At 56.1% G+C, this 246831-nt stretch overlaps 10 protein-coding genes across 41 annotated transcripts in view; 6 read left to right on the forward strand and 4 right to left on the reverse strand.

Moving 5' to 3' along the window:
- Positions 1 to 1757, forward strand: part of TYMP (thymidine phosphorylase) — a 7117-nt gene extending 5360 nt beyond the window's left edge. The window contains exons 7-11 of one of the 2 annotated variants that reach the window (XM_030815261.1): positions 1 to 89; positions 196 to 426; positions 531 to 671; positions 754 to 917; positions 1725 to 1757. The exon at positions 1 to 89 is cut by the window's left edge and continues 74 nt beyond it. In XM_030815261.1, coding sequence (XP_030671121.1) covers positions 1 to 89; positions 196 to 426; positions 531 to 671; positions 754 to 902 — 610 coding nt within the window. In that variant the 3' untranslated portion in view covers positions 903 to 917; positions 1725 to 1757. Of the gene's footprint in view, positions 90 to 195; positions 427 to 530; positions 672 to 753; positions 921 to 1724 lie in introns of those variants that run through there. The other variant, XM_030815260.1, reaches the window with a different exon arrangement.
- On the forward strand, positions 956 to 3422 carry LOC100583707 (protein SCO2 homolog, mitochondrial). The gene is made up of 2 exons (XM_003281470.4): positions 956 to 1210; positions 2566 to 3422. The coding sequence occupies exon 2, from the start codon at positions 2579 to 2581 to the stop codon at positions 3377 to 3379; it is 801 nt and encodes a 266-aa protein (XP_003281518.1). The 5' UTR covers positions 956 to 1210; positions 2566 to 2578; the 3' UTR covers positions 3380 to 3422.
- Positions 2205 to 13810, reverse strand: NCAPH2 (non-SMC condensin II complex subunit H2). Of its 2 annotated transcripts, none has more exons than XM_030815259.1 (20): positions 13556 to 13810; positions 9977 to 10078; positions 9060 to 9115; positions 8881 to 8965; positions 8733 to 8801; positions 8490 to 8569; positions 8264 to 8409; positions 7806 to 7889; positions 7222 to 7352; positions 5882 to 5953; positions 5374 to 5440; positions 5135 to 5242; positions 4944 to 4997; positions 4732 to 4802; positions 4568 to 4640; positions 4414 to 4485; positions 4263 to 4312; positions 4062 to 4163; positions 3819 to 3968; positions 2205 to 3750 (listed from the first exon to the last, which is right to left on the reverse strand). In XM_030815259.1, the coding sequence occupies exons 1-20, from the start codon at positions 13661 to 13663 to the stop codon at positions 3610 to 3612; spliced, it is 1821 nt and encodes a 606-aa protein (XP_030671119.1). In that variant the 5' UTR covers positions 13664 to 13810; the 3' UTR covers positions 2205 to 3609. The 2 variants fall into 2 exon arrangements, with proteins under 2 accessions (XP_030671119.1, XP_012363169.2); XM_012507715.2 differs by having other exon boundaries at positions 2212 to 3750; positions 4414 to 4482; positions 13556 to 13809.
- A 236-nt stretch (positions 13811 to 14046) lies between these two features.
- LMF2 (lipase maturation factor 2) lies at positions 14047 to 18662 on the forward strand. 4 transcript variants are annotated; one of them, XM_030815263.1, is made up of 14 exons: positions 14047 to 14329; positions 14876 to 15129; positions 15241 to 15269; positions 15405 to 15622; positions 15694 to 15872; positions 16088 to 16229; positions 16382 to 16516; positions 16585 to 16690; positions 16766 to 16862; positions 16935 to 17117; positions 17189 to 17357; positions 17445 to 17556; positions 17719 to 17815; positions 17912 to 18662. In XM_030815263.1, the coding sequence occupies exons 1-14, from the start codon at positions 14236 to 14238 to the stop codon at positions 18218 to 18220; spliced, it is 2124 nt and encodes a 707-aa protein (XP_030671123.1). In that variant the 5' UTR covers positions 14047 to 14235; the 3' UTR covers positions 18221 to 18662. The 4 variants fall into 4 exon arrangements, with proteins under 4 accessions (XP_030671123.1, XP_030671124.1, XP_030671125.1 ...); XM_030815264.1 differs by lacking the exon at positions 16766 to 16862 and having other exon boundaries at positions 16602 to 16690; XM_030815265.1 differs by lacking the exon at positions 15241 to 15269 and having other exon boundaries at positions 15405 to 15537.
- A 13608-nt stretch (positions 18663 to 32270) lies between these two features.
- Positions 32271 to 35615, reverse strand: MIOX (myo-inositol oxygenase). 3 transcript variants are annotated; one of them, XM_012507718.2, is made up of 10 exons: positions 35487 to 35575; positions 34927 to 35007; positions 34644 to 34724; positions 34342 to 34504; positions 34049 to 34116; positions 33746 to 33855; positions 33600 to 33667; positions 33459 to 33508; positions 33275 to 33373; positions 32271 to 33159 (listed from the first exon to the last, which is right to left on the reverse strand). In XM_012507718.2, the coding sequence occupies exons 1-10, from the start codon at positions 35499 to 35501 to the stop codon at positions 33082 to 33084; spliced, it is 813 nt and encodes a 270-aa protein (XP_012363172.2). In that variant the 5' UTR covers positions 35502 to 35575; the 3' UTR covers positions 32271 to 33081. The 3 variants fall into 3 exon arrangements, with proteins under 3 accessions (XP_012363172.2, XP_003281515.2, XP_012363173.1); XM_003281467.3 differs by having other exon boundaries at positions 32858 to 33159; positions 33261 to 33373; XM_012507719.2 differs by lacking the exons at positions 33275 to 33373; positions 33459 to 33508 and having other exon boundaries at positions 32858 to 33159; positions 34049 to 34148; positions 35487 to 35615.
- Positions 35616 to 39479: 3864 nt separating this feature from the next.
- Positions 39480 to 40691, reverse strand: ADM2 (adrenomedullin 2). The gene is made up of 3 exons (XM_030815148.1): positions 40660 to 40691; positions 40466 to 40586; positions 39480 to 39853 (listed from the first exon to the last, which is right to left on the reverse strand). The coding sequence occupies exons 2-3, from the start codon at positions 40573 to 40575 to the stop codon at positions 39517 to 39519; spliced, it is 447 nt and encodes a 148-aa protein (XP_030671008.1). The 5' UTR covers positions 40576 to 40586; positions 40660 to 40691; the 3' UTR covers positions 39480 to 39516.
- Positions 40692 to 47957: 7266 nt separating this feature from the next.
- On the forward strand, positions 47958 to 76506 carry SBF1 (SET binding factor 1). Of its 5 annotated transcripts, XM_030815267.1 has the most exons (42): positions 47958 to 48221; positions 54616 to 54701; positions 55144 to 55281; positions 55374 to 55535; positions 55619 to 55729; positions 56066 to 56089; positions 56354 to 56459; positions 56582 to 56714; positions 56806 to 56914; positions 56990 to 57103; positions 57216 to 57293; positions 57731 to 57844; positions 57929 to 58057; positions 58141 to 58239; positions 58319 to 58523; positions 58616 to 58728; positions 59629 to 59778; positions 60120 to 60188; positions 60270 to 60428; positions 60515 to 60783; positions 60892 to 61064; positions 61142 to 61215; positions 61293 to 61488; positions 61719 to 61846; positions 62296 to 62474; positions 62601 to 62737; positions 62850 to 63057; positions 63317 to 63513; positions 63591 to 63728; positions 65999 to 66076; positions 66401 to 66582; positions 66677 to 66856; positions 67494 to 67595; positions 67667 to 67852; positions 67936 to 68062; positions 68134 to 68264; positions 68335 to 68565; positions 74672 to 74779; positions 74878 to 75089; positions 75706 to 75793; positions 75862 to 75993; positions 76072 to 76506. In XM_030815267.1, exons 1-42 carry the CDS (start codon positions 48167 to 48169, stop codon positions 76168 to 76170), a joined length of 5709 nt encoding a protein of 1902 aa, XP_030671127.1. In that variant the 5' UTR covers positions 47958 to 48166; the 3' UTR covers positions 76171 to 76506. The 5 variants fall into 5 exon arrangements, with proteins under 5 accessions (XP_030671127.1, XP_030671129.1, XP_030671128.1 ...); XM_030815269.1 differs by lacking the exon at positions 65999 to 66076 and having other exon boundaries at positions 47959 to 48221; XM_030815268.1 differs by lacking the exon at positions 56066 to 56089 and having other exon boundaries at positions 47984 to 48221; positions 55377 to 55535.
- Positions 76507 to 78684: 2178 nt separating this feature from the next.
- On the reverse strand, positions 78685 to 177378 carry PPP6R2 (protein phosphatase 6 regulatory subunit 2). 16 transcript variants are annotated; one of them, XM_030815275.1, is made up of 27 exons: positions 177144 to 177378; positions 149240 to 149370; positions 137840 to 137967; positions 132327 to 132452; positions 129036 to 129195; positions 126923 to 127165; positions 115357 to 115543; positions 106608 to 106745; positions 105135 to 105200; positions 102343 to 102455; positions 101857 to 101970; positions 99082 to 99208; positions 97860 to 98012; positions 90177 to 90386; positions 89192 to 89256; positions 88090 to 88205; positions 86719 to 86804; positions 86106 to 86186; positions 85569 to 85666; positions 85309 to 85366; positions 84929 to 85053; positions 84467 to 84630; positions 83418 to 83577; positions 83226 to 83314; positions 82252 to 82456; positions 79205 to 79456; positions 78685 to 79123 (listed from the first exon to the last, which is right to left on the reverse strand). In XM_030815275.1, exons 6-27 carry the CDS (start codon positions 127147 to 127149, stop codon positions 79075 to 79077), a joined length of 2883 nt encoding a protein of 960 aa, XP_030671135.1. In that variant the 5' UTR covers positions 127150 to 127165; positions 129036 to 129195; positions 132327 to 132452; positions 137840 to 137967; positions 149240 to 149370; positions 177144 to 177378; the 3' UTR covers positions 78685 to 79074. The 16 variants fall into 16 exon arrangements, with proteins under 16 accessions (XP_030671135.1, XP_030671139.1, XP_030671133.1 ...); XM_030815279.1 differs by lacking the exon at positions 137840 to 137967; XM_030815273.1 differs by lacking the exon at positions 129036 to 129195.
- Positions 177379 to 191189: 13811 nt separating this feature from the next.
- Positions 191190 to 210132, forward strand: DENND6B (DENN domain containing 6B). Of its 3 annotated transcripts, XR_004030888.1 has the most exons (21): positions 191197 to 192188; positions 200488 to 200526; positions 200601 to 200643; positions 201781 to 201893; positions 202428 to 202508; positions 203109 to 203214; positions 203331 to 203410; positions 203497 to 203559; positions 203815 to 203870; positions 204675 to 204797; positions 204896 to 204991; positions 205221 to 205315; positions 205443 to 205508; positions 205835 to 205899; positions 205987 to 206076; positions 206196 to 206249; positions 206587 to 206696; positions 206887 to 206989; positions 207094 to 207168; positions 207250 to 208214; positions 208618 to 210132. XR_004030888.1 is itself a non-coding variant. In XM_030815288.1 (20 exons), the coding sequence occupies exons 1-20, from the start codon at positions 192012 to 192014 to the stop codon at positions 207370 to 207372; spliced, it is 1758 nt and encodes a 585-aa protein (XP_030671148.1). In that variant the 5' UTR covers positions 191197 to 192011; the 3' UTR covers positions 207373 to 210132. The 3 variants fall into 3 exon arrangements, 1 of the variants encoding a protein (XP_030671148.1); XM_030815288.1 differs by having other exon boundaries at positions 207250 to 210132; XR_004030887.1 differs by lacking the exon at positions 208618 to 210132 and having other exon boundaries at positions 191190 to 192188; positions 205443 to 205899; positions 207250 to 207548.
- Positions 210133 to 211398: 1266 nt separating this feature from the next.
- PLXNB2 (plexin B2) lies at positions 211399 to 243932 on the forward strand. Of its 4 annotated transcripts, none has more exons than XM_030815289.1 (37): positions 211399 to 211491; positions 224304 to 224356; positions 228553 to 229636; positions 230014 to 230196; positions 230285 to 230413; positions 231134 to 231234; positions 231374 to 231500; positions 231901 to 232054; positions 232863 to 232977; positions 233051 to 233159; positions 233240 to 233341; positions 233901 to 233993; positions 234354 to 234435; positions 234577 to 234734; positions 234817 to 234965; positions 235122 to 235230; positions 235372 to 235508; positions 235677 to 235847; positions 236245 to 236374; positions 236477 to 236704; positions 236799 to 236975; positions 237042 to 237181; positions 237351 to 237451; positions 237569 to 237798; positions 237872 to 238053; positions 238460 to 238526; positions 238755 to 238901; positions 239513 to 239669; positions 239828 to 239928; positions 240009 to 240093; positions 240257 to 240411; positions 240487 to 240647; positions 240870 to 241017; positions 241725 to 241789; positions 241928 to 242003; positions 242933 to 243007; positions 243087 to 243932. In XM_030815289.1, exons 3-37 carry the CDS (start codon positions 228566 to 228568, stop codon positions 243189 to 243191), a joined length of 5520 nt encoding a protein of 1839 aa, XP_030671149.1. In that variant the 5' UTR covers positions 211399 to 211491; positions 224304 to 224356; positions 228553 to 228565; the 3' UTR covers positions 243192 to 243932. The 4 variants fall into 4 exon arrangements, with proteins under 4 accessions (XP_030671149.1, XP_030671152.1, XP_030671151.1 ...); XM_030815290.1 differs by lacking the exon at positions 211399 to 211491 and adding an exon at positions 218764 to 218797; XM_030815291.1 differs by lacking the exon at positions 224304 to 224356 and having other exon boundaries at positions 211420 to 211491.
- Positions 243933 to 246831: the final 2899 nt, after the last annotated feature.

The raw sequence follows: 246831 nt of genomic DNA on the forward strand, positions 1-246831 counted from the left end.
CGTGGGCCACGCCCTGGAGGTGGAGGAGGCGCTGCTCTGCATGGACGGCGCAGGCCCGCCAGACTTAAGGGACCTGGTCACCACGCTCGGTGAGGGGGACGGGGTGCAGGGGAGTGGAGGCGGCGGGGGGGGGGGGGCGCTTCCCGCTGGGACCGCCCCGACCCGGCCGCGCCTAAGCCCCGTCCCCGCCCGCAGGGGGCGCCCTGCTCTGGCTCAGCGGACACGCGGGGACTCAGGCCCAGGGCGCTGCCCGGGTGGCGGCGGCGCTAGACGACGGCTCGGCCCTTGGCCGCTTCGAGCGGATGCTGGCGGCGCAGGGCGTGGATCCCGGTCTGGCCCGAGCCCTGTGCTCCGGAAGCCCCGCAGAGCGCCGGCAGCTGCTGCCTCGCGCCCGGGAGCAGGAGGAGCTGCTGGCGCCTGCGGATGGTGAGGGTCGGGGGAGTCCCCATCATTCCGCCTCCGCCATCCCCTTCCCTTCCCGATGCCCCGCCCCTTCCCGAGCCCGCGCCTCTCAGCCCCTCTCCCCGCAGGCACCGTGGAGCTGGTCCGGGCGCTGCCGCTGGCGCTGGTGCTGCACGAGCTCGGGGCCGGGCGCAGCCGCGCTGGGGAGCCGCTCCGCCTGGGGGTGGGCGCCGAGCTGCTGGTCGACGTGGGTCAGAGGCTGCGCAGTGGTGAGCGCCGCCCCCGCCCCGCTGGCCCCGCACCCTCGCCCAGCTCCGGCCGCGCGGCCTCTGACCGCTCCTCGCTCCGCAGGGACGCCCTGGCTCCGCGTGCACCGGGACGGCCCCGCGCTCAGCGGCCCGCAGCGTCGCGCCCTGCAGGAGGCGCTCGTACTCTCCGACCGCGCGCCATTCGCCGCCCCCTCGCCCTTTGCAGAGCTTGTTCTGCCGCCGCAGCAATAAAGCTACTTTGCCGCGAAACCTTGTCAGTGCCTGGCGCGCGGGGGCGGGAGCGGAGGGATAGAGGGTCGCGGAGGCGGGGCCGTCTCGGCGAACACGTGACCTCCGGCGGGCTCCGCCTTCCGCGCACGCGCTGAGAGCCTGTCAGCGGCTGCGCCCGTCTGCGCATGCGCAGCTCCGGGGACGCCTGCGCCCTGGCTGCGAGCGTGTGGCGCCCGCGCTTTCCCTGAGCCGGCGAGGCGGAGTGCAGGGAGCTGGAGGTCGGCGCTTCCTCTCGGGCCTGGTCCACTGACGCGCGGCCCCGCCGCGAGGTGCGGACGCCGAGGCCGGGAGGGGAGGAGGTAGCCCTGGGGACTCGCTGGACTCCGGGGTAGTTTCCCAGCTCCGGCTACTGCGCAGGCCTGGCGGGGTACACCCCAGGGCGCGCTGGAGGCCGGAGCGAGGCTGGGGCGCCCGGGAGCGGCTCCCAGCAGGCACCGGTGTTCTCGCGGCCAAGCACAGTTATAACGCGCTCGCACGGCGCTTCGAGTGGTCCTGGGACCTTTCTGGCCACGAGGGCGCTGGATTTGGTTGGGAGGGGACAAACCCAGAACTGCCCGGGCCAGGGGTGCAGTGAGTCCTCGGGAGGGTGCCCTCAGCAGGAGAGGGGCAGTGACGGGGAGTCCTGAGACCTCCACCTAGCAAACCTTCTGGGGGGGCCCGTGGGAAAGGCGCAAAGGTCACCAACGCAAAGGCTGGGCGTCGGCTGTGAGCCCGGAGGAGCTGCTGGCAAGCCTGGATGTGAGGAGGGTGGGGTTTTGTGGCGGGTAGAAGTGTCGTGAGTTGGCCGGGCGCGGTGGTTCACGCTTGTAATCCCAGAACTTTGAGAGGCCGAGGCGGGCGGATCACAAGGTCAGGAGATCGAGACCACGGTGAAACCCCGTCTCTACTAAAAATACAAAAAAAAAATTAGCCGGGCGTGGTGGCGGGCGCCTGTAGTCCCAGCTACTCGGAGAGGCTGAGGCAGGAGAATGGCGTGAACCCGGGAGGCGGAGCTTGCAGTGAGCCGACATCGTGCCACTGCACTCCAGCCTGGGTGACAGAGCAAGACTCCGTCTCAAAAAAAAAAAAAAAAAAAAGGTGTGAGTCTCTGCCAGGAGAGGTTAAATACAGCCGGCGGGCAGAGTCCGAGCTCCGGGGGTAGGTCGTGCAGGTTTTCTGCTGGGAGTGTGGAGGAAGGCCACGGTTGGTAGAAATGGCTTGAGGTAACAGGAAAGTGTTGGAATCGGTTGCTCTCGGGGATTGCAAGCCAGAGAGTTACCCACCTCCTTTCAAGAAATGGGTTTATTGCAAATAGATAACGTGGTTAGGAGTCCAGGCAAGGCATGCACTTGGAATGCTTTCAGTCAGCAAGAGGTTCACCTTGCTGAGGTGCAGGTGCAGGGCAGGGTCTGGTGACAGGCTGGCGATCCCAGGTAGAGGACAGAAGTGATAGGTGTGGTTGCCCAGGTGTGGATGTTTGGTGGAGGTGGAGTTCTGCACTCAGGTGAGCAGCTGCAAACGCTTTAAGCCTGAACGTGGGCTGGGTCCTTCGGATGGGTGGCTGGTCTCTCCAGAGTCGCAGGGGCAGCCCGGGCACTGTCCTGGGCCTTCCCTTCTGGCTCCTGACGCCTGTGCTTGTTTCCAGGAGCATCAGATCCATGCTGCTGCTGACTCGGAGCCCCACGGCTTGGCACAGGCTCTCTCAGCTCAAGCCCCCAGTCCTCCCTGGGACCCTGGGAGGCCAGGCCCTGCATCTGAGGTCTTGGCTTTTGTCAAGGCAGGGCCCTGCAGAGACAGGCGGGCAGGGCCAGCCCCAGGGCCCTGGGCTCCGAACCCGGCTGCTGATCACAGCCCTGGTTGGGGCTGGACTCGGTGGGGCCTGGCTGGCCCTGAGGGCGGAGAAGGAGAGGCTGCAGCAGCAAAAGCGAACAGAAGCTCTGCGCCAGGCAGCTGTGGGCCAGGGTGACTTCCACCTGCTGGACCACAGAGGCCAGGCTCGTAGCAAGGCTGACTTCCGGGGCCAGTGGGTGCTGATGTACTTTGGCTTCACTCACTGCCCTGACATCTGCCCAGACGAGCTGGAGAAGCTGGTGCAGGTGGTGCGGCAGCTGGAAGCAGAGCCTGGTTTGCCTCCAGTGCAGCCCGTCTTCATCACTGTGGACCCCGAGCGGGACGACGTTGAAGCCATGGCCCGCTACGTCCAGGACTTCCACCCGAGACTGTTGGGTCTGACCGGCTCCACCGAACAGGTTGCCCAGGCTAGTCACAGTTACCGCGTGTACTACAGTGCCGGCCCCAAGGATGAGGACCAGGACTATATCGTGGACCACTCCATTGCCATCTACCTGCTCAACCCTGACGGCCTCTTCACGGATTACTATGGCCGGAGCAGGTCAGCTGAGCAGATCTCAGACAGTGTGCGGCAGCACATGGCGGCTTTCCGCAGTGTCCTGTCCTGAGCCGCTGCAGCCTGGGCCCCATCATTAAACGAGGTGTGTTTAATCTGCGTGTGTGATCTGTACCAGCAGCCCAGGGAGGCCAGGCAGCCCTCTTCTCTGCACAGATGTACATAAAAGGGTCTTTAGGGGGAAGATGAGATGGCAACACTGCTTTATTAGGCCGGGCCAGCCAGAAGCAGACACGCGGCTCCTCAGTACACATTCCCCACCCCTGCCTTGGTGCTCCCCACTCAGGGCTGGGCCATGGAGGGGGCAGCGTAGGTCTGGAAGCGCTTGTGGGCCCGCTGGTGCGTGAGCAGTCTCAGGGACACGGTGTCCACGGCCGTCTCCAGCCCAGGCTGCTGGGTGATCTCCACTGTGTAGTCATTGGCCTGCAGGGGGGGGGCATCAGCAGGGTCGAGGGACCGTCACCCCCTCCCACGTATCCCAGGCTACTCACCAGCTGCAGGGAGGCCAGCATGGAGCGACACACCTCGAAGGCCGGCTGCCCAGCCACCAGCTCCGCAAAGGAACACCACTCATTGAGCTGGGGGAACCGTGAGACCAGCTGGTCCCCGTAGGTGTGGATGTCGAAGGGCACATGCTGCTCCTGCACAGGGGAGGGGCATGTTGGCTGCAGAGAGAGACAAGGCCCCGACAGACCCGCGGCACACAGCTCTGCTTCCCAGCGGCCCCGCCTCACCTGCTCCTGGAGCAGAGGCTGCACTGTGTCCTCCCAGTCCCTGATGCGCTGGCTCAGCTCTGTCTCCTGGACAAACTTCTGGGAGGTGGCGATGAAGAGCTCCTAGGGGAGGATGAGCAGGAGCTGCTGCCTCCCAGGCAGGGGCCTGGGCACCTCTCACCTATCCCCTCCCCTCCCCGTCCCCCTCTAATCCAGGCCTACCACATTCCTTCGGACCAGCTCCTCGTAGCTCAGGGACATCGGCACTGTGTCTGGGAAGGGGTAGCTGTGAGCTGGGCAGCTGAGGGGCCACACTCTCCCCTGCCCCCAGCTCCAGTGGCCCCTCAGCACTCCTAGCTCGCTGCCCACCTACCAAGGTCAGCAACTTCCCTGGGGTCTGCTCCCTCAGGCTCCACATACTCCTCAGGCTCTAGAAAGTCATCTGCTGGGAGGTGGGAGAGTGAACAGCACATAGGCAGCTAGTCAGCAGGTGCCAAGCCCCACCCCACCCCCTGGCAGGCACCTACCTGCTGCCCCCAGGTCTTCCAGGGAATCCTCCAGGTGGTCCTCCTCTGCAGGCTGCAGCCACTGCTCAGCCACCTGTCCAGAGAAAGCATCTGTGAGGGGCACTGTCACCTCCCATCAGGGCCGCCACGGGGTCCTAGATCACAGCTGACCAGCTGGGACTTACCTCCCTCCTCTGCAGCTTCCGGAGAGTTTCCAACTGCTCCTTCACGTGTGTCCAGTACAGGACCTCCATGTCTGCAGACAAAGGCCTTGTGAGGGCTCCCTCGTCCTTCCCAGGCCCCGTGCCAGTCCACCCAAGGCTTTGGGTGACACCAGGTGGGGGTAGAGGTAGGGGAAGGAGAGTGAAACTGTCTTCCCTCAGGACTTCAGCCTCACCTGCAAAGGACGGACCCTTTTGCCGAAGCCTCCTGCTGTCAGCATGGTCAGCATCTGTGAAAGAACAGGCTCAGCACCAGCCAGGCCAAGAGCTGCCCACAACATTGGGAAAAAGGCACTGATCCTCCTCCACGGGCCCTGGCCCAGCCCCCAGCTCCCAGGGGTCTGGAGTGCACACCACACCCACTCACAGGCAGCCAGGTACCACTGGTGGAAGTCCTGCAGCTTGGCAGCACCCTTCCTCTTGCGCTTCTGTCCCAGAGCCTCCTCCACACAGGGGGGCACAGAGTAAGGCCTACCTGGGGGCAGACAGAGACTGTCTTAGCGCCACTGGGGGATCAGGGTGCAAAGCCCACTCCCACCCCCCTACCTCATGCCCCAGGAAACCCAGCCAAGGGTACCTGGGTGGAGGTACCTTCCGCCCAATTACCTTTCTTGAAGGGCTTAGACTCCAGGGAGTCAAAGGGGTCCAGGCTCTGCCAGGGGTCTGGAGTCTCCTGGGCACAGAGCACAAGAAGGCGCTGGAGAAGTAGGGGGTACAGAGCCGTCCCTCCCAAAGAAGTAGGGGGTGCACAGCCGCCTTCCCAGGGGAGGAGTAGGGGGTGCACAGCCACCCTCCCAAAGGAGTAGGGGGTACACAGCCGCCTTCCCAAAGGAGGAGTAGGGGGTGCACAGCTGCCTTCCCAAAGCCCAGGCAACAAGTGCAGTGACAGCCTGGGGCAGAGCCGACCACACTCAAATCCTGGATCACAGAGGGGAACACTAGAGGGAGGGTGGGAGCCCAGAGTCGCATGAGGGGGTCTTTAAGAGAGCAAGTGCAACGGGCCACAGGCTAGGAACACCACAGGCCAGCAGGAGCAAGAGCATGATGGGGAGGCAGCCAGTCCTCGGATCCGCCCATCCCTCCCTGCCGGGGGTCAGGGCCCTAACACTCCTACCTTCACACAGGATGCAGGCTCTGGGGCCCCCTCTCGCTCCCGCAGCATGTACCTCCTGGGCAGGGCAGCACTCTGCAAAGACAGTCACAGGGTCCCCACTTCTCCCCTTTCTCCACTCAAGGCTCTGGGTACCCCAGGAACTCCACCTTGGGTCAACATCAAGAACCCTACAAGGGCCGGGCGTGGTGGCTCACGCCTGTAATCCCAACGCTTTGGGAGGCCAAGGCGGGCAGATCACCTGAGGTCAAGAGTTTGAGACCAGCCTGGCCAAAATGGTGAAATCCCGCCTCTACTAAAAATACAAAAAAAATCAGCCGGGTGTGGTGGCGCACACCTGTAATCCCACCTACTCGGGAGGCTGAGGCATGAGAATCACTTGAACCCAGGAGGCAGAGGTTGCAGTGAGCCAAGATCACACCACTGTACTCCAGCCTGGGCAAAAGAACAAGACTCTGTACAAAAAAAAAAAAAAAAAAAAAAAAAAAAACCTACAGGGGCCAGACACAATGGCTCATGCCTGTAATCCCAGCGCTTTGGGAGGCTGAGACGGGCAGATCACGAGGTCAGGAGATCGAGACCATCCTGGCCAACACGGTGAAACCCCGTCTCTACTAAAAATACAAAAAACTAGCCGGGCATGGTGGTGGGCGCCTGTAGTCCCAGCTACTCGGGAGGCCGCGGCAGGAGAATGGCATGAACCTGGGAGGCAGAGCTTGCAGTGAACCAAGATAGCGCCACTGCACTCCAGCCTGGGTGACAGGGCAAGACTCCATCTCAAAAAACAAACAAAAAACACAAACAGTGGTCACGGGGTACTCTTCTTCAAAACTAGGAAAAATGAATAGAATATGACAAACATCCCTGTCATCTACCAACTAGAGTGAAGAAACGTTAACATTTCCTCTGTATGCATCTGGTTGATTTTGTTTTAATGAATAAAAAGGAAGGATTTCTTGGCTCTAGGCTGGGTACAGTTGACCCTGGGGGTTGAGGGAGGCAGCAATGGGCTCGACACCCCCTCCTACCAGCCCGACTGCAGAGAGGTGCCTTGGCGACCAGCGGCCCTCCCAGGTCGCTGTGAGCTCGACGGGGCTCAAACCCTTGGACGCCAGCCCACTACTCTGAGGGCATCAGTTCTGCTCAGAGAGGGGAGGAACACAGAAGCTGCTGTTCAAAAGGGCTGGTTGCAGGACGGGCTGCAAGACGGGTGGGCTTCTGCCCCAGACCAATGGTCTGGGGCCAAGGCCATACCACTGTCCTCCTGTGCAAGGTGACTCAGCCCCAGAGCCAGGGTTGCCAGTTCACAGCTCGGGCTCTGCAGGCCTCCATGTGGGTCCCACCTGCTGCAGGCTCCTGAGCTCCTTGGGCTCCAGAGCGGCCTTGGGGGCCGAGGCCTCAGGAAGCTCTACTGCCTCCTCTGCATCCTCGTCCTCACCCCCGCCCAGGGGCATCGGGCTTTCTGGAGAGGGGCCTGGGCAGGGAGCAAGAGAGTGATCAGCTCCAAGGAGTGTCGAGACCAGACGGCACCAAAGGGACCCTGACGGCTACTTCCTCCCTCAGCTTTGGTCACGGAGCCCAGAGGATTCGGCGGGTGCCTTGCGCCGTCCTCGTCGTGCTCCTGTGCTCTGTGCTCTGCTTGCTTCATTTTATTTCTTAGTAAATGTTCCTCTTGAAATGCAGCCATCCACATCTCCCCAGAGAGGAGACCCAGGAGGGCAGTCAGTGAACCAAGACGGGCTGAGGCTCAGGTAAGGACAGGGGCTGTGGCTGCTTCCCCGGGGCGAGGCCTCACTCCCACGGGCCACAGAAGGGGCACGAGGCTGGCAGCTGAGAGCAGCCCCTTGGAGCCCTGTCCACTGAGTGCTGCCTCCCTGGTCCCCTCTTTAGCTGCCTTGCCAGTCCCACCGGGGAGCTCTCTTCTCACCTGGCTCCTGGGAGGAGCCGAGTGCTGGGACAGGGCTCCTGCACACAGAAACTTCCATTGGCTGCTCCTCAGTCCTCCCGGCATCTGGGAGAGACACGGATTGGACAAGATCAGCCCAGCCCCTCTCCAAGATGGTCCCTGCCCAGTGTTCAACAAGCCTCTCCAAGGGGCCAGCAGAAGGGCAGAGCCAAGCAGACTCCAGGCCTTGGGCTGGGGGCAGACAGCAGGGCCCTGAGCCAGGCACCAGGTCTCTGGCACTGAGACCATGTTAACTTGTAATCAAGGCACAGCAGACGGGTGGGACAAGCACCAGCCAACCTGTCTAGACTAGAGCGGGCACCCAGAGAGAGGGAGCTCCCAAGACCAGAGGTGGCAAGCACAGGGCACCCCACGAGAGTCCAACCAGAAGACCCTCCCTTCCTTCCTTCCCACCAAGCCCCCCGCATCCAAGCCCTCACCCTTCTGGGTCCCTGGCATGGGGGAAACGCCCGCTGGCTCCATGGGGGACATGCCCTCTGGCTCCAACATGAAGGCCCCTCTGGGGTGGGGAACGCACGTGTTCATCCTGAAATCCTTCCGGCTGGCCAGGACCTCACCCTGACGGCTGTGCTGGCGAAAACACGCCTGCTGTAGAGACCCTTCCCAGGCAGGCCTCCCTCCCCATCGCTGGGCTCAGATCCCTACCTGTACAGGGGATTGTTGTTCTTCTCCATTTCGTCAGGGGCCACCAGGGCCATGGGCAGGAGGGGGATGATGAGGACCTCCTGCGTGGAGGCCGAGGGTGGGTGAGCCAGGCATCCTTCCACTCCAGTGGAGAACAGAACCCACATGGGGCAGTGACACCTCCCCACACCCCATCAGCTCAACACAGCCCCAGGGAAAGTGCTGACCTCACCCCAACCTAAGAGGGGCCAGGCCAGGACTCACGCTGGGCGCCTGATCACTCTTGAGATCCACGTTAGCCCGGGAGTCAGGGAAGTCATCCAGTGACAGGAACTGGAGAGAGACAGAGCTCGTGGCGGCGGAGCCCAGGCAAACACACAGTGGGCGGCGGCCACATGCCCAAGAAACTCACCTCATTCTCTGCCTCCTGGGAGACCCCAGAGCTGGCAACCCCATTGGCCCTGTCCTCCTGCACCGAAGAGAGCTGCTTGGCCCGCCTGAGAGAGAAGCACATCCCATGGGCATCCCAGGAGCTGCAGGGGCCTCCCTGGCCACACGCAGGGCAGCACAGTGAGTGGCTGCAGAACTCACCTCTTTCCAGAGATGAAATCAAGGGCCTGGTAGACGAGTGAGTAGAGGTATTCCACCTGGTGACCAGATGCAGGCAGTGAGGACCCAGAAAGGAGGGGCCCACCCCCAAGGCCTTCCCAGCTATCCATCGGTGCCCTCCACAAGGCCTGGCCACCACCAAACCTCCAGTACAAGAAACCACCAATTTTGGTTCCAAAAATAATTCTCAAATCAAACCAGGAATCTCATGAGAATTACTTTACCAGCTGAGGCCACCCACATCTCTGCCCGCCATGGTCCACGCGGCCGCGAGCGTGGCCTTCTCAACATGTGACCTTGACGGCACTGTGGTACCCACAGTGTACCTCACACGGCCCTTGGTGGCGAGGCCCCTCGTGCTTGGCACCCACTCTGCCGATGGCCTGCAGCCCTGCTGCTCCTCCGCCCATGTGCTCCCACAAGAATCACCCCAAGCCCCTCCTCCTGTCCTGGCCCCGCCCTGTCCCAGCTCCTGCCGCCACAGGGCCTGCAGGACAGAGCCCTTCACTCACTTCCTGTCCTTCTCCTCCACAGAACAGAGGCCCCACCGTGAGGGTGGTGGTTGTGGATTTTCTAGGTGCTGACAATGAAGCACCCACAAGTAGGGAGGGGAAGGTGGGTGCATGTGGCACTCTGGGCTGTGCCCAAGTGCACACAGCAGCTGTCATTCCCCCGAGACAACAAAGCCCAACAGCACACAAGACCCTCCCTGCCTGGCTGTGCGATTTTAAATTAAAAATTGTTCTTGGTGTTGGAAGGTGCTGAGGAATTGGCTGAGACCTGAGGAGAGAGGGAGGTAGGTCACAGACGGGACGACCACTGCGCCTGCCCCAGAAGGAAAGCTGACTGCGGTCCCACTGGCCACCAAAATGCCAAGACCAGCGTCAAGCAGGGCCCACCTTCTTACTGTAGACGCAGGCAGAGCCCTGGATCAACAATGCTGCCTCAATGAAGTTCATTGTGGTCTTGCCTTCGTCAAAAGAAATGCAGATCTGATCCAGCTGCAAGAAACAACACAAGGGCAGGGGGAATCCAAGGCTCAGTCTGCACTGGCTTCTTCCAGGGCAGCCCCACCCATCTTTGGTCTCTGCCCAGCACCTCCTGAGACGGGCAGCTCTAGCTCTGCTGTGGGCTCGCCGGTTGTCCCTGGTATTTCGGGGGAGACAGGTCTCTGTTTCCCCCTACTTCCTATAACAAAAACCTGTTTGGAAGTGGAAGGCCCCCAGGGCACACTGTCTACAAACAACCAGGGAAGCACAGCGGCTCCCTCCACAAGGCGCCAGAGGCTGACAGACTCCAGCAGGAAGACCCCTGATGCAGAGAAGAAAAGGGAACCTCAGGGGTAGGAAAGGCAGAGACAAAATGCTGAGGTATACATCCTCTGAGCAGAGAACTCAGGAATCGGTTACGGGTGAGTCGTCACCGTTCCTCTGCCCCCTCAGCCTCCTGGAGCCCCGGCTCCTGTCACCCATTAAACGTCAGTGTACCAGGCACTCCACCCTCAGCCTCTCTTCTTCCCACGCGCCCCCTGCCATGCACATTCCTTCATCCCATGCCCAAGCTGCCAACCATGAGCCAATGAGCCCCAAACCCATCCCGACCAGCTCTCTCTCCTTAGCTCTGGGGCTGCATTCATAGCTGTCCACAGAGTACATTCAAATGTCCCCAAACACTTTACTTCTATACTTAACCCAAGATCTTCCCCAACGCTGGCTCATCTCCTGTATTCCTTCTCAGCAAATGACACTTTAAAAAAAAAAAAAAAAAAAGGCCGGGCGCAGTGGCTCACACCTGTAATCCCAGCACTTTGGGAGGCTGAGACGGCCGGATCACGAGGTCAGGAGATCGAGACCATCCTGGCTAACACGGTGAAACCCCGTCTCTACTAAAAATACAAAAAATTAGCCGGGTGTGGTGGCAGGTGCCCGTAGTCCCAGCTACTCAGGAGGCTGAGGCAGGAAAATGGCGTGAACCCAGGAGGCAGAGCTTGCAGTGAGCTGAGATCGCGCCACTGCACTCCAGCCTGGGCGACAGAGTGAGACTCCGTCTAAAAAGAAAAAAAAAAATTTTTTTTAAATGGCTTATGATAAACATTCTAAAGTATATAAAATGCTGAGATGGAGAGGACTAATTTAGATAGGGTGGTCAGCTGACATTTACACTAAGACCTTAAGAATGAAAAGGACTCAGTCAGCCAGGTGTGGTGGCTCATGTCTGTAATCTCAGCACTCTGGAAAGAGGCAGAGCTGGGTGGATCACCTGAGGTCAGGAGTTTGAGACCAGCCTGGCCAATGTGGCGAAACCCATCTCTACTAAAAATACAAAAATTAGCTGGACGTGGTGGTGCATGCCTGTAATCCCAGCTACCTGGGAGGCTGAGGCAGGAGGATTGCTTGAACCTGGGAGGCAGAAGTTGCTGTGAGCCAAGATTCTGCCACTGTACTCCAGCCTAGGCAACAGAGCAAGACTCCATCTCAAAAACAAAAGAAAACAAAACAGACTCAGTCATTAAAAGAATATTCCCAGCCAGGTGTGGTGGTGCACAGCTATAGTCCCAGCTACCTGAGAAGCTGAGGCAGGAGGACTGCTTGAGCACAGCAGTTTGAGACCAGCCTGGGCAACATAGTAAGATCCTCCTCTCTCTTTTTTTTTCTCCTTTTCCTTACCACATGAAGTCCCTCGTTATTTAAAAACAAAAAAGAGGCCGGGCGCAGTGGCTCACGCCTGTAATCCCAGCACTTTGGGAGGCCGAGGCGGGCGGATCACGAGGTCAGGAGATCGAGACCATCCTGGCTAACACGGTGAAACCCTGTCTCTACTAAAAATACAAAAAAATTAGCTGGGCGTGGTGGTGGGCACCTGTAGTCCCAGCTACTCCAGAGGCTGAGGCAGAATGGCGTGAACCCGGGAGGCGGAGCTTGCAGTGAGCCGAGATTGCACTACTGCACTTCCGTCTCAGAGCGAGACTCCGTCTCAAAATAAATAAATAAATAAATAAACACAAAAAGAACATTCCCAAGTAGGGGCAGAAAGCACGAAGACCTTCCACCAAGAAAAAGTTTGGGGGGCCATAGGTTGACTGGTTCAAAAGAACAAGATACAAAACAGCCCAAAATGAGGCTAAAATGGGGAGCAGAGCCAGGTTCAGAGGAGGAAATTTGGGTTTTATTCTGAGCATAATGGAAAGCCACTGAGGGGTTTTAGGCAGAAAACAGTGCTGTGGCCAGATTTTAATTTTTAAGGGTCACACTTGCTGCTGGTTGGAGCACGAATTGGGCGGGACAAAAACGGGGATAAGGGAACCCAAATAGGAAGGTTTTACACAAATCCTGGCCAGAGACAATGGTGGCCTAGACCAAATAAAATGGAGAACAGATGAATTCACGTGATATTCTGGTGGTATAACTGATGGAATTCATGGGTGAACTGGGTGTTAAGCGTGGGGCTTCACTATAGCCACATTTAGCTTTTGCCTTTGGTTGAGCAGTGGTGCCATGTTCCGAGATGGGAAAGGCTGGGGTTTAAGCAGAAAAATGAAGAGTTCCACTTTAAATATGTTAAATGAGATGTTTACGTGACACCCAGTGGATGTCAAGAGAGCAGCTGGATATGTACAGTAGATTTGGAGAAAAGATCTGGGATGGAGCTGCAGATCTGGTAGTTGTCTTAATACAGGCAATATTTAAAATCATAGAAATAAATGATACTGTTCAGGGGAAATGCATCAGAAGATGACCCAGGCCCTGTCCTGAGGAACTCAACACTTAGAGACTGGATAGAAAAGAAAAAGCAGGCAATGAAATAGGGAAAAAAAATCCTACCACCATGTTTCAAAAAGGAAGGAGTGGCCAGTTCAGCAAATGCTGATTTGAGTATGTCCCTTGGATTTGGTAGGATGGAGATCACTGTTGATCAAGACAAGAAACATTTAAGTGTCGGGGACGCCAGACTGAGCTGGGCTAAGGAGTAACAATGAAGTGCAGATATGGAGCAGACAGCTTAATAGAGGTCTAGACAGGGCTGTCAAACATGGAAGAAGCGCTAATCGCCAACAGGATGGAGCATGGCAATAGCTTGAAATTGGTTTGAAAATCCAAGATAAAAAATCCCCCTGACATCGTGATCCAGACCTCTCAAACACACACGCATGCTCGCAATAACTGCAACAAAAGCAATAATGCTTTCTAGTCTATTCCACTACTTTAGAGAAACGGCTGGTCACCACCCACTCAATCATTCACGGCTCGCTGACGGGTAGAGACCTGCAATGACAGATCCACGCTAATCCAACAAGGGATGATTTGGGGAGGCAGAGATGGAGTTTGAAAAGAAGCAGGGAGCCCGAGGACCAGCGCGGCCAGAGCGCCAGATGGCCATAGGCGTGGAGGCGGTGGGGCGCCCACAGCCCCAGGCCCGGAGCCCCCGCCCCGCAGCCCCACCCGCCGGGCCATCCCGCGTCACTGCCCCGCCGCCCTCACCTCTTCCAGATACTCGCCCAGCTGGGCCGCCACGTCCACCTCCCAGTTCTTGGTGAGGTCGCGGATGGGCTGCAAGAGGTGGGCGAAGCGCGCCTCCACGTCCTCCATGTCCGGGAGGGAACGGGCGGCAAAGGGACCGCAGGGCTGCCTTCCGAGGAGTTCGGCGTCCTCAGCCCGCCACTAGTTCTGGCGCCATTTTGCTGTTCCCGCCCAGGAAAATGCGTAGGTGCGGCGTCGCGCGCATGTCTATGACGTACCGTGGGCCAAAGCCAGAGAGGCGAACCCCCGCGCCGCGCGGCAGGAGCGCACCGGAAGAGTCGCAGGGCGGGGTCCGGCGCCGGGGCCGAAGCCTGCGGGCGGTGGGCGGAGCTTTGGGCTGCCCCCGGTTTGGACGAGCGGGCTTTTGGGGCCGCCGTGGGTCGGGCGGGGCGGGGCCTGGGGCTGCGGACCTGGGACGTGGGGCCGCGGGTCCGGCGGGCGGGGGCGGTGAGGAGGCGGACCTGGAGCTGCCGCCGGCGGGGCGGGGCGGGGCGGGGCGGGGCCTGGGGCTGCCGCGGGTTGGGTGGGCGGGGCTGTGGAGGAGGCGGGGCCTGGGGCTGCCGCGGGCGGGGAGGGGCGGAGCTCCCGCGGGCGGGCGGACGCGGAGGGCGGTCCCTGCTCTAGCGGGCCGCGTAGCGGACATGGCGGTCTCCCGGATCCCGCGGCGGCTCTTCCTCCAGGGCGTGGCGGCCGTCTTCATGTTTGCCTTCGCTTCCCTCTACACGCAGATCCCAGGTGAAGGCACCCAGGGTGGGACACCCCCAGCCTCGGCGCGGGACCCTATGTCCTCTTTTCTCTGTGCCTGGCACTCACGCAGTCTGGGGTTGGGAGTGAGGGCCAGGCCTTGGCGTGGGGTAGAGGGCGGCGGTTCGTGTCCTGCAGGCCTCTGTGGGAGTAGGAAGATGTGCGGTGATCCGTTTTCCGTAAGGCTCTGGACTCTGACCTGGGGTGGGGGACAGAACTCTGAGAGAGGTGGGAGAGAGGCTTCCTCCCAGACCTGGTGGGGCAGGTAGGAGATGGGGCTGAGACCTGGAAGAGGGCAATGGGCTCTGCTGGTTGGGAGACCCTGACCCAGTTAATTGAGCAGGCCTCTATCCCTAGGACGGGATTTTGACAGGTCCTGACCTGGGGGACGGTCTCTGGAGGGACTGCGGACCCTGACCTAAGGTTGGAGGTATCTGCATGCTCTGACCTAGGCTGGGGGATCTGCAGGCCCTGACTCAGAGGTAGTCTAGTCTGCAAGGGCTGTCCAGGGCCTGGTCCTGACGTGCCCTCCCGCAGGCCTGTATGGCCCCGAGGGCATCCTACCTGCAAGGAGGACGCTGCGGCCGCAGGGAAAGGGGCGCTGGCAGCAGCTGTGGGAGACCCCGACGCTGCTGTGGGAAGCGCCGAGACTGGGGCTGGACACGGCCCAGGGCCTGGAGCTGCTGAGCCTGCTGGGCGCACTACTGGCCCTGGGGGCCCTGCTGCTGAGCCCACTGCGCCACCCCATCATCTACCTGCTGCTTTGGGCCGCCTACCTGTCGGCCTGCCAGGCAAGTGGGACCCCTGTGACCAGCTCACTCCATCCCCACCCCCCGCCACCCACCCCCGCCTCTGCCTTACCTGAGTCCACAGGCACACTCTGACAGCCCCTCTCTCTGCAGGTGGGCCAGGTGTTCCTTTATTTCCAGTGGTGAGTGACCGCTGGGCCTGGGGCTGTGGGAGGCTGGGTGGGGGGTGGGGGAGGGCTCTGCCCCTCCTGGGAGGACTCGCTGAGGGAAGCAGCTGTGTGGGGAGGGGCTCTTGGTGCCATTTGCTCTCCCCATAGGGACTCCCTACTGCTAGAGACTGGCTTCCTGGCCGTGCTGGTGGCCCCGCTGAGGCCAGCCTCCCACCGCAAGCAGGCCCCCCAGGGCGGGCAGGCAGGGGCCCTGCCCCACGAAGACCTTCCCTTCTGGTTGGTGCGCTGGCTGCTGTTCCGCCTCATGTTCGCCTCAGGCGTGGTCAAGCTGACCAGCCGCTGCCCCACGTGGTGGGGGCTCACTGGTGAGGGGCCCAGCCTGGACCTGGGGTAGTCTGGGGGCTTGGCCAGCCCTGACTCCTGCCCTCGCCTGCAGCCCTCACCTACCACTACGAGACCCAGTGCCTGCCCACGCCCGCCGCCTGGTTCGCACACCACCTGCCCGTCTGGCTGCACAAGCTCAGCGTGGTGGCCACCTTCCTAATTGAGATCGCCGTGCCGCCCCTGTTCTTCGCCCCCATTCGACGCCTGCGCTTGGCTGCCTTCTACTCGCAGGTGGGTGAGGGCCGCAGCTGTCAGAGGCAGAGAGGGCTCGGCCTTCAGCGCTGCTCATCGTGCCTTGTTGGGGACAGGGTGGCTCCCGGGGACAGCTGGCAACCGCTGTTGGGAAGGCCTTGTAGCAGAGGGTTGCACCCCGCAGGGTGGAGGTGGGTGCCTGCCACGGGGCCAGGCGTCAGCCTCAGGGAGCACTGAGAGCGGGCCGCCCCCAGGTGCTGCTGCAGGTCCTGATTATCATCACTGGCAACTACAACTTCTTCAACCTGATGACGCTGGTGCTTACTACTGCGCTGCTGGACGACCAGCACCTGGCTGCTGAGCCTGGCCACGGCAGCCGCAAGAAGACGGCCACCTGTGCGTGTCACTTGTCCTGGGCCCGCTGTCCCCAGCCCCCTGCCCTCCCAGGGGTTCTCCCCTCCAACACCCCCACGGGACTCCCACTCTAGCTGCACCCCAGCCCCCTGGTTGGGGACCCTCTGCTGACCCATGACTGTCCTGCCCCACAGCCTGGCCCAAGGCCCTGCTGGCCACCCTGTCGCTGCTGCTGGAACTAGCCGTCTACGGGCTTCTGGCCTATGGCACCGTGCACTATTTTGGCCTGGAGGTTGACTGGCAGCAGCGCACCATCCACTCCAGAACCAGTGAGTGCCGATTTGGGGGGGCCAGAGGGCAGGGGCGGACCAGTCCTCACACCCCCCTCCTCCACCAGCTTTCACCTTCCACCAGTTTTCTCAGTGGCTGAAGACACTGACGCTGCCCACCGTGTGGCTGGGTGTGGCCTCCCTGGTCTGGGAGCTGCTGAGTGCCCTCTGGAGGTACATGGCCCAGGAAGCAGGGAGGGGGCACAGGTGTGCAGGGCTGGCCTGATGACCTTGGGTCCCTGCCCACAGGTGGACCCAGGTACGGGGCTGGCTACGGAAGCTCAGCGCTGCAGTCCAACTGTCCCTTGTGGGCACTGCGACTGTGGTCTTGTTCCTGATCAGCCTGGTGGGTAGCGCTGCAGGGCTGGGGGGCGGGCCAGGGGCAGGGCAGCCCTGAGAACCTCCCACCTGCCTCCAGGTGCCGTACTCCTACGTGGAGCCCGGGACCCACGGGCGCCTCTGGACTGGGGCTCACCGCCTGTTTGGCGCCGTGGAGCACCTGCAGCTGGCCAACTCCTACGGCCTCTTCCGCCGCATGACCGGGCTTGGTGGGCGGCCTGAGGTGGTGCTGGAGGGCAGCTACGATGGCCACCACTGGACGGTGAGCCCTCCCAGGGCGGGCGGGGTGGGGCCCAGGTCAGCTGGCCCAGCTGACCTCGGCCTGCCTGGCAGGAGATCGAGTTCATGTACAAGCCTGGGAACCTGAGCCGGCCGCCCCCAGTTGTGGTGCCCCACCAGCCACGCCTGGACTGGCAAATGTGGTTTGCAGCCCTGGGCCCGCACACGCACAGCCCATGGTTCACGAGCCTGGTCTTGCGCCTGCTGCAGGGCAAGGAGCCAGGTGCGGAGCGGGCTGGGGAGGGGTGGAGCGGGGTGGGGAGGGGAAGGGAGGGTACTGCGGGGGCCACGCTGACCCCTCTCGCTGCAGTGATCCGCCTCGTCCAGAGCCAAGTGGCCAGGTATCCCTTCCACAAGCAGCCGCCCACCTACGTCCGAGCCCAGCGCTACAAGTACTGGTTCTCCCAGCCTGGGGAGCAGGGGTAAGGCCAGGCACCTGGTAGGGCGTGGAGCCCGGGGAGCAGGGGTAAGGCCGGGCACCTGGTAGGGCGTGGAGCCCGGGGAGCAGGGGTAAGGCCGGGCACCGGCGGGGGAGTGTGGAGCCCAGGGTGCCGCCAGCCTCTGAACATCAGGTCCCGCTGCAGCCAGTGGTGGCGGCGCCAGTGGGTGGAGGAGTTCTTCCCATCCGTGTCCCTGGGGGACCCCACGCTGGAGATGCTGCTCAGGCAGTTTGGGCTACAGGTAAGGGGGTGTCAGCCAGGCTGGGGGAGGTGGCAGGGGTGACCCCAGCCTCCCGGGGTGAACCCAGTAAGCACTTCCCCAACCTCCCTCCCACAGGACAAAAGCCCACCTCGCACCCGCAGCGCCAACAGCACCCTGGCCCAGGCCCTCCACTGGACTCGCACTCAGCTGTCTCCCCTGGAGGCCCCTGCCTTGCTCTGGGGGCTCCTTATGGCAGTGGGGGCTGTCAGAGTTGTGCAGGCCCTGCTAGCACCCTGTTCTCTCCGGTCCTCCCCCCTGGCATCAGCCAGCGGGGAGAAGCGAAGGCCAGCCCCCCAGAAAGACTCTGGAGCTGCCTCCAAACAGGCCACCCCAGCCCCCAACCCCTGCTCCAGCAGTTCTCGGACCGCCCGGCGGAAGAAGTAGCTGTGTTCTCCCAGCCGCACGTCCTGAGAGGGCCAGGTCCCCGGGACTGCTCTGGCCTCCGGCAGGACAGGACCCAGCCACTGTGCCTTAGCTGACCCTGCAGGGCCGGGCACAGGTTCGGGGGCTGCCCCTGGGGTTTGCAGGGTGCTGCATTGAGGGCTCCAGGCCCCACCCCCACGCCAGCCACGCCTCTCCCCAGGACTCCCACTGTTGCCTCTGTGATTGGCCCAGGAGGGAAACACGACCCAGCTCAAGACCCTTCCCCTGCCCTGGGCTGTGGGGGTCTGAGTCTAGAGCCCCCCATCCTAGGCCCCGTGCTGGAGGGGAAGAGGCTGACTCCCAGGGGAAGAGGGGAAGCACCATCATCTTCCACGTCATCTTCACACCAGCCCATCCTGCCCTTTAGATCTGGGCACCAATAAAGGCATCTTTTGTGCTTGGCTGTGTGCCTGGTGCTGCTTTCCCAGGAGGCCTGAGGATGGGGTTGTCTCCCTTGCCCCAGGCAGTAGGCCGCCCAGAGCACCGTCGGGCTCCCCTCTGGCGTGGCTCCCCGGGCACCCTCCTGCCCCGTCCTCGGCATTCTCTGTAAAGAGGCCTGGCTTGGTGTTGCCCACTGCCTGACCACAAAGGAGCCTCAGGCCTGGCACAGCTCGGTGGACCTGTCAGCTCCACACTCCAAGGTCGGTGGTGGAGCCTCCCTCACTTCCCTCCTGCTCCCACTTCCTGGCCTCCGGAAAGGACGGAAGGGCCAGAGTGGGCAAGGGGTGAAGGAGAGATGAGGTGGATGGGTTATTAGAGGCTCCTCTGCAGAGTGAGGCCAGGGGGACGGTAGCTGGAGGCCCTGGGTTGGGACGGAGGAGGGAAGGTGCATCTGATGCCCCCGGCCTCCATCCTAGGAAGAGGACAGCAGCAGAGACAGCAGTCAGGGCACCATCCAGGTTTCTGTTTGGGGTCAGGTTATCAATCAGAGGTCACCGCCCACCCTGGGAACTCGCAGTACAGCTTCCTCTGCCTCTGGCCCGTCCTTGGTACAGCCCCTGCCTCTTGCCCTCCCGCCAGACCTCTGGGCAGCTCCCAGTGTACCCAGCTCCCTCACGTTGCTGACCTCCATCTGGCCCACCCAGACAGAGCCCTGTGCTCAAACACAGCCTGTGGTGTAAACTCTCAGATGCCTTCAAGGGGCTCCTATACGTGGAATAAACAATCGAGAAGTCAGCCTTGGCTTAATAATAGGCTGGGTGCTGTGGCTCACGCCTGTAATCCCAGCACTTTGAGTGGCCGAGGTGGGTGGATCACCTGAGGTCAGGAGTTCGAGACCAGCCTGACCAACATGGTGAAACCCGATCTCTACTAAAAATACAAAAATTAGCCGGGCGTGGTGGCAGGTGCCCGTAAGGCCAGCTACTCCACAGGCTGAGGCAGGAAAATCGCTCGAACCTGGGGGGCAGAGGTTGCAGGGAGCTGAGATCGTGCCACTGCACTTCAGCCTAGACAACAGAGTGAGGCTCCGTCTCAAAAAAAAAAAAAAAAAAAAAAAAAAGTAATATGTTTAAAAAACCTGTTCCTAGGCTTCTTGGCTTTCTAGACAGGGTCTGACTCTTGCCCAGGCTGGAGCACAGTGGTACAGTTGTGGCTCACTGCAGCCTCAGACTCCTGAGCTCAAATGATCCTCCTGCCTCAGGCTGCCATCACCACCCACACTCCCCATGTTGCCCAGGCTGATGTTCCTAACCTTGTTTTTTTTTTTTTGAGACGGAGTCTCGCTCTGTCACCCAGGCTGGAGTTCAGTGGCACGATCTTGGCTCACTGCAAGCTCCGCCTCCCGGGTTCACGCCGTTCTTCTGCTTCAGCCTCCCGAGTAGCTGGGACTACAGGCGCCCGCCACCACACCTGGCTGTTTTTTTGTATTTTTTTGGTAGAGACGGGGTTTCACCATGTTAGCCAGGATGGTCTCGATCTGACCTCGTGATCTGGCCTCCCAAAGTGCTGGGATTACAGGTGTGAGCCACCACGCCCGGCCTGATGTTCCTAAGCTTTTAAGCTCACTTTATGAATGTCTTCTCTGTTTTGTTTTGTGTAACAGCTTTCTTGGTAAGTCACATGCTGTACAATTCACCCATTTCAAGTGCACAATTCAGTGGCTTTCAGTATATTCACAGAGTTGCACATCCGTCACCAGAGTCCATTTTATTTATTTATTTAGAGACAGAGTCTCACTCTGTCACCCAGGTTGGAGTGCAGTGGCATAATCTCGGCTCACTGCAACTTCCACCTCTTGGGTTCAAGCAATTCTCCTGCCTCAACCTCGCAAGTAGCTGGGATTACAGTTGTGCACCACCACACCTGGCTAACTTGTAGTTTTAGTAGAGATGGGGTCTCGCTATGTTGGCCAGGCTGGTCTCGAACTCCTGATCTCAGGAGATCTGCCCACTTCGGCCTCCCAAAATGCTGGGATTATAGGCGTGAGCCACGGCGCCTGGCCCAGAGGCCATTTTAGAAGCTTTCATCTCCTCCAGAAGAAACCCCGAACGCTTTAGCCATTGCCCTCTGACCCCTCCCTGCCAAGCCCTAAGCAAGTATTCATCTACCTTCTGTCTCTGTAGATTTGCCTACTCTGGACGTTTCCTGTAAATTGGATCAGTAACGTGGGACCTTTGTGTCTGGCTTCTTTCACTCAGCACGATGTTTTCAAGGCACGTCCACATCATAGCACATACGAGCGCTGTGTTCCTTTAGGGCTGAGTCAGTCCAGTGTACAGAGGGACCACGTTTTCCCTGTCCTTATTCCCTGTCCTTATTCATTCGTGTATCGATGGACGCTTACGTGGCTTCTGCCTTTCCTATGTGAATAGTGCTGCTGTGAACATTGGATATGCAAGCTTTTGTGTGGGATTACAGGTGCACGCTACCACACCCGGCTAATGTTTGTATTTTTAGTAGAAACAGGGTTCACCATGTTGGCCAGGCTGGTCTTGAACTCCTGACCTCAAGTGATCCACCCGCCTCATCCTGCCAAAGTGCTGGGATTACAGGTATGAGCCACCACGCCCAGCCTATATAGAACTGATTTGATGAGAAGCTGAGTCTCTAACAGATGCAGCGACTAAGACACCATTTGGTCAAAGAACCATATAGGCTGCTGCGCACTGGGAGGAAACACACACAGGCTGGGACTAGTAAAATGCAAAAAAAAAGAATAAAACCACTTGCATTTGTCAAAAATAAATTTTTAGGCCGGGCGTGGTGGCTCACACCTGTAATCCCAGCACTTTGGGAGGCCGAGGCGGGTGGATCACCCAAGGTCAGGAGTTCAAGACCAGCCCGGCCAACATGGCGAGACCGTGTCTCTACTTAAAATACAAAAATTAGCCGGGCGTGATGGCAGGCTCCTGTAATCCCAGCTACTCGGGAGGCTGAGGCAGGAGAATCACTTGAACCCAGGAGGCGGAGGTTGCAGTGAGCCGAGATCATGCCATTGCACTCCAGCCTGGGCAACAAGAGTGAAACTCCGTCTAAAAAAGAAAAAAAAAATTGGGTAGAGACATTTGTGGCTGCTCTATATACTACAGTCGTTAGCTGGAAACTGTGTATGAGGTGATAGCTAAGTAGGGGTCCATTAGGGGAATGAGCTACTGCCTTCATGTATAACAACTATTGAGAACAAATAGTTATGTGATACAATCATAATTTTAAAAAGAGAATCTGGGCCAGGCGCAGTGGCTCACGCCTGTAATCCCAGCACTTTGGGAGGCTGAAGTGGGCAAGTCACCTGAGGTCAGGAGTTCAAGACCAGCCTGGCCAACATGGCAAGACACCATCTCTACTAAAAGTAGAAAAAAATTAGCCGGGCATGGTGGTGTGTGCCTATAATCCTAGCTACTCGGGAGGCTAAGGCAGGAAAATCGCTTGAACCTGGGAGGTGAAGGTTGCAGTGAGCTGAGATCGTGCCACACCACTCCAGCCTGGGCAACAGAGCAAGACTCTGTCTCAAGAAAAAATAAAAATAGGCCAGGTGCGGTGACTCATGCCTGTAATCCCAGCACTTTGGGTGGCCGAGGCGGGTGGATCACCTGAGGTCAGGAGATCGAGACCATCCTGGCTAACATGGTGAAACCCCGTCTCTACCAAAAAAAAAAATAGAAAAAATTAGCCAGGTGTGGCGGCAGGCGCCTGTAGTCCCAGCTACTTGGGAGGCTGAGGCAGGAGAATGGCGTGAACCCGGGAGGCGGAGTTTGCAGTGAGCCAAGATGCGCCACTGCACTCCAGCCTGGGCGACTGAGCGAGACTCCGTCTCAAAAAAAAAAATAAAAAAAAAAACGGGAAGTAGGTCCAGAATTCGTCAATAGTGATTTTGGAGATGGGATTTTTTTTTAGTTATTTTGTGCTGATTCATATATGCACATTTCTACTTTAGTTATTATCCATTATATAACATACATGCTTGAATATTTACTTCAAGGAAACACACCTCTATAAGTGATATTCAAGAGTAACTACTGGGCTTGAGAATGAATGTGTCAGAACAAATGAGATCCTGCGAGGGAGGAGGCAGGAGCCAGGGAGGAGGATCCCAGGGCTCGGCAGGGAGGCGGGGTCATCAGAGGAGGGTGGCCAACCAAGGAACCACCCCACGGAGGTTTGCAGAGGTCAGGGTCCCCGCAGGTGATTGGACTGTTGTGTAGTGTCCAGAAGACAGGGAAAATCTCTTGAGTTCACCAGATAACCCAGACCAGCTGGAAACCCAGTGGTGGTTCTACAGAACCAACTAGCATAGGATTGGCTGCGTAAGGGTGGGGTTGGCATCTGTCTTCACTGCAGCTCTGTCTGCAGAGCTAGCACCGTAATAGCTCATAGTGGCTGCTCAGTATGTGTCTGGAAGTGAATTAATGTTTAGGAAGGGATGAAGACAGGTACAGCTCTGCGAGACTTTCCGCCTGAAATGCCATAGCTCCAGACATTGGAGCTGTCCAAAACCTTGGCTTGTAGACAATTTCCAGAAGGGGGCACTGTGGACACGGTTCAGCATCTGCCTCCCAAGGCTGGGGCTCCACGTCAGAAGAAGGTGAGACAACCGGGCGCAGCGGTCACTCCTGTAATCCTAGCGCTTTGGGAAGGCACAAAAGGATCACTTGAGGCCAGGAGTTCAAGACCACCTGGGCAACATGGCAAGAGCTTCTCTCTACAAAAAAAATTTAAAAATGTAGCCAGATGTGGTGGCTGAACCTGTAGTCCCAGCTACACAGGAGTCTGAGGCAGGAGGATCACTTGAGCCAGGAGTTAGAGGCTGCAGTGAGCTCTAATTGCACCACAGCACTCCTAGTGTGGCAACAGAGCAAGACCTGGTTTCATAAAAGAAACAAAGAGATGAGATTGGGGTGTCCTGCTTCCATGCACGTGGAGGGGAGAACTGGGAACTGTGGACTGTGGGGGATCGCACACCTTTGGACGGGAAGAGCAGCTCTCCAGAGCTGCACAGGAACCACGGGCAGAGGCCCTGGCTGGTGAAATGATTCTAGCCATGTGGCCCGCCCAGCGGGAAAAGCAGGAACAGAGACCAGAAATGAGGCTGGGCGCGGTGGCTCACGCCTGTAATCCCAGCACTTTGGAAGGCTGAGGTGGGTGGATCACATGAGGTCAGGAGTTTGAGACCAGCCTGGCCAACATGATGAAACCCCGTCTCTACTAAAAATACAACAATTAGCTGGGCGTGGTGGCGCATGTCTGTAATCCCAGCTACTCAGGAGGCTGAGGCGGGAGAATCGCTTGAACCCAGGAGGCGGAGGTTGCAGTGAGCTGAGATCGCACCTCTGCACTCCAGCCCGGGTGACAGAGCGAGACGCCGTCTCAAAAAAATAATAATAATAAAAATAAATAAAAATGGCAAGAGTGGCCCAATCTACAGAAAATGTAATTTGGGAGGGAGTAACTCTCCCTTTACTGTAATCTTATTGTTATGGTATCTACAAAGCACTGTCATGTTATAAATCTGCAGAGATAAAATTTTAAGGGGCAAAAGTCCAAGGCGGAAGTCCAAAGTTTTTCAAGGAAATCAATGAGGTTGGTGATCTGAGCTGGGCGAGGTTGGACAGGTGGGTGCCACGGTCCAGGTGTCTGTCTCTGTCTGGCAGGTAAGCAGAGATCTAGAGCCATCCTGTGAATTAAGTGGGAGATTGGACAGGGGGGCAGACTTGTGTATTGAGGAGAAAGTCGTGGACGAGCTGGGGCAGAGAGCTGGCAGAGAGAATGCCCAGGAAGTTTTTGTTTTTTGGTTTTTTTTTTTGAGACGGAGTCTTGTTCTGTCGCCCAGGCTGGAGTGCAGTGGTGCAATCTCCACTCACTGCAACCTCTGTCTCCTGGGTTCAACCTATTCTCCTGCCTCAGCCTCTGGAGTATTGAGATTACAGGCCGTGCCCCCATGACCAGCTAATTTATTTATTTTTTTAGTAAAGATGGGGTTTCACCATGTTGGCCAGGCTGTTCTCTAACTCCTGACCTCACATGATCCCCTCACCTCGGCCTCCCACAGTGCTGGGATTACAGGCGTGAGCCACCGCACCTGGCCCAGGAAGTTTTTGTTTTTTGGTTTTTTTTGAGACAGTCTTGTTCTGTTGCCCAGCCTAGAATGCAGTGGTGCGATCTCGGCTGACTGCAACCTCCGCCTCCCAGGTTCAAGCGATTCTCCTGCCTCAGCCTCCTGAGTAGCTGGGACCACAGGTGTGCACCACCATGCCCAGCTAACTTTTGTGTTCTGTTTGTTTGTTTTTGGGACGGAGTTTCGCTCTTGTTGCCCAGGCTGGAGTGCAATGGTGTGATCTTGGCTCACTGCAACCTCCGCCTCCCGGGTTCAAGTGATTCTCCTGCCTCAGCCTCCCGAGTAGCTGGAATTACAGGCATGTGCCACCACGCCCGGCTAATTTTGTATTTTTAGTAGAGACAGGGTTTCTTCATGTTGGTCAGGCTGGTTTCGAATTCCTGACCTCAGGTGATCCACCCGCCTCAGCCTCCCAAAGTGCTGGGATTACAGGCATGAGCCACTGTGCCCAGCCAATTTTTGTATTTTTAGTAGAGACGGGGTTTCACCATGTTGGCCAAGATGGTCTCGATCTCTTGACCTCATAATCTGCCCGCCTTGGCCCCCAAAGTGTTAGGATTATAGGTGTGAGCCACCACGCCCGGCCAAAGATGTTTTTAGCAGGAGAAAGATAAGCTTAGATGCAGGCTTGGGAAAATAGGTAACTTGACCAAAGGGAGCAACATGAGATTCCACACCTCAATTTTGTATACAGTTTATCCAATGGTTTGGGATAGGAGCAAAAACAGATTTTCTAGGAACTACGGACTCCTGTGATTGGTGGGGTAGACAAAATACAGCAGCATCAGACAAGCCCTTGCTGAGGTGCTGGGCGAGAAATCTCAGAGGTCAGGTAGAAGAAGGCCCCTGTATGAAGAGGGAAGGTTTGGGAGGGCAACCTGATTTGTCTTCAGAAAAAGCTGGAACTAGTCAGCTTAGTGGTCAAGAGAGACTGGGTTGAAAATGAGGAATCAGCCGGGCGCGGTGGCTCATGCCTGTAATCCCAGCACTTTGGGAGGCCGAGGCAGGCGGATCACGAGGTCAGGAGATCGAGACCAGCCTGGCTAACACGGTGAAACCCCGTCTCTACTAAAAATACAAAAAATTAGCCATACATGGTGGCACGTGCCTGTAGTCCCAGCTGCTGGGGAGGCTGAGGCAGGAGAGCAGTGTGAACCCGAGAGACGGAGCTTGCAGTGAGCCGAGATCACACCATTGCAGTCTGGCCTGGGAGAAACAGCGAGAGTCCATCTCAAAAAAACAGAAAATGAGGAATCAGGGCTCTGGTGCCTTGTCACGGGTGCCAGCCCAGCCCATTTCTCTAAGTTGCCATGGGGTATAGCAAATGTGCTGTAAACCCTTCCATTCCTTTGGCTATGAATTATGTATCTTGCTTGTTTTTTTGTTTTTTTTTTTTTGTATGTTTGTTTGTTTGTTTTTGAGACTGAGTCTCCCTCTGTTACCCAGGCTGGAGTGCACTGATGCGATCTCTGCTCACTGTAAACTGTGCCTCCCAGGTTCAAGTGATTCTCCTGCCTCAGCCTCCCGAGTAGCTGGGATTACAGGTGCGTGCCACCATGCCCGGCTAATTTTTGTATTTTTAGTAGAGACAGGGTCTCAACATGTTAGCCAGCCTGGTCTCGAATTCCTGACCTCAAGCGATCCTGCTGCCTCGGCCTCCCAAAGTGCTGGGATTACAGGCATGAGCCACCTCACTCAGCCTCCTCTTTTTCTTTTTTTTCTTTGAGATGGAGTCTCGCCGTGTCACCCAGGCTGGAGTGCAGTGGCATGATCTTGGCTCACTGCAAGCTCTGCCTCCCAGGTTCACGCCATCCTCCTGCCTCAGCCTCCCAAGTAGCTGGGACTACAGGCGCCCACCACCATGCCCAGCTAATTTTTTGTATTTTTAGTAGAGATGGGGTTTCACTGTGTTAGCCAGGATGGTCTCGATCTCCTGACTTGGTGATCCACCCGCCTTGGCCTCCCAAAGTGCTGGGATTACAGGCGTCAGTCACCGCGCCCGGCCCATCCTCTGTTTCTTTTTTGTTTTGTTTTGTTTGAGATGGAGTCTCCCTCTGTCGCCCAGGCTGGAGTGCAGTGGTGCGATCTCGGCTCACTGCAAGCTCTCCCTCCTGGGTTCACATCATTCTCCTGCCTCAACCTCCCCAGCGGCTGGGACTACAGGCGCCCGCCACCACACCTGGCTAACTTTTTGTACTTTTAGTAGAGACAGGGTTTCACCATGTTAGCCAGGATGGTCTTGATCTCCTGACCTCGTGATCCGCCTGCCTCAGCCTCCCAAAGTGCTGGGATTACAAGCGTGAGCCACCGCACCGGGCCCATCCTCTGTTTCTTAATAAAGTTATTTTGAAAAATTAGAGCCGAGCGGGGTGGCTCACGCCTGTAATCCCAGCCCTTTGGGAGGCCGAGGCAGGGGGATCACCTGAGGTCAGGAGTTCAAGACCAGCCTGACCAACATGGTGAAACACTGTCTCTACTAAAAATACAAAAAATTAGCTGGGTGTGGTGGTGGGCACCTGTAATCCCAGCAACTCGGGAGAGTGAGGCAGGAGAATCACTTGAACGCAGGAGGCGGACGTTGCAGTGAGCCGAGATCATGCCATTGCACTCCAGCCTGGACAACAAGAGCGAAACTCCATCTCAAAAAAAAAAAGACAAAAGAAAAAAACGAAAAATAAAAATTAGAAAAATAAACTTACCTATTTTCTTTCTTTCTTTTTTTTTTTTTTTTTTTTTTTTGCGATGGAATCTTGCTCTGTTGCCAGACTGGAGTACAGTGGTGCGATCTCGGCTCACTGCAACCTCCCCTTCCCTGGTTTAAGCAGTTCTCTTGCCTCAGCCACCCAAGTAGCTGGGACTGCAGATGCATGCCACCACGCCCAGCTAATTTTTGTATTTTTAGTAGAGATGGCGTTTCACCATGTTGGCCAGGATGGTCTCAATCTCTTGACCTCGTGATCCACCAGCCTCGACCTCCCAAAGTGCTGGGGTTACAGGCGTGAGCCACCATGCCTGGCCCAACTTCATTTTTCTGCATGTGAATATTCTATTTGTCCAGAACCATCTGTTTTGGCTTGTTTGTTTGTTTTTTGAGACGGAGTCTGGCTGTGTTGTCTAAGCTTGAGTGCAGTGGCGAGATCTCAGCTCACTGCAACCTCTGCCTCCCAGGCTCAGATGATTCTCCTGCCTCAGCCTCCCCAGTAGCTGGAATTACAGGCATGCACCACCATGCCCAGCTAATTTTTGTATTTTCAGTCAAGACAGGATTTCACCACGTTGGCCAGGCTGGTCTTAAACTCCTGACCTCAGGTGATCCTCCCGCCTCGGCCTTCCAAAGTGCAGGGATTATAGGCGTGAGCCACTGCTCCTGGCCGCATTTGTTGAAAAGATCATTCTTTCCACCATTGAATGATTCTGGTGCCCTTGTTGAAAACCATTTGACCATACATTGAAGGGTTTATTTCTGGGCTCTCTATTTAACCCCATTGGTCTCTGTGTCTGTCTTTGAGCCAGTGCCACACTGTTTTGTTTTGTTTTGTTTTTGAGACAGTCTCACTCTATCGGTCAGGCTGGAGTGCAGTGTCATGATCTCAGCTCACTGCAACCTCTGCCTCCCGGGCTCAAGCAATTCTCCTGCCTCAGCCTCCTGAGTAGCTGGGATTACAGGCTTGTGCCACCACACCCAGCTAATTTTTGTATTTTTAGTAGAGATGGGGTTTCACCATGTTGGCCAGTCTGGTCTTGAACTCCTGACCTCAGGTGATCCACCTGCCTCGACCTCCCAAAGTGCTGGGATTACAGGCGTGAGCCACCACACCCGCCCACGCTGTTTTGGTAAGTTTTTAAATTGACAAATGAGAGTCCTCCAACTTTGTTCTTTTTTTTTTTTTTTTTGAGATGGAGTCTCGCTCTGTTGCCCAGGCTGGAGTGCAGTGGTGCGATCTCTGCTCACTGCAAGCTCTACCTCCCAGGTTCACGCCATTCTCCTGCCTCAGCCTCCTGAGTAGCTGGGGCTATAGGCACCTGCCACCACACCCGGCTAATTTTTTTTTGTATTTTTAGTAGAGACGGCGTTTCACTGTGTTAGCCAGGATGGTCTCGCTCTCCTGACCTCATGATCCACCCACCTCGGCCTCCCAAAATGCTGGGATTATAGGCGTGAGCCACCATGCCCAGCCCTTTTTTTTTTTGAAACGGAGTCTTGCTCAGCTGCCCAGGCTGGAATGCAGTGGTGCACTCTCGGCTTACTGCAACCACCTTCTCCCAGGCTCAAGCAATTCTCCCGTCTCAGCCCCCCGAGTAGCTGAGATTACAGGTACCCACCATCATGCCCGGCTAATTTTTTTGTATTTTAGTAGAGATAGGGTTTCACCATGTTGGCCAGGCTAGTCTTGAACTCCTGACCTCAGGTGATCTGCCGGCCTCAGCCTCCCAAAGTGCCGGGATTACAGGCATGAGCCACCGCACCTGGCTTCTTTTTATTTTTGGAGACGGAGTCTTGCTCTGTCGCTGAGGGTGGAGTGCAGTGGCGTAATCTCAGCTCACTGCAACCTCCACCTCCCAGATTCAAGCAATTCTCCCTGCCTTGGCCTCCCGAGTAGTTGAGATTACAGGCGTCCGCCACCACACCTGGCTAATTTTTTTTTTTTTTTTTTTTTTTTTTTTCTGAGACAGAGTCTCGCTCTGTTGCCAGGCTGGAATGCAGTGGTGCAATCTTGGCTCACTGCACCCTCTGCCTCCTGGCTTCAAGCAATTCCCCTGCCTCAGCCTCCCGAGTAGCTGGGACTACAGGCACGTGCCACCATGCCCAGCTAATTTTTTGTATTTTTAGTAGAGATGGGGTTTCACCATGTTGGCCAGGATGGTCTCAATCTCCTGACCTCGTGATCCACCTGCCTCGGCCTCCCAAAAGTGCTGGGATTACAGGCGTGAGCCACCGTACCTGGTCTTTGTTGTTCTTTTTTTACGTTTTAATTATTTTGTTTCTTTTACATCTTTTTTCCTTTTTATGTTTTTTATTTTATCTTAGTCATCAAGAAGTAAACTTTGTTTTTTTCCAAGATTGTTATGGCCATTTTGGTTCCCTTAAAATTCCATAGGAATTTTAGAATTACGTTTTTCTATTTTCCAAAAAATGCCTTTTTTTTTTTTTTTTTGAGGTGGAGTCTCGCTCTGTCAGCCAGGCTGGAGTGCAGTGGCTCAATCTCGGCTCACTGCAACCTCTGCTTCCCAGGTTCAAGTGATTCTCCTGCCTCAGCCTCCCAGGTAGCTAAGATTACAGGCACCGTCCACCAGGCCCAGCTAATTTTGTATATTTAGTACAGATGGCGTTTTACCATGTTGGCCAGGCTGATCTCGAACTCCCAACCTCAAGTGATCCGCCTGCCTCGGTCTCCCAAAGTGCTGGGATTACAGGTGTGAGCCACCGCACCTGGCCCCAAAAAATGCCATTTGGATTCTGAGAGACATCGCTGAATCTGTCTATCATTTGGTAGCATTGCTTTCTTAACAATATTGTCTCTACATTCATGGGTTTTCATTTTCTCTCTTCTGTTTGTTTATTTATTTATTTTTGAGATGGAGTCTCACTTGTCACCCAGGTTGGAGTGCAGTGGCATAATCTCGGCTCACTTCCATCTCCACCTCCCGGGTTCAAGTGATTCTCCTGCCTCAGCCTCTGAGTAGCTGGGATTACAGGCGCCTGCCACGCATGCTCGGCTACTTTTTTTATTTTTTATTTTTAGTAGAGATGGAGTTTCACCATGTTGATCAGGCTGGTCTCAAACTCCTGAGATCAAGTGATCAGTTTGCCTGCCTCAGCCTCCCAGAGTGCTGGGATTACAGGCGTGAGCCACCTGGTCCGGCCTATTCTGTTTAAGTCTAGCAGTTTTAGATGTAACTCAAAAGGGTTCTATTTGTATATTTTAAATGCCTAAAATATTTAAACTCCTTTATAAATTTAATTTTGTTATTTTTTAAGCAATGTAAGCATTAACCTAAAGGTCTTTCCAAGGACTGAAGAAATATATAAATGAATAAACGTGCAAATACAGTGAGCCAACAATTCTCCTGAATATTCCTATAGCACTCAGGGAAACCAAGTCCAAATCTAAATCCACACAGAAAGTGTTTTAATGATGACAAATCACTGCCCACCTCACAGACAGGGTCCCAGGTGGTGGCTGGTTGCAACCTTGGGGGAAGTGCATACTGGGCTCTGGGGTGGCCGTACTGGTCAGCTTTGAGTTTACTGAGGAAACACACAGCTTGTGGTATCCCCGTGTGGCCTTCATCCCTTCATCCCTGCCTTGTGGGACCCGTGGAGCCAGCATCCAGCATGAAGAAGCTGATTAGCATCCAGCCAGGTCCTCTGGTCTTAAACCTTTATATTTATTTATTTTTATTTTTTTTAGAGACAGTTTCCCTGTGTTGGTCTCAAACTCTCAGGCTCTAGTGATCCTCCCACCTCAGCCTCCGAAGCAGCTGGGACTATGGGTGTGCTCCACCACACGCAGCCCTCTTTACGTTCTTAAAAGTTATTGAGGCCGGGCGCGGTGGCTCACGCTTGTAATCCCAGCACTTTGGGAGGCCAAGGTGGGCAGATCACATGAGGTCAGGAGTTCAAGACCAGCCTGGCCAACATGGCGAGACCCCATCTCTACTAAAAACAAATTAGCCAGGCGTGTTGGCAGGCGCCTGTAATCCCAGCTACTTGGGAGGCTGAGGCAGGAGAATCGCTTGAACCCAGGAGACGGAGGTTGTAGTGAGCTGAGATTGCCCCACTGTACTCCAGCCTGGGCGACAGAGTGAGACTGTCTCAAAAAAAAAAAAAAAAAAATTAAGGGAAGGACTGAAACATTGACCTGCCTCTCTATAGGAACAGTGCCACTGTGTAGCCGAAGAGCACGTGGGAGGCAACTTCTGCTTCCTGAAGCGCCCCCCTATGGCGGGCGGGCGAGGACAGAAAGCAACCTGGACTGTTCCATACCCAGGGGAGTGGAGGATCCAGATGAGCTTGAACACCCACAGCTGCCGTCTGACAGCACTGAGGACAGGCACCGCATGCCTCTTCCTCAAGAAACACCACTGCCTGAAAGCACTCGTGCCCACAACCAACCACACGGGATCTGGGGAAGCCTCTAAATCCGTGCACTGATTGGCAGAAGTTCAGAGGAAAACGCAAACAGATACAGAATCCCCACAAAGACGAATTTCCTGGGACAATCTGCTTTCTTCAGAGATGAATTTCGGAGAAGGTGGAGGGGAGGCCACTCTTTGGCACCAAGGGCTGCACGCCTGGGTGACAAAACCATGTAGAGAGGAGGGATGGTGGCTTCAGAGCCTGTGGAGGGGCTGCTCTGTGCGGGGAGCCACACGCAGGGCATGCGGAGGGTACTGGAGAGTCGGTTCAGGGGTGGTGGCCGCAGGTGTTTGCTTTATAGCATTTAAACTGTGCACTTGTTTTATTTTATTTTTTTTAGATGGAATTTCGCTCTTGATACCCAGGCTGGAGTGCAGTGGCACAATCTTGGCTCATGGCAACCTCCGTCTCCTGAGTTCAAGTGATTCTCCTGCCTCAGCCTCCTGAATAGCTGGGATTACAGGTGCCCACCACCACGCCTGGCTAATTTTTGCATTTTTAGTAGAGACGGGGTTTCGCCATGTTGGCCAGGCTGGTCTTGATCCCCTGACCTCAGGTGATCCACCCACCTCGGCCTCCTAAAGTGCTGGGATTATAGGCGTGAGCCGCCGTGCCTGGCCTGCATTTGTTTTTTGTTGTTTTCTATGAATGCATTATTTTAGCTATTGGGGTATTTTTTAAGGGGACAGAGCCCAGAGGACTTGGTGACTGTTTTGAGCATGTGGGGGTGAGCTGGGTGACTCATCCCCCAGGCTCTGACACACGAGCTGGGTGGATGAGCGGATGTTTACCACGGCCAGTGCGGTGGGACACACACATCTGAGAGCCTGGGACTTGGCCTCCACCATGCTGGCAGCATCCCTCGGCCTGGGCCACCCCCTGCTGCAGTAACACCCAGTGGAGCTTCAGAAGCGCAATGTCCTTGCAGGTCTTTATTGATGCCAGGCACAAGTTGCCATGAGGGGTGGTGACCCTAAGGGGGTGAGTGAGGTCCCACCGAGGTGAACCCTGATGGCGGCTGTTTGCCCAGGGCCAGACCTCTCCAGGCAGGCTGAGGGCCAGGCCTGGGTCCAGCAGCAGCTTGGGTGGCAGGAGGGTCACCAGCTCAGGATGCCAGGGCAGTACTTGTCAATGAGCCCCTGGTAGTAGGGCCGCAGCTTGTCTACGTCCGGCAGGTCCGGGCACTTGGTGTAGAGGTCGAACTTGCTGCAGCAGGGAGGGGCAGTGAGCCCCGTGAAGAACCCCAGGCCCCCCGCCGACCCCCTCTTTCACTCCCATAACACCCCTCGGCGGGTGGGGGGGCGTACTTGAACTCCTGCACCCAGGGCAGCATGGCCAGGTCCTGCTGGCTGCACAGCTGCTGGTAGTCCCTGCCCGTGTGCCAGGGGTAGAAGGAGTGGAACCGGATCATGTAGAAAGCCTGCGGGCAAGGCCACCCAGCAGCTCACCCAGGGCTGCGGGACTAGGCCTGGTGGACAGGCTGGGTTGCTCCTCCCCCCACCTACCTCAGGGGGCAGTGAGAACTTGTTAAACTTCATCACCTGGTACATGTACTCTGTGGGGAGAGGGTGTCACCGCCAGGCACCGCCTCTGCCCCACCGTCCCCCACCGTCCCCCACCGCCCCCCTGCCCGCCTCTGGCCTCACCATCATGGCCCCAGGACATGAGGACCCTGTCAAGCCCGCAGTGGGGCTGATACATGCCGAGTTCTGTGCTGCAGCGAGATACCAGGGTGAGGGGGGCTCAGGAGACGCCCAGGGGAGGGGGCCCAGCCCGGGACAGCAGGGAGCACCTGTATCGAGGATCCTGGAGGTCAGGGTGGTCCTGGAAGGTGGAGTCACAGAAAACCACGGAGGCCTGGGGACGGCATCCGACGGGGAAGGTGTCTCCAACGACTGCCCACTGCAGAGGGACAGGCAGCCATGGGGGGGCCGTGGGGGGGCTGTGGGGGGAGTGGTGTGGGGGGGCCGTGGGGGTTCACTGGCCGGCCCACCAGATAGTATCCCGTATCCCAGGCCAAGCACTGAGGCCACTCCCTCCGCCCCCACCTTGCCTCAACATGCAGATCTCTTCACCCTCCACTACTAGCTCTTACCTGGGGCTCCCCGAACAGGGCCAGGACCTTCCCCAGGTCATGCAGGAGCCCGACAAGGTGGAACCAGTCTGGGAGGGGGATGGATAGGGCAGGTTGGGGACTGCGGGGGTCAAGGCAGAGGATGAGAGGCTTGCGGGACTGAGAGCCAGGAGGGGCCCAGGGCCTGCTCCCCAACCCAGGCAGAAGTGCTGGAGGAGGCCTGGGCCCACCACTGTCCCCTCCCACCCTACAGGCTGCTGCATTCTGCCCCTTGGAGGCAGCACCTGCCCCCTTGCAGCACAGCCGGGGCTCACCCTTGTCTGGGTGGGCCTTCCGGATGCCCTCCGCTGTCTGGAAGGCATGGAAGGAGTTGGGGAAATCTACATCCGGGTCCGACTCGTCCACCAGCCCATCCAGCAGGTCCACGGCCTCCATGACTGTCATTTTCTTGTAGGAGAAGCCCCCAAACTGGGCATGCTGGTGGGGAAGGAGAAGGCAGCGTGGCCCAGGGTCAGCAGGCCCACCAGTCCTCTCCATCCCTTCGGTGCCTGGTGGGCTCATGGGGCTGAGGGCAAGGGTCCCTCCGCGTTTGCACGGGGCGGCAGGAAATGCCTACCTTGCTCCTGACGAAGTCCACTGTCTGGTGCGTGTGCATGAGCTTGTAGGTGGTGAAGACACGGTCCAGGAGGGGACCTGACTGCAGGCTGGAGGATCAGTGGAGGCTGGCGCCACCCCCACCCTGCACACGAGGCCCCATGCCTCGCCTCTCCCAGGCCGCCCCACAGGGTGTGATGGGGGTGGGGGTTCCCACAGGGCACCCCTTGGAACTGTGTGAAGGGCAGATGCTGCTCCCCAGGGTGTGGAAGAGGGGGAGGGGGGCAGGATGGCAAGGTACTCACTGTGTAGTTCCGGAAGCTGGCCTTGTCTTTGGCCACCTCTGGGTCCACATCAGGTCGGTAGACCAGGGAAGGGTCTGGGCCCTAGGGAGGTGGAGGATCGAACCTGTTTCACCATAATGGCAGCTCCACGAGGAAGCACAGACATTCCCAGGGTGGCTGCAGACTCCAAGCCTGCCTCCTGCCTCCGCTCGAGGGCTGGTGGGGGACACGAGAGGACACAGCCTCTCCCGCACCATCATCCCAGCCCCTGCCCTGGCCTCAGCAAGTCCCAGGAGCTCTCACTCCCAGGTCCTTATCTGCAAAGCGAAAGTCAGCAGACGTCTGCTTCCAGGGTGCAGGGGACACCACCCCTGAGCAGCACCCATGGCTACCCTTGAGGGGTGGAAGCAGCCATGGGAGGAGACTGAGTCCACAGGGAGCCTGGGGGTCGGCAGCCGCTGGCTCTTGCCCAGCTGGACGGAGGAGCAGGGCTGGCCAGTGCCAGCTAGAAGAGGGCAGGAGTAGCTGGCCACCAGGAGAGCAGTCAGCAGGGCCTCTCTGCATGGGGTCTGGGTACTCACCACCGTCACCTTCATCCTGAGAGGGAGCGGTGCTCAAGTGGCAAAGCGCAGGCAGGCAAGTGTGTCCTCAGCCGGGCTCCTATATACACCCCAGGTTACATAAGCAACCGCGGTAATGAGTGACCATCCACCCTCCTCCTGACCTCAGGGAGTTAATGTGTCAGCACAGGAGCACTTCCACATCCTCTTGCCCTGACTCAGCCTCCCTCCTGTCCCGAGCCGCTGACCTGCTTAGGGTTGTCTGTGGGCCCAGCCTCCCGCTTGGCCCTGGCTTCAGACGCCTCTGTGGGGTCCCATAAGTAGGGGCAGACCCAAGACCACCCCACCCTCAAGCACACGCCCCCTCTGCACCACCCCTTCCCCGGCTGCCCCACTGGATCTCAGGAGGTGAAAACTTGTCCCCAGGCCCCCCAGGATTCTGGGTGGGGCAGGGGCTTGTTAAGAAAAGATGATTCTGAGGACTTGTTAAAATGGTGAGAAAAGCTTTATTCAAGAGAGTGGTGAGAGGAGCTCACCTCCGAATTCAACAACGACAGCTGGAGATTGATGGCGTTGGAGGGGTCAGTGGATGGGAAGTTGCTAGGGGAGCCTTCGAGGGTAGGGGGGTTCTCACTGGAGTGGCTCAATGAGGATCTTGCAGGAGGCCGGCAGGGTGATGAGATCAAGGGTGGGAGATGAGGAATGAGATCAGATACCGAGGGTGGGTAATTCTCCATAAACTGATTTAGCAGGATTCTTGCTAACACCGGGGTCGGCGGGCCCAGCGAGGATGGGGATGGGGTCAGGCCTCGTCGAGGAAAGGACTCAAGAGCACCTGCCTAGAGTTCAGCCAGAGTGTCAGGCTCTGGGAGAGGGGCCTCACAGGGAGTCGGGAGCAGGCACGGAACCGCCAACACCCGGGGCACCAATGCAGCTTCCCATGCATGCGCCCTGCAGGCGCAGAGGACACCCTGAGAACAAAGTGCCTGCGGCAGAGCTGGCGTCTTGGAGCGTGGCCAGGGAAGTCTGCGAACAGCAGTCAGCTGGGGCAGGAGAGAGGGCAGTGGGGTGCTGGGGCCATACCTAGGGCTGTGAAGATCAGAGTTCTGGGCTTCAGGGGTCAGGCAAGAGGGCCATGGGGAGCTGACCTGACTCAACAAGATCCTGGCGCAGCTGGGCTGAGAAGGAACTGTGAGGAGACCCCAGCGCCCCCCATTTAAATGGCACCTGCCCCACACTCTCCTTGTCTGACTTCCCGTGGCACTCAGCACTTCCTGCCACTCCACCACCCACTTATTCTACCTTCTACGTTTGTCTCCTTCTATCTCCCCCTTGAATGTCAGCCCCCGGGGGTCAAGGCTGTATCCTCACGTGTCCCAACAAGCGTAGGTCACGTGCTCAGCATGCACTGGCCAGAGGGATGGAGGCTACGGCCATCGCCCCCAAAGCAGGCGGTGCCTGGGTCAGGAGAAGGTGTCTGGATAGGTTCAGGAGGTGGGACCCGGCGGGATTCAGAGGAAGGTGCGAAGGAAGAGAGGAGGTTTTTTGTTTTTTTTTGGAAACGGAGTCTTGCTCTGTCATCCAGGCTTGAGTGCAGCGGTGCGATCTCAGCTCACCGCAACCTCCACCTCCCAGGCTCAGACTCTCAAGTAGATGGAATTACTGGCATGTGCCACCACGCCCAGCTAATTTTTGTATTATTACTATTTTTTTCTTGAGACAGAATTTTGCTCTTGTTGCCCAGGCCAGAGTGCAATATCACAATCTCAGCTCACTGCAACCTCCGCCTCCCAGGTTCAAGTGATTCTCCTGCCTCGGCCTCCTGAGTAGCTGGGATTACAGGCGCCCCTGCCATCACGCCCGGATAATTTTCTATTTTTAGTAGAGACGGGGTTTCACCATGTTGGCCAGGCTGGTCTTAAACTCCTAACCTCAGGTGATGTGCCTACCTTGGCCCCCCAAAGTGCTGGGATTACAGGTGTGAGCCACGGGGCCTGGCCTAGCGGAGGTTTTGGCCAGAGCAGCTGGAACTGGTTGCTGGGGAAGGTGGGGGTGGCTGCAGGTGCTGCTGGGCCTCCACATGAGGGTGTCAGGTGGGTCTGATTTCACACCCGAGGCGATGCGGAGGGTCACGGCAGGCGGCCTCCTGACTACAGGGCATGAGGAGGGTGAAGGCTTTCCTGGAGGAGGGAACACTTGGCCCTGACCACAGGCAGGCCCCAGACGGGGTGCCAAGCTGGACTTTGCCCAGGCAGGAGAGGAGACATCTGGGAGGGTTTTGGCTGGGCTGAGTAGCGGACGCTGAGCTCCTGGCCCCCCAGCCTTGCCCCGAGGCCCCCTCCTTCACTCCCCATGCCCCTCCCTCTGTCCTCGTGTCCTGTGCTCTGCTGACACCCTTCAGTGGCCACAGGGCACATGACTCTGAGGCCGAGGACCCATCCACCCTGCAACCTCTCAGCAGCCATGCCTCCTGTGCACCTGGGGCCTTGGCACTCCCAGCTCCTTCCCCTAGGGAAGGCCTGCTGTCCTCAAACCTCACCTGACCCAGTGCTTCTCCTAGGGAGCTGGCCTTGACTGCCTTGCTGTGCGGCCCACCACCCTGACCACCTTTGCTGCAATCCTAGTACATCTCTCAGTGCACGGAGGCTTCCACAGGGCAGGACCAGCCTGGACTGTTCCCACAAGGCCTCATGGAGCACAGGTCAGTTACCTGGACTCGGCAATCCCTGAGCTCAGGGAGCAAGCACAGGGGCGGCGCCTGGGTGGGCACTTCCAGGACCCTCCACCTTGGAGGTAGGAGCTGAGGGGCAAGCTCTGTGGGGGAATGTCCTGAGCTGTGCTGCGGCCTCTAGAGTTGGGGTGATCATGGGATGGCCGAGAGGGTGACCCTAGCAAACATTTGCAAATTAAATGCTGTGTTCGCTAAGTAGTAGAAGGAGCCCTTTCTGAACCCCATGTTCTGCTGGACGACTGGGAGGCTCGAGTGGCACGCACATGTGAGTCCCCTGTCCTCCCCGGGAAGGACACACACCAAGTCCGTGCACGCCGGTGGTGGTCCTTGTTCTTGTTATCATTTGGACCTGGGCTGCCCTCCCTGGCTCTTGGTAAGTCACTCGCTGCCCCCACAGCTGGTCCCACTGGGTCCCCACACTGGGTGGTGGTGGAGCGCCTGTGCTGCCTGTGGATCCCCACCCTTGTCTGGCTGCCAACAAGGGTCTCACCCCCTTCAGGTGGGGTGGGTCTATTCCGGCTGGGGGATCTTGCCCCACCCAGCCCTGCCCTGCCCTGCCCTGGGGTAGAAAGGGGTGTCCCTGTCCCAGAATGGTTTGGGGTGGCTCCTGAACTGCTAAGTTCCCCTCCCTGGCCTCCCACAGGGGATCCAGGTGGAGTCTCCATGGCCACCTCGGTCTGGGCTCCAGGGTTGGCAGCTGGAGCCACAGAGGTCCCTTCATGACCTCTGGAGGGCCACCATCCTTCCCCGGCCCAACCCCAGGGGGCTACAGCATCCCACGCTCCCCCTCCTGTCCCACAGGCATGGGGAGGGAGAGGCTGGGACCCCGGGCCAGGCAGGCACGTGGAAGGGCTGGTTGTGCCTGAGAGCAGGAACAGCCCAGGCACAGTCCAGTTCAGTCTGACTGGACCAACAGCGGAGGGGCCGCTTCTGGCCAATTCAGCCTCTCTCCCCTGCTCGTCCAGACATGGCCCTGTGTGTTCAGGGCCCAGCTTCTGCTCCACGTCTCTGGGCAGACACCTCCTCTCTGAAGCGCTTTTTAGCATCTGGTGCTGCCACCAGCTGTGTTTGGCAGCTGTCCCCCAAGGGTTCACAATTTCAGGGTGTTTAGGCTCCTTGACGTACCAGCACTGCATGTAGACCAGCCTCGGTCTACAGGTGTGCGAGGGTTTACGTGTGCAAAGCCGTGCAGGTATTGTTGTTGCAGGATCTGCTGTCTGCAGCTCCGAGGGACTGGGCTTCAGATAGGGCTCAGCTGCAGCTCTGGACGGGGGCACAGCACCCTGGCTGGGATGGGCAGGGGTGTGGCCCAGCCCCACCTCAGCCATAGCTGTGGGGGCTGCTGGGGTCCACAGGAGCTGAGTCCTGCCGGCCTGCCGGTCCCATGAGTTGCCACAGGCGGTGGCTGAGATTCTGTACCTGGCAGGTGCCCAGCAGACAGCCCACTCGCAGGAGCTGGGCTTGGGTCCTGCGGGGGCCGGAGTGTCTTCGGGGGCCCGAGTGTTGGCGGCCACCATCTCGGAGAGGCTGACCCATAGCAGGGGCCAGGCCAGCACCCCTCTGTGGCTGGAGGGCCTGGTGAAGTTTCCAGACCACAGGTCGGGGTGCGGTGTGCCTGGGCTGCAGGCTGCTGGAAGGGGTCCGGGCTGGGGGCTCCCTGCAGAGGCAGATGGAGAATGTCAACGCGATTGCTCAGCCTTTCAGAGAACTCACACCTGCCCACTTTTGCCTCTACACAAGCCTGGGTCACTGCCAGGGGAAGCCCACGGCCCCCACGCACACACAGCCTGGAGCACGGCCAGGGGAAGCCCGCGTCTCCTCTGGACTTGGGGCCTGGGACCATCTCAGTGGCCCCGGTCACGAGTCCCAGGAACCGGCACCTCCTTGGCCAAAGGGCACCCCGGCGGCCCAGCCTCTGCGGGTCACCACTCTCAGGGCTCAGGGTGACTCGGCTTCTGCCCTCCCTTTAGGGTGGTCACAGGCGGGCCCCGGGATACTGCCAGCCTCTCCTCCCCCAGCAGACACCCCCAGAAGAGGGACTGCTGTTCCCATGTGTGTGGGGAGGAGCAACTGCCCTGTGTAGGGAGGCAGAGAAAGAGGGGCCTCTGGCCCTGATGAGGCGCTCCTGAGCCTGGGGCACGGGCCTTGGTTTGGGAGGGGAGTCCTAGCAGCAGGTGGGGGTGTGGAGGGAGGGCGGCCCCCGCGGCCTCTGGCACTCTGCTTCCCTGCGGGGGCCAGAGGGGTTGGCTGGCCCAAGACCTGGACTCACCTGGGTTTGACGGGACGCGAGTCCCCGCCCAGGCTGCGGGACAGCGCGCCAGGGAGCTGCAGGCAGAGGAGGCTGATGCAACCCAGGGCGGCCGTCGGGATCCGGGCCATGGCTGGCGGGGCTGCAGGGGAGGGGGCGGTGAGCCGGGCAAGTCGGGGGCAGCCTGAGCCGCGAGCCACCCCCTCCGTCGGCACCTCGGGGAGCCCTCCGCGGTCTGGGCGCCGGGCGTGGGTGTGACAAGCTGGCCACGGGCGTCCGTCGGGGCGCAGGCCTCGGGCGCGAAGCGGGCAGCGGGTCTGGGGTCGGCCGCGGGTCCGGGGCGCAAGGCGGAGCGGGCTGGGCGGGTTGGGGGTCCTGCCTGGAGCGGAGTCGCGGCCGGGGATGGCACCTCCAGAGCTGAATACGTAGCCTTTCCAGCAAGGGGCGGAGCCGGATGCACGGACGGGGCGGGGCGCCCCTCCCCCGGGCCCAGCCACCCTCGGGGCGGGGAGGGGGCTGCAGCGAAGGGGCGGTGGAGGGGCCCGTCCCCGCTGGGAGCGTTCCGCCACCGGCCCGGGACCGCGGGACCGCGGGACCGACAGCCTCACTCCAAGCGCCTTCTGGTGGGGACGCAGCCCCGAGCCTGCGGGGGCCGGACTTCCTCAGGCTGAAGCGGGGTTCTGCGGGGCGAGCCGTCGTCCGAGCTGACCCCACGGCTGGGGCGGACTCGGACCCGACGGGGCCCACCCTGTCAACCACCTCCCGAGTCCGGGCGGTCCCACCCTCCAGGGTCTGACCCGGTGGACCCCGGCCCCCCGGCCTGACCAGCAAATCCGCGGGATTCCGCAGCGGGCTGGCCATTCCGCTCTTCTCTGACACGGTGCCCCCAACCCCGGGGCTGCGCTCCTAAAAGGCTGTACCTACCCCCGGCCGCTCCAACCCCAGAACAAAGTATTGCACGATTTTTGTAACAAATTTAAACAAGTGTCCGGGCGTGGTGGCTCACTCCGGTAATCCCAGCAGTTTGGGAAGCCGAGGCCGGCGGATCATCTGAGGTCGGGAGTTCGAGACTAGCCTGGCCAACATGGAGAAACCCCATCTCTACTAAAAATAAAATTAGCTGGTCAGGGGCCGGGCGCGGTGGCTCACGCTTGTAATCCCAGCACTTTGGGAGGCCGAGGCGAGCGGATCACGAGGTCAGGAGATCGAGACCATCCTGGCTAACACGGTGAAACGCCATCTCTACTAAAAACACAAAAAATTTAGCCGGGCGTGGTGGCGGGCGCCTGTAGTCCCAGCTACTTGGGAGGCTGAGCCAGGATAATGGCATGAACCCGGGAGGCGGAACTTGCAGTGAGCCGAGATCCCGCCACTACATTCCAGCCTGGGCGACAGAACAAGACTCCGACCCCCCACCCCCAAAAAAAAAAATTAGCTGGGGATGGTGGCGGATTCCTGTAATCTCAGCTACTCGGGAGGCTGAGGCAGGAAAGGCTGAGGCTTGAACCCAGGCGGCGGAGGTTGCAGTGAGCCGACATCGCGCCATTGCACTCCAGCTTGGGCAACAGAGCGAGACTCCGTCGCAAAAAAAAAAAAAAAAAAAAAAAAAAGAAAAGTTTAAAACAAGTGAAACGTGAGACTCCCCTCACCATCGCCACCCACTTGGGACCCCTCCCCTGGTCTGGGTGGGAGCCCTCTCCTGACCTGCCCCAGGCACACACATCCATGTGTGCAGATCTGCAATAGGACTGACACCCCGTTCTTTCCTGAGAGCTTGTTTGGAGGTCCTGGCAGAGGGGCACAGCTACTTGAAGCCCTGTCCTCCATCCTCTTCGACAGAGCACACAGCTTCAGAGGGACGCACAGGGAACGATGGGGAAGGAAGGGGACACCTGCCTCTGAGCCAGCCACATCAGCCGAATCAACCCTGGTGACCAGTGGGGTGACAGGCGTCACAGCCCAACCGTCCTCACATCAGAGACCCCGTTCTTTCCTATGATTGGATCTACTCCAACATATAGGTGTTGTATGATTCACCTTATCTGCTATTAATGTGAAATTAGGTGATTGCCAGTCTTTTCATGAGTTGCTGCCTTGAGCTCACAGATGTGTCTGTAGGACACCTTCCTGGAAGTAGAAATTCTGGTTGAAGGTGAGCGCGTGTTTATGTTGATAGATGGTTCACTGTTCTCCACAGAGCTTTTGCCTACCCACCATCCACGAGTCCTGGACTTGGTGTCACGGGTCCTAAGCTGCTGAGACTGGCCTCTCTGTTGGGTTAGCTGAGGATCTCTGCGTCTGTTTGTGCTTCCCCGTCTGTCTCCTCAACCCCTGCGATCACCCCGTAACCCTCCTGCTGACACACCATGGGAGCACAGTCAACATTTGCTGGATGAATAAGTTGAGGAGTGCCGAGCACGCACCCCACAGGCTGTTCTGGGAGGGCAGGGATGCCCTGCAGGTATTATTTACTTATTTTGACCAGTTGCGGGGCAGGGAGTGTCACATTTATAAGGGTTTTTTTTTTTTTTTGAGATGGAGTCCCACTCTGTCACCCAGGCTGGAGTGCAGTGGCGCCATCTCAGCTCACTGCAAACTCCGCCTCCCAGGTTCAAGCGATTCTCCTGCCTCAGCCTCCCAAGTAACTGGACTTACAAGTGCCCGCCACCACGTCCAGATAATTTTTGTATTTGAGACGGGGGTTCACCATGTTGGCCAGGCTAGTCTTGATTTCCTGACCTTAGGTGACCCACCCACCTTGGCCTCCCAAAGTGCTGTGATTACTGGTGTCAGCCACTGCACCCAGTTTTTTTTTTTTTTTTTTTTGAGATGGAATCTCACTCTGTTGCCCAGGCTGGAGTGCAGTGGCACAATCTTGGCTCACTGCGACCTCTGCCTCCCAGGTTCAAGTAATTCTCCTGCCTCAGCCTCCCAAGTAGCTGGAATTACAGGCGCCTGCCACCACACCTGGCTAATTTTTGTATTTTTAGTAGAGACGGGGTTTCACCATGCTGGCCAGGCTGGTCTTGAGGTCTTGACCTCAAGCAATCCACCCACCTCTGCCTCCCAAACTGCTGGGATTACGGGTGTGAGCCACCAAGCCCGGCCAACTGTCACATTTATGTTGAAAGGTGGAGTGGCAGCCAAGAAGGCAGGTGTTGGGGAGGCAGGCAGAAAGGGCTTGAGGGGACAGAGTGGATGGGTGGGAGAAATTTAGCAGGGCAAGGTGGTAAATGAGGGGCTCACAGTTCCCGGCGAAGCCCTTCTGTTTGCTGATGTGGCAGCTGCTGAGGGGGTGGGAAGAGATCGGGGCCTGGACATGCTGAGGCTGAGCTGCCTGGGGGTTGTCCAGGGAGAGGGGTCTGGTCGCTCCCCAGCCTGGCAGGCATGGGACTGAAGAGAAGGCAGGTCAAGAACAGTTTTGGGGTTTCAGGGATGGCACGGCCATGGAGGATATGGTAAGCCTCGTCCACAGAGAATGCAGAGAGGCTGGCCAAGGACAGAGCCCAGCACCAGCTCTGGAGGGGCAGGTAGGGAAGGGCCTGAGCAGAGGATCCCGCAGGTTCCCAAGTCTGCTGCTGCAGCTTCTTCTGCTGCCTCCCCACTCAGCCTTCCACACTGCCACCAGTTCTGTCCTTTCAAAATACAAGTGCAATCAAATCATTCGCCCCACCAATAAAGAAAAACCACTGAAAATTCCCTGCCCTCACGAGGCTTTTTTTTTTTTTTTTTTTTTTTTTTTTTTTTTTGAGACGGAGTCTTGCTCTGTCGCCCAGGCTGGAGTGCAGTGGTGTGATCTTGACTCACTGCAAGCTCCGCCTCCTGGGTTCACACCATTCTCCTGCCTCAGCCTCCCGAGTAGCTGGGACTACAGGCGCCCGCCACCATGCCGGGCTAATTTTTCTGTATTTTTAGTAGAGATGGGGTTTCACTGTGTTAGCCAGGATGGTCTTGATCTCCTGACCTCGGGATCTGTCTGCCTCGGCTTCCCAGAGTGCTGGGATTACAGGTGTGAGCCACCGCGCCTGGCTCTCGCAAGGCTTTTAATCTGGGACAGGTGGAGGACAGCCCCACTGAGGGGCTGCGTTTCAGACCCTGGGATGACAGGCCGGTTGTTTTCCCTGTGAGCCACAGTCCTGCCTCCCCCCAGCCTTGGGGGAGGGTGTATCCTCTGCCCTCAGGCATCAGCCTGGCTGCTTCTGCACCTGTCCCACCCACCAGAGAGGAGGCCCCCTCTGGGATTCCCAGGGTCCCTGGTGCTTGTTGCATGTGAGTCCATTCTTAGTTGGAGGAGCTGTTTCTGGGGAGCGACGGGGCTGCCCCAGCACCGCTTATGATGGACACAGGTGAAGAGGAGACATGAGTTTCCAAATGTGCGAGGGCTGGGCCATAGGAGGGGGCGGTGGCATTGGAGAATGCTTGTGAGAAGCAAAAAAGCTAGGGTGGCAACTGGCTGGACAAAGAGCATCTTGGGTTTTTTTTTTTTTTTTTTTTTTTGAGACGGAGTTGTGCTCTGTCGCCCAGGCTGGAGTGCAGTGGCACGATCTCGGCTCACTGCAACCTCCCCCTCCCGGGTTCAAGCAGCTCTCCTGCCTCAGCCTCCCGAGTAGCTGGGATTACAGGCACGCGCCACCATGCCTGGCTAATTTTTGTATTTTTACTAGAGACGGGGTTTCACCATGTTATCCAGGTTGGTCTCAAACTCCTGATGCCAAGTGATCCACCCGCCTTGGCCTCCCAAAGTGCTGGGATTTACAGGCGTGAGCCACTGCGCCCGGCCTTTGGGGGGTTTTGTTTGAGTGTTTTATGATGGCAGAGGTAAGTTTGACTCTGATAGCAAGGAATCCATAGACAGGGAAGGATGGAGTTTGGCGGCGGGCACTGACAGTGAATGATGGCCTGAGATGAGGAGTGGGCAGGGGGGCAGAGCCTTGTGGTAATGGAGGGAGGGGTGGTGTGAGGGGGGTAAGACGGGGGCTTGGTGCTCCCACCTGATAGCTTCTATTTGCTCTGTGAGGAGCAGCCAATCATCTCAGAGACACTGGAAGTGGGGTGAGAGGTTCGAGGAGAGTGCAGACTGCAAGACAGCTGACCAGAAATGAGCAGGCTGGGCCGTAAGGAGGGGTGTCCACCATCTGAGACACTGAGCCGCTGTGGATGTTTGTTCCCAAGGGCCTGGTGGAAGCATGACAGTGGAGAGAGTGCCACACAGGGTCCTCAGAGTCTCAGAGAGAGTGGAGAGTGCAGTTCAGGGTCCCTAGAGTCTCTCCGAAGAGAGCCAGCCTTGGACTCAAGCACTAGCCCAGACTTGCCCCGGGACACTGCCAGCCTGCACACAAGCTCGGTGGTGTGGTAATGAGGTGCTGAGGACCTTTTTGGGTGCAAGTGACAGAAACCAACTTAAGCCAGCTGGGGCAAAAAGGAGGCTTTCTGTCAGGGCACAGTTTCTCACACCTGTAATCCCAACACTTTTTGAGGCAGATGCAGGAGGATCATTTGAGGACAGGAGTTCAAGACAAGCCTAGGCAACATATCAAGACCCTGTCTCTACAAAATAAATTTTAAAAAGATGATTTCTCAACCTGTGCAAACCAACAGTGGGAGAGAACAGGTGCAGTGTGGCCTGTGCCTGAGGGCAGGGAGGGGACCCTGGTAGGGTCTCTCAGTTTGATTCCATTCATTCTCTTGGGCTGGCTCCTGTCCATGGATGAAGCCTGGATGCCAGTCATTTGGCCAATTCTTTTTTTTTTTTTTTTTTTTGAGACGGAGTCTCGCTCTGTTGCCCAGGCTGGAGTGCAGTGGCACGATTTCGGCTCACTGCAAACTCCGCCTCCCGGGTTCACATCATTCTCCTGCCTCAGCCTCCCGAGTAGCTGGGAATACAGGTGCCCACCACCACGTCCGGCTAATTTTTTTTTTGTATTTTTAGTAGAGACAGGGTTTCACCATGTTAGCCAGGATGGTCTCGATCTCCTGACCTTGTGATCTGCCCGCCTCGGCCTCCCAAAGTGCTAGGATTACAGGCGTGAGCCACCATGCCCGGCCAAGTTCTTGCAGCAGCCAAACTCATTTAAAAACAGACCTTCAGGGCCAGGCACGGTGGCTCACACCTGTAATGCCAGCACTTTGGGAGGCTGAGATAGGTGGATCATGAGGTCAGGAGATCGAGACCATCCTGGCTAACACGGTGAAACCCCGTTGCTACTAAAAACACAAAAAATTAGCCGGGCGTGGTGGCAGGTGCCTGTAGTCCCAGCTACTCGGGAGGCTGAGGCAGGAGAATGGTGTGAACCTGGGAGGCAGAGGTTGCAGTGAGCCGAGATCACGCCACTGCACTCCAGCCTGGGCAACAGAACAAGACTCTGTCTCAAAACAAACAAACAAAAACAAACAAAACACAAAAAACAGACCTTCGGGCTGGGGGCGGTGGCTGATGCCTGTAATCCCAGCACTTTGGGACACCGTGGTGGGTGGTTTGCCTGAGGTCAGGAGTTCGAGACCAGCCTGGCCAACATGGTGAAACCCCGTCTCTACTAAAATACAAAATTAGCCAGGCGTGGTGGTGCACACCTGTAATCCCAGCTACGCGGGAAGCTGAGTGGGAGAATCGCTTGAACCCAGGAGACGGACGTTCCAGTGAGCCGAGATCGTGGCACTGCACTTCAGCCTGGGTGACGGATTGAGACTCTGCCTCAAAAACAAAACAAAACATAACAAAAAACAGACCTTGGCCTGCTGTGCTCAGAGGGGTTTCCCTGCTGCACCAGGCTGGCTCCTGCACCTTCTCTCCCAGCATGTTCTGCTCTGGGCTTATGCTCATCTCTGAGCCACTTCAGGGGCGGCCCTGGCCAGCCTTCCCCTTGAGAGGGGTGGGCACTGTCAGGGATCCTGGGGGATGCAGCTTTCCCAGAGCCCCCTGCCTCATGTGCCTCACACGCTTAGAACATTGGTCTTTACAGGGGGACTTGAGCGTGCCGTTTTTAAGCTAATGTGTTAAATGTCTCACTTGGTCTAGATCGGGGCTCTTCAGCCTGGGACCCCAAGGGCAGGGCCTGAATTCTCTCTTCGTTCCCCATCGCCAGGCTGGCAGCCCCTGAGGTGATGGCCCTGCGCCTCCTCTGACTTCTAGTTTGGGGGGCCCGGTGGGCAGCGCCCAGGCTTCTCCCGCCTTTCTCCAGCTGGACAGCGAGGGGCGGGGGACGAGGAGTCGGGCGACCCGATCCCCAGACTGGGACGGCCCAGGGGTGGGGTTCGGGCCCCTATGCGGGGAGTCCCAACGGCGAGAGCAGCTGTGGTCCTGGCCCGTGCCTCCCGCCGACACCACAGCCGACCCGGGTCAGGGCGTCAGACCCGTCGGAGCCGCAGTCCAGGTGCCCGGCCCGAGGGGCGGTGCCCGGGCCCCAGAGTGAGCAGCGATGGGCGGGGCGCCGCTCTCGGGAGCCGCCCTCCCACCCGCTGGACCAATGGAGATGCGCGGTTGCTGGCCCCGCCCTCTCAGGGCGGGACGACAGTGCGCAGGCGCACGGCGCGCCCGGGCGGGCCGGCTGGCTGGGAAGATGGCGGCGGGAGCCCGGGCCGCCGCCGCCGCCGCCGCCGCGGAGCGAACCAGGGGTGTCCGGGGTGCGCGGTCCAGGGCCGGGGCCGGGCCATGAGCGCGCCGCCCTCGAGTCCCCGAGCCGCGGAGCCCGCCCGCGCCCCTCGGGCCGCCCCGCGTCCCTCGCCATGGCGCGGCTGGCGGACTACTTCGTGCTGGTGGCGTTCGGGCCGCACCCGCGCGGTGAGTGCCGAGGCCAAGCGCTGAGGGCTGGGAGCCGAGGGTCGAGTGTTGAGGGCCGGGGGCTGGGTCTGAGGGTCGAGGGCCGGGGGCCGGGGGCCGGGGGCTGGGGGCCGAGGGCTGGGGGCTGGGGGCCGGGTCGGGAGGCCGAGGACTGAGGGCCGGGCGCTGAGGGCTGAGGACCGGGGGGCCGGGCGCCGAGGGCCCGGGTCAGGGGGCCGAGGACTGAGGGCCGGGGCCGGGGGCCAGGCTGGGGCTGAAGGCCGGGGCCGACCGGACAGCCCGCGGGGAGAATGGGCGTCCGCTGGGGGCGGCGTGGCCGCGCGGGCCTGGTGGCGGCAGGGAGAGAAGCCTGGGCCCGGCCTGCCCGGCCTCCTTGGGATGGGACGGGCTCTCCCCTTGGCCGGCTGCCGGCGGCTGTGGCTCCAGGGGCGCGGACCCGCGGCTCGCCAGCCCGCCTCTGACCTTGGTGCTGCGTCTGAAGCCCCCGGCGGTCTTGGCGGGGTGCAAACGGGGTGGAGTTCGGGGTTGATGCATGGAGAAGCGGTGTTTGACTTGAAACTGGGAGGATTTGAGGAGGAAGCGTCGAGAGTAGAGAGAAGAGCATTCCTGGCGACTCGCCTGACGGTCCAGGCCCTGCACGCCAAGCCCTGGGTGGGGGATCAGCGTGGCGATCTGTGTCCATGCCCAGGAGGTGTGTGTCTGGGGTCAGCGCCCGTGTCTGAGAGCCCTTCAGCCCAGGAGGTAGGAGAAAACGGAGCCTGACGATGACATCAGCAACAGCCTGGAGACAGCGGCGTTGGTGCGCGTGCTTGGTGTGCCAGGCCCCGCACAGCCCTTTGTGTGCGTTATCTCACCTCTTCCTCCCAGCAGCCCACCGGGGTTGCCCTGCTGTTGCCCCCATCTGTAGAGAAGTCAGGCGCGGATAAGTTGACTGCCTGGCCTGAGCCGGCTCAGAGAGGCTGGGACTGGCACCCAGGTTGTCAGATCCCAGCTGCAGACGGGCAGTGTGGTCAGGCAGGGGCTGGATCTTGAGCCTGGAGGTGGGATTGAGCTTGTCTTCCCAGTTACCGTGTTTTTTGTCAGTCCAGCTGTCACTGTCCCCACCAAGGACCTGGGCTTCTCTCTTCTTTGTGTTTCTTCTGCTGGACCGCCCCCCCCCCCAACACTTCCTGAAGCCTCTTTAGCATCTTCGTTGTCTCCAGCCTCTCCTGAGTGCTCTCTTACTCAGCACACACTCCTCTCTGCTAACGTCTATCCAAGTGTGTGTCTTATGGTACTGTCAGTCATGAGCATCTGTCTTTTTCTTTAGAGAGGGAGTTCTCGCTTGCTAGGACCACACAGTTCTCATCCCCACTGTGTGCAGGCTGGCTGTCAGTGTTGTCTTGACCCACAGAGGGAGCTGTCTGCACCGAGGCACCTGTGAGGGGCATGGAGGAGGCCGTACCACCTGGGGCAGAGGGTGCCTGAGGATCCAGGGAAGCAAGACTGGCTGAGGGCTGCCTTGGCGTGAGGGGCCTTGGGCTGGGGGCCAGGGCGGGGGCTACAGGAACAGCTGATAATGACCCTGAGGATCCTGAGGGCAGTGTGGAGAGGGTTTGGTTTGGTAGAGACTACAGGCAAAGGCCAGGTGGGAGGCGTGGTGGCCGTGGGGTGAGGAGTTGAAGGTAGGCAGAGAGAAGAGGCAGAGTGGGCTCCACAGCAAGCTGTCTGTGACGTGTGTGCTCACTGCTGGAGCCACACGTAGTGCAGGCACCTGTTTGTGTGTGTCCTTTGCGCAGGACAGGGTAGAAGGCTGGAGCTCGAGGTACCCCCCTTCCCCTAAGTGGCAGGAAGGAGTGATAAATGGTCCACTGCAGTAGGGTTGGAGGACCGTGGAGCCCTGTACCCACTACCTTCTGGGGTTGAGCTGGTCAGCTGCTTGCTGGCCTTGCAGCCCCAGGCACCTCTTAGAAGGACTTGTTCATTCTTGAGGGGAACAAGGCTACAGACTGGGACCCTGGTCATGGGCTGAGGGCAGAGCCAGGTGCCAGGGCAGGTGGGAGGGGGGAAGAAGCAGAGGAGCGTGGCGTGGGGGTCAGTTGTCTCTGCTTTGCCCCTTGATAGCCTTGTGACTTTGAGCCAGTTGTTTGGCTCTCTGTGCCTCAGTTTCCTCATCTGGGGATGGAGTGAGTCATGTTAACCTCCCAGGCTGCCGTGAGGATGCGGTGAATGCGTGCACGTGAAGCAGTAGCACACAGGAGGCCCCTGGAAATGATGAGTGTCTTTCACTAGTGACTGAGCAGCAGGTGTGTGGACCCTCTAGGCACAGACACAACAGGCACTTCTGAGCAGGTAGAGGATCCCCTCTGTTCTGTCAGGCTAGGACTTCAGGGCGGGATGCAGGGTCTCTTGGGCTGGGGATTAGGAGTGGCGGATAGCTTGTCTTGGCCTGTATCTGGACATCCTGTCTGGAGCTGCTGGGTGCAGCACCAGGGTGCTAAGGGTGCATGAGTCCTGCCTGAGGCAGCATCCCAATTGCTAGCGGTTACCAGCTGGAAACCTCTCAGGAAAGGTGGGGAGGGGCCCTGAGAAGGTAAATGCCTGTGCTGGCTGTGACCCTTTCACCTCAGAGAGTGATGGTGGCCGGCGCTGGCCCATCTGCAGGCCCCTCACCTGATGAGTCAGGGATCACCTTCTGTGCCCCGGGGCCGGCATCAGAACTAGACAGACTGCCTCTGCCCGGCTCTTGGCCCAGAAGGGCCCTGATCACAGCATGGCCAGTGCTGCGGTGTCTCTAGGGGCAGGAGACACATTTGATCTGGCCCTGACCTGGCCATCGGCCTTCCAGCTCCAGCAGCCGAGTGTGCATCTGCCTGGGAGGAGGGGCTGGACCCCTTGCATCTGAGAAAAAGACCTTTTACCCCATGGCCTCGCCTCTCATCCTGACTGTGATGAGCTGGCTGCATTCTTGAGCCCCATCTACTGTCCCCACCCACGTTCCTGCCCTCCCTCTGGATCGGGTTGGGGCTGTTTGGGATGGCCTCAACTGCCTCCCAGCCTCCACCCTGGGAGCCAGAGGGGGTCCAAGGCCTTGGGTCAGAACTGCTCAGGTCTGATGGGCAGGGCAGGTTGGGGGGATGACTGAGGAAGCAGTAGGGGCCCTGCACATGGCCTGCTGCTGCGGCCAAGGGAGCCATGTGCATGTTGGGGTTGGGTGGGTGGTGTAGCAGAAAGGTGCTGTCCTTCCTTCCTTTTCTTTTCTTTTCCTATAGCTGGGTTCCCCACAAGCAGCAGAGCTGGCCAGGGCTGGTCTTCGTGCACGGAGGGGAGTGTGATGGGGGAACAGGAGAGGCTGCTATCCTTCTTTGCCTCCCCACAGCACACACTGGCCTGGGCCAGCCCTCCAGGCGTCAGAGCCTGGCACTGGTGATGGGGTGCTGCCAGCAGATGACAGAACGCGAGGTCTGTGTTCGCCTGCCTGCCCGCCCGCCTTTCAGGCCTGCAGTCTACGTGGGGCTGGCCGCAGGGACATTGGTGCAGGAGGAAGTGCTTTTTGAGGCGCTTTCAGGACAGGAGCCCCAATGTTGTCCTTGGGTGGCCCCCTCAGCCCCATGTTCAAAAGTGGAGGTGGCAAGGAAACCTTGGTGCCCTGTGCCACACAGCACACTGTTTGGATTCGTCCTGTTGCTGAGGGGAGGAGTGGAGAGGGCACCCTCCCTCCTGTGTTTTCTGAGGTAAAGACAGCACTCTGGTGGGCAAGGAGCTCAACTGCTGGAGGTCACTCCTGTGCAATAGGGCTCAAGTGGGTGGGGGACCCTGGGAAGACATGGCAAAACCCCCCACATCCCCCTGGAGGCCACAATGTGGCCTGGCCCTGGACAGCACAGAGCTGAGGTGTAGGCTGGGACCTCAGAAGGGTGAGGAGGGGAGCTGCTCACAGCCGAGGGCTGCAGGGCCCTCCATGGCCTGCCTTTCCAGGGGCCAGCTGTGTTCTGTCATTCCCTGGGGCTCTGGAAGGTGCCCTGTACTTCCGACGGAGGAACCTGTTTGCTTGTGGGGTGTGAGTGCGTTGGGTGTGGGGAAGATGGTTGTGTAGCCGACTGTACGTGTTCTACAAGCCCTAATTAGCCTGTGGTCCGTCCCAGCCAAGCCAACAGGTGCACTAGCAGTCACTGGGGTGTGGTGGAGGGAGGTCGGTCCTAGGGTCCCTGTAGGCCCTAGGCTGGGGCAGAGTTTCCCAGGGGAGGGGGTGCTCTGTGGGCTGAGACCTGAAGGGCTAGTCTGGGGCTGTCATGGCACAGAGGAGCTCAGGGAGAGATGCCTGCTTGGCCTGGCCCACTTGGGCCACTGGGCCAGCCCAAGGAGAGTGGAGCTCAGGGCTGGCTCTTTGGAGGGTAGAGCCCTGCAGAGGACTTAAGGCTGAGTGAGAGTTGGTGCTTCACCAGACTAGTGGGGTGGAGAGGGTCAAGGTAGACGGCGACCTGCCACTCTGCCCATCCTCCTGGGGAAGGCTGCCTTCCCTGCCTGGCCTGGGGGAGGCTGCAGTGCAGAGACTGCTGTCCCTGTTCATAAACCCCTCTTCCTTCCTCCGCCTGCTGCCTCGTGGCAAGAACTGGGTGAGCCCTGGGTGCCAGCCAGGGCTGGGCCCAGATGGTGGTTTGGGGCCAAGCACAAGGAGGCCTTTGGGGGAGTGGGCGGGGTGGGGGAGGAGCCGCAGCTCAGGGCCTGCGCCTGAGTGAGCTGTGCTTGGGGGTGTGGAGGTAGGTGTGGCACCCACAGACACCTGGGCCCCCACCAGTCTGCCGCCTGTCCTCTGCAGGGTATCAGTGGTGGCAGGGGGAGGGGAGCAGGAAGCTGAGGTTTTGTGAGTCAGAATCGGCCCCTCACCGCCCCACCATCTCCCACTTAGCAGCAACCTGCCCACTGCCGACTTCCTTGGCTCTGCCTCTGTAACCCTGGAGGGCGGGTGGTCTCCCCGCCTGTAGGGGACCCGTGGAGTGTGTGCCATTGGGCTGCCAGGGTTGCTCATCTGTTCCCAGGAGGACCAGGCATGCTGGATGTGGGGCTGTGGCCTCCTGGGGGCCAGGGTGGGGGTCCACGAGGGACTCTGTGTTGAGCATGACCCCCCCCCTTGCCCGTCTGGCTCTGCTGCTTCCGCCAGGTGGGTGGCAGTGTTGAGGCCCGTCCAAGCAGAGGATGGGCCCTGGGGACCTGCGGGTTGTGCGGAGGAGAAGGCAGGGAGGCTTTTGTCTTTCCTGCTGCACCTGCTCCATCCTCCACAAGCCCTGGGAGGCCTGCAGAGCCGTCCTGCAGTGGGAGCCACACCCTGAGTGTCCCACTGTGGTCCCCACCAGGCTTCCTGGTTTGGCTCTCCAGGGGTGAGCCACAGGCAGGGACCTTTTCTCCACCAGTGTGCACCGGGCCTGGACACAGTACCCTGGATGTGGTAGTGGGGGCAGCAGAGTAAAAGGGGCTTCGAGGGCTCTGGGGCCCCGAGGAGAGGAGGGGTCTCATGGGGAGACATAGGCCGCTTGGCTCTCCCTGCCCTGAAAGCCCTCCTCCTGGCCCAGGGGAGCTTAGGCTGCGCTCAGCACCCATCCCATGGCCTATGTTCAGGGAGATCTGGAGGCAGGGAGCAGGCCTGGGTGCGACCACCGTCCCACTCTCCTCCGAGAGCTGCTGGGGTCCCAGTGCTCAGGAAGCCGTCTGGGCATCCTTCAGTGGTCGTCCTGGACCAAGTCTCCATCCTTCCCGTCTAGCTGCTGCCCCTCTAGGTCCTGCTGGCTGTGGGGATGGTGTTCTAACAGGCAGCTGCCAAACCCCATCTTCTGGGACCTGTACTGGGGACCTGTCTGTCTCTGAAGCAGCTGGGATAGGGAAGAGTCTGGGGCTGTGGGCACAGGGGGTGTCCTGTAGCCTTGTGGGGCTGAGGCTTCTGGAACCCCACACAGACAGCAGGTTTGAGTCCTCCGCACCCCCGGCTGGTGGTGCAGTGACAGGGCTGGTGGGTGACAGGGAGCTCTGGGGGATGCCCACTCTTGGGGGAGCTGAGAGCCTAAGTGGGGGCCTGGCGGTGGTGGCAGATGCTGTGGGGGCCTGTGGAACAGTCCCGAAATGCTGACCTTCGATGGAGGGCTGCTGTGCTGTGTGAAGCTGGGCTGGTCAGGCTGAAGGAGGTCTCTGGGGTGGGATCGGGGAATGGGGTGTAGCGGCAGGGGCTTCTCTACCCTCAGGTGGCCCTGGGGTCTGCAGCTGTCCAGCAGACTCTCCATACGGAACTATTTTTAGGGAGCTGAGGCTGATCTGGTGCCAGATGAGGGCCCAGTGGGTGGGAATGTTTCCACCCTGGGATCCTCAAGCCTCCTGGTGGGTGGGGGGCGGGTCGGGTGCCCTGACCACCTGTTCTTGTCCTCAGGGAGTGGGGAAGGCCAGGGCCAGATTCTGCAGCGCTTCCCGGAGAAGGACTGGGAGGACAACCCATTCCCCCAGGGCATCGAGCTGGTGAGTGGGGGGCGTGCTGAGACGGTGCTGGCAGGTGGGGAGAGCAGGTGGGCACAGCCCTGCCCTCATCCCTGACTGGGGGCCTCCGCAGTGCCCGGCTCCCTGCTGGGCTAGGGAGAAGACAGCAGAGCTGCTGTCGGGGGGTGTGGCCGTCGGGCTGCACGGTGCTCATGTCACTGTGTCATGTTGTCACTCACTCATGATGGTGGGGACTGTTCTCCCATCTCCTGGTCCTTGCCCCAGGTGGGGAGGTCAGAGGCTGTTACTCCTTTCACCCGGAGAGACTGAGGCCCAGGAGGCCACGTGTCCCCAGGGTCTCCAAGCAAGGAGCTGCCTGTGTGTGTTGGAGCCTCCAGGCCTGGTGGTGCAGATGCTGGGGCAGGTGGGCTGGTTCCTGCCACAGGTGTAGGGGGAGGAGCTGACTGCTGAGCCCTCCCTGCAGTTTTGCCAGCCCAGCGGGTGGCAGCTATGTCCCGAGAGGAATCCACCGACCTTCTTCGTTGCTGTCCTCACCGACATCAACTCCGAGCGCCACTACTGCGCCTGCTTGACCTTCTGGGAGCCAGCGGAGCCTTCACAGGTCAGCTTGGGGCCTCTGGGTACAGCATGAATGAAGCTGCATCCTTGGGCCGTGGCCAACTCCCCCTGCCCCCGTCTCCCCCTGACCCCCAGCAGGAAACGACGCGCGCGGAGGATGCCACAGAGAGGGAGGAAGAGGGGGATGAGGGAGGCCAGACCCACCTGTCTCCCACAGCACCTGCCCCATCTGCCCAGCTGTTTGCACCGAAGACGCTAGTACTGGTGTCACGACTCGACCACACGGAGGTGTTCAGGGTGAGGCCGGCAGCCGGGGCGGCGAGGCAGGACGAGGGTGCTTCCATCGGCTGTCCCACCACTCCCCGCTCTGGTCATTGCAGAACAGCCTTGGCCTCATCTATGCCATCCACGTGGAGGGCCTGAATGTGTGCCTGGAGAACGTGATTGGGAACCTGCTGACGTGCACTGTGCCCCTGGCTGGGGGCTCGCAGGTAAGTTTTGGGGGCAGCTGGTGTCTGCACAGCCACAGGCCCTCCTGCTGGGGCCCCGGTAGGTATTTGGAGCCCAGCCAGAGCCACACACAGCTGCAGGCCTTGGATGCTCCCTCCTGCGTCCTAGTGCCACCATTGCCCCCGACAGTCTTGGCCTGCTCACCTGACCCTCGCACCTGTACTCTGGGCCTGTGTCCTTCAGCCTCTGTGTCCGCTCCTTTGATGGTGTGTGCCTGTCTCTGGATGTTGATGTCAGCTTGTTTGTCTGCTCCCTGCCCTGTGCCTGGGTGTGTTGGAGTGTCTAACCGTGTCTTTCTGCCTGTCTGTCCTGTGCAGCTGGACTCTGTTGAGGAAGGAGCGGTATGGTTTCTTTGTTTCTTCCACCCACCTAGGCCCCATCCCTACCCCATCAAAAGCAGCCACTCCTGTCCTGAGTTTTCTCTGCAGCTGCTTGGGACAACAGAGGCAGGGCATGGCATTTCCCTCTTGCCATGTTGCCCATCACAGCCAGTCCCACCTCGGGTCTGTCAGTCCACCAGGGTCTGCCTGGGGACACAGAGCTCTGGGCTGACTCTGGGCTGGCTCTGGTCAAGCTACTGAGCCTCGATCCTTTTTTTTCTGCAGAGGACGATCTCTCTGGGGGCTGGTGACCGGCAGGTCATCCAGACTCCCCTGGCCGACTCGCTGCCCGTCAGCCGCTGCAGTGTGGCCCTGCTCTTCCGCCAGCTGGGTGAGCCTGTCTGTCCCACCCCCGCATGGCTTCCCCTCGGGGGCTGGTAGTCAGGGATGTGGGTTCTCACTCTGCCTGGGTGGGGGCCCAGGGTCCTCTCCAAGCTTCTCTTCTTCCTTTAGGCATCACCAACGTGCTGTCTTTGTTCTGTGCTGCCCTCACGGAGCACAAGGTTCTCTTCCTGTCCCGGAGCTACCAGCGGCTCGCCGATGCCTGTCGGGGCCTCCTGGCACTGCTGTTTCCTCTCAGATACAGGTGACCCCCTCGCGGCCCTCCCAGCCCCTTCTCCTGGCCCCTTTGCCCAGCTGCGTCTGCTGGCTCACTGCATCCTCTGGGGCCTGCACAGCTTCACCTATGTGCCCATCCTGCCGGCTCAGCTGCTGGAGGTCCTCAGCACACCCACACCCTTCATCATTGGGGTCAACGCGGCCTTCCAGGCAGAGACCCAGGAGCTGGTAAGGGCTGTGCTTTGTGTCTACTTCACGGCCCAGGCCTGCAGGTCCCTGACTGCTGGCTCCCTTGGTCCACAGCTCGATGTGATTGTTGCTGATCTGGATGGAGGGACAGTCACCATCCCTGAGTGTGTGCACATTCCACCCTTGCCAGAGCCACTGCAGAGTCAGACGCACAGTGTGCTGAGCATGGTGAGGGGCACCACGGGCAAGCGGGAGCCTTGGGGGCCTTTGGGATGTGGCTGCACAGGGAGCCTAGAGCCGGGGCCAGCGTGCAGCTGCCTGCTCCGTTCTGTGCTGGCAGGTCCTGGACCCGGAGCTGGAGTTGGCTGACCTCGCCTTCCCTCCGCCTACTACATCCACCTCCTCCCTGAAGATGCAGGTGGGGGTCGTTGCTGCTCCTACATGGGGACCCCAGGCGCTCAGGCTGCCCCCGCTCAGGTCTGCTGCCACTGACACACAAGGCCCCACCCCCAGGCTGGCCCCGGCTCCAGTAGCAGAAGCAGGAAGGAGGCTGGGAGCAAAGCAGCCGCCAGCAGTTAGGAGTGGTGGTCGTGAGTGGTGCAGGCGAGGCGGCAGGGGCCCAGCCAGGGGCTGGAACTTGGCATCTGATCACAGGAGCCCTTGAGGGTGCTGAGCAGGAGTGCCTCGTCCAGACAGTTTCAGAGGAGCTGGTGGCCCTGTGTGCAGAATGGTGGGAGGGGCAGAAGGATGGGAGCGGGGCAGCTTGGGGTGGGGTGGGGTGTGGAGAAGCTCCTGGGTGGCCTGGGGTGGGGGTTGGCAGGACTGGCTCTCACCTGCACTCAGCTCTTCTCCCAGGACAAGGAGCTACGCGCCGTCTTCCTGCGGCTCTTCGCTCAGCTGCTGCAGGGCTATCGCTGGTGCCTGCATGTCGTGCGCATCCACCCGGAGCCTGTCATCCGCTTCCATAAGGTGGGGCGCCTGGTGGCTGGGGTGGGGTGGGAGATAAGTGCATGGTGGAGACCCCTGAGGGACCGACCTCCTTGTGTCCCCCAGGCAGCCTTCCTGGGCCAGCGTGGGCTGGTAGAGGACGATTTCCTGATGAAGGTGCTGGAGGGTATGGCCTTTGCTGGCTTCGTGTCGGAGCGTGGAGTCCCGTACCGCCCCACGGACCTGTTCGATGAGGTGCACCTCCGCCCTGCCTTCCCAGTCCCCTGCCCGGGCTCTGCCTGACCATGGCTTACCTAACCTCCTGCCTACCCCGCTAGCTGGTGGCCCACGAGGTGGCAAGGATGCGGGCGGATGAGAACCACCCCCAGCGTGTCCTGCGTCACGTCCAGGAACTGGCAGAGCAGCTCTACAAGAACGTACGAGGGTGGCAGGACGGAGGGTGTCGTACCACCTTGATCCCTGGGCCCCTGCCCCACACCTGCCGTCTCCCCACAGGAGAACCCGTACCCAGCCGTGGCGATGCACAAGGTACAGAGGCCCGGTGAGAGCAGCCACCTGCGACGGGTGCCCCGACCCTTCCCCCGGCTGGATGAGGGCACTGTGCAGTGGATTGTGGACCAGGCTGCGGCCAAGATGCAGGGTGCACCCCCCGCTGTGAAGGCCGAGAGGAGGACCAGCGTGCCCTCAGGGCCCCCCATGAGTGCGTAATGAGGGAGGGGAAGGCGGGCCCCAAGCGTGGCCCAGGATGGGCATGGGGTCAGGGGTCCGAGTGTGTGTGTTCTGTCCCCGCAGCTGCCATACTGGAGCGGTGCAGCGGGCTGCATGTCAACAGCGCCCGGCGGCTGGAGGTTGTGCGCAACTGCATCTCCTACGTGTTTGAGGGGAAAATGCTTGAGGCCAAGAAGGTGAGGGCTGTGCAGGCTCCAGCCAGGCTAGGGCAGTGGGTTTCAGAGGAGACCCAGGCCGCGCTTCGCCCTTGTGGGTGCTGACACTGCCCCGGGGCCTCCTCTGCCTAACAGACAGGAGAGGGGGCTGGGCTGGCCGGAGGGTAGGTGGGCTCCAGGTCTCCTCTCTTGACCTCAGTGAGGGGTGTGTCGGGCCTGCGCGGAAGGCCCAGCCAGGGAGATTTACTTCCATTTTCAGAAATCAGAAGGTTTCACTATTATGTTTCCTGTGTGTCCTTCCCCTTAAATTGGGTAGGCCCATACACGACCTGTTCTTCGTACTTGATGGAAAACAGCTTGCTCCCTCCATACATGACCTGTTCCTCGTACCTTATGGAAGCAGAGCTTTTTGCTCCCTGCCGTCTTGCCCTCTGTGGTGCTCACCTAAGGCCTCTGGGGTCTGTCATCATGGCCAGTTGGCGACTCTTGTTTGTCATTGGCTGTGTGGTGTCCCTTTGGGGCGGCCAGTTTTGTGATGAACGATGCAGCAATAGAACGCAAACTCCAAGCCTTTCTGTGGCCGGGCCTGTGCCAGGCTAGTCACTGAGCCCTGGCCAGCCAGGCAGCTATGAGCCTGTGAGCAAGGGGGCCCGGCCCACAAGGCCTCCCTCTGGCGCGCACCTCTCTGCCGGCTCGCAGGTGCAGCGTCTGCATCCTCGTGTCTGGCCTGGTGAACTTGTACTTGTGGAGTTGTCGGGCCCACTGGAGGTTTTAGTCTTTATTGGTCGGCAAAGCCCCAGAGTCTGGGACACCCCACCTGAAAGGCATTTGGGTCTCCTGGACACCTGCTGCCCTCCCTGCCTGGGCCCCGAGTGGGTCTTCTCTGTGCCCTCAGCCCATGTCTCCTTTCCCCACCCCCAGCTGCTTCCAGCCGTGTTGAGGGCCCTGAAGGGGCGAGCTGCACGCCGCTGCCTCGCCCAGGAGCTGCACCTGCATGTGCAGCAGAACCGTGCGGTCCTGGACCACCAGCAGTTTGACTTTGTCGTCCGTATGATGAACTGCTGCCTGCAGGTGAGGCCAGGTCCATCCTGCTAGTGACATGGTGCATGGCGCATGAGCGGGAAGAGGCGGGGAGACCCTGGTCTGTGAGTGAGAGTGGAGAGAGGGTGCAAGAGACTCCTGTGCCAGTGGGCAGGGGTCCTCGGTCTGCAGGGAACATGGAGAGAACCATTGGGGGCAGGTGCCGGGGCCTGGGGTCTCCTGATACTGAGCCTCTGAGGCAGCCTTGGGGAGCTGGAGCCAAGGGTGTCAGGTGCTGGTCTGTGGTGGCTATGGGGGTGGTGGGGGCATGGTGGGAGGTGAGTGCTGCCTGGGAGGGGAGATGTCCTGACAGGCTCTCACTCTACCTGCAGGACTGCACTTCTCTGGACGAGCATGGCATCGCGGCTGCTCTGCTGCCTCTGGTCACAGCCTTCTGCCGGGTGAGTGCTGGCATGGCTGAGGTCTCCTTCCCAGCCCCTTCCTGGCTGCATCCAGCTGACCACCTCCGCTGGTTCCTGCAGAAGCTGAGCCCGGGGGTGACGCAGTTCGCATACAGCTGTGTGCAGGAGCACGTGGTGTGGAGCACGCCACAGTTCTGGGAGGCCATGTTCTATGGGGATGTGCAGACTCACATCCGGGCCCTCTACCTGGAGCCCACTGAGGACCCGGCCCCCGCCCAGGTGCGCAGGGACTCCCCGGGCTGGGGGCCGGGGACTAGGGGCTGGGGGCAGTGTGGCCCTGGCTCATGCGTGTGGTGCTGTGGCAGGAGGTTGGGGAGGCACCTTCCCAGGAGGACGAGCGCTCTGCCCTAGACGTGGCTTCTGAGCAGCGGCGCTTGTGGCCAACCCTGAGCCGTGAGAAGCAGCAGGAGCTGGTGCAGAAGGAGGAGAGCACGGTGTTCAGCCAGGCCATCCACTATGCCAACCGCATGAGCTACCTCCTGCTGCCCCTGGACAGCAGCAAGAGCCGCCTGCTTCGGGAGCGTGCCGGGCTGGGCGACCTGGAGAGCGCCAGCAACAGCCTGGTCACCAACAGGTGAGGCGGGGACTGGAGCTTGGGCCCAGTGGAGGCGGGAGGCAGGGCCGTGGTGAGAAGGGGCTGTGGTGGGTAGGGCCCATGCCCACAGTTTCTTCCCTGGCCCAGCATGGCTGGCAGTGTGGCCGAGAGCTATGACACAGAGAGCGGCTTTGAGGATGCAGAGACCTGCGACGTAGCTGGGGCTGTGGTCCGCTTCATCAACCGCTTTGTGGACAAGGTCTGCACGGAGAGTGGGGTCACCAGCGACCACCTCAAGGGGCTGCATGTCATGGTGCCAGGTACGGGGGTTTGGGCTGGTGATGCCCCCTTGGATGGGTGGGGCTGGGCACAGAGTGTGAGAACTATCTTCCTGCAGACATCGTCCAGATGCACATCGAGACCCTGGAGGCCGTGCAGCGGGAGAGCCGGAGGCTGCCGCCCATCCAGAAGGTTTGCGGGGGCCGGTGGGGCTGCGGGCGCCCAAGGCCGGGGCTGCATCCTGAGCTCCTGCTCTTGTTTTGGAGCAGCCCAAGCTGCTGCGGCCGCGCCTGCTGCCCGGTGAGGAGTGTGTGCTGGACGGCCTGCGCGTCTACCTGCTGCCGGATGGGCGTGAGGAGGGCGCGGGGGGCAGTGCCGGGGGACCAGCATTGCTCCCAGCTGAGGGCGCCGTCTTCCTTACCACATACCGGGTCATCTTCACGGGGATGCCCACGGACCCCCTGGGTGAGCCTGCAGACCCTCTGGCCCTGTCGCCCCCTCTCCCCCAGGTCTTTGGGATGGATGGGCTTTCCCTGCCTCTCCCTCCCTTTTCTCAGGGGTTCTGGGTCCCCGTGGGAAATGGGCCTTTGCTCCTTCCCCACCCACCTGGGATGCTCCATAACTGTGGTACCCTGAGATTCTGGGGACCCCCCCCTTACCTTCCTTGCTTCTGACTCTGCCTGGCCTGTCCTAAGTTGGGGAGCAGGTGGTGGTCCGCTCCTTCCCGGTGGCTGCGCTGACCAAGGAGAAGCGCATCAGCGTCCAGACCCCTGTGGACCAGCTCCTACAGGACGGGCTGCAGCTGCGCTCCTGCACATTCCAGGTGGGGCATGGTGCGAGGGTGGGGCTCTCATCCCCCGCCCTGGTCTTTCTCCTGCAAACCGGTCTTTCTTGTATGAACCATTTTTAGGCCAGTCTCCAGCAGTGGCCCTGTTATGCTTGCGTGTCTGGGGCCTCACCGTGGCTCTTGAGTTGATGTCCACTGTTTGATGTGCAGTCTTTGGGTCCTTATCCTTTCCCTGGGGCGCCGGCCTTCAAGTCCGTGTCTTGGGTGTGCCTTGCAAACCCAGGCCTCAGCTCACAGCCACTGAGATTTCGAGTTTACACAAACGCTTGCCTTCGTGTGACACAGATACAGGCCCATGTCTGTGGTCTGCTTCTCTCTGTGTCATGGCTGCGGGGGGAAGGGGAGTCTGGCATCTGGCAGCGTCAGAGTTGGGGAAGGGGCTGGGGGGCCACCCACACCCCTAAGGGCTGCTTTTTCCGATGCAGCTGCTGAAAATGGCCTTTGATGAGGAGGTGGGGTCTGACAGTGCCGAACTCTTCCGTAAGCAGCTGCATAAGCTGCGGTATCCTCCGGACGTCAGGGCCACCTTTGCGTTCACCTTGGGCTCTGCCCACACACCTGGCCGGCCACCGCGAGTCACCAAGGACAAGGGTCCTTCCCTCAGGTATGGGTCTGGGTCCCAGGCCAGGGCAGCTGGTCCTCAGCCATGTTCCCGCTCCAACCCTCCTAGGCCCCTGTGCCCATCTTTGTCCCTCCTCCTCTCACCTTTGCTGACTCTTGTGTGCCCCAGAACCCTGTCCCGGAACCTGGTCAAGAACGCCAAGAAGACCATCGGGCGGCAGCATGTCACTCGCAAGAAGTACAACCCCCCCAGCTGGGAGCACCGGGGCCAGCCGCCCCCTGAGGACCAGGAGGACGAGATCTCAGGTGGAGGGGCGGGGGTGGAGTCCTGGGTGGGCTCTGGATGCTGACACTCGCCAGGGAGGATCAGGGCAGGCGGAGCAGCCCCGTGATGACCATGTGTGCCTGGCCTGCGCAGTGTCGGAGGAGCTGGAGCCCAGCACGCTGACCCCGTCCTCAGCCCTGAAGCCCTCCGACCGCATGACCATGAGCAGCCTGGTGGAAAGGGCTTGCTGTCGCGACTACCAGCGCCTCGGCCTGGGCACCCTGAGCAGCAGCCTGAGCCGGGCCAAGTCCGAGCCCTTCCGCATTTCTCCCGTCAACCGCATGTACGCCATCTGCCGCAGGTGAGGGCCAGGGCTGGCCTGGGTGATGGGCATGTGACTGGGTGTCCTCCCTGCCTGCTGAGGGCCTGGGCCACGGCTTCTGGTCATGTAACGAATGTGGAGGGGGAGACTCCGGGCAGAGGGACAGGCCACAGGGCTTGGGGGGTGGGCCGGGGGGCCCCGTGGCTGAGCTGGAAGCGCCTCCTGCTGGGAGCCACGGGCCGGCTCCTCTTGCCTTGCTTGGGGCGTGAGCCGCCTTCACGCCTCTGCCTCCTTTCAGCTACCCAGGGCTGCTGATCGTGCCCCAGAGTGTCCAGGACAACGCCCTGCAGCGCGTGTCCCGCTGCTACCGCCAGAACCGCTTCCCCGTGGTCTGCTGGCGCAGCGGGCGGTCCAAGGCGGTGCTGCTGCGCTCTGGAGGCCTGCACGGCAAAGGTGTCGTCGGCCTCTTCAAGGCCCAGAACGCGCCTTCTCCAGGTACTTCCTGCGTCCTGCCCTGTGCCTGCCCTGCCCTGTCTCACCCTCCCCTGCCTCAGCTCCGTGTCCTCCCCCAGGCCAGTCCCAGGCGGACTCGAGTAGCCTGGAGCAGGAGAAGTACCTGCAGGCTGTGGTCAGCTCCATGCCCCGCTACGCTGACGCGTCGGGACGCAACACGCTTAGCGGCTTCTCCTCAGCCCACATGGGCAGTCACGGTGAGGGTGCTTGTGGGCAGACGGTGGGGCAGGGGCACTTTGGGGGGCTGTGGTGGCATTTGTGGTTTGGCAGGCAGGCCAGGGAGGGGCAGAAACGGCGCTGGTCATGGATGTTTGGGTGTGCGATGAGGAGGGTGCCCTCCGGGTGCCATGGGGCAGGGGCGGGAAGCCTGCCCTGACCAGGTGTGTGCCCTGACCTCTTGCCCACCCTGACGTCCTGCCCGCTCTGACTGCCCCGCTCTCCACCTCTGCATCTGCTGCAGCTTCCTGCAGGGGCCTCCGGGTGCTGCCTCTGCGCGGCTCTGTCTTACCGTTTCCCACAGCCTGGAAACCTCCCAGATGCTCCTCTGTCCTGTTCCCTCCCAGTGTCACTGTTTTTCCTCATCCCCCACCCTCCACCCTCCCCGCATCCCCCAATCCAGACTGTCTTTGGAGCCTCTGTCCTCATGTGTCCTGGTTCCTTGGCCCTTGCCCGGGCTGGCCTTGCTGTCTCTGTCCCCACCGCCACGCACACTTCACAGGCGCCCTGCACACACTGAGCTAGACTGGCCCCAGGACGGGGTGGCAGATATGCCCCACACTCACTCCTCTGTCTGGACCACCTGTTCTCTAGTTCAGAAGTGGTTTTTTTTTCCAGATACCACATTATATAGTTATATTTTACAATCGCCCTGTCTTCCTGCCTTCCCACCCCTGCCAGAAACCCTGAGTGGCGTTTGCAGGTGGGGCCGCCCCCGCATCCCCCATGCCTGTGCCTCCTACAGAGTCCCTTTCGCGTCTCCGATCATCCCCAGTGCCAGTGGCTGCTGCCTCCCAGTGTCCCCCTCAGTGCCCAGCAACGCACAGGGGCTCAAGCTTCCCTCAGCTGTAGTCGTGGCTTCTAGTCCCAGACCTGACCTTTTTTTTTTTTTTTTTTGAGTCAGTCTCGCTCTGTTGCCCACGCTGGAGTTCAGTGGCGCGATCTCGGCTCACTGCAGGCTCCACCTCCCAGGTTCATGCCATTCCCCTGCGTCAGCCTCCCGAGTAGCTGGGACTACAGGCACCCGCCACCACGCCCGGCTAATTTTTTTTTTGTATTTTTAGTAGAGATGGGGTTTCACCATTTTAGCCAGGATGGTCTCGATATCCTGACCTCGTGATCTGCCCACCTCGGCCTCCCAAAGTGCTGGGATTACAGGCGTGAGCCACCACGCCCAGCCCGGCTAATTTTTTTGTATTGTATTTTTAGTGGAGACGGGGTTTTACCATGTTAGCCAGGATGGTCTCGATCTCCTGACCTCGTGATCCATCTGCCTCGGCCTCCCAAAGTGCTGGGATTACAGGCGTTAGCCACCGCGCCCGGCCAGCTCTGACCTTTTTACAAGGATACGCTGGGCCCTGGTTGGCATCCAAAGCAGGCTGGTGCCGCGTCCTCACTGTGAGCTGGGCGCCTGCAGTGTGGCAGCCGTCAGAGGATGCAGGGCGTGTTGGGCTGGCATTGTGCTTGGCCCATAGTGACCACTTGGTGGACGAGGGGACATTGCCTCTCTCAGTCCCACCCTCGGTCCCACCCTGGGGCCTTGCAGAAGCAGGTGAGCCTGGCGCAGGGCCAGGCGCCCAGAGACCCACTGTGGACCCCAGGCATCTCCCAGCTCTTTGGGCCGCCCCTTCCTCGTGGCCTCCCTGTGCCTTCAGGCCACGTCGTCTGGACCGTGAACCTCAGCCTGGGACTCAGATCTGCCTGTGTCCTGGACTGAGCTGCTCTCCATCCTTTTGGACTGGGCTCAGGCTCTGAGTCCACCCTCTCCCCTCTTCGGAAAGCCTCCAGGTCGCCTCTTCTCCAGGCCACACCTCTTGGGCACCTCCTATTGCTGTGCCCTGGACAGAGGCCTCTGCATGCGCATGTGTGGAGAGTTCTGAGCTGTGCCCATCACAAGCCCTGGCCCCTGAGTGGAGGACAAAGGGCCAGGATGTGGAGGGAGGGACTCAGAGACAGACTTGCTCTGAGCCAGCTTGAGTGGGAAGAGAGGAGGGTTCAGAGGAGAGCCCGGGATCTCCACCGCACAGCCCTGCTGCTGCCACGGAGTGCTCTGCGGCCTGCCCTGCCCTGGCAGAGAGGCCCACACCAGGATGTCTCTTCCCACTCTCCTGAGATCAGGACTTGGGGCTGACCCCTGCTATCTCCAGGCTCCCTGGGGGCTTGGTGGAACCCTCTGACCTGTAGGCACCCCCAAGCTGGGCACGCCCAGGCCTGGGGCTAGGCCTGAGCCTTCTCTCTGCTGTGCCCCCAGTTCCCAGCCCCAGAGCCAGGGTCACCACGCTGTCCAACCCCATGGCGGCCTCGGCCTCCAGACGGACCGCGCCCCGAGGTACCGTACCGAGCCTGCAGGCCTCCCCTTCGTGGTGCTGGCGGCCTCTAGTGTGCACCGAGTTGTTGCGGGCACTAATGTCTCCCCCCACACCTGACACTAACGATCCGTCTCCCGGGCCCCAGTCCTTACCTCCCTGACCCGTGAGTCCTGCCCTAGAAACTAACACTGGCTGCCACCCTATGTCTCAGAATGTGTGTGTGCCAGCCCTCCTCTCGCACGGCCCTGCTGGGGTCCTGCCAACCACCCCTGCCCTGGGAGCTCAGCCCCAGGTAAGTGGTGCCCTGGCCCCCCTCGGGTGCTTACCTGGCGTCTCCTCCACAGGTAAATGGGGCAGTGTCCGGACCAGTGGACGCAGCAGTGGCCTTGGCACCGATGTGGGCTCCCGGCTAGCTGGCAGAGACGCGCTGGCCCCACCCCAGGCCAACGGGGGCCCTCCCGACCCAGGCTTCCTGCGTCCGCAGCGAGCAGCCCTCTACATCCTCGGGGACAAAGCCCAGCTCAAGGTGACTGGGGTGGGGGATGGGGGGTGAGGGTGGGGGCTCGGCAGGGGGCTTGGGGCCTCATGTGTCTCGTGGCACTTGTCCGGGTTGTTTTCAGGGTGTACGGCCAGACCCCCTGCAGCAGTGGGAGCTGGTGCCCATTGAGGTATTCGAGGCACGGCAGGTGAAGGCTAGCTTCAAGAAGCTGCTGAAAGCATGTGTCCCAGGCTGCCCCGCTGCTGAGCCCAGCCCAGCCTCCTTCCTGCGCTCACTGGAGGACTCGGAGTGGCTGATCCAGGTCTCTGCACTGCCCCTGTCCCTCCGCCCGCCTCGGTGCTGGGCCCACCCGTTGGCTAGAGCCAAGTGGATGGGTCTAGGTTTGCTTGTCTGACAGTGTGGAGCACTGGAAGGAGGAGGTGACAGCCACTTCCCACCCAGGCTCTGGTGCCTAGAAGGCAGCTGGGAGGCTGGGCCTGGCTGGGGCCAGCTGACAGTGAAAGTGGCCAGGGCCTGGGCATGGGTATGTTGGAGCAGCCTGCTGGGCCCACGTGGGCTGATGACCACACAGGGGATGTGGTTTATGGTTTTGGGCCTCTGCTGCATTCTCTCGGGGGTGGGTACTGACAGGACGCTGGCTTGGTAAACACTGGAGGGCTTGAAGATGGGGCCACCGGGCATCTTGAGGGACAGGGACGTCCCTCAGTCCTAGAGGGCTTGGAGGGGGGTGGGCTGTGGCCAGCAGGCTGGAGGTGGGCTGGTCGGCACACCCAGAGTGAGGTGTGCTTGTCCAGTGCTGTGCCTGCATCCAGGGCTCAGAGGGCTGTGGACGGGGCCTGCCTCCCCGGTGCCTGTGGACATGCGGGTCTCTGGCCTGGTGAGTGGCGAGGCAGGAGGGTGGTGAGTCCCAGAGGGGCTGAGGTCACCTGTCCCTGCAGATCCACAAGCTGATGCAGGTGTCTGTGCTGGTGGTGGAGCTCCTGGATTCAGGCTCCTCCGTGCTGGTGGGCCTGGAGGACGGCTGGGACATCACCACCCAGGTGTGTGGCGCGTGGGGCTGGGGTGGGCCAGGCTCCCGGGCTCCTCGCTGACCACCCGGCGGTGCTGGCAGGTGATATCCTTGGTGCAGCTGCTCTCAGACCCCTTCTACCGCACGCTGGAGGGCTTTCGCCTGCTGGTGGAGAAGGAGTGGCTGTCCTTCGGTCATCGCTTCAGCCACCGTGGAGCCCACACCCTGGCTGGGCAGAGCAGCGGCTTCACACCCGTCTTCCTGCAGTTCCTGGACTGCGTACACCAGGTGGGCAGGCCGCTGTGTGCGGGGGGGGGCCGGGACCGCCCCCTGACCGCTGAGCCCTGGCCCCTGACCCACATGGCGTGCAGGTCCACCTGCAGTTCCCCATGGAGTTTGAGTTCAGCCAGTTCTACCTCAAGTTCCTCGGCTACCACCACGTGTCCCGCCGTTTCCGGACCTTCCTGCTCGACTCTGACTATGAGCGCATTGAGCTGGGTATGTCGGGAGTTGGGGCTGGGGCAGCCACGGGTCAGGAGGGGCCCAGGCTCAGTGCTGCCCCTGTGTAGGGCTGCTGTATGAGGAGAAGGGGGAACGCAGGGGCCAGCTGCCGTGCAGGTCTGTGTGGGAATACGTGGACCGGCTGAGCAAGAAGACGCCTGTGTTCTACAATTACGTGTATGCGCCCGAGGACGCAGAGGTAAGCTGGGGCTGGGTCGGGTAGGCGGCTCCTGCCGGACCCAGATCCTCAACCGCAGGCCCACCCTCAGGTCCTGCGGCCCTATAGCAACGTGTCCAACCTGAAGGTGTGGGACTTCTACACGGAGGAGACGCTGGCCGAGGGCCCTCCCTATGATTGGGAACTGGCCCAGGGGCCCCCTGAGCCCCCAGAGGAAGAACGGTCTGATGGAGGCGCCCCCCAGAGCAGGCGCCGCGTGGTGTGGCCCTGCTACGACAGCTGCCCGCGGGCCCAGCCTGATGCCATCTCACGCCTGCTGGAGGTGCGTGTGATCCCAGAGCAAGGTCTGGCCTGGCACCCACCCCTCTCGCTCAGACAGCAGGGTCGTGTGTGTGTGCACACTTGTACGTGCACCAACCCCTGGGGGTTGGTGTGGCCCTGCCGTCTCCCCACCGTGTGAACTGCCTACTGGCCTGGGGTGGCTGTGGCTCCCCAGGGCCCCGCCCCACTCAGTGGGTGCTTCCAGACAGTGACAGGAGGGCCGTCGTCAGAGACCTCCAGGTCTCGGTACGCAGCCTCCACTCTGAGCACGTGTGTTTTCCCTGACCTGGCTTTGAGCAGCTCAGGTACCTGTTGAGGAGTCAGCCCTTGGAGAGGACAGTGTTTTCCTCCCTCCGCCAGACTGCCTGCCCCACCTAATGTGACCCTAATGTGAGCAGCTCTGAGTTCTTGCCCTGAGAGCTTGGGGTTGACATTGAGGCCTCTCTTACCCTCACTGTGCCATCCCTGGTGGGCCTGGACTGAACAAGGCAGAGATGCCTGGGAAGGAGAAAGGAGACTGTGATTGGGTGGTGGCGGTGGCTGGGTTGGCGTGTAGGGCGTGAGGCGGTGTCCTGCGCGTGGTGCTACCTTTTGGGGCCATCCCAGAGTCTCTGTGGGGCTGAGCAGGCAGAGGAGTGTGGGCCTCAGACCCAGGCCACGGGGGGGACCTGCACTCAGCTCCCCACTGTTGGCTTGTGGCTGTGTGGCCTTAGAGATTCTCTTTTTTTTTTTTTTTTTTGAGATGGAGTCTTGCTCTGTCACCCAGGCTGGAGTGCAGTGGCGCCATCTTGGCTAACTGCAAGCTCCACCTCCCGGGTTCACGCCATTCTCCTGCCTCAGCCTCCCGAGTAGCTGGGACTACAGGCGCCCGCCACCACGCCCAGCTAATTTTTTGTATTTTTAGTAGAGACGGGGTTTCACCATGTTAGCCAGGATGGTCTTGATCTCCTGATCTTGTGATCCGCCCGCCTTGGCCTCCCAAAGTGTTGGGATTACAGGCGTGAGCCACCGCGCCCAGCCAAGTTATCTAAGCATCTTAGAGCTTCTGTTTCCTTGTGCAGAAAGTGGAAATGCTGATTGCTGCCTTACAGGGAAGTTGTGAGGCTTAAATGAGTCATTTATTTCAGTGACTTAGCATGGGGCACAGGGTTTGGGGGAGTATGGGAGTCATGGTTTGTGATGGAGGTGACCCACAAGCACAGACAGCAGTCCCTTTTTCTCTCTCGCGATGCTCATGGTCTTAAAGTTGACACGGTCTGATTGGTGCTAATGGAGTCACTCAGCTTTGTCATGACCAGCATCAGCTTGCGCTGTTGTTTTCTTGTGTTTTTTACTGGTCTGTGTGTTTATGTTTAAGGTGAGTTTCTTGTACACAGGATGTAGATGTAGCTGGGTCTTCTTGTTACCCAGTCTAATAGGTTTTTTTAATTGGAATTTTTAGCCCATTTTAATTTACTGTTACTATTGATGTGGCTGGGTTTAAGTCTGGCATCTTGCTGTTTGTTTTCTGTTTGTCCCTTTGATTTTTTTCCTTTCTTCCTTTTCTTTTTTTAAAAAATAAGTGTTTTTAGTATTCTGTCTACTGTGAGTTGAGCTGTACCTCTCTGTGTTGTGTTTCAGGGGTTGCCAGGGGCTATAATCATCTGACTTGAAATTACATTACCCTGTTCACACCAGAAGAGCCTTATGGTGGTGTGTGTCCATTCATGCCCTCCCTGTCCTCCTGTTACTGTCACACATTTTGCTTTTACATATGACATAAACACCCAGCATTGTTTTTTTTTTTTTTTTTGAGAGATGGAGTCTCCCTCAGTCACCCAGGCTGGAGAGCGGTGGTGTGATCTCGGCCTACTGCAACCTCTGCCTCTGAGTTCAAGTGATTCTCCTGTCTCAGCCTCCCAAGTAGCTGGGATTATAGGCACCCCGCCACCATGGCCGGCTAAATTTTTTTTGTATTTTTAGTAGAGACGGGGTTTCACTGTGTTGGCCAGGCTAGTCTCAAACTCCTGACCTCAGGCGATCTGCCCACCTCGGCCTTGCAAAGTGCTGGGATTACAGGCGTGAGCCACCATGCCTGGCCCTGTTTTTGTTTTAAATAGTCAACTTTGTTTTAAGGAAATTAAGAAAGAAGGAAAAAGTCTTCTATTTTTGCCGTTTATAACATTCTTCATTCTTTCAGTATAATCTGGTCTGGTTATTATTTCTCTTCAGCCTGAAGAATTTTTAATATTTCTTGTAATGCAGAGCTGCCAGTCACAAATTCCCTCAGCTTTTGTTTATCTGGAAACATCTTTGTGCTTTTATTTTGCAAAGGGCATTTTCTCTGGATATACAATTCTAGGTTGACAGCTTCTATTTTTTTTTTTTTTTTTTTTTACATTCAGCAGTTAAACTGATGTAACCTTAAAAGATACCATTACTGGGCCGGACACGGTGGCTCATGCCTGTAATCCCAGCACTTTGGGGGGCTGAGGCAGGTGGATCACCTGAGGTCAGGAGTTCGAGACCAGCCTGGCCAATATGGCAAAACCCCGTCTCTACTGAAATATAAAAATGAGCTGAGTGTGTGTGCCTCTAATCCCAGCTACTCAGGAGGCTGAGGCAGGAGAATCGCTTCAACCCAGGAGGTGGAGGCTGCAGTGAGCTGAGATCGTGCCACGACACTGCAGCCTGGGCAATAAGAGTGAGACTCTGCTTCAAAAAAAAAAAAAAAAAAAAATACTACTTTGTTTTCTGGCCTGTATTGTTTCTGCTTAGAAGTTAGTGTTCATTCTTATCCTTATAAACTGTGTATAATGGCACCCTTTCATTCTCTGCCTGAAGATTTTGCGTTTAATTTTGGCTTCAGCAATTTGACCGTTGTGGTTTTTGCTTTCGTCCTGCTTGGGGCTCTTCAAACTTCTGGGTCTGTGAGACGGTCATTTTTGTCAAATTTAATACATTTTAAGCCACTGCTTCTATAAATTACTTTTTCTGCACAATCTCTCCCTTTCCTTCTGGGACTTTATTGTCCCGTACGCTGCTGAAGCTCTGTGTGTTTTCTGTCTTTATCTTTGCAGTTCATTTTGGATGATTTCTGTTGGCCTGTCTTCAAGCTCACTACTCTTTTCTTTCGTGTTTTTAATATACTCAGGCCCATCAAATGAATTTTTTTTTAATTTCTTGAGACAGGGTCTTGCTGTGTTGCCCAGGCTGGAGTGCAGTGGCACAGTCATGGCCCACTGCAGCCTGAACCTCCCAGGCTCAAACAATCCTGCTTCATTCAGCCTCTCGAGTTGCCGAGACTACTGGCGTGTGCCACGTGCCGGCTTTTTTTTTTTGTAGACGGGGTCTCCCTATGTCACCCAGGCAGGTCTCAAACTCCTGGGCCCAAGCAGTCCTCTCACCTTGGCCTCCTAAAGTGCTGGGATTACAGGCGTGAGCCACCACTCCTGGCCCCATCTGATGAATTTAACACTTTTTATTGTAGAGATTCCCCATCTGATAAACCATTATGTCCATCTTTTTTTTAAATCTTGAAACATTTATAACTTAAAAATATATGTAAAGATGGGGTCTTGCCATGTTGCCCAAGCTGTTCTCACACTCCTTGGGTCAAGCGATTCTCCCTCCTCGGCCTCTCAAAGTGCTGGGCTTACAGGTGTGAGCCACTGTGCCTGCCTGTGCTGTCTTTCTTTAAGCTTAGAGTCTTGGGTTTTATTCTCGCAGGCAGGGAATGAGCTTGTGGGTCAGCTTGATCTGTTTGAAGCTTGTTTCTAAGCTTTGTTTGGGCAGCTCGCCAGCACCTCTAGAGAAGCTCCAGGGATAGAGCAGCCTAAGGTATGTGACCTCTCCAGGGCTTCAGTTGGAGTTTTGTGTCTTTGTGTCTGCAGTGAGGTCTTGCCACACTGGCTTTTTGGAAGTCCAGTATCTTTCAGCATTCCTCTAGAATTTGGGTTCAGCTCATAGCTTCTTGTGTGTGTGTGAGGCAGAGTCTCACTTTGTCTCCCAGGCTGGAGTGCAGTGGCGCACTCTCGGCTCACTGCAGCCTCCACTTCCCATGTTCAAGCAATTCTCCTGCCTCAGCCTCCTGAGTAGCTGGGATTACAGGCACCCACCACCACGCCCGGCTAATTTTTGTATTTTCAGTAGAGACAGGGTTTCGCCATCTTGGCCAGGCTGGTCTTGAACTCCTGACCTCAGGTTATCCATCCGCATTGGCCTCCCAAAGTGCTGGGATTACAGGTCATAGCTTCTTGGTAGCTGTTCTCTGCCAGGTCTTGTGACATCTTGCTTTGTGCATGGCAGCCTAATTTGGCCAACGACTCAAGGAGGGCTCTGTCTAGATTTCTAGAGCCCCTTTGCTGTGGTGCTCCCTCCACTCTATGGGCCGCCCTGCAGACCCACCTGCACTAGCACCCCTGGACATCCCGTCTCTGCCTCCTCGGCTCAGCAAGCTCCTGTGTGTTGCTCTGGCCCTGCTTCCCTGCACTCTGGCTGGGCAGAAAACAGGTGACTGTGGGGCCCATCTTATGTGGCCCCATGTCTTAGGCTCCTGTCTCTCAAGCTGGCTCGTCCGACATCTGGAAACAACGGCTTCCCCTTCTTGTCCAGTTTCATCATTTGCATATGGAGGGAGGGCTGTTCTCAGACTAATGATCTGTCATGGCTGGAAGTTGACAGTTGGCCTCATGTTTCTTTTGAAGTCAGCCGTCAGTTTTATTATTGCTCTTTCAAAGAGAGCATGTCTTTTTTTCTTCTGGCGGGTTTTGGGACTTTTCTCTTTGTTTTTCAGCAGTTTTTCTGTCCCATTTTATGGGGGGTGTGTGTGTGTTTTGAGACGGAGTCTCACTTTGTTGCCCAGGCTGGAGGGCGGTGGCGCGATCTCAGCTCACTGCAACCTCTGCCCCCCGAGTTCAAGCGATTCTCTTGCCTCAGCCTCCCGAGTAGTTGGGATTACTGGTGCCTGCCACTGCATCCGGCTAATTTTTGTATTTTTAGTAGAGATGGGATTTCACCATCTTGGCCAGGCTGGTCTTGAACTCCTGACCTCGTGATCCACCCGCCTCGGCCACCCAAAGTGCTGGGATTACAGGCGTGAGCCACTGCGCCTGGCCCTAAAATCACTCTCTTGAATTTAGTGTATGTTCTAACTCCTGTTTCATTTCAGGGTCTATTTTAATGTTTCTCTCCATTTTTCTGCTTTTCTAGTCTTTTATTGTAAGCTGGACATTGTGGACCCTGCAGTGTTGAAGATCAGTATTGTGTGGTCTTTTGAGAAGCAGTTTTGCTCTTGTTGCCCATGCTGGTGTGCAGTGGTGCGATCTCGGCTCACTGCAGCCTCTGCCTCCCAGGTTCAAGCGATTCTCCTACAGGCGTGTGCCACCATGCTGGGCTAACTTTTTGTATTTTTAGTAGAGATGGGGTTTCTCCATGTTTGTCAGGCTGGTCTCAAACTCCCGACCTCAGGCGATCAGCCTCCCAAAGTGCTGGGATTAGAGGCGTGAGCCACCGTGCCTGGCCGGGGTGTGTGTTTTTAACTTACCCTGTTGGGGTTTGTAGTGTTTCTTGATGATGTTGTTTGATGCCTCTGGTTAGTTTGGGAAATTTTTCTTTTTTTTAATTTATTTTTTATTTTTATTTATTTTTTTGAGACAGAGTCTCGCTCTGTCACCCAGGCTGGAGTGCAGTGGCGCAATCTCGGCTCACTGCGAGCTCCGCCTCCCGGGTTCATGCCATTCTCCTGCCTCAGCCTCTCCGAGTAGCTGGGACTACAGGCGCCCGCCACCACGCCCGGCTAATTTTTTGTATTTTTAGTAGAGACGGGGTTTCACCGTGGTCTCGATCTCCTGACCTCGTGATCCGCCCGCCTCGGCCTCCCAAAGTGCTGGGATTACAAGCGTGAGCCACCGCGCCCGGCCTAGTTTGGGAAATTTTTCAACTGTTGTCTCCGAATATTCATTTTGCATATTCCTTCCCTCCCTCTTGCCACCTCCCCCTGTGGCCAGTTACACACGCGTTAGGCCTTTCCGTTGTATCTCTTTCCTGTATTTTCCATCCTTTTGTCTTTTCATGCTCTAGTCTGGATATTTCCTTCTGAATAAACTTTTCACTAATTCTTCCCCCAGGAGCTGCAGAGGCTGGAGACAGAGTTGGGCCGACCCCCTGAGCGCTGGAAGGACACCTGGGACCGGGTGAAGGCTGCACAGCGCCTCGAAGGCCGGCCAGACGGACGTGTGAGTGAGGGCCAGTGTGAGCGTCCACGGTGGGCATGTTGCTGGGAGAAAGTGGAGTCTGTCCAGCCCTGACCCAAGTCCCAACCTCCTGTTTCCAGGGCACCCCTAGCTCCCTCCTCGTGTCCACCGCACCCCACCACCGCCGCTCGCTGGGTGTATACCTGCAGGAGGGGCCCGTGGGCTCCACCCTGAGCCTCAGCCTGGACAGTGACCAGAGTAGTGGCTCAACTGCATCCGGCTCCCGCCAGGCTGCCCGCCGCAGCACCAGCACCCTGTACAGCCAGTTCCAGACAGCTGAGAGTGAGAACAGGTATGAGGGCACCTCCCACTGCTACACGGACACCTCTGAGCTGGTGTTCTGGGGTCCCAGGCAGTCCTCTGGTGGGAGATTGCGGGTGCTTTTGAGGAGCTTGCCTAAGTATACGCCACCACTGGGAGGGGTTTGGGGTGTTGAACTGGTGACCGCAGCCGACCACAGCCTGCAGTGGCTGAGGGAGGAGCAGAGAGAGGGCATTGGTGAGGCCCCCGTGAGTCTGGAGTCTGGCAGGATCCATCCCGGGCAGCTGCTGCTGTGGCTGCTTCTACAGATCTACCTGCCCGGCCATCCCTTTCTTCGTAAGGGCGCCTGCCCTGTGTAGGGGGCTGCTTTCCCAAGACCCTGAGGCTCTGGTGTGGGGATGCTCCCTGGAGTCTGGAGGGGTGTGAGGCCCCTTCACCGTCTCCTTTCTGGGCGTAGTCTTCCTGGGCTCGGAGCCCCGAGGCTTCTTTGTGGCCCCCTGGCCAGTGCTCTGGGCTTAGGTCAGTTCTGGGGACAGGGAGCCTGGTCTTACCTCCTGGGCTGGGACAGCAGGTGGGGACGACTGCTGGGGCCTGGGCTTGGCTGGGCCATGACAGTCAGCCTGGCCCTGGTTCTGCTGGAAATGCAGGTCCTACGAGGGCACTCTGTACAAGAAGGGGGCCTTCATGAAGCCTTGGAAGGCCCGCTGGTTCGTGTTGGACAAGACCAAGCACCAGGTGAGTGATCAGGTGGGGGGGGGGACTCGTGGGGGAAGGGGCTGCGCTGACTCTGTGGCCTCCTTCAGCTGCGCTACTACGACCACCGTGTGGACACAGAGTGCAAGGGTGTCATCGACCTGGCGGAGGTGGAGGCTGTGGCACCCGGCGCGCCCACCATGGGTGCCCCGAAGACTGTGGACGAGAAGGCCTTCTTTGACGTGAGCCTTGGCTGGGGCTTGGGACTGGGAGGGGCTCTGGTGTGGGGGCTGTGGAGTCAGTAACCCGCCCTTCCCCAGGTGAAGACAACGCGTCGCGTTTACAACTTCTGTGCCCAGGACGTGCCCTCGGCCCAGCAGTGGGTGGACCGGATCCAGAGCTGCCTGTCGGACGCCTGAGCCTCCCAGCCCTGCCCGGCTGCTCTGCTTCCAGTCGTTACCGACCACTAGGGGTGGGCAGGGCCGCCCCGGCCATGTTTACAGCCCCGGCCCTCGACAGTATTGAGGCCCCGAGCCCCCAGCACTTGTGTGTACAGCCCCCGTCCCTGCCCCGTCCCGCCCGGCCGGCCCTAACTTATTTTGGCGTCACAGCTGAGCACCGTGCCGGGAGGTGGCCAAGGTACAGCCCGCAATGGGCCTGTAAATAGTCCGGCCCCGTCAGCGTGTGCTGGTCCAGCCAGCGGCTGCAGGCAAGTTTCTAGAACCAGAGTCTATATAAAGAGAGAACTAACGCCACGCTCCTGTGCCTGCCTTCCCCATACCCCGACTGCCTGTTCTCGGCCTACCCAGAGGGTCCCATCTGCCCCTATCCAGGCCCACCTGGTGGGAGGTCGGCATCTTTCTTGTGAGCCTCTCCTGGTGCCTGGGTCCACCCACCTCTGCCTGCATGTCCCTGGGAGTGACTTTGCTTTGGGGGCGGATTGAGCAGACTTCACTGGGGCCTTGATTCCCTCCAGGCCTCAGGGCTGGTCTAGGGGCCAGCATGGCTGGAGAGGAAGCCCCCATCGCTACCCAAGGGATGCAGAAGCTGACCTCACAGAGGCTTAGGGGTGAAAGGGTGGGTGGTCATTTGCCCCCAGAAGGCTGTTGCAGGTCCAGAGGACACTTGAGGTGGACGGCAGTTTCTGGTAGACCAGAGCTGAAGGAATGGAGGCCAGACCCAGGAGGCGGGGTGGGGGGGGGGGGGGGCGGGGATGGACAGTGGGCTCCCAGGGGAATGCAGGTTGACCACATCTGGCTCCTGCCAGGCAGTGAGCAGCACCTGGCAGTGAGGGGGCCAATGCCCATGGGGGACGGACCCTCTCAGTTCTTGGGAATTCTGCCCCAAAGTCCTCTCCTTTCCCTGGGGTCTCAGAGGGCTCCGGTCCCTCCGTTCTTGGTGTCACCGTGGCCCCTCGCTGCTCTTCTTATTCAAACCCGAGTCCCACCAGGCCCAGGGCTTCGCCTGCTGAGCTGTCGTGTCCTTGCCTGTGACGAGGCCTGGCCAAGGGTGCAGGAGCAGAAGGTGGGGAGGGGTGTAGACGCTGCAAAGGCCAAGAGAACATCTGAGAGTGGCAGCTGGTGACCTGGCCAGAGGGGCTGGTGGGGGGCAGGGAGCCGGCTAGAGGCTGGATCCCTCAGGTGGGAGGTGGGCAGCAGGTGTGGGTGAGGGGAAGGTTCTGATGATAGCTGCAGAGGCGGGGCCCAGTGCTGGCAGGTGGGGGCCAAGACCCTCCCCTGGTGGGATGTTGAAGCCAAGGATGGCCTTAGACCCTGTCTGTCAGGCCCAGCATGGTCCCACCACCTCCCCCACCCCACAGGTGGTGGTGGGACACCGGGGGGAGACGTGAGGGTGGGCTCACTTGAGCCACTGAAACCAGCCAGGTCTTCCCTCAGGCCGGACAGATGGAGCCTGACCAAAGTTCCTGGCACCTGGAAGACCCACAGGTCAGAGTAAGGGGAGAAAGGACCCCGCCCTCCCTGTTCCACATGTGTGGGGGGAGAGGACAAATGCCAGGCACAGGGTAGGGGGCGAGAACAAGGCACTGAATGTGTAGCTGGGGCAGAGACTCGGCCTCTGGGGAGCTGAGCGGGTTCCCTCCACCCCCAACCGTGGTGGAAAGAGATCCTTGAGTCATTTTTCAGACAAGCTCCCTGGTGGGGGCGGTCTGGTCTCCACCTGCCCCTCCCACTCAGCCAGTGAGGACAAGATGGGGCCCAGACTTCCGGGAGGGGGAGCTGGCACAAAAGGAAGTCCTGGGGTTGATGTGTTTGAGCGTCAGGTGAAGTGGTTCCCCCCATCCCCCAAACGGAAAAAGCTCAGTATTTGCTCAGATATAGAGACCTGCTGCTGTGATGTGGCCTGTTCCACCTCCACCCATTATACGGGGATAACCCTGAGGGGTGGGGGGGCCACAAAAGAGGTGCTGGAGGAGACACTCCCACCCCTGGCCGGGCTGGGGCTTTGGGGCCGGAAGGTTCACAGTACGCGGTTTGTCCGAACGTCACGGCTTTTATTGGGAGTTGGGGGTTTTGGGTGCCCTGTCAGGTGATCAGAACATTAAAAATGGACTCAACGTAAAATAATCTTCTGGACCCTTCTAGGACGACATGGCCGTGACCAGTAGTGCTAGAAACCAGTCTTCGAGCCCCAATGCCATGTCCCCCCACCTGCATACCTGTGGTCTCCCCCTGCCAGGCACCCTGTGCTGGGCACAGGGACATCCCTGCCAGGCCTAGAGGGCCTTGTGTTTTTAAGGCAGTCAAATCTTGCAGCCTGGTTCAGTGCCAGTTCCAAGGGCTACTGGGCAGCTGCAAGGGTCAATTATGCATTCCTGTGAGTCAGGTCTTCCCAACCCAGGCCCTTGACTCTGCCCTGAGCTTGCAGCTGGATACAAAGTGCAAAAAAGCTTGGCTCCTTCTGTATTCTTAAAAAAAAAAAAAAAAAAAAAAAAAAAAAATCTGTAAAAACAGCTTCCATGTCCACGCCATTCCTGGCCCATCAGGTCCTGGTGGCATCTCAGGGTCCTGCCCCCATCCCCCACCCCAGCTCCTGCAGGCAGACCTTATTGCTGTGCTCTGGGCCTTGGGGGGCGCTGAGGTGCCCCCTCTGTCCTCCAGCAGGGCACGAGTGACCTGAGGGGCCCACTCAGGCAGAAGAGACGCAAGCTGGGCTGTCCAACTGGTTTCAACTGCCAGCTTTACCAATGCAGCATTTATTTTAAAATTAAATTAAATTAAAAAAAAAAGATTGCATCACCAGGTAGTTTTCTCGATTAAGGATGCAGCCTGACCAGGGCGGGCCATGGCCGGGCAGCAGCAGCATCACACTGGGCCATTTAAGGCAGCTCCTTCCGGCGGGGCATCTGTCTTCCTGCAGGAATGGGGTGCGGTTGGAACCGTGTGGGCTGCAGGCCCTGTCCACACCCTCTACCCCCACACTCAACCTGCTCACCTGTCCTTTGTCACTGTCCCCAGGGTGGCCACCATGGCTGGGGCTGCTGTGACTGCCATGATGGGCCCTAGGGGGACCGCCGTGGCCACTGCAGAAGAGACTGCTGGGGTGGGTATGGCAGGGCCAGCCTTGCTCAGTGCTGTGGTGATGGCCACAGTAGCCTCGGGGGGCACAGCCACGGCTGGGGCAGCAGTCACTTCCTTTGGCGTGGCGCAGGCAGGGCTTAACAGCCGGCCGTCAGCACACCCGACCCTGTGTGGCAAACATGGGCTCTGGTTATGGGCACCCCCACCCTCAGTGCCACCCCGCCTCATGCCCAAGGGACCAGCTGGACAAAAAGGTCCAGGTGGCCTGGGAGCACCATCTTTGGCCCCTCCCACTCCTGCCCTTTGTGGGATGGCCCAGGTTGTACCCAGCTAGGCAGCTCTGCTGCCCCGAGTTCCAAATACTGGGACCAGCTGCCTGTCCATTGATGACCTCAAACCTCCTTCCAGGCAGCACTCAGATCCTGCTCCTCATCAAGAGCCTCATTCTCCCAGGACCCCAGAGGCTCCTGTGCTGTGATCTCAACTTCAGCCTGACACTGGACACAGTGTGGGGAACCTCCCGAGGGACGGAAGCGGGGAGAGGATCCTGCCGGGCATCTAAGGGGCTTGCTCTGCAGGGGGCCAGACACCCCAAGACCCAGCCTGGCCATGAGCAGCAGACGGGCCCTCTGGCCTCCTGCAGGGCGAGGATACTGTGTCTGACTCAGGGAGGGGCGCTCAGGCCGGGCGGGGGTGCGAGGAAGCTCACCTGCAGGCTGGGCCATCACGACGGTGCAGGCAGAGCTGTAAGTGCCAAGTTTTAGGCAGACAGCCCCGTGGAAAGAAACAACTTACTTTGCACAATGATATTCCCTGCTTTTCAGAGCAGTTTTTTAGGGGTTGTTTAGGAGAAGTGGGTAAAGGTTTGTTTTGGTTTTGTTTTTGCCGACAGTCTGTCTCTGATGCACAGGCCGGAGTGCAGTGGCATGGTCTCAGCTCACTGGTTCAAGCGATTCTCCCACCTCAGCCTCCCAAGTAGCTGGGACTACAGGCTCCTGCCACCACGCCCGGCTAATTTTTGTATTTTTAGTAGAGACGGGTTTCACCATATTGGCCAGGCTGGTCTCGAACTCCTGACCTCATGATCTGCCCACCTCGGCCTCCCAAAGTGCTGGGATTACAGGTGTGAGCCACTGTGCCTGGCTGGGTAAAGATTGTTAAGAATTTCAGTGACTAGGCTGGGCGCGGTGGCTCACACCTGTAATCCCAGCACTTTGGGAGGCCGAGGCAGGCGGATCACGAGGTCAGGAGATCGAGACCATCCTGGCTAACACGGTGAAACCCCATCTCTACTAAAAATACAAAAAATTAGCCGGGCGTGGTGGTGGTGGGCGCCTGTAGTCCCAGCTACTCAGGAGGCTGAGGCAGGAGAACGGTGTGAACCCGGGAGGCGGAGGTTGCAGTGAGCTGAGATCGCGCCACTGTACTCCAGCCGGGGAGACAGAGCAAGACTACGTCTCAAAAAAAAAAAAAAATTTTCAGTGACTAAACTTTAAGAAGGAATGAAGCCCACGCAGGAACTCTGTGACTTTCAACCCGAGGGGCTCTGGCCTGGGCTTCCCAGTGACTTCCGGCATCGGACCATCCACTGCTGTGGCCTTGGCCCCACTTGCTGCAGACGCCCTGAGGAAAGGGTGGCCAAACAAGGGGAGGAGCTGTGAGCACAGACGGGGCCTGCCGGTCAACAGGGTGGGTAGAGCCAGTCTGGTGCTGAGCCTGCAGCATGGCTGGGGGAGATGCCCGGAGCCCCAGTACCACACAGACCCTCCAGGACTGCTGGGGGTCAGTGAGCAGGGCCCTCTGAGGTGTGAGACCTGCCCCACATGTGAGGGGAGGGCAGCACAGGTGGGACGCATGCAGGCTGAGCTGCACTGGGCGGTGAGGCTGGGGGACACCCTCACCCCGCTCCAGGCAGGCCCTTCACAACCATGGAGCCAGGAGTGACTGGGAGGCACCGCCAGATGTGAAAGGCATCTTGTCCCCTCCTAGAGGAATCCAGCCCAAGGACTTCCCCACTGTTGCCTGGACCTACTGGGAGCTCAGGCCTCAGGGTCTTTGCACAGCTGTGCCCTTGCTGGGTGCGCCCTCCTCCCCATGTCAAGCCCAGTACTACCCTCCCCCTCAGGTTTACCTGGCCCTGGCATCCACCCCAGCTGTCCTGCCCTCCTGCTAACCCACCCCCTGACCCCAGAGGCCAGAGAGGTATCTGTTTATTGAAGGATCCCAGGAACCTTCTTCCTGTGGGGGGATGGATGGGGTTCAGCTTGCTGGAGGGGCCGGCCAGACTCCAACCTCCTCACAGGGAGCGCCTCCTTCTCCACTCTCTCCCCAGGAATGGCTCTTGGGGGCTCAAGGGAGCCTGGGCCTCTGCAAGCTGCCTCCAACTCTCAGTCAGGGTTTGGATGCCCCAAGTGCAGTCCTGAGGGCCCCACCCCCCATCCTACTGTCCTGGCTTCCGAGACGTCTGGGAATCATAGGCCTCCCATGGAAGGGGAGTAGCAGGCGAGGTCTGCGTGAGCCCCACAGATGCCTGCTCGCCTGCCGGACTTAGAGTCTGTGCCCCTCCCCGACCACCAGGGTACCCAGATCCCAGGTGGCTCAGCCAGGCCCAGGGCCCCAAGAGCTGGGCTGTTCTCTCCAACTGGGATCTGGGGTAGGGGCTGCTCCCCCAAGTCCCTGGGAGCCTGTTTTCTTGTCTTAACCACTCAGAACAGAGAACACAGATGTTCTCTCCAAGAAAGAAGGCCCCACACTCCTCCCATCCGGCCTCCACTTAAACGCGTGGGCATCACCGCAGCCTGAGCCAGCCTCTGAAGTGTCACAGGGCCAGGGGGGAAGCAGTGTGGAGAAGACCCCTGGCCTGGCCTCAGCCTGCTCTCAGAGGAGCTGAGACCTGGGCACAGAGCCTGGAAGCCACGCCTTATGCACCTGGCAGGCCCGCCCCCGCCACACCCCACACACCTGCCGACAGCCTCCTCTGTCCTGGCCGCTGTGGGCAGCGGGGGGGCCTCCCGGCCGGGACCCCTGCTCACCGCATCCATGGCACTCGCTGCCTTCTGGTCGCCATCCTCGCTGTCGGAGCCCCCAGAGGAGCTGCTGTCAGTGGCCAGCAGGGGGGCCTTCCTGGTGACACACACGTTCCAGGCACATGGAGAAGCCGGGCTGACTGCAAAGGAGGAGGCCGGTGCTGTCCAGTGAGGCAGGAGGGGCCGCAGGGTGTGGCCACCCCAGCCACAGGGCCCCCATACGTGTGCCCTCTCACATGCAGCCTGTTGCCTGCACACGTGTGCCTGGGTGGGAGCCACATGAGGCAGACAGGCTCACACACCTGCCATGGGGTCTCCACACAAACAACCCTGTTGCCTCCCCCATGATACAGGGACACGTGCCCTGGTCTCACAGGAGGACGCAGAGGCTCAGGGAGGGGCCCACTCCGCCTCGTATGGTCCTGCCACGGCTCCTTCAAGCCCAAAGGACCCCAAAACCTGGGACACCAGTGTTGGGAGCCAGCTGTCACTCACCTGGAGCTCTCAGCTTTATCTGGGGGAGCTTCTGAGCCTGACTAGGGGGCTGGGGGCCAGGGGCTCTGATCAGGCCACAGAACGGCTTCCTGCCAACAACCCACCCGCACACATCTCAATGCTGGGGTCCCCGTGCTGCTGTCCGGAACCCAGGGTGCAGACCTGAGCTGTGCCACCTACTCAGACCGGGCTCGGGGCCAGCCCGACGGCCTTGCTGCCTCCCTTCTGGGGCCCTCCCCATCTGCACGTGGCTGCTCCAGTCCCACTGCTGTATCAAACCCCAGTGTCACCAGAGACCTAGCAGCATGCGGGGCCGTGGCCACCTCCTCCCACTGCCCCCTAAGGAGGGGGGCCAGCCGGCCTCAGGCCTGAAACTGGGCAAGGCTGGATGCCGCCTTCACTGCTCCTACTCACAGGCTTTCTCAGGGCCTTGGCTCCGGCTGCCCTCGGCATGGCTGCCTTCTGTGTCCACCGGAGAGCTGCACCTGGGCCCTGACTCGGAGCTGCATACAAGGACGAGGACAGGATCAGTCTTGGGCGACGGGCGCCTCCTGACCCTGACAGGCACTTCCTGGCACAGCCCCCTCCTGCCAGCGCATTTGTTACCAGCAGAAAGGCTGGAAGTCGGTGAACTTGGCCCAGCCTTTCTCCTCTGGAGCTGAGGTGCCAGCTGCCCACACACTGGAACCCACATCCCTCACCACTCCTGGGGCTGTGGGTGTCGAGTTCGCTGGCTCATCAAACACTGCCGTCCACATGGTGCCTGCTGGGGGAGAGACACAGTGGTCAGGCATGGGCAGGCCTGGGGTGCTGCAGGCAAAGGGGAGGCAGCGCCTCTGCCCCGGGGGCCCCACAGAGGTTGCCAGTAAGATGGGGCTGCTCCAGGAGGAAGGCCCAGGCAGTGCCCATCAGCCCCTCAGGGAGCAACAGGGGACAGCTCGAAGGTCCTGACAAGCTGCCGACATCCATGGGGCATGTGACCTGGGGCTCAGTCAGGTCCTAAGGGCCCCCAGGCCTCCAGCAGGGCTGACACTGACAGTGTGGAGGTGATGCCACTGCCCTGTCCTACCCAGGACCACAACCAACAGAGCCGGCAGCTCACTGAGCACCACTGGCCCCTCCCTGGCCTCGAGGATGGGGTGCCTTCCTCCTATCTGGGACGTTCCTGCTTCCCCAGGGCGTCACCCTTGCTCTTGTCGGTCAGTCTCAGCTAAGAGCTCAGCACCTCCTAACAGAGATCCCTGCCCCTCTACCAAAGTCCTGAGTGCCTCAGTGCTGCCCCCAGGGCAGGGTAAAGAGAGGGGTCTCATCAGCCATGCGGCCTGTGCTGTTGTGCTGGGGAGGGCGTCAGGCCTGTAGCCGACTGTGTGGGGGCTGGGTGGACGATGGAGACTAGGTGGACACCACCCACCAGCCTTGGTGACGTGGCTGAGGGACCACACCTGAGAGGCAGGGGCAGGAGACCACCTTGCGCCAGGCACAGGGCAGCATAGACCCCTACTCAGGACAGCTGGGAAACGGCTGGGGATTCAGGCTCCGGGCCACAGTGAGCCCCAAATGCCTCAGCTCCAAAGGAAGCCTCCACAACACCCAGGCCAGGGTACTATGTCCTGTCCCCGATACCCACACCCCCGGCCCCTGGCCCCCAGCACCACCTTCTGAGTCACCCTCCACAGGGGGGGCTTCCTTCTTCCTGGGGGCCGGTGGGGCAGCTGCCCCAGGTGCATCTCTGTGTGCTTCCAAGCTCGCCTTCCCGTCCTGGCCTCCACGCTCTGGGCCATTCTTTGAGCAACTCTCTGAAGCATGGGGGGCTCCAAACCTGGGGGAGATTCAGAGTCAGATGTCTGGTGGCCCAGGACGGACGCCTAACATTGAGGGTCAGGGACGGCCCCGGGCTCGGGGCACAGATCGTCTCAAGAGAGGAGCACTAGTCGCTCCAGGCCTCAGCTCTGGGCTCCTCAGGGTCACCCGCTGCATTGGACCCCAGAGCTGGCAGGACAGGTGTGGCTGCTCTGCAAGCCAGCTAACAAATAGCAGGGCGTCTGGGCGTCTGACAGGTGTTCTGGGGGCTGAACCTCCTCGGTAGAGGCTTTGCGGGGATGGGGCAGGCCCTGCACCTGGCTCTGGCCATCACCCGGGTGGCACAGCGAGTGTCACTGTCCTCCCAGATGTCCTCGTCCTCATCGTCATCAAAGGGCTGGATGCGGTCGCTGCAGCAGGCCTCAAACAGAGCTGCGCTGGGCTGCAGAGTAAAACGCCAAGGTCAGTTTCCAGAGGGTCTGGGGAAGACAGGAGCCACTCTCCCCATAGGGCTCCCAGAGGGGCTTAGTTCAGGATGTGGGAGCCCCAGGCTGGAGGAGAGGATGGGGAGGGGCAAGGAAAGTGACTGTTCCGAGCTCCACAGAGGGGCCTCTCCCAGCCCCACCGCACAGGCCCATGACACACTGAGCTGCCTGGGAAAAGGGTGGCCGCACCCCACACAGCCCTGCTTGCTCACACTGTCCTCGTCAGCGTCGATGTTGAAGTTGATCTCTGCGATCCTGTCAAACGGGGCGCTGCAAGAGCAAGGGGGATGGCTTCAGCGTTCCTCCCCCGGTGCTCATCGGGGGCCTCAGTGCCCGCACACAACTGGGAACACCTGCTGTCTCCCGGGGACATCAGGCCGCACTCCCAGCAAGGCCTCAGGGAGCTGCCTCCACGGGACCTCAGCGGCGGGGAGAGCCGCGCCTCTTGCAGAGGCGTTCCAAGTAGACTCACTTGATGTTGTCGTCCTGGTCTGCAAACTCCTCGTCATTGAAGCCAAACTGATCCACGAAGTTGGCCGTCATCTGCTGGATCTGGTAGTCGGAGAAGGCCTGGGAGGGAGGGAGGGAGGGAGGGAAAGACGCCGGTCACGGAGGAGGCCTCGGGCCTGGAGGCTGCTCTGTGGGAACCACAATCTCTCTAGTTGTTCAGGAGCTTCTCCTCCAGCAAAAGTGGGCAGTAAACTCTGACTGTTCAGGGCTCGTGATTCTACCAAAACTCAGGCTGCGCGCTCGCTGCGGTCACGTCTGAGATACGCCCCATATTCTCTGACTTTCGAGTCCATCTGCTGTGTCCTCAGTGCTCTCATCAAGGTGGAGTGACTTTGGGGTTCTCCCCTCAGACCCACCCCGCCCCGTATGTGCTCGGAGACGAGCCCCCTCTCCCCTTTGCTAGTGAGATGCCATCAGAGACTCGTCTGGAGGACCAAGTGCAGCGCACACAGGTGCCGGGAAGGGCCCAGCAGGGTGCGGGTGCCGGCCACGCCCTCACCTGCTGAAGGGACAGCTCGTTAGGGAAAGCACCCTCAATGTCCTCGTCCTCACTCGAGGAGTGAAGGTGGTGAGTGCTCACCTAAAACACAGGCCAGATGGGGTGGGCGTGTGAGCCAGCCCAGCGCCCCAGACCCCACCCAGCCCAGCGCCCAGGACCATGCCCAGCCCAGGGCTCCCAGACCCCACCCAGCACGTCACTCATCAGATCTCTGGGCCCAGGAGGCCGTGCTGTGTAAGGAGGTGCCCAGGTGAGGCCAAGGCCCCGTGACAGCCCAACCTCCATGTGCAGGGGGCAGGTTGTGGGTCTCAGGCAAAAGGAGCCCTCTGCCAACAAGCTACAGCTCCTAGAGTGGGAGGAAAGGGACCTGAGGCCAACACCGGCTCTGCACAGAGGTCCTCAGAGACCCAGCCCTGGGTGTGGCACAGGATGGGGTCTCTGTTACGGACATCAGCCCGGAGGACACGCTATGCAGGGGCACCGCGTCAAGAGGAGAAGGCAGGTGTGCGGCCCTTGTGCCTCCCTTGGCCTCTGCCTCAGGGCAAAGGCAGGAGCGTCTGACGGCGTCCCAGCACCGTGCGTGCGCCGACGGGGCAGCCCCGAGCCTCCTCACCAGGTCCACAGTGTTCCTGCGGTTCGTCTCCGTCAGCGTCTCCTCCACGAAGCTCTCCCAGCGGCCACGACAATCTGCAGGGAGCCCTGCAAGGGAAGTGCTGCCTGGTGAGCCCTGGGAGACCCCGTGCAGATGGCGCAGGGCACGCAGGAGCTCCAGCAGGTGCATCCTGGGTCCAGGAGGATGGGGCGCTGCTACTGTGGTCAGCCCGTCTGAGGGCCTGAAGCAGGGGCTTTGCCGGATGGGAAGGAGGCAGCATAGCTGCATGTCCGGAGGGGCCTGGGGCCACAGTGAGATTGAGGTGCAGCACCTGTGGGCAGGGTGGTGGGTACTTCTGCCCCTACTGAGACCCCAGTGGGCATCTGAGTTCCAAGTCTGTTGGTGTGGAAGCAAATTCTGAGGAACTCCCAGAAACGCAGAAGCCATGGAACAGAATCTGAGAAAGCAGCCAGCTTCCTTCCCACCACCTCACAGGCCCAGACTCAGCAGCAGCCTACAGGCCTGGACGCGTGTCCTGCCTGTTTTTCTGGGGAGGTCAGAGCCCTGAAAGGATTCACAATCTGGAGTTCGTATGGAATGATCCAAGAGCTTCCTGCTTGCCCCTCGCCTCCCTAAACTGCCCCTGCCCTGGGGAGCCGACCCTGGCCTCCACCTCCACCCTCTACTTTGCCCTCCAGGATGTAGGGAAGCTCCTCCTGCCCTGCTTTTATTCTTTGTGATGGCAGCCGGCAGGCCTGACCTCGCCAGGGGCTAATGGAGCCCAACCCAGGAGACCCCTCACTATGGTCCTGGGGTGCGGGCAGGACTATCCAGAGCTTCCTCACCTTACACGGTTATAGGGAGGAGGGGCCACAGCTGGGCCCGCCTCTGCCACACATGTGCTGTGCCTGTGCCCACCTAACCCACGGTGTTCTTAAGAAACAGGCTGCTACCTGCTCCCCTGAGACTTGTGCTACGAAATCTCACACCTGAGTGAGAATGAGACTCTCCAATCACCTGAGTGCAGAGCACACAGCCAGGACAGCCTAGCCAGGCAGGGCTCCACGAGCTGCAAGGAGCCTGGTGGCGCTAATGGCTTCTGAGTGCCGGCTCCGGAGTCACCAACTGCCCCCGGCAGGGACTGTCTCGTGCCACACGCTGACGCCTGGCAGGGCCTCCACAGAAGTCCGCCCAACAGAACTGACCCATGAGACCCAGGCCCCCATGAGGAGAGATCTGATGTGTGAAGTGAGAGGACAGAGGCGGCCACGGGGTCTCTCACTGTCAGTGCAGTCAGCACCTGCTGACTGGCAGAGGGCAGCCTCAGGCGGCAGCTCCTTCGGGGCCCTGATGCCCACGACCAGCAGAAGGATGACCGGGTTAGGGGCTCACCTCGCATGACCTCGCTGATGTGTGTCTGCACAGGGCCCCGCTCCAGGTTCTGCACCACCGCATTGGCGATCCGCGTGAGGTGGCCCATGTTCCCACGTCTCATGCCGCCCGCTGCCCTGAAAGCAACAGGCACCATCAGGGCGGCCTTCTGGCCCCGACCTTGCCAGACCCACAACCCAGACAGCCAAGTGGCAGAGGCCTCCAGGTTCACTTCGGAGAGCAAGTGCCTGGCCCCTGCCCAGCACCCACGCCTCCGGCCCTGCCTCCAGGACACTTCCGTTTGAGCAGCACCTGCCACATGCAGCAGGCTCACCCCAACCTCACTACCAAAAGTGCCACTGAGACAGATGAGGAGACAGACACTGCTCTCACTCCATTTTACAGACAGGGAAACGGAGGCGGAAAGGCCGTGGTGTGGCCGAAGCCCCGCTGGTGGCAGCAGTGGCGCAGGAGCTGAGCCCACGCTGTCTGCTACAAAGCTCAGGCTCAGCAACCCGCAGGGAGGGTCGGGCGGGACCTCCAAGCTGTGCAGCCCAGCTCAGCCTCTGCTTCCCCACAGCTGCACTCAGACCCCTCCCAGCTCCCGTGAGTCCCTCCTCATATCACCCAGAGCCAGACAGTTCCCAGCAGGACAGCGAACGGGTGGGGATGGCTCTGGGCCCAGGACAATAAGTGGGACATGTGTCCTGACCACAGGGAGCAACCATTAAGCAGAAGACACAGAAAGACCAAAATAATGTGTCCCTGTGTGCGAGTGCTGACGTGTCCCTGAGTTCCTGGGGAAGATCAGGAATGGACAGTGGACCCACAAGAGGGCAAAGCATAGGCAGGCCAGGCTGGGCGGGGGCCAGAGCAGGTGCCTGGTGGGGACGGGACCGCTTCCTATTGGCTCCCTGCGTCCCCTCCCCAAGTAGCATTTGCAGCTGTCCGCCCAGTAGAAGGGCCCTTGAACAGCAGCCCCAGAATGTGGAGCCGCATCGCACACCCTACACTCCACCCGATCCTGCGGTCCTGCACGCAGCGTCACCAGGGCTTGGGTGAGGTGCGTCTCTGCATCCCTGACTGGCCAGGCTGGGTCCCTCCATGTCCGAGCGGCTCTTACTGCGTGTGGTCGTTGGCTTCCCAGGCCTCCAGGATCCTCTGCACCAGGCAGCACTTCTGGAACAGCTGGGGGGCGGGGCAGGGGGCAGCGTGAGTCAGGGTCTGAAGGGGGCACGCACCCTCCACCCATCCCTGGACTGGGCAGCGTGAGTCAGGGTCTGAAGGGGGCACGCACCCTCCACCCATCCCCGGACTAGGCAGGGCTGGCTGGCAGCTACGTCTGTGTGGACTTGCAGGCCCTTAACTGCTGCACACGCACAGCCCCGGACTCTGTGGTCCTCACCAAACACCAGAGGAGGGTGCTGTTCGCGGCTCATACTGCTGAGCGCCCTAAAGATGAAGCCTGAGAAAAGGACCCTCTCCCTTCTCCTCTGACTCCTGGAATTGCCCCCTGACCCGTCTTCCCCTGGGCCTTCTCCCCGTCTCTCCATTGCCCTCCACTTTGGCCACTCTCCTACCCTCTTTCTCCGTGTCTGGAAGAACGACTAGGGCTGTCTGCCCTCAGCATTCTCTCACCTCCAGGCCCTGACACAGATCACTTGTTGTACCTGAGATGTTTTTCCTGGGCCCCACCTCACACTACGATACACCTGTGGCCTTGCTATCTGGGTGACAGTCCCTGGTTGGCCTGCACGTCCCTCAGCATCCCCTCCCCACCATGTGGCTCCCATCACTGACACTGCTGGCTCCCTGGGCACTTATTCCCTGGGCCTCCAGCTGGAGGCCAGACTGAACTCATCTCATCCAGTGCTAACCCCTGCCAGGCCTGCACATAGAAGGCACCAGAACCCCTGCTGAAGGCAGGTAGGAATGAGATCTCAAGCCCCACTGTCTGTGAGCCTCTGACCAGACACCTGGGGACCCTTTTCCAAGCCCTGCCCCCGTGTCAGCTACACAGCGAGGTCCGGCACACGTCAGCGCTGACACGGACACGGTCTGAGTGGGGCGCAGTTGGCGCTGATAAGACGGATGCTTCTTGGACTCACGTGGGTCACCATTGTGTTGTCAGGGAGGCTGGCGGCAGGCTGGGGAGTCTCCAGGCTCCGGTTCCCGTTCTCATGCGGAGGCTCCACCCTGCTCTCGGATCCGCTGGCTTCTGTCCTCTCCTCACGGGCAGCGTGGGAGAGAATGGCGGCTATGCATAGTTCCACTTGGAAGTGCAAAAAGTTATTCCAGGTGTACTTAAAGAACAAATCCTGGGTAAACAGAAGACAGAAGACAGTTCTTAGATCGGTTTTCTCCTGCCGGCTACACCACAAAGGTGAGGGAAACCCTTCCTGAAGCTGGCATCCTAACTCCTCACGAGTCCAGTCTCCGGGCGGCTGGAAAGGAGTTTTAGGCATTTTCCTGAAGCTCATCTCTCTATTACGGAGCTTCTTCAAATAGCCACTGAGCACTTCTGCCTCCTGCCTGTGGGTGTCTGTTGGTCTCTGCTTCAATCTGAATCATCGTCTTCTTTCTACTTTCTGCGGGTTCTTTTTTTTTTTTTTTTTTTTTTTTGAGACGGAGTCTCGCTCTGGCTCCCAGGCTAGAGTGCAGTGGCATGATCTCGGCTCGCTGCAACCCCTGCCTCCTGGGTTCAAGTGATTCTCCTGCCTCAGCCTCCCGAGTAGCTGGGATTACAGGTGCCTGCCGCCATGCCCAGCTAATTTTTGTATTTTTAGTAGAGACGGGATTTTGCCATGTTGGTCAGGCTGGTCTTGAACTTCCAACCTCAGGTGATCTGCCCGCCTCCGCCTCCGCCTCCCAAAGTGCTGGGATGACAGGCGTAAGCCGCCAGGCCTGGCTTCTTCTGTCCTTCAGTTGGAAGCTTAACTCATTAATTGTAGCCTTTCTTTCCAGTCTGTCTTTAAAGGCTACATTTCCCTGTATACAATCAACTTTAACTACATTCTACACATTTTGCTAAGTGGTATTTTTATTATTCTTCAGTTCTAAGTATGTGAGAAGTTCCTTTATGATTCTTTCTCATGAGTTATTGGAAGTGTGTCAGACTCTCAAGCACATGAGGATTCCACCCAGGATGGGCAGGCGTGTGCACATCATCCACCACACAAACGTGAGACTGTGAGGGGCACATCCAGACACCCCCCAAGGGAGCCCAGACTTGACCAGCACGGGCTGAAGCCCAGAGGAGGTTCTGGCCACCTAGGCACTCCCCTGGGGGACAGAGGTGGCTGAACGAGGACAGCTGCCATCTCTCACCTCCCATGTAGCCTCTTCCAGATGAGGACAGAGAGGGGAACATAGGTCGGACCCACTCGCCCCCCACTGCCGTCTCTTATATTCCAGGGGCCACGGCAGCCTGTGTCCCAGACCCTCTTCTGCCTCCATGGAGAAGGAGGACTGTATGGAGAGGGGAATGGGGTGAGGTGTACATTCCACACCAGGATTCGAGCTTGGGCCCCTCGTTCCACACAGTGGGGTTGGAGCTAGAGAAAGGCAGGAGGCTCATTTGCTTCACGTTCTTCTCCACAGAAACATAGTCCTAAATCCTGGCTTCACCTTCTCTGCCCACGTGACCTTGAGCAACCTTGGAGGAGGCTTTACTGTGTCACCTCATCTATAACATGGAGTCAGACCTACCTCTCAACAAAGAAAAGCCCACATCAGATGGCTTTGCTGGTAAATTCTACCAAACATTTACTTTGTTGTTGTTTTTCATTTCCTGGCAATGAGGTCTACCAAACATTTAAAGAAGAATTAACACCAATCCTTCTCAAACTCTTCCCAAAAACTGAAGAGAGAATACTTTCTAATTCATTCTGTGAGGACAGCATTACCCTTGATACCAAAGCCAAATGAGGACACTACAAGAAAAGAAAACTACAAACCAATGTTCCTTATCAACATGGATGCAAAATACTAGCAAACCAAACTTAGCATCATATCAAAAGAATTATATACCAGGATAAAGTGGGATTTGCTCCTCAAACGCAAGGATGGATCAACATATGAAAATCAATCAATACACCACATTAACAGGATAAAGGATGGAAGCCAAATGATCATCTCAATTCATACAAAAAAAATCTGATAAAATTCCACATACGGCCAGGTGCGGTGGCTCATGCCTGTAATCCCAACACTTTGGGGGGCCGAGGAGGGCGGATCACCTGAGGTCAGGAGTTCGAGACCAGCCTGGCCAACATGGTGAAAATACAAAAATTAGCCGGGCATGGTGGCGCGTGCCTGTAATCCCAGCTACTTGGGAGGCTGAGGCAGGAGAATCGCCTGAGCCCAGGAGGCGGAGGTTGCAGTGAGCCAAGATCATGCCACTGCACTCCAACCTGGGCAACAAGAGCAAAACTCTGTCTCAAAAAAATCAACATACTTTCTTGATAAAACACTCAAACTAGGAATAGAAGGAAATACCTTCAGTATGATAAAGGCACCTATGAAAAGCCCATAGCTGACAACATACTCAATGCTGAAAGACTGAAAACTTCTCTAAGATCAGGAGCAAGGCAAGGATGCCCACTCTCACCACTGCCATTCAGTCTTCTCTTAGAAGTCCTAGCCAGAGCAATTAGGCAAGAAAAAGAAATAAAAGGCATCCAAATGGTAAAGGCAAAAGTAAAATTATCTTTGTTCCCAAATGACATTTTTTTTTTTAGAATATGTATTTTTTTTTTGAGCAAGGGTCTTGCTCTGTTGCCCTGGCTGAAGTACACACAGTGGTGGGATCTCGGCTCTGCAGCCCTGATCTCCCAGACTCATGTGATCCTCCCTCTTTGGTCTCCTGAATAGCTGGGACTACAGATCTGTGCCACCAGACCTGCCTAATTCTTATTCTTATTTATTTTGTAGAGACCAGGTCTCTACAAAGTATGTTTTGTATTTTGTACAAAACATATTTGTACAATTATGTTGCCCAGGCTGGTCTTAAACTCTTGGGTTCAAGCAATCATCCCGTCTAGGCCTCCCAAAGTGCTGGGATTACAAACACGAGCCACCTCACCTGGCCTGATATGATCTTACACATAGCAAATTCTAAATATTCCAGATAAATTGCTAGAGCTAATAAACGAATTCAGCAAAGTTCTAGGATACAAAATCGACACACAAAAAAACAGCTGCATTTCCATACATTAGCACTGAAAATCCAAAAAGGAAAGTAAGAAAACAATTTTATATATGACAGCATCCAGAAGAATTAAGTCAAGGAGATAAAAGATTTGTACACTGAAAACTACAAAACACTGCTACAAGAATTTAAAGACTTATTTAAAGTAAATGGGGCCAGGCACGGTGGCTCATGCCTGTAATCCCAGCACTTTGGGAGGCCAATGTGGGCAGATCACTTGAGGTCAGGAGTTTGAGACCAACCTGGCCAACATGGTGAAACCCCATCTCTACTAAAAATATAAAAATTGGCTGGGCACAGTGGCTCACGCCTGTAATCCCAGCACTTTGGGAGGCCAAGGTGGCAGATCACAAGGTCAGGAGATCAAGACCATCCTGGCTAACACAGTGAAACCCCGTCTCTACTAAAAATACAAAAAATTAGCCAGGCGAGGTGGCAGGTGCCTGTAGTCCCAGCTACTCGGGAGGCTGAGGCAGGAGAATGGCGTGAACCCGGGGGGCGGAGCCTGCAGTGAGCCGAGATCACGCCACTGCACTCCAACCTGGGTGACGGCGAGACTCCGTCTCAAAAAAAAAAAACAAAACAAAAATTATTTTGTGGTGGCGGGCACCTGTCATCCCAGCTACTCATGAGCCTGAGGCAGGAGACTTGTTTGAACCCGGGAGGCAAAGGTTGTGGTGAGCCGAGATTGTGTCACTGCACTCCAGCCTGGGCAACAGAGTGAGATTCTGTCTCAAAAATATAAATAAATAACTAGGAAGACATCTGTGTTCACGGATTGAAGACTTAATATTGCTAAGAAGACAGGATTACCCAAAGTGATCTATAAATTCAATGCAATCCCTACCAAAATCTCAACAGCATTTTTCCAAAAATTGAAAAACCCATCCCCAGATTCATACAGAAGAATCTCAAGGAACGACTTTGAATAGCCAAAACAATCTGGAAAAAGAACAGAGTTGGAAAACTCACACTTACCACTTACTACAAAGCTACAGTCACCAAAACAGTGTGGCACAGACACATAAACCGACGAAACAGAACAGAGTCCAGAAAAAACCTTTGCAAACATGGCCAGCAGTTTTGTTTTTTTTTTTTTTTTTGAGATGGAGTCTCGCTGTTGCCCAGGCTGGAGTGCAGTGGCACAATCTCGGCTCACTGCAAGCTCTGCCTCCCGGGTTCACGCCATTCTCCTGCCTCAGCCTCCCGAGTAGCTGGGACTACAGGCGCCCGCCACCACGCCCGGCTAATTTTTTCATATTTTTAGCAGAGACAGGGTTTCACTGTGTTAGCCAGGATGGTCTCAATCTCCTGACCTCCAGATCCACCCACCTCAGCCTCCCAAAGTGCTGGGATTACAGGCGTGAGCCACCACGCCCGCCCGGCCAGCTGGTTTTTTAACAATTAGGCCGAGACCATTCATGGGGGAAAGGACAGTGTTTCTTTTTTTTGAAATGGAATCTCGCTCTGTCACCCAGGCTGGAGTGCAGTGGTGTGATCTCGGCTCACTGCAACCTCCGCCTCCCGGGTTCAAGTGATTCTCCTGCCTCAACCTCCCAAGTAGCTGGGATTACAGGCGCCGCTACCATGCCTGGCTAATTTTTGTATTTTTTGTAGAGATGAGTTTTCGCCATGTTGGCCAGGCTGGTCACAAACTCCTGACCTCAGGTGATCCGCCTGCCTTGGCCTCCCAAAATACTGGGTTTATAGGAATGAACCACCGTGCCTGGCCTAGGACAGTCTTTTCAACAAGTGCTGGGAAAACTGGATAACCCCATGCAAAAGAATGAAGCTGGACCCTTACCTTACACCAGATACAAAAATTAATTCAAAATGGATCAAAGACCTAAACATAAGAGAGAAAACATAAAACTTTTTGAAGGAAGCATAGAGGAAAAGCTTCATGATACTGATTTGGCAATGACTTTTTTGGATATGACACCGAAAGCACAGGCAACAGAGAAAAAAAGATAATTGGATTTCATCAAAATTTAAAACTTGTATGTCAAAGGTCATTATCAAGGAGTAAAGGCTGGGTGGCTGGTGGCTCATGCCTATAATTCCAGCATTTGGGGAGGCCACGGCCAGAGCATCACTTGAAGTCAGGAGTTCAAGGCCAGCCTGATCAACATAGTAAGACCCCATCTCTACAAAAAATATAAAAATTAGCTGGATGTGGTGGCGCATGCCTGCAGTCTTAGCTACTCAGGAGGCTGAGGTAGGAGGATCACTTGAGTTCAAGAGTTCAAGGTTACAGGGAGCTATGATCACTGTACTGCAACACCCCACATCTAAAAACATTTTTTAATGTAAAAAGATAACCCAAAGAAAATATGTGCATATTATCTGATAAAGGATTAATATCCAGAATATATACAGAACTTCTAAAACTAAAAAAAAAAAAAAAAAACAGACAAAAGAAAAACTCATTTCAAAAATGGTCAAAGGTCTTGAATAGACATTTCTCCAACGAAGCAATTCACATGGCCAAAAAGCACGAGAAGATGCTCGACATCACTCATCACACAGAGACACCGTTCCACTCGCACATCAGATGGCGAGCATCGGCCACACGGAGACACCGTTCCACTCGCACATCAGATGACGAGCGTCGGCCACACGGAGACACCGTTCCACTCGCACATCAGATGACGAGCATCAGAAGAAGGAAGACAAGTGTCAGCGGGATGAGGGTGAGGATGAGGAGAAAGGGGAACCTTTGTTGACAGGAAGATAAAATGGTGCAGCCACTGTGGAAAGGTCTGTCCTCAAAACTTAACCATGGAATTGTCACATGACCTGGCCTTGTAGGTATTTATCCAGAAGAACTGAAAGTAAGGACTCAAACAGGTATTTGTACACCCACATATACAGCAGTCTTATTCACAATAGCCAAGGCTGGAAGCAACCCAAGTGTCCACTGATGGATGGATGGATGGACAGAACGTGGCCCACCCACACAGTAATTTTTCAGCCTTAAAAAGGAAGGAAATTTGGACATACAGTACAATACTGAATGAACCTTGGGCACATAGGGCTAAGTGAAATAAGTCAGTCACAAAAAGATAATACTTTATGATTCCACTTATAAACTGTACCTAGAATAGTCAAATTCAGAGACAAAGACAATGGTGGTTGCCAGAGGCTGAGGAGAGGGAGAATGAACGAGGAGTTACTGTTTAACGGAGAGAGAGTTTCTGTTTGGGAAAATGAAAAACTTCTAGATGTGGATCATGGTAATGGCTATATAAGATTGTGAATGCACTGAGTTACACACCTTAAAATAGTTAAAACAGCCAAGTTTATGTTATGATATTTTACCACAGTAAATATAAAAGAGAGGAAGAAAGTGGAAGAGAGAATTCTTTTGAAGAGGGAAAAGGGGCCGGGCGCAGTGGCTCACGCCTGTAATCCCAGCACTTTGGGAGGACGAGGCAGGTGGATCACGAGGTCAGGAGTTTGAGACCATCCTGGCCAACAGGGTGAAACCCTGTCTCTACTAAAAATACAAACAAAATTAGCTGGGTGTGGTGGCGCGTGCCTATAATCCCAGCTACTCGGGAGGCTGAGGCAGGAAAATCGCTTGAACCAGGGAGTCGGAGATTGCAGTGAGCCAAGAACCCGCCACTGCATTCCAGCCTGGCGACAGAGAGACTCTATCTCAAAAAAAAAAAAAAAAAAAAAAAAAAAAAAAAAAAAAGAAGAAGAAGAAGAAGAAGAGGGAAAAGGAAAGTAAGTCTTTTATAATTGCTTCCCTGATGCAGACTGGGATCTCACAGCCAAAGCAGTGCCCAGACCTTCCACACGCTGACAGACCTTCCACATGCTGACAGACCTTCCACACGCTGACAGAACTTCCACACGCTGACAGAACTTCTGAGCCAGACAGCACTTCAAGCCCAGTTCTGGGACTAAGGTTGCAGGGAGATTCCAGCAGAGCCCCAGAGCCAGGCGGAAGAGGTGGGGGCTGCGTCTGCCAACAGGACCCACTAGGGCAGTGCCCTTCGTTCTCAGGGGAGCAGCCCCATGCTCTCCGCAGAGGAGCCCGCTGCCCACGGCCGGGGTTGCTCACTGGCACTGCTTGCCAGCACCGCCTGCCCGTTCCTCTCCTCAAACACCTGGAGCATCATGCAAGCGTCTGCAGGATGGAGAAGCACTGCCTGCTGGCTTTGACAAAAACTGCCAGGTTGACCTTCTATTGTGGAATACGGGAGCTTCTCTTTTAGCACATTTTATACTTAATAACCACTGTGTAAGTTCTATGTTGTTCAGTCAGAACATGAGAAAGGAGGTAGACGTGTCACTCCATTCCCTCAAACAGGGTTAGAAATCCGCCTTCTGCTTTCAGGGCAATTCTACAGTAGATGCGTCACTTCCCGTGAGCCTGCAGCTGAGACACGCCCCACTGTTGCTCTGGGCCCCACCAGAGACCTGTAGTCCAGCCTTGGGACTTGGGACTGGAACCTCCCCTTGGCAGAGCTTTGTCCAAATGCTGGGGCCCTGCTCTGCTGCTCCTGACAAGTCCACAGGCCATGCCCGGCACACTCACAGACATGCAGGGCTGGCTGAGGGGCCCACTTACCAGCAGCAAGTCCATAGTGTTGAGCCGGCAGAGCTCCTGGTTGATGCTGGGTGTGTTTGTGTGCAGCAATGCTGCCATGAGGCGGGCGCCATGCAGACGGGCATTCCCCAGGGGCTCCTCCAGCACACCGATGGTGGTCAGGATCGCTTTCTTCTGCAAACACAGAAGGCACCACCCAGTTAGGCCCTGTGAGCAGTGAGGCCACTGCTGGAGTCTCTGGGCTCATGCCCACCACTCAGGCTGGGACCCAGCCTGGGGTAGTGAGGTATGTGGTGGGGGTTCCTCGGGAGGGCTGTCTGCCAGAAGAAATGAAGGCATCAATGGGGTGAAGAGCCTGCTGCTCCCCTCAGGGCCTCAGAGAGTGCTCCTAGGATGCTCACGGGCACTCCAGTCTGAGCCTGCAGGGCCAGAGAGCCGTGCACCTCAGCGGGTAAGATGTCCAAGACGGGGCCAGCGGTACCAGTCTGAGGCCAGAGCCCTTGGCACGATGCCTCGCTGAGGATGCCCAATGGGACTCCCTCTGCAGACACAACCTCAGAACACCAAGTTAACAAGTGTCCCATGAACACACTTTGGGGAGACTGACTGCGGATGGGCCGCAGGTCTTTTCTGATCCCCCACACTCAGCATACTGCATCTACCTTCTCTTCACTGAAGGCTCCAGGCTGACAAAACAGAATCTCGGCCCCCACAGAGCTCGCTAGTGGGGCAGGTGGATCTTACCAAGGTGGTGAGTGAGAGGAACTGAGCTATAGGTCAGGAGGGTGCTATGCAGCAGGGGTCGGGTTGTGTCTGGGGAGGGTGAGACGGGAGGGGGAGTTGCCCGGCTGGCAGTCTGAGCCGGAAGGAGCCTTTGTGTGATTCACCCACCTCAACATGCTGCTGAGTGGGGCAAAGGGCCTCCCCTGCCACCCCCGGTCCCCTCTCAGGAGCCGAGCACCCCTTAGCTAGGTGCCCCCAAGTTGGAGGCCAGGCTTATGGTGACCTCGGGGTCATTTGCAGAGGCAGAGATGAGCATTTGCAGATCTGGGAGGGGCAGTCCTGAAAACGTGTTTTGGCACCTGCCCGGTGCTTCTCAAGTAGGGGTGTGGGAACGGCCGTCTTAGAACGCATTCACTCCACATTCTGCTTCCTATGGGACAAGCTGTGGGTTCTCCTCCCTGCAAATCAACCTCCCCTGCGACGCCTCCAAAGGCACTCAGCAGTCACCACGGCCATTTACCTTGGGCGGGTTGAGCAGGAGCTGGTGGAAGTCCTTCAGCCGAGGCTCAATGCCGTGTAGTACGCTGCTGCTGACAGCGTATGACCTTTCCAGTCCCTGAGAAAAGGAGTCCACCAAGCCCTCTGTCCTGTGGATGAGGAAAGCAGATGGAGACCGGGGACACCAGGGCCCTGTCCAACCTCACCAGCAACTCAGTGCATCCTCTTCTTCCAGAAAGAGCCCTTTTAACTTTCCCAAAAAGAAATGCTAGAGGAGTGCAGCTACCCAAGGTCTCCACACGTGATCTGGTGACTGGTACAGGCAGAAGAGAAAGGCCCTAAAGAGCTTCAGGAAGATGCTTGCATGTGACATCCGAGAATATGGAGGCAGGGCAAGTGACACAACACAGGACTCACTGGCCCCAGCACCGGCAGGGGGCGCTGCTCTGTCCAGCTTTTAAAACCTTCACTGCTATCCCTGTCTCTCTCACTGTTCCTGTGTGGATTTTTATTTTTATTTATTTATTTTTTTGAGCCGGAGTCTCGCTCTGTCACCCAGGCTGGAGTGCAAGGTGCGATCTCAGCTCACTGCAAGCTCCACCTCCTGGGTTCAAGCGATTCTCCTGCCTCAGCCTCCTTTTTGTATTTTTAATAGAAACAGGATTTCGCCATGTTGGCCAGTCTGGTCTCGATCACCTGACCTCAGGTGATCCGCCCGCCTTGGCCTCCCAAAATGCTGGGATTACAAGCGTGAGCCACCCCCTGTAGTGTTTGCAAGCAAGTCTTCTGAGATATTTATTTAAACACTCTTTCCTGTTGTAAAAGTAATACATAATCATATATTTTTTTAAGTAATATGCAAAATAATTTTAAAAATCAGAGAGCCAGGTGCAGTGGCTCACACCTATAATCCCAGCACTTTGGGAGGGACAGACAGGTGGGAGGATCACTTGAGCTCAGGACTCTGAGGCCGTGCTGAGATATGATTGTGCTGCTGCACTCCCACCTGGGTGACAGGGCAAGACGCTATCTGAAAATAATAATAATAATAATCACAATAATCTAAGAAAAACAGCTGGCTTATCTCTGTTTTCCTGATTTTTACACAGTCCCCTCTATCACATGCAGGGTTCAGCCTGGGCCTCAGAAGTGGCTCAGTTTTCCTGGGTTTATGAAGATTAAAATATCAATATTCCAGTTGTCTAACTAGAGAAAACGGTAACATTATAACACTACTTCTGGTTAATAAACTAACAAATATGTATTAGGTACTACAAGACAGAGACAGAGAGAGAGAGAGTCCTAACAACCTCACTACCAAGGTTAAGTCAATTTCTTATAATTTTCTTATTGTTCCTTTTTCTTTCACTTTAAAAAAGCACAGGCTATCAGTGTTGGGGGCTGAATTATGTTCTCCCCAGAATGTGGAAATAAGGGAGCTACGGCCACCTTGGGTTCGAGGGCCAGGGGGAGGCCAGGAGGAGAAGTGCCCAGAGAACACTGATGTGGCCCTTTCGGGACACACCCTATAGGATCTCCTGGGCACCTGGCGGGCCAACCACACCCCCTTGTGCCAATGCCTCCCTCACAGACTCCACTCGGCTGTCTTTCCATTTGTGCCTCACGGGCATCCTCCTCGGAGTTTCAACACTTGAACGGCTCTGGCAGTGCCCAGCCTTCTATGACCTGAGGGAAGGACTAGGCCACACTGTGATCCAGAGAAACAGTTTCAAACACTTCCTGAAATTTCTACCGGGGGTCAGAGAAGGGTCTCCAGCACCTATATCCTCAAACAAACTCAACTTTCACCCAAACTCACTTCTGCTGCTGACTCCTCTGTCTCTGCCCCATTCACTGTCGTGCCTCAGCAGGCCTCCGACAGCTGTACCTGAGGACAGCGGTGTGGGGTCACAGCAAAGGAGCACCTCCAAGCAAGCTCCACTCTCCTCTGCCACATATTGCCCCATGCTTGTGTCCACATTGGGACCCCCTCACTGCCTCATCCCAGGAGCTGTCTCTGACCAGATGCGGCCTCTCAGGGAAGCGAGGCTCCACCCCCCAGCCCCATGTGGGTCCCTTCTTGTGAGCCCTGAGGCACAGGGTGCATGTCTACTGCACTCGCCACTCTGCATCACCCTCGCTGTCCACACACTGGCCTCCTGTGCCAGACTGGGAGCAATTAAAGGGGAGGGGCTGTGTCTCAGTTCTCTGCCTCCTCGGCCGGTGTCCGTGCACAGTGGGTTTAGAAACGACACCTGAATGAGAAAGGGCAATGGAGGACAGTGGCCTGGGGAAAAGTGCTCAGCACGACGCCCAGCAGGTGGTGCCGACCCGTGGGTGCGCAGGGCATGGGAGACAGCGGTGAACGTCACATCCCCGCCCTGTGAGGGCCAGTCTGCGTGGGAGATAAACACATGTCTATGTAACCGTGCGTCAGAGTGGAAACCCTGCGACACACACACAAACACATACGGGAGCTGTGGGGACTTGTCTGAACAGTCCTTGGGGAAAAGCTGCCAACCACACCTGTTCCACACACATCGACAAATGCATCGCCAACTGGTCATGATGAGCAGCTTCAGGCTGGAGGGGGAGCACCAGGGATGATGAGGGTCCAAGGGGACTTGGCCGCAGCCAGAAGGTCAAGCCTTCAACAAGGGGAATCTTTCCATGTTATTACTTGCATCATCAAAAATTAAAAACGCAAATGACATAATCCAGACTGCTCACGTGGCTGCCATGTCACTGAAGCGCCAAGTTGAGCTCTACACCATTTCTCCTCATGAGAGAGACTCACCCGACCCGCCTGGTTTCCAGCAAGGTGAGTAACACCTGAGTCCCACTGACGAGGCAGCTCTCCGTCCGGTCTCCATCAAACATGTTCTTCAGAAGCTGCTCCACACAGTCCTGCCTGCTGGACACACACAGAGGTCACTGCCTGGCAGAGCAGACACACACACCAAGGATGCAAGGATGCTCCTTCCTCCCCGTGGAGGGCCCCAGCAAAACCCTAAACCTGCTCAGGCTCCAGGCCAGGCGCCAGGGTTCTCAGGACACTCCTGCTGCTGCTGGCCCACTCTCCAGACCCACCAGGTGACTCCTCTGCAGACCCCTCCTCCCTCTGGGAACAGGCCCCAAGTTAACATGGGCTCTGAACCTGGGGTTCATTGGAATGTGAATCGGAGGAGGTGGCAGCATATCCTGGTGCTCAGAGCAAGGCTCAGTGATGTCCCCACGACCCAGAAAGGGAGGCCCACCAGCACCACGGCCCACCAGCACTCACGACTCCAGCGCTGTGAGGAGCGGGTCTGGCTCCAGAGCCTCTTGCAGCTGACTGCCCTGGTCTCTGCCCAGCCTAACTATGTCACAGAGGGTCTGAGAAGCATTTGACTGCCTCTGAAAAGACAAGGGAAACACAGAACCCCTCAGTGTGGAGAAGAAACAGCAGGACCAGCCCTGCTGGGCACACAGGGCACGAGTCCTGCTGCTTCTCTGGCAGATGCTAGACTTTCGTTGTTGTTCAATACCATCGTGATGTTCAAATACTGTTTTGTTTTGTTTTTTTTAAGATGTGGGACTTTTGGCCGGGCACAATGGCTCAGGCCTGTAATCCCAGCACTTTGGGAGGCCAAGGCGGGCGGATCATCAGGTCAGGAGATCAAGACCATCCTGGTTAACATGGCGAAACCCCGTCTCTACTAAAAATACAAAAAAATAGCCAGGCGTGGTGGTGGGCGCCTGTAGTCCCAGCTACTCAGGAGGCTAAGGGCAGGAGAATGGCTTGAACCCGGGAGAAGGAGCTTGCAATGAACCGAGATTGCACCACTGTACTCCAGCCTGGGTGACAGAGCAAGACTCCATCTCAAAAAAAAAAAAAAAAAAAAAAAAAGATGTGGGACTTTCTCTAAACCAGTTGTCTACAAAGATTCCAGACAACAGCTTCATTTCGAAGAAGCCTGTGTCTGCCTTTTCTGTCGTCAAAATGTAGCTCTGGTTAGATTTTTCTTTTTTTTAAAGCTGCATTGAACTATCTTCAGGAATTCAAAACAGGGCTAATAATGGTCAGATACGCAATGCAGATACTGGGCTATACCTGTGATCCACGTTTTGAAATATACTGAATATGTGGCCATGTTATTGATACTGTATTTTAAATGTGGTAATAAGTAGCTGCTATTATTCAGAATGAGTCCTGTAAGCTAATGAAAATAGGGAAGTTGCTACCAAGAAAACAGGACTCAACTTTTCTAGGGAAACATTAACACGCCCTCCCTGATGGGAACGTGCCCCTGCTGATGATGTAGGGGTTGTTCTGTAGGTGAGACAAATGCGATTAAGAGAGAAACAACCCCTGACTCCCTGCAGCATTGGTTACATGCTGTGGGAAGACTGAGGGAAAGCAAACACTCACAGGAGTATTTGAGAGAGAAAAGAAAGCAGCCAGATTAGCTCTGCGGTCTGCCTTTGGGACCCAGGACAGGCCATCAGCCCACAACACCCACATGCATGGGTGGGCTCCGGTTCTTAGGCAGGGCGGCCTCCTTGCTTCCTACAGACGCCAACGTGGCCTCTCCCATCTGTCTGATCAGCCCTGTGGGCTGACAACAAAGTAGGTGGTTGGCCAGGCAGCGGTGAAGGCCTCAGACACGAGTCAGCACCACTGTTTTCCAATCTGCCAAGGACACATGGTTGTATGCATACATCAATATGTGTAATGCTAGGAAAAGGCCTACTGGGATATACCCCAAACTCTCAACGGGGATCACCACAGGGAGCCCCATTGTCACCTTAGGTGCTTCCAGGGTGGATGGCTTCTAGGGGGCCCCTAGCAATCCCCTCCTGGAGTTCATGCCCCTATAGCCCCCATCTCTTTTAGTGTGGGCTGGACTCAGCCACCCAGGCCTAAGGAGCCAAATACAGTAAGAGTGAGGGGAAAGCTCAGTTCCACGTTGTGTGCTGCCCTGTGGAGATGCCCATGAGGTGCAATGCTGAGGGCGGCCTCGGCCCACAGCCCTGAGGAACTGGATGCTGCCAAGCCATCTGTGACCATGGAGCTGGCCTCTACCCAGTGGAGCTCTGAGATGACTGCAGTTTCATGAGACTGAGCAGAAGAGCCACTAAGCCACATTCAGATGCCTCATCCACAGAAACTGATACTGCTACAGGTAAAAATACTTGCCATAAGCAACTGTGTTTCGGGGTAATTTGCTATTCGGTCACAGACAACTAACACAATTCTATTAGAATTGTTCTTTGGTTTGTTTGTTTGTTGAGACAGAATCTCGCTGTCACCCAGGCTGGAGCACAGTGGTGTGATCTCGGCTCACTGCAAGCTCCCCTTCCTGGGTTCAAGTGATTCTTGTGCCTCAGCCTCTTGAGTGGCTGGGATTACAGGCACCTGACACCACACTTCACTAATTTTTAATAGAGACAGGGTTTCACCATGTTGGCCAGGCTGGTCTCAAAACTCCTGACCTCAAGTGATCGGCCCACCTCAGCCTCCCAAAGTGCTGGGATTACAGGCACGAGCCACCGCGCCTGTCCTAGAATTGTTTTTATAATACACACAGATTATTTTTCAGTTAAGAAAAAAAGCCTAGGCCAGGCATGGTGGCTCACTCCTGTAACCACAGCACTTTAGGAGGCTGAGGTAGGAGGATCACTTGAGGTCAGGTTTTTGAGACCAGCCTGAGCAATGTAGTGAGACCTCATCTCTATTTAAACAACAACAACAACAACAACAAGAAAACAGCCTAGAGGCTGGGTGTGGTGGCTCGCCCGACTGGGTGAGCAGGAGAATTGCTTGAACCCGAGAGGCAGAGGTTGTGGTGAGCCGAGATCGCGCCACTGCACTCCAGCCCGGGCAACAAGAGCGAAACTCCATCTCAAAAAAAGAAAAAAAAATCCAGCCTAGAAGTCAGTGCTTGATTAAAGAAAGAAAAGTACCTAACCGATCCCCATCTTAGGAAAGGGATGACTTGCCCTCCCCCTCGCCCCCTGGCCCGCAGCAGCGGGTGGTGACCTGGCAGCACAGGCCTGGGCTGATGCACGAAGCTCGGTAAGCAGCACACTCACATCTTCATCCTGGCTCGGGTGGATCAACTCCACAAGCCTCTGGATGACCTTCTCTTCATTCAGCCACTGAAAGAGAAAAAGGCCTTTCAGTGTCGCCGCTCAAGTCTAAGTAAACAGCAGGAACCTTTCCCCTTCGGTGCAGCACTGCACCCGTTTTCTAGAATATAAACTCTCTGCCTGACACATCCCAGGCCCAGAAAGAACACAAGTAACACACATTGACTGAGTTCTGGGAGGTTCTGGGAGTGGCTCAAAAGATGATAAGGGGTGACCACCATCCCTCTGTCCTAATGGTGCATATGTAAGCTCTGTCTTCAGGACTTCTCTCTTAAGGACCAGGGTGCAAATGAGCCACACGAGCTACAGCTCAGGAGCCCCGCTGGATGCTGAAGCCAGAGAAGCCTCAGCTGTTCCCTGCAGCATTGGGGCCTTCCCAGGATGAGGAAGAGTAAATCCACTCTGGAAAGGCCACAGGAACACTGTGGGGTAAAGCTCAAGGGCAATGGGGGCCCGGTGTGAGTGTCGGGGTCTGGCAGGCCTGGGCCACACCTGGCTCCCCCACCGCACTGCTGTGCCCTGTGCCTAAATTCCTTATCCAAAAATGGGATGACCTGTCCCCCCATGGCTACTTCGTGAAGTGAATCAAGTAATGCAGCTAAAAGGCTGCCTGACGTACAGTTGTGCAGGCTTCCTGCTAACGGCTATGACCACAGCTAGTATTGATCCTGTGTCCACTGTGTAAAGGCTGGTGATGGTCAGTCATTCCTGGTGAGAAGCTGCTCCCTGAGGAAGCATTACTAACCTAAGTGTGAGAGTGACCATCTGGATGAGTCCTGATTCCAGGAGCTGGGAAACAGGCAGAGGGCCTCATGGTTTACTCTGCTCTATTTTAAACCTCACCACAAACAAAGCTGGCCGAACAGTGAGCAGAAGTTTGTGCCGCACGGATTTCCTGGGCTTCTCTGGGGGGCATCCTCCTCTTTTTGGGAACTGTAGCACCTGTTCTCACTGACTAAACACCATCAGAACAGACGCATCCACACTCCAGGGTCAACAACGGGGCTCTGCAGGGAACTGCCGTTCACCAGGGCTCTCCCGGCAGGCACAGTCCTGGATGCAGGGCCAGCACCTCACTGACCTCCTGCTCTAAGCCACGGGGGTGGGCGCTGGCAGAGGAAAAGGAGGCAGGCGAGGAGAGTCCATTTCAGCCTCTTCACAGAGCGGGAGGCTGGAGACTGCGGGGAGAAGGGACCTTTCTGCCCCGTGCTTCTGAGCGAGTTGATTTGGGACAGTGGAAAAGGTACAGGCCACAGTCCTTGACAAGAACCCCTAACAGCCCCAAGGAGAAGGAGAAGTGCACGCTAGGTGGAGAGATGGGGGCCGGGCGCCCTGGTGCTCTGAGCTCCTGCACTTAACCAGCTGGCTTGCTGCAGCACCCCTGCCCTCAGGAACTGGGGGGACTCCCGGACTCACATGCAGGACTTCCTGCCGGAGCCCGGCTGGCTCCACACAGCTGACCAGGCGCAGCAGCAGGTCCATAAGTGCTGAGGTGCCGATGTGCTTCAACACCAGGCTGATGAACTTGTCCTTCTTCTTCAAAAATGTAATCACCTGAAATCACACACACCTGAGAGGCAGGCAGGGCCAACCCTGACAACCGTGAGACACCTCCTCCAAAAACTCTCATGGGAAAGTTGAACTATTAATTATATTAAGCAGAAATAACAGAAAGACCCAGACAAGATTGTAAGAAAGCCCCCTCAAGGGACAGACAGAGTCCTACCAGGCAGTGGTGTATGTGAGGGCCTGGGCAGGGGGAGGCCGCTGCACAGGGACCCCTGTGGCTCTGCACCGACAGGACACAGCTGTCCCAGGTGGGGCAGCACAGGCTGCCGTGAGCAGCTGCCATCCAATACCTACTGGTTCGGGTTTTTCCAACAGAAACGAATGGTGTAGACAGAGCTGAGCTGAGCTGATGGCCATCACTGGCAGCCCCAGGCCTACAACACACACCCAGGGAGCACAGAGTGCACAAGATGCCAGCTGCTGACCAAAACCCGCGAGCGGTTGAAGGGGAAAGAAGACTGAGGTTTTAGAAAAGAAAAAGAGGCATCCTGTGGCTGGCTGATGACCAGTGCCAACAAGGTGTAGACAGCTAAGCGTGAGGCCAGGGGGTTGGGGCGGGGGGGGGCACAGCACCCATCACAGACGCAGTGGGCTGCTCAGACGGTGGATCCGAGGTAACAGTGGAGAGAGAGGTGAAGGCTGGGGTCGCTGCAAATTCAGCTCAACTCAGCCTACAGAGATAAGTGTCTGCTATGTCCAGGCTACTGGGCTGGGGTAGACCCAGCCCTCCACTGGAAACAATGGGAACACAGAGAAGGCCCACCTGGCTGCAGGGCCTCAGCCTCACTCCCCAGTGCTGCGATGAGGAGGGAGAGCAGGAAAAGGAGTGGTGGGAAAAGAGAAGGGGGAGAAGGAAGAGGAGGGGGAGGAGGAGAGGAGGATGGCTCTTCGAAAAGGATGATTAAACTTATAGGAAGACGAAGGACAAAACAGAAGGTACAAATAACAACATTAAGAACGAAACAAGGGACATCGCTAAAGATCCTACAGAAATAAAAACTATTATGAGAGGTTTGTAGTTTTTTTTTTTTTTTTTGAGACAAGGTCTCACTCTGTCCCCCAGGCTAGAGTGCAGTGGTGCGATCACAACTCACTGCAGCCTCCACCTTCTGAGCTCAAGTGATTCTCTCATCTCAGCCTCCCAAAATGCTGTAATAATAAGCAGGAGCCACCACACCTGGTATATTATGAGAAATTAACAGAAATAATTTTATGCCAGTTTTTGTAAATTTAGAAAAGAAATTTCCTTGAAAAAAGTACTTATCTGGCCAGGTGCCACCGGTGGCTCACGCCTGTAATCCCAGCACTTTGGGAGGCCGAGGCGGGTGGATCACCTGAGGTCAGGAGTTCGAGACCAGCCTCAACATGGAGAAACCCCGTCTCTACTAAAAATACAAAATTAGCCAGGCATGGTGGTGCATGCCTGTAATCCCAGCTACTCGGGAGGCTGAGGCAGGAGAATTGCTTGAACCTGGGAGGTGGAGGTTGTGGTGAGCCAAGATGGCACCATTGCACTCCAGCCTGGGCAACAAGAGCAAAACTCCATCTCAAAAAAAAAAAAAAAAAAAAAGTACTGATCTAGGCCAGGCACGGTGGCTCATGCCTGTAATCCCAGCACTTTGGGAGGCCAAGGCGGGTGGATCACCTGAGGTCAGGAGATCGAGACCATCCTGGCTAACATGGTGAAACCCCGTCTCTACTAAAAATACAAAAAAAAATTAGCCAGGCGTGGTGGCGGGCACCTGTAATCCCAGCTACTTGGGAGGCTGAGGCAGGAGAATAGCATGAACCCGGGAGGCGGAGCTTGCAGTGAGCCGAGATCTCAAAAAAAAAAAAAAAAAAAAGGACTTATCCAGACTGACAAGAAACAAAATCAGAATAGTTCCAGAACATACTAAAACCCCACAAAATCTATAATTAATAGGCTGTCTATACAGAGAAGGTTTAATGGCCTTACTAATAAATTCTTCCAAACATTCAAGAAAAAATAACCCCAGGCTGGGCGTGGTGGCTCATGCCTGTAATCCCAGCATTTGAGGGAGGTCAAGGCAGGCGGATCACTTAATCTCAGAAGTTCAAGACCAGCCTGGCCAACATGATCTCTACTAAAAATATAAAAATTAGCCAGACGTGGTGGTGGGTGCCTGTAATCCCAGCTACTCAGGAGACTGAGGCATGAGAATTGCTTGAACCCAGGAGGCAGGGGTTGCAGTGAGCCGAGATCGCACCACTGCACTCCAGCCTGGGGGATAGAGTGAGATTCTATCTCCAAAAAAAGAAAAAAGAACTTCTATTTTTTTTGAGCCCATAATGATCGATGGATCATGTTCACACATTCACATCAATATTCTAGTTGTGATATTCTACTAGTGTTTTAGAAAATGTCACCATTGGAGGAAACATGTCAAAGCATACAAGGATTTTGTTTTTCTGAGACGGAGTCTCACTCTGTGGCCCAGGCTGGAGTGCAGTGGCACCATCTTGGCTAACTGCAAGCTCCGCCTCCTGGGTTCACACCATTCTCCTGCCTCAGCCTCCCGAGTAGCTGGGATTACAGGCACCCACCACTACGTCCGGCCAATTTTTTGTATTTTTAGTAGAGACAGGGTTTCACCATGTTAGCCAGGATGGTCTTGATCTCCTGACCTTGTGATCCGCCTGCCTCAGCCTCCCAAAGTGCTGGGATTACAGGCGTGAGCCACTGTGCCAGGCCTTGTTTTTGTTTGAGACAAAGTCTCCCCTTTGTCGTCCAGGCTGGAGTGCACAGTCACAATCTCGGCTCACTGCAACCTCCACCCTCGGGTTCAAGTGATTCTCCTGCCTCAGCCTCCTGAGTAGCTGTGATTACAGGTGCCTGCCACCACGCCCGGCTAATTTTTGTATTTTTAGTAGAGACAGGGTTTCACCATGTTGGGCCAGGCTGGTCTCAAACTCCTGACCTCAGGTAATCCGCTTGTCTTGGCCTCTCAAAATGCTGGGATTACAGGTGTGAGCCATCACGCCTGGCCTTTTTTCTTTTTTTTTTGGAGACAGAGTCTCGCTCTGTTACCTAGGCTGGAGTGCAGTGGCCCGATCTCGACTCACTGCAACCTCCGCCCCTGGGTTCAAGTGATTCTCCTGTCTCAGCTCCACCAGGTAGCTGGGATTACAGGCATGCGCCACCACGCCCAGCTAATTTTTATATTTTTAGTAGAGATAGGGTTTCAGCATGTTCGCCAGGCTGCTGTCAAACTCATGGGCTCAAGTCATCCACTCACCTCGGCCTCCCAAAGTGGTGGGTGGAGTGAGCCACTGCTCCTGGCCAAGGATTTTCTTCATATTATTTCATACAACCTCATGTAAATACAATAATCTCAATCAAAATTTCAATTAAAAAGATACCATTTAAAGGCCGGATGTGGGGGCTCACGCCTGTAATCCCAGCACTTTGGGGGGCCAAAGCAGGTGGATCACCTGAGGTCAGGAGTTCAAGACCGCCTGGCCAACATGGTGAAACCCCGTCTCTACTAAAAATACAAAAATTAGCCGGTCATGGGGGCTGGCACCTGTAATCCCAGCTACTTGGGAGGCTGAGGCAGGAGAATCACTTGAACCCGGGGGCGGAGGTTGCAGTGAGCCGAGATTGTGCCCCTGCACTCCAGCCTGGGAGACAAAAGGGAGACTTTGTCTCAAATGAAAACAAAAACAAAATCCTTGTATGCTTTGACATGTTTCCTCCAATGGTGACATTTTCTAAAACACCAGTATAATATCACAACTAGAATATTGATGTATGTGAATATGATACATTGATCATTATGGGCTTGAAAAAAATACTTTTTTCTTTTTTTGGAGACAGAATCTCACTCTATCCCCCAGGCGGGAGGCTGAGGCACGAGAATCCACGAGAATCGCTTGAGCCCAGGAGGTGGAGGTTGCAGTGAGCCAAGATTGTGCCATTGCACTCCAGCCTGGATGACAGAGCAAGACTCCATCTCAAAAAAAAAGACACCACTTAGAATAATACAAAGATATCAAGTACCTAAGAATAAATCTAGCGAAAGATGCTCAAGACTGCCATACAGAGAATTGCAGTGTATTTCTGAGAAATCAAAGTAGCCTGAGCTACCAGCTGTGCTGCTGTGGTGTGAAAGGAGCCCTGGGCAGTGTGCACAGAAATGGAAGTGGCTGTGCTACAGGAAGACCTCACTCACACAATCAGTGATGGCTGCTTTTGGCCTGTGGACCACAGTTTGCCAGACCCAACTACAGCCAATGCAAACCTTATCAAAATTTCAGTAGGTTTATTTTTGGGGGGCAGGGTATGGAGAGGGAGAATGTAGAAAGTGACAAACTCATTCTAAAATTTGTTTATTCTAAAACAATCCAAAAAAAAGAAAGCAAAAATTAAAAAATAGAAAATAAAAAAATAAAAACAAAAAACAAAATAGGCCGTGTGCAGTGGCTCACACCTGTAATCCCAGCACTTTGGGAAGCTGAAGCAGGCGGATCACCTGAGGTCAGGAGTTTGGGACCAGCCTGGCCAACATGGTGAAACTCTGTCTCTACTAAAAAATATAAAAATTACCCCAGTGTGGTGGCGGGTGCCTGTAATCCCAGCTACTTGGGAGACTGAGGCAGGATAATTGCTTGAACCCCGGAGGCAGAGGTTGCAATGAGCCGAGGTCACGCCACTGCACTCCAGCCTTGGCAACAAAGCAAATCTCCGTCTCAAAAATCATCATCATCATCATCGGCCGGGCGCAGGGGCTCACGCCTGTAATCCCAGCACTTTGGGAGGCCAAGGTGGGCGGATCACGAGGTGAAGAGATTGAGACCATCCTGGCCAACATGGTGAAACCCTGTCTCTAATAAAAATACAAAAATTAGTTGGGCATGGGGGTGCATGCCTGCAGACCCAGCTACTGGGGAAGCTGAGGCAGAAGAATCGCTGGAACCCGGGAGGTGGAGGTTGTGCTGAGCTGAGATTGCACCACTGCACTTCAGCCTGGCGACAGAGCAAGACTCTTCCTCAAAAAAATAATAATCCTCATCATCATCATCAAAAGGCAAAGAATCATAAAAACAATCTTGAAGAAAAACGAAGAGATATAGAAGAAATGTGATTAGCCATGAACAGATGATGTGGAATCTGAGTGACGGAGACATGGGGGTTCATGAAATATTTTCTCTAATTTGTAGACATTTGAAAGAATTCATAATGAAGGGCGGGGAAAATGCGGACGGTCATTTCACCGAAGCCCCACCTTTAGTCTACTCCTACAGTTTCAGAAAACACAGGAGGCAGGCTCAAGGCATCCCTGCCTCACGGCTGGCCCTGAGAACAAGCCAGCTGCTGGGTGATGGAAAGTTTCGCTCTTGTTGCCCAGGCTGGAGTGCAATGGCACAATCTCAGCTCACTGCAACCTCTGCCTCCTGGGTTCAAGCGATTCTCCTGCCTCAGCCTCCTGAGTGTGGGCGGCAAGCCACCCATGCGCCGAGGCAAGAGACCGAGAACACGAGCTGTTCCAGTATAATAAAATATAAAACAAGAATAGTTATACCAGATATAGATCTTAGATAGGATTATATGTGAATATCATTAATCATTAGTTGGTAGTAATTACTCTTTATTCCAATATTATAATAATCCTCGCTCTATAATCATAATCTAGGAAAAACCAGGCCATACAGAGATAGGAGCTGAGGGGACATAGTGAGGTGTGACCAGAAGACAAGAGTGCGAGCCTTCTGTTATGCCTGGACAGGGCCACCAGAGGGCTCCTTGGTCTAGCAGTGACGCCAGCATCTGGGAAGATGCCCGTTGCCAGGCGGACCATGGTCTAGCGGTAGCGAAAAGTGTGAAGGAACAACACCCGCTACTTAGCAGACCGAGAAAGGGAGTCTCCCTTTCCCCGGGGGAGTTTAGAGAAGACTCTGCTTCTCCACCTCTTGTGGAGGGCCTGACATCAGTCAGGCTCGCCCGCAGTTATCTGGAGGCCTAACCGTCTCCCTGTGATGCTGTGCTTCAGTGGTCACGCTCCTAGTCCGCCTTCATGTTCCATCCTGTACACCTGGTTCTGCCTTCTAGATAGCAGTAGAAAATTGGTGAAAGTACTAATAGTCTCTGATGTGCAGAAATAATGGCGCAAGCTGTCTTTCTCTCTGTCTCCTCTCCCTCTCTGCCTCGGCTGCCAGGCAGGGAAGGGCCCCCTGTCCAGTGGACACGTGACCCACGTGACCTTACCTATCATTGGAGATGACTCACAATCTTTACCCTGCCCCTTTTGCTTTGTATCCAATAAATAACAGCACAGCCAGACATTCGGGGCCACCACCGGTCTCCGCACATTGGTGGTAGTGGTCCCCTGGGCCCAGCTGCCTTTTCTTTTATCTCTGTCTTGTGTCTTTATTTCTACACTCTCTCGTCGCCGCAGACGGGGAGAGACCCACCAACCCTGTGCGGCTGGACCCTACACTGAGTAGCTGGGATTACAGGCATGTGCCACCACGCCCGGCTAGTTTTGTATTTTTAGTAGAGACGGGGTTTCTCCACATTGGTCAGGCTGGTCTCAAACTCCTGACCTCAGGTGATCCACTCACCTCAGCCTCCCAAAGTGCCGGGATTACAGGTGTGAGCCACCACGCCCAGCCAGTAGAAGAAATTTTTAACAGTTCGGTTCATATTACTTTAATACCTTAAGTACTGGGTAAGAGAATGGAAGAAAAATATTATAGGAAGCAGTAAAATTATAAAGAAAATATCTGAAAGTGGCAGGGGAATAAGATCAGGTTATGGCAAATTATGAGATACATGCATCTAGTCACTGGGCTGCAAGGGCCAGGTAGTAAAGGTTTTTACAACTTCTACTACCACCTCACAGCCACGACAACCCCCCAGCCCCACACCACAGCTCCCCGCTGCCTCCGCTCCCACTCCCATTCTGCCAGCAGCCTCCCACCTGGCACCACCCACTGCTGCTGGCGCCCTTCACTTACACGCAGCTTCAGAAGGAGCTGAGGTGAGGCAGTCCCCTGGCGGCCCTTGCAACTCTCAGATTTACGGCCCAAGGGAAGACGGCATTCCACTGAACACTCACATGCTGAATGTCGTCAAGGGGAGCCGCGGCCTTCGTGGGGCTGCACTTTCTCAGAGCTCAAAGCAGATATAAGATACTGGTTTGTGCCCTGACTGAATGTTTGATGGTATGAAACAATTACGGTTAATATTTTTGGAGTGTGATCATGAAATTCTGATTATATTTAAAAGAAAAAAGTCTTTATTTTAGAGATACATAGCTGGGCATCGTGGCTCACACCTGTAGTCCCAGGACTTTGGGAGGCCTGGACAGGCAGATCACTTGAGCCCAAGAGTTCGAAACCAGCCTGGGTAACATGGGGAAACCCCATCTCTACAAAAAATATTTAAAAAAACTAGCCAGGTGTGGTGGTACGTGCCTGTAGTCCCAGCTACTCAGGAGGCCGGGGTGGGAGGATCACCTGAGCTTGAGGAGGTTGAGACTGCAGTGGGCTGTGACAGAGCCAGTGGACTCCAGCCTGGGCATAGTGAGACCCTGTCTCAAAAATAAATATACACACATACTGAAATATTTACATAAGAAATAAGCTGGTGTCTGGGATTTGTTTTAAAATACTCCCATCGGGGATGGGCGGGTGGGGCATGACACAGGGAAGAAGACTGGCCCAGGCGGATCGCGGGGTGCAGGCGCGGAGGCCACCACACCTCTCTCCCTGTGTGTCCACAGCCTGGAGGGGCAGAAGCCCGGGTCAGGTCACATGTAAGGCAGGTGCAAGGATGGACTCCAGGAAGACCCCATTACAGCTGGCTGAGATAAATTCACTAACTGCTTTTGCAGAAGTCTAATGCTAGAAGTTACCTTTGTTTTGAAAGAATAAATGCTCTGGACAGACAGACACGCCACCCATACAGATGAAGCTGCAGACCTGAGAAGGTGGATGTCCAAGGTCCTGCCATGATGCCCCAGGACCTCACACCTCCACCTGGTCAGTGACGGCATAAGATGGCCTACTTTGGGGCCCTGTGCAGCTCCCAGGGATGGCAGGAAGTGCTGCTTATTCCAGAGCCAGCTATAAGAAACACTCCTTCTTTGTTTTGAGACAGAGTCTCACTCTGTTGCCCAGGCTGGAGTGCAGTGGTACGATCTCAGCTCACTGCAACCTCTGCCTCCCAGGTTCAAGCGATTCTCCTGCCTCAGCGTCCCAAGTAGCTGGGATTACAGGTGTGCACCACCATGCTCAGCTAATTTTTGTATTTTTAGTAGAGACAGGGTTTTGTCATGTTGGCCAGGCTGGTCTTGAACTCCTGACCTCAAGTGATCTGCCCAGCTTAGCCTCCCAAAGTGCTGGGATTACAGGCATGAGCCACCGCACACAGCCAGAAACACGGAAACACTCTTTCAAATTCCAGCTCCCAGACTGGCAAAATCCACACACCGCTCCACGTGTGTTGCGCAGAAGAGTCACAAATGCTGTTCCCACGGCCTGAGGATGAGTCGCAGAGCCAGGCCCACAGGAGGACACATCAGCATCCACCATGACGGTGCCCCGAATCACAGGGGCTTTGCACGTGATTTACCTGTTCGGTTTTTCTTGCAATGAGATTGCCAATGGTCTTGCTGAAAAAACTGGCGAGCAGAGGATTGAGAGGCGGCTCATGGTCCAGGAAGTCGTACAGGAGGCTCAGCAGGCTCTCGTCCCCACCGAGGCGGTCGCTGATCTGCGGCACATCACAAGTCAGAAGCTCACAGGCTGTGTTTGGATATCTAAAAGGGCACAGTCCAAGCACTGGAGGTGAAATTAGACTTCTCCAACTCTTAGGAAGCTGCTTATATAGTCTGCTTCTTAGGAAGCAGACCCACGTGATAAAAACAAACACTACAGACCTCAGAACAGAATAAAAACGTGACTACCTGTGACCAGCTGGTATTTCTGACTACTAGAAGTTCAGTTTTTTAACATACCTTCTATGCTCCTCATGCCCTATACGCTGATATCCGACATTTTCTGACCCTCCTCCCATTCTTTAAATAACCTTTCTCAGTCTCCTGGCTTTTCCTCTCTCCAGGCCTTCGCACTCGCCTGCCAGGTCTCTCACCTCCGGTCTCACCACACTGTTTCCGCGAGACCCCATGTGTGGCCGTTTCCATCTTCCCCTCCGCTGAGCCTCTCCTCTCCTTCTAAGCCATGCCCCTTCCATCAACAGACACAGACCCACTCCATCCCCAGACAGGAGAAACACCCATCAGCCACTGAGGAAGCATGTGAGGGAGGAGGCACTATGCAAGAACGTTATGACGAAGAAATACCAACACCTGTGAATAATGTACTTTGCTCCCTCTTTTGCACCTGGTAGACACAGGTGGGTGATGGCCATCGCCCCAGGAGAGGCACACCCCACAGCCCAGGACGCAGCCCTCAACAGCAGCCCCCATAGCAAGGCCTGGTGCATGACCCTGCCTCTGGGAATGCTGGGGAGGAGCACAGGGCCCACCCAGTGGGAGCGTCCTGTAGGAATGGCTGTCTCAGAACAGGCCAGCCTGTCAGTTGTCAGCCTGGTGTCACTGACACCAGCAAGTGACCTGTCCTCTCTGTGTCTGGGTTTTCTCATCTGAACATGCAGGTAAGGACGGGCACAGTGGCTCACACCTATAATCCCAGCACTTTGGGAGGCCGAGGCAGGTGGATCACTTGAGCTCAGTAGTGGGAGACTAGCCTGGGCAACGTGGTGAAACTCCGTCTCTCCAAAAAAAAAAAAAAAAAAAAAAAAAAAAAAAAAAAAAGAAAGAAAAATAAATTAGCCAGGCAAGGTGGCGCGTACCTGTGGTCCCAGCTACGTGGGAGGCTGAGGTGGGCAGGATGGCTTGAGCCCGGGAGACAGAGGTTGCCGTGAGCCAAGGTCACACCACTGTACTCCAGCCTGGGTGGCAGAGTAAGACCCTGACTTAAAAAAAAAAAAAATATGCCGGGTGCGGTGGCTCACACCTGTAATCCCAGCACTTTGGGAGGCCGAGGCAGGTGGATCACAAGGTCAGGAGATTGACACCATTCTGGCCAACATGGTGAAACCCCATCTCTACTAAAAATACAAAAATTAGCCAGGTGTGGTGGTGGGTGCCTGTAATCCCAGCTACTCGGGAGGCTGAGGCAGGAGAATCACTTGAACCTGGGAGGCAGAGGTTGTAGTGAGATGAGATCAAGCCACTGCACTCCAGTCTGGGTGACAGAGCGAGACTCTGTTTCCAAAAACAAAAAGAACGTGCAGGTGACAGTGCCTGCCCATGCCTGTCACACAGCAAATGTGTGCTCAAGGTCAGCTGCTATGACCTTCCTTCTCTTGTCAACATGTGGCCACCGCCAGGTGCAGAGGCAGCCTTAGCACTGGACCTAAGCCAAGGTGGTCAATGCAACTAGCTGGAGGGGCCAGGGTTTGAGAGACCCTACAGGAAACAGCTGGCCAGGCCTGGCAGTCGACCAAGTGTGGAAGGGGAAGAAACGCAATGATCTCGGCTGGCTGTGGGGTGGGTGTTCCTCATCAGCCCAGACAAGAAAGTGCCACTTTTAGAGCTCTGAGGAACAGCGCCTGTTAAGGGCAGGTGGAGTGTAGAGGGTCAAAGAGTGGCCCAACAGGCTTGAGTTTGGGAGAGAGGACCTGGCTGGGGCCCGATGGAGGAAGGTCAGGGCACAGGGGCACTGCAGGCTGGATATGTGGGCAGAGAGGGGGCCTGAGAGCTGGCGCAGGGGGCTGGGGGAGGCCCAAGCTCATCCCTTCACTAGCCGACCTCACTAGCCGAACTTTCTGGCCTTTAGTGTCCTTGTCTGTTAATTGGGGCAGGCAGTACCCACCTTGTGGGATGTCAGAGGGGCTGGCCAACAAGTACCTGGTACAGTGGACAACACACGGTCCCTCAGGGCAGGAGGACCAGAGAGCAGGAGAGGAGGGCCAGGCTGGCAGCCTCAAAGGCCATAGATCTCTAACACTAAGACCGGTGAGCTGGGCAGGGGGAGGAAGTCACATCCCATGGGGTGAGGACGAAGATCAAAGGTAAGGAAGCAGAGAAACGTCCAAATCGTTCCTAGAAGAAGTGTCTCAATACCACAGGGAACAAACTGATTTTTTTTTTTTTTGAGACAGTCTTGCTCTGTTGCCCAGGCTGGAATGCAGTGGTGCTATCTCAGCTCACTGCAACCTCCGCCTCCCGGGTTCACGTCCTGTCTCAGCCTCCTGCGTAGCTGGGATTACAGGCATGCACCACCATGCTTGGCTAACTTTTGTATTTTTGGTAGAGACGGGGTTTCACCATGTTGGCCAGGCTGGTCTCAAACTCCTGACTTCAAGTGATCTGCCTGTCTCGGCCTCCCAAAGTGCTGGGATTACAGGCGTGAGCCACCGCGCCCAGCTCCAAACTCATCTTGTCTACACACGGACAAACGTGTACACACATGGCACAAACCAAGCTAGAAGACACTGATTCTCTAGATGGAGGGACTAAGATTTTCTCCTTTTTTCCTTTATCAACATTTTACAATTATTCTCCAAATAACAGGTGCTGCTCTAGTAGTTTTAAAAACGTGTACAAGGTACAGAAATTCCAGTCAAACACAGCAGATGGAGCACACAGGCTTGTTGATATTCCCTCTCGAATAACACAATGAATTAAAAAGACAAGAAAGGAGAGGGAGAAACGGCGAACCAGCCTGGAGGACTGAAGCAGCCGGCCGCGTGAAGACTGACTTGGCACAGGGAAGGCTGAGTTTCAGGAGCCCACAGAAGAGGCACCAACTAGAGATGAGAATTCAGGCCACAGAACTCCAGAGAGGCCTGGACACTGATTCGGCGGCCAGTAAGGGCAGGGTGGGCTGAAAACTTACAGGCCAGGGCAGTGGGACACGTCCCTCCCTTATGGCCTCCTGGGGCCAGGGACACCAGGCACAGCCACAGGGTGACCAGACACCATCCAGAAATAGGGGACTTGGTGGAAAAAAAAAAAAAACTGGGGTGCCCTCAGCCCTCTTCCCAACTCAGCTCCTGATACTGACAGGTCCATGCCCCACAGGAGAGAGCTAGAAGGATTCTTTTCTGGGAAAAATAATGGGACAAAGAGAAAAGTCAACTAGTGGCCTCTAAGCTTGTGGTGAGTAAGCCCCATGCAGATCTCAAACTCTGTGCAGGGTTTAGGGCCCCACTCATGAAAGAAGCATGGTGCTGACCAAGCAGAAAACAAGGCACGTGGAGGAGAGCAAGTGTAGAGAACAGAGGGAAACTCTTTTAAACTACAATGTTCTCAGAGATGACACATTAAGACTGTGTATCCATGAATAAGAACTGGAAGCTTTTATTAAAATATATGAGAATAAGAAACAGCTCTTAGAAATTAAAAATATGGGCCAGGTGCAGTGGCTCACACCTGTAATCCCAGCACTTTGGGAAAACAAGGCGGGCAGATCACTAGGTCAGGAGATCGAGACCATCCTGGCTAACACAGTGAAACCCTGTCTCTACTAAAAAATACAAAAAAATTAGCCGGGCCTGGTGGTGGGCGCCTGTACTTGAGAGGCTGAGGCATGAGGCAGGAGAATGGCGTGAACCCAGGAGGCGGAGCTTACAGTGAGCCGAGATTGCGCCACTGCATTCCAGCCTGGGCAACAGAGTGAGACTCCGTCTCAAAAAAAAAAAAAAAAAAAAAGAAAAGAAAAAGGGAGGCTAAGGCAGGAGAATGGTGTGAACCCAGGTGGCAGAGCTTGCAGTGAGCCGAGATTGCACCACTGCACCCCAGCCTGGGCGACAGAGTGAGACAGACTCTGTCTCAGAAAAAAAAAAAAAAATTGGCCTGGCACGGTGGCTAACGCCTGTAATCCCAGCACTTTGGGAGGCAGAGGTGGGTGGATCACGAGGTCAGGAGATCGAGACCATCCTGGCTAACACGGTGAAACCCCGTCTCTACTAAAAAATACAAAAAATTAGCTGGGCGTGGTGGCAGGCACCTGTAGTTCCAGCTACACGGGAGGCTGAGGCAGGAGAATGGCGTGAACCCAGGAGGTGAAGGTTGCAGTGAGCCGAGATTGTGCCACTTCACTCCAGCCTGGGTGACAAAGCCAGACTCCGTCTCAAAAAAAAAAAAATTTTTTAAATATGACAGATGTTAAGCATGGTGGCACCTGTGGTTCCAACTGCTTGGGAGGCTGAGATGGGAGGATCACTTGAGCCCAGGAGTTTGAGTCCAGACTGGGCAACATAGCAAGACCTCACATCTAAAAAACAAGCAAAAAATAATGGTAGAACTTTGAAAAGTCAATAAAAGGATGAGAAATTAAAAGATGAAGAAATCTCTCAGATATAGGCCAAAAAGGCAAAGTACAAAACATTAAAAGCAAAAATAAGGAAAGCATTAATTTGAGTGATCTAACACATCTTATTAGAAGTCCCAGAAAGAGAAAAGAGGGAAAATATCAAAGAAATAATATGAGAAATTTCCCTCAGCTAACGTCATAAACATACAGACTAAAAGGGTTCAGGGAGCCCAGCACAACGAATGAAAGAAATGGATATCCACTGTTGACCTCAGTGTGAATATGCAAATATCCACTGTTGACCTCAGTGTGAATATGCAAATATCCACTGTTGACCTCAGTGTGAATATGCAACTATCCACTGTTGACATCAGTGTGAATATGCAAATACTGTTTACTGCTGAGCTGATTTGTTTACTCGGGATATATTTGCTTACTTATACAACTTTTCCCTTAGAGTCAGTAGTTTTTCTCATTGCTCTGTTTGCTTGATTTTGTACTTATCTATTACTAAATTCTCCCAAGCTCTGACTATGAAACTCTCTTGGCTCAATGATGCTGTTCGGGGATCCCGTGTCCTGACCCATAGAATAATTCCACATTACTGGGAAATTCAGGAACAATAGGGCTTAGAAAAGAACCTAAATGCCCTCAGAGAGGAGAGAAAACAGGTGACACATGTGAGCCAGGAACTTGTTATATCAGACTTGTGAGACTAGAGGAAAACACGGAGGCTCTCAGAGCCCAGGGGGTGACGCCCAGTCTGAACTTCTAATCAGAAGGTCTCAAACACGCAGGCCCGACGCCCTAAACATCATCACCCACAAACTCCGTCTCAGGAAGCTGTTTTAACAGAGTATAATTTACCACAGGAAGTCAACCAAAGAAGAGGAAGAAGCCATCACAGGAGATGGACAGTGGATGTGGAGTGGATGGACAGCGGCCCAGGAACTGTTAGGGCGAAGTTCCCTTCCTCCCAGTGTTTCCCTTGGTGGAGACGCCGTCTTTCTTTCAGTTCTGCCCTGAGTGCAGCAAGTCTCTCTGGGGCAGGGGGTGCTTCCTGGGGGCCCGCTGTGACCCACTGCTGCTTCCTACTGGGTGAGCAGTTCTAATTCTGCAATCAGGAATGAGGAAGCCCACAGCTCAGAGTTATAAATGACACTGCTTTATGAGTAATGAAAGCGACAGCTTGGTGTCTCTTACTGGTTCTTCTGTCTTATTTCTCAAATAATCCAGATCTTGGCAAGCAAACTAGACAAGAGCTCACAAAAAGACCAGGAGCATCCACAGGCTCTAGGGCTGATCATGTGACTGCTGCTGCCTCCAGCCCTGGGGTGGCACCCTCTGCTGTGGCCTGGGCAGGCAGTGCTCTGACTCCGGAAGGTGACCAGCTGTCTTACAGCCACACTGGTTTTCAGCCAAGGGCTGCTCCGTACAGGCAGGGCTAGCTGCACGTGAGGCCTTAGGAAGAGGCAGCGTGTGGGCCTCACCTCCCTGGAGCAGCCCCTGGCTTTAATTAAGCAGGGTCAGTGGCTGCTACCTGATCCCAAACCACCCAAACCAAGTGCAGCTTCTCTTGAGCACACACAGCTCAGGCAAATTCTCCACTTTCAAGAGAGCCCTCCCATAATTGAGCCTGTGGTCATGGAGGTGTTCTGCCAAGTCTGCGGGAGAACCCTGACCTCCAAGGCTAACAGGTTTCGGGAGGAGGTGTTTAACCTGGCAGTGCCACCTAGGCAAGTATAGCAGAGTTTCGAAGCATAGGCACTGCTCCGTATAAATAAAGCCTTCTTGGAATGCAGCCACATCCATTTGTTTACTATTTTCTGTGGCTGCTTTCATGCTACAACTTCAGAGTTGAGCCGTTGCAACAGAGACCTTACAACCTGCAAAGCCTAAAGTATGTACTCTCTGACTTTTCACAGATACAGTCTGCCAACTCCTGGTCTACATATATATTTATATCTTCTCCATCTTTTTTTAAAGACATGACAGTCTTGCTGTGTCACGCAGGCTGGAGTGCACTTACTCTTCTCAGGTGTGATCATAGCACACTATAGCCCCAAACTCCTGGACTCAGGAGGGCCTCCCACCTCAGCCTCCCAAGTAGCTGGGACTACAGGCGTGTGTCACCATGCCTGGATCTTCCCCATCACTGAAAAATAATCTTGACCCTTCTTCTTCCTTTAGCTACCATTCACTCCATCCATCCGTCTGTCCGTCCTATTCTGTTTCTTTTTTTTTTTTTGAGACGGAGTCTCGTTCTGCAGCCCAGGCTGGAGTACAGTGGCGCGATCTCAGCTCACTGCAAGCTCCGCCTCCCGGGTTCACGCCATTCTCCTGCCTCAGTCTCCCAAGTAGCTGGGATTACAGGTGCCCACCACCATGCCTGGCTAATTTTTTGTATTTTTAGTACAGACGGGGTTTCACCGTGTTAGCCAGGATGGTCTCCATCTTCTGACCTCATGATCCGCCCGCCTCGGCCTCCCAAGGTGCTAGCATTACAGGTGTGAGCCACCACGCCCTGCCCCTATTCTATTTCTCAAAAACAGTGTTTTTTGTTTCACTTTATTTACAAGGCTAGTCATGTGACACAGACAGACTGAAGAAGGAAGAAACAAATCTTAACTGGTTGTGACCAATTAGGTGTAAACACTGATGCACTTCAACTAGCCTCAAAAAAAGTGTCTTCTGTAATCCTAGCACTATCCTAGCACTTTGGGAGGCCAAGGCAGGCAGATTACCTGAGCTCAAGAGTTCAAGACCAGCCTGGACAACATGGTAACCCCGTCTCTTCTAAAAATACAAAAAATTAGCCAGGCACCTGTAGTACCAGCTACTAAGGAAGCTGAGGTAGGAGAACTGCTTGAACCCAGGAGGCAGAGGTTGCAGTGAGCCAAGATCACGCCACTGCACTCCAGCCTGGTTGACAGAAAGGACTCTGTTTCAAAAAAAAAAAAAAAAGCCTTAATATGTTTTTTTTTTTTTTTAATAAAAAATAAAAAAATAGAGCTGGGGGCCGGGTGCAGTGGCTCACGCCTGTAATCCCAGCACTTTGGGAGGCTGAGGCAGGTGGATCACCTGAGGTCAGGAATTCGAGACCAGCCTGGCCAACATGATGAAACCCTGTCTCTACTAAAAATACAAAAAATTAGCTGGGCGTGGTGACACATGTCTGTAATCCCAGCAACTCGGGAGCCTGAGGCAGGAGAATCGCTTGAACCTGGGAGGAGGAGGTTGTAGTGAACCAAGATCGTGCCACCGCACTCCAGCCTGAGCGACAGAGTGAGACTCCATCTCAGGAAAAAAAAAAAAAAAAAAAAAAAAAGAGATGGGGTCTCACTATATTGCCCAGGCTGGTCTTCAACTCCTGGGCGTAAGTGATCCTCCCACCTCAGCCTCCTGAAGTGCTGGGATTACCAGCGTGAGCCACCACACCTGACTTTAATGTTTTTTATACAAGTGATATGTGCACGTGCTTTAAAAACTCAGATAGATGACAGGGCTGGTGAAGACAGCGCCCTCCCCCCCCCCCGCCCCCATGCCAAGTCACACTCCTCAGAGAAAAACTCAGAGAGATGACAGGGCTGGTGAGGACAGCCCCCCAACATCCCAAGTCATGCTCCTCAGAGGCAATAACTGGACTCTTTCAGTTTTCTCCAATGTTAACTTCCATGTTTCTAAATAATACATACATACATTTCTTCTTTGTTCATCAATTTTAGACATTATGAATTAACTTCCTACAATGGAAGGCAAAGCTTTCCCATCACCCTTTCCCTCCCTCCGAAGTCACAGGGTAATTTAAATGGATATCCTGACCTGGGTTGTTTACTCAGGGCATCTCTGCTTACTTACGGAAGTCTCCCCCCAGGTTCATAGTCCTCTTGCTCTGTTTGCTTGGTTCTGTACTTATCTACTACTGATTCCTCCCAAACTCCATGAGACTCTCCCGGCTCACTGATGCTACTCTGGGATTCCTGTCCTTATCCAGAAGACCCCTCCCCACTCTCCTTGCCCCATATCTGTCTCTCAGCTCTAATTTGTCACCAGACTGGGCCACATTTAGAAGTGGGAGGGATGGGGGCTGTCAACAGTGATGCTGACAAAGCAGGTGTGACCAGCACACCAGAGGCCACAGCAGCTTCTCGTTGCAGCTGCCCCACCCTAAGCCCTCAGTTCCTTACAGCAAGGCCCTGCTCAGGCTAGAATTCTCCTCCCCATCCCAGCACTGCTCCCCTTTCCTGAGAGGACGCCTGACCACCCTAAATGAAGTACTGGCCACCCTGGCTCACTATCCTGCTTTATTTTCCTTCTAAGACAAAGGCCAGCAAAGAGTTTCTGTAAATGGCCAGGGAGGAGTTATTTGCCGTGGCCCCTGCTGGAGCTGCTCAGCGCTATGAGATGTGGATGAGTGTGGCTGTGTCTAACAAGACTTTATTGGTGGACGCTGAAACATGAGTTTCATATCATTTTCATGTGTGTAACAAAATATTCTTTTTTTTTTTTTTTTTGAGACGGAGTCTCACTCTGTCGCCCAGGCTGGAGTGCAGTGGCGCAATCTTGGCTCATCGCGGCCTGCGCCTTCTGGGTTCAAGTGATTCTCCTGCCTCAGCCTCCCGAGTAGCTGGGATTATAGGCACATGCCACCATGCCCAGCTAATTTTTGTATTTTTAGTAGAGATGGGGTTTCACCATGTTGTTCAGGCTGGTCTCGAACTCCTGACCTCGTGATCCGCCCGCCTTGGCCTCCCAAAGTGTTGGGATTACAGGCGTGAGCCACCACACCCGGCTTTTTTTTTTTTTTTTTTTTGAGCCAGAGTCTTGCTCTGTTGCCCAGGCTGGAGTGCAGTGGCACAATCTCAGCTCACTGCAACCTCCATATCCCGGGTTCAAGCCATTCTCCTGCTTCAGCCTCCCTGAGTAGCTGGGATTACAGGTATGCGCCACTATGCCCTGCTAATTTTTGTATTTTTATTAGAGACGGGGTTTCACCATGTTGGCCAGGCTGGTTTCGAACTCCTGACCTGAGGTGATCTGCCCATCTTGGCCTCCCAAAGTGCTGGGATTATAGGCATGAGCCACAATGCCCGAGCTTCCTTTGATTTTTTTTTCCCCAACCATTTAAAAGGTAAAGGTAAAACCAGCCAGGCACAGTGGCTCACACCTATAATCCCAGCACTTTGGGAGGCCAAGGTGGGTGGATTGCTTGAGCCCAGGAGTTTGAAACCAGCCTGGGCAATGTGGTGAAACCCCATCTCTACAAAAAAAATACAAAAATAAATTAGCCGGGCATGGTGGCACGCACCTGTAGTGCCAGCTACTTGGGAAGCTAAGGCGGGAGGATCACTTGGGACCGGGAGGCAGAGACTCCAGTGAGCCGAGATCATGCCACTGCACTCCAGCCTGGGCGATAGGGTGAGACCTTGTCTCAAAAAACTAAAATAAAACATAATGTAAAACCATTCTTCACTCACAGGCCACACGGAAAACGACATGACCTGCAGGCCGAGGTTTGCTAACCTGTATGTATCTCCCACTTCCTAATGAGGCGTCACCTGGGGACACTGCGGGCCATGTGCTCCTCTCAGAGCTGAACCGTGAGGAGCTGGGAGGCCGGCTCCGCCCTGTCCTCCCTCTCGCCCCAGCCCCATCCTTGTTCACCCTTCTGTCCTGACTCAAGGCCCTGAGGCTCCAGCCATCTTGCCACACTGCCCCCTCCCTCTGTGTCATCTCCTAGCATCCCCGCCAGGGCTGAGGGGACGTTTCAGGAAAAACTTTGAGAACGGACGGTACCACGAATGACAATGATGTATTTCCTTCAAGCTGAAGACCCTAAAGTGAAGCATGTCTCAGGACTGTAGGTCAGATACTGCATATCTTTCCTGCCTGGCCGTTTTGTGGCCTGGAGCCACCCTGCTGACAGTGCGGCCTTATGCTGCAATGCCACCCGCATCTCTAGCATGGGATCAGTCTTCTTTTCCCAACATATTGCCACTCAAAACACTCTGACATGTACCAACCTAAAATTAACTTTACTTTAACTCAGAATGAGAAAATGCAGGCACAAGACAGTCAAAATTCTTTTTTTTTTGAGACGGAGTCTCGCTCTGTCACCCAGGCTGCAGTGCAGTGGTGTGATCTCAGCTCACTGCAAGCTCCGCCTCCAGGGTTCATGCCATCCTCCTGCCTCAGCCTCCCAAGTACAGTAGCCTCCGGGACTATAGGCGCCTGCCACCACACCCGCCTAATTTTTTGTATTTTTAGTAGAGACGGGGTTTCACCGTATTAGTCAGGATGGTCTCAATCTCCTGACCTACAGATCTGCCTGCTTCGGCCTCCCAAAGTGCTGGGATTACAGACGTGAGCCACTGTGCCCGACCTTTTTTTTAAGACAGGGTCTCACTCTTGTCACCCAGACTGGAGTGCAGTGGCACAATCATGGCTCACTGCAGCCTCAACCTCCCAAGTTCAAGTGATCCTCCTACCTCGGCCTCCAAAGTAGCTGGAACCAGAGGTGTACGACATCACATCTGGCTAATTTTTAAAAAAATTTTAATAGAGACAGGATCTCACTATGTTGCCCAGGCTGGTCTCAAATTTCTGGGCTCAATTAATCCACCCACCTCAGCTTCCCAAAGTGCTGGGATTACAGGCATGAGCCACTGCACCCAATCTCCAAATTCTTCAACCTCACACCCCATGGGAGTGCCCTCCTCACTTCTCACATGGGGTGGATTTTTACGGCTCACTTCTTCATCAGAAATCCCCAACTACGGCCATCCTCAGACACTGCCCGCGGCACGCCTGCAGTACTGCCTGGCGTACTGGCCCATCACAGCTTTGGTACATACTTGAAGCGGACCTTCTCCTCCATGTCCAGGGGCGGATCCTGTGTGATGAGGCTCACCAGCTCCTCCATGCACTGCTGCCTGCACAGGAAGTCCAGCAGCTTCTGGTTCTGAGCCTTACACTCCTGCAAGATGTCATCTTCATCCATTAACTCCTGCAGCGTCACATGCTCCTTGTCCAGCAGCTTGTCAACATGGGACGTGGTGTTCAAGTCAAACTTCCAGAACATCGTGACGGCCGCGGAGCTGCAAACGAGGGCAAAGGGGTCACGTCTCTCACCTTTGCAAATCCACCTTCAGCAACACTAGACCCAAGTCCAAAGGGGTCACGTCTCTCACCTCTGCAGATCCACCCTCAGCAACACTAGACCCAAGTCCCAGAAGTCCATCCGCAGCATGAACACACAAGATTCCCAGAGCTCAGGATGGTGGGGGCCCTCCCCAGTAACCATTCCCATCAGACCTCTCCAGGTTGGGCTCACAAAGTTAGCACAGACTTCCCAGCTGCTCAACAGCTCTGAGGCTGCACCCCCAACTCCAGGACCTGCCTCTCCAGGTTCTCCTCTGGGCTAACCCCATTTTGCCCTCCTTCCCCACACTGTCCCCCACGCACCAGCGTGCTCAACATGCCCCTCAATGCTCTTGCTTGCTCTGTAGTTCTGTTAGGCGAATGCACCCAGATGTCTCTCCCATGTGTCAGGGATGCCTTCTGTCCTGAGTGAACACTGGACCTCTCCCCTCTGAAAGTCTCACATTTGTGAACAAACTCAGCAAGTCAAAATCAAGACAGCTGATGCTGCCTGATCCTGCGCTCACTCCTCTGCCACCCCCAGCCACCCGGCCCATCCACTCATTGTCCCCATCTTGCTGAATCACACCCAGGGTTATCTCTGAAGCAGGCACCTCCTCACACGTACACCAACTGGGCACTAGGTCTTGCCACAGGCACCTGAGGAATCACCACTGATCCAGCCCCTCCTCTGCTTCCCAAACATCCCAGCTCTTGCTATCCCTGTCTGGACAGTCCTCCCGCATGTCATTCTGTAGGCCAGGGCTGCTTAGCAACAAAGTCTTCACTATTCTGACAGAAAGTGAAAACATAAAGCCTACATCTTTAACAAAGTTAAAACTTTATTGTGAGATTTTAAATCTTTTCAATGTTACTTGAAACATTTAAAAAGTTATAGTAATAGTAGATGGAATTTATCTTATCTAATATTTTTACTTAGAAAAATAAAAGGCTGATCACAGATGTAAATGCCCAGGTTTGTCTGACTGTAAAGCCGGTGCTGCCCTAGGACCCCTGACACGGGAGCCTCCACCATCCAGCCATACCCCCACAGCCTCTGGCTTTTGCTAATTCAAACTCACTTGATGTCTGCACATCTCATCTCAGCTCCAAAACCTCTCCTGGCCCCAGATACCTACCTGGCTGCTTTCTGCCACCAGGTCCTCTGGGCACCTCCTGGGTCTCCTGGACCCCATCCGCACTACAAGGACACTGCATTTTTCTTCCCATGCAGGCGGCACTTTCCTACTTGTACCCTTCTGCACAGGCTCCCCAGCACGCACCAGCTACAGCTAAGGGTGTGGCCCTGCAGCTTCCGACCTATACATACCACTGGGGTGGGCACTGCTCATGGACTTAGATGTGAAGAGCCCAGAGCTGGAGCTCTTAAGGCCCCAAAATGAAGCTGCTTTGACTTTCAGCACAAGGGACTCCATATATACACTGACACTACCAGTTTTGATTTTGGGGTGGGGGGGTTTCGTTTTTGTTTGTTTGTTTTTTTGTAGAGACAGGGATTCACTATGTTGCCCAGGTTGGCCTCCAACTGCTGAGCTCAAGCAATCTGCCCACCTTGGCCTCCCAAAGTGCTAGGATTACAGGCATTGAGCCACCAAGCCTGGTCCACAATCAGTTTTCCTTCTAGGTCTTAAGATCTTCCTTATTCTTCTTGTAAGGGCTGTGGATAGATATTTATGAGTGGTAGCAGCAAACTTCAGAGGACCAGAAATAATGATTCCTAAAACGACTTTCAGGAAAAGATGGCTGCCTCCACACACATATCAGATGCTCCTCTCTCTGAAATGCACTACGAGATGTCTCACGTACTTGGATGACACACAATCCAGGGAAAGAAGTGAATCCAACCTTGTCAAAGCTTTTTTTTTTTTTTTTTTTTTTTTTTTTGCCAAAATCAGAACTTGCAAGATAGGGCAGTTACAGGTGACTTCTGGACGGTCCTGTTTCTAGCCACAGAGAAGGTGGAAGCCTGGGTGGATTACAAGAGACCATCGACGAAATAGGATCCTGCTAGAAGAGTTTTTCTAGTAGGATAATTTAAAACAACTGGATTAATCCAAAAGACCAAAACTAATAATAAAAATACAAGGAGATAAGCAACAAAAACAGAGGAGACAAAATAAAAAAAACAGCAAGATACCAGACATAAACTCAACCATTTCAGTAAGTGCAATAAATGCAAATAGTCATTTCAATTAAAGACAAACATTGTCAGACTGGATTTTATTTTTAAAGATGGTGTTTCGCCATGTTGTCCAGGCTGGAGTGCAGTGCCACAATCATAGCTCACTGCAGGCTCAAGCAGTCCTCCCACCTCAGCCTTCCAAGCAGCTAGGAGTACAACCAAGCAACACCATGACCAGCTAATGTTGCTAATGTTTAAATTTTTTTTTTTTTTTTTTTTTTTTTTGAGACGGAGTCTCACTCTGTAGCCCAGGCTGGAGTGCAGTGGCACGATCTTGGCTTACCGCAACCTTTGCCTCCCGGGTTCAAGTGATTCTCCTGCCTCAGCCTCCCGAGTAGCTGGGATTACAGGCATGCGCCACCATGCCCAGCTGATTTTTTGTATTTTTAGTAGAGATGGGGTTTCACCATACTGGTCAGGCTGGTCTCGAACTCCTGACCTCGTGATCCGCCCACCTAGGCCCCCCAAAGTGCTGGGATTACAGGGGTGAGCCACCGCACCTGGCCTATGTTTAAATTTTTTATAGAGATGGGGTCTCACTATGTTGCCCAGGCTGGTCTTGAACTCTAGGCCTCAAGCGCCTTGGCCTCCCAAAGTGTCGGGATTACAGATGTGAGCCACTGCATCTGGCCTGAATTTCTTTTTTTTTTTTTTTTTTTTCGAGACGGAGTTTTGCTCTCTCACCCAGACTGGAGTACAGTGGCACGACCTTGGCTCACTGCAATCTCCACCTCCTGGGGTCAAGCGATTCTCCTGCCTCACCCTCCTGAGTAGCTGGGATTACAGGAGTGTGCCACCACGCCCAGCTAATTTTTGTATTTTTAGTAGAGATGGGGTTTCACCATGTTGGTCAGGCTGGTCTGGAACTCCTGACCTTGTGATCTGTCCGCCTCGGCCTCCCAAAGTGCTGGGATTACAGGTGTGAACCACTGCACTTGGCCCTGAATTTCTTTCTTTTTTTTTTTTTTTTTTTTTTTTTGAGATGGAGTCTCGCTGTGTCACCCAGGTTGGAGTGCAGTGGCGCGATCTCAGCTCACTGCAAGCTCCACCTCCCGGGTTCACGCCATTCTCCTGCCTCAGCCTCTCCGAGTAGCTGGGACTACAGGTGCCCGCCACCACGCCCGGCTAATTTTTTTTGTATTTTTAGTAGAGACGGGGTTTCACTGTGGTCTCGATCTCCTGACCTCGTGATCCGCCCGCCTCGGCCTCCCAAAGTGCTGGGATTACAAGCGTGAGCCACCGCGCTCAGCCCCCTGAATTTATTATGTTGACACATATTTAGGATTGTTCGGTCTTCTCTTTTTTTTTGAGACGGAGTTTCACTCTTATTGCCCTGGCTGGAGTGCAATGGTGCAACTTTGGCTCACTGCAACCTCTGCCTCCTGAGTTCAAGCGGTTCTCCTGCCTCAGCCTCCCAGGTAGCTGGGATTACAGGCATGTGCCACCTCGCTCAGCTAATTTTTTGTATTTAGTAGAGACAGGGTTTCACCATGTTGGCCAGGCTGGTCTTGAACTCCTGACCTCAGGCGATCCACCTGCCTCAGCCTCCCAAAGTGCTGGGAATACAGGTGTGAACCACCACGCCTGGCCTGTTATATCTTCTTGATGATTAATTCTTTGATCATTTTGAAATGTCCTTCATGATCTCTGGCAATATACCTTGTTTTGAAGTCAGCTTTGTCTGATATTAACATAGTACACCAATCTCACCATTCTTGTGATTAATGTTTGGTATGTCCTTTAACATCCTTTGACTTTCAACCTACTTGTGTCTTTATATTTAAAATGTTTCTCTTGAAAAACAGCATATGGGCTGGGCATGGTGGCTCCCGCCTGTAATCCCAGCACTTTGGGAGGATGAAGCAGGTGAATCACCTGAGGTCAGGAGTTTGAGACCAGCCTGACCAACATGGTGAAACCCCATCTCTAATAAAAACACAAAAATTAGCCAGGCGTGATGGTGGGTGCCTGTGATCCCAGCTACTTGGGAGGCTGAGGCAGGAGAATCGCCTGAACCCGAGAGGCAGAGGTTGTAGTAAGCCGATATCATACCACTGCACTCTGGCCTAGGTGACAGTGAGAGACTCCATCTCAAAAAAAAAGAAAAAAGAAAAAAATCTCTGCGTAACAAGAACATTTCTATGTTTCTATCAGCTCTCCCCACATCCTAAGACACTCAAAAATGATCACATCAGGCTGGGCACAGTGGCTCATGCCTGTAATCCCAGCATTTTGCGGGGCCAAGGCGGGCAGATCACTTGAGGTCAGGAGTTCGAGACCAGCCTGGCCAACCCCATCTCTACTAAAAATATCAAAATTAGCCAGGCATGGTGGTGCACATCTGAAATCCCAACTACTTGGGAGAATCACTGGAACCCAGGAAGTGGAGGGTGCAGTGAGCCGAGATCATGCCACTACACTCCAGCCTGGGCGACAGAGTGAGACTCCATCTCAAAAAAACAAAAACAAAAACAAAAAAAGATCACATCAGAGGCATCCTTTAAGAGTTCACTGCAATGGCACTGGTTTAGTTACAGCTAATTTCACTGTCAAAGAAACTGGTATAAACTGACTCCAGAACATTTACTAAGATAATATTATATACTTCTTTTTTCCAATTTTTCTCCTATCTGCACAACTATACCCTATCCTCCAAACAGATGCTAGCATCTTCCTGGTTGGCCCCTACCTACAGGGAAGGCCTTCCATTTCCTTCCCTACATGACCTCAAGGTCAGCATTGGCAGCATCTTCAGAACAAACAAGTGGTCATGGCCCGGCTTGTTGGTTTAAGGAATTTCTGGTTACATCGGGAGTCTCAACAGAGCTTAAGGATTCCTCTCACATCCTGACTCCCATCTTCAGTGGTCCATCTGGGATGTGAAGCACAGTATGATCAACATCTTAGATTCTTACCCAATGCTAAATGAAAGGAACTTGAAGTTCAGCTTCTTTACTTTTTCAGGATGGCATATCCGTCAGACAGAAGGTAGATTTCAACAGAATGTTGCCCATATGATCATATAGTTCCATGAAAGAGCCCTTTAAAAAACAACATTCTGTGATAGAGACTGTTGCTAAGAGAGAATTAGAATCTGAAATGCCCTATTACCTGTCTAGCCACAATTTTTTTTTCTTTTTCTTTTTTTTTTTTGAGATGGAGTCTCACTCTGTCCCCACGCTGGAGTGCAGTGGCACAATCTCAGGTCACCGCAACTTCCGCTTCCCGGGTTCAAGCGATTTTCCTGCCTCAGCCTCCTGAGTAGCTGGGACTACAGGCGCCTGCCACCACACCCAGCTAACTTTCGTATTTTTATTAGAGACTGGGTTTCAGCATATTGGCCAGGCTGCTCTTGAACTCCTGACCTTGTGATCTGCCCGCCTCGGCCTCCCAAAATGCTGGGATTATAGGCGTGTGCCACTGTGCCTGGCCCTTTTTAAAAAATTTACATGTATTTTTGAGACAGGTTCCTGCTCTGTGAGCCAGACTGGAGTGTAGAGGCCTGAACATAGCCACCGCAGTCTTGAACTCCTGGGCTTAAGCAACCCTCCCATCTCGGCCTCCCAAAGTGCTGAAATTACAGGCATGAGCCACCTTGTCCAGGATTTAGTCTTTTTTTTTTTTTTTTTTGAGATAGGGTCTTGCTCTGTTGCCAAGGCTGGAGTGCAGTGGTAGGATTTTGGCACACTGCAGCCTCAACCTCCCAGGCTTAAGGGATCCTCCCTCTTCAGGCTCCCAAGTAGCTGGGACCACAGGCATGCACTGCCACACCCAGCTAATTTTTGTACTTTTTTTGTAGAGACAAGGTTTTGCCATGTTACCCAAGCTGACTGTTTTTTTCTTTTTTTAATCCTAAAAAAATTTTTTATAGAGACCACATCTTGCCATGTTGCCCAGGCTGGTCTTGAACACCTGGGCTCAAGCGATCCACCTGCCTCAGCCTCCCAAGGTGCTGGGATTACAGCATAAGCCACTGGTGCCCAGCCACTGTTTTTTTCTTTAAAGATTTATGATCAAAGTCCTAGCTCTGCGGTGTGAGCTGAGGCCACTCACATGATCTCTCATGCCTTATTTCCTCACCTGTAAAATGCAGCATCAACATCCCCTGTGGGGAGGATGACGAAGTTATTCCACATAAAGGCTCTAGAACGTTCCCAGCACATTTCATTCTCAAAGATCCTCAGTGTAAAGAGATGGAAACAGAGATAAGGTCACTGTCCCACAGAGGGTGTGCTCTATGGCGGCCCAACCTGTGCCCTCATACCTCTCTTCCCTCCTCCACCTTCAGGACATCACACTGGCAGCTCAACTCCAACGTGGTGGGAGTATTAACGCCATGGAAATCAGCAAGTGTTACAAACCAGGAGGTTTTTTCCTCCCCAGAAAGCCCGTTGTTAAACATTTACCAACATACCACTGGATAGGCTGAATGCTTGCTTTCCATTTGGCCCGGAAAAAAATGGCAACGTGAGCCCGTGAAGCACAATGAATATTTGTACAACCAAGGAACAAACAAGACTATGTCGATCCTGAGCATAGTCCACCGGGGAAAAAAAACCAGGATAAAAAGTCTAACTTTAAAAAGAGGGTGGAGTGGGACAAAGAAGTTAGGTAAAAATCCAAAATCAGAAGTGAAAAGAGGCACGTGGCTCGTGCTTGTAATCCCAACAATTCAGGAGGCCGAGGCTGAGGCCGAGGGTCACTTGAGCCCAGAGTTCAAGACAAGCCTGGGCAACATAGCAAGACCCCAGCTCTACAAAAAAAGTTTTAAAAATTAGCTGGGCATGGTGGTGTGCGACTATCGTCTCAGCTACTCGGCAGTCTGAGGCAGGGGGATCGCTTGAGCCCAGGAGGTTGAGGCTGCAGTGAGCTATGATCGTACCCCTTCACTCCAGCCTTGGTGATAGAGCAAGACTCTGTCTCAAAAATAAATAAATGATTTTAATTTAATACATACATAAAGTTCTCAAAGGCAGCTTCTTCCCAAAAACAGTAGTAAGGTACCGTGGAAGAGCAGGACAGATAGGGAGAGAGGGCCTGGATCCACACCCTCCACCTGTGTGACTGTAGGCAGGTGTGCGAGAAAGTTTACTTGTCCCCAGTTTCCAGTTTCTCTTTCTTCAACAGAATAGCGGTCAGCTGGGTACATGGCCACCCTCCTTCAGCCTAACTTTTCCAGCCTTCCTTACAGCCAGCTATCATCATGTGGCTAAACTCTGGTCAATTGGTTGGGAGCAGAAGTGACACTGGAACCTCAACCTCTTACTGTTGTGAGCTTCCTTGGTTCTGGTTTTTCCGCCTGGTGGGAAACCAAAAACCATAAAGACCCTTCTAGATCCACGAGTGGAAGTCACAAGCTGAGGAAGGCCACCTGGCAGACCAGACTGTTAGAGGAGAAAGAAATGTGCTTGCACCTTGCTCAAGCCACTGTTCTTTGGGGCCTCCTTGCTGCAGAAGCTCGGTTTGTACCTTACTACAATTTGAGCAAGGTTCTTTACTTCTCTGAGTCTATGGCTTGAATATATAACCACTCTAAAACTCATGTTAAAACTTAAGGCCGGGCGTAGTGGCTCACGCCTGTAATCCCTGCACTTTGGGAGGTCGAGGCAGGTGGATCACCTGAGGTCAGGAGTTTGAGACCAGCCTGGCCAACATGGCAAAACCCCATCTCTACTAAAAATATAAAATTAGCTGGGTGTGGTGGCGGGCACCTGTAATCCCAGCTACTTGGGAGGCTGAGGCAGGAGAATCGCTTGAACCCAGCGGGCAGAGGTTGCAGTGAGCAGAGACTGCACCATTGCACTCCAGCCTGGGAGACAGAGCAAGACTCCAGCTAAAAAAAAAAAAAAACCTTGTCTGGGCGCAGTGGCTCATGCCTGTAATCCCAGCACTTTGGGAAGCCGAGGCGGGCGGATCACCTGAGGTCAGGAGATTGAGACCATCCTGGCTAACACGGTGAAACCCTGTTTCTACTAAAAATACAAAAAATTAGCCTGGCGTGGTGGCGAGCGCCTGTAGTCCCATCTACTCAGGAGGCTGAGGCAGGAGAATGGCATGAATCAGGGAGGTGGAGCTCGCAGTGAGCCTAGATTGAGTCACTGCACTCCAGCCTGGGAGACAGAGCAAGACTCCGTCTCAAAAAAAAAAAAAAAAAAAAAAAAAAGCTGGCTGTGGTGGCTCATGCCTGTAATCCCAGCACTTTGGGAGGCCAAGGCAGGCGGATCACCTGAGGTCAGGAGTTCAAGACCAGCCTGGCCAACATGGTGAAACCCTGTCTCTACTAAAAATAAAAATATTAGCCAGGCATGGTGGCAGGCGCCTGTAATCCCAGCTACTCGGGAGGCTGAGGCAGGAGAATCGCTTGAACCTGGGAGGCAGAGGTTGCAGTGAGCCGAGATAGCACCATTGCACTCCAGCCTAGGGGACAAGAGCGAGACTTCATCTCAAAAAAGGAAAAAAAAAACAAACTTAATCCCTGGCTGGGTGGCTCACGCCTGTAATCCCGGCATTTTGGGAGGCCAAGGCAGGTGGATCACCTGAGGTTAGGAGTTTGAGACCAGCCTAGCCAACATGGTGAAACTCCATCTCTACTAAAAATACAAAAATTAGCCGGATGTGATGGTAGTACATGTCTATAATCCCAGCTACTCGGGAGGCTGAGGCACAAGAATTGCTTGAACCTGGGAGGCGGAGGCTGCAGTCAGTCTAGACCGCACCATTGCACTTCAGCCTGGGTGACAGCGTGAGATTCTGTCTCCAAAACAAAACAAAACAAAACAAAACTTAATCCCAATGTGACAGTATTGAAAGGTAGGGCCTTTAAGAGGTAATTGGATCATGAGAGCTCTGCCCTCAAGAATGGATTAATCCATTCGTGAATTAATGAGTTATCGTGGGAGTGGAACTGGTGGCTTTATAAGAAGAGGTTAGGTACGGCAGCTCAGGCCTGTGATCCCAGAACTATGGGAGGCTAAAGGCAGGAGGCTCACTTGAGGCCAGGACTTTGAGACCGGCCTGCTAGACATGGCAAGACCCTGTCTCTATGGAAAACAAAACAAAACAAAATTAGCTGAGCCTGGTGCTGTGCTCCTATAGTCCCTGCTACTCAGGAGGCTGAGGTAGGAGGATCGCTTGAGCCCAGGAGGCTGAAGCTGCAGTGAGCCACGATTGTGCCCCTGCACTTCCAGCTTAGGCAACAGAGTGACACCCCATCTCTTAAAATAAAACAAAACAAAAAAAAAAAAAAAAAGGAAGAAAGACCTGAGCTACTACATTACTCAGCTCCCTTGCCATGTGATGCCCCACGCCACCTTGGGCCACCACAGTGTCCCCAGCAGCAAGAAGGCCCCCACCAGATATGCCTCTCAACCTTGGACTTCTCAGCCTCCATAACCATATGAAATAAATTTCTTTTCTTTTCTTTTTTTTTTGAGACGGAGTCTCGCTCTGTCACCCAGACTGGAGTGCAATGGCGTGATCTTGGCTCACTGCAACCTCCACCTCCCAAGTTCAAGCGATTCTCCTGCCTCAGCCTCCTGAGTAGCTGGGACTACAGGTGCCCGCCACAACACCTGGCTAATTTTTTGTATTTTTAGTAGAGATGGGGTTTCACAGTGTTAGCCAGGATGGTTTCGGTCTCCTGACCTCGTGATCCGCCCACCTCAGCCTCCCAAAGTGCTGGGATTACAGGTGTGAGTCACTAAAATTTCTTTTCTTTATAAATTACCCAGTTTCAGGTATTCTAAACAGCAGAAAACAGATTAAGACACTGAGCTTCATATAAAATAATATTTTCTTCAAAAGGCTACAGGAGTTATATAATGCACCTGGCATATTACAAGTGCCCAACAAATCATACTTGAATTTACTAAATGAATGAAAGAAGGAATGTGATGTCACTAACACACATGAGCTCAAAAGTGTTCATCCTTTTTCTTTTTTTTGAGATGGAGTCTCGCTCAGCCACCCAGGCTGGAGTGCAGTGGCGTGATCTCGGCTCACTGCAACCACCATCTCCTGGGTTGAAGCGATTCTCCCGTCTCAGCCTCCCAAGTAGCTTGGATTACAGGCATCCACCATCATGCCTGGCTAATTTTTGTATTTTAGTAGAAACAGGATTTCACCATGTTGGTCAGGCTGGTCTTGAACTCCTGACCTCAGGTGATCCGCCCACCTCGGCCTCCCAAAGTGCTACAATTACAGTCATGAGCCACTGCGCCTAGCCTCATCCTTCTCCTTTTTAAGTTAATTTTTAACACCCACCCTCTCATTTCCCAGTGGCAGAAAGATAACAGCCCCATATGGCTGCTTGTCTTAAGCACACCAAGAAAGAAGGAAGCTGAGGAGGCTAATTCCTATGTATTCTCCATCATAAACAAGAAGGCCCAAGGAACCCACTGAAAGCAAAGAGACAGGGAACAAGACATACCTGGGGACCAAGGCTTAATGCTATCTGGCGCTCCTTCTTGGCCACCGCCTACCAAAAGAGAAGCAATCTCTCTGGTAAGATGCTATTCTCTCGTTTAGAATTCTGTATTTGGGAAAATGTGGGCAACCCTAAAAACAAAAATTAAAAACTAAAAAATACAGTCAATTCTTTACCCAAAGAGTAGAACAAGACTTCCAAAAGGACTCAAGATGAAAACACTTTCTTAATGAGACCAGGACCACAGGAAAAACCAGGACACTTGGGCACACCAGGGCTGATGGGCACCCTACCAATATAAAAACACCAGCGTCTTAAAACAAGATCTTTGACACATGGAATGAACTGGAATTCTTCAATCACTTCTTGAGTATTCATGGACCCCTTCGTTTTCATATAATTTCAAAATCAGGCCGGGTGCGTTGGCTTATGCCTGTAATCCCAGCACTTCGGGAGGCCAAGGCAGACAGATCACATGAGGTCAGGAGTTTGAGACCACCCTGGCCAATATGGTAAAACCCCACTTCTACTAAAAACACAAAAATTAGCCAGGCATGGTAGCACACCCCTGTAATCCCAGCTACTCGGGAGACTGAGGCAGGAGACTTGCTTGGCTCTGGGAGGCAGAGGTTGCAGTGAGCTGAGATTGTGCCATTGCACTCCAGCCTGGGTGACAGAGTGAGACCCCATCTCAAAAAAAAAAAAATTTGCTTGTAAATTTCACCCTCTTCTCACACCCTCTGCTGACAATCTCAGGTTTTTTATTGGGATTGCACTCAATTTCTAGATCAGTTTGAGAACTGGTATATTTATAACAGTAAGTTTTCCGATCCAAAACCAGGGTACATCTGCCCATTTATTCAAGTCTTTAATTTCTTCTAAAATTGTATAGTGCTCTCCATAAAGGTTTTACACATCTTTTATTTGATTTATTCCTAGGTATTTTTTATTTATAATTCTACTTTTTAACTTCAGTGTGTTTGTTGGTGGTACACTGTAATTTATTTTTGTTTGAATTTTTATTTTTTTTTTTTTTGAGACGGAGTTTCACCCTTTCGCCTGGCCCAGGCCTGGGATTACAGGTGTGAGCCACCGTGCCTGGCCTAGTTTTTTTATTTTTAGTAGAGACGCGGTTTCACCATGTTAGTCAGGCTGGTCTTGAACTCCTGACCTCGTGATCCGCCCGCCTCAGCCTCCCAAAGTGCTGGGATTACAGGCGTGAGCCACCGTGCCCTGTTTTGACTTTTTTATCCAGACAACTGCTAAAATAATCGATTATTGCCTTTAAAGCTGTTTGGGTAAAGAACTGACTGTATTACAGCTTTGGATCATTTTGGATTTTCTACATATATAATAGTATCACCAATGAATAATAGTTCGTTTCTTCCTTTTAGATTATTTTATCTTTTTATCCTTTTTCTGATTTATTGGGCTCACTAAGACTTCTGTCACTATTCTCAAGCAGTAAAAGCATGTGCCCTGTCTTCTTTCCATTTTCACAGGTTTTCAATATATATTATCATTTAGTCAATGGTTGCTAAAAAAATTGTTGCAGCTTTTCCTTACAAGAATAAAGGAAGGTCACTTTCTCTTCACTCATTTGGAAACTGTACAGTTTCTATTCCTTTATTTTTTTGAGACGGAGTCTCGCTCTGTCGCCCGGGCTGGAGTGCAGTGGTGTGATCTCGGCTCACTGCAAGCTCCGCCTCCCGGGTTCACGCCATTCTCCTGTCTCAGCCTCTCCGAGTAGCTGGGACTACAGGCACCCGCCACCACGCCCGGCTAATTTTTTGTATTTTTAGTAGAGACGGGGTTTCACCGTGGTCTCAATCTCCTGACCTCGTGATCCGCCCGCCTCGGCCTCCCAAAGTGCTGGGATTACAGGCGTGAGCCACTGCGCCCGGCCACAGTTTCTATTCCTACAATAATTCCTTAGAACTTGTAAACTGCACTTACTAAAATCTACATTTAATCCCTATCCTAGTTTGCTGTGATTTGGATATGGTTTCTTTGGCCCCACCAAGTCTCATGTTAAACTGTGATACCCCATGTTGAGGTGGGGCCTGGTAGGAGATGTTTAGGTTCATGTTAAACTGTGATGCCCCATGCTGAGGTGGGGCCTGTGTGATGCTGAGGTGAGGCCTGTGTGATGCTGAGGTGAGGCCTGTGTGATGCTGAGGTGGGGCCTGTGTGATGCCCAATGCTGAGGTGGGGCCTGTGTGGTGCCCCACGCTGAGGTGGGGCCTGGTAGGACGTGTTCAGGTTGTCGGGGCAGATCCCTCGTGAATGGTTTGGTGCCATTCTTGACAGAGTAACTGAGTTCTCATTTTCTTTTCCTTTTTTTTTTTTTTTTTTTTTTTTTGAGACAGAGTTTCGTTCCTGTCACCCAGGTTAGAGTGCAATGGAGTGATCTTGGCTCACTGCAACATCCACCTGCCAGGTTCAAGCGATTCTCCTGCCTTGCCCAGCTAATTTTTATATTTTTAGTAGAGATGGGGTTTCATTATGTTGGCCAGGCTGGTCTCCAACTCCTGACCTCAGGTGATCCACCCGCCTCGGCCTCCCAGAGTGCTGGGATTACAGGCCAGTTCTCACTCTTGGTTCCCAAGAGAACTGGTTGTTGAAAAAGCCTGGCACCCGGGCACAGTGGCTCATGCCTGTAATCCCAGCACTTTGGGAGGCCGAAGTGGGTGGGTCAAGAGGTCAGGAGTTAAAGACCAGCCCGGCCAACAAAGTGAAACCCTGTCTCTACTAAAAATACAAAAATTAGCTGTGTGTGGTGGCGGGCGCCTGTAATCTCAGCTACTCGGGAGGCTGAGGCAGGAGAATCACCTGAATCCGGGAGGCAGAGGTTGCTGTGAGCCGAGATTGCACCACTGCACTCCAACCTGGGTGGCAGAGAGATTCCATCTCAAAAAAAAAAAAAAACATCAGGCGTGGTGGCTCACGCCTGTAATCCCAGCACTTTGGGAGGCTGAGGCGGGTGGATCACGAGGTCAGGAGATTGAGACCATCCTGGCTAACACAGTGAAACCCTGTCTCTACTAAAAAACACAAAAGAAAAAGCCTGGCACCTTCTCTTTCTCTCTCTTCCTCTCTATCACCATGGGGTGTCTACAAGCTAGCTTCCCTTTGGCTCCCCTTGAACTTTTGCCATGAGCGGAAGCAGCCTGAAACTCTTACCAGAACCAGAACTGTGTCAAATCTCTTTTCCTTATAAATTACCCACCGTCTGGTACTCCTTTATAGCAACACAAATGGACTAAGACATAGCTACTACAAAGACTGGAATGTTTTAACTTCATTTACTCTCCTTCATGACTTGTTACTATTTTCATGTATTATGCAATTCTACCTTGATTTTACCCCATAGACATTATTATATTACTAAACAATTAGTGGGGTTTTTTGGAGGGGACAGGGTTTCGGTCTGTCACCCAGGCTGGAGTATGGTGGTGTGATCACGGCAATGTCAACTTCTAAGGCTCACGTGATCCTCCCATCTCAGCCTCCTAAGTATCTGGGACCACAGGAATGTGCCACCGTGCCCGGCTAGTGTGTTTTATTATTTGTAGAGACAATGTCTCCCTATGTGGCCCAGGCTGGTCTCAAACTCCTGGGCTCAGGTGACCCTCCCAAAGTGCTGGAATTACAGGCAGGAGCCACTGCACCCAGCCAATGTTAATTTGAATTTGCTCACCTATGTGCTTTGCATTCTTTTTTGAATCTCAGTTCTTCCATTTAGGATCACTGTTTTCTGCCTAAAGTCCATTCTATTTTTTATTTTACTTTGAGATGGGGTCTCACTCTGTCACCCAGGCTAGAGTGCAGTGGTGTGATCTTAACTTACTACAGCCTCTACCTCCAGGCTCAAGTGATACTCCCACCTCAGCCTCCCAAGTAGCTGGAACTACAGGCATGCACCACCGCTCCCGGCTAATTTTTGTATTTTTTTGTAGAGACAGGGTTTCACCACATCACCCAGGCTGGTCTCAAGCTTCTGGACTCAAGCAATCCACCCTTCTTTGCCTCCCAAAGTGCTGGGATTACAGGCATGAGTCCCTGCGCCTGGCCCCTATTCTTGAGAATTATATTTGGTAAAGGACTGTGTCTTAGCCTGTTTCTGCTGCTATAACAAAATATCTTAGACTGGGTAATTTATAAACAACAGAAAATTATTTCTCACAGCTCTGGGGGATGGGAAATCCAAAACCAAGGCAGCAACAGATTCAGTGTGTGCTAAGGACCTAATTTTCATAGATGGTGCCTCCACTGTGTCCTCACATGGCAAAAGGGACTAACAGACTCCCTCAAGCCCTTCTACAAGGTACTAATCCCATTCATGAGAGTGGAGCCCTCACCACCTCATCATATTCTAGGCCTCACTTTTTTTTTTTTTTTTTTTTTAATTGGGATAGGGTTTAACTCTTGCTCAGGCAGGAGTGCAGCAGTGCAATCATGGCTCACTGCAGTCTCAGTCTCCTGGGCTCAAGTGATCCTCTTGCCTCAGCCACCCATGTAGGTGGGTTTACAGGCACACCCCACCATGCCCAGCTAGTTTTTTCTTTTTTTGTAGAGATGGGGTTTCACCATGTTGCTCAGGCTGGTAAGCCCCACCTCTTAAAACTGTTGCATTGGGGATTAAGTTTCAATATGAATTCTGGAGGGACATAAACATTCAACTACAGTAGATAATTTTTTTTTTTTTTTTGAGACAGAGTTTTGCTCTTGTTGCCCAGGCTGGAGTGCAATGGCGCCATCTCAGCTCACCACAACCTCCACCTCCCAGGTTCAAGCAGTTCTGCCTCAGCCTCCCAAGTAGCTGAGATTACAGGCATGTGCCACCACATCTGGCTAATTTTGTATTTTTAGTAGAGATGGGGTTTCTCCATGTTGGTCAGGCTGCTCTGGAACTCCCGACCTCAGGTGATCCACCCGCCTTGGCCTCCCAAAGGGCTGGGATTACAGGCGTGACCCACCGCACCTGGCCTACAGCAGATAATTTTTTTGAAAGATAATTTTTCCTGATATCAAGTTAGAAGTCAGGAATTGTTTTACTTTCAGCACAATGAAAATATTACTCCACTGGCTTCTGGTTTCCACTGCGGCACTTAAGTCAGCCATCATTCTTACTGCTTCTCAGACAAAGTTGATCTGTCTTTTTCGTTTAAGATCCCTCTTTGGTGCTTTGTAGTTTTACTCTCCTTTGGCTAGCCATAAATTTTATTTTTATTTATCCTGCTTACCATTCATTTCTCTTCTCAAATCTGTAGACTTCTTTTGAGATGGAGTCTTGCTCTGTCGCCCAGGCTGGAGTGCTCAAGCTCAGCTCACTGCAACCTCCGTCTTCTGGGGTCAAGCGATTCTCCTACTTCAGCCTTGCGAGTAGCTGGGATTACAGGTACGCACCACCACGCTGAGCTAATTTTTGTGTTTTCAGTAGAGACAGGGTTTCACCATGCTGGCCAGGCTGGTCTCGAACTCTTGACCTTGTGATCCTCCCGCCTCAGCCTCCCAAAGTGCTGGGATTACAGGCGTGAGCCACCATGACTGGCCTAAATCTGTAGACTTCTTTCACCAATTCTAAGAAATTTTAGTCTTTATCTTTCCTAATAATAAATCTGCCTCATTCTCTCTTTTCTCTTTACAGAACATTAAGTAAACATCCATTAGACATTTGCCCTCGATGTCCCATGTTCTAGTCTATCTTTCCCATCATTTTCTCTGTGCTTCATTCTGGGTAATTCCTTCTGACCTGTTTTCTGGTTCACTGATTTTCACTTCACTGTATATATTTTTTATTAAACCTGTACACACTGAATTATTATTATTATTGAGAGAGGGTCTTGTTCTGTCACCCAGGTTGGAGTGCACTTGTGCAATAATGGCTTGACCTCCTGGGCTCGAGTGATCCTCCCACCTCAGCCTCCCAAGTAGCTGGGACTACAGGTGTGCACCACCACACCTGGCTAATTTTAAAAATTCTTTGCAGAGACAGGTTTTCACCATGTTGCCCAGGCTGGTCTTGAACTTCTGGGCTCAACTGATCTCCCTACCTCTACCTCCCAAAGTACTGGGATTACAAGCATGAGCCACCTCACCTGGCCTGAATTCGTGATATTGGTTATTTTATTCTTTATTTCTAGAAGTTCTATATGGTCCTTTTTCAAATATTTTTATGTTGTTAAATATTTATTTCTTTTTATTTTTTATTTTTTTGAGACGGAGTCTCGCTCTTTCGCCCAGGCTAGAGTGCAGTGGCACGATCTTGGCTCACTGTAAGCTCCGCCTCCCGGGTTCACGCCATTCTCCTGCCTCAGCCTCCCGAGTACCTGGGATTACAGGCGCCCGCCACCACACCCAGCTAATTTTTTGTATTTTTAGTGGAAACAGGGTTTCACCGTGTTAGCCAGGATGGTCTCGATCTCCTGACCTCGTGATCCGCCCGCCTCGGCCTCCCAAAGTGCTGGGATTACAGGCATGAGCCACTGCACCCAGCCAAATATTTATTTCTTTAAAAATAAGAAGCACACTCAGCCAACATGCTGGATCATGCCTGTAATTCCAGCACTTTAGGAGGCCGAGGTGGGCAGATCGCTTAAAGCCAGGAATTCACGAACAGCCTGGGCAACATGGCAAAAACCTGTTTTTACAAAAAATACAAAGAATTAGCCAGGTGTGGTGGTGTGTGCCGTAATCCCAGCCACTCAGAAGGCTGAGACAGAAGGATCACTTGAGCCCAGAAGGCGGAAGCTGCAGTAAGCCAAGATCACGCCACTGCACTCCAACTCCAGCCTAGGCGACAGAGTGAGACCTTCTCACACACACACAAAAAGCACACTTTTTTAATAGTCTGTTTCTAACAATTCCAATACCTGAAGTCTTTGAGGAAGTGTTTCTACTGGCTTTCCTGTTTTCGTTTTCTGGGGGTTTTTCTTGAGACAAGGTTTCACTTTGTCACCCAGGCTGGAGTGCAGCGGTGCAATCATAGCTCACAGCAGCCTCAAACTCATGGACTCAAGCCATCCTCCCAGTATGCTGGGATTACAGGCATGAGCCACCACACCTAAACTGTACTGGTTTTAACTCAGGGTGGCTTATTTTCTTGTGTGCTTAGTCATTTTTGTCTGTGTACTATTAATCATTGTCCTTAAAAAATATCTGCAGGCGGATCACCTGAGGTCAGGAGTTCAAGACCAGCCTGGCCAACACAGTGAAACCCCGTCCTTACTAAAAATACAAAAATTAGCCGGACACACGCCTATAGTCCCAGCTACTTGTGAGGCTGAGGTAGGAGAATCACTTCAACCTGGGAGGCAGAGGTGAGTGAACCGAGATTGTGCTACTGCCTGGGATACAAAGCAAGACTCCATCTCAAAAAAAAAAAAAAAAAAAAAAAAAAAAAAAAAAAAATCTGCAGGGATTCTTTGTATCTTAGGATGAAGGTAACTTCTTCCAGAGAGGTTTTATCTTTGTTCCTGTCAGATGACAAGCTAGAAACACCTTGAATTAAATTCATGCCCGATTTCCCTGAACTACCAGGCAATGTAACCTGGGCTAAAAATCCTCACAAAGGCCAATATAGAGCCACAATTCTCAGAAACAGGTTTTTTTCCCTTTTCATCTTTTTGTGCTACATTTAGTGAAAAGACAACCAGGTGGGGGCAAGGAATGGTGTGAGGCACATGTGCCTCTAGTCTGCCCTCACACCTTGAGGATACAGCCCTTCAGAGTTCCATCAGTGTGGGGAGGGTCTCCTTTAGGCTATTTACCTTGAGAGGAATGAGCTTAACTACTGTTCTTTTCACAAATCCTCCAAAATCAAAGCCCCACTTTGTCCACATCAACAAATGCCCTCAGGACAAAAGCAGACTCCATTCCATGGTGCTTAAATTACCTTTCTGCGTTATTTTCAGTTAGATTTTGATCCAAAAGTCCCCTACTTTTTTGTCAGTTCTTTTATTTATGTTTTTTCATCTAACAACTGTGGCTGTTTTTCTGGGGTGGGGAGTGGGGGAGTAGAAGGTAGTCTAACCTAGCCTAACATTCTCAGAAACATAAAACCTTGCCATTTTTCTTGCAAAATTTATTTGATAACACGATTCTATAATGAAACATACATGCTCTCGTCGCTTTGAGGAATTATTCTACTCTCTACTGGCTTCCATTCATGCTGCTGAGACATCTGTTGTCAACCTAGCTAATGCTCCATTTTAGGTAATCTACCTTTTAACTGTACCTTAATACCTTCTTTTTGTCTTTGCTGCTATACGATTTCAGTGTATGGGTGTGGGTTTGTTTTTTTCTTTTTCTCTTTTTTTTTTTTTTTTTTTTTTTGAGACAGAGTCTCGCTCTCGCCCAGGCTGGAGCACAGTAGCATGATCTTGGCTCACTGCAACATCCATCTCCCATGTTCAAGCAATTCTCCTGCCTCAGCCTCCTGAGTAGCTGGGAATACAGGTGTGCACCACCACGCCCGGCTAATTTTTGTATTTTTAGTACAGACGGGGTTTCACCGTGTTAGCTAGGATGGTCTCAATCTCCTGACCTTGTGATCCGCCCACCTTGGCCTCCCAAAGTGCTGGGATTACAGGCATGAGCTACTGCGCCTGGCTGGGTTTGATTTTCTGAAAATATTGATTGGGACATATTGTGATTCCTAAACCTATGGATTTAGGTCTTTTATTAGCTTCTGAAAGTTCAAAGCTATTAATACTTTGAATAATACCTCTCTTCAATATCCCCGATGTTTTCATTCTACAATTCCAGCTACATATTTACCACCATCACTGATCTCTCAGGGCTGCACTTTGGATAATGTCTTTCACTATGCTTCACTTTACCAATTCCATCTTCATCTGTGTTTAATCTGTTTAACCCATATATTGAATTTTGGTGGTTTTTTTTTTTTTTTTTTTTTTGAGACAGGGTCTGGCTCTCGCCCAGGCTGGAGGGCAGTGGCACGATCTTGTCTCGCTGCAACCTCCACCTTTCAGACTCAAGCCATCCATCCGCCCAGCCGGGTCATGTTAATTTTTAACGCATCAAAGTGCTCACAGAAATTCTATTTGGCCAAGCGTGGTAACTCACACCTATAATCCCAGCACTTTGGGAGGCCAAGGCAGGAGGATCACTTCGGCCCAGGAGTTCAAGACCAGTCTGGACAACACAGTGAGACGCCATCTCTAAAAAAATTGTTTTTAAATTAGCCACGGTGGGCAGGGTGCGGTGGCTCAAATCCCAGCACTTTGGGAGGCTGAGGCGGGCGAACTGCTTGAGGTCAGGAATTCAAGACCAGCCTGACCAACGTGGTGAAGCCCCGTCACTACTAAAAACACAAAAATTAGCTGGGCATGGTGGCTGGTGCCTATAATCCCAGCTATTCGGGAGGCTGACGCAGGAAATTCGCTTGAACCCAGGAGGCGGAGGTTGCAGTGAGTCAAGGTCGTGCCATTGCACTCCAGCCTGGGCAACAGAGCGAGACTCCGTCTCACAAAAAATAAACATAAAAATATATAAATAAGTAAATTAGCTGTGGTGGTGCATTTTTCCTATAGTCCCAGCTACTTGGGAGGCTTAAGTGGGAGGATCCGTCCAGCCTAGGTGCACATGGTTGTGGTGAGCTATGATCACACCACTGCACTCCAGCCTGAGTGACAAAGTGAGACCTTGTCTCAAAAAAAAACAAAAAAGAAATTAGGCCAGGCGCGGTGGCTCACACCTGATAATCCCAGCACTTTGGGAGGCCGAGGTGGGTGGATCACGAGGTCAGGAGATCGAGACCATCCTGGCTAACATGGTGAAATGCCGTCTCTACTAAAAATACAAAAAGAATTAGCCGGGCGTGCTGGCGGCCGCCTGTAGTCCCAGCTACTCGGGAGGCTGAGGCAGGAGAATGGTGTGAACCCAGGAGGTGGAGCTTGCAGTGAGCCAAGATCACGCCGCTGCGCTCCAGCCTGGGCAACTGAGCAAGACTCTGTCTCAAAAAAAAAAAAAAAAAAAAAAAAAAGGCCGGGCGCGGTGGCTCACGCTTGTAATCCCAGCACTTTGGGAGGCCGAGGCGGGCGAATCACGAGGTCAGGAGATCGAAACCACGGTGAAACCCCGTCTCTACTAAAAATACAAAAAAAAAAATTAGCTGGGCGTGGTGGCGGGCGCCTGTAGTCCCAGCTACTCGGAGAGGCTGAGGCAGGAGAATGGCGTGAACCCGGGAGGCGGAGCTTACAGTGAGCCGAGATTGCGCCACTGCACTCCAGCCTGGGCGACAGAGCGAGACTCCGTCTCAAGAAAAAAAAAAAAAAAAAAAAAAATGAAATTATATTTATTCTAATTTATCCAGCATCTAACTGAACTGCAATGGAAGAGCCTCGTAAGAATATCTAATATTGCTGGAAGCAGAGGTCCTTCCCTCCCCTTTTCATTTTCTACATAACTGTGTGGTTTGAATGGCAACCGTGACAGTGTATATGCTGTATCTCACATGTTCCCTGCAAGTGAGACGGAACATATACCTCATTACATATGTGCAAAACTGTTCCCATTTTGTCAGAATTAAACTTTGGGCCAGGCGCGGCGGCTCACGCCTGTAATCCCAGCACTTTGGGAGGCCGAGGCAGGCGGATCACAAGGTCAGGAGTTCGAGACCACCCTGGCCAATATGGTGAAACCCCATCTCTACTACAAACACAAAAATTAGCCAGGTGTGGTGGTACACGCCTGTAGTCCCAGCTACTTGGGAGGCTGAGGAAGAAGAATCACTTGATCCCGGGAGGTGGAGGTTGCAGTGAGCCGAGATCACACCACTGCACTCTAGCCTGGGCAACGGGGCAAGACTCCGTCTCAAAAAAAAAAAAAAAAAAAAACAAGAATTAAACTTGGGCTTGGAAAGACCAAGTAACTTGCTCAAAAACACGCAGAGCATCTCAAAACCAGACACAGGAGGATCAAAAACCACCCAAAAGACAACAGACCATGAGCACATCTTTCTTTTTTTTTTTTTTTTTTTTTTGAAACAGAGTCTTGCTCTGTCACCCAGGCTGGAGTACAGTGACACTATCTCAGCTCATTGCAACCTCCACCTCCCAGGTTCAAGCGATTCTCCTGCCTCAGCCTCCTGAGTAGCTGGGATTACAGGTACACACCACCACGCCCAGCTAATTTTTGTATTTTTAGTAGAGACAGGTTTCACCATGTTGGTCAGGCTGGTCTCAAACTCCTGACTCATGATCCACCCACCTCGGCCTCCCAAAGTGCTGAGATTACAGGCGTGAGCCACCGCACCTAGCCAGCATATCTTCTAAACTACGTTTTTTGCTGTGAACCATCTTTGAACTTCCACCTATACATAACTTTTGTATAAATTACACAATAAAACAATCAAATTGAAAAAGAAACTCATCTTACCTTCTGTGGAAATCTCTTGTTTAAATCATGTATTCAGGCAAAATAGAAAAACATTTGTGGTTTTTTTCTTGGAGTATATGCAGCTTTAAGAAAATTTTTTTCATTCAGTGGAAGATTTATAATCTCTTTACCTGAAAAGTAAGAGGAAAAATCTTATTTTAAGTTATTCCTTGGTAAAGTTAACTTATCAAAACGGCAGACAACAGGAAAAGGAGACAGGGCGCAGTGGCTCACACCTGTAATCCCAACACTATGGGAGGCCAAGGCGGCAGATCACTTGAGTCCAAGAGTTCAAGACTAGCTTGGGTGACATGGAAAAACCTCATTTCTACCAAAAAATACAAAAATTAGCCGCGTGTGGTGGCGGGCGCCTGTAGTCCCAGCTACTCGGAGAGGCTGAGGCAGGAGAATGGCGTGAACCCAGGAGGTGGAGCTTGCAGTGAGCCGAGATCGCACCACTGCACTCCAGCCTGGGCGACAGAGCGAGACTCCGTCTCAAAAAAAAAAATATATATATATATATATATATAATTTGTCTTTGATTTCATAATTCAACTAGCAAACGTGACAGTTAAAATGATACATTAAGATAGTTTTTTTCTTTTTTTTTTTTTTAAGAGATGGGGTCTCACTATGTTGGCCCAGGGTGGAGAGCAGTAGCTATTCACAGCTCCAGTCCCACTACTAACCAGCATGGGAGTTTCTGATGTGCTCCATTTCCAACCTGAGCTGGTTCACGCCTCCTTAGGCAACCTGGTGGTCTTCCTTTTCTGGGAAGTCACCATACTGATGCCGAACTTAGTGCGGACACCCAGTTCACATAGCACATTACAGCCCTCAAGTGATTCTCCTGCCACAGCCTGCTGAGTAGCAGGAATTAACAAGCACAAACCACTGTGCCTGGCTATATTACAACTTTAAAATTCCATTTTATAATTATCCTAGTCCCAGGTGAAATAATGTATTTAATAATTTGTGGGATGGGTGGAGTATTATGTTTAATTGGCAATGTCAGGTATGAAGTCCTTCAGAAAATAAAATTTGTTTTAAAAAAGGTCTGATTTTTAGCTCTTGAACCCACTGTCACTTAAATTTCCAATAATGATTAAAAATATTTTAAAATTAGGATTGCCAATACCCTGACCTCTAAAAAGGGTTTCTTAGAAATAGGTCCTACATTTGTGGCCGGGGGCAGTGGCTCACACCTATAATCCCAACACTTTGGGAGGCCGAGGTGGGTGGATCATGAGGTCAGGAGTTCAAGATCAGCCTGGCCAACACGGTGAAACCCCGTCTCTACTAAAAATACAAAAACTAGCTAGGTGCAATGGCAGGTGCCTGCAATCCCAGCTACTCGGGAGGCTGAGGCAGGAGAATCACTTGAACCTGGGAGGCGGAGGTTGCAGTGAGCCAAGATCGCGCCACTGCACTCCAGCCTGGGCAACAGAGTGAGACTCTGTCTCGAAAAAAAAAAAAAAGAAAAAAAGAAATAGGTCCTACATTTAAACTTTTTTCTTTAAAACATAGCATGGCCAGGCGTGGTGGCTCATGCCTGTAATCCCAGCACTTTGGGAGGCCAAGGCAGGTGGATCACGAGGTCAGGCATTCGAGACCAGCCTGGCCAACATAGTGAAACCCCATCTCTACTAAAAATACAAATTAGCTGGGCGTGGTGGCAGGCGCCTGTAATCCCATCTCCTCAGGAGGCTGAGGCAGGAGAATTGCTTGAACTTGGGAGGCAGAGGTTGCAGTGAGCTGAGATCGCACCATTGCACTCCAGCCCTGGCGACACTGCAAGACTCCGTCTCAAAAACAAACAAGATGTGGTGCATAGTTCTGTGCACTGTTACTATCCAGAAAGCATCTTGACAGATCAATGGAAAGCTAAAACATTCTAAATTTAACATGAATACACTTACTTTTTTATTTTTATTTTTTCAAACGGAGTCTAGCTCTGTCACCCAGGCTGGAGTGCAGTGGCACAATCTCGGCTCACTGCAAGCTCCGCCTCCCGGGTTCACGCCATTCTCCTGCCTCAGCCTCTCCGAGTAGCTGGGACTATAGGCACCCGCCACCATGCCCGGCTAATTTTTTTGTATTTTTAGTAGAGACGGGGTTTCACCGTGGTCTCGATCTCCTGACCTCGTGATCCGCCCGCCTCGGCCTCCCAAAGTGCTGGGATTACAAGTGTGAGCCACCGTGCCCGGCCGAATACGCTTACTTTTGATTCAGAAAATAAAACAGATCTTTCAAAATAAAAAGTGTCGATCACTGTTGAAGCTGGGTGATGAGTACATAGATGTTAATTATGTTTTCTCTACTTTTGCATATTTTTACATTTTATATACAAATCAAACAAAAGGTGGGACGTGGTGGCTCACATCTGTAATCCCAGCAATTTGGGAAGCCAAGGCAGGAGGATGACTTAAGTGCTGGAGTTTAAGACCAGCCTGGGCAACACAGCGAGACCTTGCCTCTACTAAAAAAAAAAAAAAAATTTTTAGTTAGCTGGGTGTAGTGGCACGCACCTGTGGTCCCAGCTACTTGGGAGGCTGAGTGGGAGGGGGGGCTGAGTGGGAGGACTGCTTGAGCACAGGAGTTCAAGGCTTCAGTGAAAGGTCAGGCGTGGTGGCTCACACCTGTAATCCCAGCACTTTGGGAGGCCGAGGTGGGTGATCACTTGAGGTCAGGAGTTCGAGACCAGCCTGGCCAACATGATGAAACCCTGCCTCTACTAAAAACACAAAAACTTAGCCGGGCGTGAGCCTGTAATCCCAGATACTCAGGAGGCTGAGGCTGCAGTGAGCCACTCCAGCCTGGGCAACAGAGTGAGACTCTGTCTCAAAAATAAAATAAAAGGCTGCAGTGAGCCACGATCACATTACTGTACTGCAGCTTGGGTAACAGAGACCCCATCTCTAAAAAAATAAAAAATAAAAATCAAACAAAAAAGATACTCAAAGTGGTGCCAGTAGCCCAAGGATAAGTCAGTGTTACCACCTTCTAAAACAGGTAATACTTTTTATACCTAACATTTCATGATTAAAATTATTAAGCTAAATACCTCAAAATAGGCTTTTCAGCCCACTTTTCTAAAACTTTATACACAGTTTTCAAAATAAAGAAATGTGGTTTTTTGTTTTTTTTTTTTGAGATAAGAGTTTCACTCTTGTTGACCAGGCTGGAGTACAATGGCGTGATCTCGGCTCACCACAACCTCTGCCTCCTGGGTTCAAGCAATTCTCCTGCCTCAGCCTCCCGAGTAGCTGGGATCACAGGCACGCACCACCATACCCGGCTAATTTTGTGTTTTTAGTAGAGACAGGGTTTCTCCATGTTGGTCAGGCTGGTCGCGAACTCCCAACCTCAGTTGATCCGCCCACCTCGGCCTCCCAAAGTGCTGGGATTACAGGCGTGAGCCACCGCACCCGGCCAAGAAATGTTTTTAGAATGTTGATCTTGGGCCTGTTTATTCTAATCTTAAGTCAGTGATTTTGTAGCATGCATCTTCTTAACAAATTCTACTCAGTGTGAGCTGGAGGAAGAATGGGTGTGTGTCCCTAAACAGCACCAGCATTAGCCAGGTGTGGTGGTGCACGCCTGCAGTCCCAGCTACTCAGGACTAAAGTGGGAGGATCCCTTCGCCCTAGGTGTGCATGGTTGTGGTGAGGTATGATCACACCACTGCACTCCAGCCTGGGTGACAAAGTGAGACCTTGTATTGTGGGCGGCAAGCCACCCAGGTGCCAAGGCAAGAGACTGAGGGCACGAGCTGTTCCAGTATAATAAATAAAATATAGAGAGTAAGAATAGTTATACTAGAAATATAGATATGATTATATGTGAATATTACTAATCATTAGTTTGTAGCATTACTCTCTATTCCAATATTAGAATAATCTTTGTTCTACAATTATAACCTAGGAAAAACCAGGCCATAGAGATAGGAGCTGAAGGGACACGGTGAGAAGTGACCAGAAGACAAGTGTGAGCCTTCTGTCACACCCAGACAGGGCCACTAGAGGGCTCCCTGGTCTAGTGGTAGCGCCAGTGCCTGGGAAGGCACCCGTTACTTAGCAGACTGGGAAAGGGAGTCTCCCTTTCCTGGGGGGAGTTACAGAAGACTCTGCTCCACCACCTCTTGTGGAAGGTCTGACATCAGTCAGGCCCACCCGCAGCCATCCGGAGGCCTAAACGTCTCCCTGTGATGCTGTGCTTCAGCAGTCACGCTCCTGGTCCACTTTCATGTTCCGCCCTGAACACCTGGCTACGCCTTCTAGATAGCAGTAGCAGAATTAGTGAAAGTACTAAAGTCTTTGAAATGCATAGAAGAAATAATGACGTAACCTGTTCTCTCTCTCTCCGCCTTGGCTACCAAACAGGGAAGGGCCGGCCCCCTGTCCGGTGGACACGTGACTCGCGTGACCTTACCTATCATTGGAGACGACTCACACTCCTGCCCCCTTGCCTTGTATTCAATAAATAACAGTGCAGCCAGGCATTCGGGGCCACTACTGGTCTCCGTGTCTTGGTAGTAGTGGTCCCCTGGGCCCAGCTGTCTCTTCTTCTATCTCTTTGTTTTGTGTCTTTATTTCTACCATCTCTCATCTCTGCACACAAAGAGCAAAACCCACAGGCCCTGTAGGGCTGGACCCTACATTGTCTCAAAAAACAAAACAAAACAAAAAATAAAGTAATTATATTTATTGTAATTTATCCAGCATCTAATTGGACTGTAATGGGAGAGCCTGGTAAGAGCATCTAATAATGCTGGAAGCAATAGTCCTTCCCTCCTTTTTCCATTTTCTACTTAGCTGTGTGCCTTGAATGGCAACTGTGACAGTGTAGGAGAGACGGGCAGCTCCAGGCCCACTCCTTAACAGGTACATCCTAAGCATCCACCCCTCATCCTCTGCCCACTGCTCCCCCGGCAACATCACAGCCTCCTACACTCTCTCCTATTGCAGGATATAAGCCTTCTTTTGCCTGTGCCCTCCAGCCAAGATTCTGTCTCAGGAGGGCAGACTTCAATCGCTTTCTTATCATTCCCTCAGCATCTCATTCTATAGCCCTTGATTTTTCCAGGGAAACTTCTTCCAAGCCCTATCCCCATCATCTTCACTAAATACACCAAATGCTTTGATGCCTACCCAGGAGAAAGCCACCTCTGCCCTCCTATCCAGGCGTCCTCCGCTCCCCTGTCCAGGCATCCTCCGCTCCCCTGTCCAGGCATCCTCCGCTCCCCTGTCCAGGCATCCTCCTCTCCCCTGTCCAGGCATCCTCTGCTCCCCTGTCCAGGCATCCCCCGCTCCCCTGTCCAGGCATCCTCCCTCCCCTGTCCAGGCATCCTCCGCTCCCCTGTCCAGGCATCCCCCCCCCCCCCCCCCCCCCCCCCCCCCCCCCCCCCCCCCCCCCCCCCCCCCCCCCCCCCCCCCCCCCCCCCCCCCCCCCCCCCCCCCCCCCCCCCCCCCCCCCCCCCCCCCCCCCCCCCCCCTCCAGCATCCTCCTCTCCCCTGTCCAGGCATCCTCTGCTCCCCTGTCCAGGCATCCTCCGCTCCCCTGTCCAGGCACCCCACATCCCAACCAGAAAGTGGGTCAGCATTCTTCTAGGTGCCCATGAGTATTTCTACACAAACTTAAGCTTTCATTAAAAAACTTCTTTTTTTTATACTTTTGTTTCTGGCCAAGACGGAACAACAGACCAGATTTACCTTCCCATCTGCAACAACTAAAAAAAAAAAAGAAAAGCAAAAAGAAAACATAGGGAAGCAATGGTTTTCAAGACACTAGACACTGGACACCAGGCAGTGAAGGGTCCCTGAAAAAAGGGAAACAAATGACAGGAGGGAGCCCTGTAATTGTCCAGCTTCTGCCTGAAAAGCCAGGCCACAGCCCAAGGAAGAAGAACCAGGTGGAGGCTGGCTGGCAGTCTCCTGACTTGAAAAATCAAAACTAGGAGTCCAGGCAGTCCAAGGTAGCTCGCGTTCACAGGCAGAACTCCAGAGAGGGCAGAGCTCACAGCAAATGCTGAAGATCTGCAGAGGACACCTCCCACTCCAGTCTCCAGCCAAGCACTGATCAGTACATGTGTGTAAGGAAAGCATTCAAGCCAGGGAAAGCATCACTCAAAAAGATGAGAGGGGCCGGGTGCGGTGGCTCACACCTGTAACCCCAGCACTTTGGGAGGCCGAGGTGGGTGGATCACCTGAGGTCAGGAGTTCGAAACCAGCCTGGCCAACATGGTGAAACCCCATCTCTACTAAAAATACAAAAATTAGCTTGGCATGGTAGCGGGCACCTGTAATCCCAGCTACTCGGGAGGCTGAGGAAGGAGAACTGCTTGAACCCGGAGGTTACAGTGAGCTGAGATTGCACCACTGCACTCCAGCCTAGGAGACAGAGCGAGACTCCATTTCAAAAAAAAAAAGATGAGAGGGAACAATCCTCAAAGCTCACACAGAGCCAAGGATACTTCCTCTTCCTGCCAGTCGCAGTGGAAAACCTTGTAATTCACAAGGCTTTGGACATAATGCTCAGAAGACGTTTGCCTCAGTGGTGGAGCAAAACTAGCCCTAGACTAAAAATTACTCGGGTTCCACCTAACAAAGCTGAAATGCAAGACCTATCAGAATCAAACTAACTGTTTCCAAGTAATTGAACCTCATCCCAGAACAAAGGTCAAGAATATTTATAGGAACACAAAAATGCTCAGTATCCAACAAGATAAAATTCACAATGTCTGGGCATCTGATCAAAAAGTTCTAGGCATGCAAGGGAGCAGGAAAAGAAAAATCATAAACCATAATGAGGGGAAAAACAACACAAAACCAACCCAGAAATGACACAGATGAGTTAACAGACAATGCTGGTCCAGGGGCTCATGTCTATAATCCCAGATACCCAGGAGTAAGGTGGGAGAAGCACTTGAGACCTGGAGTCTGAGGCTGCGGTGAGCCAGGACTGCACCATGGCAACCCAGCCTGACTGACACAGCAAGCGGAACACTGTCTCTAAAAAAAACATAATAAAGAATTGATAAGGACATTTAAATTGTTCTTTTTTTTTTTTTTTTTGAGACAGAGTCTCGCTCTGTCACACAGGCTGGAGTGCAGTGCGATCTCAGCTCACTGCAAGCTCCACCTCCCGGGTTCACGCCATTCTCCTGCCTCAGCTTCCTACAGGTGCCCGCCACCACGCAGGGCTAATTTTTTGTATTTTTTAGTAGAGACGGGGTTTCACTGTGTTAGCCAGGATGGTCTCGATCTCCTGACCTCATGATCCACCCGCCTCGGCCTCCGAAAGTGCTGGGATTACAGGCGTGAGCCACTGTGCCCGGCCTAAATAGTTCTTATAAATGTATCTCATGCCGGGCACGGCGGCTCATACCTGTAATCCCAGCACTTTGGGAGGCTGAGGCGGGTGGATCGCCTGAGGTTGGGAGTTCAAGACCAGCCTGGCCAACATAGAGAAACCCCGTCTCTACTAAAAATATAAAATTAGCCAGGTGTGGTGGCGCATACCTGTAATCCCAGCTACTCGGGAGGCTGAGGCAGGAGAATCGCTTGAACCCAGGAGGCGGAGGTTGCAGTGAGCTGAGATTGCGCCATTACAATCCAGCCTGGGCAACAAGAGCAAAACTCCGTCTCAAAAAAAAAAAAAAAGAAAAAAGTATCTCATATGTCCAAGAACCTAAAGGAAAGATTAAGTAGAGACATGGAAGATATACAAAGACCCAAAGAGAATCATAAAAGATTTTTTTTCTTTTTATGCCCACCTTCTAATACCATCACACATAAAAACATTCTTAATCCAAAATAAGGTAGAAAAAGACAAACAGGGAATAAAGAATACACTGTACTTCTGCTGTAAGCCTCTACACGATGACACATTAAGTGGGACCTGCACACAATATACCTTTGGCACTCTTTCCTCATCCCCACCCGATTCTGTAACCGTACCAAAACTCACTATCTAAATATGCTGAGTGTCTCTCCCAGCTAACACCTTTGCACACACGGTCCCTCTGACTGGAACGCCTTCTTCCCACTTTCTCTATTTGACAAACTCTTGCCTGATCTTCCTACCTGAAGACCATCTATAGCTACCTTTGTCAACTTTCTGAGTCCCTCCTCAGTGCTCTCACAAGACTGTTTATATCTTTTAGAGAATTATAATAACTCAGTTTTAAATATTATTTTTAATTATGAAAATTTTTAAATATATTGAAGTCTAGAGAAGGGCATAATATCCATGTGATGAGACTTAACAAACACTAACATTTGTTTGTATGTGCCTCCTTCTTAAACAAATGTTTCCAGGACACTGAGGAACCCAGGAACTCGAGCAATCAGAGACAATCACTAACTCGCAGTATCCATAATTTCATTATTTTACGACTTATATGCCTAAACATGGTACATTGCTTTAAATATATATTTCAAGTATGACACTTCTCTCATATACCAAGTTCCCATTTATACAGGGTCCTTTTCCAGGCTATCCATTCCACTGGCCTCACAATAAGTTTGAAAACCTGGGCCAGGCGCGGTGACTCACGCCTGTAATCCCAGCACTTTGGGAGGCCGAGGTGGGCAGATCACCTGAGATCAGGAGTTTGAGACCAGCCTGGTTAACATGGTGCAACCCTGTCTCTACTAAAAATACAAAAAAACTAGCCAGACGTGGTGGTGCATGCCTGTAATCCCAGCTACTCTGGAGGCTGAGGCAGGAGAATTGCCTGAACCCGGGAGGCAAAGGTTGCAGTGGGCCGAGGTTGCCCCACTGCACTCCAGCCTGGGCGACAAGAGCAAAAACTCCGTCTCAAAAAAAAAAAAAAAGTTTGAAAATCTGTTACGGCAACTCCCTTCTTACTCTTTTTCACGCTTGTCTTGGTTATTCTTCACCCTTTACTTTAAAATTTTCTAGCAAAATAAGTAAATGGAACCAAATTGATGAGGAAACAGCAGAGACTGGATCCTGAAACAAGCCCCAGGGGAGCACGCTGAATGGTCAGATGAGCCCAGCTCTAGTAGGACTCCAGTCCGTCCGTAAGAGCAGAAGCAGGAGAGAGATCGAAAGGCTCATGAGCGGCAGCTGCGGACAGCGGAGCTGGCTTCTCCATTCTCCAGGCTGCCAGCTCCAGACTCTACCATATGCCCTCAAGAAGAGCCAAGAAACACAGTGAAAAGGTGGAGAATCTTCCCCCGGAAAAAGCTTTGCATGAGCATTGGAAGCACTCAGGCCTAGGCTAACTCCAGACACCAGGAATATGAAAGGGAAAAAAAGGAAGCTTGCTCTACTCAGAGATGAACATACTAGAGCATTATAACTCTGAAGTAAAGCCTTTCTTAACTGTGGCAATGGAGAAGTTCCCAGTCACCCGACTGCTGATTCTCATGCAACATCCTAAAGCACAGATTGCAACTTAAAGGCCTGCAGAACAAGGCAAGATGCTAAGTGTAAGGAAGGAAGCTGGCTGAAGACAGTAGCAGAGTGAAGGCTGCAGCACAAGAGGGCATGTGCCCAGTGAAGGGAGCAGAGACAGGCCCACCCCAGCAGTCACAGCCATGCAAGGACACAGGGCAGCAGCACACATCTGCTTCTACAAGAAATGACAAAAATCCACATCTTTTTTTAAATCCCCAAATCTTCATGTTTATAATTAACTTTTTTTGTTTTGTTTTGTTTTTTTGAGACGGAGTCTCGCTCTGTCGCCCAGGCTGGAGTGCAGTGGCGCGATCTCGACTCACTGCAAGCTCCACCTCCCGGGTTCACGCCATTCTCCTGCCTCAGCCTCCGGAGTAGCTGGGACTACATACAGGCGCCCGCCACCAGGCCCGGCTAATTTTTTTTGTATTTTTAGTAGAGATGGGGTTTCACCATGTTAGCCAGGATGGTCTCGATCTCCTGACCTCGTGATCCACCTGCCTTGGCCTCCCAGAGTGCTAGGATTACAGGCGTGACCCACCGCGCCCGGCCTATAATTAACTTTTTAACACTATGCAGGCCAATACTATGCAGGACAAGCCAAATACATCCTCAGGCCACCAGTGGCTAAGGAGCCAGTCTTCAATGACTGCTGTGCCAGAGAGCCAGCCACCTTCTTGCCCTCCACTAACCTGGTGTCTTCGTATGCTTAGGCGGTCAGAACACAACACCTTAAACAGCAGACAATTATTTCTCACAGTTCTGGGGCCTAGAAGTCCAAGGTCAAGGTGCTGGACGATCAGGTTGCTGAGAAAGCCTATCTCCCCTGCCCTTAGACCACTGCCTTCTCACTCTGTCCTCACAGCAGGGAGGGTGAGAGCAAGCTCTCTGGTGTATCCTCATATGAAGGTGTCAGTCCCATCTTGAGAGCCCCACCTGGTGACCTCATGGAACCTAATTATCTCCTAAAGGCCTCCCTCCAAATACCACTAAATGGAATTTAGGATTTCAACATAGGAATCTGGGGTGGATGTTGGGTGGCGCAGACACGTAAGGTACCACAAGATGGCGACAGTTCCGGGTTCTTCCTCCCTCTCCACACCTGACGCAATGTTAAACCCGCCAAGAAAGACCCAATAAGAAAATAACACCTTCCGCTCCCCCTCCCGCCCCTGCTCATCCCCAGGCCCGCCCCCCAGACCCAATCATCGATACCCACGTAGCCCTAAGGGATATAAATATCCCATCCCAACAGCACTCTCTCTCTCTGCGTGACCTGACTCGACTCTGCTAATAAAGATCTCTTGACTGCGTTTGGCATGCTCTGGGTCTGCCTTTACTCTTTCAGTGGACACGACACAATTCAGTCCTTAGCACCCTGCCTGCCTTTGAGCCCTTCCACCAACTGAGCATGGGAAGAGGCCTCCACGTAGAGCACATACTCTGCAATGGGAATACAGTAAGGACTCAGCAACGGGCTGAGAACAGCCTGCTTATGTCACTGCACATTCCAAGGGTCTTCAAGCTCCCAAGGTAGCAATTCTCCTCCCAGCAGTGGAGGCCCAGCTGGTCTCCCACCAAAGTCTCAGAAAGGTGACTTTAACACACAGCCCCAACAGACAGCTGTCAGGCCCACGCCAGGCTCTCGGTGTCTCCTGGCTTTCAGAAGAGTATCCTCCTGGCTGTTACATAGGATGAAGGCTCAAGTGAAAACTGAAAACCTCCATCTGCTCACCACTAGCAACCATGGCAGCTCTCCCAGTTAAGGACAGAGATGGCCAGCATTGTGAGGATGCGCCTTCCTCATCACCAGTGCTAAGGGCCCTGGCCCCCACTCCTCCCCTTCCTGGAGCCCAACGCAGACCCTCCAGGCAGCCAGAGAACCTCTTGAGCCAGGCAGGCCTGGCCACATCAGGGCAGTCCCTGACCACAAAAGTCCAGGCATAAAGTCCAGTTTCCATCACTGAGCAGCTCTGGAACCTTGCGCAAGCGCCTGCTGCATGTGCACTGCAGGTAAAAGTGTGACTCCAAGACAGAGAACAGTCATGACTGCCACCACTGCCCTAGGACAGTGGCTAATACCAGATGCCTCCAAGGGGCCTAGAGAGAAAAACAATCAACTGCAGGAAACCAAAGGCACACCACAGCAAGGCCCTAGTCTGCACCTAGACGCACCACAACAGACAGCGCGTCTATGCTGTATTTGTTGTCAATAATATAATCCTGGGAAAACAGGAACCAGAACAAACAGTCCCTGGGTCAAAGGCAGACAGACAGGGCATACTCTGGGCTGAGACTTTTTTTTTTTTTTTTTTTGAGACGGAGTCTCGCTCTGTTGCCCAGGCTGGAATGCAGTGGCACGATCTCGGCTCACTGCAAGCTCCACCTCCCGGGTTCACGCCATTCTCCTGCCTCAGCCTCCCGAGTGGCTGGGACTACAGGCGCCTGCCACCACGCCCGGCTAATTTTTTGTATTTTTAGTAGAGATGGGGTTTCACCGTGTTAGCCAGGATGGTCTCCATCTCCTGACCTCGTGATCCGCCCGCTTCGGCCTCCCAAAGTGCTGGGATTACAGGCTTGAGCCACCACGCCCGGCCGGGCTGAGACTCTTGAAGGAAAAATAGCTGAAGGCAAGCTAGATAAAAAGCATTGTCAAACAGGCAGAAAACAGCACCAAAAAGCAGCAGGGAGGAAACTGGGGCAGTGAACAAAGCTCAAGTCCAAACAAGACGCACAGAAGAAGTAAGAGCCAAGAAACGGCCTTTAGGGTTCCAGCAGCCACAGGACAGTGGCAGTAGCTGGCTTCCTCCGTACACTCAAAGCTCAAAGCCTAATGCAGCACGTAGTTTCCTACCAACCCCCAGTTCACAAGTAAAAAGCAGAGGTCTCAATAATTACATGACTAGCGCAACATCATGGGCTAGTAAGTATCCGTTCTAGAACTTGAACCCAGGTTTGGCTGAGAGCAAAGCCCATGTTCTCAGTGTCCATATGATAACCAGATTCTGACTGAGTCAATGAAGAAAAAAAGGAGTTAGCAAAGGAAATCCAAAAGGAATGACCAAGATTGAGGGTGATGCCAGGAAGGCACTACCCAGGACCGAACTAGTCCAGGAAGGGCATCACAGCAGAGCTGAGAAAGGGTCAGAGCAGAGTTCCACGGGCTTAGAGACGGTGGGATCATGAGGAGAGAAGTCTTCAAAGTGGAGCAGTCAACAGGAGATGAGTGACAGTCAAATTCCTGAAGAGCTCCTAAAGGTGTGACTGTCCACAGTAGCCCAGAGAGAGGACACTGGGCATCAGTCAGTTCATTCAGCAACAAATGTAGCTAATAGTGGGACAAACCTATCATGCCCCAAGGAACCCGACGTCTAGCAGAGAAAACAGATACTGATAGACTCCACACAGTGCCAAACCTGAGAGACTGCTGTGAGCAGCAACAGTGGGCAGAAGCACAGGTCAGCTCCCTGGCTCACACCCAATAGGTGTCCTATCTGTGAGCTCTGACAATGGAGCTAAGTGCCAGCTTCTCTGCGGCTCCTCGGTAAACAAGGATAAAAATACAGATCTCCTGGGCCAGGCATGGTGGCTCACACCTATAATCCCCATGCTTTGGGAGGCCCAGGCAGGAGGATTGCTTGAGGCCAGGAGTTCAAGACCCGCCTGAGCAGCACAGAGAGACCCCACCTCTAAAAACCTTTTTTAAAATTAGCCAGGTGTGGTGGCATGTACCTGGAGTCCTAGCTACTCAGGAAACTGAGGCAGGAGGGTCTCCTACACCTGAGAGTTCAAGACTGCAGTGAGCCATGGTGGTCATACCACTGGCACTTCAACATGGGCAGCAGAGGAGACCCTGTCTCTCTTAAAAAAAAAAAAAAAAAAAAAAAGGCTGAGCACGGTGGCTCACGCCTATAATCCCAGCATTTTGGGAAGCCAAGGCAGGCAGATCATGAGGTCAAGAGATCAAGACCATCCTGGCCAACACAGTGAAGCCCCAGCTCCACTAAAAATACAAAAATCAGCCAGCCATGGTGGCAGGCACCTGTAGTCCCAGCTACTTGGGAGGCTGAGGCACGAGAATCGCTTGAACCCAGGAGATGGAGGCTGCGGTGAGCCGAGACTGTGCCATTGCTCTCCAGCCTCCATGACAGAGCAAGATTCCATCTCAAAAAAAAAAAGTGCTGAAAGGGAAAAAAGCTGTTAACCTAGAATCCTGTATCAAGCAAAAATATCCTTTGAAAACAGAAATATAAATAAAGACATTTGAAGACAAACAAAAGCTGAGGGAATTTGTCCTCATCATACCCACATTACAAGAAATCCTGAAGGAAGTGCTTCAGGCTGAAGGAAAATGATCCCGGATAGAAATGTGATCTGTAAAAGAAATGAAGAATTTCCCAACTCATTCTATGGGTCCCAGTATTACCTTGATACCAAAACCAAAGACATCAAAAGAAAAGAAAGTCACACACAAATATTTCTTAAGAAGGTGATGTAAAAAGCCTCAACAACACACTAGCAAATCAAATCCAACCATATATAAAATGGATTATACACCATACCACGGGGGATTTAATCCCAAGAATGCAAGCTTGCTTTAACACCCGAAAATCAATTAATTTAACATATCACATGTGGATAAACGACAAAACACAAGTGATCATCTCAATATACACAGAAAAAGCATTTGACAAAATCTAACACTCTTTCATCATAAAAAAACACTCCACAGGCCAGGCACGGTGGCTCATGCCTGTAATCCCAGCACTTTGGGAGGCCGAGGCGGGCAGATCACGAGGTCAGGAGATCGAGACCATCCTGGCTAACACGGCGAAACCCCATCTCTACTTAAAATACAAAAAATTAGCCGAGCGTGGTGGCGGGCACCTGTAGTCCCAGCTGCTCGGGAGGCTGAGGCAGGAGAATGGCACGAACCCAGAAGGCAGAGCTTGCAGTGAGCCGAGATCGCGCCACTGCACTCCAGCCTAGGCGACAGGGCAAGACTCAGTCTCAAAAAAAAAAAAAAAAAAAGACCAGCCTGGCCAACAGGATGAAACCGTGTCTCTACTAACAATACAAACATTAGCTGGGCGTGGTGGCTGGCGCCTATAATCCCAGCTGCTCGGGAGGCTGAGGCAGGAAAATCGCTCAAACCCAGGAGGTGGAGGTTGCAGTGAGTGGAGATCGTGCCACTAGAACTCCAGTCTGGCAATAGGGCGAGACTCTGGCTCAAAAAAGAGTGGGGGGTTCTTTTACACTACTTGGTTTCAGGATATACCATTAAGTTACAATAATCAAGACACTGTGGTGTTAGCACAGGATAGAAAATAAACCAATGGAACAGAAAAAACAGAAATAAGCCTGTAGACACGTTTAATTGATTTATAACAAAGGTTCCAATGGAATTAAATGGAGAACAGAGTCCTTTCAACAAACGATGGTAGAATAATTGCATATACATACGGAGAAAAATGTATCCCAACCCCACCTCACATCACACACAAAAATTAAAGCGAGATGGATCATACAGAAAAGAGATCAGCAGTGAAACCCCGTCTCCACTAAAAATACAAAAAAAAAATTAGCCGGGCGAGGTGGCAGGCGCCTGTAGTCCCAGCTACGCGGGAGGCTGAGGCAGGAGAATGGCGTGAACCCCGGGGGGCAGAGCCTGCAGTGAGCCGAGATCGCGCCACTGCACTCCAGCCTGGGTGAAAGAGCGAGACTCCTTCCCAAAAAAAAAAAAGAAAAGAGATCAGCAGCTGCTTAGAGAAGGAGGGAAAGGAAAGAGTGGAAGGAAAGAATCCTAATGGCGCATGAGGAAATTCTGGGGACAATGAACACGTTTACTACTATCCTGACTATAGTGACGATTTCACAAATGTATACATATGTCAAAACTTATCAAATTTTATACTTTAAGCATGTACAGTTCATCATATTAATTTTATCTCAATAAAGCTGTTAAAAAGAAAAAGATGGATGACAGACCTAAACACAAAAGCTACCACCGTAAAGCTTCTACAAAAAACACAGGGCAGCATCTACACAACCTGGTGCAGGCAAAATTTTCTTAAGACACAAAATAATCATAACAGAAAAAATTGGTAAATTTTTACTTTATCCAAATTAAAATGTTCTGCTCATCAAAAGATACCATTAAGAAATAAGAAAAAATAAAATAGGCCGGGCGCGGTGGCTCACGCTTGTAATCCCAGCACTTTGGGAGGCTGAGGTGGGTGGATCACAAGGTCAGGAGATCGAGACCACGGTGAAACCCCGTCTCTACTAAAAATACAAAAAATTAGCCGGGCGTGGTGGCGGTCACTTGTGGTGCCAGCTACTCGGAGAGGCTGAGGCAGGAGAATGGTGTGAACCCAGGAGGCGGAGCTTGCAGTGAGCCGAGATCGCGCCACTGCACTCCAGCCTGGGCGACAGAGCGAGACTCCGTCTCAAAAAAAAAGAAAAAATAAAATAAACAGGAGCTGGGTACAGTGGTTCACACCTGTAATCTGAGCGACTCAGGAGGCTAAAGGTGGAGGATCACTTGAGGTCAGGGGTAAAACACCAGCCTGGCAACACAGAGACACTCCATCTCTACACAGAGACACCCCCATCTCTACACAGAGACACCCCCATCTCTACACAGAGACACCCCCATCTCTACACAGAGACGCCTCCATCTCTACACAGAGATGCCCCCATCTCTACCAAGAAACGTCCCCATCTCTACACAGAGACACCCCCATCTCTACACAGAGATGCCCCCGTCCCTACCAAGAATTTTTTTTTAATTATCCAGGTGTGGTGGCTTGTGCCTATGGTCCTAGCTACTTGGGAGGCTGAGGTGGGAGGGTTACTTCCGGAGGTCAAAGCTGCAGCGAGCCATGATCACGCCACTGCACTCCAGCCTAGGCAACAAAGCGAGACCCTGTCTCAAAAAATTAAAATTTAAAAAATTTTAAAAATTAGCCAGGGGCCGGGTGCCGGGTGCGGTGGCTCACACCTGTAATCCCCGCTAAAGACCACCCTGGCCAACATAGTGAAACCCTGTCTCTACTAAAAATACAAAAAAATTAGCTGGGCTTAGTGGCAGGTGCCTGTAATCTCAGCTACTTGGGAGGCCGAGGCAGGAGAATCACTTGAACCCAGGAGGTGGAGGTTGCAGTGGAGATCGTGCCACTGCACTCCAACCTGGGTGACAGTGCAAGACTCCATCTCAAAAAAAAAAAAAAAATTAGCCAGGGAGGCTGAGGTGGTAAGACTGCTTGATCCTAGGAGTTTGAGGCTGCAGTGAGCTATGATCACATTTACTATACTCCAAACTGGGTGACAGAGTGAGACCTCATCAAGAGAAAAAGAGAGAAAGAGAGAGAGACAGAAAGGGAGGAAAAGAGGAAAGGAAGGAAGGGAGGTAGGGAAAGAGAGAGAAAAAAAAAAGAAAGAAAAGAAAAAAGAAAAGAAAAGAAAGACGGAGGGAGGGAGGGAAAGAGATGAAAGAGAAAGAGAAAATAGGCAACTCGTATTACAAAAAAAATTCACCCCCTTCCTCTTCCTCCCCTCACTATGTATATGCATACGCACATGCACACACCACAAAGGACTTGTAACCAGAAGTTATTTTTGTAAACTCCTAAAAGTGGATAAAAGGACAATCCAATAAACAGTGGGTAAAAGCATGGATAGATATTAATACTTCACAAAAAAATACACAAATGGCCTGTAGGCACCTGAAAAGTTGCTCATCATCATAATTCATCAGACAAACGCAAAATAAAACCACAGTAAGATACCACTACCGCCTGAATGGCTAAAAGTAAAAAGGCTAAGCGCTGTCACAGGCAACGAGAGGAACTCTCACCCATTACTAGCAGGAGTGTAAAATGTTACCAGTCTGGAAAACTGGAAGTTTTGTTTTTGCTTTTTTGTTTTTTTTTTGAGACAGAGTCTCCCTCTGTCGCCCAAGCTGGAGTGCAGTGGTGCGATCTTGGCTCACTGCAACCTCTGCCTCCCGAGTTCAAGCAATTCTCCTGCCTCAGCCTCCCAAGTAGCTGGGATTATGGCGCCAGCCATCATGGCCGGCTAATCTTTGTATTTTTAGTAGAGACGGGGTTTCACCATGTTGGTCAGACTGGTCTCGAACTCCCGACCTTGTGATCCACCCGCCTCGGCCTCCTTTAAAGTGCTGTGATTACAGGCATGAGCAACCACAACCGGCTGAAAACTGGCAGCTTCTTAAAAAAGTGAAATATACATCTATATTATAACCCAGCACTTCTACTCCTATTTACTCAAAAGAAATAACGTATGTCCACAGAAAAGACTTGTATTAATGTAAGAATTTTCACCAGCCTGGCCAACGTGGCAACATCTTGTCTCTACTAAAAATACAAAAAAAAATTAGCTGGACATGGTGGTGTGTGCCTGCAGTCCCAGCTACTTGGGAGGCTGAGGTGGGATGACTACCTGAGCCTGGGAAGGGTGAGACTGCTGTGACAATGATCATTCCACTGCATTCCAGCCTAGATGACAGAGTGACACCCTGTCTCGAGAAAAAAAGATAGACTGTACATTCTGTGTTAAAAAGAGGGAAATACACTATAGGTATTACACATCACTATGTACCCCATAAATATGTACAATTATGTGTTATGTGTATATTTTTTAAAAGAGAAAAATTTTTAAAGGTTTTTTTTTTTCCATTTTAAAGAAGAGGGTTGCGCCGGGCGCGGTGGCTCACGCCTATAATCCCAGCACTTTGGGAGGCCGAGGTGGGCGGATCACGAGGTCAGGAGATCGACACCATCCTGGCTGACACAGTGAAACCCCGTCTCTACTAAAAATAGAAAAAAAATTAGCTGGGTGTAGTGGCGGGCACCTGTAGTCCCAGGTACTCAGGAGGCTGAGGCAGGAGAATGGCGTGAACCCAGGAGGCGGAGCTTGCAGTGAGCCAAGATCACACCACTGCACTCCAGCCTGGGCGACAGAGCGAGACTCCATCTCAAAAAAAAAAAAAAAAGGCTTGCTGTATGTGGATATAACATGATTTCCAATATAGGAGGAATATCTCTAAACCAAAAATCATGAAATTGAAATCCTGGGCCAGGCACAGTGGCTCATGCCTGTAATCCCAGTACTTTGGGAGGCTGAGGTGGGAGGATCGCTTGAGTCCAGGAGTTCAAGATCAGCCTGGGCAACACAGCAAGGCCCTGTCTGCATAAAAAATAAAAAATTAGACGGGCACGGTGGCAGGCACCTGTAGTCTCAGCTACTCAGGAGCCTGGCAGGTCAAGGCTGTGGTGAGCTGTGATTGTGCCTCTGCACTCAACCTAGGTGACACCGAATGAGACCGTCTCAAAAAAAAAAAAAAAAAAAAGGCTGATCCAGGTGCAGTGACTTTTACAACTAATTGATCACAACCAGTTACAGATTTGTATGTATGTGTACGTGTATGAGACAGTCTCACTGTCATCCAGGCTGGAGTGCAGTGGCGTGATTTCGGCTCACTGCAACCCCTGCCTCAGCCTCCTGAGTAGCTGAGATTACAGGCGCCTGCCACCATGCCTGGCTAATTTTTGTATTTTTAGTACAGACGGGGTTTCACCATGTTGGCCAGCCTGGGCTCCAACTCCTGACCTCAGGTGATCCACCCACCTCAGCCTCCCAAAGTGCTGGGATTACAGGTGTGAGGCGCCGTGCCCAGCTACAAATGTTTGTGTTCCCTCTCCACTCCCAGTGCTTCACTTGACGGGCCAAAAAAAAAAAAAAAAAAAAAAAGCACTCCAATCCAAAGCTTGTTGAGCATCTACATGATGCTCAAAGGACAGGCTCACTGGAGCATTTCAGATTCCTTATTTGGGATGCTCCACTGGTAAATCTGAGAAAATCTGAAATCCAAAACACCTCTAGTCCCAAGCATTTTACTTTATTTATTATTCATTTATTTTGAGACGAAGTCTCGCTCCGTCGCCCAGGCTGGAGTGCAGTGGCAGGATCTCGGCTCACTACAATCTCCGCCTTCTGGGTTCAAGTGACTCTCCCGCCTCAGCCTACTGAGTAGCTGGAATTATAGCCACGTGCCACCATGCCCAGCTAATTTTTGTATTTTTAGTAGAGACAAGGTTTCACCATGTTGGCCACGGTGGTCTTAAACTCCCGACCTCAGGTGGATGATCTGCCCACCTCAGCCTCCAAAAGTGCTGAGATGACAGGTGTGAGCCACCGCGCCCGGCCTCCCAGTCAGCTTTTCTAAATAAAACTGTATTGGAACATAAACAGGAACACACACACAAATGCCTGATACATAATCAGTTATCGTTGTAATTCCAAAATTTATTCTTTTAATTTTCTTTGCTCTTCCTCTATTCTTCTAGGGAATCTATTAAAAATTTTTAAAAATATCTTAAAAGTTAGCCTTTCCCTTAACAAAAAAAAAGGGAGGCTTTTGAGTCAAGCTACCTGGGGTACAAATCTTGCCTCTATCACCTATTTGCTGTTTATTTCCATTTCCTCATCTGTGAAATGGAAAACGACACAGGCGTGCTTTGTCTAACGTGCTTCCCCCTCATTGTGCTTTGCAGGTAATACGTTTTCTACAAATTAAAGGCTGGTAGAAACCTTGTGATCAGCAAGTCGAGGGGCGCCATTTTTCCAACAGCATGTGCTTACTTCGTGTCTCTGTGTTGCATTCTGGTAATTCTCATGATATTTCAAACTCTTTCATTATTATTTTATCTGTTACGGTGACCTGTGATCAGTGATGTTTGATGTTACTATCATAATTGTTTTGGGGAACTACAAACCGTGCCCATATAGGATAGCAAACTTAATAAATGCTGCATAAATTCTGACTGGCCATTTCCCTGAGTCTCTCCCCTTCTCCTCAGGGCTCCCTACTCCCTCACACACAACAGTAATAAAATTGGGTCAATTAATCCTGTAGCAAAGGAAGAGTCACATGTCTCTCATTTCGATCAAAAGCTAGAAATGCTTAAGCTTAGTGAGGAAGGAATGTCAAAAGCCGACAGGCCAAAAGCTAGCCCTCCTGCACCCGTTTACCAAGGTGTGAATGCCACAGAAAGGTTCCTGAAGGAAATTAAAACTGCTACTCCAGTGAACACATAAATAATAATAAAGCAAAGCAGCTTTATTGCCGATATGGAAAAGGCTGCTTTCTGTTTGGAGGCAGGGTCTCACTCTGGTGCCCAGGCTGGAATGTAGTGGCACCATCACAGCCCACTGCAGCTCTGATGTCCCAGATTCAAGCCATCCTCCTACCTCAGCCTCCCCAGTATCTGGGACCATAGGCACGCACTACCACACTCAGCTAAACTTTTGATATTTTGTAGAGATGAGGTTTCACTGTATTACTCAGGTTGGTCTCAAATTCCCGAGCTCCAGCAATCCTTCCCACTCAGCCTCCCAAAGTGCTGGGATTAGAGGTGTGCACAACCGTGCCTAGCCTGCAGAAAGTTATGTTGTTGCTGTTTTGTGTGTGTGTGTTTTTTTTTTTTCTGAGACAGAGTCTCGCTCTGTCACCAGGCTGGAGTGCAGTGGCACGATCTCAGCTCACTGCAACCTCCACCTCCTCGGTTCAAGCAGTTCTCGTGCTTCAGCCTCCCGAGTAGCTGGGACTACAGGCACACGCCACCATACCCAGCAAATTTTTGTATTTTTAGTAGAGATGGGGTTTCACCATGTTGGCCAGGATGGTCTCCTCCTGACCTCGTGATCCACCTGCCTCAGCCTCGCAAAGTGCTGGGATTACAGGCGTCAGACGCCGCACCCAATGCCTGCAGAAAGTTTTAATGGTTTGGAGAGAAGACCCAACCAGGCTTAAATAGTCTACAGTAAGGCCCTCACTCTTTTCAATTCTACAAAAGATGACAGAGATGACGAAGCTGCAGAAGAAAAACGAAGCTAGCAGAGGTTGGTTCATGAGGTTTAAGAAGCCACCTCCATAACATAATAAAGTGTAAGGTGAAACAGCAAATGCTGGCCAGGTGCGATGGCTCATGCCTGTAATCCCAGCATTTTGGGAGGCCGAGGCAGGAGGATCACTTGAGGTCAGGAGTTCAAGACCAGCCTGGCCAACATGGTGAAACCCCATCTCTACTAAAAAATACAAAAATTAGTTGGGTGTGGCCAGGTGCGGTGGCTCACGCCTGTAATCCCAGCACTTTGGGAGGCCGAGGCAGGTGGATCATGAGGTCAGGAGATCGAGACCATCCTGGCTAACACAGTGAAACCCCATCTCTACTAAAAAAATACAAAAAAATTAGCTGGGCATGGTGGCATGCGCCTGTAGTCCCAGCTGCTGGGGAGGCTGAGGCAGGAGAATGGCATGAACCTGGGAGGCAGAGCTTGCAGTGAGCCGAGATCACACCACTGCACTCCAGCCTGGGTGACAGAGCAAGACTCCATTTCAAAAAAAAAAAAAAAAAAAATTAGCTGGGTGTGGCAGCGGGTACCTGTAATCCCAGCTACTTGGGAGGCTGAGGCAGGAGAATCACTTGAACACGGGAAGCAGAGGTTGCGGTGAGCTGAGATGGCACCACTGCACTCCAGCCTGGGTGACAGAGGGAGACTCCGTTTCAAAAAACAAAACAAAACAAAAAAAACAAAAAACAAAAACAAAATAGCAACTGCTGACATAGAAGCTGTAGCTAGATCTGGAAGATCCTGCTAGGACAATTGATGAAGGAGGCTATGACAAAGAACAGATTTTTCAATATAGACGAAACAGTCTTGTATTGGAAGAAGGTGCCATCTAGGATTTTCACAGCTAGACAGGGTAAGTCAACACCTGGCTTCAAAGCTTGAGCGCACAGGCTGACTCGCTAATGCAGCTGGTGACTTTTAAGTTGAATGCTCATTTATCATTCTGAAAATCCTAGGACCCTTAAGAATTATGCTAAATCAGGCCGAATGCAGTGGCTCACGCCTGTAATCCCAGCACTTTGGGAGGCTGAGGCGGGAGGATCACGAGGTCAGGATATTGAGACCATCCTGGCCAACATGGTGAAACCCTGTCTCCACTAAAAATACAAAAATTAGCTGGGCATGGTGGCAGGCGCCTGTAGTCCCAGCTACTCAGGAGGCTGAGGCAGGAGAATCGCTTAAACCTGGGAGGTGGAGGTTTCAGTGAGCCAAGATCACACCGCTGCACTCCAGCCTGGTGACAGATCAAGACTCCGTCTCAAAAAAAAAAAAGAAACACGAATTACGCTACATCTACCCCATGCTTTGTTGTTAAGGGAACAACGATGCCTAAATGACAATACATCTGTTTACAGCATGGTTTACTGAACAGGGTTTTTTGTTTTTCATTTTTCAGACGGAGGAATTTCGCTCGTCGCCCAGGCTGAAGTGCAATAGCGCAATCTCGGCTCACCACAACCTCCGCCTACCAGGTTCAATTCTCCTGCCTCAGCCTCCTCAGCTTCCCAAGTAGCTGGGACTACAGGCATGCACCACCGTGCCCAGCTACTTTTCCTATTTTCAGTAGAGATGGTGTTCCACCATGTTGGCCAGGCTGGTCTCAAACTCCTGACCTCAAGTGATCCACCCGCCTTGGCCTCCCAAAGTGCTGGGATCGCAGGCACTAGCCACTGTGCCCAGCTTACTAAACAGTTTAAGCCCACTGTTCTATGGCCGGGCGCGGTGGCTCATGCCTGTAATCCCAGCACTTTGGGAGGCCAAGGCAGGCAGATCACCTGAGGTCGGGAGTTCGAGACCAGCCTGACCAACATGGAGAAACCCCGTCTCTACTAAAAATACAAAATTGGCCGGGCGCGATGGCACATGCCTGTAATCCCAGCTACTAGGGAGGCTGAGGCAGGAGAATCGCTTGAACCTGGGAGGCGGAGGTTGTGGGGAGCCAAGATCGCGCCATTGCACTCCAGCCTGGGCAACAAGAGTGAAACTCTGTCTCAAAAAACAAAACAAAAAAACCCCACTGTTCAGACCTACTGCTCAGAAAAAAAAGATTCCTTTCAAAATATTACTGCTCATTGACAATGCACCTAGTCACCCAAGAGCTCTGATAAAGATGTACAAGGAGATTAATGTTGTCATGCCTGCTAACATACTCCGTACTGCAGCCCATGGATCAAGGAGTAATTTTTTTTTTTTTTTTTTTTTTTGAGATGGAGTCTTGCCCTGTCGCCCAGGCTGGAGTGCAGTGGTGCCATCTCGGCTCACTGCAAGTTCTGCCTCCTGGATTCACGCCATTCTCCTGCCTCAGCCTCCCGAGTAGCTGGGACTACAGGTGCCCACTAACATGCCCGGCTAATTTTTTGTATTTTTAGTACAGACGGGGTTTCACCGTGTTAGCCAGGACGGTCTCGATCTCCTGACCTCATAATCCGCCCGCCTCGGCCTCCCAAAGTGCTGGGATTACAGGCGTGAGCCACCGCACCCGGCCTAATTTTCTTATTATTTAAGAAATACATTTCAGGCCAGTCGCGGTGGTTCACGTCTGTAATCCCAGCAACTTTGGGAGGCCAAGGCAGGCAGATCACCTGAAGTCAGGAGTTCGAGACCAGCCTGGCCAACATGGTGAAATCCCGTCTCTACAGAAAATGCAAAAATTAGCCAGGCATGGTGGCGGGCGCCTGTAATCCCTGCAACTCAGGAGGCTGAGGCAGGATAATTGCTTGAACCTGGGAGGCAGAGGTTGCAGTGAGCCAAGATTGCACCACTGCACTCCAGCCAGGGCAACAAGAGGGAAACTCCATCTCAAAAAAAAAAAAGTAACAGAACTAGAAGAGCCTGAAGATGTGACTGAATTGCTGCAATCTCAGGATAAAACAGATGAGGAGTTGCTTTCAACGAATGAGCAAACAAAATGCTTTCTTTTTTTTTCTTTTTGAGACAGAGTCTTGCTCTGTCGCCCAGGCTGGAGTGCAATGGCGCAATCTCGGCTCACTGCAACCTCCACCTCCCAGGTTCAAGCGATTCTCCTGCCCCAACCTCCTGAGTAGCTGGGACTACAGGCGCCTACCACCATGCCTGGCTAGTTTTTTTTGTATTTTCAGTAGAGATGGAGTTTCACCGTGTTGGCCAGGCTGGTCTCGAACTCCTGACCTCAGGTGATCCGCCCACCTCAGGTGATCCGCCTGCCTCAGCCTCCCAAAGTGCTGCAATTACAGGCATGAGCCACTGCGCCCGACCCTGTTTTTTGTTTTTGTAGAAATAGGGTTTTGTCATGTTGCCCAGGCTGCTCTGGCCTTAAGTGATGCTCCCACCTCAGCCTCCCAAAGTGCTGGGATTACAGGCGTGAACCACCGCACCCAGCCCATGTGCTTTTAAATACATAGCCATTCCCAAGGCTTCAAACCTTACCCCATGACGACAGTTGTATACCTGCAGCTTGACCTCTCCCCTGGGTTCCAGATCCTCCTGTAAGATACTTTCTCCCTAGTGACCCTTGGACTTCTCAGACTTCCACTACTTTCAGCCAAGAGAAAGCCTTGCTTTCTACTTCCAAACTGTAGTAACACCCCCAGCCCTGACACCACCTTAATTCAGCTTCCCTATTTCAATAAACAGTGCTACTATCCACCCATTTGTTCCATCAAAAAGCCTAGAAGGGTTGACGGGGCTGGGAGGATAAAAGCAGCCCAGAAATTACCCTGAGTCCGTTCATTCTCTCACACCTCTCTTCTCATCTACCAACAAGTCCCAACAGCTCTGCCTCCAAAATATCTCCCTAATTCCACCAAGGTCTAAACCATTACCATCACTACACCCAGCTGCCAACACTCCTAAATCCACCACCAAGGTCTAAACCATTACAATCACTACACCCAGCTGCCAACACTTCGTCTCACCCCCACCTCCTGTCCACGTGCCAATGTCCGTATGATCATGGCACTCTCCAACTCAATCTCCAGGCCAGGTTTCTCCTACAACTCAGACTCAAGATCCAACCCCCTACTAACACCTGCAAGGAACGGCTTAATGAGAAGACCAACTTTCCAGCCCAGGCTCCTGCCTCTCTCTACCTTACCGTAAGCACATCAGTCTTACCTAGGTTCCTGGGGGATATCACACCCAAAATTTCCCACCTCAGGGCCTTGGCATGTGCTGTCCTCTCAGCCTGGGAGACTCTGTCCCCCAATATGTCTCAAAGCTAGCTGCCTCTCACATTCCAAAGATTAACTGAAGTGAGTTAGAAAAGTCAAAGGGGAGAGATATATACACCTATTATGTACCCACAACATTTTAAAGTAAAAAATAAAAACAAAAGGAAGATAAACCAGAAAAGAAGGGACATCAAAAAGAGGTGAAGAGCCTCTTTCAGTGAACAGTGAACAGTGTCGGCAATTGCAGGGGCGCGGAGAAGCCAAGAGCGTGGCAGAGAGAGGCCACGAGGGAAGGGTGGATGAAAGAACAAGACACAGGAGAAGGGTCTAGAACAAGATCAGTGGGTACAGGGACAAAGGGGGCTGCAGTGAGAGGCAGGGACTAAATGGAAGTGACAGACTTGGGGGAGCTGGTGCTGACAGGTCAGGGAATGAGCAGCCAATTGGGAGGAGTAACAAGAGAGTGGACAAAGCAGGTAGGGAAGCTGCGAGTACACAGAGTGGCAGGTGGGGGGACAGTAAGATAGATGCATGGGGGAAGGTGACAGGCGTGAGGGAAGAGATAATGGGGATGGAAGCAATAGGGCAGTGCGGGGTAAGGTGAGGTTAGATGACTCGTGATATCTCAAGCATTGATGGGGAGCGCCACAGGAAAAGAGGAGTGGTGTTGGAAAGGGGGGGAGCAATGGAAAGGGGAATCAGTGATTGGACAAGAGGGGTGATGACAGCAGGCACTGAAAGTTCTCCCACTGACAGGTAGGAGAGAAGCAGTGGGGAGACACTGACAGGTGGGGTCACTAACAGCAGGGCAAGGTACTAATGGGTCCCCAACAGATAAGGGATAAAGGAGGTAGCACGAAAGAGGGGACGGGCACTGACAGCAAGGGAGAACTGATGGGGAGGATCTGACAGGCACTAACACAGAAGCTGATAGCAAAGAAGGGAAGGGCCACAACAGGCAGGACGAGGGAGACACTTATGAGGAAAACTTACTGACAGGCACTGGCACTGATGGGGGGCACTGACAGAGAAGATCAATGACAGGTGGGGGCATTGCTGACAGAAGGGGTCACAGAGCTCTGGGACTGACAAGGAAGGGCACTGGCAGGGGACGGATTATGCGGTCAGTGACTGGCGGGTACGGGTGGGGGTGCAGGCACTGATGGGAAGCGGGGACGTGACAGAAAATAATTGACTGGGGGGCACTGGCTGACGGGGGACAGGGATGCGGGACTCTGACTGGGGGACACTGATGGGGGGCAGAGTGGACTGACGGTGTGGGAGCACTGACCAACGCGGAGGCACTGACCGACAGGAGGCGCAAGACTTGCAAGGGGCACTGACTGACGGTGGGGGGCACGGATGGGTGGGGTGGGGACTGATGGGTGAGGTGCACAACCGGCTAGCAGGGGACACTGACTGGTGTAGGGTTGGGGAACAGAAGGAGGGCACTGACTGACCGGGAGGGAACTGACTGGAGGGGGCCCTGACTTGGGAGGAACTGACTGGGGAGGGAACTGACTTGGGGGGCACTTACTGGAGGGGAACTGACTGGAGTGGGCACTGACCGGGGGGCACTGATTTGGGGAGCACTGACTGGAGGGAGCACTGACTGGGGCAACTGACTGGAGGAACTGACTAGAGGGTGCACTGACTGGGGGGGAGCTGACTGGAGGAACTGACTAGAGGGTGCACTGACTGGGGGGGAGCTGACTGGAGGAACTGACTAGAGGGTGCACTGACTGGGGGGGAACTGACTGGAGGGGGCACTGACTGGGGGGAACTGACTGGAGGGGGCACTGACTGGAGGGGGCACTGACTGGGGGGAACTGACTAGAGGATGCACTGACTTGGGGGCACTAACTGGAGGGAGCACTGACTAGGGGGCACCGACTGACTGGGGGAACTGACTGGAGGGAGGACTGACTGACTTGGGGGGCACTGACTGGGGGGCGACTGATTGGAGGGGGTACTGACTGGGGGAACTGACTAGAGGGTGCACTGACTAGGGGGGAACTGACTGGAGGGGGCACTGACTGGGGGGAACAGACTGGAAGGGGCACTGACTGGGGGGAACAGACTGGAAGGGGCACTGACTGGGGGGAACAGACTGGAAGGGGCACTGACTGGGGGGAACAGACTGGAGGGGGCACTGACTGGGGGGAACAGACTGGAGGGGGCACTGACTGGGGGAACTGACTAGAGGGTGCACGGACTGGGGGGGGCACTGACTGGGGGAGCACTGACTGACTTGGTGGGGCACTGACTGGGGGGGCACCGACTGACTGGGGGATAACTATCTGGAGGGGGGCACTGACTGACTCGGGGGGAAGTGACTTGAGGGGCACTGGCTGACTGGGGGCCGGGTCTGAGCGGCGGGCGGCCGCACTCACCTGCCCTGCGGGCCGGGCGTCGCGGCAGCTCCTCGAAGGCCCGTGTGGAGGCCCGAGCGGAGGCCAGGGCGCTGGTGGAGGCAAAGCCCGGGCGGCCTCGGGCGGGCCGCACACACATGGGCCCGGCCCAGGGCGCAGCGCCTACGGACACCGGCACGGCCGGCCGGCGGCTCGAGACCGACTCGGGGCCACGGGCTGCACTCGGATCGCTCCAAAATGGCGGCGGCGGCGCACGGGCGCGCGCTCCGGGGGCGGGGTCTCTGCGTGGGGCGCGCACGCTCGCGGCCGGGGGCGGAGCCGCGCGGGTGGGCGGGGCCGGGACCTGGGCCAGCTCCCGGGGTCCCCTGGAGCGGGGCACTCGGTGCAGCCTGCGTGGGAGCACGAGGGCTTGGGTGTGCTGAGTGCCGCCGGAGTGGGTGGGGTAAGAGTTTGTCTTTCCCCTTTTACGTTTCCCTTTGAGGTATTGGCTAAAGATTTGTGCAAGCATAGTTAATTTTGTTGTAGCCACAAAACAATCCTCGAGTGGCCCGACGCAGCATTTGAGAGGCACACACCTGGGGCAGGGGTTTCCCCCGTGGCCCAGGAAAGGGCCTGTTCTCCCGGGCCTCCCTCCTGCTACAGGCCCCTCCCAGAGGCCGCGGGGCGTGGACGCCCCGAGCAGCAGGAGCGGGCTCAGCCCCGGCGCCAGGCCTGGCCCCTCCCCGTCCCGCGTCCTGCCTGGACCCGGAGTGCCTGAGCCGCCTCCAGACAGTTTTCTCCAGGTGCCCTACGGGTTCTTGCACGGCGTTTTGCAAATTAAGTATGTGCCTATTTAACAAGTGCTGGAATTGTTTAATTCCATCAAAATAATCTCAAAAATGATCACTATTATTTCAGATGTTAGAGCGAGCCGTGAGTAAATGTTGGGAAAACATGGAGCACTTAAGGGCTCTCTAAACGTTTTTTCCAGATGTCAGTGTATTGCCCAGGATTCACCGATGCTCTCTGTGAGAGCGGATCTGGACGGCTCAAAATATTCGATATTTCTCCTTTGCCAGCTGGCGCTGTTAGGCTTTGTCGGTAGAGGGCGCCAGAGACGTTGCAGGAGAAAAGGGCTTGGCCCTGCGGCTGGCGGCCCCGGGCTTCCCCGACGCCTGTCCCCTGCCCTGGTCAGCAGCACCCTCCTCGCCGGCTTTATAGCAGATGTCTCTGGCGAGCCTTTCCCCAGCAACAGCTTTTTCCCTAGCATCCTTAGGGGCAGATTTCTGGCAGGTTCCGTTGAGGAACTTCCAGGAAGTGGCGGTAAAAAAGCCTCAGCCTCACAACCTAGAGAAGAGACGCCCTGCGATCAGTAGGCTATGCCCTTCTCCTGCCCTCGCCATGTTCTCCTTTGCAGGAGCGCGAGGTGCTGCTGAGTTGAGCTACGTAATGGGGACTGGGGCCAGGGGCACCAGATGCTCCTGCTGCCGTGGGCACGTGCAACTCCACCTGATCTTGATACCCCTCCTGTGCTCAGCCAGTGCACCTGGGGTGAGCAGGAGCCCCTCTCCTCCTCTCTCAGCCACACGGATTCATCAGCAAGTGTGTTGCCTCCACTGCAACATGTGGTAGCTGCACTACCAACATTCTGTTTCAAAACCAGTTTCTCTCTCCTGACTCCTGAGACCTACGGGGGCCCCCTGCTTCTATCCTGGAGTATTTGCTGTAGGTCAGCTTGATGTAATCAGTAAAGCACCCAGAAGGGTCCAGTTAAAATAGATCCGATTGGCTGGGCACGGTGGCTCACACCTGTAATCCCAGCACTTTGGGAGGCCTAGGCAGGAGGATCGCTGGAGCCCAGGAGTTTGAGAACAGCCTCGGCAACAAGTGGGATCCCTGTCTCTACAAAAAATTTAAAAATTAGCCAGGTGTGGTGACGAGCCTGTGGTCCCAGCTACTTGGCCGACTGAGGCGGGAGGATTGCCTGAGCCCAGGAAGTAGAGGCTGCAATGAGCTATGATGTTGCCACTTCATTCCAGCCTGGGTAACGGAGCAAGACCCTGTCTCAAAAAAATAAAGGGACAGGCGCGGTGGCTCACACCTGTAATCCCAGCACTTTGGGAGGCCGAGGCGGGTGGATCATTTGAAGTCAGGAGATCGAGACCAGCCTGGCCAACATGGTGAAACTCAGTCTCTACTAAACATATAAAAAATTAACCGGGCGCGGTGGCGGGCGCCTGTAGTCCCAGCTACTCGGGAGGCTGAGGCAGGAGAATCACTTGAACCCGGGAGGTGAAGGTTGCAGTGAGCCAAGATCACGCCACTGCACTCCAGCCTGGGCGACAGAGCCAGTCATTTATTTCATTTAATGAAATGAAATGAAATGAAATGAAATAGGTCAGATCACATCTTCCCTACCCCTAGGAGCTCTTGCCTCACAGGCTGAACGACAAAGTCCCTGCTGTTGCCCACAGGGCCCTACCTGACCTGAGCTCACCTCTCCTACTCCCCTTGCTCTCGGCTCCCATCCCGACGAGCCGTTGGCTGCTGCCGTCCCCGCATCCCCGCAGGGCCTTCCTCGGTCATTGCTGTGCTTGGGACTGGCCTCCGGGATCTTGACCGCACTGTGCCCTTTCCTGTGGGGGTTCCCCGGTCAGTGTTTCAACTTACAATCATACACACACACACCACACACACCCCACGACACACACACACACACCACATACACTACATACCACACACACACACCACACACACACACCACACACACCCGACACACACATACCACATACCACACACACACCACACACACACCACACCCTACACACACCAGACACACCCGACACACACGCCACATACCACACATACACCACACACACCACACCCTACACACACCACACACACCACACCTTACACACACCACACACACCCGAGACACACACCACATACCACACACACACACCACACACACCACACCCTACACACACCAGACACACCCTACACACACGCACACCACACACACCACATACCACACACACCACATACCGCACACACTACATACCACACACACCACACACCACATACCACACACACTACATACCACACACACCACACACACCACACACACCACACCACACACACCACACACCATATACCACACACACTACATACCACACACACCACACACACAACACACATACCACACATACTACATACCACACACACACCACACAGCACACACCCACCACACACCCTACACACACACCACACACCCTACACATGCACACACACCACATACCACACACACTATGTACCACACACGCCACATCACACACCACACACACACACAACACACCACCCACATATCCCTCACACACTATACCCACACAGTGCACACACCCCACACAGCACACACACACCCCACACACACACCACACATCGCACACACACTACACACAGACACACACCACACACACACACATGCACGCACGCACACACACACACACACACACTCTTCATCACCACCTTCCCTGCTTGGTTTTTCCTCCTTCAAAATGGTATCACTAGCCATGGTTCAATAAAGGGACAGAAACCACATGATGATTTCAACAGAGAAAATTTGATATAAAAATATTATCAACAAGAGGGGATTAATTATCAAGTAATGAAGTTAAGTTTGTGTTCAAGAAAGGACAGTCTAGCCTGGGCAACACAGCGAGAGCCTGTCTCTACAAAAATTTTTAAACTTCGCTGGGCATGGTGGTGCACGCCTGTAGTCCCAGCTACTCTGGAGGCTGAGGTGGGGATGCTGAGCCCTGGGGTGGGGCTGCATGACCACGCCACTGTACTGCAACCTGGTGACAGACAAGACCTGTCTCTAAATTAATTAATTAAAATAAAGAAACAGGCAGATGGTGGCTTACACCTATAATCCCAGCAATTTGGGAGGCTGAGGCAAGAGAATCACTTGAGGCCAGGAGTTGAGACAGCCAGGGCAATAGGGTGAGACCCAGTCTCTAAAAAAACTAAAAAACAAAAATAGCTGGGATGGTGATGGCGCTGTAGCCCAGCTCGGGAGGCTGAGGCAGGAGAATCACTGAACCTGGGAGGTGGAGGGTGCAGTGAGCTGAGATCGCACCACTGCACTCCAGCCTGGGCAACAAGAGCGAAACTCCATCTCAAAAAAAAAAAAGAATCATGACCCTGCTGAGAAAAGTTGGAGAAAACCTAAATAAGTTGAGACATGTCATATTTTTGGTTAAAATTGGTTAAAAAATTCAGGCTGGACGAGGTGGCTCACACCTGTAATCCCAGCACTTTGGGAGGCTGAGCTAGGTGGATCACGAGGTCAGGAGATCGAGACCATCCTGGCTAACATGGTGAAATCCCGTCTCTACTAAAAATACAAAAACAAAATTAGCCGGGCGTGGTGGCAGGCGCCTGTAATACCAGCTATTCGGGAGGCTGAGGCGGGAGAATGGCGTGAACCCAGGAGGCAGAGCTTGCAGTGAACCAAGATTATGCCACTGCACTCCAGCCTGGGCGACAGAGCGAGACTCCGTCTCAAAAAGAAAAAAAAAATTCAACATTGTGGCCGGGTGCAGTGGCTCACGCCTGTCATCTCAGCACTTTGGGAGGCCAAGGCAGGCGGATCACGAGGTCAGGAGCTCGAGACCAGCCCGGCCCACATGGTGAAACCTCGTCTCTACCAATAATACAAAAATTAGCAGCCGGGTGCGGTGGCTCACACCTGTAATCCCAGCATTTTGGGAGGCCGAGGCGGGCGGATCACGAGGTCAGGAGATGGAGACCATCCTGGCTAACACGGTGAAACCCTGTCTCTACTAAAAATACAAAAAAATTAGTCGGGCGTGGTGTCAGGCGCCTGTAGTCCCAGATACTGGGAGGCTGAGACAGGAGAACGGCGTGAACCCCAGAGGCGGAGCTTGCAGTGAGCCGAGATTGCACCACTGCTCTCAAGCCTGGGTAACAGAGCAAGACTCCATCTCAAAAAAGACAAGTGCCAGATGCGGTGGCTCACGCCTGTAATCCCAGCACTTTGGGAGGCCGAGGCAGGCAGATCACAAGGTCAGGAGTTCGAGACCAGTCTGGCCAATATGGTGAAACCCCGTCACTACTAAAAATACAAAAATTGGCTGGGCGCGGTGGCTCACGCTTGTAATCCCAGCACTTTGGGAGGCCGAGGCGGGCGGATCACGAGGTCAGGATATCGAGACCACGGTGAAACCCCGTCTCTACTAAAAATACCCAAAAAACATTAGCCGAGCGTGGTGGCGGGCGCCTGTAGTCCCAGCTACTCGGAAAGGCTGAGGCAGGAGAATGGCGTGAACCAGGGAGGCGGAGCTTGCAGTGAGCCGAGACTGTGCCACTGCACTCCACAGAGCGGACTCCGTCTCAAAAAAAAAAAAAAAAATACAAAAATTATGGCTGGGAGCGGTGGCTCACACCTGTAATCCCAGCACTTTGGGAGGCCGAGGCAGGTGAATCACCAGGTCAGGAGATCAAGACCATCCCAGCTAACACGGCGAAACCCCGTCTCTACTGAAAATACAAAAAAAAAAATTAGCCGGGTGTTGTGGCGGGCACCTGTAGTCCCAGCTACTCGGGAGGCTGAGGCAGGAGAATCGCTTGAACCTGGGAGGTGGAGGTTGTGGTGAGCCGAGATCACACCACTGCACTCCAGCCTGGGCGACAGAGCGAGACTCCGCCTCAAAAATAAAAAAAACTCAACATTGGTAAGACAGCAATTCTCCCCCAAATTGATCTGTGGATCCAATGCAATCTCTGGCAAAATCTCAGCAGGTGTTTTTTGTTTGTTTTTTGACACAGAGGCTCACTCTGTTGCCCAGGCCGGAGTGCAGTGGTGCGATCTTGCCTCCTGGGTTCAAGTGATTCTCCTGCCTCAGTCTCCTGAGTAGCTGGGACTACAGGCACGCGACACCACACCCAGCTAATTTTTTGTATTTTTAGTAGAGACAGGGTTTCACCATGTTTGCCAGGCTGGTCTTGAACTCCTGAGCTCAAGTGAGCCGCCCACCTTGGCCTCCCAAAGTGCCGGGATTATAGGCGTGAGCCACCACACCTGGCTTCAGCAGGTGTTTTTGTTGGTGGTGGAAACTGACAAGCTAATACTGAAATCTGTATAGATATGCAAATGATCAAAATTGTGGGCGGCAAGCCACCCAGGTGCTAAGGCAAGAGACCAAAGAAACAAGCTGTTCCAGTATAATAAAGGAAACATATACAATGAGAAGCTATGCTAGAAATAGATTATAGATATGATTACACATGAATATTACTAATCACTAGTTTATAGCATTACTCTTTATTCCAATGTTATAATAATCTTTGTTCTACAAGTATAACCTAGGAAAAACCAGGCCATACAGAGATAGGAGCTGAAGGGATACCATGAGAAGTGACCAGAAGACAAGAGTGTGAGCCTTCTGTCACACCCAGACAGGGCCACTAGAGGACTCCTTGGTCTAGCGGTAACGCCAGAGCCTGGGAAGGCACCCGTTACTTAGCGGACCTTGGTCAAGCGGTAGCACCAGTGCCTGGGAAGGCACCTGTTACTTAGCAGACTGGGAAAGGGAGTTACAGAAGACTCTGCTCCACCACCTCTTGTGGAAGGTCTGACATCAGTCAGGCCCGCCCACAGCCATCCAGAGGCCTAAACGTCTCCCTGTGATGCTGTGCTTCAGCAGTCACGCTCCTGGTCCACTTTCATGTTCCGCTCTGTACACCTGGCTCCGCCTTCTAGATAGCAATAGCAAAGTTAGTGAAAGTATTAAAGTATTTGATCTCTCCAAGAAATACATAGAAGAAATAATGACGTAACCAGTCCCCTCTCTCTCTCTCTCCACCTTGGCTACCAAATAGGGAAGGGCCCCCTGTCCCATGGACATGTGACTCGCGTGACCTTACCTATCACTGGAGACGACTCACACTCCTTACCCTGCCCTCTTGCTTTGTAAACAATAAATAACAGTGCAGCCAGGCATTCAGGGCCACTATCGGTCTCCGTGTCTTGGTGGTAGTGGTCCCCAGGGCCCAGCTGTCTTTTCTTCTATCTCTTTGTCTTGTGTCTTTATTTCTACGATCTCTCGTCTCTGCACACAAAAAGAAAAACTAACAGGCCCTGTAGGGCTGGACCCTACACGAAATAGTCAAAACAATTTTGAAAAAGAGCAAAGCTGGGGCCAGGCACAGTGGCTCATGACTGTAATCCCAGCACTTTGGGAGGCCGAGGTGGGAGGATCACGAGATCAGGAGATCGAGACCATCCTGGCTAACACGGTGAAACCCTGTTTCCACTAAAAATACAAAAAATTAGCCGGGCGTGGTGGTGGCGCCTGTAGTCTCAGGTACTCGGGAGGCTGAGGCAGGAGAATGGCGTGAACCCGGGAGGCAGAGCTTGCAGTGAGCCAAGATCGTGCCACTGCACTCTAGCCTGAGCGAAAGAGCGAGACTCTGTCTCAAAAAAAAAAAAAGGAAAAAGAACAAAGCTGAAGGACTTACACTACATGATCTCAAAACTTACTATAGAGCTAGAATAATGAAGACAGGACAGAATTAGTATAAGGAAAAGCATATAGATCAAGGGAACAGAATAGAGAATTAAAAAACCCTCACAATGATCATCAATTGATTTTTTTAACGGAAGTCCTAAGTTTATTTGTTTATTTAGAGATGAGGTCTCGCTCTGTTGCCCAGGCTGGAGTGCACTGGTGCGATCACAGCTCACTACAGTCTCGACCTCCTGGGCTTCGGCGATCCTCCTGCTTCAGCCTCCCAAGTAGCTGGGACTATAGGCCTGAGCCACCACACCTTGCTCCTAAGTCAATTTTATGGTGAAACAATATATTTTCAACAAATGGTATTGGAAAAACTGATTATCTATATTAAAAAAAGAATTTAGGACTGGGTGCGGTGGCTCAGGCCTGTAATCCCAGCCCATCGGGAGGCAGAGGTGGGTGGATCACGATGTCAAGAGATTGAGACCATCCTGGCCAACATGGTGAAACCCCGTCTCTACTAAAAATACATAAATTAGCTGGGTGTGGTGGCATGCGCCTGTAGTCCCCGCTACTTCAGAGGCTAAGGCAGAAGAATCGCTTGATCCAGGAGGTGGAGGCTGCAGTGAGCCAAGATTGCGCCATTGCACTTCAGCCTGGTGACGGAGCGAGACTCTATCTCAAAAAAAAAAAAAAGGATTTAAACCTTATCTCCTTATCTCATACCATACACAAAAATTAATTCAAAGTGAATCACAGACCTAAACATAAGAGCTAAAAATCTTCTAGAAGAGGCCGGGCGTGGTGGCTCACACCTGTAATCCCAGCACTTTGGGAGGCTGAGGCAGGCGGATCACGAGATCAGGAGATCAAGACCATCCTGGCTAACACAGTGAAACCCAGTTTCTATTAAAGATACAAAAAGTTAGCCGGGTGTGGTGGCGGGCGCCTGTAGTCCCAGCTACTCGGGAGGCTGAGGCAGGAGAATGGAGGGTGAACCCGGGAGGTGGAGCTTGCAGTGAGCCAAGATCGCACCACTGCACTCCAGTCTGGGCAACAGAGCAAGACTCCATCTCAAAAAAAAAAAAATCTTCTAGAAGAAACATAAAAAGTATTATTTGACTTAGGATCTTAGGCTAAGACATTTCTTAGCTATGACACCAAAACCATAATCCATGAAAGAAAATGGTACATTAGATTTCATCAGAATTATAATATTTGATCTTCAAAAGATGCCATTAAGAAACGTAAAAGATACCTGGGTGTGGTGGCATGCACCTGTAATCCCAGCACTTCGGGAGGCTGAGGTAGGAAGATCGCCTGAGCCCAGGAGTTCAAGACCAGCCTGGGCAACATGGAAAACCCTGTCTCTCCAAAATAAATAATAAAATAAAATAAAATAAAATAGGGCCAGGTGCAGTGGCTCACGCCTGCAATCCCAGCACTTTGAGAGGCCAAGGCGGGTGGATCATGAGGTCAGGAGTTCAAGACCAGCCTGGCCAATATGATGAAACCCCGTCTCTACTAAAAATACAAAATTATCCAGGAGTGGTGGCGTGCGTCTGTAATCCCAGCTACTCGGGAGGCTGAGGCAGGAGAATTGCTTGAACCCGGGAGGCGGACGTTGCAGTGAGCTGAGATCGCATCATTGCATTCCATCCAGTCTAGGTGACACAAGCGAGACTCTGTCTCAAAAAAAGAAGTTAAAAAAAATAGGCAAAAGAGCTGCATAAACATTTCTTTTTTTTTTTTTTTTTTTTGAGACGGAGTCTCGCTCTGTCACCCAGGCTGGAGTGCCGTGGCGCCATCTCGGCTCACTGCAAGCTCCGCCTCCCGGGTTCACACCATTCTCCTGCCTCAGCCTCTCCGAGTAGCTGGGACTACAGGCGCCCGCCACCACGCCCGGCTAATTTTTTGTATTTTTAGTAGAGACGGGGTTTCACCGTGGTCTCGATCTCCTGACCTCGTGATCCGCCCGCCTCGGCCTCCCAAAGTGCTGGGATTACAAGCGTGAGCCACCGCACCTGGCCCACTCCTACATATCTATGCCCAAAAAACGGAAACCTGTGTCCACACAGAGACGTGTACACAAATGTCACAGCAGCATGAGTCATAATAAGCAAACACTGGAAAGAATCCAAATGTCCTTCAAATGGTAAGTGGACAAGAAAACATCATATAAAATACTATTCATGAAAGGAATGAACTACTGGCACATGCAACAACATGCATGACCTCGAAAACATAATGCGAGGCCCAAGAAACCAGGCAGAATAAACTGGATCGTGTATGCATTAGTTTCTGGTTGCTGTTGACACGGGTCCTCGTACACGTCATGGCTTACGACCACAGGCATTTATTACCTTACAGTCCTGGAGCTCACAAATCTGAGATGAGTCTTACGGGACTAAAATCCAGGTGTTGGCTTCCTTTGGGAAGCTCCAGGGAAAATCTGTGTCCTCACCTTTTCCAGCTTGTCCTGCATCCCTTGGTTCACAGTGTCTTCCTCCATCTTCAAAGCCAGCAGCTGAACATCTTCCAGGTTATTTTTCTCAGATCCCAGCATCACATTGACTTCTCTGACTCTAAGCCTCCTGCCTCTCTCTCTCTTTTTTCTTTTTTTTTTTTTTTTTGAGACAGAGTCTTGCTCTGTCGCCCAAGGCTGGAGTGCAGTGGCCCGATCTCGGCTCACTGCAAGCTCCGCCTCCCGGGCTCACGCCATCCTCCTGTCTCAGCCTCCAGAGTAGCTGGGATACAGGAGCCCACCACCACACCCGGCTTTTTTTTTTTTTTTTTTTTTGGTATTTTTAGTAGAGACGGGGTTTCACTGTGTTAGCCAGGATGGTCTCAATCTCTTGACCTCGTGATCCACCCGCCTTGGCCTCCCAAAGTGCTGGGACTACAGGCGTGAGCCACTGCGCCCGGCTCTCTCTCTTTTTTTTTTCTTTTCTTTTTTTTTGAGACAGAGCCTCACTCTGTCGCTCAGGCTGGAGTGCAATGGCGCAACCTCAGCTCACTGCAACCTCTGCCTCCTGGGTTCAAGCGATTCTCGTACCTCAGCCTCCCGAGTAGTTGAGATTACAAGTGCCTGCCACCATGCCTGGCTAATTTCTGTATTTTTAGTAGAGACAGGGTTTCACTGTGTTAGCCAGGATGGTCTCGATCTCCTGACCTCGTGATCTGCCGGCCTCGACCTCCCAAAGTGCTGGGATTACAGGCGTGAGCCACCGCGCCCGGCCAACTACTTTTAATTATATACAAATTAAGGTGCAAGTTATTCAGAAAGTTTTAGAAAAAGGGCGTTAACTTTGGGGTGGTTATCATGGGAAGGGGCAGTAACTTGTGGGTGTTGCCATGGCAATGGTAAACAGAGATGGCACTGGTGGGCCTGTCTCATGGAGCTGCTTTTGCCTCTTCCCAGTTTCAGCCAGTCTTCTTTTTTTTTTTTTTTTTTTTTTTTTGAGACAGTCTCCCTCTGTCGCCCAGGCTGGAGTGCAGTGGCATGATCTCAGCTCACTGCAAGCTCCGCCTCCTGGGTTCAAGCGATTCTCCTGCCTCAGCCTCCCCAGTAGCTGAGACTACAGGCACCAGCCACCACATCCAGCTAATTTTTTGTATTTTTAGTAGAGAGAGGGTTTCACCGTGTTAGCCTGGATGGTCTCCATCTGCTGACCTTGTGATCTGCTTGCCTTTTTGGCCTCCCAATGTAGGGACCAGCCCCACAGGGTTGGTGGGTCTCTCCCTGTGTGCGGCGACGAGAGAGTGTAGAAATAAAGACACAAGACAAAGAGATAAAAGAAAAGGCAGCTGGGCCCAGGGGACCACTACCACCAATGCGTGGAGATCGGTAGTGGCCCTGAATGTCTGGCTGTACTGTTATTTATTGTATACAAAGCAAAAGGGGCAGGGTAAAGAATGTGAGTCTTCTCCAATGATAGGTAAGGTCACGTGGGTCACGTGTCCACTAGACAGGGGGCCCTTCCCTGCCTGGCAGCCGAGGCAGAGAGAGAGAGAAGACAAAGAGAAAGACAGCTTACACCATTATTTCTGCATATCAGAGACTATTAGTACTTTCACTAATTTACTACCGCTATCTAGAAGGCAGAGCCAGGTGTACAGGATGGAACATGAAGGCGGACGAGGAGCGTGACCGCTGAAGCACAGCATCACAGGGAGACGGTTAGGCCTCTGGATAACTGCGGGAAAGCCTGACTGATGTCAGACCCTCCACAAGAGGTGGAGGAGCAGAGTCTTCTCTAAACTTCCCCGGTGAAAAGGAGACTCCCTTTCCCGGTCTGCTAAGTAGCGGGTGTTGTTCCTTGACACTTTTCGCTACCGCTAGACCACTGTCTGCTCGGCAACGGGCATCTTCCCAGATGCTGGCATCACCGCTAGACCAAGGAGCCCTTCTGGTGGCCCTGTCCAGGCATAACAGAAGGCTCGCACTCTTGTCTTCTGGTCACACCTCACTATGTCCCCTCAGCTCCTATCTCTGTATGGCCTGGTTTTTCCTAGGTTATGATTATAGAGCGGGGATTATTATAATATTGGGATAAAGAGTAATTACTACCAACTAACGATTAATGATATTCATATATAATTTAAGATCTATATCCGGTATGACTATTCTTGTTTTATATTTTATTATACTGGAACAGCTCATGTCCTCGATCTCTTGCCTCAGCGCCTGGGTAGCTTGCCGCCCACACCCAAAGTGTTAGGATTACAGGTGTGAGCCACCGCGCCCGGCCTTCAGCCAGTCTTTAATCTGGTCTGGAATAAAGTTCTGCCTCCTACCTCAAAATCAGAGTATATCTTACAACGATGGCATGCAATAACCACAGGGGAAAAAATGCTCAAGATCATTAGTAATCAGAGAAATGCAAATCAAAACCACAAGAATACCCAGGTCCGGTGGCACACGCCTATAGTTGCAGCTACTTGGGAGGCCGATGCAGGAGGATCCCTTGAGCCCAGGAGTTCCAGGATGCAGTGAGCTATGATCACATCACTGCACTCCAGCCTGGGTGACAGGATGAGATCTCTTCTCTACAAAATAAATAAAATTTTAAAAATCACAAGATACCACTACCCACTCATTGGCTGGCTACAATGAAGATGCTTGGCAATACCAAATGTTGGGAAGGATGTGGAGCAAAGGAAACATAAACTGTTGGTAGGAATGTTTCTATTTTTTTTTTTATCTTTTTTTGAGACAAAGTCTTGCTCTGTCACACAGGGTGGAGTGCAGTGGCTCGATCTCAGCTCACTGCAACCTCCACCTCCCGGGTTCAAGCGATCTCATGCCTCAGCCTCCTGAGTAGCTAGGATCACAGGCAACCGCCACCACGCCTGGCTAATTTTTGTATTTTTTAGTAGAGACGGGGTTTCACCACGTTGGCCAGGTTGGTCTCAAACTCCTGGTGATCCACCAGCCTCAGCCTCCCAAGGTGCTGGGATTACAGGCGTGAGCCACCTCTCCTGGCCTGGTAGGAATGTTTTTAAATGTATGGTTGCTTTGGGGAAAGCTAAACATATACCCAGGCTATGCCTCAGCAATTTGGCTTCTATGCATGCCCAAAGAAATGAAAATGAACCCAGGCAACATGAGACCCCATCTCCACAAAAACAAAAAATAAAAAATAAAAAAATAATGGGGTATGGCGGCGTGTGCCTGTAGCCTCAGCTACCCAGGAGACTGAGTGGCAGGATAGCTTGAGCCAGGGGATCGAGGCTGCAGTGAGCTGCCATGGGCCACTGCACTCCAGCCTGGGATAGAGTGAGACCTTTCCTCTAAAAATGAAAATAAAAGCTATACAGTCAGGCCTGGCGCAGTGGCTCACACCTGTAATCTCAACACTTCGGGAGGCCAAGGCGGGCAGATCACCTGGGCTCAGGAGTTCGAGACCAGCCTGGCCAAAATGGTGAAACCCTGTTTCTACTAAAAATACAGAAATTAGCCAGGCGTGGTGGTGCACGCCTGCAATTCCAGCTACTCGGGAGGCTGAGGCAGGAGAATCGCTTGAACCCAGGAGGCAGAGGTTGCAGTGAGCCAAGACCATGCCATTGCACTCCTGCCTGGGCAACAAGAGCAAAACTCTGTCTAAAAAAAAAAACAACAAAAACAAACAAAAAACAATACGGCCATGTGCTGCTCAACAGTGAAGCTATGTCCTGAGAAATGTGTCATTAGGCGATTTCGTTATGTGACAAACCTAGATGGGACAGCCTACCCCACACCTAGGCCAGATGATCCGAACAACAGGTGGTTATCTTTTATTTTTTTATTTTTGAGATGGAGTCTCGCTCTGTCGCCCAGGCTGGAGTGCAGTGCCGACATCTCGGCTCACTGCAAGCTTCGCCTCCGGGGTTCAAACGATTCTCCTGCCTCAGCCTCCCGAGTAGCTGGGGTTACGGCGCCCGCCAGCCACCACGCCCGGCTAATTTTTGTATTTTCAGTAGAGACGGGGTTTCATCATGTTGGTCAGGCTGGTCTCGAATTCCTGGATTCGCGATCCGCCACCCCACCTCGGCCTCCCAAAGCGGTAAGATTACAGGCGTGAGCCACCGCGTCTGGCCAACACGTGGTAATCTGAAGGGACCACCAGAGTATATGCGGCCCGTGGTCCACGGAAACGTCACAAGGCCCACGACTCAAAGGCGTGCCTCATTAAGTTACCCACAGCCCCACACTCGCCCTTCCACGCCGGGCCTCGAGGTGCTCTGTGGACCACAGCGGGGCCCGGGGCCCTCGCGAGGGAAGGAAGGCCTCGCTCCAGGTCCCCGCGATTGCCCTGGAAAGTGAAACTGCAGAGGCGTCGCGTGGACACCCGGGGTCAGACGCGACCCCAGGCCGCGCCGGCCCCAGAGGAAGCGAGCGCGAGTCCGCGGTGGTGGCTGGGCGCTCAGTGAAGACGCCATTCCGCCACGAAAACGCCAGCGACGCCGCTGGCCGCTGCGCCGTGGGGCGAGGCGGGCTGGCCGGACCTGCGAAGCCCGACGAGCCCGGCGCCGGCTGGCTGCAGCCTTGCTGTGCGTCCCCGGCCTGGCCGCGAGGCTCCCGCGAGCCGGGATCCGCGAGCACCGGGGCCGACCTGACTCTCTCGGGCCTCAGACGGCGTGGGCCCTGGAAGGCTCCTGTGCGGCCGCTTTCCCGGAAGTCCCCCAGTGGGCTCCGGCCGCTCTGGCCCGCGCGCGCCCGACTCGCTGGTGTCCTGGGCGGTGCCCGGCCGCCGGCGCTTCTCGGGCGCTAGAGGGCGCGCGGCCGCAGTGGAGCCTCACTGGGCCGCGGCGGCGGCTCGGCTGTTCTGAGGCGCGGCCCGGACGCGCGCCGCCACCGCCTGCGTTCCCCCGGCAACCCTCGGCCGCCGCCATGGACGCGCTGTTGGGCACAGGGCCTCGCCGGGCTCGCGGCTGCCTGGGCGCGGCTGGACCCACGTCTTCAGGTCGCGCGGCGCGGACCCCAGCGGCGCCCTGGGCGCGCTTCTCCGCCTGGCTGGAGTGCGTGTGCGTGGTCACCTTCGACCTGGAGCTGGGCCAGGCGCTGGAGGTGAGCGGGCGCGGGCGGGTGGGCAGGGCTGCGCCGCCCGGGGCCGGTCCCGCCTCGCTTGGGGCCCTCGAGCGCCCAGCACTCTCCCTGGCCTTCGGCCGCCGCCTCCTGGAGGGGCCTCTTCTCCGGGCTCCAGAAGCGCTCCCCAGGCCGAGGAGGGAAGGCGAGCTGCTCGGAGTCGGATCTTGTCTTCACATTAGGATGGAGGATTTTGCATAACCTAAGTGGTACTCTTTCGATTTTTCCCAGTAAATGTCTCACATCTCCCTCCTCCATTCCCCACCGAAGCAAGGACACCTTCATCCCCTCAGTGGCTCCCGCCAGAGTCCCGGGCTTACCCTCCGCTCCGCATCCCATCTCTGGGCATAGGCGAGGCTGACGGCTCCTTCTGCAACAAAGGTCTCGGATCCGTTCCTTTGCTGCCATCACTGATGTCATCCCCGCCCCAGCTGCACCCCAGAGTTCAACCTTTGTGGCTCTCCTGCTTAAAACCCTGCAGCGCCTCCTTGCCCACCTAGAATCAGATCCAGACCCCATGGGCCCCTGTCCCTCCACCTGCGTCTTGTGGTGTTCTTGCCCGTGGGGGTCTGTGCCCATGGGCTTTCGATGTGGTCTTTCTGCTGCCTGCAGGCCTCCAGTCACCTACCCACACAGGCAGCCTCCCTTCCTCCAGGGAGGCCCCGCAGGATGATCTTCTCTGTGTCCTGTGTAACACACACCAGAGAGCTGACCAGCACAGGGGAGGCCCACCTGCAGGTGGAGGGAGGCTTCCCCGCACTGGCGCAAGGAACCTCCTGAGAGGTAGTGAGCGCTCCATTACCGCAGGTGTCCAAGATGAGGCCAAATCATCATCATCAGGAAAGCCAGGCAGCACGTCTCTGTAGTTGGGAGATGGTTTCTAAGGCCCTGCTGAACTCCAAGAGGCCGTAAGAAGCCTATAGTCTTCTAAACAGAAAAGCGTTAACTCTAGCACTCTCTGGAGCCCCTCCCACCACACACCGTCCCCAGCAGGTGCACAGCCTCGAACAGCACCACTGGGTGGGGGCTGAGTACCAAGAAGTGTGGTGACCTGCCCAGGGTTGAGAACCTTTCTTAGTTCAATACTGTTGCCCAGATTGTTCCCCACAAAATCACAAAGGAAGTTAAGAGGTTCCTGGCTGGGTGCAGTGGCTCACACCTGTAATCCCAGCACTTTGAGAGGCCGAGGCAGGCGGATCACAAGGTCAGGAGTTTGAGACCATCCTGGCCAACATGGTGAAACCGCATCTCCACTAAAAATACAGAAATTACCTGGGCGTGGTAGCACACTCCTGTAGTCCTAGCTACTCGGGAGACTGAGGCAGGAGAATCGCTTGAACCTGGGAGGGGGAGGTCGCAGTGAGCAGAGATCGCACCATTGCGCTCCAGCCTGGGCGACAAAGCGAGACTCCATCTCAAAAAAAAAAAAAAGGAGGTTCCGCTGTTCCTTAAGACATTCTTGTGTTATATTCTAAAACCCATTCGGAAAGTTATTTCTGAGCCGTTGAAGGCTGTGTGTGCTTGGACTCCTGAGCTTTTGCTGGGGATGCTTAGCTCGGACTTGGGGCATGGTCAGCTGGCAGAGTGTTGGGGACCCAGGTCCATATCCAAAACCCTCCATAGCAGTGACCTGGGCACCTGCAGATCACTGAGTCTGTGCAGAAACCTGTCAGTGGATCCACCGGGGCCTGAGCACATGACTCTTGCCTTTCCTCCCTCACCTGGAAGTTACAGGGAAGATCGAGGTCGTTTTAGTCACTTACAGACTTAGGGAGCACCCACTGTGCAGCTCAGTCACAGTTCAGCCCCACTAAGCACCGCAAAGCCCCAGGACTGTGCTTGGTTCTGCGATGTGGAAGGAAGACTCTAGTTGGGATTCATGCATCTCAGAGGAAGGAATGGGCTTAGGTAAATAAGTCTTGGACGCTGAGAAGAGACAGGGGAGGGGGTCCTGTTTCAGGTAACCCCTCTCCCAAAATGCCAACGTAAGCAAAAGGCAAGGAGCTGGTGATTCAGTTACTCATTCAGTAAACACTTTGAAGGCTGGGCGTGGTGGCTCACGCCTGTAATCCCAGCACTTTCGAGGCCGAGGCTGGTGGATCACCTGAGTTCAGGAGTTTGAGACCAGCCTGACCAACATGGAGAAACCCTGTCTCTACTAAAAATACAAAATTAGCCGGGCGTGGTGGCGCACTCCTGTAATCCCAGCTACTCAGGTAGCTGAGGCAGGCGAATCGCTTGAACCCAGGAGGCGGAGGTTGCGGTGAGCCGAGATCGCGCCATGGCACTCCAGCCTGGGCAACAAGAGTGAAAATCCCTCTCAAAAAAAAAAACAAAAATAAAAACCATCACACTGAGCAGCTATCACCAGCCCAGCCCCACAATACCGGTGCCCAGCATGTAAGTGAGTAGACAAGGCTCTTGCCCTCTAGGAGTTCACACCATGTGCCAGTGATACGGAGAGTAAGTGGTTCAGGGTCCATAGTGCTCACAGGACGCCCCCTTAGCCCTCACAGGACACCCACGCAACTGTACACGTGGGAGCACCATGGAAATGAGTGCAGTGCAGCCTGCTTGTGAGATGAGGCGTCCAGCTTGAGTGGGGCCAGCAGGGCTGTGGGGTGACAAGGGGTCTGGCTTGAGAGGGGCTGGGCGGGACTGTGAGGTGACTGGAGTGTACAGGTCAGTTTAGGAAAGGGCCTGGCTCCACCTTCTCAGCTCTTGAAAACTCACTTCTTGGGCTGGGCGCAGTGGCTCCTGCCTGTAATCCAGCACTTCAGGAGGCCAAGGCAGGAGGATCACTTGAGGCCAGGTGTTCCAGACTAGCCTAGGGAACATAGTGAGACCCTGTTTCTACCAAAATTAAAAATAAATTAGCCAGGTGTGGTGGCATGCACCTGCAGTTATAACTACTCAGGAGGCTGAGGCTGGAGGATTGCTTGAGCCCAGGAATTCAAGGCTGTAGTGAGCCATGATCACCACTGCACTCCAGCCTGGGTGATAGCGAGAACCTGTCTCAAAACAAAATTAAAAAAAAAAAAAAAAGGCTATGCGTGCTGGCTCGTGCCTGTAATCCTAGCACTTTGGAAGCCCAAGGTGGGAGGAGCACTTGAGTCCAGGAGTTCTAGACCAGCCTGGTCAATATAGCAAGACCCACATATCTACAAAAAATACAAAATGAGGCCGGGCGCAGTGGCTCATGCCTGTAATCTTAGCACTTTGGGAGGCTGAGGCAGACAGATTGCATGAGCTCAGAAGTTCGAGACCAGCCTGGGGAACATGGTGAAACCCTGTCTCTACTAAAAATACAAAAAATTAGCCGGGCATTGTATGCCTGTAATCCCAGCTACTCTGGAGGCTGAGTTAGGAGAATTGCTTGAACCCAGGAGGCGGAGGTTGCAGTGAGCTGAGATCATGCCACTGCACTCCAGCCTGGGTGACAGAGCTGGAGTGCAGCTCTCAAAAAGGAAAAAAAAAAAGAGCCAGACATGGTGGCACAAATCTGTAGTCTCAGCTACTCGGGAGGCTGAGGTGGGAGAACTGCTTGAGTCCAGGAGTTGGAGGTTGACCCTGTCTGTTAAAAACAAAAAACAAGCCGGGCATGGTGGCTCACACCTGTAATCCCAGCATTTTGGGAGGCCAAGGCGGGCAGATCACGAGGTCAGGAGATCGAGACCATCCTGGCTAACACAGTGAAACTCCATCTCTACTAAAAAAAAAAAAAAAAATTAGCTGGGCATGGTGGTGGGCACCTGTAGTCCCAGCTACTTGGGAGGCTGAGGCAGGAGAATGGTGTGAACCCGGGAGGCAGAGCTTGCAGTGAGCCAAGATTGTGCCACTGCACTCCAGCCTGAGAAACAGAGCAAGACTGTCTCAAGAAAAAAAAATAAAAAAAAAAAACAAAAAACAAGGCTGGGCATGGTGGCTCATGCCTGTATCCCAACACTTTGGGAAGCCGAGGCAGGCGGATCACCTGAGGTCAGGAGTTTGAGACCACCAGCCTAGCCAACATGGTGAAACCCCATCTGTATTAAAAATACAAAAAATTGGCCGGGCGTGGTGGCTCACGCCTGTAATCCCAGCACTTTGGAAGGCCGAGGCGGGCGGATCACGAGGTCAGGAGATCGAGACCATCCTGGCTAACGTGGTGAAACCCCGCCTCTACTAAAAATACAAAAAATTAGCCGGGCGTAGTGGCGGGCGCCTGTAGTCCCAGCTGCTCGGGAGGCTGAGGCAGGAGAATGGCGTGAACCCCGGAGGCGGAGCTTGCAGTGAGCCGAGATGGCGCAACTGCACTCCAGCCTGCGCTAAAGAGCCAGACTCCGTCTCAAAAAAAAAAAAATAAATAAATAAATAAAAAATACAAAAAATTAGCCGGCCAAGGCCGAGCGCGGTGGCTCACGCCTGTAATCCCAGCACTTTGGGAGGCCGAGGCGGGCGGATCACGAGGTCAGGAGATCGAGACCATCCTGGCCAAGACAGTGAAACCCCGTCTCTACTAAAAATACAAAAAATTAGCCGGGCGTGGTGGTGGGCGCCTGTAGTCCCAGGTACTCGGGAGGCTGAGGCAGGAGAATGGCTTGAACCCGGGAGGCGGAGCTTGCAGTGAGCCGAGATTGCGCCACTGCACTCCAGCCTGGGCGACAGAGCGAGACTCCGTCTCAAAAAAAAAAAAAAAAAAAAAAAAAAAAAAAAAAAATTAGCCGGCCATTGTGACATGCCTGTAATCCCAGCTATCTGGAGGCTGAGGCAAGAGGGTCGCTTGAACCTGGGAGGCAGAGGTTGCAGTGAGTGGAGATCACACCACTGCACTCCAGGCTGGGTGACAGAGTGAGACTCCGTCTCAGAACAAACAAAAAAAGACAAAAATTTTTCTAAAGGAAAAAATTTACCTCTCAACATCCCAGCTCTCTCAGAGGTCCCTGGAGTGAACTCTGGTCGGTTAGAATACCACTTTCACTCTGGCAGCCATGTCCTCCCAGGCAGCAGTGCCCATACTCTGCAGTCTTAGGACACTTTTGTAGTCTTAAAAATTATTTGCCGGGCGCGATGGCTCACGCCTGTAATCCCAGCACTTTGGGAGGCCGAGGCGGGTGGATCACAAGATCAGGAGATCGAGACCATCCTGGCTAACACAGTGAAACCCCGTCTCTACTAAAAATACAAAAAATTAGCTGGGCGTGGTGGCGGGCACCTGTAGTCCCAGCTACTCAGGAAGCTGAGGCAGGAGAATGGCGTGAACCTGGGAGGCGGAGCTTACAGTGAGCCGAGATCGTGCCACCGTACTCCAGCCTGGGCGACAGACCGAGACTCCGTCTCAAAAAAAAAAAAAAAAATTATTGAGGACCCCAAAGAGCTTTTCTTGTTTGTTTAAATATTGGTTGTATCTATCAATGTTTACTAGGAGTTAAAACCAAGGAAATTAGCTGGGCATGGTAGCATAGGCTTGTAGTTCTAGCTACTTGGAAGGCTTAGTCCAGGAGTTTGAGACCAGCTTGGGCAGAATAGCAAGACCCAATCTCTACACAACAGTGTAAAAATCAGCCATGTGTGGTGGTGCACGCCTGTAGTCCCAGCTACTCAGGAGGCTGAGGTGGAAGGTTTTGCTTGAGCCCAGGAGGTCCAGGCTGCAATGAGCTGTGTTCGTACCACTGCATTCCAGCCTGGGTGACAGTGAGACCTTGTCTTAAAAAACATTTTTGAGAGTTAGAAGGGCTGGGCGCGGTGGCTCACACCTGTAATCCCAGCACTTTGGGAGGCCGAGGCGGGTGGATCACGAGGTTAGGAGTTCGAGACCAGCCTGGCCAATATGGTGAAACTCTGTCTCTACTAAAAAATACAAAAAAGTTAGCCAGGCGTGGTGGCGTGCACCCTTAGTCCCAGCTACTCAGGAGGCTGAGGCAGGAGGATCGTTTGAACCCAGGAGGTGGAGTTTGCAGTGAGCTGAGATCACGTCAGTGCACTCCAGCCTGGTGACAGAGCAAGACCCCGTCTCAAAATAAAAAATAAAAGTCCAACCAAATAGAAAACATCTGGATTCTCTTCAGCACTGCATTCAGCCCACCAAAACAGGACACACTGCAGCTTCTGGGAGCCATGCTGTACATGACGGTGAAGATGAGGGAGGAGGCTCTCACATAGGAGAAGAGCTTTGACCCCGGGGATCCCAAGGGCGGCCCGGCCACACCTTGAGAACCACTCCCTGGATGTGCCTTCTCCAAACCAAGCTCTCCAAACCAAGCTCTTCCTCAGGGTGACTGGTGACCAGGAGCAGGGACCTGTGCAGGGCTCAGGCGAAAAGGGCAAGACCCTCATGGAACCCTGAGCAGGGCACAGCCTGGCCTGGGAGGCCTCCTTGCCCTGAAGATCGGCTCCATGTTTCCCCTTACCTTGGCATGGCCAACCGCGGGTGGCCTGACCCCTGGCTTAGTACTCAGCTTCAGGCTGTACCTGGGCCCCAGGGCCACTCTCAAAAAGCATGAGCCTGAGAATGTGTCTTTCCCTGGTCAGACATGCTGAGGGCCCCCTGGGCATGGGCACAGAGCTCAGAGGCCACAAGCTCCTGTGACTGGCAGACCAGGTACAGAGTCCTGACCTCAGGCAAAGGGTACCCGCCTTTTCCCAGCCCTCCTCAGTGCAGACACATGAAGGCTCCGGCTGAGTGGCCCTGTACCCCCAGCCCCTCACGGAGCTACCCTGAGGCACCCCTGTGGGTCCAGCCTGCTCCCAGCTTCCTCCCTCATCCTCCTCCTGACCACTCCTTTGTGCCTGTTTAGCTCCCCCCCACCCACCTGTTCTAGTAAACCTCAGAGACCTCTTCACACATGCCACAAAATGCTGTATTTGGGGAGGGTCTGTTCTGTGCCAGGTGCTGGGAGGCAGAAGTAACCAGGACAGGGTCCTTAGAGAGACTTACTCTGCATCGGAAGAGACAAAGCAGGACCACGGTAGCAAGCCCAGAGCAAACAGAAGAGCAGAGCTATTTTCACAGAGCAAGCTGGGCGTGGTGGCTCACACCTGCACTCCCGGCACTTCAGGAGGCTCAGGCGGGAGGATCGCTTGAGCCTAGAAGTTCGAGGCTGCAGTGAGCTGTGATTGCACCACTGTGCTCCAGCCTGGGTGAGGGAGCGAGACCCTGTCTCTCAAAAACAAAATGGCAGATGCTTTTGTCCGGGGCCCGACTCCTCACTGTCTGGGGGCTCAGGGCACACCTTGGAAGAAGCCTTGTTATAGCCTAAACCCAACTCAGTGGAGAAGCGGGGCAAGTGGGATGAGGAGGGGACAGTGTGCAGAGGCCCTCCCAGCAGGCTTCAGGCAGCCCAAGAGACACCGCAGGGCCCACTGGGAATGGGGGCTCTGGGAGCTCCCTAGAGGGAAAGTGGTCCATGTGTGCGTGGACCTACTGGGCTGGGCTCCCAGGCTCACCTGCCCCACCTGCCGCCTCTGTCAGCGCACACCTGTCTTCCAAGTCATTCAGCGCCTGCTTAGCGTCATGCTCTCCTGCACTGTCCACTCCTGGGGGTGCAGGGCTTGTCCAGCTGGGCACTCACTGGGCACTACAGGTGGGGCACAGGCCCTGGCAGGGGGAGGGTGGGTGAAGACTGCTGAGCAGGATGGGGAGAGGGTCTGACAGCAAGCTGCCATCGTGGGGCAGGGGTGCTTCTGGGCCTGCATCTGAGCAAAGGCTGGGGGAGCAGCACGGCCGGGGCCCTCTGGCTTGGCGAGTGGTGAGGGAGATGGAGGACCGGCCAGGGGGAGCCCTGTGACCATCCTGGGTGAGGATCCTAGGTGAGGGGGCCTCTGGGCAGGCCCTGAAGCACTACCCTTCTGATGCTGTGAACAGATGTCCGGGTGGATAGGGGCGGGGGGCCCAACTGCAGTCTGAGCAAGAGGTGGTTGGGTGGCTGTGAGGACCAGGGGTGTGAGAAAGGGGTCAGGAAGCCCACCCAATTGTGCTGGCCTCTTACTGAGAGGGGCCTGGGGAGGTGGGAGTAGAGAAGCCCCTGGCTGGCAGGAGAGTTGCCCGGGGCCTGGTGCCTGGAGGTCAGAGAGAGGAGCGGGTCAGCAAGGAGCCAGACATCGTAGCCAGAGAAGATGGTGTGGGGCGGATACAGCATGCTGTTGGAACAGGGAGCGGGGGGCGAGCCAGCACCGTGGGCACTGACCTGTGCCCCACAGACAGACGCTGCAGCTGCTGGGACGGTCACAGTCCAGCAGATGCCGTCAAGGGGTGTCGCTTCCTCGGTGACAGAGTCACCAAGCACTCTGTCTTCCTCTGCAGCTGGTGTATCCCAACGACTTCCGGCTCACAGACAAGGAGGTGAGTCCCGGCCCTCTTGGGAATGGATGGGACCCAGGAGTGGGTTGGCCCTCACCGGGTTTTGTATGTTTCAGAAAAGCAGCATCTGCTACCTGTCCTTTCCTGACTCGCACTCAGGTAGGCAACCACACCTTTCCTGGGGCTGGACATGAAGCCAGCTGGGCATCCCTGTAGCCCAGGCCAAGGGCATCACGCCTGCCTCAGCTGCCCACGGTGTACAGAGTGCCACAGGGGTGAGCAGCACCATCCCCATGCCCACTCCGTAGAGGCACCCAGAGCCCCGCGTTGCAGCAGGTCAGGCAGGTCCCCAGATTCACGTGGAAAGGGTGTCTCTTTGCAGAGGGACCAACAGTCAGTCTCCTACAGCCCACACAGTGGCCGCCAGAGGCTGGGCCTCCCTCCCGCTCCTGCCCCAGGGCATAGACGTCTGGGTGGCCATTTTCTTTCTTTTTTTTTTTTTTGAGACGGAGTCTCACTCTGTCACCCAGGCTGGAGTGCAGTGGCGCGATCTCGGCTCACTGCAGGCTCCGCCCCCCGGGGTTCACGCCATTCTCCTGCCTCGGCCTCCTGCGTAGCTGGGACTACAGGCGCCCGCCACCTCGCCCAGCTAATTTTTTGTATTTTTAGTGGAGACGGGGTTTCACCGTGTTAGCCAGGATGGTCTCGATCTCCTGACCTCGTGATCCACCCGCCTCGGCCTCCCAAAGTGCTGGGATTACAGGCGTGAGCCACTGCGCCCGGCCTGGGTGGCCATGTTCTAGTGCCTGGTTTTCTGTCTCAAGCAGGTCGAGCCAATTTCCCAGAGAAGTTGAAGCTGCTTTTCTGTGCGAATATATTCTAAGACCTGTAGGTGCAGAGTGTACAGGAGTCAGAATAGGAGCCCACTAGGAAACACAGACCCCTTGGGCTGGGCATTCTGGGGCTTTTTTTTTAAAGCGGAGTCTCGCTCTGTCACCCAGGCTGGAGTGCAATGGCGCCACCTTGGCTCACTGCAACCTCCGCCCCCTAGGTTCAAGGGATTCTCCTGCCTCAGCCTCTCGAGTAGCTGGGATTGCAGGTGTGTGCCACCATGCCTGGCTAATTTTTGTATTTGTAGTAGAGACGGGGTTTCACTGTGTTAGCCAGGCTGGTTTCTGGGGTATATTTACCAGCAGAGACCAGGCTCGTAGGGCCCTTGCTCCCTGGTCACCAGCTCCAGGGCCTGCAGAAGAGGCTCCCGGCCCTGACACGTGTGGTGGGGCTGCCCCTTCTCAGGCTGCCTTGGAGACACTCAGTTCAGCTTCCGCATGCGCCAGTGTGGAGGGCAGAGGAGCCCCTGGCATGCTGACGACAGGCACTACAACAGCAGGGCCCCTGTGGCACTGCAGGTGAGCACTGGGCTTCGTCTCTGGCCTGCTTCTCTCCTGCTCCCCACGGGTCCTGCCAGGGTCAGCTGGTAGGAGAAGCCCCTTCAGAGTGCCTGGGCCCTGTGTGGCAGGAGAGGAGCTGGCCAGGCCCCACTGGCCCTGCAGTCCCAGACACCAGCCCCAACTGAGGATGGGCCAGCTCTTCCAGGGTCTCCCCAGGGTCCCTGGGGCTTTCCCTTGGCACCACACATCCGTGGCTGGGCATCTGCATAGTTGGACAGGGGCCCTCCCAGGGCCCCCAGCCCCCTGAGCCCCTCTCCACCACACCAGTGGACTCCCTGCTGTATCAGCAGGGGTGTTACCCACCTTCTGAGCCCAGGACCTCCTGGCCTCCACCTTGGTGGCCAGAGTGCAGGGACAGCAGCTCCAGGAGCCTCCTGGTTCTCTAGGCTTCCATCTGCCGCAGTCCCCGCATGCTTCTTGCCACTCCCAGCCCTGGGGCTGGCCAGGTGGTCTGGGTGGGGCATGGCCTGGCTAACACCGTGCTCCTTCCAGAGGGAGCCGGCGCACTACTTCGGCTACGTGTACTTCAGGCAGGTGAAGGACAGCTCTGTGAAGAGGGGCTACTTCCAGAAGGTGCGCTGCCTGGTCACTCTTGGCTGGCGCCTCAGAGAGGCAGGAGCTGGCAGGCAGCAGGAAGGACTGTGGGGCGGGCAAGGGTCCCTGAGCCTCCAGCAGTGCCCACCCCTCCTGCAGCCCCACCTGGGCTGTGTCCAGCTCTCCTTGTGGCCCCCCTGCCCTGTCCTTGCCTGGCATGGCGCCCAAGGCCCTTCTGTCCTGGTCCAGGACATTGCTGCCCCTCACTGATGGCTGGAGGGTCGTCAGACTGTCAGGGTCAGGACAACCCAGCCTGGAAGCCACAGGCCGAGAGTAAAAGCTGCTCAGCCCCTGGGGAGATCATTCCAGAAATTCTGGCCACCATGCGTTTCCCTCCGAAGGCCCTAGGGTCCAGCCCCACTGGCCGCCACCCAGGGAGTTCGGTGTTGGGTTTTCTCCCGTCTAATAATTCTGGGGTTCGAGTCAGGCCGTTCCCGGGGCAGCTGTCCTGTGAAGTTGGTGGGATGTGCTACCCTGGGTCAGCTCCAGGTGAGCGTGGCTTCAGGGGTCCCCGTGGGCTCCTGAGTGGCAAGGGTGAGGCCTGGCACTGGGCCTCTGACTGGTCCCGTGGCCCTGCAGTCTTTGGTGCTGGTGTCCCGCTTGCCCTTTGTCCGGCTGTTCCAAGCGCTGCTAAGCTTCATCGCCCCCGAGTACTTTGACAAGCTGGCGCCCTGCCTGGAAGCAGGTGAGTGGCCATCAGGCGTGGCCATCGCGGTCTCATCATCCCAGCTGTGGCCCCTGGTGGGCTCGGCAGCAGCTTCTCCTTGGGGAGGGTCCTGACGCGGGCTACTGCATCCGCAGTGTGCAGTGAGATCGACCAGTGGCCGGCACCTGCGCCTGGGCAGACCCTGAACCTACCTGTCATGGGCGTTGTTGTCCAGGTGAGAGCCAGCTGGCTGGGGAGCAGGCTCTGCAGGTGTGTGGGGATGCCCTACTCCCTCTGGCAGCTGCTCCCTCCTTCTCCCAGGTGCGCATCCCATCCAGGGTGGACAAGGGCGAGTCCAGTCCTCCGAAGCAGTGTGACCAAGAGGTGGGAGCTGAGGCGGAGGTGGAGCTGAGACAGCTGGGCTTCACCTGATTGAGTCCTGCTCCTGGGCCGGGTGGTCCCACACCTGCCTCCCTCGTCCACCCTGCGGGGTGGTCAAACCCAGGCAAAGCCACAGGCTGTGTCTTGGTGTAGGGCTGGGCGCTCTCCACCTTCCCCTGTGCTGTGAGGCAGGGGCTGCTTGGGGCCCAAGGGGTGCCAGCCTCCCCTTGGCCCTGACCTACACTCCCCTCCTCTCAGAACCTGCTGCCAGCCCCAGTGGTTCTTGCTAGCGTCCACGAGCTGGACCTGTTCAGGTGAGCCCCCTAGGGTTCTGCACACTGCTTTTGAGGAGCTCACTGTGTGTGCACGTGCATGTACGTGTGTGTGCGCATCTGTGTGCGAGTACGTGTGTGTGCGTGTGTGTCTGCGTGAGTGCATGTGTGCACGTGTGTGTGTGTGTGTGTGTGTATGGCCAGCGCCATGTGGGGCCTGCCCAAGGGAAGCAGCACTCATCCTGAGTAACCCTTGGGACAGTTCTGGAAGGAAGAAGGGATAATTGTTTAGAAGAGGAAGCAAGTGCCCACATGTCTGCAGCCAGCGGAAATGGGCACAGTGGGCAGGAGGTTCTGAAAGACAGGTGTCAAGGAGAGGCTGTCAGGAGAGATTCACTGCCTGAGGCCGCCTTCTCTGCCTCTGGACCAGTGTGCAAGGGAACGTGGGCTTTGAGACCATCCTGCTCTGTGCTGGGCCCAGCAGGAGCCAGGGCTGCACTTGGGATGGGCACAGGGTGATGGGAGGGGTCTGGGCGGGTACCCCCTAGCCCAGGTCAGCAGACCCTGCCCCGGCTTTGCGGCCACTTCAGGATGGCTGGTCCCTCACAGGTGGGTCGAGGTTGAGTCCCCCATTCCCAGGGCCAGGCCCAGCACAGGTGGACTGTCAGAGCTTGGGGTGGCCATAATAACCCGAGACACATCTTCAGATATATCTGTCTTCACCCTGGCGCAGCGTGCCGTGTTCACCAGCGCCTGGGCCAGCCTGGGTGAACGGTGGGAGAGCAGGGCCAGGGCCAGGACTCTCAGCCCCTGCCTGACCTCCCCGACCTTCCTGCCCGGCCCCAGGTGCTTCCGGCCTGTGCTGACTCATATGCAGACACTGTGGGAGCTCATGCTCCTCGGGGAGCCCCTGCTGGTCCTGGCACCCTCACCCGACGTGTCCTCGGAGATGGTGCTGGCCTTGACCAGGTACCCTCTTGGCCCAGTCCCGGCTGGGGGAGCTGGACCATCGCGGCTGTGCCTGGGCTGCCCCTGCCTCACCTGCTCCCTGCTGCCTCTGCCCACAGCTGCCTGCAGCCCCTCAGGTTCTGCTGCGACTTCCGTCCCTACTTCACCATACATGACAGCGAGTTCAAGGAGTTCACCACACGCACGCAGGCCCCGTAAGTGCCGCCTCCGCCCCGCCTCTCGCCCTTGCTCCGCCCCGCCTCTCGCCCTTGCTCCGCCCCGCCTCTCTCGCCCTTGCTCCGCCCCGCCTCTCGCCCTTGCGCCGCCCCGCCTCTCGCCCTTGCTCCGCCCCGCCTCTCTCGCCCTTGCTCCGCCCCGCCTCTCTCGCCCTTGCTGCACCTCCCTGGACCTCTGTCTCTGCCTCTTCTCTCTCTCTCTGTCTAGACCAAACGTGGTCCTAGGAGTCACAAACCCTTTCTTTATCAAAACACTCCAGCACTGGCCCCACATCCTCCGAGTCGGGGAGCCCAAGATGTCAGGTCAGGCTCCCGGTGAGGTGCAAGGGGTGCTGCTCAGAAGCCTCATTGAGTGTGGGGCCGCCTCAGAGCCTGTAGGGATGGCCAGAGCTGCGGGCACTGAGGCCTGGCCACCGGGCATGTCTCGTAGGAGACCTGCCTAAGCAAGTCAAGCTGAAAAAGCCTTCAAGGTTGAAGACCCTGGACACCAAGCCAGGTCTGTGCTCCCCTCGACCTGGAGCCCCTCCACTGTGGAGAGGCCTGTCTTGTACCTGGCGGGTCTCCCGGGTGGGGCAGCCAGGCCCCCACACCCCCGATCCTCTTCCAGGACTCAGCAGCAGAGCTCAGAACCCTTGGGGAGGGCTGCTGTCTTCTCTTCAGTGGGTCTCGGTGTCTGGGGTGGGGTGGGTGAGATTTTCAGGTGCAGCCAAGGACATGGGGCTGCAGGCAGAGGAGACCCCCACCCTGGCTCCTCTGTGGGACTGTAGAAGTGTGGGAGGGAGGCCCTTGAAGGGCGGGGCGCCAGCTGTGCCCTCCCACCAGGCCTCTACACCGCTTACACGGCCCACCTCCATCGCGACAAGGCGCTGCTCAAACGGCTGCTCAAGGTATGGGCTGTGGGGCAGGGGCTGGGGACGCAGGGAGCCTGATGCGGTGTGAAGCACAGCAAGGGCCTGGCCCTCTCTCCCCTGCAGGGCGTGCAGAAGAAGCGGCCATCAGATGTGCAGAGCGCCCTGCTGCGGCGGCACCTCCTGGAGCTCACCCAGAGCTTCATCATCCCCCTGGTGAGGCCCGGGACTGGGGGTCATGGGGTCTGGGGGGACGGGGCTGGGGGGGATGGGGCTTGGGGGGACGCGGCTGGGGGCATGGGTCCCTGGGCTCACTCCCTCCCTTCCCCACCTAGGAGCACTACATGGCCAGCCTCATGCCCCTGCAGAAGAGCATCACGCCCTGGAAGGTGGGGGTCCTGTGGGGGCTTTTTGGGGTCCATGGAGGGCGGGTTCCCTTCCTCACCCGGAGGAGGGAAGGTCTGGAGCAGGAGGCCGTGGCTGTGCAGGAGCCATAGGGCTCAATGCCATCATGTTTGTGAAACTGGGGGCCACAGGGCAGGTGGCTGGCAGGACCCTTGGAGGGGCTCAGGGCCTGCTCCCTGGGAAAGGCTCTCCTGGGATCTGTGCCAGGCAGGGTGGGGGCTGGGGGTCCTCAGAAGTGGTGAGGAGTGTGTCTCGGAAGTGTACCGGGTGCAGGCCTGTGAGGCCGAGTTCCCACATGCTGGCTCACCCACCCCCTCTTAGACTCCCCCCCAGATCCGGCCCTTCAGTCAGGATGACTTCCTGCATAGCCTGGAGCATGCCGGGCCCCAGCTCACCTGCATCCTCAAGGGCGACTGGCTGGGTCTCTACAGGTGGGTGGACTGCAGGTACAGGCAGCCTGAGCCCTCCTTGGTCCACAGGGTCAGCCCCATGGCCCCCCCCCGTCAGTCCCCAGGGTGAGCCCCGTGGTCCCCGCCTGTCAGTCCCCAGGGTCAGCCCCGTGGTCCCCGCCTGTCAGTCCCCAGGATCAGTCCCGTGGTCCCCGCCTGTCAATCCCCACAGGCGGTTTTTCAAGTCCCCCCATTTTGATGGCTGGTACCGGCAGCGGCACAAGGAGATGGCCCTGAAGCTGGAGGCCCTGCACCTGGAAGCTATTTGTGAGGCGGTGAGGGAGGCTGGGGGTTGGGGAAGGCCAGAACATGGTGGGGTGGGCACAGGCCCAGGGCAGTGAGGGGCCTTGCTGACAGTAGACCCCATCTTACCCTGCAGAACATCGAAACCTGGATGAAAGACAAGTCCGAGGTGGAGGTCGTGGACCTGGTCCTGAAACTTCGAGAGAAGCTGGTAAGATGCCTCCCAGCCTTGTCCCAGCGCCACCAGCCTGGCACGGAGCTGTACCTGCCCTGACCACGGCTGCCCCTCCAGGTGCGGGCTCAGGGCCACCAGCTCCCTGTGAAGGAGGCGACGCTGCAGCGGGCCCAGCTGTACATCGAGACGGTCATTGGCTCCCTGCCCAAAGACCTGCAGGCTGTCCTGTGCCCTCCCTAGAACAGAGCCAAGGGCCACGGTCCCAGGGCCCTAGGTCTGCCTGAGCCTCCCGCTCCCCAGTGGTGGCGGCGCTGGGCCAAGCACACGCTCCCCTTCCTTGGCCCCCCGCCCAGACTGCAGGCTCCCCTTCCTGCACCACCATTGTCTCAGCAGTAAAGGCGACATTTGGAACCACAGCATGGCCCTGACCATAGGGATTCCTCGCAGGTGGAGCCTTGCCTCCTCCTGGGTCCCACCTGGCCTCTGCAGACCTCAGGCTGGGACAGGGGCGGGGACAGGCTGGGAGCCCTCGCTGATATGGGTGCGTCTACCGTCTGCCCCTCCCGGTACCCATCTGTTGGCCCCCAACCCCCCCTGTGCTGTGTGTGATGCTTCCTTCAGCCCAACAGGCTGCCCAGGACAGGAGGGACCCCCTCCCGACACAGCTCCTGTCTTGTCTGGGGATGGGAGGCTATTTTGCATGCAGTCATCAACTTGAGAAAGGGGGAGACCACTTTGCAGTGTGAAGAGCTCTGCCCACCACTCCTGGTGCCCCTCTGGGCCCCTGCCTGCTTGGGGGCTGTGGTTTGTTGGGAGGTAGGGGTTGGGCAGGGGGTCGTGTGTGGCCCAGCACCTCTGCTAGGAGAGCTGGCTCAGCCTGGCCCTCGGAGAGTCCACAGCACCTTCCTGGCTCCCAGTCCTGGAGCCCCCACCAGGCATCAGCTCCATACGTCCCTTCTGGGAGGTGGACAGGGCTCCTGTTGTCCAAGTGTGTCCGTCCATCCCCCACATGCAGCCTAAGGGGCTCTGGACTTCGGCCTGACCCTGCCTCTGGCTGGAGCCTGCATGTCTCCCTTTCCTTGGTAAGGGGTGAGGGTCCCTAAGAGCCACTTCTGGGTTGTGTGCTCCCCACCGTGACACCTGCAGGCACTGAGGCCCGTGCGGTAGGGTGTTGACCCTGCGCAGCACACAGTGACGGTACTGTCAGGGCTCCGGACAGTCAAGCCCTGCTCAGCATCACGCACTGTGTGCCCGGGAACAGGTCCCCTGACCACTCAGACCCTCAGGCTCCTTGTCTGAGCGACCCAGCTGTGCAGATGCCTGACAGGGTTTTGGGAGGGCCACTCATGGAGACTGGGCTTTGCACCCTGTGAGGCCGGGCGGGTGCTGGCCAGGGGACATAGGGCTGGGGGAGGGACTTTTCTTTTTCTTCTGAGGCCCCCATTCAGCACAACGTACTGTTTGTGTTCTCATTGGTGCTCTCAGAGCACGTCCTCCAGCCAGGCGGTGGAGAGCGAGCACTGCCAGCCACTTCAGTGCAGGGCGTGACTGAGCCACGAGGACGGCGGGGCCAGGTAGTTCTTAGAACTTGGTACATGTCAACTTGTCCAGCCCGACTGCAGCCCAGGACAGCCTGTCCCTGTCCCCATTCTACAGACAAGACACTGAGGCAGCCGGGAGGGTGACAAAGGGGAGCTGTCAGGCCCCAGATGTCTGGTGCAGGGTCCGAGGACATGACCACGTTAAACAGAATACGTAGAGTCCGAGACGGCAAACCTGTTCTGGGGCAGGGGCAAGCCGGGGACCCAAGAGTGAGAAAGGTCCTGGCCCCAAATGCAGCTTGGGCCTCCCGACTGTAGCACGGGGGGACCAGCCTCCCTACTGAGGGCTTGGTCTCTAGAGGGTCTGCAGAGATGCTGGCACCTCCTGTGTGGCCAGCTTGGACACTGACCTCCATAAGATGGGGCCTGGGGGCCAGTACAGGCCCTGCCATCAGCTGCCCTCCACCAGGGCCCTCTGCAAAAGCCTTGTGCTGGTGACCAGCCCCCTGAGGACCAGCACTTCAAGGTGTCGGGGCAGCTTGGGAAGACAACCCGCCCCTCTCACAACTGTGACCCCACTTTGGGGAGTGCACCCCAAGGACCATGGCAGCATGTGCTTCCCCACACCACAGTCTTGGCTCACTTGGCTTTCTGAGGGCTGCTGCACAGCACAGAGGGCTGCAGACCCACAAGGCTGCAGGGGAGGGGTTTCAGGCTGGTCTCTGAGGAGCCCCCAGGGACCGTGGCCACTGTATATCCAGAAATGCACACGCAGATTTCCCTGGAGGGCCCTGGTGAGGCCACGTAGTGGTGGGCGAGGGGGGAACTTGGCGGGGGGCGGGGGGGAAGCGGGCCGGGTGGCCAGCATTGCCCTGGGCAGAAGCCAAGGCTAAGGTGGGGGGTAGTATCCCAGCCCCTCTTCCTCAGGGCCTGTCCGCACCTATGCAGGAGAGGCCTGGGGTGGATGGGTGGGGGCTGGGCGTGGAGACCTGCCAGTTCCATCTGTCCTGATGCCTCCTGTGGCCCCCCAGCGTCAGGGCCGCTCTGAGTTGGCTGAGCGTCAGTCCAGGCCTGGGTCATGGCCCTCCCCGCCCCACGCACACCAGGCCAGGGGCAGTCAGTGAAGAGGCAGGAAGGTCCAGACAGCTCCACCCCTGGCCAGAGTGCCAGTCCCCGCAGGCAAGAGGGCTTGCTGGGCAGAACTTAGTTGGCGAGGGTGAGGACTGCTGTGGTCACAGGCCTCCCGAAGGACAGGGACCGCAGAACCTAGAGGGTGGAGAGGGCTGGGAGCGGGTCTGGAGTGGGGCTGGGGGCTGAGGGTGCACACAGGGCTTGCTTAGGGACAGGAAGGACAGCTGCTCACCCTCAAGCTTCCTGCTGGCTATTTAAAGACTCCCTTTTAGTCTAGAATAGTGGCCTTCCCACAGTTTTGGTATTAAAATGTCCTTTTGTAACTGGACCTTGTCTTTTCCTTTTTTGATAAAAAGTTGGCAATCTCGTCAGACCCTGGTAATTTTGGGGTCCTCTGCAGTGAAGGGGAGGTTGGCCGTGATGTGGATTGTGGTTCAAGGCCCAAGGGAAGATTTTGGGCAGGAACAAGGCCTGGCTGCTTGAGGGTGGGAGAAGGCAGAGACCGATAGAACTAAGTCAGGCTGGGGGAGTTTGTCAGGATGTGGCGGGCAGATCCCGGGTGGGGGAAGCAGAGGAGGAGGGGATGCCTGGCTGGGGACAGGAGGAAGCTGACCAGCTGCAAGGATGGGGCAGGTCTGGGTGGAAGGCGGGCCCCAGGGAGGGGTGACCCAGGGTGGGGGCAAGGGCGAGGGCTTGGGGAATGCTTCTGTCTCCTGCTCAGCACATCCAGTCTTGGGAGGGCAGTGGAGGCATGCTCCAAGGTCTGGCCCTGCAGAGGGTTCGCCACCTCTTCTCAAGCCCAGGGGACCCCAGGAGCACTGGGGCCAGGACTTGGGGCCTGGGATGCCAGAGGTGGGGCCAGCTCTGTCCCAGAAACCAGAACCCCCAGAAAGAGGTCTCGGCCCACCCACCTCCTGGCCCTGAAGGACCAGGTGGGGTCCTAGGTGCAGCCTCCCGAGGTGCTGCTGGAGGCCAGGGATGTGCTGGGAGGCCCATCTCCAGGTCCCGGTTTACCGTGGGAGGTTGAGGGCCTGAGACCCCTGGGAAAGGGCCAAAGTCCAGCAGCCCCCACCCCTGAAAGCCGCAGGGGAGCGACTGGTCTGCTTCCAGTCTGGGGGTGAGGGTCTGGTGCCCACCCATCTCAATACTGGCAGGGACCCTCATCTCATGTTCCTCTGGCCGGGCAACAGTGCACCCATAATGCCCTCCTTAGCGCCAGGCCCTGGGCTCCCCTCAGACCTGTGGGGGTGCTCGTGCTTCCTGGACGGCGGCATGGTGGGCAGGGTGCTGCCCTGGCTGAAGCTGGGTCTGAACTGGGGTGCCCGAACCTGCCAGACGATGCTGTGGCCGCTGGGCCGGGGAGACATGGGGGGCGCGCGGGAAGCGCAGACCCAGGCCCTCCCCTGCCGTTCTCTTCTGCCCTTCCGTCCCCTCCCCCCGTTCCCCTTCCCTCCCCCCTCCCCCTCCCCCTCCTTCTCCCCCTCCGCTTTCCCTCTCCCTCTCTCCCCTTCTCCTGTTCTCCCCGCCCTCTCCTCCTCTCCCTCGTCGGGGGCGGGGCCGGCAGCTCCCGCGCGCTCCGGCCCCTCCTCGGCCACACAAAGGCCCCGTCTCCATGGCAGCAGCGCGGGCCGGAGCGCAGCGCCGAGCGCGGCCCGGGCGCCATCGAGCCTTGGCGGCGGACGTGCAGGTACCGAGCTCGGGGGACTGGGCTGCGGGGACGTCTCGCTGGGCGGGGGGGGCTTCGCCGTCAGCGCCGCTCCGCCCGGGCCTGCCGCGCTCGGGCCCGGGGACTAGGCGGCTGCGGCTCCGCGGAGGGCTCCCGGGGCCTGGGCCCCGTCCGTCGGTCCATCCGGCGAGGCCCGGGCCGCTCCCGCCCCACGCCCTTCCCGGTGGGGACTCGGGGGACGGGCCCGGCCGGCGGGGGCTGCGCGTCCCTCCGGAGCCGCGTCGGATCGCTTCTCCGCGCCTGATCGCTTCTCCGCGCCTGCCTCTCACTCTTCAGCCGCCGAGCTCCGTGCGCCGAGCGGAGATGGTCCCGCGGTGCGGGCGCCCTGGGCCGGCCCCAGGCTCACCGGCACAGGAGCCTGGCTTTGCCCGAGCTCCCGGGGGCCGTCCTCGCACCCCCTGGGGCCTGCTTGGCGCGGGGGGACCAGGGCGGAGAGCACCCGCACCTGGCGAGACCCCACGGCCTGGGCCTCCTCGCGGTTCCCAGGGTGGCGTCTGGGTGGACACCCCGAGACACAGCAAGTCTTAGAAGCAGGGGCGCGGGCCCTGCCTGTCCCCTGCTGACCCTGCCCCTCCGCACCCTGCTCCTGCAGGAAGCCCCTGCCCTGCCAGCGCCCCTGGTCGGGCCATTCGGCAGATCTGGGGAGCCCGCCTCCCCCTGTCATCTGGGGGTCTCAGAGCTCCGGAGCCCTGGAGCTTCCTGCCAGGCCCTTGATTTCTCTTCCCGAAGCTCCCTGGGAAAGGAAGAAAGGGGTCTGTCTGCCCACTCTGGGCTGTGGCAGAGTCAGGACAGGGCGTGAGGGTGGGCCCCAAACGCGGCAGATCTCGGGGGCCTGGAGGGCTCCCTGGGCCCCACCTTCCCCGGACCCCCTCACCCCCCGCCCCGCCCACTTAATGTTTGACTTCGGCCCCTGCTTGGAGGCTCCGCGCAGCCTGTGAGGCTTTAAAGTTGAGCTTCCTCAGGAGCCCTCTGCGGGTGGGAGAGTCAGGCTGCCGGGAAGTGGGGGCTGTCAGCCTGCCCCATGCCCAGATGACCCTGGCACGGAGCAGCTGAACAGCTGGTGGGAGGAGCTCTCCCTTTCCTGCCCAGAGGTGAGGGTCCCCCGGAGGGCAGGGCCAGCGGGCATATTTTTGTGGCGAGTCAGCTTTTTGCGTGTTGCATAGAAATCCTCGGAGCCGACTGAGAAGCAAGCAGGTGGGCCTGGCACCTCTGAGTCCTCCCACGGTACCTATGGGGGACCCACCTCTGTCCCGGGGGGTCTGGGAGGCCTGAGGTCTGGCCAGGGGTTCCTTGCCCCAGTAGAGGAGGGAAGTTACTGAGAAAAACAAGGGTTTGGAATGTGAGTCCCCCTCCCCCACCGGCTGCCTGCCAAGAAAGAATTATTTTGGATTATCCAGCCGTGTCCAGCCACCCGAAGCGGGAGGCTGCAGCGTGGGAGAGGGATCCACTTCCGGGCCGTGGGTTGAGGGCCCCAGGAGGACGACAGGCAAGTCCGGGCAGCTCTGCCACTTTCTACTGCAGCTGCCCAGACTGGGCGGGGAGAAGATGCGTCACCTTTGGGTTGGAGAAAGCCCCAAGGTTGGCCCCAGCAGGCCCCTCTGTGGGAGACCATGGGACAGGAGGAGCTCTGGGCCCACCCAGGGACCCCTCGCCCCGAGAAGCTTCAACGGTGGTCTGAAGAGCCTCTGAGGTACCCTCCAGGCCCAAGTTCAGGGACACATCCTGTGCCAGTGACCTGTGCATGCCAGGGAGGAGCAGGCAGGAGCGAGGCTAGGCTGCTAGGGAGGGCACTGGGGTCTCCCTCAGGGGGCCCTCCTGCCCAAACTGACTCCCTGTTCAGCTCCTGACTAATGGACCAGCCTCCCTCCAAGCCCCTCCAACAGCCAGTCCTCACCTACGACCCCCCCTTGGATATGGCGCCTGTGAGCCCATTCTGCAGGTGGGGAGACTGAGGCCAGAGATAGGTCTGTGTGAAGAGTCATCTGCGATGCTGTGTGCCCAGGGCTGTGGCTGCCTGGCGCTCTGGGTCCATCCATGCTGTGTGTGCACCCGGGGCGTGTACCCAGCAGCCTGCATGGGGACCACATCGGGGAGGTGGAGCCGGCAGCTGGCCCCAAGTGCAGAAAGCCCAGGGGCTTGGCCCCGGCCCAGGGAAGTGGAGCAGAAGAGATTGGATTGGAAGGTGGTGGGGAGGGCCCATATGGCACAGTCCTCCTCCCAGCCCAGGACGTCATCCGTGCTCACCATGTCCTGCCCCCTGCCTCACCCTGTGCCAGCCACAACTGATGGTCCCCCTGGGACGTGGGCATGGGCAGGGGTGCACTGGCTGGGAGAGGCCGTGTCTTCCGGCCCCTCATATTGTGCCTTCTCTGAGCTAGGCAGGCACTTGGATGCCAGGCCTCTGCCACGAGGGCTGCCTTCCCCTGAGCTGGGAGTTCTCACTCAGCTCATGCCTCCGTCCCTCTGGCTGCAGCCTGACCGCCCTCCTTGGAAGTTGGTGGGGAACCTCCTGTGCCCAGAGCCCGCCTTGGACACCGTTTGGGGATGATGTTCTGATGCTCAGAACTCACCCAGTGGCCAGCAAGGGGCCCCCCAACCTTGACCTCCCTTCTGTGAGGCAGATCCAGGTTCTCTGGGGGTGGGAGATTCAGTGAAGCTGGGGCTGGCCAGAGCCCCTCCCTCCCTCAGGGGTAGTGGCTGTTTGTGTTTGGGGCGGGGCTGTGGGTGGGGTGGGGCTGGGTCTCTGACTAATTACAGGATGGGGAGGGTGGGTCAGAGCCTTGGCTGGTGGGGGGTGCTCGGGCTGTGGGGCCCCGGGGAGGCAGCTGCCCTAGCTTCCCTCTTTCTGGGCTACACGAGGTTCCTCCACCTTCTTCCTTTCTGTGGTTTCACATCCCTTGACACAGGGCCTGCTTCTTCCCATACCCCTGGATTGTAAGGACCCCCGCCTCTCTCTGCCAACCAGGGAAGGACCCTGCACTGTTCTGGGCTCCCCCAGCCACAGGTGTGGCCTCAAGCCAGGCCCTGACACAGCGGCCCTCCTAGCTCAGAAGCCTTCTCTCTGAAGACTAGGCGTGTGAAGGGATTGGATGGGCCCCTCCCATCTGGCCCTGAACACTGGCACCCCGCCCCCCCAGTGGATCCGCCCTGCCCTGTGAAATTCATGAACCTGTGACAGTGACTGGCCCCAGGCCCAGTGGTGCCGGGGATGGTGGGGCAGGCTGCCCCTGGTGGTACTGCAGGTCTGCCCCACCCCGTGGGGATGTCTGTGTCTGGGGAGGAGCCCGGGGCTGGCCTGGCCTTGGAGCTGGGGGTTCTGTTTCACACAGTCCTGCCTCTGCAGCCCAGATCCTGGAGCCCTTCACACCCAGAGGCCAGCCCACACCGCGGCCCGCTATGGTTGGTGGCCTTCCCTGGGGGTGGCCCCCGAGGCCACACCTGAGCTGCCTCATGTCCCAGGCTAGGTGAGGGAGGAGACCGCCCTGGGCCGGGATCAGGGCGCTTGGGGGCAGGTCCGGCTCTCTTCCTCAGCCCCTTAAGTTCTCCTGGCTTCTGAAAGCCAATAGTTCCTCATTTTGGTGCCGGCTGAGTCCCGGCCCAGGCCTGGGGCAGGAGAGGGAGGTTCAGCCCCCAGCTCTGTCAGCAGTCCAGCAGCAGCAGCAGCAAGGGCAGGGACTGGGCTCCTGGGGATAGGGCCCTCGGCCCCTCTGGCACAGCTGGTCAGCAGCTTCCATGGGGGACCCTGGGTGGAGCCACAGTGTCCAGCACCGATCTCTGGGCCTGATGCTGCCCCAGCTGAGTCCCGCAGCAAGCGCAAGAAAGAGGAAAAGTGCTTGGTGTCCACCTCTGAGAAGGCCTCCCGTGTGAACACGGCCCCCCAAGGGGCCAGGCAAGAGCGTCTGCTCCCGTGGCTGGGATGGTTCCTGCCCACGAGCCCTGTGCAGGGCTGCGGCTCTTCCCAGTGACCTCCTGCTCTGGTCTGGGGCCCCACAGACAGCATGCCACCTGCTCAGAGACAGATTGGGCCACCTGTCAGATTGGCGGCTGGGGGCACTGTCCGCTCCTTCCAGGCAGCTTTGAGGGCTTCTCAGAGGAGGAACCCCCCTGCCCTGCTGGTCTGAAGTGGGGTGCTGAAGGCCGAGGCAGTTTCCAGGGGGCTATGTCTCAGGCTGCGTGGGTGGCCGTGGGAGGAACGTGCTCTGTGATTGTCACTGCACCTGCCTGGGGTCCATGCCCCGTCCTCAGCTGGGGTCTGGCTTTGAACCTAGGTGAGTTCTGGGGCTCTGAGGACAGGCCAGAAGCAGGAGTGTGGGGGGTCTCTCCTGGGGGAAGCAAGGGAGGCCTGGGCCTGCGTGACTCAGACGTGGTAGGGTGGCACGGGGGCCACAGCTTGGTGGGATGGTGGGGGCTTGAGGGTAATCCAAGTCTTTCAGGGACCCAGCCATGGAAAGTGGGGGTTGGGGACCAGCAGGAGGTGAGGACTCTGGATCCCAGCCCTGCCAGGTGTGTTTTCAGAGCTGGGGCCTGCTTTGGAGGAGATGGAGGGCACAGAACACTGCTAAGCCCGGGCCCTGGGCCTCCTTCCCACCAGCGAGGGGGAGAAGCTATTTTAAGTGGAGCCAGCAGTTGACAGGGGCAAGGGGCAGGTGGTGGGAGGGAGGTGCTCCAGCATGGCCCCCCCACTCCCTCTCAGCCTCAGAGATTGGCCAGGGGAGCTGAGGGGCTTGGCCTCCCCACTCCCATCTTGGCACCCAGCCTGATCTGGTGACCACCCTGAGCGACCTCAGGAGAAAAGGATGTTAGGGAGGAGGGCGGGAAGGCGGGGCGCCCCAGGCAGGCCGTCCAGGCTCAGCAAAGCTCGCTGGAGGGTCCCCCAGTTCCGCATCTAGACCTGGGGCACAGTGGCTCTTGACCAGGCCCTGGAGGGTTCGAAGTCCTCAGCTCCACCATGAACAGAGCAAGCCCCCACGTGAGGCAAGGGGCTGGACCTGGCCTCCAGGGGCACCCATCTCCCCACACAGCTCCAGCCACGGGCATCACCTCCCACTCACTGTCCTGCCCCCACTCTGAGATGGGCATTTCCTCATTGGGAAATCCCGGTCCCTCTGGCCTCCCAAAGCCCTGAGTGTTTGCCCCTGCGGGGCCCAGCCCACATCCTGGGCTGCCTCACCCTTGGCCTGGACCCAGGTCCTGCCCAACACCCTGTGCCTCACCAGCCCCCAGCTCATCCTGGGCAGACACAGCCCCTCTCCCCTGCTGAGACGGCCCTGTCCCCGCTCCCCTCCCCCATGCCACCCCCAGCTCATCCTGGGCAGACACAGCCCCTCTCCTCTGCTGAGATGGCCCTGCCCCCACTCCCCTCCCTCATGCCACCCCCAACTCATCCTGGGCAGACACAGCCCTCTCCTCTGCTGAGACGGCTTTGCCCCCGCCCCCCTCCCCCTATGCCACACATGGCCCCTCCCTCGGGGCTCCAGGCAACGCTGGGCTCTGAGAGCCCCCACTGCCCCTCTCAGCCCAAGTGCCCCAGCCTGAGGCATCTCTCCCAGGCTGTTTGTACTGGGGACGAGTTCTGGGTGTTGGGGTGAGACTCTGTTGGCAGGGCTTTTCCAGCAGAACCCAGCCGTGTGTGTCTGCACATGTGTGGTCATGTGTGCAAGTGGTGTCTGGCACACAGGCTTGGCGCGGCGCCCCAAGCTAATTGTGGGGTTCAGCGGTGATGGGCGAGGCGGGGCTGGGGTGACCGCTGAGGCGCTGACAGGCTGACGGGGAGATTACAGGCCTTGCTTACTGCTCACTGGCTAGGGCCTCACCCGTCCACCCCCCAACGCCCACCCTGGGGGTGAGAAGGGGGCTGTGGGCGGGGGCTGGTCCTGAGCCAGCTGCATCCAGGCAGGTCCTGGTCTCTGAGCAGCTGGCTGCTGCGGGGTTGAGCTGGAAAGGGGGAGATGCATGGGGGCCACTCAGAGGAGAGCCTGCAGGTGGGGCTGGGCACCGGTGGGCCGGGAGGCCTCCTTTCAGGAGAGACTCCGAGGGACTGAGCCCCAGAATCCCACGAGAGTCCCTCCGTAGCCGCCTGCTGTCTGACTGCATGTCCTGTCCTGATGAGCTGGTGGTTCCTGCAGTGGCCACCGGCCTCATGTGTGTGCCCAGAGCGCCTGGCAGTGCCCGCCCCTCCCGCGGGAGGTCCTTAGGAAGCACGGAGACATCGGTGGGTTCGTTGCGCTGCCCAGCTTTCTGACCCGAAGGACTGCTGTGTAGCAAGAGGGGGCTGCAGCTGTGCCCAGGCTGGACAGGATGGGGGCTGGGACCCCGAAAGGGGTGGTTGAGGAGAGAGGTGGTTCTGCAGGCCTGGTCATGTGGGGACAGGCCGCCATAGCCAACTGGATCCCACCTTCTGTCTGAGGGCTGGGGAGGACCATCCTTCAGATGTGCCAGTGGGCCGTGGCCAGAGAGGAGGCTGAGGGCCTCACAACTGGGATGGGAGGGCAGCCTGGGGCCCCAGTCTAGGGACCTACCATATACAGGGGCTGCACTTGGTGCAGAGGTGGAGAGGGGGCTGGGGCAGGCCCCTTGGGCATGGCCAGGTGAGCTCAGGGGGTGCCTGAGGGCCAGGGCTAGATACAGAGGCCCTGGGTACCAGGTGGCCTGGGTGCGTCAGGAGGTGTGGACCAGTGGGGGCTGTGACTGACTCGGCTGGAGCAGGTGACAGGAGGACCTGGGGCTTCATGGGGCACCCCCAGGATCCTGGGCTGGTGGCCCCATTGCTGCCACCAGCCAGGGTGACTTTTCCTGCTGGGACCCAGAGACCAGACTGCAGGGGAGGCTGGCCCCAAAGTAGGAGCCCCGCCCTGGAACCAGGCTGGTGGAGAAGGGGTGCGACGGCCTCCACCTGGGAGGGGTCCTCAGCCGAGAGTCCAGCGGGGATCGCTGTAGACGCTGACGCGAGGCTCAGGCCTTGACGTCAGTCTGTCCCTGGAGTCCCGCCCCGCCCCACCCCAGCTCCTAGGTCGGATTGTGCCGGGAGCGCTCGGCCTTTGACCCGGGTGAGTCTGGCCTTGACCCTGGGTCCAGAGTCCTGCGGGAGGCTGCTCCGGGCAGGGTCGTGCATGATTGGCAGCTGGGCCGGGAGGGGCCGAGCCCTGAGACCGACCCGGGGCACGGGCGGAGCCACCATCGGCGGGGCGGAGCCGCTCCCCGAGCCCCTTCCCCGGCCCGGAGGACTTAGGTAATGGCCGGCTGTGCGATCCGATGTGCCTGACGCCAGGTGAGCGCCCCGCGGGGACGAGGTCTCCTGCGCTCGTGTGACTGTCGCCGCCGCCGGCATTGTTACTCGGGTCAGGCTCCCACCCGCCCGCGCGTCCTGGGTCCCCGGCCTGGTGAGGTTTGTCCCACAGGCGGCCACGTGCTCCCTCCAGGTGCGCGGGGCCGAGGGGCGGACGGGGCGCCGGAGTCCCCGGGAGGGCGCGGGAGGTGGCCGTGGAGCTTGGGCTCGCGGGGGGCAGTGGGCGGCGCCGAGGAGGCCCGGGCCTAGTCCCCGCGCTTCCTGGCCCCGGGCGCGCTTTGCCCCTGGCTCCCAGGCAACCGTTCTGTGCCCTCCGGGGAGTCTGGCGGCGCCGGCGCCGGGGGAGGGGCTGTGCCACCTGGGTCGGCCTGGGAGGAATAGTCCAGGGCCCTCCACACACGCCAGGGTGCCCGCCTTCGGCTCTGGCCGGGTACCGCGCTCGCAGACCCACCCAGGAGACGCCGCTCCCCGCCTCCTGGGCTGAACTCTGACCCGGGTCACCGGCGGGTGGGGCTGGGTGGCGGGGCCGCCGGTCTCTCCCTCGCCGGGTCTCCCGCGCGCTCTCGAACCAGTCCCTCCCCGCGTCTACCCACGGGCGCGGTGCTGCGGGGAGGGGCGGCTGGGGTCCTTGCCGACCCCCCACCCCCGCCCCGCGGCGCCCCCCTCGCGCTTGTTTTGAAAGCAGCGGAGGCTGGGATTCGCCGGCGCGTCTGTTTTGTTTCCTCTGATTTGTTTAGCGCTCTGGGCTAATTGCAGATTTGCGTGTGTCGCTAGCTTTGGCCCGGCCCCCTGGCTGCTGGCTGCGGGGCCTCCCTGGCTTCGCTGTGACGCCTGTCGCCCCGTTGCGTCCGGGACAGCCACTCTCAGACGCGCCTTGGCCTGTGCTTGGGGCAGCCAATCGCTCACTTTGTCCGAGGCCGCTTCCCCCGCCCCCGCACTGGGCCCCCCACTCCCCGCCCCGTGCAGGGCCTGTGTCCATCCCAATCCTTTGAGCCCTGGAGGGCCGCACAGCCCTGGGACCCCTGCCTGCTCCACCGCCCATGTCCTAGGTGCTCATGCCACCCCCTCCCGTCCTCCCAGGTCTAGGCCTGAGCTGTCCTAGTTCTCCATGGCTGCTGCTGCCTGGATCCCCATCTTGGCCCCTGCTGGGCCGCTGCTCATGCACCTCCTCTGCCCCCTCCTCTGGGCCCTGCCCTCTCTGGTTTCCGTGCCGGAGCCCACAGCCTGGTCTGGCCAAGAGCAGCCCCCAAGCTGGGCCTGTCCTCCCACTGGGCCTGACTGCTTTGTGCTGGTTTGATTTTAGCATTAAGAATGATTCAGTCTGGCTGAGTGTGGTGGCTCACGCCTGTAATTCCAGCACTTTGGGAGGCCAAAGCGGGTGGATTGCCTGAGCTCCGGAGTTCGGGACCAGTCTGGGCAACACGGTGAAGCCCCATCTCTACTGAAATACAAAAAATTAGCCGGGCGTAGTGGCATGCACCTGTAGTCCCAGCTACTCGGGAGGCTGAGGCAGGAGAATCGCTTCAACCCGGGAGGCGGGGGTTGCAGTGATCCAAGATCATGCCCCTGCACTCCAGCCTGGGTGACAGAGTGAGACCTGTCTCAAAAAAAAGAAAAGATGGCTCAGTCTGTTTGCTTGAAAATACTGAAAGGCAGAGAACCCCCAATTTTAGTCCCCTCTGGAACCATCTCACAGTGCGGCCAAGACTTGGGGCGGTCTCAGAACCAAGGCTGGCAGGAGTTGGGGGACCTGGCAGCCCCTACTCTTGGCCTCATCTGGAGTAGGGCTCTGTCCTTCCCCCTGAGATGCCTCGTTTACCTTTACCTGGTGGGAGGGGCGGGGACCAGACTCAGCCTGTGCAAGGGGCCTGGGGGCTGCTGGTCAGAAAAAAAAAAGGGACCTGAGGAGGGGGCCACAGGTGCCAGCTAGCAAGTAGCTCCTGCTGCCTCTCAGGCTGTCTAGGTTGTAGGAGGGAAGCCCAGCATCCCTGTGCTGCCCTTGGCCCGCATCGGAGTTCTGACTGGGAGAGGAGACCCTTCTGCTCTGTTGGCCTGCGGGTGACCTGCAGGGGCAGGTGTTCTTTTGGGCTCCCGCCCCTGCATGTCACCACCGCTTCCCAGCTCACTGAGCTTGGAACAGCAGGTGCCCAGTGACCAGATGCAGTGTTTGGACTTGTTGGGGCAGGGTGGGGGGGCAGCTGGGGCCTGTTGGTGAAGACCATAGACCAAGAGCAAGGCCAGTGCCTCAGGGGCTGGGTTAGGGAGGGTGTCGGGGTCTAAAGGGTGGACAGGGGCTTTCCAGGGAGCACAGTGAACACAGACGTGGGAATGTCGTGAGGCAGTGTTCTCTGAGTGGTGGGCACAGCTGTAAAGACTTCCACACCCACTCAACCTCAAGGCAGCCCTCTGAGGTGGGCGCCATAATGACCCCCAGATTACATATAGAGAAACTGAGGCACAGAGCAGCTTTCTGAATGGCCCACATGAGCCAGCTAGAATGTGACAGAGCTGGGGTGTGAACTCACTGTTCTGGCTCTGGAGTTCAGGCCTCGAGGTCCCTGCGTGCAGCAGCGTCAGGTGTGACCTCAGCCACCTAAGGAAGAAACTCCTTTTTCTGGGATAGCTAAGCGGGAATCCTGTGAGCAGGAGATGGAGCCTGGCTCAGTGTTGAGGGCAAGATGGATGGAGGTGGGAGAAGCCAGAGGCCGGGCAGAGGAGGTAGACTTGGGCCAGGAAGGGCCCCAGGCTGAGGGTGGAGGGATCCTGGTGTTATTCTGTGGGAGGGGAAATCCATGGCCGTCCGCCACTGTGAGGGCCAGGGAAGAGGGCGGCAGGAAGCCCCCTCCAGGAGAGTGGAGTATGGGCCCTGCCTCTGGCTTCCTGAGTGGATCGATCACTCAGGGGAGGTTGTTCAAGGGCGTGCGGGGTGGGCGGGGAGGAGGCCAGCCTCCCCTGACCTTGGCTGATCCCGCCCCCACGCCTGGGGGTGTGCTGCAGGGAGAAGTTTGGGGGCTGCAGGAGGCTGAGGGCGTGGGCACAGGGGCACACAGGCCGGTGTGGCATCCCTTCAAGGTGGCAGGTCTGGGGGCATCGTACCACCGCCATGGCTGCCACCTCCGTCGGTAGCTGCAATCTCCAGTCCCTGCGGGTCCCGGCTTTCTCAGGAGACCTGGTGCTGCCCTGTGCTTTGGCTTCTGAGTTTGCCAGAGGAGCAGCCTTTCGCCCTTTTCACGAAGGTGCTGTTGAGTCTCAGGTCGAAAGGAGACTCTCTGCCCCCCAAACCTCACCCTCTCCCCAGCCCTTTGGCCGGGTTAACCCTTACCTGTGCAGCAGGGTAGCACAGTCCATGCACAGCTGTGGCGCTCACCTCCCTTCCCGCCGCTCCCCGCTGGTATCACCGCATGTGCAACCCTGGGTCCCGCTGCACAGGGCACATGAGGATCCCGGTGGGGTGGGAGGAGAGCGGGGCCTGGCCCTGCGGGAGGAGGCCCTTTGCTGGCACCCAACCTGGCCAGGCTGGAGTGGACTCTGGGGCCTGAGCAGGATTCAGTAGCTGAACCTTGGTTGTAGGAGTGGCTATTGAGGGCCTGGAGAGTCACATCCTGAGGCAGAGTGGAGCCTACCTTCTTTTCTTTCTTTCTTTTCTTTTTCTTTTCCTTTTCCTTTTTTTTTTTTTTTTTTTTGAGACAGTCTTGCTCTTTCCCCAGGCTGGAGTGCAATGGTGTGATCTCAGCTCACTGCAACCTCAGGTGATCCGCCCGCCTCAGCCTCCCAAAGTGCTGGGATTACAGGCATGAGCCACCGCGCCTGGCTCAGCTTCTTATTTAGACAAGCGATATGTAAATATAGTCTTAAACTTGTGTTTTGCTTTAATCTTAGAATCAAGGTCTCGCTCTGTTGCCCACAATCACAGTTCACTGCAGCCTAGACCTCCTGGGCTCCAGCTACCCTGCCTCAGCCTCCTCAGTACCTGGGACTTCACCAGGTTGCACCAGGCTGCACCACCACACGCGGCCAGTTCATGGTCTAGTTCAAGTTCCTTGAACTTTTTTGTTGTGGGGTGTGTGTGTGTGTATTTTTTGAGACAGTCTCACTCTGGCCTGGGCTGGACTGCAGTGGCCTCCTCCTTGCTCCCAAAATTCACCACTATTTTCTTTTCTTTTCTTTCCTTTTTTTGAGACGGAGTCTCACTCTGTTGCCCAGGCTGGAGTGCAGTGGCAGGATCTCTGTTCACAGCAACCTCCACCTCCTGGGTTCAAGCGATTATCTTGCCTCAGCCTCCTGAGTAGTTGGGATTACAGGCACGTGCCACTACGCCTGGCGAATTTTTGTATTTTTAGTAGAGACGGGGTTTCACCACGTTGGTCAGGCTGGTCTCGAACTCCTGACCTCGTGATCCACCCGCCTCAGCCTCCCAAAGTGCTGGGATTACAGATGTGAGCCACTGCACCCAGCCTTAGCCGGCCACTATTTTAAATTTGGATTGAGGGCTTCTGGAGCCTCTCAGAGATGGATGGGGCCAAATACTGCACCCAGACTTCCCCATCAGAGTCAGCACAGACGCACCTGCATCTACCACGTAGTCTTCCACAGTATCCTCTGGTGGGAGGCTGGGTGGCTGCCAAATTTTCACTAAAGCCAACCATGCCGAGAAGCACCCTGGGTCTGTGCCTTCCTGTGGGTATAGTCGGTGTTTATCCAGAGCTAGAAGATACAATAGCAAGTGAAGATACAATAGCAAGCATTGCTGAATGCTACACTGTAACACTCTGAGGCTTTTTGTGAATGAATTCATTTAGTCCTTATAAACCCCTGGGGGTAGCTCACTATTCTGTCTGCATTCCACAGATGAAGAATGAGGCACAGAGAAGTTAAGTAACTTGCCCAAGGCCACACAGCTAGTAAGTGAAATTTCAGGACCATGGGTGTGCATATTTTTCAGAAAGCATGTGTTTTTTTGAGACGAAGTCAGGCTGGAGTGTAGTGGCGCGATCTCCGCTCACTGCAAGTTCCGCCCCCCGAGTTCATGCCATTCTCCTGCCTCAGCCTCCCGAGTAGCTGGGACTACAGGCGCCCGCCACCAGGCCCAGCTAATTTTTTTTTGTATTTTTAGTAGAGACGGGGTTTCACTGTGTTCACCAGGATGGTCTCGATCTCCTGACCTCATGATCCTCCCGCCTCAGCCTCCCAAAGTACTGGGATTACAGGCATGAGCCACCGCACCCGGCCTCAGAAAGCAACTTTTATTTTAAGCAAAATAATAGCCATACCCAGTTTAAACAGGCAGAAAGCGCCTGACAGAGGGGAGTGCCAGGAGCCCTGGAGGTGTCTGAGGAAGGAGTTGTGCAGGGGCCAGAGGGAAGGCAAAGGCCAGATGGGGTCCTGTGGGATGTTTCTTCCCCCAACCCCCGCCAGCATGGGACAGAGTTGGGGGCTCCACAGCAGACCGGGCTCCTCTTGTGACCGGCGTCTCTCCTTTGCCTCCTAGAGAATCTCGATGCTGGCCTGGAGCAGAAACTGAGCTGGACCACTGGAGCCTCGGTGAGGGGGCTGCACCCCACCTGGGAAAGGCAGTGGGTGGCTGGGGCTATGTGGACAGGGAGGCTGGAGGTATCTAGAACTGCCATGTGGTGTCTGCGAGGCTCTGTCCAGTCAGGTTTCAACCGTACCTATCACTCTGCCACCCCTCCCATGGCCTGGCCTGGATGGAAGTGGGGAGACCACAGAGCCACTGTGAGGCCCCCATGGTTCTCTGAGGCCAAGCTTTTGCTCAGGTGGAGTGGTCTGCAGTGAGACTGTGGCACTGGGTTCTGGGACATTAGGGCAGGGAATCTGAGCACTGGGGGTGTGGTGGTGGGGGGGTGCCTATGCAGAAGCTTTCTGGGCCAGAGTTGGTGTGGCCAATTGAAAGTGTCCCTCTGAGCTTCAGCCAGGAGGAAGGCACCAGAGGGCCTGAGGAAATCCCCACCAGCCCCGTAAGTGGGGGTCCCAGGAGGGCTTCAAAACAGGAAGTGCCTGCTGCCCGCCCTCCCTCCCATTCCAGGAACACAGGCAGCAGGAAGCATAGCTGGCTGTGCCTGGCGCCTCCTGCACCGCCGGAGCTTCGCTGCTGGTCCGGTGGGTTGCCCTTTGCTCCTGGGCCTGGGCAGGCAGGTCACCTGAGGCCTTGTTTGTCCAGGAACCAGAAGGCAGCTGCCACCTGTAGGGTGTCACCCCAGCCACACCTGCCACCCTGGAAAGCCTGGGCCGGCAGGACCCTGGGAGTCAGGCTTTCCCTGGTGGCACACGGTAGTGTTTATTGAGCGCTTCGGGTGTGCCAGCCCCCGGCAGGGACAGGAGAGCCTTCTTCCTGTACCAGGGCCCCTACAGCCCTGGCGGGTGTGTGAGTGGCTTCCCTGGGTGGAAGTTGGCGGGGACGGATGAGGGGTGGCTGGCGGGGGCCCAGAGCCATTGCTTTTCCTGGGGCCAGGGGCGCCACAGGGTTCACCGGGCTGCCCCACCACGGTCGGGGCCAGATCTGAGGGGACCGTGGGCCCCGCCCCCGCGCCGCCCCCGCGCTTCCCTCCCGGCTGCGGGCGCATTCCATTCATTCCCGGGAGCTGCGCCGGGCCGAGGCTGCCGCCACCACTGCCACCGAGCTGGGCCGGGTGAGCGGGGCCGGGAGGGGAGGGCAGCAGGCCTGGGCGTGGGGCCGAGGGGCCTGGATGTTGCCTGCCCCCGCTGGCGCCACTGGGTGCACTTAGAAGCCGGGGGCCTGCGGGACCTGCCCCCGGGTGGCCGTGGGTAGGGGAGGGGCGCGGCGGGGGTTGGGGAGCCTTTGGGCAGGCGCTGCTCCTCCCTGGTAGGGCCATGGGCTGTGGCTGTAGCCTATGGGCCTCTCCTGGAGGCCTGGGACTCCTGTGCCCTCCTCTCCTCTCCCCTGGACAGGCCACTGAGCCACAGCAGGGGACCCTGGCTGAGCTGGGCATAGAACCCCCTCCCCCAGGATCACGCCCAGAGGTTCCCGTGGGCTTGTAGAATCTTCGTGTCCCTCACTAAAGCCAGCATCTTCTCCTGGCTGATCACCCCTATCCTGGTGAAGCCTGGGGTCCCGTGGCCCTGCCCAGCCTCTCTGCCGCCAAGCAGCCAGGAACTCCCTAGCCTGTGGGTGGTCACCTCTCCCAGTGGCTGCTGTGCTCGTGGGCACCTGGGGGCTCCAGGGGTTGGGCAGGGGGCTTCGGGCTGGGCAGCAGCTGAGCACTGAACCCCCAGTGCAGGGAGGGGGTCCTGTGCCGGGCAGGAGCTGCCTGTCTGATGGGCGCACCCCCAGGGAACAGGAAGGCCAGTGCAGCCCTGTCTCACTCATGCGGGCCCTGGGGTGGCTCAGATGTTGTCAGTCGGTTGTGTCTTGGTTGTACCTCAAGAGATTTCAGGAAGCTTGCGGGCAGTCAGAACAGGGGGTTGCCACGGGCAGGTGGAGGGCGGCTGTGCCAGTAAATGCAGCTTCACCCAAAGCCGAGGCTTGGGAGAAACACTCCCCCTGGCTACAGAGCAGCAGAGCGGACTCCCTGCCCTCCTGGGAGGACAGAGACCAGGGGGTTGGAGCAGCAGAGCGTCCTGTCCCCTCCTGGGAGGCCAGAGGCCAGGGGGTTGGAGCAGCAGAGCGTCCTGTCCCCTCCTGGGAGGCCAGAGGCCGGGGGGTTGGGGGGTGTCAAAAGGGTGGAGAAACACAGTGGACAGTGGCCAAGCTGCTCCCACTGCATGTCAGAATCCCAGCCCCACCCATGCCCGCGGTGTGGCCTTGGGCAAATTCTGCTCCGTGCCTCAGTTTCTTCACCTGAGAAATGGGTCACAGGCTATCGTGGTCAGCCTGGCCGTCAGAGACACAGGGATGTGGAAACATTTGCATTTTGTGGCTTGTTTTTTCTACACTTAAAACTTTTTTTTTTTTTTTTTTGAGACAGAGTCTCTCTCTGTTGCCCAGGCAGGAGTGCAGTGGTTCGATCTTGGCTCGCTGTAAGCTCCGCCTCCCAGGTTCACGTGATTCTCCTGCCTCAGCCTCTGGAGTAGCTGAGACTACAGGCGGGTGCCAGCATGCTCGGCTAATTTATTTGTGTTTTTAGTAGAGACGGGGTTTCACCATGTTGGCCAGGCTGGTCTCAAACTCCTGACCTGGTGATCCGCCCGCCTCGGCCTCCCAAAGTGCTGGGATTACAGGCGTGAGCCACTGGGACCGGCAAAACTTTCAAATAGGTGGTGAGAAAGAGGATTGCATTTCGAGGGGATGAGACACATGGAGGGAATTGACACTTGCGGTGGCCTGAGAGGGTGTGGCAGTCTCTGGAGGCACGGGGTGGGCTTGCACAGGGAGGTGGGGGAGGCCAGGGCCTCCATCCCTCGTGACCCTCTGCCATCGAGTCTGGACACCCTTGGCACCTGCCATGGCAGGGCTGCCCTGGACACCTGGGAGCCCCCTGTACTGGTGCCCTCAGGGAAGATGACGGTGGGCCCAGGAGTGGGGGTGGTTGGGAGCATGAGGAGGGGGCACTGGCAGGGGAGGCTGACGTAGGGATCACTGGCCAGAATGGAGCAGGGTCCCTAGCGTGAGAGGGATGGACCACCCTGAGGAAGAGCTCAGAGGCAGAAGAGCCCTGTCTGCCACTTGTGTCTGAGCCCCCAAGATGCACTTGAGTCTGGTAGGGAGGGAAAGAGGGAGGACCACGCATGTCCTGCATCCACCTGTGGGGCCTTGGATCGTCCTCCTGTTGGGAGACCCTTAGCTCAGCCTGGTCCTCAGCAGCGCACCCGTCAAACCACACATCCCCCTCATCCACCCAGACCCAGGCACAGACCCCACACCAAGACATGCTCAGTTACACACACGCATATGGACACACCCTGTCCAGCCTGCAGACGTGGGGGCCTCCGCCTCTGAGACCTGGTGGATTTGGAGTTGCTCATGACTCTCCAGGTCCCCTTCTTGCCTCCCCTGTGCCCACATCAGAGGCTGTGCCCTGGGGATGGCATGGGCCGAACGAGGGGTGGGTGGGTGATTCTCCAAGGCTTTGCCCTGGGCGTGGCATGGGCCGAGCGAGGAGCTGTGGATGATTGCTGGCTTCCACTGTTTCACCGGGGCAGGGGGCCTGGAGGTGGTCAGGGAGGCTCTGGAGAGTCAGGCCGCCTAGGGGCTCTGGTGGGCAGTTGTAAACAGCATGTGCACCTGCTGGGCTATGCACAGTGCACCCCTCGCTCTCACCTGAGCCTCTGGTTTCCCGTGTCCTTCACCTCTGCCCCACGTGTGAGCCGCCTGTTCCAACGTCCAGGGGTCTGCCTGTCAGCCTGAGCCTGTGCGCTGGGGCCAGTGCGTCCTGACCACCTGGAGCTCCTTGGGGTCACAGGTCAGGGGGCATGTATGTGAGCACGTGACAGCCTTTCTGGGGGCATCGACTCCTTGCCTTGGGGATAGGCCTGCTGGTGTTTTGAGCACCTCTGGGAGGGATCCTGTGGCAGGCGGTGGCAGTGCCTTGGCCCCAGTGGTCGGTTAGGGTGGACTTGAGGAGGGCTGAGAAGTGGTCTCCAGCAAGACCTCGAGGGTGGCGGGGGTGTGAAGCAGGAAGGGGTGGAGCTCCAGGTTCCTCAGTTCGTGGAGTGGCATGACCCTCTCTCCCATGTTCTGACGTTTGGGGCAGGGACTGGAGAGGGATTTGATCGGGGGTCCTCTGGGTTGGGGCTCCCCTGACCCTTCTCTCTTCCCACAGGGTGCCAGGGGCAATGGCACTGCAGCTCTGGGCCCTGACCCTGCTGGGCCTGCTGGGCGCAGGTGCCAGCCTGAGACCCCGCAAGCTGGACTTCTTCCGCAGCGAGAAAGAGCTGAACCACCTGGCTGTGGATGAGGCCTCAGGCGTGGTGTACCTGGGGGCGGTGAATGCCCTCTACCAGCTGGATGCAAAGCTGCAGCTGGAGCAGCAGGTGGCCACGGGCCCGGCCCTGGACAACAAGAAGTGCACGCCGCCCATCGAGGCCAGCCAGTGCCATGAGGCTGAGATGACCGACAATGTCAACCAGCTGCTGCTGCTCGACCCTCCCAGGAAGCGCCTGGTGGAGTGCGGCAGCCTCTTCAAGGGCATCTGCGCCCTGCGCGCCCTGAGCAACATCTCCCTCCGCCTGTTCTACGAGGACGGCAGCGGGGAGAAGTCTTTCGTGGCCAGCAATGACGAGGGCGTGGCCACGGTGGGGCTGGTGAGCTCCACGGGTCCCAGTGGCGACCGCGTGCTGTTTGTGGGCAAAGGCAACGGGCCGCACGACAACGGCATCATCGTGAGCACCCGGCTGCTGGACCGGACCGACAGCAGGGAGGCCTTTGAGGCCTATACGGACCACGCCACCTACAAGGCCGGCTACCTGTCCACCAACACACAGCAGTTTGTGGCGGCCTTCGAGGACGGCCCCTACGTCTTCTTTGTCTTCAACCAGCAGGACAAGCACCCGGCCCGGAACCGCACGCTGCTGGCGCGCATGTGCAGAGAGGACCCCAACTACTACTCCTACCTGGAGATGGACCTGCAGTGCCGGGACCCCGACGTCCATGCCGCTGCCTTTGGCACCTGCCTGGCCGCCTCCGTGGCCGCACCTGGCTCTGGCAGGGTGCTATATGCTGTCTTCAGCAGAGACAGCCGGAGCAGTGGGGGGCCCGGTGCGGGCCTCTGCCTGTTCCCGCTGGACGAGGTGCACGCCAAGATGGAGGCCAACCGCAACGCCTGCTACACAGGCACCTCGGAGGCATCCCGTGACATCTTCTACAAGCCCTTCCACGGCGAGATCCTGTGCGGCGGCCACGCGCTGGTATGGACCTCAGTGTGTTCTTGCGGGGCCCGGACTGCAGGCGTCCGTGTGCGGGTTTGCGTGTCCCAGCCTGCTGGGGAGGGTGCATGTGAGCAGTGTGGCCGTGGTTCTCGCCGGCGTGGGCGCTCGCGTGGGTGGGTGCCGCATCTCTCAGTGCCATTCATGCCGGCGCCAGTCCCAGGCCTGTGTCGGGCACTGGGGCACACAACAGTGAGCACGGTGGGGCTCCCTGCCACGTGGGCCCTGTTCTCGGGGACGTGTATGGGACCACATGTGCCGGAGGGAAGGGAAGGCCCTGTCCCGAGTCTTGGAGCCGGAGTGGAGAGGGCCCTTCAGGACAGGGGGTCTGCCTGCCATTGACACGCTGCGGTCTGCAGGGCTCCAGCAAGAGCTTCCCATGTGGCTCGGAGCACCTGCCCTACCCACTGGGCAGCCGCGATGGGCTCAAAGCTACAGCTGTGCTGCAGCGTGGAGGCCTGAACCTGACAGCCGTGACGGTCACCGCCGAGAACAACCACACTGTTGCTTTTCTGGGCACCTCTGACGGCCGGATCCTCAAGGTTTGGCCCAGGCTGGGGCAGGGAGGCTCTGGAGGGCCTGTCTGTGCACAAGGCCCGTACCCTCACCAGCTGGCCCTCGCGCTCACAGGTGTACCTCACCCCAAACGGCACCTCCTCAGAGTACGACTCCATCCTTGTGGAGATAAACAAGAGAGTCAAGCGCGACCTGGTACTGTCTGGAGACCTGGCCAGCCTGTACGCCATGACCCAGGACAAGGTGAGCCAGACGCAGCCCTGGAGAGCACTCCAGGCCAAGTGTGCCCGATCATTGCATCCCAGGCCCTTATGACAGGCCTGGGGGCCAGAGGAGGATGGGGCGCTGCAGAGCTGGGCCCTTCTTGGGCTGGATGAGGGGTGGCTGGGTGGGTCCCGGGCACTGTCTCCATCCTGTGTCTCTCTGGCACTGCCCCTGTCTCTGCCGCTCCTTCTGTTTGTCCTTTGTGGTCTCAACCACGTCTCTCCCTCTGGCCCCGCCTCTGCCCCGTCTGGATGGAAGGGACCTGGGTGGGTGTCAGGGGTGTTGCTGAGGGTGGATGGGAAGACGGGGTCCCTGCACAGCCCCTGTGAGCTCAGTCAGTGGGGGACATGGTCCTGGGCCCCAAGCTTGTGGGGGGGTTAGTGCGAGAGACCCTCAGCCCGGCCCTAGAAGCACCCCTCGGAGGGAGCCAGTGCAGAGGACAGGAGCTGCCAAGGAGATGCCACAGCCAAGACCTCCAGGCTTCCCTGGGCTCCCATCGGGATCCTGGGCCTGGCACGGCCACCAGGCCACGGCCACGCAGAGCAGAGCCAGAGCTGTTTAATAATAAGCCTGAGGTGTCTGAGGCTTTCAAGGCCCTGGGACAGAGCTGGGTCAAGCTGGCGGTCCAGGGACATCTGGGGTCTGTGGAAGGCCCGTGTGGCCTCTGCCGTGGTCGCACTCACAGCCCCGCTGCCCTAGGTGTTCCGGCTGCCGGTGCAGGAGTGCCTGAGCTACCTGACCTGCACCCAGTGCCGCGACTCGCAGGACCCCTACTGCGGCTGGTGCGTCGTCGAGGGACGGTGAGTGCCTGGGGGGGGCTCGGGGACACGGCCTGCCTCTGGGATCCTGGGAGGTCGTGGCCTGGGTCGGGGGGCACACCGCACTGTCCTGGGAGAACAAGATTCCACCCTGGGCTGAAGCCGCCCCCTGCGCCTGTAGATGCACCCGGAAGTCCGAGTGTCCACGGGCCGAGGAGGCCAGCCACTGGCTGTGGAGCCGGAGCAAGTCCTGCGTGGCCGTCACCAGCGCCCAGCCACAAAACATGAGCCGGCGGGCCCAGGGGGAGGTGCGTGGTGGGGCTGGGGTGGGGGTCCTGGGGCCCAGGCCGGGCCAGGTGGGGGCTCCTCTAGGCTGGGAGCTGTTGGGACAGGCAGGGGAGGGCCCCACATCTCCCCCGCCTGGGCTCCGGGCACTGAGCCTTAGGGATGGAGCCCTCCATTGGCCCCCTGGACCCCTGTGACCCGGGCGGGGGGGTGGGGGTGGGGATTGTCCATATCCAGGGTGGACCCAGGCCCTGTCCCAGGAGTTGCTGGGGTGACCACAGAGAGGCCTGTGTTGGAAGACGTGGAGTCGGGTTCTGGAGGCTCCTCTGGGACATGCGCCCACACGCAGGGAGGTCGGGTCACGGGCAGGCGGGCTGACAGGACTCCGGGTTCCCGGTGTGAGCGGCACGGCCCCTCCCTCAGGTGCAGCTGACCGTCAGCCCCCTCCCCGCCCTGAGCGAGGAGGACAAGTTGCTGTGCCTTTTTGGGGAGTCACCGCCACACCCCGCCCGCGTGGAGGGCGAGGCCGTCACCTGCAACTCCCCGAGCAGCATCCCCGTCACACCACCAGGCCAGGGTGAGGCCCCTTCTCGGTCACGCGGGGCCCTGTGCACGTGGGCTATCGCCTCTGCCGGCCCCTGGGTGCAGGCTGGGCACAGGCACACTCCGCGGCCGCTCCGGGGGCCCAGCCTGAATGAAGCCTGTGGTTGCTGTGCCTATTGGGGAGGTTCTGGTCTCCTGGGCTGTCCGCTGCCACACCCCCCAGGCCCGTAGCAAAGGTGACTTGTCTTCCGCCTGCTCCCTCATCATGTCCAGAGCGGCATCCGGGTGCCAGGCGCCAGGACCCGTCGTCTCGGCAGACGCCCCTCACCCCTTCCTGCCATGTCCAGCCTCAGAGAGCAGGGCCATTCCCAGAGGCTGCAGGGCCTCGCATGTGGGCCAGGGCAGGCGTCGCGCCCATGTCCCCTGAGTTTTGGGGGCAGTGGGGCCACGCAGTGACGTGGGCAGGGACCTGGCAGTCCCCACCCAGACTCCAAGGAGCCGCTGCCTTCAGTGCCTGCGGGAACAGAGGGTACGAAAGCAAGCTGGGCCCTGGGGAGAAAGGCAAGCCTGGCGCTGCACCCGACACCCGAACCGAGATCTGATAGCAGGTGGCAGGTCCAGCCCAGCAAGAACGGGCGTCCTGGCAGCCCCACCCGAGATCTGATAGCAGGTGGCAGGCCCCCCCCAACATGAGTGCGGGGCGTCCTGGCAGGGCCCCCGAAGACCAGGGGTCTCCACCTCGGCCCCAGGAGTCGGCCCCAGGAGTCAGCCCCAGGGGAGGCCCAGCCTGGCCCTCGGCCCTGCGGCCGCCACCTTGACGCCTCCCCCTCTGCTGTCTGCAGACCACGTGGCCGTGACCATCCAGCTCCTCCTTAGACAAGGCAACATCTTCCTCACGTCCTACCAGTACCCCTTCTACGACTGCCGCCAGGCCATGACCCTGGAGGAGAACCTGCCGTGAGTGTCTCCTGCCCGTCGACCCCGCCCCGCCTGCCACCCCAGCCGTGCTCACGATCTTCTCTGGATACAGGTGCATCTCCTGTGTGAGCAACCGCTGGACCTGCCAATGGGACCTGCGCTACCACGAGTGCCGGGAGGCCTCGCCCAACCCTGAGGACGGCATCATCCGTGCCCACATGGTGAGGGGCCTCAGGGGACTGTTCAGGGCACGGCTGCTCCGCTGTGCCCAGGCAGCACCTGACCAGCCTTGCTCTCCCAGGAGGACAGCTGTCCCCAGTTCCTGGGACCCAGCCCCCTGGTGATCCCCATGAACCACGAGACAGACGTGACCTTCCAGGGCAAGAACCTGGACACTGTGAAGGTGCGGAGGGAGGGGTGCCAGCCAGTGACAGGCAGGCTGAGGTGCAGAGGGAGGGGGCGCTGGCCGGTGCTGATGGGTGTGTGGGGAGCCTGAGCTCCACTCGTGCCCCCCGACTCGGGGCCCCCACATGAGGTAGAGGGCACAGGATATATCGGGGACAGAGGCCAGGAGGGAGCACTCAGGGGCCTTTGGATGGGCCTGAACAGAGGCAGTGGAGGAGGCAGGCGTGTGGAGGTTGAGGGGCCAGTGCCACCTCCTGAGGAGGGAGCTGTGGGGGCCACGATGCCGGGTGGGCCGGGCGATGCCCTCAGGTGTGGATGAGTGGTGGAGGTGGCCGGGGAAACCCACGCAGGACGTTCGGAGGCTTCTGCAGACACAGGTGTTTGGGCTCAGGAGTGGCCAAGGGGTCAGCTGGCATGGGAGAGTCTGAGGGGCAGGCACGTGTGGGGTGAGGAGAGGGTTCCCACACTGTAGGCACTGAGGAGGGGCTGCGGGGTTCTGGGAGGAGGGCCAGGGTGCCAAAGCCGCCTGTCCAGGGTCCTGACGGCACGGTCTGCAGGGTTCCTCCCTGCACGTGGGCAGTGACTTGCTCAAGTTCATGGAGCCAGTGAGCGTGCAGGAATCTGGGACCTTCGTCTTTCGGACCCCAAAGGTACGGCCCCAGGGCAGGCCGGCTCAGCTGCTGGACCCCAGGGCCCCGGGTGGGGTGGGGGAGTCACCTCCAGGACTGTGAGGGGAGGGGCAGCAGGGAGACCCCAGGGACCAGAGCCCAGCCAGGGGCTCGCCATGCCCTGTGCTGCTGGGGAAGCCCCCTCTGCCCTCTGCCTCCCCGGGGACAGAGTGGCACAGAGCAGCGTCCATGGGGTTCCCAAATTTCCGACACTTGAAGGCCTCCCCTGCTGCCCTTGGCTGGGAAGGGACCCAGTGGCCACAGGGAGATTGCCCTTGTGACCCCTGCCCCGCGCCCCTCAGTGGGGGCAGGAAGTGCAGTGTGCCCCTGCGTGTTCCCCAGCTGTCCCACGATGCCAACGAGACACTGCCCCTGCACCTCTACGTCAAGTCTTATGGCAAGAATATCGACAGCAAGCTCCATGGTGGGGGCCACGGGCGTGGTGGGGGGCGGGCGGGGCACGGGTGGGCACAAGGGGGTCGGTGGGGGGACAGGTGGGCGCAGTGGGGAGCAGGTCGGGGGCAGGCAGCCACGGGGTGACCACTGACGGCAGCTCTCCCCGCAGTCACCCTCTACAACTGCTCCTTTGGCCGCAGCGACTGCAGCCTGTGCCAGGCCGCTAACCCCGACTACAGGTGTGCGTGGTGTGGGGGCCAGAGCAGGTGCGTGTATGAGGCCCTGTGCAACACCACCTCCGAGTGCCCACCGCCCGTCATCACCAGGGTGAGCCCCTCGAAGCCTGGCCTACACCCTCCCGCATCCCTGGCCTGAGCCCCTCCCTGCTCACCCGGCTCTGTGCTTTCAGATCCAGCCTGAGACGGGCCCCCTGGGTGGGGGCATCCACGTCACCATCCTGGGGTCCAATCTGGGCGTCCGAGCAGGGGACATCCGGAGGATCTCGGTGGCCGGCCGCAACTGCTCCTTTCAGCCGGAACGCTACTCCGTGTCCACCCGGTGAGTGGACAGCCCTGGCCTGGGCCCTGTCGGCTGGGTCAGTACCCACGCTGGGGTTCCGGGTGACCGGGTGGGTGGAGAGGCTGAGGGGGTGAGGGTGTCAGGGTATGGGGTGGGTCGGGGAGTGCCTGGGCCACCCTGCCTGTCGCCCGCCAGGATCGTGTGTGTGATCGAGGCTGCAGAGGCGCCCTTCACTGGGGGTGTCGAGGTGGACGTCTTCGGGAAACTGGGCCGCTCGCCTCCCAGTGTCCAGTTCACCTTCCAAGTAAGCACCTGGCCTCGGGGACCTGCCGAACCCGGGAGGAGGGGCTTTGCCTGCTGCCTCCCCCTGACAGTTACCATCCAGCCCAGGACTGAGGGCGTCCTGTGCCCCGTCCTCACCCGAGTGCCCCTGCGGCTCTTTCAGCAGCCCCAGCCTCTCAAGGTGGAGCCACAGCAGGGACCGCAGGCGGGCGGCACCACACTGACCATCCACGGCACCCACCTGGACACGGGTTCCCAGGAGGACGTGCGGGTGACCCTCAATGGCGTCCCGTGTAAAGTGTGGGTGTCACCGCCAGCTGCTGAGTCTGGTTGGCCCTGGCCCTGGGTATGGAGGGGGGCACTTACTGAGACCTGAGTGGCCCTGAGGGGATGGCGGGGCCAGCCTGGTTGGGCTGAGGCTGGTCCCGGGGGAGGGGTTGATGCAGACCAGCACCCTCCCTCCCCCAGGACGAAGTTTGGGGTGCAGCTCCAGTGTGTCACGGGCCCCCAGGCGACACGGGGCCAGATGCCCCTGGAGGTCTCCTATGGGGGGTCCCCCGTGCCCAGCCCCGACATCTTCTTCACCTACCGCGAAAACCCCATACTGCGAGCCTTCGAACCGCTACGAAGCTTTGCCAGGTGAGGCTGGTGCCCCCCCACCCCCCTCCACTCTCCACACCCAGCTTCCTCCTCAGTGCCCTTGGCTGACTGCGCTGAAAGGAATGTGGTGGGGCTGGTCTGTGCAGCGGGAGGAGGCCTCCGGAAAACCCCACTGCACCCCAGATCCACGTCCTCCTAGAAACTCAGACAGGCACACCAGAGGCTCCACGCTCACCAGGCCCCGCGTGCCCCCCGCCTACTTGCGGCACAGTCTCGTGCTTGGCACGGCCCACCGTGTTGCCCCTTTGCCCACCCAGACCCACACATGCACCTGGAAGCCCCGTGTGGCCAGAGCCAGGGTGGGTGTGGATGGGAGGGCGGAGCCTGCAGGGATCACCCCTGCCAGCCGAGCCCACAAAGGCACTGCCCTCCCCAGTGGTGGCCGCAGCATCAACGTCACGGGTCAGGGCTTCAGCCTGATCCAGAGGTTTGCCATGGTGGTCATCGCGGAGCCCCTGCAGTCCTGGCAGCCGCCGCGGGAGGCCGAATCCCTGCAGCCCATGACGGTCAGTCCTGGCGTGGGCTCAGCTCTGGCACCGGCCGGTGGGATCGTGCCCGGGAAGGGCGGGGTCTGTGCCCGGGGGCTGACGGCTGGGACTTGCCTGCAGGTGGTGGGTACAGACTACGTGTTTCACAATGACACCAAGGTTGTCTTCCTGTCCCCGGCTGTGCCCGAGGAGCCAGAGGCCTACAACCTCACAGTGCTGATCGAGATGGACGGGCACCGTGCCCCGCTCAGGACGGAGGCCGGGGCCTTTGAGTACGTGCCTGACCCCACCTTTGAGAACTTCACAGGTGGCGTCAAGAAGCAGGTCAACAAGCTCATCCACGCCCGGGTGAGGACGGTGCAGCCCCGGGGGTCTGGGCTGAGAGCTGGTCCACCTGTCCCTGGTTCCCTCGTGCTCATCCCGACCGCTGCACCCTCCCCAGGGCACCAATCTGAACAAGGCGATGACGCTGCAGGAGGCCGAGGCCTTCGTGGGTGCCGAGCGCTGCACCATGAAGACGCTGACGGAGACCGACCTGTACTGTGAGCCCCCGGAGGTGCAGCCCCCGCCCAAGCGGCGGCAGAAACGAGACACCACACACAACCTGCCCGAGTTCATTGTGCGTGAGCGGGGGCGGGCGGGGGGTGCCCCCACGGGACCGCGCTGAACCCGGCCCCCCACACAGGTGAAGTTCGGCTCTCGCGAGTGGGTGCTGGGCCGCGTGGAGTACGACACACGGGTGAGCGACGTGCCGCTCAGCCTCATCTTGCCGCTGGTCATTGTGCCCATGGTGGTCGTCATTGCGGTGTCTGTCTACTGCTACTGGTGAGCCCGCCCCGCGGCTGTGCCCACACCCCCAGCCCTTGGCCCTCCCGCCTCGGCCCCTCTGGCCTCATCCGCCACCCTGCACAGGCAGGCGTGTAGATCCACCTCCTCATGCGGGCAGCTGAGCGGCCGGCCTGGCAGGACCTAGGAGCCTCCCTGTGCCCTGCAGGAGGAAGAGCCAGCAGGCCGAACGAGAGTATGAGAAGATCAAGTCCCAGCTGGAGGGCCTGGAGGAGAGCGTGCGGGACCGCTGCAAGAAGGAATTCACGGGTAGGGACTGCTCGGGGGCTGGTGCTCGGGCGCCTCCTGGGGCGGGAATGCTGTGTGTGGGGCGTGGGGGTCAGGGCCCCAGGTGGCCAGGGACGTCTCACGCCAGCATCCCCCTAGACCTGATGATCGAGATGGAGGACCAGACGAACGACGTGCACGAGGCCGGCATCCCCGTGCTGGACTACAAGACCTACACCGACCGCGTCTTCTTCCTGCCCTCCAAGGACGGCGATAAGGACGTGATGATCACCGGCAAGCTGGACATCCCCGAGCCGCGGCGGCCGGTGGTGGAGCAGGCGCTCAACCAGTTCTCCAACCTGCTGAACAGCAAGTCCTTCCTCATCAATGTGAGCCGGGCGCTGGGCGGGCGGGAGGGCACGCGGGCGGCGCCGGGCAGGCTCTGACCGCCGGTCCCTACAGTTCATCCACACCCTGGAGAACCAGCGGGAGTTCTCGGCCCGTGCCAAGGTGTACTTCGCGTCCCTGCTGACGGTGGCGCTGCACGGGAAACTGGAGTACTACACGGACATCATGCGTACACTCTTCCTGGAGCTCCTGGAGCAGTACGTGGTGGCCAAGAACCCGAAGCTGATGCTGCGCAGGTGCACATGGGCGGGGCCACGGGCGGGGCGGCCACAGGGGCTCTGGGGCTGGTGGCGGGTGGCACAGAGGCCTGTTGGGCCCCCAGTAGCTGGCAGGTGCCAGCCAGCACTGATGGTGGGGGGCAGTCTAGGGGTGGTGTCCCTGGCAGCAAACACAAAGCCGGACTCTAGCCCTTCCTGTCCAGCGGTTTCAGCCGGTCACAGCGTCAGCCCTCTGCAGAACAGGAGGAAGGTGGCAAGACTTCCCACAAGGGCTGGAGCTGCCACCAGGCAGTCCTCACTGCAGGCCACACCAGGCCTGGAGAGGGGCGAGGCTGGCGCAAGGGTGGCCGGGTGCTTGGAGGAGTCATTTGGGCCTCAGGAATACTACAGGGTCACTCGGTACAAGGCCTCCCTGCACCCCCAGGTCTGAGACTGTGGTGGAGAGGATGCTGTCCAACTGGATGTCCATCTGCCTGTACCAGCACCTCAAGGTGGGTCCCACCCCAGCCTGGCTGGGGGTTGAGGGGCGAGGCAGACTGCTGCCATCCCCTCCAGTGTTCCCCTATCTGTACAGCACCTTGAGGTAGGCCCTGCCTGGACAGGTTTGCTTCCTGCCCCTGACATGGTCAGCCCCGTCCATGCCTCTGGCCAGGGCTCCGGGGGCCCCTTCCAGGCCCTAAGTCCCCTGACCTCCCAGCCTCCCCTCCGTGTTACTCCAGGACAGTGCCGGGGAGCCCCTGTACAAGCTCTTCAAGGCCATCAAACATCAGGTGGAAAAGGGCCCAGTGGACGCGGTACAGAAGAAGGCCAAGTACACTCTCAACGACACGGGGCTGCTGGGGGACGACGTGGAGTACGCACCCCTGGTGAGCTCCGGGGGTGGCGGCCGCCATGGGCGCCTCGGATCTGGGCTAAGGAGCTTGGACATCCCCTGGCCACAGATGGGACCCACAGGCCAGAGGCCGTCCACCTCCTCTGTGGATTCGAGTTGCAGCCTGCTCTAACTCGGCCTCAGGGAAGGGCCTGGGTGCTGGTGGCTGTGGGCTCTGGAGGCTCTAAGTGTGCGGGCCCCGCATCAGCTCTTCCCGGGCGCCCCCACCTCCTGGAGGCCATACAAGGGCCTGGCACACCAGGTGTGTCCAGGGTTGTGTGCACATGTGACTGGTGGGTGTGGCAGGAGCCTGTGCACGCGAGACATGTGTATTCCGTGTCTATACATTGGCTTCCGTGAGCTTGCATGACAGCCTGATTGAGTGGTTCTGAGCCGTCCCCATCTTTCTGTCCCGCTGAGCCGGAGCAGGCAGAGGAAGGGCAGAGTCATCTCGGAAGCCTCAGGGGCTCGGAGCCTGGCTGACGGAGGCCTGCTGCCCGAGGGTGCCGCTGTGGTGGGCAAAGCTGGCGGGGCAGAGAGTGGCTCCTGCGTGGTGCAGGTAAGAGCAGGGCCTCCCATCGGGCTTCATCCCGGATGTCTCGGCAGATGGTGAGCGTGATCGTGCAGGACGAGGGAGTGGACGCCATCCCGGTGAAGGTCCTCAACTGTGACACCATCTCCCAGGTCAAGGAGAAGATCATTGACCAGGTGTACCGCGGGCAGCCCTGCTCCTGCTGGCCCAGGCCAGACAGCGTGGTCCTGGGTGAGTTCCGGCCCCTGCCCATCTGCACACAGGCGCCCATGTGCCTGGCCTGTGTCCTGGGGCAGTATACTGTCTGGCCAGCTTTCTCATGTGGGAGTGGTGGGAAGTGGGAGGAACCTGGGTGGCCGGGGCCTAAGCTGGGCTGTCTCTTCCCACAGAGTGGCGTCCGGGCTCCACAGCACAGATCCTGTCGGACCTGGACCTGACGTCACAGCGGGAGGGCCGGTGGAAGCGCGTCAACACCCTTATGCACTACAATGTGAGTGTGTGGGCTGGGGCGGGCGAGAACCGGGCACCCTGCCTGGGGGCACAGCCCACTCTCACTGCCATGTTCCCCAGGTCCGGGACGGAGCCACCCTCATCCTGTCCAAGGTGGGGGTCTCCCAGCAGCCGGAGGACAGTCAGCAGGACCTGCCTGGGGAGCGTGAGTCCCTCCCTGTTGCCCGTTTCCTTCCAGCCCCTGGTGGTCGGCGTGGACCATGTCCGCCCTGGACACATGCACCCCTGTCCACCCTGCCACTACCGTTTTCCGTGGGACCCAGGCCCCCAGACCTGGGTAGGGGTCCCTCAGCGCCCGCTCCCCACAGGCCATGCCCTCCTGGAGGAGGAGAACCGAGTGTGGCACCTGGTGCGGCCAACCGACGAGGTGGATGAGGGCAAGTCCAAGCGAGGCAGCGTGAAAGAGAAGGAGCGGACGAAGGCCATCACCGAGATCTACCTGACACGGCTGCTCTCGGTCAAGGTGGGCCCCTGTGGGTGTGTGGGCCGGCACCAGGAGCCGTGACCACGGCGTCACGCCAAGACCCTCCCCCCACAGGGCACACTGCAGCAGTTTGTGGACAACTTCTTCCAAAGCGTGCTGGCGCCTGGGCACGCAGTGCCACCCGCTGTCAAGTACTTCTTTGACTTCCTGGACGAGCAGGCAGAGAAGCACAACATCCAGGATGAGGACACCATCCACATCTGGAAGACGAACAGGTGAGGCTCCACGCCCACCCCTCGGCCCAGCCCCAGCTCCACCTCTCACTTCCGGGAGGCTCCGCACCCACCCCTCGGCCCAGCCCCAGCTCCACCTCTCACTTCCGGGAGGCTCCGCACCCACCCCTCGGCCCAGCCCCGGCTCCACCTCTCACTTCCGGGAGGCTCCGCACCCACCCCGCGGCCCAGCCCCAGCTCTCATTCTCCGCTGCTCTGCCTCAGCTTACCGCTCCGGTTCTGGGTGAACATCCTCAAGAACCCCCACTTCATCTTTGACGTGCACGTCCACGAGGTGGTGGACGCCTCGCTGTCAGTCATTGCGCAGACCTTCATGGACGCCTGCACACGCACGGAGCATAAGCTCAGCCGTGTGAGTGGGGTGGGGGCAGGTCTGGGGCAGGGAGGCCTGGGTCTGTCCCCAGGAGACTTCTTGTGAGTTGGGACCTTGTCTGGGGTGTGGATTTGCACATCTTGGGCTGGAGCCCTTGATGTAGGGGGTGGCGGGTGGCCGAGGCTGGGGGCACAGGGGCCTGGCAGAGCCTGGGAAGATCCCGAGACCCCTTGCCCTCTCTCCTGCTGAGACCTCTCACCACAGACATAAGCAGAGAAACTGAGTTTCACTACAGATCACAAAATAAGTAGTTTTCTTTTTCTTTTTTCTTTTTCTTTTTTTTTTTGAGATGAAGTCTCGCTCTGTGGCCCAGGCTGGAGTGCAGTGGCGCGATCTCGGCTCACTGCAACCGCTGCCTCCTAGGTTCAAGCGATTCTTCTGCCGCTGCCTCCCGAGTAGCTGGGACTACAGGCATGTGCCACAACGCGCGGCTAGTTTTTGTATTTTTGGTGGAGACGGGGTTTCACTATGTTGGGCAGGCTGGTCTCGAACCCCTGACCTCAGGTGATCTGCCCTCCTCAGCCTCCCAAAGTGCTAGGATTATAGGCATGAGCCACTGTGCCCGGCCCATGGTTTTCTTGATGAAAGTGTCAGGAATTCGGGGCAGGGGAAGCTACCCAGGGGTACTCTGAGCGGTCCCAGCCTGGCTCCCTTGGTCAGGTGTCACTGGGTTTTGCCCCCAACAGGATTCTCCCAGCAACAAGCTGTTGTACGCCAAGGAGATCTCCACCTACAAGAAGATGGTGGAGGAGTAAGTGCTGCCCGCCCTCCAGGCCAGGCCCCCGTGCCCACCCTCGACTCCCTTCGGGGAGGTTCAGGCCTTGGTTTCCCCCACCACCCCCTTTGTGCCCCCTGCCGCCCACACTGTGTGATGCTCCCACCCCTGCAGTTACTACAAGGGGATCCGGCAGATGGTGCAGGTCAGTGACCAAGACATGAACACCCACCTGGCAGAGATTTCCCGGGTAAGGAGGCCACCAGGGAGGCACCCATGGCCCTTCCCTGCTCCCCGCTCCCACTACCCCATGCTGAGCCTGGCCCTGAGCTGCAGGGCAGGGGTAATGTGGTCCTGAGGGGGAGAGAGGGTGGGGTGGGACCTCCAGGTGGGCTCAGCCATGTGAAGTGAGCCACAGCTGCATGTGGGGAGTGTGAGCTGCTCGGAGCCAGGCCCTGCCCACAGCGCCCCCTCCCTGTGGCTCCACCGACGGCTGTGCCCACAGCGCCCCCTCCTGTGGCTCCACCCGCCCCCCCCCCCCCCCCCCCCCCCCCCCCCCCCCCCCCCCCCCCCCCCCCCCCCCCCCCCCCCCCCCCCCCCCCCCCCCCCCCCCCCCCCCCCTGTGGCTCCACCGATGGCTGTGCCCACAGCGCCCCCTCCCTGCAGCTCCACCCACGGCCCTGCCCACAGTGCCCCCTCCCTATGGCTCCACCGATGGCTGTGCCCACAGCACCCCCTCCCTGTGGCTCCACCGATGGCTGTGCCCACAGCGCCCCCTCCCTGTGGCTCCATCGATGGCTGTGCCCACAGCGCCCCCTTCCTGTGGCTCCATCCACGGCCCTGCCCACAGCGCCCCCTCCCTGCAGCTCCACCCACGGCTGTGCCCACAGTGCCCCCTCCCTATGGCTCCACCCACAGCCCGACTCACAGCACTCGTCCCTGTGGGTCCATCCACAGCCGTGCGTCACACGGGGAGACACTGAGATGGTTGCATGTGCACAACTCTGTCTGCGTGGGTGTCTGTCCGAGGCTGCGCCACGTAGGGGGCCCCAAGTGCCGGCTGTGCCCAGGGCCCCAGCTGCTGCCCCGGGGAGGCCTCGTCCTGGGCATCCCGTACTACTGCCAGCCCTGGGGCTCCCACAGCCCCCTTTCCACCCTGACTGTCCCGTCACCCACCAGGCGCACACGGACTCCCTGAACACCCTCGTGGCACTACACCAGCTCTACCAATACACACAGAAGTACTATGACGAGGTAGGGTCAGGCCCCCGGGGGCGGGGCAGGTGGGGTGCTGGGCGATCCCCCGATATGCTCTGATGGGACCCTCCCTCAGATCATCAATGCCTTGGAGGAGGACCCTGCCGCCCAGAAGATGCAGCTGGCCTTCCGCCTGCAGCAGATTGCAGCTGCACTGGAGAACAAGGTCACTGACCTCTGACCTACAACCTCCAGTGCTGCCTTGGGGCATAGGTACCCAAGGTACCTGAGAGCCCCTCGGGGGAGGAGGCCGAGTGGCTGTGGCTGAGGCCCCCACCCTCCCCTGGAGAATGCGCCCCAAGCAGGAGTGGGTGCAGCGGGAACCCACCCAGCGTCTAGACTGTAGCATCTTCCTCTGAGCAATACCGCCCGGGCGCTGCACCAGCACCAGCACCAGCCCCAGCCCCAGCTCCGCTCCCTCCGGCGGCAGAACCAGCATCGGGTGTTCACTGTCGAGTCTCGAGTGATTTGAAAATGTGCCTTACGCTGCCACGCTGGGGGCAGCTGGCCTCCGCCTCCGCCCACGCACCAGCAGCCGCCTCCATGCCCTAGGTTGGGCCCCTGGGGGATCTGAGGGCCTGTGGCCCCCAGGCCTGTTCCCAGATCCTATGTCTGTCTGTCCACCTCGGGATGGGAGGAGGAGAAAAAGCGGTACGATGCCTTCCTGACCTCACCGGCCTCCCCAAGGGTGCCGGCACTCTGGGTGGACTCACGGCTGCTGGGCCCCACGTCAAAGGTCAAGTGAGGCGTAGGTCAAGTCCTACGTCGGGGCCCAGACATCCTGGGGTCCTGGTCTGTCAGACAGGCTGCCCTAGAGCCCCACCCGGTCCAGGGGGACTGGGAGCAGTTCCACCAAGACCACCCACCCCTTTTTGTAAATCTTGTTCATTGTAAATCAAATACAGTCGTCTTTTTCACTCTGCGGGTTGGCTGAGTTCCTCCTGGGGCTGCAGTGCCCCTGTCCACCACCCCTTCCCTGGGCTCTGTGGGCCCTGCTGGGAAGGGAGCTGCGGGGAGGTGGAGGGGCCTGGGATGGGAGCTGCGGGGAGGTGGAGGGGGCTGAGAGGGGTGCTGGGGGAGGTGGAGGGGGCTGGGAGGGGTGCTGGGGGGAGGTGGAGGAGGCTGGGAGGGGTGCTGGGGGAGGTGGAGGGGGCTGGGAGGGGTGCTGGGGGAGGTGGAGGGGGCTGGGAGGGGTGCTGGGGGAGGTGGAGGGGTGCTGGGGGGAGGTGGAGGGGGCTGGGAATTGGGACTGCTTCTGGTGCCATCTGGTGGCTTCTTTCATGCAACACATTCTTACCAAATGCCCGCTGCACACCACGCATGCACTGTCCTGAGTGCTAGGAACAGCAGCAACCAGGACGGGCAGGGCTCGGAGCCTCCCCTGTGTGCCAAGAATACAGACAGCCCAGGCAGAGGGCATTGGCTGCTCAAGACACAAAGTGAAGGCCCAGCTTCAGATGTGGCTGGATCCAGGCACACATCCTGAGGTTCTGCTGGTCTGGACTGCTAACCCACTCACGAGGATCCATTCTCAGGCAGCCCCAGTCTGTCTCCCCCACTGGGGCACATCATGGCCGGGGTCTCTTGATGGGCAAGGCCTCCACTGATCGAGTCCCCTTTGGACTGGGGCAGCTCCATTCAAGCCACGACGAAAAACGGGTGGCCATCTCTCCCCCACAGGAGAAAGGGGTACAAGGCCAACTGACATCCCCTGCTCCAGGGACCCCTGAAATGACATTGGGTTCCCCCCTTACCCAGAGACATGGCTGGTCAGAAGATCAGAGCAAGGGGGTGGACAGCAGTCTGAAGTGCTGAGCGGGAGGTCTCAGGTAGGGAGCTGGGAACCTGGAGGCCTGGCTTCCGTAGACCCCTGCAGTCCTGCAGTCCACCTCTTCCCTGTCCCACTGGGCAGTCAGGAAAGAAGGGAAGGGGCAGTGAGACCCCACACACATGAAACTTGGGGCTGGGAAGAGGCTGCAGGCCCAGCAGTCCAGCATCCAGGTGGGGGCCGGCACCGCGTAGAAGCCGGGCATAGCTGCTGGGGTGCATGCAGGTGGGCTGGAGTGGTCAGCTGGCGACAGACGAGGGGTGGCCTGTCCTTCCTGGTGCTTTCCAAGTCCCATTTTCCTCCCAGAGTGGTGGGAGGAGAAGTGGCGGGTAGCTTAATAGCCCAGGGCCATACATCCTGCTTGCTTCTTACTGGCAGGACAAGTCCTCTGCTAAATCAGCTCCGCGACCACCATCGCCTGGTCTCCCGGTGAGCAAGCCAGATTTGCCTTTTAGGAAGTTCACTGACTGCAGGAAGAGGCCAGCTGGGAGGGACCAGCAGGACCAGAGAGGAGCTGTTACAGCCCTCCAGTGAGGAGGGGTGGCCAGGACCAGCGGGGGTGGGGTGGGGGGATGAGCACGGAGAAGAGGTGGCTGCTGTATTCAGGGGCCACAGTGAATCAGCTGGGTAGGAGGCGCCTCTGGCCCAGGGCCTCTCACTCCTGCCCTGCCACCGGCCCTTCCCGGCTCCCCTGCCGCTTCCCCTCTGGGCCTGGGACTGTCCTCCACCGGCGGCTCCCTCCAGGGGGGCTTCCCTTGCCCCCGCCGAGCTCTGACGGTGCCTCTCCTGGAAGGTGGCCTCCAGGCCCTCACGCCACCCGAAACTCCTCAGTGGTCACTCCCTTGCAGTGCCACGACCCCACACTGTCTGTCCCCAGTAGGCATGTGGGCGGGACCTCTAATGCCTGGGCAGGCAGGGGTTCCCGGGGCAGGTCAGCTCAGTGATGAGAGGGTCCTGTTTCCCCCGGCCCCCCCCTTCCCCCACCACACGCCCGCCTGACCCGCTGAACGGCCGGGGCCTGCAGGGAGGCCGCGAGGATTGCAGGCGGACGCCTGGGGGAAGCCTGACACCTCCCCACCTCCATGTCCCCCATCCTAGGGGCGAGAACGGAGCCGCCCAGTCCCCCGGGAGGCGCAGGGGCGGGGCCGGTCGCCATGGGAACCCGACTCCCGCCCCGCCCGGCCGCGGCACAGACAAAGGCCGCTCCCCTCCCCCGGCGGCGGCGGCCGCGGTTCCCACAGCCTCGGGGCTGCGCTCCCGCCTCCTCCTCTTTTAGCTGAAGCTCCATTAACTCTGCACAAAACCTCGGCCCGCCTCGGCCGGGCCCAGTGAAAGGCGCCCCGGGGCGGGGGCCCTCGGGGAGGCTGCCCGTGTCCTCGCCCCAACCGAGCCCCAGCGAGGAGAGGGGGCCATCCCCGGACCCGCGCCAGGCCCCAAGCCGGATGCCGGCTTCCGGTGGGGAAACTGAGGCACAGGGCTTGGTCATGCAAAAGCGGCAGGAGCGGCTGGGACTGAGACCCGTTCCTTCGCCGCGGTCCGCATGGGTCCGTTGGCCAGCACCGTGCTGGCTGTTTTAATTTGGTTGCCGATATATAAAAATCAGATTTGACATTAAAACTCGGATTTTAATGTTTTAAAAAAGGAGTTTTTTGGGCCACTGGGATCCTGATTTCTCACTACGCTGGAGGGGATCGCCCAGCCGCGAAGCCTCCCACCCACCGCTCTACCAGGGCGGAGGTCGGTGGCCGGTGTTCCAGGGGGCAATGCTTCTCCGAGCCCCGGTCACCTTCAAGTGGGAATAAAAGTAGCTGTGCGGCCCCCAGCGCGGCAGAGACGCCGAGTGGGGCGCTGCCCCCGTCCCCGCCAAGGCAACCCCCGCGCCTGGCGGCCCGCGGGGGCTGACTTCAAGGACCCTGCACCCAAAGGCGGCTCCTCGGACCTGGGATAGTCAGGGTGGGCTTCCCAGAAGAGGTGGCCGCTAAGCAGGAGGAAA

Source organism: Nomascus leucogenys, chromosome 7b (assembly GCF_006542625.1).
Source record: "Nomascus leucogenys isolate Asia chromosome 7b, Asia_NLE_v1, whole genome shotgun sequence".
In the NCBI taxonomy this organism is placed as follows: domain Eukaryota; kingdom Metazoa; phylum Chordata; class Mammalia; order Primates; family Hylobatidae; genus Nomascus; species Nomascus leucogenys.

What these genes read in the sequence shown, in the direction of transcription:
- DENND6B (XM_030815288.1), top strand. Translation starts at nt 192,012, where the DNA reads ATGGACGCGCTGTTGGGCACAGGGCCTCGCCGGGCTCGCGGCTGCCTG. An exon ending in GGGCCCCTGTGGCACTGCAG is followed by an intron (nt 201,894 to 202,427) that starts GTGAGCACTGGG and finishes TGCTCCTTCCAG; the next exon opens with AGGGAGCCGGCGCACTACTT. An exon ending in TGAAACTTCGAGAGAAGCTG is followed by an intron (nt 207,169 to 207,249) that starts GTAAGATGCCTC and finishes CTGCCCCTCCAG; the next exon opens with GTGCGGGCTCAGGGCCACCA.
- LOC100583707 (XM_003281470.4), top strand. Translation starts at nt 2,579, where the DNA reads ATGCTGCTGCTGACTCGGAGCCCCACGGCTTGGCACAGGCTCTCTCAG.
- LMF2 (XM_030815263.1), top strand. Translation starts at nt 14,236, where the DNA reads ATGGCGGTCTCCCGGATCCCGCGGCGGCTCTTCCTCCAGGGCGTGGCG. An exon ending in GTGTTCCTTTATTTCCAGTG is followed by an intron (nt 15,270 to 15,404) that starts GTGAGTGACCGC and finishes CTCTCCCCATAG; the next exon opens with GGACTCCCTACTGCTAGAGA. An exon ending in ACGATGGCCACCACTGGACG is followed by an intron (nt 17,118 to 17,188) that starts GTGAGCCCTCCC and finishes CCTGCCTGGCAG; the next exon opens with GAGATCGAGTTCATGTACAA.
- ADM2 (XM_030815148.1), bottom strand. Translation starts at nt 40,575, where the DNA reads ATGGCCCGGATCCCGACGGCCGCCCTGGGTTGCATCAGCCTCCTCTGC. An exon ending in TCGCGTCCCGTCAAACCCAG is followed by an intron (nt 39,854 to 40,465) that starts GTGAGTCCAGGT and finishes CTGCCTCTGCAG; the next exon opens with GGAGCCCCCAGCCCGGACCC.
- NCAPH2 (XM_030815259.1), bottom strand. Translation starts at nt 13,663, where the DNA reads ATGGAGGACGTGGAGGCGCGCTTCGCCCACCTCTTGCAGCCCATCCGC. An exon ending in AACAACAATCCCCTGTACAG is followed by an intron (nt 8,410 to 8,489) that starts GTAGGGATCTGA and finishes TCGCCAGCACAG; the next exon opens with CCGTCAGGGTGAGGTCCTGG. An exon ending in AGCCTCTGCTCCAGGAGCAG is followed by an intron (nt 3,969 to 4,061) that starts GTGAGGCGGGGC and finishes TCCCCTGTGCAG; the next exon opens with GAGCAGCATGTGCCCTTCGA.
- MIOX (XM_003281467.3), bottom strand. An exon ending in CCAGCTTCCGGAACTACACA is followed by an intron (nt 34,725 to 34,926) that starts GTGAGTACCTTG and finishes TCCAGCCTGCAG; the next exon opens with TCAGGTCCCCTCCTGGACCG. An exon ending in GAAGGCCCACCCAGACAAGG is followed by an intron (nt 34,117 to 34,341) that starts GTGAGCCCCGGC and finishes TCCCCCTCCCAG; the next exon opens with ACTGGTTCCACCTTGTCGGG.
- SBF1 (XM_030815267.1), top strand. Translation starts at nt 48,167, where the DNA reads ATGGCGCGGCTGGCGGACTACTTCGTGCTGGTGGCGTTCGGGCCGCAC. An exon ending in AAATGCTTGAGGCCAAGAAG is followed by an intron (nt 58,729 to 59,628) that starts GTGAGGGCTGTG and finishes CCCCACCCCCAG; the next exon opens with CTGCTTCCAGCCGTGTTGAG. An exon ending in ATGCGCCCGAGGACGCAGAG is followed by an intron (nt 68,265 to 68,334) that starts GTAAGCTGGGGC and finishes GCCCACCCTCAG; the next exon opens with GTCCTGCGGCCCTATAGCAA.
- PPP6R2 (XM_030815272.1), bottom strand. Translation starts at nt 127,149, where the DNA reads ATGTTCTGGAAGTTTGACTTGAACACCACGTCCCATGTTGACAAGCTG. An exon ending in ACACTATGGACTTGCTGCTG is followed by an intron (nt 90,387 to 97,859) that starts GTAAGTGGGCCC and finishes CTGTTTACCCAG; the next exon opens with GATTTGTTCTTTAAGTACAC. An exon ending in ACAGAGGAGGCTGTCGGCAG is followed by an intron (nt 79,457 to 82,251) that starts GTGTGTGGGGTG and finishes TTTGCCACACAG; the next exon opens with GGTCGGGTGTGCTGACGGCC.
- PLXNB2 (XM_030815289.1), top strand. Translation starts at nt 228,566, where the DNA reads ATGGCACTGCAGCTCTGGGCCCTGACCCTGCTGGGCCTGCTGGGCGCA. An exon ending in GTGTCTGTCTACTGCTACTG is followed by an intron (nt 237,182 to 237,350) that starts GTGAGCCCGCCC and finishes TGTGCCCTGCAG; the next exon opens with GAGGAAGAGCCAGCAGGCCG. An exon ending in CCGAAGCTGATGCTGCGCAG is followed by an intron (nt 238,054 to 238,459) that starts GTGCACATGGGC and finishes CTGCACCCCCAG; the next exon opens with GTCTGAGACTGTGGTGGAGA.